A 243,793-nucleotide genomic window follows, 5' to 3' on the forward strand; every position below is an offset into this window, starting at 1 on the left:
ACACCTTATTCCGTAAACAGGCAATTTATGGAATGTGATTTACAAACAAAAACGAGGTTGTTAGGGGCTGTGTCTGCGGGAAACAACATACTTTATTAAGATTATTTTTATCACCAAACTTTAAGTTTGAAGACAACATCTATATAGCAGAATGTGGAGTGGAAGGATATACTGGAGAGTTTTTGTCTTTATTCTTGTGAATGCCATGTGTAATGTCTAACTCATACAATTAATGAAACAAGTCTGTGAGAAATTGAGCACAGTCGGTTCCCTTACAAATATCGAAGGTTGTTTAAACAAAATGTCCGCCAAACAACAAATCTTGATATCCAAATTGGTCATATCATTTTATGAAATAAGATGTTTGACGGTTTCCGTCAATCTTTATTCAAATTCAAAATGAAGCATACTTATATAAAAAAAGAAGGAAAATCTACTAAAGGGGGAACCAGAAACCAAAGTCGAAGAAAATAGACAGCACCATGACCACAAAAAAGATAAACGAACAAAATTCACCAGAAAAATAAGATTAAGCAACACGAACCCCAGAAAAACCAAGAACTCCGGAAGGGGTTCAAGTAGTGATACCTGGGGTATTTGTTTTTGTATTAGCAACTAAATTTACTGATATTAATCGAAAACTTTAGTTAAATGTCAGTATTTACTTTATATTCCTTCACACATTTTTTAACTAGTAACAAACACCGCGGGTGATTTGCTACAACTAAACAACAACATTATATTCTTGAACCGCAGCTCTTCAAAATAATTGATATACATGTTATTAAAATCCACATAGAAATCGGCAGTTAGAGTAGATTGAGTACTGAACTTTATTGCATAAGAAAGTACTTCTCTGCAAACATACATATCTTGGCTGCATAAAATTACATTATTTTGGCCACGGTCACGTTCGACTAAAAACGTCCAAATTTTTAATTTTCATCTAAAAACTAGCAGATCCTTTTATTGTCTGAACATTTCAATGAAACAACAACAACGAAAATAAGCTATAAAAGCCTCTTTATTAGCTGATTTTTTTTAATTTTACAATGTCAGAATATGTTCTCGATCAGGAGTTAGCTCTTGATTCAAAAAAAATTCAAGCCTTTCGAAATTATGTTAATTTGATAGATAAATTTTAAATAATAAGTGACTTTATCATTCTTTCTTCTTTGTAAATGTTAGCATAATTTGGTTTTGTGTTAGAAGGATCAACTTCTTGTACATATATAATAGACCGATTTACATTTCAGTGAAATACTGATTTGTAAGTATGTGAATGTATTGAAATATGCGAGTGACCAATTAATTAAACTCAGTTTCTATTAATAGTGAAACACCAAACAATAAAACACATCATAACCCGCCTCTGTTTTGTAATTGATACAGAATTTTTTGTTGTTGTTACACTTACATAAATTATTCTTTGTCGCGATGATCACCTTTAAGCTTCAATTTAAAATGGGGTTATTTATATGTTGCTAAGCAATGTGTAATACATTGACGTACAAAATTACTGGGATCACGCATCTGAAGACAACATCTTCAGTTTAAGCATATATATCTGACATACTGCAATCTGGGTGTAGACAAACTTAAACCTGAATGCCATCGTATAATTGTAAGTTAAACGTTTCTTTTTGTAACTATTTTTCTATTATGCTTTTCCACTTTTTACTTATAAGTTAATAAAGTTTTAACAGAATTTTATCATGTTTAAAAAGTAGTTCTGTTTTGTAAGTTAACAAACAATGTATATTTTAACATTTACAACTAGTAAAAACAGAAGACAATTGAGTATTTTTCAAAAATATGAACTAAGATAGCGCATATTTGATATTAAATGCGTAAATTGTAATTGTTATATTGAATAGCGGTGTGATTTAAAAGTAGAGACGGGTTTTGAAGCCCTTATGCAATGCTTTACAGTCTTTAGACATTTGTGTGCACTTGGAAATACCCTTATTTCAAGCAACAATTTAAATGTTTTAAATCTGTATTTCAAATGGCAATTTTACAAACGAGATCCATATAAGTGTCGCATATTAAACGTGTACGCATTTGTGTACCCTTAAATTGTTTTAGCATTTCTACTACTTCCGGAAACAGGGATCGAGATTCCTGCAGAAATATGTACAAAACAGAGCACAACCTGTATATCTATAGTTTAGCCACTTCTACCACGGCTATGCAAAGTTCTAACAAGGTTTAAGATTTTAAAATACCAAAAAGTTTCTTTACTTAGAGAAGGTTTATTCGAAGATTTATTTTTGCCTGTTTCTTGAAATGCGAACAATATTTTTACAAAAAAATCACAATTTTATCATTTCGTGCATATTGTGAATTTGATTTTCCCCCAAACTTTAAAATTAAAAAGAAGGTTTCCCATTTTCTTTTTATTCCTACTTCAACTTGCAAATATCTAAAAAAAAAAAAAAAAACAGATAAAAAATCCCAGGCTTAAAATTTGGTACGCCAGACGTGCGTTTCGTCCACATAAGACTTATCAGTGGCGCTCGAATCAAAACAGACGGAAGGCAAATAAAGTACGAAGTCTAAGATAAAATCCATCAGTGCAATAAATTAAGACATTTTAGTCTTTTTAGCATTTAGTTTTCTATAAAAACTGAATTACCTCAATCTTACTTTTTTCTAATCATCTACATAATATCGTCTTATACAAATGTACTGTGAATAATGAATTATAAATAAGCGTAGCCCGATTTAGTAAAATTTATCAAGTAATACTATCAATTTTCAATTAAGCAATAAAACAAATTGTGAAACTGTTTTAAAATACACTCATCATGAGTTTAAGAAATTTTACTTTTGAATTTTAGGTGACCATGATAGAGGGCATTGGATATTTTGCAGTTATCATTATCCTCTTGATACCGACTACAGGATGCAACGGGACTCTACTGTACCTACTTCTCTGCAGGAATAATCTCAACACTATTCCAAACAAGTACATCGCATCTGTATTGAAAAGTCATCTTATGTCGGGTTTGTTTGTTGGCGTAATAACAGCGGTTATCATATTGTCAGAGTATGTATCGCGAAATGCATTGTTTTGTTTTATGACTAACTTTACAGACCGAAGCCTCATAGCTGCCTCTACTTTCTCCATGGTTGGACTGTCGATTGATAGATGTAGATTTTATTGTGGTGAACAAAGCACCACAAACCAAGTCATTGTCAAGACTAAAAGAGCATTAGCCATTATCTGGATCGCAGCATTTGGATATGGACTTCTGTGTTTGATCCTCGGATTTAGTATCATAGCTTTTGATAGGATACATGGTATCTGTCAAGTAGAGCATGACAACAGAATAATAGGCACTGGTATATTTCTGTTGGATTTCCTTGCTCTCGTTATTCTCCCAGCAGTTTTAATGACAATCCATTATTACAGGACAGTGAAGAAGCTCTGGTTTATGCCATATGCCTGTCTGGCACAACAACGCATCAAACGAAAATCTACAATAATGAATATGACCATCTCATTAATTAACATGTTGCTTTCTGCTCCATTTTGTGGGTTCAAGATAGTCTTTATTGTTTTCCAGTCTGAAATAGATATTGAAACTGAAAACAAATATATACAGTTTGCATCACTTCTATTGACATGCGTGAGATGCTTAACAGTACCACTGATATATTTATGCTTGTCAGAACAAACAAAGAATGAACTTAGAGTGAATAGATCGAACATAGTGGCACAGGAGCCTAAGGAACGAAGAATAACATTAGATATTGATAAAGAGCATTACGATTACGCAAAAAGAGGTTCAATCTTTCAAATCGAGGAGAAGAGTTCAACTGGTTGTCCAGAATAGCATATACTATGAATATTTCACCTTACTACATTGTACCATATCCAAGTCTTCTGTGTAAATAATGAATGTTATTTATGTTTCATAACTTATTGAATTTTACTGCACCAGATGCGCATTTCGACAATGTATGTCTCTTCAGTGATGCTCGACGCCAAATTGTTGACACTCCAGAACCTAATGCATGTACAATCTTTGAAGAGCTGATGAAACTGAAATAGACAAAAAGTTAAGCCAAACCAGAACAAGGAATCAGATATATGCAAGGGAGATAAATCCTCAATTTAAACAGATTTTTAAATTGATAACAGCAAATTCCAATAAAACTATTTCAGTATTTTCCTGTCAATTCCGAAGTACTTGCTTCTGGGCTGTGAGTGATAAATACTCAAAATGTTTTAATTATCACATTTCACATTTTAAATTCAGCAATAATAAAAAGTAAAATAACAAAAACACCGAACTCCAAGGAAAATTCAAAACGGTAAGTCCCTTATCAAATGGCAAAATCTAAATCTCGAACACATCAAACGAATGGAAAACAACTGTCACATTCCTGAATTGGTACAAGTATTTTCTTATGTAGAAAATGGTGGATTAAACCTGGTTTTATAGCTAGCTAAACCTCTCACTTTTATGACAGTCGCATAAAATTCCATTATATTGACCACAATAAAACGATAGAGCGAAGATACCAAAGGGGGAATAAAAAAAATAAAGTTCATTTGCTCGTGCAAGTTAAAACCGAAAATATGTTGCATTTGGTAATGTCGAATTCCTGAACTTCTACTCGATAAAGAGTGAATAGCAGTTGAAATTCTGGCCGGCGTGAAACCGAAAGACATTCGACCTTGAAACTTTCAGATACTGGGCGCACAATGTTTGATAATAAAACAAAATAATATCTTTGTTAAGTACTTGTTGTCATTAAATCTTACTTTGTGAAGAACCACACTGATTCTAAAAATATACACACCAAAGAAAATATCCTCAAAATGCTGGATATTTTTTACCGACAACATATTTGTCGACTTTAGTGGATTGATATTTCAGCAGACAGTCTGAATTCCAGTTGGTACTAGTTGTGCAATTCTACTGGCCGACTTTTTTGCATACTCAATGATGCAAAATCCATACAGAAACTTCTCTAAGTCAAAAAGAAAAACCATCTTGCAAAGTTCTTTAAGTTCCCTTTCAGATATATTGATGATGTTCTGTCACTCAATAACACACATTTCAATGAGTGCTTACATCTCATATATCCTTGTGAACTTGATATTAAGGATACTATCGAAAGTAGAATGCCTGCTTCATATCTTGATCTTTTTCTCGATATTGACACAGATAGACGACTTCACACTAGAATATATGACCGTAAAAATGTGATGATTTCAACTTAAAAGTTTCCATTTTTCAGCAGTAACATACTCGCTGCTCCATTTTACATATCTCAGTTAATACGTTATATTCGTGCATGATCACTCTATACGTACTTCATTTACAGGGGTGTGCTCTTAATCACATAAACTGCTCCATCTGAGTTATGAAGAAGAACGACTGCAATCGACACTGCATGAATATTACGGTCACAATCACGAATTGGTTAACTGATACGATGTGTCGGTGCCTTAACTCAATAGCGCAAGTTTTCGATGTCTTAGATCTTTAGATACCACTAAAGTCGTATGATCTCCACTACAACAAAAACAACAATAACAAAACTTTATTTTAAAACACTGAGACAGATATGCATATGTAACAAGAGGCAAAATACATAATCATATTGATGGTTGCTACAGAACAACGTTAAAATAGTCATATAATTGAGAGTTTAATTACAATATTTTAAATATTGTGTCAATGAAAAGTGATAAGTCCTTCCTAACTTTAATATTGTTTTCTATTCCTATTCCCGATTGTTACATTTTGACTAAGTGTGAATTTACATGGCGGTTTATGCATACATAGCTGGAAACGCTTACTGTGTCGACGCACTCAGTCTCGCTCCTTTTGGAGTTCATGCGTTTTCTTCGGTTTTTGTTTGTCACCTTGATTTGTCTTTTTCTAACCGATTTACGAGATTTTTTCATCGGTAAACAACTGTTGCCTCAATTCATGTACTTGCAAGAACTGATATTACGACATGAATGAGGTAAAACCAATTATTTCTACTGTGCCACCGACAACATCGACCAGGGACTGAAAAAAAAAGGAATGGACCAATAACAAGTTGCACTCTGTATATTAAATTGTTTTAACATAACGGAATTCCAGCAACCTGTATGCTTTAACAGCGATGAACGACCGATGTTAAGACTATCAGCTTCTTCTGATAATAAGGTAAAAGTTTATCTTTGGCGAAATAGAAAACAAAACGAGGATGGTATCGACCTGCCTGATGAACATAACGATTCCAAAAAGGAAAAAATATACCTGTAAAATCTACTACCCCATTTAGAAACAGTACATTACAATACTACTGCGTTCCTTGGTTTCCAGAAAATATGACTTGAAGCCAGGAGGTCCTCCTTTCATTCCTACCGAATAAACAATAGTATATCACATTTACTGCAAAATTTAAGTTTGACATTGAAATAATGTCAAAAGAAAATATTATACGAAGAGAGAAGTTTTTGTCAAAAACAATACTCGTTAAAAGAAGACGAGGATAAATATTCAGATGTTTCAAACTTTTTTTAGTTAAAGAAGAAATGGTTTGTTCTAGTTAAGATACATATATATATTAAACAGAATCCGTGATTAAAGTGTGGAGATCAGAAACCTTTCCTTGATAAGGTAAAATTCTTGAATCACTTGCAATCGCTATGCTTATTAATTTCATTTCATCTACTCATGTACCAACATCATATGTAACTAAAATACAACGTAATGTTAAGAAAGTTTAATCTAAAAGTATTTAAAAGTCTCCTCGCAATAGTGGCATGAGAGCACAAAATTTGGAATTAAAGCTGTTATCCCTTCGAATTATGTGGGTGAAACGATTTCTGTAAGAGCGTCACTCCTAATGGATTGACAGGATTTATTCATGAGCAGATGTAAATTTGAGTTTTTAAATTAAGAAGCACCTCTTTTTTTTACAAAGAAGTGTTATTTGTTTCAAACGTTTCAAGGAGATCAAAAAGCTATTAACTTAGAACATAACTTACATGTTACTTTTGCTATTTTGTTTATCAATAGAATAGAGAATGGAAATGGGGAATGTATCAAAGAGACAACAAACCGACCGAAGAGCAGAAAACAGCCAAAAATCACTAATGGGTCTTCAACGCAGCGAGAAAATCCCGCACCTGGAGGCGGGCTTCAGCTGGCCTGTAAACAAAAATGTATACTATTTTACGAAATGGACGCCGAAGTAAACTCCGAAAAAAACATATTAATCAAAATTTAAAAAACACACAAGACTAACAAGGCTAGAGGTTCCTGACTTAGGATAAGCGCAAACATGCGGCGGGCTTACACATATTTTGAGAGATCTCAACCTTCTTTCTATACCTTTAGCCAATGTGGAATAAACAAACACACAGCAATACATACAGTATAAAAGAAGTCCGAGTCTGATGTTAGAATAGATAACAGAAGAAACTAAGCAAAATAACAATATGCAAGCTTGCTATACCACGGTGCTGGAGAGAGTTGTTACCTAACTTATTACAACAACACACGTCAACTAACAGCAACTCAATTGGCTTTGGGTCTGAATATAAGAATAAAAAGAAACGAATCGTAAATTGTTTGCATAAGATGTTAATCACTTTTATCGATCAAGGACAAATTTCTTCTATTTCACAACTTAGGGATGAAAAAAGAAGAGAAAAAAACATTTATTCACTAACTTTCCTATATAAAATCTTACATTGAATAGTCTCTCATAACTATCTTCTTGAAAAATATGAATTTACTGACACTAATGAATGTGCCAGTTGTAAAGAGGTTAAGAACTATACAACAATTGTTTTTGATGCACTGCAATAAAACAATTTTAGAGAAAATTTTCTAATTGGTGGTACTTTGTTTTTGGAGTAGGAAAATATTTGAATAAAGACAGTGTAATTTTGGGGGATTTTGAATTCTGATAACTTAGGTTTAATTTATTGGTTTCAACTGGCGAAGTAGCACATAAATTTTATAAAGATCGCACAATTACAAAGAATGTTTATATCTATGCATTCTTTTTCTTAAATGTTTAAACACTTTTGCAAATTTTAGAATGTTTATTTCTTTCTCAAGACAAGCATGAATCATTTGTCGACACATTGGAGGTGGGGGAACGGGGGGGGTTATCGAATTTAAAAAAAATATGATTGCATATCTAATCTACTCCAAAGAAATCTTAAGAAAGTATCATGTACTGCATTTTCATTTCGAAGACTTCTAAATCCCTATTATATCTTAGTCACATAATACAATGTTGCATATTTTTTTACTAATTAAAAGGAAGCCCAAACCACAGTTCACCAAAGTCAACACCATGACAATGGGAAAGATGGGAAGGTTCGAAAACGAGGACTTCGGTTTATGGCCTATGTCAAGAAATCAATACGTTCTTTGATTTTCCAGGACGCTTCTGGCACGGACATGCTTTTCACAAAAAAGGAGACAATATCAACAATACAGGGAGAGGACTGTTATCGAGAACCACATGTATAAATAAAGGCAACAGTAGTATACCGCTATTCGAAATTCATAATCCGATTGAGAAAAAAACAAATCCGGGTTACAAACTAAAACTGAGGGAAACACATCAAATATAAGAGGAGAACAACGACACAACAGAAACACATCACTAAAATGCAACACACACAGAAACGAACTATATTATAACAATGGCCATTTTCCTGACTTGGTACAGGACATTTTAAGAAAAAATGGTGGGTTGAACCTGGTTTTGCGGCTAGCCAAACCTCCCGCTTTTATGGCAATGTTAAATATAACATTAAAATGACAAGATTACTTGACAGGACTACAATACAAAAAAATGGGAGTACATACAGGACAGAGACACACACAAATAATAGCTATCAAAAGGTAAAAACAGTAAATTCGACAAAAAAAGGTACCATTAAAATGAAAATATATGAATATGAATGGGAGAAATTAAAGGCTCGTTATTGTTATTTCGAAATTAAATCATCTACCCGGTAGGAAATTCCACAAATTTTGGGAATTGAAGTAATTGGGGGTTGAGGACAAGCAACTTGGATCGACAAAGGCAAAAGACTTCTAAATAAATTTCGGATATACAGGAAAATTGATATTTCTTACGACTTGGGATAAGCTACAGAATGCAGAAGGTCGAGGTTCGATTTACGACCGTGTCATACCGTGTCATATCTCTAATAACGTGGCATTTAGGAGTCAAATCGAAGACTGGTTGACATGGATTCAAAAAATTGTGTTGTGTCCCAATAGGGTTACACGCCTTCCTGTTAACTATTACCTGTGAACTAGCACGTTTAAATTCCGAATTAGCTTATCGATCTAGTATAAAGCAGGGTTCATATTCATATCACATTAACATGTTCCCGTCCTGAATATACATTTAATTTGCCACTGGATGTTAAACAAACAAGAGTACACACGTTGCAATGTCTCGCCTGTTCTACTTACCATTGAATTTATGTTGAAAGTCTGTAATATGAAGGTTTTACTACAAGTATCACATAAACTTAACATTGACCAACGAACCATGAAAATGATGTCAACAAAGAAGGTAATAAAACAGTTCAGTCTTTATTAGCACCAAAGTAAGATCAACAAATAGCTAATCAAGGAAATACACCACCTAAGCGCGACAAAAGGACTTTCTCAGATGTGTCAGAGGAGAGCCTAGGGGTATTGATTTAATGAGTATTCATTCAGATTTAAAAGATATCAAAAAAAGCCTTCAAGATACTGTTAAAAAATCTGACCTGGACAATCTTGTCAAACAAAAGGACTTAAAAGAACTGGTGACAACCATTGTAAGTAAGCTTTTGTATACACAAAAGGAGTCAATCACTGAGGAATTTAACACCAAACTAAAGGAAAGAACTGGAAAGTTGAAAGATGAGATAGATTCTCTTAATATAGAAATTGAGAACTTCAAAGAGAGACTTAGAACTAAAGATAGGCAAATAGAAGAGCTTCAGGAAAAAGTGGCAGATTGCAACCTTAGGTCCATAGATGCACTTAAATCTGCAAATTATAATTAACAGTACTCCAGGAAACATAATATAAGAATGGTGAATTTTCCAGAAAAGAGAAATGAGAACTTATGAGATGTTTTCGAACAAATTGTGAAGAAAGACTTAAATGTTGAGATATTACCATGAGATGTCATAGCAATACATCGAATCCCAGGAAAAGAAGGTAACATCAAACCTGTGATAGCAAAAGTCCGTAACACAGAAATAAAAAATCAAGGTAATGAGAAATAAGAAGGGGTTGAAGAATGACATTAAATTTCACGACGATATAACCCAAAGAAATCTTGGACTATTAGCTAGACTTAACACGAACGAGATGCTAAACAATACCTGGTTCTACAACTGTAGTGTATATGGTAAATTGAAGGACAGTGAGTACAGAATCAAATTTGATCTTTATGACAATATAGATGAAAAAATTTAAAAAAAACTTCCAAGTATGTAAACTTTCAAGTATGTAAATATTTTCTACCTTATTAATTGTGGTAATTTTTTCGTTTGTTTGTTTGTTCATAAATGGGAGGTAACTCTATATTACTAGAATGTTTTATAATATAGAGTTGAAAGAAATGTTCACTCATAACTTTCTTAAAGAAAAAATGGTCAAAGATTTGCTTAGATTTGAATAAAACAATTTAACTTTATTATTTGACAAATTCTCCATTTACAAAAACTTTTTGTTTTTGTTTTTACCATAAAATCATTTTCAACACTTGAAATTTATATTAATATTGAAAAAAGAAAATATTATACTAGGTTCTCATTTCTGTTAATTTAAAAAAAAAATCATTAAACACCAAATTATCAGAATAAAAAATATGTTATTTATCATATGAAGCCAATCTGTGAAAAGTAGCTGATGTGTATTGAATATTGTTTCAATCGCCATCTTTTGTGTATATTTGTGATGTATAAATATGCTGTTAGTTTGGATATGCATTTTTATTTTCAGCATTGTAATACTGGTTTGCTTTTTTATTGTCTGATTGAACATATTACTTAATGAGTATTGATAATAATATTACAGTCTTATCTATGAATGTAAGGGGCATATTTTCGAGCAAGAAAAAAAGATTAGATATTTTTGATTGGGTAAGAGGTAAACATGCATCTATTGTTTGTTTTCAAGAGACTCACAAATGAGGATATCGAGAAACTTTGGCAAGATGAATGGGGTAATATATGCATTTTCAGTCACTGTAACAACAAAAGTGCTGGTGTTAGTGTGATGTTTAACAAGGGTCTTGATTTTAAGATTCATGATTCTAAGATAGACCAGAAAGGTCGTTTTATTGTTTTAGACTTATCATTATATGAACAAAGGTTAACCTTTGTCACTGTTTATGGATTTAATACTGATGAACCATCATTGTTTAGTGATATTTTACGCAACATCTCTTGCTATACTTATACTAGTATCTTAATGTGTGGTGACTGGAATGTTGTACAAGATTTTCAAATGGATACTTATAATATTCTGCACAATAGAAATTTGAACTCTCTTAATAAGATTGAAGACATTTCACAAACTTTTCACTTTTGGATCCATGGAGAACCTGTCATCCAGATGACAAAAAAATTACATGGCGTCAAACCTCTCCTATCAAGCAGAGTCGACTAGATTATTTTTTAGTGAGCGAAGACTTATTTTCACTTATGAAAAATACAAAAATTACACCTGGATACAAAACCGATCACTCAGCCATTGTTTTCACATTTTCTGCCAGTCTTGATAAAAGGGGTAAGGGATATTGGAAGTTTAATTCACAGTTGTTGAGAGATACTGAATATGTTGAAAAGGTAAAGATGTGTATTAAGGATACTGTTTCTGAGTTCTATCTTTCAGACAGTATAGATGACCTATTCCATGTACAATCTACTGGTAACGATCAATTTTTTCTTGAAGTACTGAAGATGAAAATCCGATCCTTGTCCATTACACATATCTAAATCAAAAGAAGAAAAAAAAATGCTACTCTGAAACTTGAAGAAGACATACACAATTTAGATATTATTATGAATACAGCCCCTACTGAAGCTGTACAGACCACTTTAAATGATAGAAAAGCGGAGTTAGAATCCATGAGAGAGCAGAAGATAGAGGGTTTACCATTACGGTCCCGGGCAAGCTGGCATGAAAATGGTGAAAAATTTTCCCAATATTTTTTAAAATTTGAAAAGAGAAATTTTATAAAGAAGACAATGGTTGAAATGATTGGTGATCAGGGTAATCATATATCTGACCAATCCACGATTCTCTCAGAACAACATAATTTTTATGAAAATTTGTATTCAAAGAGAAAAATTTATTGTTCAAGTGAAAGCTTTTTTTCTCACGATGTTGCCCTTACACAGGAACAACATGACTTGTGTGAGGGTAACTTGACAGATGAGGAATGTGCTATAGCATTGAGTAAGATGAAAAATGGAAAATCCCCAGGAAGCGATGGATTTACTTTTGATTTTTTCAAATTCTTTTGGAGAGATCTTGGACCATTTGTTTATCGATCATTAATCTATGGATATGAGTCTGGTCTTTTTCAGATTTTCAATATCAAAGTGTCATAACTTGTATACCAAAAGAAGGAAAAGATAGGCGATATATTAGTAATTAGTAATTGGCGACCCTATCAGCCTATTAAATACAGACATTAAAATAGCTTCTGCAGCTATAGCAAACAGAGTCAAGTCTGTATTACCATTTATTATTAGTGACACTCAAATGGGATTTATCAAGGGGAGGTTCATTGGGGAGAATACTAGATTATTGTATGATTTGATGCATTATCTTGAATATCACAACATGACGCTTTACTTTTATTGGTTGATTTTGAAAAGGCATTTGACTCTGTTGACTAGGTCTTTTTACAAAAAGCATTAAAGTTTTAATTTTGGTCCTTCGATGTGCAGATGGTTCGAGACTCTCTACAAAAGTGCTAAAAGTTGTGTAATCAACAATGGCAATTTATCAATTTTTTTCAATCTTGAGAGAGGCTGTAGACAAGGGGACCCGCTCTCCCCTTATTTGTTTGTTATTGGTGTAGAGTTATTATCTTTGAAACTTAAGTCGAACCCCAAAATTCATGGTATCCTCATTAATAAAAAAACAAACACTATTAAGTCAGTATGCATATGATACTTTTCTAACTTTAGATGGTAGTGAGACATCACTACAAGAAAGCCTCAATTGTTTTGATTCTTTTTATATGTTATCTGGATTAAAAACGAACAAATCAAAGACAAGAGCTGTCTGGATTGGTAACAAAAAATATTCTGATCAAATATTGTGTCCTTATTACAATCTTATGTGGTCACACACAAACTTTAAACTTTTAGGAATAGATTTTTCGCTTGATTTAAAATGTATTCTCGATATTAATTTTAGAAAAAAGATCAAAGAGGTTTCAGCTATACTAAAAAGCTGGCAACATAGAAAATTAACATTACTAGGTAAAATTACTGTAATTAAGACTCTGGCATTACCGAGACTGATTCATTTGTTGACTGCCCTGCCGAATTTACCTCACTCACAATTAAATGAGCTGAGTGCTATGTTTTTTAATTTCATTTGGAATGGTAAGACTGATAGAGTCAAGCGTAGTACTCTTATTGCAGATTTTTCACAGGGAGGATTAAATATGGTGCATTTGCAGTCTTTCTGTACATATCTTAAATTATCTTGGGTAAAGAGATTTTTATCAAATCCAGATGGTACTTGGCAGAATTTATTACTAGCAGAACTAAAACAGTTAGGTGGTGACAGAGTCTTTACATTACAAAAGGATAAGATTAAAGAAATTTCTAATTGCTTAAAAAATCCATTTTGGAAAGACATATTTGATTGTCTACACATCGCAAAGCCTTATACAAAGTTATGTGTTCCAGAAATTTTGTCATTGGATATTCTAAACTTTATACCAATATCTGAATATCCTGTATATATGAAATGGAAGTTATATGGTATACAGTTATAGGGGACATTGTAGATAGTCAAAGTAAATCACTATTAACATTTCAACAAGTAAGACAAAAACTTAATTTGGAAAATTTTTTGAAATTCTATAGTTTATTATCTAACATTCCAAAATATATCAAAAAATACATCAAAGATTATTGTGATTTGAACTTAGAACATTTTGTTCCTTTTGATGCATTTTCTAAAAGGATCTTGGAAAATAAGAAGTTAAAATTTGTATACAAAGAACTTGTAGATAAAATATACATACTCTCATATGAGAAATTTTTGAAATGGGAGAATGTAACAAATTCTGAAATCTCAGAATGGTCTAAGTATTTTTCTATTTTGAAAAGATGTTGTAGTAATACATATTTAAAGAATTTTCAATATAAAATATTATACCTACTAATACATTTTTATATAGAATTAAGCAAAAGGAAACAAGTCTATGTACCTTCTGTAATGAGGAAGAGGAAACAATAGAACATTTATTTTATGATTGTAATGTTACATACAATTTTTGGTTGTCATTTTTACAGAAAATCAAATTATTTGATGAGCAATTCAGCATCAGTAAGATGGAAATTTTACTGGGATTTATTACTAAGAGTTTGTTTATAAATTTATTAATTATTATAGCTAAAAACTACATCTTTAGATGTAAGTTAAGAAATATAGCTCCTAGTTTTATAGGACTTAAATCCAGAATAAAACAATACCAATCTAATAAATTTTATATTGCAAACAAAAATAATAGAGCAGCATCTTATGAAAGATTCTGGTCCCCACTACATACAATTTTTTCATGATTTATTATCGTTTATACTTTAAATTATACTATAGTGAGCAGTTGATATTTGATTTTTACTTTATATATAGACATACATGCATACTCACGGTAAGATTGCAGTGAAGACTGTGTGTAAGTAGTGAGAGAAAGTGTGAGTGTGAGCAGCTATATTTATTTATCTATTATTTTTTTTTTTTTTAATTTTTCTTTAATAACTATATTCTTGAATTATGAAAATGAATATAAATTTTTAAAAAAATGGATAGTCTTGTATATAACTTTCAATGTTTACCCCAAAAACCATAGTCAGGTGGTGATTGTAGGGGTATTGTAAAATCCTGACTATTGAAAACAAATAAAAGATAAAAAAAAAAAATGAAAATGATGTCAAGGTCATAAGAACCCTGCCAATCAGACATGTACACCTCACAATTATTCCATACACTAAATATAATTAATCTATTGCTTATAATATCTGCGAAATAGACCAAATCACAAAAACTAAACATTGTCTAAAGATCCATGAAAATGAGGTCAAGATCAGATGAAACCTGGCAGATCAGTGGGATTTCCAGTGACACTAGAACAATAGAAAAGTGACTCTTCTTATGAAAGAGATAGAAAAGGTCAAAAAAAAAGGAAAGACAATTAAAACATAAAACTCGATATTCATAGAGATGAATATCTCTGTTTACACAAAACCATTATATAAATTTTATACAACCACTATAAGTAAAGTATATTTTGAAGCTGAATTTGTTGATAAATGATTTTTCAGTTGCCAAATATTCTGCTAATTGAACAATTTATTGCTCAACATAGGGTGTATAAAAAACTGGCAATCTTGACTGCATATTTTTCTCTTTTTTTTTTTTTAAATATATATCAAACCTTAATAATGTAGCGTAATGAGGATCCAATTTTTAATGTGTTCCAAAATGTAGTTTCGCCACAAGAATTTTTCAAACTTGGGTCATTTTGTCTATATGAATGTCGGTAAATTCGTTTGATCGAGCACACCGATAAGTGTATCTTTAGGTCAACTCGATATAATGTAACCAATATACGTGACAAATTACCTAATGTGAAGTGTATTGAAATCATCATAATATAAATGATCAACATATCATGTTTGAAAAACATGAGTCCTATAATATAAGACTTTGAAGGTTCGTATCATTTACATTCAACGTTTTTTATCGGATTTTTTTTTTACTATCAATGTAACCTCGAGGTTCAACATTGATAGTAAAACAAAATCCCATAAAAAACGTTGAATGTAAATGATATGAACCTTCGAATTCTTATAATATAGGACTAGAAAACATGTGATCCGAATTAACCACGTGTGTTAAAGAACAGACTTTGCACTTTTATGATGTACAGGTATGCGCATCTTCCATATTCAAATCTGTTAAAAAAAAATTAAAAATTGAAATACTTACACACTACGCAATAGTTTTGTCTTTGTTCAAAATCATGAGTATATTTATTTGGTATTTCTTTGATATGAATATACTAATTTCTCTAACTTTGATTTATGTTTATTGTCAGTTCATGTAATATGTTGGAGTGTGTGCAAAATAAAAATATCCACCCGAGTCAAATTAAAATTGCATTAATTTTTCTTTGTGTAAAATTGAACAACTCTTGTAGGGGTTGATTTAGAAGTCCGCATGTGAAATCTTTAACGTGCATATTTAGGTATAAACAGTGGCAGTTCCAGAAATTTTCCTTAAGGGAACTACCATTTAACTTTTTAAAAAAAAGGGGGATATGGTTTTTTTTTTCTTTAAAAATATTATGATCCCCAATTTGATGAATTTTGATGGTAATACATTTATACAAACACTACATATATGAAAGTATATGTTAAATCTGAATTTATTAATATATGAAAAATGTTTTACTCGGACAAACAAAAAATCCCCCCCCCCTCGTTTCGAATTTAAATGGTTGAAACCTAAGGGGGTGCCAACTGACTGCCTTAAAGGGAGCCCGATCCAGTCCTGTTTCAGTTATTTCGTATGTAATTAACAAAATTTGTCTCACACTGAAAAAAAAAATGTCAAGTGTGCCAAATGTGGAATTAAGACGGCAAACAGATCGTATCATAATATGAACAAGCCAGTGGATTTTAAGGAAGTAACAAGACAATCATAGGTTATGATTCTTGGACCGTCTCTGTCCCAGTTGTAACATTTCTTTAGAATGCAAATGTATCAAACCCCAGGGTCCTCTTCAAAAAAGAGAAAGTCGGACACTTGTCAAATATGTCCCAATATAGCTGAAAAAATTCATGAAACTTTAAGCTAAAATTTAAACTGCGGCCTTATTTTAACTGTCGTTGATGCCAAAATATATATGTTAATGTTCAAAATTGAATACACAGATGAACTTTCGTGGGACTTTCCTTTCCCTCAGTGACTAGCATTTTCTTAAAATCACATAGCCAGTTCATTTGAAAACGTACTTCGATGCTGGATTAAAATAAATTGTCAAATTAAGACACAAAGAAGATGACCTCTTAACCGTCAAACAGCAATGCATTAACTTTAGGAAAACTCATTTATTTCATCTTGACATCTTTCTATACAAAGCTCAGTTGCTCAGTTTCTTTATCAATAGAAATTTAAAACATGAGCATTCAGAATTTACTTATAAACAAACCACAAATGAAACAAAATATTAAAAGACGTGGTTTAACTGACAATGGAGGCAACAATATTGATTAAAGAAATCTTCAAGATTTTCAAAATATTACCGACAAAAGCCTTCAGTTGGGCAATCTTACTGTAATCTAATTATCTCTACTGATAAATAATGCAACACTAATGACACTTTAAAGTTTTGGAATGATTTTATTCACAGAGACTGTTTTTCATTGATGTACAATTCTTTGCTCTTGTCTTTTCGGAGTTCAAATTTGGAATTACAAATTGCTGCATGAAAGAGACTAGTTCCACTTTTCTCTGCATATGATCGTCATATGTACTTGAAAATCATTCCATAAAACATCCGTTTGATATCCGTTCAATGCCAGAAGCTGTCTATTACCCAGCTGAGAGCAGTTTTCAGCTAGTAGTTTTTCTGCCACAATTACAAGGGAAAACTGGCTACAACTTGCACTGGATCAGGCACTTGAATCTTGCATCGATCTTGATGTTAAACAGTTAGTTTAAAGGCACCTCCGGATCTGTTGGATTTTATGACAGTCTTCCTTCTATACAGAACATCGCTGCAAAATAATTTGACCATTCAATTAGGTGATTATAATATTATTTGGCAATCCAAAGAGAACCTGAAAATATTAGACCAATGTTTGAACAGAGAAATGCTCCCCAAAAAACAGCCATTTTGCTAGACAATGAAATTTGAACTTGATCTGAGTTTTGTGGTAATAAGCATCGTGTGCAAGTCTCATAACATTTGGTTGAGGCTAACTTAAGTAGAGAACAGAAACTAAAAATTCAGCAATTCTTCTATTTGTAAATACGCATAACTCTAGAACGGTTGTGTATAAGTTTCATAACATTTGGTTGAGACAAACTAAAGTTAGAGAACGGAAACGAAAAATTCAGCAATTTTTATGTTTATAAAGGGACATAACTCAAGAATGGTAAAAGGGTCGCCACCAAATTTCGTACTTAATCTGTATTATGTAGTAATAAGCATTGTGTATAAGTTTCATAACATTTGGTTGAGGCAAACTAAAGTTAGAAAACGGAAACAAAACATTTGTACTTGATCTTAGTTTTATGGTCATGAATATTGTGTATAGGTTTCATAATGTTTGGTTGGGGCAAACTTAAGTTACAGAATGGAAACTAAAAATTTTGCAATCTTTCGATTTATAAAGGGGCATAACTCAATAATGGTTAAAGTGACACTACCCAAATTCAACTTGATCTGTGTTTTATCATGGGAAGTCAAAATTAAGCATTGCATTGTATAAAGCATTGATTGTAGTTGATTCAACTATAATCATGGACAAAGGAAGATAACTCCAATTTAAAAAAATTACTTGGTATTTAGAAGAAAATAAAAATTTTGCAATTTTTCCATTTATAAAGGGGCATAACTCTAGAACGGTTAAAGTGATGCCACAAAAATTCAAACTTGATCTGTGTTTTGTGGTTATAGGCATTATGTATAAGTTTCATAACATTTGGTTGAGGTAAACTTAAGTTAGAGAACGGAAACTAAAAATTTAGCAATTTTTCCATTTATAAAGGAGCATAACTCTAGAACGGTTATATTGACGCCACCAAAATTCAAACATGATCTGTGTTTTGTGGTAATAAGCATTATGTATAAGTTTATAATATTTGGTTGAGGCAAACTTATGTTAGAGAACGGAAACTAAATATTTTGCAATTTTTCCATTTATAAAGGAGCATAACTCTAGAACGGTTAAAGTTACGCCACCAAAATTCAAACTTGATCTGTGTTTTGTGGTAATAAGCATTGTGTATAAGTTTCATAACATTTGGTTGAGGCAATCCATACACCAAATATAGTTGACCTATTGATTATAGTATCTGAGAAATAGATCAAACCATAAAAAATAAATATTGTTCAATAAACCAATAAATTAAGGTCAAAGTCAGATGAAACCTGTCAGTCAGACATGTACCCCTTACAATCATCCCATACACCAAATATAGCTGACCTATTGCTTACAGTACCTGAGATACGGATTTGACCACGTAACTTTACCCTTGGTCACTGATACATAGAATAAGGTTGAGGTCAGGTGAATCCTACATGACGGATATGTAGACGTTGAAAGGAACTCATATACCAAATATAGTTATCTTATTACTCATAATAAGTGACTATATTGCTTAGCAAAAAAACTGTTATTTTGTTTTCAAGCAGTCACTGAACCATGAAAATGAAGTCAAAGACAATGGACATGTGACAGACGGAAACTTCGTAATATAAGGTATCTGCATACAAGGTAAGAAGTTGAGAAAAATTATAAAATAAAGGAGCGAAAGCTCATATAACACCGTTGAAGAAAAAACTACGCAGCCATTTTCACCGCTAAATTAAACAACCGTAGCAAACACCAACATCAACAACGCCTTCACCGCTACAACCATCCTCCTCTTTAAAAAAAATCCCGAAACTCCAATGACGATGAACTCATAAAAACAGTAGTAAGTCCATAGTATAAAGACACTGACATGATATATTTAGTTGAGTTAATACTTTCAGGGGATGTAACTGTTCACGCGACAACGACCGTCCAAGTGGAAGTTTTCAAGACTAGCTTCAAACATAAAAAATACACTCCTAATCCAACACAGAGTTCTCTGATATTGAAATAATCAATATGCTTGGTTTTCTTATTGACAACATATTACATTTTGTGGAATTTTTTTTTCAACAGAAAATCGGCATTTCAACGGGATTTAACATTGCTCCTATTCACGCTGATTCGTTCTTGTATTCATATAATGCAGACTTCATACAAGGGCTTCTAAAGGAGTATGAAAGAAGATAGCAGTATTCCTTTTACAGATTTTGGTCCTCTCATTCAATAACTAACAGTTTGATTTGTCATTTATGTAACTTAATTAAGGATTTCACCGATACAGGTCGGGCTGCTTCATATATTGACTTAAACTTGGCAATTATCAGTAAGGATCGATTGAAAACTTTACATAAGAACAAAAGTTATTACTTCGATTTCCCTATATAGACTATTCACTGCAGCGACTGCATTCCAGAATTTTTATCTTCCAGTTAATACGACATGCCAAGGCATGAGATTCCATTTATGTTTTACCTGATAGAATTTCCTGCTTACAAGAAAGTATCAAAACCAAATGTTATTCATGGTAAAATTGATGTCTTTTAAGGAAACCACCATGCTTTGGTCATATCAGTCAAAAATTACAACAGAAATGTTCAATATGTCGTAGCCCCATCCTCCTTTTATTAGTTTATGACAATCATCTAATGCGACTAGTCACCATATTTCTACATGACATGAGCAACATGAAGGATGTAACCAGTGGAACATGAGCAGCTTACCCTTCAAAAAACCGGAGTTCAACCCCGGCTGTTGATGAAGTTCATGTTTCTAAATCTTAAGTTATCTGTGTAGTTTTGTTGTGGACTGGTACATCTCCCTTTTTTTTCTTTTGGTCACGACTTATTAGCTATGTTTATACCTAGACTAAGTAACGATATTTATGAACATAAGTATATTAGCTACGTTTATACCTAGACTAAGTTTTGATATTAGAGAACATCAATACATTAACTACGTCTATACCTGGACTTAAGTATGATACTAGTGAACATCGGTATATAATCAACGTTAATACCTCCAATAAGTTATGATATTAGATGATCATCGATATATTAGCTATGATACTTTAAATACCTGAACTAAGTTATGATATGAGTGACATCGGTATATAAGCAGAGTTAATACCTAGACTTAAATATGATATTAAGGAACATCGGTACATTAGTTACGTTTATCCAAGACTAAGTTATGATATTAGTGAACATCGTTGTATTAGCTGCGTTTATACCTGAACTAATTTATGAGGATAGTGAACATCGGTATATAAGTTGCGTTTATCCCTGGACTAAGTTATGATATTAGGGAGCATCGGTATATTTGCTACGTTTATATCTTTTCTTAGCTATGCTACAAGAAACATCGGTATATAAGCTACGTTTACTTCTGGACTCAATTATGATTTAGATAAACATCTATATATAAGCTATGATAAATGTAATACCTGAATAAAATTATGATATCAGTGAACATCGTTATATTAGTTGCGTTTATACCTGAACTAAGTTATGCTATTGGCGATTATCGCTATATTAGCTGCTTTCATACCTGCACTTAGTCATGTAATTAGTGAACGTTGATATATTAGCTTCATTTATACCTGGACTAAGTTATGATATCAGGTAACATCGGTATATTAGCTACGTTTATACCTGAACTAAGTTATGCTATTGGCGATTATCGCTATATTAGCTGCTTTCATACCTGCACTTAGTCATGTAATTAGTGAACGTTGATATATTAGCTACATTTATACCTGGACTAAGTTATGATATTATGGAACATCGGTATATTAGCTACGTTTATTGCTGGACTATGTTTTGATAAACTGAACATCGGTGTATAAGCTGTGACTATACCTTGACTATCTTATGATATTATTGAACATTGGTTTAGTAACTTAAGTTTATACTTGGACTAATTAATGTAATTAGTGTACATCGGTATATTAGCTGCGATTATATCAGGACTATGTGATGATATTTATGAACATTGGTATATTACTAGTAACTGCTTTTATACCTGGACTAAATTATGATATTGGTGAACATCGGTACATTAGCTGCATTTATACCTGGACTAAGTTATGATATTTGTGAACATCGGTACATTAGCTGCATTTATACCTGTACTACTAGTAAGTTAAGATATTAGATGAACATCGATATATTAGCTTTGATAATTTAATACCTGGACTAAGTTATGATATTAGACGAACATCGATATATTAGCTTTGATAATTTCAATACCTGAACTAAGTTATGATTTTAATGAACATCGGTATATTAGCTGCGTCTATACCTGGACTAAGTTATGATATTAGGGAACATCAGATATTAGTATTAGCTGCGTTTATACTTTTTTTCGGTGAAAAGCTCATCGGCATATTAGATGCGTTTATACCTGGACTAATTTATGATATATATGAACATCGGTATACTAGCTATGTTTATACTCGAACTAGGTTATGATATTAGTGAACATCGGTATATATTAGCTACGCTTATACATTGGCCAAGTTATGATATGAAATGAACATTGATATATTTTACCTGGACTAATTTATGACATTAGTTGAACATCGATATATTTGCTTCCTTTGAAACTAAGTTACTTACCAAACTATTCAAAATTTCCCTGACAGATGAACAAATGAATAAAAAACCTGGATACCAGATAATAGGTAATGGTCACATAAACCCGTTTGACAGATGCCAAAGAATTGCGGTTATAGAGTATCAAGTCTTACTACAGGTATAACAAAATATGACATTAATCAATGATCCATAATAATGAAGTCAAAGGAAAGTGAAGCCTGCAACACAGCCATATTCTCCCTACAGTTATTCCACAGACCATATATAGTTGACCTTTTAAATTACCTATTCATGAAAACTTGATATTGATCAAAGAACCCTGGAGATTAATATATAATACACCTAATACTAGTAGTCGTTCTTTACACCATTTATATTTAAACAATTACTACAGTAATTGTGAAACTGACCTATTCCCAAAAACTTCACGTTCATTATTGAATGATGAAAATCAGGTCAACCTCAGCACATGTTCATGTGTAAAGGGAATGTTTCTCCCTATAAAAGGGTATACCCAGACGTGTCACTGGTATGGGTCACTATTGTAATGTCAAATATATGAAGGGCGGATTCATGCGGGGCCTTGAGGGGCGTGCCCCTCCTCCCAAACCCATAAATTTGCAAAGCATGGGTTGTCCTCAGCTTATTACAGAATATTTCGATGATTTTACCTCAAAAAATTTAACCTAAAATCCTGGATCCGCCTTCGAAATATATCAATGCTGTGAAATTCCACGTACGTAATAAAACAATGAGTAGATCTGTATATGTCAATGGGGCATACTATTCATCTTATTCTGTAAAGTTGTCAGTAAAATATGTGAACGGATCTTTATATCATCTAATAATATGGATGACCCCACGTGGTAAACATCTAAATAAGATGTCACAAAATGTCTGACAGCTGCGAAATATATAAACGGGTTATGATTTTCCTATCACATAAACGTATGGGTATGGATTTTGGTAAAAATCAATAATGGATGGTAGTGTTTTTTTAGTCCTCAGGCGAACGTCTTTACCAATATTTGTATGCTGAGGACCCCCGTGTTCATTTGTCCGTCTAAATCAGAAACGTCACAAGAGGTTGCCCTTTGTCATATGAACCCTACCAGAAGGATATTTACACTTAACAATCAATCTAGAGACCACATGTTATTGACCCATTACTTTAAATAATTGAGAAGCTCAATTAATCAAGAAAACTTACTTATCAATGAAACATGAAAATGAGGTAAAGGTCAGATGAGCCCTGTCAGATAGATATGTATCACTACCAACCGTATATAAATCAAATATAGCTAAGCAATTTAATGATTTTTACCATGGTTAAGGTGTGGATAAATTGTAATTTTATTTTATGAGTTGTGTAATCAAGGATAGAATTAAATGGGTTTAAGATGTGCAACCCAAAACTGCAGTCTTTAAAGTTTGGTTTGATCAATTTGATGAAACCACCAAATCAATATATACTTTTGTAAATAAAAAGCTCAAGCTTCAAATTCATCCTTTCCTTCAAACTAAGGAAGGAGAGTGTGGCATTTAATAAGATAACTTTTAAGATGATTTTCTTCATAATAATATAATGCATGCACAATGTATATGTAAACTCGAGTCCTAATGAATTTCAAGACTTCAATTGTAATGCCAATAACACATTTCTTTGGTTTTTTACCTTTACTTGATCCACTCACACTTGTATATTTCCTGAGCTTTGCTGGGAATCACATTTTTTTTTCAGATAAAAGTTCATTTTCATTATTAATGTCTTCCTGTGAAGACTTTCTTTTACTGTCAGATCACTTGTTAATCATTTACTCCATCATATTAGTTTTTAGTCTGTTTAAGGAAATGTACAAAACAGGAACAAATTACATCTGCCTTCATTCTTTCACTCATGAAAATTAAACTTTAATAACAATAGAATAAATCAACACCAACACGATGATTTTACTAGCTGAAGTGGGACAAATAAAAAAAATACATTCAAACTGTCCAAGAGTTATCAACACACGCTTTGATCCAAAAGAATTGCCATTTTTGTGCATACTCAGCACGATATCATTTGATCCCAATTGTGTGACAACGAAATAAATTGACCTATAATTTATAGTAGCTGAGAAACTGATCTTATCACTAACACCTAATAAAATTTACTAAAGACTCATGAATGTGAGGACAGGTAATTGAGTCCTGTCAGATGAACATTAATCCCTAGAAATTATTCTATACACCAACTATAGTTGACCTATTGCCAGACAGAAACATCCAACCATAAGGCATCTGTTTTCAAATATAGATTATGCAGCTGATCAACATTCACAATTATAAAGCTTATATGAAAAGCTTATGCCATGGTCATGCTGACAGATAAGCATCCCTATGTCTTGCATTCTGTAACATTCCACACACAAGTATGACAAAATTAAATTAATTAGCTTTTTTAATAAAACTGGCTTTATCAAATAAATCAGTAAAAATAAGACAGTGTATATCACAAGTTAGTAGTCATGTATATAAGTAAAACTATTTTAAAATACAACCTACATTTTATATTTTGAGTAAAGTAAAACCTATACATCTAGAATCTAATTATTACAGTAAACGACACACTATACTTAAGTTTTGTTTACAATGATATATAGATTTTTTACAGCATTTATAAATGAGAAGCATGTGCTGCTTGATAAAAAGGTAAATTTAAAACATTGAACAACAAGTGTCTCAGATAAGAGAGAAAAGTTTTATTTTCTATTTATTCATTTATATTTTTTTTTTGGAAAAGGCTTAACAGGAACATACATGGCATTATTGCCACTGAATCACATACAATAAGTAAATGGGGAATGTGTCCATGGGATACAGATGATGCCCCTGCTTGCATACAACATTATCAAGGGACATAACTCAAGAAGGTAAAAGTAACGGTACCAAAATTCGAATTTGATCCCAGTTTTGTGGTAATAAGCATTGTGTGTAAGTTTCATAACATTTGGTTGATGCAAACAGAAACGAAAACATAACTCTAGAATGGTAAAAGTGACGCCACCAAAAACTTAAACTTGATCTGTGTTTTGTGGTAATAAGCATTGTGTATAAGTTTCATAACATTTGGTAGAGGCAAACTAAAGTTAGAGAACGGAAACCAATTTTGGGATGTACAGACGGAAGGACTTACAGACGGACAAGGGTAAAACTTAATGCCCCCTCCACTACGCCGGGGGCATAAAAATGTGTCTTTTTAAAATCATCATTTTCCCAAGCTTGAAAAGATTTGGATTTAAGTTTTAGTGAAATTCATAAATATCTAACCAATCAATAGGGAATCTCCTATTTCCTTATTTAATAACCAATCAAAAACAAAATGTAGAACTTATAAAACTAACCTCTATTGATTATTTGCTTTCTTGTTTAATATCTGACTCATCCAGTTACTTCTCACAAGAAGATGAACATGTGATTTCAAATAGGGGTCAATGAGAACCTAAATGGTGTCATTGCTGACCTTCATGACATCCAATCAGAACTCAATGAGGATCTTTATGAATGGTTTAAAATTCAGAATCATGAATTGCCTGTAATGGCAATTATTTTGCCTGTTTGATTCTATGTTTTCTTTCAAAAAAACACTTAACATTAACTTGAGATGGTTTAATGAACATATTAATTTCTGTCTTAAAAAGTATATATTGAAAAATGTTATCCTTTAAAGTTGTTCACTGGTGACATTTACTGAACTACTTTTCATTTAAAAATTGGTTTTGTATAAAATATAAATGTACCAAAAAATATTTAATATTTAAAAAATTATCATTGATAAATAACAAAATAATAATACCTTCTTTGGTGGGTATACATATCAATTATATGGCACTTTTAAAATTAATTTTGCAAAATACAAATTGACTAGTACTTGCTATTAAAATGTCCATTTATATCTACTGTTATAAGCTTATCTCTAACAGTTTTCAAGGAAGATAATAACAGTTGGATTTCTAATTAAAAATATAAGGATTTACAAAAAGTTTCAGATGCTTACTGAACTCTTGAATAAATATTTGTACAAAATTAATGCATACATTTACAGTGCACAGCCATATCTATTTTTCACTTGTAATTTTTCACTATATAATTCACCAACAAAATTTAAAATGCAGTAGTTTAATTGTGTGCAGTCTGTTAGGGCATCTATAAAATCATATGTGTTCAGTTGTCAAGTCTTTCAATTGATCCAGCTTGTCCATCCAAACGAACATGATCTCCTAAAAAAAAGACAATTATCAGTATACTTTCTAAACCACCATAGGGATACTGTGTCACACTTAAAATTTTCATTTTAGTTTAGGTAGTTAACTGTTTTCACATAAATATGTCTCGCCTTTTTGTAATTTTGATAGTATAAAGCAAATATTGAATCCAAATGACAATATTTAAACATGTATACTATGTAAAACATTCAAAGTCAATGAACCATGATTTATGGTGCAGGACCAAATAACCCAATGGAAATGAGAAATTCAAATGCTTATAAAACTGCATACCAAATACTATTGACTTATCATAAGTGGTTCCCTTTACAATAAACTAAACACAAACTTATCATGTAAACTATGCAAAACATTTAAAGTCAATAGACCATGACTGAGGAGGTGGAGCCAAATATTTTCCAATGAAAGAGATATGCTAATGCTAATGCTTCTACATACTAAATATTATTGACTTACCACTAGTGGTTCCCTTTAAATCAAACTAACCACAAACTAATACATGCAAAGTAAGCAAAAGTTTCAAAGTCAATAGACCAGGACTGAGGGGGCAGGGTTGAATAATCTCCATGGAAATGAGATGTGCCACTACTAATGCATTAACATACCAATTATCATTGACCTACCACTGGTGGTTCATCTTAAACTGGCCTAATCACAAACTAATACATGTAAAGTAAGCAAAAGTTTCAAAGTCAATAGACCATGACTGAAGGGGCAGGGCCAAATAGTTTCCATGGTTTAATTTTGTAAAAATAAGCACAAAATTATTGCTGATATATTATTGTCATGCAAGATAAAAGTATGACCTCATTTTGGTCCATATGCATGCAATATTTGATCAGTAGGAAATGGGTTGTGCATGGGCTCAGTATATTAAGTTACATATATTTACATGTAAAACAATGATTTACATATTGTTTTCAATATATGACATGAAATCAAACAGACAAAAAAAAATCCACATTATAGACTGTGGTACACACTTGTATTAATATGTATTTCAATATCAATCACACAACCATCAGCAATTTTCAGTATTTATCTCAATAATTAATTAAAAAAAATAGAAGGCCTCGGTGGCTGAGTGGTCTAAGTACACTAGCCAGTCAACACTGAGGTTGTGAGTTCGAACCCCGCTCGTGCAGGTGCACTCGATTCCAATCTTAATTGACTTGGATTGTCAGTTTTCCTATCGAAGGTCCATGGTTTTCTCTGGGCACTCCGGCTTCCTCCACCAATTAAAACTGGCCGCCACGAAGTAACCCAATAGTGGTGCTTAAAAGTGGCGTTAGATCAAAAAAAAAAAAAAAAAAAAAAAAAAAAAATCAATAATTAATTGGCATCTAGTCCTAATATAGACACTAAATGCTGATATTGTATTATGATTTCATGCATTGTTTATTATTTCTTTGGAACGTTTGTAATTCTTGACAATATTTCAGTATGTTAATTGTTATAAATCAAATTAAAGAGTTGGGGGCAATACATTTGGAAGCTAATACCCCTTTAGTTCAGCTTGAAGAAATTTAAGTCAGCTGACCTATTAATTGTACAGGCACAATAACACTGGATATAACAAAAAAATATAACTGTATACTTACCTGACTGAAACATATTAGTTGCATTAGGTACATTAACTATGCACGGTAAACCAAATTCTCTGGCTACAACTGCTCCTGCGAGTAATCAAATTGAAATGTACAGTTATTGGTTTGAATTACCTATTTTACTACCAATACCTATCGTGACTTCTCAATTTAATTTTGAAGATATATCAACAACTGATCATAAGGGAAGGTTATGGTGGAACTGCTTTACTAGTCTAAAACATCTGTATCTGTTGCATCTATAGGAGTCATTCCAGTAAAGGAAAGGTACAACACAAACATTGTAGTACTGGAACCGTACTGTCATGGGAATAATAGATTGGGTTGGGATCTTAACTGTTCTGTCATTATTCTTCACATTATTTTATATCAAGGGATGGGCCATTCTCCCTATAGAGAAATTGAAAGATTTAATCATTGTAATTTCGTAATATATATGATTTAGGGTTAGGGATCTGAAACAGTTCTTGATATTCTTGAATTCAATATACAAGGAGGCATGCTTAAGCCTTAGGTGCACAGTAAATGTTTCTTGCCATGGCAAACCATAGCTGTCAACTGACCCGTATTCTGCGGGTTACACCCGAGAATTTCCCCCTTCACACAGGATTTTTTAAATACCCGCAGGGTAGTCAAATAATCCAAGATTTTAGAAAATGACCTGTTTTCACCCATATTTCTGACCGGTATTGTTTCCGGTATTTAGAAGTCAAATATACTTTCGGTTTTCTCGGTGATTTTCCTTTGAAAAGGTAAACAATTCAAATTAGAATTTGCTTATTTATCGTGCCAATGACAGCTATCAAAACATTACATTTGATTGAAAAGTAACAATTCGAGGATCACTTAAATGTAAAAGCTTTCAATCAAATCCATATGCTCTAGATATTACACTGAAAGAAAACACACTAACTTCTTTCTATTTATCTTCATCCTGTGTATAGGAGCACATTAGTTATAATTGATTTCTAATTACATGTATAGCTGGGGTTTATGACATTCATTAATAAAAAGAAGTAAACTAGTGTGAATAAAACAACTAGAGGCTCTCAAGAGCCTGTGTCGCTCACCTGATTCTACTTTGGTTTTGGAAATCATGTAAAAATAGATTAAAATCATAACAGATACCCTAATAATGAGTGAGGCCAAATTTGGTTTAATATTGGTCCTGTAATTTAATAAAAAATCCTGGTGGCCATCTTGAACAGAAAATCGGCAACAAAGTAGCAACACTTCATCAGCACCTCATAAGAAACATTTATGCCATGTTTTGGTTTCATTCCATTCAGTGCACCTCTAGAAGAAGCATTTGTATGTATTTCCTATAGGGTCTCAGGTTAAAGGAAGTCCCCCCATTGGCGGCCATCATGGATGAAGGATCAGCTTCAAAGTAACAAAACTTAGTCAGCACCTCATAAGGAACATTCATGCCATGTTTGGTTTCAATCCATTCAGTATGTGGTTCTCTAAAAGAAGACATTTGTATGTATTGTCCATAGGGTCCTTTGTTAAACATTGTCCCCATCTGGCGGCCATCGTGGATGAAGGATCAGCTTCAAATTAACAACAGTTGGTCAGCACCTCAAAAGGAACATGCATGTCATGTTTGATTTCATTCCATTCAATGGTTCTCTAAAAGAAAACATTTGTATGTATTTCTCATAGGGTCCTATGTTAAACTAAGTCCTCCGCTGGCGGCCATCTTAGATTATGGATCGGCTTCATAGTAACAACACTTGGTCAGCACCTCATAAAGAACATTCATGCCATGTTTGGTTTCATTGCATTCAGTGGTTCTCTAAAAGAAGACATTTGTATGTATTTCCCATAGGGTCCTATGTTAAACTAAGTCCCCCGCTGGCGGCCATCTTGAATGATGGATCAGCTTCAAAGTAACAACACTTGGTCAGCACCTCATAAGGAACATTCATGTCATGTTTGGTTTAATTCCATTCAGTGGTTCTCTAAAAGAAGACATTTGTATGTATTTCCCATAGGGTCCTATGTTAAACTAAGTCCCCCGCTGGCGGCCATCTTGGATTATGGATCGGCTTCATAGTAACAACACTTGGTCAGCACCTCATAAGAACATTCATGCCATGTTTGGTTTCATTCCATTCAGTGGTTCTCTAAAAGAAGACGTTTGTATGTATTTCCCATAGGGTCCCATGTTAAACTAAGTCCCCCGCTGGCGGCCATCTTGGATTATGGATCGGCTTCAAAGTAACAACACTCTGTCAGCATCTCATAAGGAACATTCATGCCATGTTTGGTTTCATTCCATTCAGTGGTTCTCTAAAAGAAGACATTTGTATGTATTTCTCATAGGGTCCTATGTTAAACTAAGTCCCCTGCTGGCGGCCATCTTGGATGATGGATCGGCTTCAAAGTAACAACACTTGGGAAGCACCTCATAAGGAACATTCATGCCATGTTTGGTTTCAATCCATTCAGTATGTGGTTCTCTAAAAGAAGACCTTTGTATGTATTTCCCATAGGGTCCTATGTTAAACTAAGTCCCCCTTGCTGGCGGCCATCTTGGATGATGGATCGGCTTCAAAGTAACAACACTTGGGAAGCACCTCATAAGGATCATTCATGCCATGTTTGGTTTCATTCCATTCAGTGGTTCTCTAGAAGAAGTTCAAATGTAAAAAGTTAACGTCGACGACGGACGCCAAGTGATGAGAAAAGCTCACTTGGCCCTTCGGGCCAGGTGAGCTAATAAAAGGGTACTGCTTTAGAAAGATATTTAATTAATGATAAATATTTAAATACTTAACAAATACAAAAGTGATTATTTCTAGGAAACTCAGTGGTACATGTATATGTTATAGTCTATAAAAAAAACCCTCTCAATACTAAAATTGGACCGAAAAAGTTCGTACACGTTATGACCTGACATTTTCTTCTTCAATGCAGGTCATGACCTGCATTTTCAGTTTCAGAGGTTGACAGGTATGTGGCAAACACAAATGTATATGCTTTTGGGTTCAACATGAAAATCTTCCTCAACTAGACAAAGATGATGCCCCATGGTGAGCATGAATTCAGTTCCACAAACATTAGATTTAGTAAACAGAGATGTTGGAGTAGCAGAGTGTGATTTGGACACATGAGGTTTGTATGTTTTTTTCATTTTGTATACCATTGTATGTATGTTTTACTTAATTTGTATTTTATCAGGAAAGTGTAGATATCATTATGTTTTACTATACTGTATGTAGTATAAATTACAAAAATCTTTTTTTGTTGGCCTCTTATTAGTTTTTTTATTTGAATCTTTTGAGTCAGTTGTGATGTAACCAGTATGTTAACCAATTATTATAAATAAGAAGATGTGGTATGTGTGCCAATGAGACAACTCTCCATCCAAGTCACAATGTATAAAAAGATCACAATTATAGGTCGAAGTACCGCCTTCAACATAGAGCCTTGGCTCACACCGAACAGCAAGGTATAAAGGGCCCCAAAATGTCTTAGGTTGCTCACACAATGTTGTCAATATAACAGAACTATAAACAACTGTTATAGAAGTGGGAGGTTTAGCTAGCTATAAAACCAGGTTTAACCCACTATTTTCTTTGGAAAATGCCTGTACCAAGTCAGGGATGTGACAGTTGTGGTCCATTCATACCTTTGGTTGATATAGTCAAGTGTTTGATTTTGTCAGGGATGTGACAGTTGTGGTCCATTCATACCTTTGGTTGATATAGTCAAGTGTTTGATTTTGTCAGAGATGTGACAGTTGTGGTCCATTCATACCTTTGGTTGATATAGTCAAGTGTTTGATTGTCAGGTTTTATAAAAGTCCCCATTTTTCAAAAATATCTGGGAGTTCTGTATTTTTATTAATATTTTTTTTAATGGTTGTGTCAATATCCAATTCCTATTTTAAAATTAAAACTTTTATTAAATTACGAAGAAAGAAATAATTTTCCACCAGTCAAAATTGTGCTTTTTTACTATGTAATATGCATGTGCGCAAATGTTCTCACTAGATTAGACACCTTAATCTTAAAATTCAAATAATATCATGCCAAATAAAAGGGATAAACTATTATCAGTTATATTCAAACACTTTTACAGGTAATAAAATTTTAAAAAATATGATGATTTCCTGTCATTTGATAAACAGAATGTACCTCATATATGAATTATGATTAGCTTGAAACTTAAGGTTTTTATTTTGTTTCTCAAAATGGATAGAAGAGTGGTCAATTCCTGAGAAATTTACTGTTTTGTCATTGCTTAAAATCATTTCAATATTAAATTGAGTATTTCATCTATCGTTCTTTAAAGTTTTTATAAAAATAATAAGAAATTTCATGAAGTTAATGAAATGGTCAATACAAGTTTGTTGATGCAGTGAATCAAGTGTGAATTTTACAGATTGAAAAAAGGACCCAAACTTTCAAGTCATCTCAAAATGACTGAGATTTTGAGAAAAACTCTGGATCCTTGGTCAAGAGGTTACACTTGTTTTGTCCTTTTGACGATTTTTTCACTCTACATATCGAGACTAATTGATTACTACTGTAAAAAAACAAAACAGCTGATGTAAACATTTTGTTTTTTCTATAGAATACTAACCATGTGACACAAGTCCACCAATTTCTGTGACCAGTCCTGAGATCAATGGAAAATATGGGGACCAACCAATATCTGTATACAACACTATCAGTATATCACCAGCCTAGAAAGCAATACAGTGTACATTTAAATCAATTATAACAATTTAACACATTTACTCCAAAGCTTATATGTGGAGATCACCCCAGTTTTTAGTGGGGTTCGTGTTGCTCAGTCTTTAGTTTTCTATCGTGTTTTGTGTACTGTTGTTTGTCTGCTAGTCTTTCTCTTTTTTAGCCATGGCATTGTCAGTTTATTTTCAGCTTATGAGTTTGAATGTCCCTTTGGTATCATTCACCTCTGTTTTAAGTTTCTTTTATTTTCATAAAAGATATTTTGTTATTATTTACAAAGCAAAAGTATTTAAAACCCTATTTAAAAAGCTTACAAACTGCATAAGTTTCAAGGATTCTTTACGTTGCACAGTTTCAGGGATTTATTTTAGATGTAGCATATTTAGCTATTTTAGTCTGACATGTTGAAATCAGGGTTTTTTTGTTTCTGTTGTTAACTTTTTAAGATTTTAACATTGTATAGCTGTAGTTTATCCACATCACAATTAAGGAAACTCATTTCATAATCTTTTTCTTAACTTTTTAAGATTTTAACATTGTATAGCTGTAGTTTATCCACATCACAATTAAGGAAACTCATTTCATAATCTTTTTCTTAACTCCTTTAGTATCAATGTGGTTGAAAACTGCTTGGTTGATTTAAACATTAGGTGACTAGCTTATAGGGAGGTAAAAATGCAGTCTGAACTTAGGTGGAAAATATCTGAACCAAAATGTAAGTTAAAGAAATAAATTACCCTAATTTAATAGATAAATGAAGGAAATGGGGTATCCATCCATGACACAAAATCAGTACACAGTGAGGCCTTCAACACAGAGCAAAAAAAATGTGGATAGTGTCCACATGTGGACACAGATGATGTCCCTGCTTGCATATCATATAGTTATAAAGGGACATAAGTGAAGAACGGTAAAAGTGACGCTACCCAAATTTGAACTTGATCTGAGTTTTGTGGTAATAAGCATTGTGTATAAGTTTAATAACATTTGGTTAAACCAAACTAAAGTTAGAGAATGGAAACGAAAAATTCAGCAATTTTTATGTTTATAAAGGGACATAACTCTAGAATGGTAACAGTGTCGCCACCAAATTTCGTACTTAATCTGTATTATGTAGTAATAAGCATTGTGTATAAGTTTCGTAACATTTGGTTGAGGCAAACTAAAGTTAGAAAACAGAAACAAAAAATGTGTACTTGATCTATACATGAATATTGTGTATAGGTTTCATAATGTTTGGTTGGGGCAAACTTAAGTTACAGAATGGAAAAAATTTTGCAATCTTTCTATTTATAAAGGGGCATAACTCAATAATGGTTAAAGTGACACTACCCAAATTCAACTTGATCTGTGTTTTATCAGTGGAAGTCAAAATTAAACATTGCATTGTATAAAGCTTTGACTGTAGTTGATTCAACTATAATCATGGACAAAGGAAGATAACTCCAATTTTAAAAATTACTTGATAATTAGAAGAAAATAAACATTTTGCAATTTTTCCATTCATAAAGGGGCATAACTCTAGAACGGTTAAAGTGACACCACAAAAATTCAAACTTGATCTGTGTTTTGTGGTAATAAGCATAGTGTATAAGTTTCATAACATTTGGTTAAGGCAAAGTTAAGTTAGAGAATGGAAACTAAATATTTTGCAATTTTTCCATTTATAAAGGGGCATAACTCTAGAACGGTTAAAGTGACGCCACCAAAATTCAAACTTGATCTGTGTTTAGTGATAATAAGCATTGTGTATAAGTTTCATAACATTTGGTTGAGGCAAACTCAAGTTAGAGAATGGAAACCAATTTTGGGACATACGTACGTACGTTCATACGTACGAACGGACAAGGGTAAAACTTAATGCCCCCACCGCTACGGCGGGGGCATAAAAACTCTCACCTCACTGCAAGTTTAAGACGGCCCCTAACACCGGCCTGATCGGAATTCTTTGCAAAAATAATTTGGATAGACTTTATAAGATGTTACACCACCTAATCAGTCAGGCCCGGTCAAAAAAGAACATAATATTTAAAACAACATAGTTCCTACGCATAAGGGTAAATCTTAAACTATGTAGCCCATTTTTCCATGTGCTAAATGTTTTATGCTTTCAAGTTAGTGTTCATGTCTGACTCAGAGGCAAAATGGTCAGTCTTTTAAGCTTCAAAGTAAATCGAATGTGCTTTATATTATTAGAGAAATTCAAATGACTTATGGCGTATTAGACACTAAAGGTTGTTTCTAGTGGTATCCAAAGCTGTCAAAATACGGCAAAGTATAAGATTTAATGGTGAATTATACCCAACCTGACAAAATTATTCCTGAATAAAGTAAGAAAATGTGGTATGATTGCCAATTGTAACTATCCGCATAAAAATCAGTGTTTATCATTATAATATTGGAATTAGAATATTCAGTAGTAGCCTGACTATACCTGGATGTCATCAGCTTCTGGAAGACTTTTCACAACTCTACACACACCAGTAATAACACCATGACATACAGGCATGCCTACAAATAAATATTTGAAACATATTTTGACATTTAAAAGTGTGAAAATGTTCATATTCAATATGAAAATAGTTCACTTCTACACAAGAAAAAGTAAAAAATAAATGAATAAAAGAATGTTTTATCCCTCTCTTACACAATAAGCCACTTAAAAACCATTAAAAAATATGTCATATTGAAAAAAATATCAACATGGTTTAATTTTTAAAACATTTCACAATATCTGCAGGTAGAAGCTCAAATTGTATTTTAGTAGACCAGGTTCTTTTACAACTTTGCCCATTTTATTTCCTGAAAGGTTATTTGTAGATAAGTGTTACGTCATTGCAGTCAATTTTATAGGTAGTGATAACTATAGTGCCAGTCCTAAACTGAACTTCAAAAAATTGTCTCATTGGCAATCATATCAAATCTTCAAATTTGTATAAGCAAACCCTTTAAAACATCAATTAATGGAAAAAGTGATTGACGAAATTTGTTTTATTTCAAATAATAGAAGGAAGTTATTCCTTACAGAAATTTTTTACAATCACAATATGTCACCTTTCAGGGAAAATGTTGCTGTTCTTTGAGCAGATAGATCTTCATTTTGCATCTGAAATTACCAAAGACATTCAATTAATACAAGAACACTGAACTCTCAAAAAGTTTCATACAGGAGTACAGGGCAGTAATTAAGGGTCCAATTTGGCTCCTAATATTAGGTTCATATGTGTTTTAATTGATGCATCAATGTGTGAGAAAGTGAAACAGAATGGTTCTCATTGATTTCTACTTATAAAACATTGACATTTACACCTAAAATGAGCCAAAAAAGAAAAGATTTTGGTTATACTGACAAAAATTAGTGGATTTCAACTAAATTAGGCATGTTTAGGCCTAGGAAACATAGAGCACAAATTCAACACAGCAAATAGTCAAGTCAGAGAGGTTATTTGTTATAACAAACATGATATTAAAATATATTTCTACCTCATATATTTCATGTATTAATATGTATTTTTAATGGTTAACAAGAGACACAAAACTCCTACATCCACTTGAAAACTGTCAAAAGACTAAGACATCCTTTATTGCTAATCGTTCTTGCCGTTTTCAGTCTAGTATTGCTAATTGTTTTTGCTGTTTACAGTCTTGTATTGCGAATCATTCTTGCTGTTTACAGTCTAGTAAACTAATTGTTTTTGCTGTTTAGGCATCAGTCACATAGGCATTTTGGTAAAACTTGTACTTCTGATCATTTTTCACTGTTTATAGTTTCTACCTATCTATTATAACTTTCCAGTTAATAGACAAAAACCTTGAAAACAAGTAAATCGTCATTCAGGGGCAATCACATTCTCTAAGGAGTCATTATGCATTTATTTGTTCACATAAGCATTTTTGTAGATCTTAAATTGATCATTTTTGTAGTAACCAGCCAGCTTCTTTTCCAAGGAATGAACAACTATTTATTCAGATTAGGCAGAATAACAAGGTTTCCATATTAAAGGAAAAAATGTCCATCCTTTCATTTACAAATTCAGATTATAAGAGCATACATATAAATCTGTATATATGCAGTTACCTGAACCATCAAACCTCGCATTAGTACTTCGACAACCGCATAGGGGTGAGGGAAAAAACATAATGAAAGAAAATGTAAACAAAAGTGGAAATAAGATAGTGGTAATTGATTCTTAAAGAAAAATTTTAATACACCAAATCATTTAACAACTATCGAATGGAAACTCATGGAAAATAAAAAAAAAAATCAAACATCTCTCTATTGCATGTCTATTATCTCACTAAGTTTTTTGCATGCTTCATGATTCTGTGTTGATTGTTTATTAAAGTCACGATCAATAAACTTATCAGTAAACTTCGGCAATAAAACCCAAAATTTAGTTAGCACACAAAGTTTTCACTGATTGAAATATTTTTTGTTGATTATACATTATGGATTAAAAGTAAATGTAAAAAAAAATTGTGCATAAAGGACTAAGTTTATTATATATACATGCATTGATTCAAAATCTTCCTTAACATTATAATTTCAGGAAACTCATTTCATATGACTTTTATTTATCACTCAAGACAGAAAAGTTCCTATATACATTGATAATGTGTGATAAATGTGATTTCATATGATATGAAAACATAGTATTTACAAGGTAATTTGTGCAAGGTATACAAGGTTTTATAGAAAATTATAGATAAAAATATTCCCTGAAAATGTCATTGAAGGTTTTGATATTTTATAAAAAAAACTTTCATCTTCTCATATAAGATACTCCACCGTCAAGAAAATTATATACTTCATAGTAAGAAATTTTTCTGAATGAAAATTCTACTTGGTCTTTTGGTTGCCAGGAATATCTAGAAATAATGTATTCAGTGAAAAAAGAGGTATGCTAAAAGTCTGTTACTTCAGTTAAAATACCACAACTATATTTCACAAATATAACTATATTAAAAATAATCATTAATCTATTCTAACATTAAGACTTCCCATTTATTGAAAAAAATACTTCAAGTTCTTGGTGGTGGAATTAAAGTTTAGGAACTGCACAGAAATATGAAATAAGAAACTGTGTGAATAGAATTCATGTTGAAGGTAGCAAAAAATGGAATTAACCAAAACTAAACTAAACTTCTTTTAAACTGAGTTTTACTGTGCGTATTGTTATGTGCTTCTTTATTCTACATTGGCTAGAGGTATAGGGGGAGGATTGAGATCTCACAAAACATGTTTAACCCCGCCGCATTTTTGCGCCTGTCCCAATTCAGGAGCCTCTGGCCTTTGTTAGTCTTTGTATGTTTTTTAATTTTAGTTCATTTATAAGTTTTGGAGTTTAGTGTGACATCCATTTTCACTGAACTAGTACACAATTTTATTTAGGGGCCAGCTGAGGACCACCTCAGGGTGCAGGATTTTCTTGTTGCGTTGAAGACCCATTGGTGGCTTTCCGCTGTTGTCTGCTCTTTGGTCGGGTTGTTGTCTCTTTGACATATTCCCCATTTCCATTCTCAATTTTGAATATAGTTCTTAGCTTTTATATCTTTGTTTCTTCCATTTTCTAAAACTTAACAACTGTGAGATGGAATGGGAAGATAAATCAACAAATTAAGTTTACTTGAGTTAGAATCTACAAACAGTTCATAGATAAGAAAAAATGTCTTGCTAAAATGTTAAGTACTGGTATAAAAGAATTTTACCTGTGGCATATGCATTGAATCTTTAAGTCTACCAGGAATTAAACTGTATTGCACTTTAGTCTAACACAGGTAAAACATTAAACATCCATTTTATAATGTTATGGAATATCTTGGCCTCACATGTATTTCATGGCAAGAGAAACTGTTTTACTATATTGCTTAAGGGAGGGAAGATTCCAACCACGGATGGTTTGAAGGCTCATGCATCTTACAATTGTTTAAACAAAAGATGTGTATTGGTTATTAAAATTTTGACTAAAATTTCGTAGGAACAGAAATATGTATGAATCTATTATTCCATAAAATATTTCAATGAATTTTATATTATTTAATTTTGTTCAGTACTTACAGGAACAGGTTTGCCTACATTCATTTTGTGAAATTTGAGCTCCATCTGTGTGGGAAACAATTTTTTTCTTCTTACAGATCTGTAATTACACAAGTATCAAAATATAATTTCAATTTATCAGTTTTCTACAAGGTCACTTTAACAATTTTTGGTTTATTAATATCTATGGGAAAGGAAATTTCTTACTTTTAAGATACCATTCAAATAATAAATCAAGGAAGATATGAACACACACAGGAATAAATTTACTTCAGTACTTCATGAAGACATCACAATTGACTTTGTTTATTGATTACTAATGTTCCTTGGAAGACGTATGAAATTATTATCACTGAATATTAAGTTCAACTAGTGTTTTTCATCTGTTATGAGCATCTAGCAAAACCTTTCTGTAACTATCAAGATGGAGCAATACTAGTTTCTGGATACTATCATCTCATAAACATATCCCACCTTTAACAGCTAAAGCATTACTAGTATTAGGGTAATGACATTTCTTAAAACTGTACTCCATATCCCTTTTCAAGGTCAAGGCATGTAAGCAATAAAAAATTCGTGATCAAAGAATAATATTTCATGTCAGCTTAGTTGTATTTGGTTGCCATTTACCTATGCATATCACTTAAACCAGTCACAATTAAGGTTAGGATTCACACTTGATCTAGTCATTACAGTAAAGGGAAGGATGTTGGTTTTAGTAATAGTGCGAGTAGCTGACTTTATACACTTACTTAGAAATGAGTTTAGGAGATCTGGTTTCTATTAGTTTTCCTATTTCTGTATGAGTCATAAAGAACAATAATTCCCTCTCTGGAAGTCTGCCCTATAATGAAAACACAAAATAAAACATTTTATGTGATGGCTGTTTTATATTATAACTTATAATATGCATTGTTTTTTATTATTTTTAGCATAAATAAAGCCATTGGTTTTCACTTTAGAATTGTTTAACATTTTGTTATGCTGGTGCCTTTTATTGCTTACTATACAAATGGGTTTTGCTCATTGATGAAGGCATTGTTGTGACCTATGGTTATGTACATCATGGTACTTTGGTCTCTGAAAGATTTTTGTCTCATTGGCAATCATACCATACTATCTGTATACTGACAGTCTATGAATTAGTAAAACTTCTTCCTGAAACTTATGTCACAAAATGATTCAGATAGTTAAACTAGAAATGTATTTCTGTCGCTTCTAGAACTTTAAAATTGTTGGTCCTCAGGACCACAGATGTTTGAATTGCTGCCAGGTCAAACATGATTCAAATTAGATAACATGATAAAGTAAAACATAGTTTATATGAATTAAAAAATAGGCAACACCAACCCAATAAGTTACATATGAAGAGCAATGATGGAGGTTATCTTATGAATGCCAACTTTAAAACTGAAAAAATATAGCATACACCTCCAACACAGGGATATGCTACTTTAGCTTATCTCAACTATCCCTATCCCTACCCTAAAATTCTCCTCATAATAAAGGTTAACTTACTTCTTTGACCATCATCTCAGCTAATGTCCAATAAGCTTCTTTAAACTTATCTGCAACTTTAATACTTAAAGACTAAAAGCAAAGAAAAGGGTAATTTAAGATACAAGTCTTTGAAAGTTTATTGACTGAAGACCATGAACCAAGCCTAAAACAGTCTAAAAACTTATTTAAGATTGAAAATATTAAAATCACAAGCAACTCATGAAAGGAATAGTACAAGTTATGGCGTTTTACTTTATTTTGCCACACAGATGTTGTGATGTGTCCAATCCAAAAAATGAATCTCATGATTTATCTTATAATTGAAATAAGATTTTTTACAAGTGTTTCTATTATTTGTGTTCTTTTTCCTATGAAACTGCCTCATGCTGCACAATAGTGCTTCAGGTTTGTACACCCTAAATGTTTACCAGAAGAAACATATTTAATCAAAATGATCACTTCTATACCTCTCTGAAATCATTAAAAACAACTATTTCACTGCTTATTAAAGTTACCTTTTCAATATTGTGACAAATTTCAACAGATTCCAATTAAAAGTCAAACTGTGAATTTCTAGATAGAACGAATAGTTCAGCTTCTATGAAAAGAACTTAAAGGGAAAGTCCGCGATTTTTTACTTATCATCTAAATATGTTCATCTTAACATAAAAAACACATTCACAAAGTTTTAAATTTATATTCTTTCTAATAACGGAGAAAATCAAGTATTTGTAACTTTTTTGGTTGACCTACGTCACTGGGTTGTGACGTTTTAACCCGATTTGTTGAATCATGGGAAAAAATAAAATCTGTTAAAGGGTTAATTGCTTATCAGAATTTTACGTAATTAAAAGCGCACAGATGACCGTTGGTCGTAGTTAATAACCACAATATAAGAATGAAAGAAAATGAATATGTGTGTACCGTTTTGTATTGATTGAATAAAACTTCCTATATGAAGTTATCTAAATATAAATATTTCGAATAAATTTCATAAATTATTGAGATTTTTTCATAAAATATCTATAGAACATTTTTACTGATATTGAACTGAAAATATTTTAAGTTTTATTTACCGTTATAACTTTGATTACCATTTCAATGCAAAATATTTGTGAACAGAGTGTGTATATTATTTTGTAAAGTCATTGTTTATTTCTCGATTTGAGGAGAATTCGTTTGAACTTTACCTTGCAGCAATTTAGCCTCAGGCGTACACAGGTGTGAATTCAAGCGTACACAGGTGTGTATAGTGTCATTTTGAATGGATTAACAGAAAGAGTATAGCGTTTAATATACCCAGATGAAATACCCGATGACAATAGAGAAACAATAAATAAATTGTATAAATTAATTGAAAATTAACATTCAACTTTTTAATTCCGGAAGTGTTACAATATTAAAATGGAACAATTTTCGGTTACGTTCTATTAATCCAAATTAGTAATACAGTTGTTGCATATCTTAGTAATGTATTACTGATATTGACGATTTTAGAACAGTTCGTCCCAACCTCGTTGTTCTTGAAACAATCTTTACTAGTATACTTGTAAGTTTCCTGACGTATATGCGCCATTGAGGATGAGCTCCAGAGATAGCAGACTAGTAGCGTATCTGTTTGTTTGGGCAGGATAGGCCATGCAACCACTTGTACAGATAAACAAGCTTATGTTGTCAACACTATCAGAAAGAGTTCCCATCGTCGGATGGGGTATATGAAGGTTCCAAGAATGAACTATTGACATGTCTGACTCTGAACAGTTAGTAAACGGACTTAACAATGATCTATAGACATCGATCGCTTGTTCTTGATATTTGAAACTGCATGCATATATACGTTTATGAGAGTGATTATTTATCTTGTGTCTGACGAAAACTAAATGCCTGCATGGTTATATCTTGCCATACGTTTGTATTGGTTTGGTGGGTGTTCACTCAAAATTGTAATTCAAAAATTGTGTTTGTGAGATGCAGATTCACTTCAATACCGAATTTCGTCTATATATTTCACAAGTGTATACCACGGAAAAGATCTGAAGGTATATTACTCCCATTTTGTTTGGCTGTGAACCATCGATGTTTACAGCAATATTTAATGAATAAGATGATGATGGTAGAAAGAACTATGAGCGTCATGTGGCAAATATTACATGCATGTCGGACCATGAGTTGTCAATCTGTATGAAAAGATTTCCAATACAACCATATTGAGTAGGAATTTTTACATGCTATTCTCTCGTACTAGTATTACAGGGTTCTTGTGTCGTTTAACTCGGACACACATCTTTTACTTTAAGATGTATGAAAGGTTCTAAATATATATATATATCTTAAATGTAACAATAATCAAACGCCTATAGGCAATCACTAAAATGGTATGAAGTTTTTATACAGATTTATTCTTATTTACACAATCATTAACAAACTAAATAAATTTAACAAAGTAACACCGTGATAATACGATATAACAAATGGGATACTAATTATTTTTAACCATGCTATGCAGAAACTTTACACATCAAGCAGGAACATATATATTAATATACTGTTCCCAGCATCAAGTTAGTGCACATGAATACCAATTAGGTACACGATGTGTGATTTTGTATAGCTAAAAATATCAAAGCGAGCAATAACTTTGTCAAGCAAACATTTGTTTTCACTATGCCTCTCTTTATCTCCGCTCCTTTACAATAACTATTTCGCTTTTCGTCGATCATTCTCAATATTGTTCTCTATTCGGTTATTTTTTTTATACGAATGTAGGACAGAAAGTCACAGGACAAAAAGTCACAGACAAAAAGTCACGGACAAAAAGTCACAGGACAAAAAGTCACAATTCAGTTTTGAGATTATTTTTCTTTAAACAAGAAAACACTAATTTAGAAAATAAAATTTTTGTTTTTTCTTGAACTGTTATATATGAAGCAACTTTGTTATTAAAATTTATTCATTAAATATCAATAATAATCAAATAATTGTTATGAAAACAAAATGTCAAAGTGTCTTGGTACTTAAATGGCTTCATTGTGCCAAGAAATATATCTTTTGCATGATTCAAATTTGATAAATTTTCATTTATCAAGGCTTATGAACAATTTCCTAAACTTAAAAATAAATATATGTAATAAAAAGAAAATATTTCAAGATCTTTCTCTTATATATTCAAACAATTGTCAACAAATTATTTGTGACTTTTTGTCCTGTGACTTTTTGTCCTATCAAATTTGTGACTTTATGTCCTGTGACTTTTTGTCCTGTGACTTTCTGTCCGTTTACCGTATCCCTTTTTATACTATGCCACTCTATCTCCGCTCCTTTTTCCCCTGTCGTCCTAATCCTTATAAAGATAGAGACATTAGACATAGAAGGGGCTCTCTTATCTTCAATGAATTAATATTGATAGTGACTATAAGTGCTGCATTACTTTATATATCTGCATGTTTGCCAATCCACAAAAGCTTGTATTTGCGTGAAGAATTTTTTTTCTTCAAAAATATGGTCCAGAATCATGACAAAACAATATTCATTTCACAAAAATGTTCAAAGGTCATGTTTATAATTTTTTTTAAACTTATTATCAGTTCTCGACATATATAGTGGATAATATTATTATCAGAACATCATTCATTAAAAGGTGGAATTATAATTTCAAACACACACAAGATAAACAACGTTAGACACAAATATATGGTTCAATAAATGTTACCTGTGCACACCGGGTACCTCAATAAAGAGGCCATGCATGAACCTGTATTATATAATTGTGAAATACAAATTTTTAGTTCACAGGATGTCACTGGATTACCCAGGGACGTGTATCAAATTTACGTCCTTGGAATACCTAACTGAATGTGTCGCTCTGACACGACATCTATCAATAATTCTGACATACCTATTAATAATTCGGGAGGAAGCCAAAAAATATATATAATAAGATATAATTTAAAAAGAAAAAAAACCTATAAATTTTTCAACGATCATACCAGATAGAGTCACACATTTAACTGTAAAGCTAAGTGTCTTTATAAGTGACCGTTCCGAATTGATCCCGTATCAATTTGATATAATTTAAAGGTAAGTTAAAAAAAAACACTTTTAATAAAAAAATTGAGATGTCCGATATTTCGATATTTACATATCTATAACCTGGGAATATTATACTATATCAACATATTATGTCCCAGCTAAAACCTCTTCCTAACATTGCTCCTTGTCAATAGTCATTAAATATCATAATTAAAACTAGAGGCTCTCAAGAGCCTGTGTCGCTCACCTGTATTTACTGATGCTTTGGAAATCATGTAAAATAAGGTTAAAATCATAATTAATAGTATTAGATATTAGATATTATAATGATATCTAAGATAATAACAAAAAACTGCAAAATTTTTGTAAAATTACTAACTCAGGGGCAGCAACCCAACAACGGGTTGTCTGATTTGTCTGAAAATTTCAGGGCAGAAAAATCTAAATCTGATGAATATTTTTGCCACCTGTCAGATTTGCTCTAAATGCTTTAGTTTCAGAGATATAAACCAAAAACTGCATTTTACCCCTATGTTCTATTTTTAACCAAGTCGGCAATGATGGTTGGAAGGCGGGGTCATCGGACAAATTTTTTAAACTAGATACCCTAATAATGATTATGACCAAGTATGGTTAAATTTGTCTCAGTAGTTTCAGAGAAGAAGATTTTTGTAAAAGATTACAAAAATTTACCAAAAATTGTTAAAAATTGACTATTAAGGGCAATAATTCCTAAAGGGGTCGACTGACAATTTTGGTCATGTCAACTTATTTGTAGATCTTACTTTGCTGAACATTATTACTGTTTACAGTTTATCTCTATCTATAATAATATTCAAGATAATAACCAAAAACTGCAAAATTTCCTTAAAATTACCAATTCAGGGGCAGCAACCCAACAACAGGTTGTCAGATTTGTCTGAAAATCTCAGGGCAGATAGATCTTGACCTGATAATCAGTTTTACCCTTTATCAGATTTACTCTAAATGCTTTGGTTTCAGAGATATAAGCCAAAATCTACATTTTACCCCTATGTTCTATTTTTAGCCAAGGCGGCCATCTTGGTTGGTTGGCGGGGTCATCGGACACATTTTTTAAACTAGATACCCTAATGATGATTGTGGCCAAGTTTGGTTAAATTTGGCCCAGTGGTTTCAGAGGAGAAGATTTTTGTAAAAAGCTAACGACGACGACGACGACGACGACGGACGCCAAGTGATGAGAAAAGCTCACTTGGCCCTTCGGGCCAGGTGAGCTAAAAATGTTATTTTATATCGTATAACTTTATTAATTGAAAAATTATCTTGTCTAAATAAGGAACTATTCTTTATACAAATCAAAGCACTTTATATAAAAGAGGCATACTAATGAATCTTCTGTAAATCAGTGATTGTTACAAGAACACTGCATTTGTCTTTCTTATAATTGAAACTGTTCTTCCTCATCAATTCTATATTTTTTTTATTCAACGAGATCTTATCATATAAGGATTTGATAACTATAGCTATCAGAACTGCTAGGTTATTTTGTTATTAAAAAAGGATAATTACCATCGAATCTCCCTCAAAACAATATTGTTCAAAATGGTCTTCACACACCAACTTGTGCTTCTTATAGATGCAACTATTTGCTGTTAGTTTAAGGTTGTACAACAATGTCTGATACAATTCTTTCTTTTTTTGTGGGATTGGGAAAACTATGTAGACTTTTGTCATATCCTTGTCTGACAGAACAACCGTACACTTGACAAGACATTTGACACTGAATAACCGTCTACGGTAATCCCCAATTGATGATGGGAATTTTTAACGCACGGTCGGTAAATCCCCGATTCTTTTTGTTCTTTGTGGTTTATAGATATCACGTGACTTTTTAGATCGAACATGCCGACAAGATGGCGATATGTCGAGAACTGATAGTGAATTTCAAAAATCGATTTTGATCTCTTTACATAGAGAATAAAAGTTTTTTATTTATGAACATGTGGTTTTTTATGCTTAAAGAACAAAATATCAATTTTTCATTTTTTTGCGGAGTTTCCCTTTAATATGATCCATATATAATTACACTGTTTTCAGCAAAAACAAAAACCCAAGATTTTACCTTGCCCCATTCTCTTTGACCAACAGCTTTTCTTGCTTTTGGTAAAAATGATCTGAGTATTTTTCTACAAAAGAAAATAAGATTTATCACATTCAGTTTTACTTAGAAAACAAACAAATATTGGACAGACAGATTTTAATCAATAGTGATTGAGGAGCCAAAGACTTTTAAGGAAAGGCAAACAATGTTTTCATCCATAGCTTGAAAAAGAGTTATTTTAAAATTGATGTTTACATTCTCTTGTCAGAATTGGACAGACAGGAGAATTTATGTTTAATTTTGAGTAATTTGTTGGAATGTGAAGAATTGGAAAAGGAAGAAAATTTTCATTGAAAAAGCTTATCATAATGATCGTCATGTGACTTGATATCAATTTCTAAACATTTGCACTTTGGTGAGTAGAATAATGTAAGTTGGGTGCATCCAAAATAAATGTAAAACTACACATATTTCTTTGTTTTGATTAATTTCTTCATACAAATCCTTAATTAGCTTACTTAGCCATCCAAGGTAATGGGGTTTTGATTTGTGCTATAGCTTCATCACAGCTTAATGACTTTCTTGGTTTCTGGCTGTACAGTTTGTTCTTCAATACAACCTAAAAAGAAAATATTCTATTTGAAAAAATGTAGAAACAACAATAGGAATATTTGATACCACAGCTATGACCACCAAAAACAATCTCTAATGATTAATAAAACAGATACCAACAAAAACATCTCTTATTATACATAAAACAGATACCAACAAAAACCATCTCTTACTATAAATAAAACAGGTACCAACAAAAACCATCTCTTACTATAAATGAAACAGGTACCAACAAAAACCATCTCTTATTATAAATAAAACAGATAGCAACAAAAGCCATCTCTAATTAAAATAAAATAAAATGCTCCGCTGGGGCGCAGCTTGATACGACCGCAGAGGTCGAACCCTGAACAGTTGGGGCAAGTATGGACACAACATTCAAGCTTGATACAGCACTGAATTTGGATTGTAATTAAATATTTGACACAGCATAGGTTTCTGACACAGAATGAAAGTGGTCTAAGAACTTAAAAAATTTTAATTTACCCATTCAAACCATATCATTATTATTTGCTTTTATATATAAATCAGAAATAACCAATTTAAAATGGAAAATTTTAAAGAAAAAAAGGAAACCCCCCCCCCACCCAAATTTTTTCAACCCCCTTATGATTCATCACCCCTAAACTCAATCCCAGCCTTCCCTTTGTGGTATGGTACCTTGCAGTACAATTTCAGAGAGATCCATACACTTGAACACAAGTTATTGTCTGGAAACTAGAAAAATGCTTGTTTTTTGGCCCCTTTTTGGCCCCAAATTCCTAAACGCTTACGGGGAATTACCCCCAAACTCAAACCCAGCTTTCCCTTTGTGATATGGAACCTTGCAGTACAATTTCATAAAGATCCATACACTTACACACAAGTTATTGTCCTGAAACTAGAAAAATGCTTGTTTTTTTGCCCTTTTATGGTCCCTAATTCCTAAAATTTTGAGGGAATTACCCCCAAAATCAATCCCAGCCTTCCCTTTGTGGTATGGTACCTTGCAGTACAATTTCAGAGAGATCCATACACTTGGTCACAAGTTATTGTCTGGAAACTAGAAAAATGCTTATTTTTGGCCCCTTCTTCCTAAGCTTTTTGGTCAATTACCCCAAACTCAATTCCAGCTTTCCTTTTGTGATATGGAACCTTGTAGTACAATTTCATAAAGATCCATACACTTACACACAAGTTATTGTCATGAAACTAGAAAATGCTTGTTTTTTTGCCCCTTTTCCTTAACTGTTGGTACCATAACCCCTAAAATCAATCCTTACCTTCCTTTTGTGATATTGAACCTTATGGTAAAATTTCATTGAGATCCATTCACTTAAACTAAAGTTAGAGTGCGAAAACTAATGTGTCTTCGGATGACGACGGCCAATTTTTTTGCGGTCGTATAAAAACAGGTACCAAAAAACATCTCTTATTATAAATAAAACAGATAGCAAACATAAAATAAATAATAACATATGTCAAAATAATTTGGTTCAGGTGTAAAATGTGGAGGGGTTAAAGTAGTTTATCAGGTACCAAGATCTACCTTGATAATGAATGGGAAAAAATAAATATCAAAACTTCCTCAGTACTGGTACCATTCATAGCACTGCACTTACTTGCTTAACATCTAGTGGCAAATATTTCTTCATAACAAAAATACTGACTTGACTACATAAATCATTTAATTATCTAATATTCTTCATAACCATTCAGTAATCAGCAAAAATTATTAATAACCAACTAATACTTCTATATTTTTGGTCAATTTACAATGGCTGATTAACCTGAAAATCTTCCATCTACATAAGTTTCATGTTGAAACAACATGGGAAACCAAAGATATTACCCAGAAACCAATTTTTTCAAAAGTTTCTATTCTTAAGAACCAAGACCTTGAATTTGATCTATTAACCCCAAATTGATTAAGCTTACTTCAGTCTTTCCATTTCTCTTATTTTCCATCTGTATAAGTCTTGTTTCATTAAGCAAAGGAAACTTTAGTATGAATATTGTTCGAAGTCAGAAAAATGGAAAAAAAAACTGTTGCTGTTATTTTTTCTGGCAAAAAATTTAATCTCCTGCTGGGAAACTTCATTTGAAACAGATATTTTGGTAGTTTAAATGAAGCTTAAGGACAACATAATGTAATCAAGGGGTTGTCTTTGATTGCTACTGTCGTAATTGGTTTGTTTTGTTTTTCGTTTTTTCTTGTAATATAAGTCAGTGTTCCTTTTCTCGTTTGAATTGTTTTACATTTAGTCATCTAAGGGGCATTTATAGCTTACTATACGATATGGATTTGCTCATTGTTGAAGGCTGTTGAATGGCTGTGTTGTACACTTCTTTGCCCTTTTGTTTTGATAGATAGTTGTCTCATTGCCAATCATACCACATCTCCTTATTTTCATATTGAATAGAATGTGCAATGACAAGCAATGGAAAATTGTAACCACATATTTTTTTATATTGATTCTGGTCACTTTCTGTGACATTTATTCTCCCACATATATAGTACATGTTACCTTTAGCGACTTTACAAGCTTTTCTGGTTGTGATCGCCATGACCTTTCATAAAACTCTGCCTGTAATAAATCAAACAGAGTATGTTCCACTCCAAAACAAAAATGTGCTAATTCATTAATCAAAGCATTTAAACTTTTAAAAGCATCTATCCTTTATTTGTTTGTATCTAGGAGTTTCAACATATCGTTATATTCTTTTAAAACAAAGGTAAATGGCACAAGATTGTAAGCTTAGTGATAACATATTTCATAGATTATGCAACTTGAAAAATTTCACAGTGGTCATTTAAATACACATATCATGAATTTCAGCATCTAAAAGATTCCATTTACATGGTTAAAGACTCTGCTCATCTGGTAAAATATTAATAGTTGAACAGATGAATGAAACAGCATGGTATAAATTAGAATGTTTTTTGTAATACATATGGATCTACATAATTTGTGTACTTGCCTCTTTAACATATCTGTGGCCATGATGTTCCATAAAGGTATCAAATGATGATTTTACACTTGGGTAATCACCACTTTTTATCAAGTCAACACATTCCTTAGATATCATAGGAAAAAAATATAATCATTGTTAGAGCTGCATTTAAAAGTGGTCAAGGTTTTTAATTCACAATGTCTCAACTAATTCGGAATTTTTACCAATGAAGGACTGATTGATATTTCAGTCTAGGAAAAAAAGGTTCATTTATTTAGGTTGGAATTTATTTTGAACCAGCTTTTAGTAACGGTAGGTACTCTTAGTTTGGTACTTTGTGTTTTCGTCTTTTTGTTAGTTTTTTGTGCTTGGTGCCAATTTGACAAGTAAACAGACACAGGATCTGTATTATATCCGATTGAAACAAGAATGTGTCCATAGTACACGGATGCCCCACTCGCACTATCACATTTTCTATGTTCAGTGGAACGTGAAATTGGGGTCAAAACTCTAATTTGGCATTAAAAAGTAGAAAGATCATATCATAGGGAACATGTGAACTAAGTTTCAAGTTGATTGGACTTCAACTTCATCAAAAACTACCTTGACCAAAAACTTTAACCTGAAGCGGGACAGACGGAAAGATGAACAGACGACGAACAAACACAAAGAACGAAAAACATAATGCCCCTAGGTGGGGCATAAAAAATATTTACTTTGATTAAAGTTTAGATATCAATAAGAAACAGAACATTATTTTCATGTAAATCTGTAATGTCATAAGACAATGATGTGACATCTCTGAATTTATAGTAAACAATAGAAAACTTTGCATTTATTTGTCCCAATTGATTTAAGATGATGATGATGGATTGCTGTTTAACGTCCAGCGGCAAATTAATATGCATATTCAGGACGAGAACATGTTAATGTAATATGAATATTAACTCTGCTTTGTACTTGTGCAGGAAGACTTGTCACCTTACCCAGACACATTATTCTGACGCCGAGCCGACCAGTCTTTGCTCTTACTCCTTAAAGCCATGATCTTAGAGGAGAAGCAGCAAGTCTTTGATTTGAACTGGCCGAGTTCGAACCCAGGACCTCCTGCTCTCGAGGTGAACACGCTACCACGAGACCACCAAGCAGGAACCGATTTAAGAAAACTGATATTTTGTATAGAATGATAAATATGGTCAAAATGCCAATATGCCATACACATGCAACATATACATTTTTGATAAATTGCAGGTGAGGGTTATTGGTCCTTGAATAGTACTGTCAAAGCTGCATGTATCACACATATCTGACACTTTAAAATTATGTAAAAAAAAATTGAATTAATTGTGAAAACAGAAAGTAGAAATAATTTAAGTTTGAATAAATACAAAAATGTCTTACCTCCGAGTTACTTGACAGGAACTTTTCATTACATCCTGCATTATCTATTTCTTTTGCTAAATTCTATAAAAAGAACACACAAGTTCAACTTTTGTGTTTTGTCTCTTCACTTTGATGCTTTACATTATCTATCATGGGTTATTACAAGATAATTTATCTTGACCAAGCATGCATAGCATTTTAATTCATTATGTTCTATGCTGTCTAAGGAAAACTTTTTACAAATGGCAATCAAATAAGTTAAAGAAGTGACTTCTGACTCCTTATAAAATAATTGTTTTTACTAATTCATTGAATAGCCATTATCAGATGCGAAATAGAATGCAATGTTTAGTAAGAATGACAATATGAAACTGCTCCAAAATTTACTACATTTCCTGCATCAGCAGTTACATCACATTTTAAGTAAATCAAAGCCTGAAAGGCTGTTAAAGTAATTACTGCCTAGTTAATGTTTTTGTGACCTTTGTCTTTCATCCACATGTAAAAGAATTAAACCTGACAGGAGTCTATGTAGTGAGAAGTAAGGATGTTATAACTTTATAACAATAAAAGACTTATCCAGCAGAAAGTCCTATTTACAATGTTTTAAATCTCCCAGGGGGGGACGACACGTTTACCCTGCTTTCATTGGAAAAATATATTTGCGGAAACGTATAACTCCTGAAAATATCATAATAGATTAGCCCCTTGCAGGGTGTTTATAATACATGTACTGGGCAATATTTTACCTGACAATCCACCTGGCATCATTATCTTTACTGCTTTTATTTTAATTTTAATTATCCATGTTATCATAATTGGTTTAAATTTCACCATTCAGTTGACGATTTCAACTTTCATGAGGTGAGTGTTCTCCCAAACTATAGGTTTTTTAGAAAAAGAATCATTCATTCATGTGTACGGATTAAAGATTTGAAGATGGAACTAGCTTCTGAAATTTTCATGAAATGCACTTTGACTGTCGATTAACCAGTGAACTGGCTTACGCTTTACCCTTTTCATTACTATTGACATAGTCACATAAATTATATAACACAACATATTTTTAAATAAAGAAATTTACAGTTAAAAGTTTCATCAGAGACATATATCTGTATATATGTCTCTGATACGCTTTACAATTTTTTGCATGGTCAAGACTAGTAAGATCTATTTTAAACCATCCAATGAAAACACGCTGATCATGCATTACACAAAAACAGTGACATGACACAACATTATGAAAGTAAACGAAAAGATTAGTTGAGTTTAATTATGTCAATCAGAAACACCTTTTCAGTTCAATGTTATGTGTGTGTGTTTTTTAAAACTTCAGAATTTAAAACTCAAAACTTTTTAATTACCGAGAATTACAGGTAATCATGCCTAGAGGGTCATTATGACATTTGACAATGTCTTGAGCAGAAACCTTGATCAGTTGATTATTATATAATTTGTTTACAGAGTGGAGTCTAACAGTATCGATCAGCAAATAAGGAAGCCCTTTAATAAATAACTAGGTCCGTAATTTCTTGGAAGTATTAATAACATGGTAAGTGTAATCAGAAAGCGTAAATTGTGCTACTTTTCAAACAAATAATGTGAGATTAGATTACATTACTATAACATGCGTAGTAATTTTACGATAATTTTATGAATGAACAAGAGCAAATTGTCCTCTTTCAAAAAGAAAGATGAATTTAAATAACATAAAACCGTATAAGGGATAATTCAGTAAAATTTTCAATATTAAATCAACAACTGACATGATTGAATATTTTGTTGAAACATCTCAAAAATGAAATTGCAGGTATAAAAATGCACTTTTTCACTCGGACTTCTACGTTCTTTTATAGTTAAATGGTTGTCACCTTAAATACAAGAATACATCAACAAGAACATATGTTGAAACTTCACAAAACCCACTGTTGTTTTTCAACTGTTTTCATTTATGTATGTCATAAGAAAACATACATAGGACTTTAAGAATGAGGAATCTGCTCAAAAACTTTGGCTTGATCTGGGTCATAAAAAATGGCCATATGCCATAGCATTAAAGCAATTGCTTTAAAAGAACCAAATATTTTCATTTAAACTTTAAAAGTTGGTGGTTCTCCCCAGGTACTCTGGCATGATAAGGCCAAGATTTCTGAAAGGGGTGTTAAACACAAACAAACTAACAAACAAACAAACTTTACTGAATGCAACTGATTTCAAGCCAATACAAGAAACCATGTGTGAATTATCAGGTTTAAATTTTAAGAAAAAAAATCTCTGAACATTCAAAACTTGTGATCAATACTATTGAACTTGGGAGTACAAATATATGCCCATATACTTTCAAATTTAATAGTTCTAACAAAAAATGCCTAAAAAAGACTGTCATACAAAAACTTCCCCAAAGTATTGTGATGAGGTGAAGTCTCCTCTAAACATTTCAAGATATGAATGGTTATGTATTCAGGACAATACAGTACTTAAAATCCCAATAGAAATATAAAACTAACCTGTATAGCAATAGGAACTTCTGCACTGTATACTTCATCACACTTAGACAATAATAATGCCACATCAGCACACACCTCTGTTGTGTATTCTATAATAAATGTGTGAAACTGTTAACATACATTTGTTCCACCTAACAAGAGTTCGCCTGGAAACTTTGTTATAAATAATGCCATAATATATGTTCCTGTTGAAACAAATATTGTATTCCCTTTATTTCGTAAAGAATAAATTCTGTAATATTTGTTCCAGTGGAAATAATATTACAGAATATTTCTTTCTTCAATTTGGAACTTATATTATGAAGGAACTTCTATTTCATGACAAATATATATATGAACACATAATCATGTTAACAGGAAAGTCGGAAATGTTCTAACAATAATTTCTTCATGTTTACAGGACATTCATCTTCTTATAGTTAAATATTGGTCATTTTGGTTTGAAAACAGGGAGACTTTTTAAAGGGTGACTTGCTTTTAGACAAATCAGAACAAAAGATAGAATCCTTATGAAAGACAATTCTTGCCAAATTTGATACAAATCTATCATTTAGTTTCATAGATGACTATTACGCATTATTCCATTAAGGTGGCACCATTGCTGTCAAGTTTGCTACTTTATCAAAACAAAGTTACAATATGAGGAATGTATATATACCATTATTTGGAAGTTTGAAATACTGAAACTGACCAATCAAAATCAAGAATTTCTAATGGTGGTCAGGTATTTTGCTTGTAAGTAACATATGTCAGATAACCTAAATAGTGAAATTTGAAATAACTATGGCAATTTTTTATACAAAATATTTATAATTTGCAATATTAATGAATAAATATCTTGCAACTATATATCATAATGGTTATAGGACTTGGTTAATATCATTTAAACTGCTGACACAGAAATATGTCTTGTTTGTGTGTAATACCAATAGTAAAATGTGAATGTTGAAATTTAAATGGCAACACTTTGTAAGGAATAACAACACTAATTCATAGCCCCCTTGCTTTCTATGATAACTTCTGCACCTTCAAGCATTCATAGCTATTTTGTCTTAAGTTTAAATAAAGTGGTAGTCATTTCATGTCAAAACTATACCTTATCCTGACTTGTGCTAAAAAAAATCAACATACCTTTAATTGCATATTAGAGCACACTGGTTTCCGAAAGTTGTGTAGTACAAAAACAGGTACAGGTACTTCTGATCTGAGCAACAGGGCAAATATGCCCTCCTATCTTAATTTCATATTTTTTTTATTATTCAAAAGCAACTTTAACAAGGGTTCTAAAGTGATCCCAAGTCCTTTAGCTTTCATTTGATACCAAAATTCCCCAAATATTTTACTTATTGACAACGTTACAGCTATGCGTAGGAACTATTTTGTTTAAAATATGTACTACTTTCTTGTATGTTCTTTCTGACTGGGCCGAATTAGTGGTTCTATACCTGTAAACTATGGAAAAGTTTCTGTCAATGAACCACCACTGAAGTGGCAGGGCCAAATAATCTCCATGAAATGAGATGTGTAAATTATAATACAAATGCCTACCAAAAAGCAGTGACTTTAATACCACTAGTGATTCCTCTTCATGTGACATAATCACAAACTTTTAACAATTATTTCAACTGAAACACCATGCCTAAGTCTCACCAATGCAACTTCATCAAGCTGAGACAAAAACAGATATTAATTCTTACCTGTTTTGCCTTGTAGTAATATTCCTACTACAACAGCAGCCCAGGTTCCTGACTGACCACTTTTAATCATAGATGTCTCCCATATCTACAAAATTGTTCATTATTTATAACCTTTGGAAAAAATATACTTAAGATTTTGTATGCCTTATGGTTAAATAAACTTTTTTACTCATGTCATTGAAAGCCCTAGAACAAATTTATCATCACGCCAGAACAATATGGTAATTGAAAGGGTTCTGACTTGAAAGAAGTTTGATTTTTCTATAGAATGTAAATACATCCCACTTTGAAAATTTGGGACTCTTATTAGGTTATTAAAACAAAGGGAAATTTTATATTTTGTCATTATACATAACATTTGCTGTAGTTTACAGTCATTGTAAATAACATTTGCTTTAGTTTACAGTCATTGTAAATAACATTTGCTGTAGTTGACAGTCATTGTAAATAACATTTGCTTTAGTTGACAGTCATTGTAAATAACATTTGCTGTAGTTGACAGTCATTGTAAATAACATTTGCTTTAGTTGACAGTCATTGTAAATAACATTTGCTTTAGTTGACAGTCATTGTAAAATAACATTGGCTTTAGTTTACAGTCATTGTAAATAACATTTGCTTGAGTTTACACTCCTAGTATTATGTGACAAAAGACAATCACCTGATCAGGATTCATTCAAATACAATACATTTATTCCTTAAAATCAAGAAACTGCAAAACAACATCTGTGTTTTACGGTAAAACTTTTACCTATTTAATAAACTTTTATAGACTCTATGTAGATCTAACAGTTCTACTAACATGTTTACCTCATAATAATCTTTGATCCTACTGTTCAAGTCTGTATAGAATCCAGCACATGAAGTCTGACCTTCACCTATCTTATATGTCTTAACCTTTTCATACCAGGATTCACATACATCTGTCCTCTCCTTATATTTCTGATAAAATAAATAATAACATGATTGCTACATAGAAGCCAATGTCTATACCCATAAACTGCATTTTTTTAAGCCAATGTCTATACCCATAAACTGCATTTTTTTACATATCACTTGTATTTCTAAGGGGCATAATTCCAATTAAAATAATCAATCTGCAATAGTTTTCAAATTCAAATTTTATTTAAATTTCGATGGAAAATGAGAGGGCTTACAATGTTGATATTCAATATCAACTACATTTTAAAGGGGCAAAACCCTCCAAAAATATTCAATCAACTATGATTTATTTTATTCATCCCATCTAAAATATTGATGATGTAAACAATGAGAAATGCAGCTGTGCGAGTTCTTACAATATAAAAATAAGGACATGTGGTATGATTGCCAATGAGACAACTATCCACCAAAATTCACATGAAGTGGATGTAAGCTTTTAAAGGCAACTGTACTGCCTTCAACATTGAGAAAGTGTTGATTTTCCATATCATTTATTTTTCAAAGTGCATAACTCCCCCAAAAATATATTCATTCAAACTGATGTAAACCTTTGACATAAATTTCATTAAATTCTGATGAGAACTGGTGTTAGTTAGAGCAATTATATGTTGATTTTCCATATCATTTATTTTTCAAAGGGCATAACTCCCTCAAAAATATATTCATTCAAACTGATGTAAACCTTTGACATAAATTTCATTAAATTCTGATGAGAACTGGTGTTAGTTAGAGCAGTTATATGTTGATTTTCCATATCATTTCCATTTCTAACAGGAATGTCAAGAAAGAACAAAAAAAAGATCAGCTTTGACACAAATTTTACTAAACTTCAATGAGAACTGTAGGTTTGATATAGTGCTTACAAACTCAGATGGACAGAAATCAGTATTTCCATATTCCTTGCTTTGTTTTGTGACAAGGGACAAATAAATAGCTAAATATAAGCATCACATAACACATGAAAGCATTCATAATCTTCCCACATTTTGCCAATGTTAAAGACCCATAACTTCATAAGTGGGGTTATTTTCTGATTTATAGGGCATATAGACATTAGGATTGGTTCTATAAAATAAATGTTTAGGAATTCATGATAAATGTATAGACATGATAAATATCTATATAGCCAAATATCTACATGTGTGTTTAAAAGAAAAGTTGCCAAGCTGCATGAAATATAGATGAAATTCTCAAAATTCACATGTATCAACAGACAAATAGAAATTCACATTTGCATTCTTCAGAGAAAAAGATATGGAAATCTAGTCATTAATGCAAATTTGCAGATCTGACATTGTTGGGCTGAATTTAAGACTGAAAATTGTGTTTATTGATACAATTACTCATTGGCAGCTAACAGAATGCTGAGATATTAAAAATTTGCTTCCTATTATTGAATTTATTAAAACTTACAAAAAATAATGTCTTAAAATTTCTATTGAATACATTTGCTTGGTTTAAATATTTGAAGATTTTACTTTTCATTTTTCTACACTGGATAATAAATCTGTTTTACAATCATGTTATTTTTTAAATTAAGTCTCAGCCTCAAGTATTTCTATCTATACAATGCCATCCTATTTTTTGTTACAATGTCCTTTATGCTTTTCTGTAGCCTTCCTTAACATGGTCTTGCTAAACACATTTTGCTTAAGTTAAGTGTGAACAAGTTTAAGAGTACAATATCTTTTGCTACATAGCTGTTTCTTTAATTTCACTTATACTCACTGAGAATGAAGATAAAAATGTCCTCAGTCTCCTCCAAAATGAGGGAACACCACCACTATAGTCTACCACATCCTGATATGAAAGGTCATCCACTGACTGACCAATAAGATTTAACTCGGCTGCATCCTTCTTACCAATAATGTTGTTAGTGGCCATTGTATCCACCATCTGTTAACGGGACAAACATTACATCATGTAACATTCAAAATACCTGACAAATTATTCTTAATATAACAATAGTAATAATAATAATAATAATAATAAATTCTTTATTTAAAGAGGGTAAACACAGTTAGTTACAACAAACTAATCTTCCCTGAAGCCCTCACATACAAATTACAATACAATCAAAAACAGATATTTACACGTAGTTAATTTACAGTCAAGTAGTTCAATTATTATAACTGTAAATTCAGAAATTATTGCGAGGTTTTTATTATTGCGAAAAATGCGACAGAGTTATAAATGCAATAATTTAAACTCGCATTTTGAAATATTTTATATGAATTAAACAGGATTTTTCTCAAAATAGTAAAAACTAAAATCGCATTTAAGTCTAAAATGACAAAATCGCAATAATAAGTGCATGCAATAATTTCTGAATTTACAGTAACATGATAAGATATAAAACTGTTCAAGAGGTACATGTAGTAAAAACTCAAAAAATAAAATCAAAATAAAATAAAATAAACAAGAATGTGTCCATAGTACACGGATGCCCTACTTGCACAATCATTTTCTATGTTCAGTGGACCGTGAAATTGGGAGTCAAAACTCTTATTTGGCATTAAAATTAGAAAGATCATATCATAGGGAACATGTGTACAAAGTTTCAAGTTGATTGGACTTCAACTTCATCAAAAACTACCTTGACCAAAAACTTTAACCTGAAGTTGGACAGACGGACGAACGCACGGATGGATGAATGAACGAACGGACGCACAGACCAAAAAACATAATGCCCCTCTACTATTGTAGGTGGGGCATAAAAATATTAAAATCAAATTAATACATTGTAGAAAACAGAATCTTATCAGGACTGTGTCAAGTACTTCTTGTAGGTAAAAGTGTTTTGGGATTTACGAATTTTGTGTGGTAGTCCATTCCATAACACTGATCCAGAATAAACAAAAGATTTCTTAAACAGCTCAGCTTTTGGCTTAGGAACTATCAGATTACCTTTTGAGTAACACCTCTCAAGGAGTAAGGACTATTATCTGATTTCAGTTTAAACTTTTGAACTAGGTACATTGGTGCTTCTATACGCACACATTTATATAGAAGTAAATATTTGTGGTATTTAATTCTATTTTAAATGTATCTATATCAATGTAATCATTTATGACCTGATACATTTCGGTTTGTTCTTTAAACAATTGCCATGAACACCAAATTCTCCAAAAAATTTTAAAAATTTGATATATACGATGACAACCAGTATTGATATTTTTGATTTGGGACAGACATATGAACATGTGCAAATTTAAACTATTTTTTTAATCTCAATCCTTACCCTTTTTTTTTATCTCAATCCTTACCCTTTTTTATCTCATTCCTTACCCTTTTCTATCTCTTACCCCTTTTAATCTCAATCCTTACCCTTTTTTTTTTATCTCAACCCTTACCCTTTTTTTTATCTCAATCCTTACCCTTTTTTTTTATCTCAATCCTTACCCTTTTTTATCTCAATCCTTACCTTTTTTTATCTCAATCCTTACCCTTTTTTTAATCTCAATCCTTACCCTTTTTTATTTCAATCCTTACCCTTTTTTTTTTATTTCAATCCTTACCCTTTTTTTTTTTATCTCAATCCTTACCCTTTTCCTATCTCAATCCTTACCCTTTTTATCTCAATCCTTACCCTTTTTTTTATCTCAATCCTTACCCTTTTATTTCAATCCTTACCTTTTTTTTTTTATCTCAATCCTTACCCTTTTTCTATCTCAATCCTTACCCTTTTTTATCTTAATCCTTACCTTTTTTTTTATCTCAATCCTTACCCTTTTTCTATCTCAATCCTTACCCTTTTTATCTCAATCCTTACCCTTTTTTTATCTCAATCCTTACCCTTTTTATCTCAGTCCTTACCCTTTTTTTATCTCAATCCTTACCCTTTTTTTATCTAAATCCTTACCTTTTTTTTTTATCTCATTCATTACCCTTTTTAATCTCAATCCTTACCTTTTTTTATCTCAATCCTTACCCTTCTTTTATCTCAATCCTTACCCTTTTTTATCTCAATCCTTACCTTTTTTTATCTCAATCCTTACCCTTTTTTTAATCTCAATCCTTACCCTTTTTTATTTCAATCCTTACCCTTTTTTTTTTATTTCAATCCTTACCCTTTTTTTTTTTATCTCAATCCTTACCCTTTTCCTATCTCAATCCTTACCCTTTTTATCTCAATCCTTACCCTTTTTTTTATCTCAATCCTTACCCTTTTATTTCAATCCTTACCTTTTTTTTTTTATCTCAATCCTTACCCTTTTTCTATCTCAATCCTTACCCTTTTTTATCTTAATCCTTACCTTTTTTTTTATCTCAATCCTTACCCTTTTTCTATCTCAATCCTTACCCTTTTTATCTCAATCCTTACCCTTTTTTTATCTCAATCCTTACCCTTTTTTTATCTTAATCCTTACCCTTTTTTTTTTTTATCTCATTCCTTACCCTTTTTAATCTCAATCCTTACCCTTTTTTATCTCAATCCTTACCCTTTTATTTCAATCCTTACCCTTTTTTATCTCAATCTTTACCCTTTTTCTATCTCAATCCTTACCCTTTTTTATCTCAATCCTTACCTTTTTTTTTATCTCAATCCTTACCCTTTTTTTTTTATCTCAATCCTTACCCTTTTTCTATCTCAATCCTTACCCTTTTTATCTCAATCCTTACCCTTTTTTTTATCTAAATCCTTATCCTTTTTTTTTAATCTCATTCCTTACCCTTTTTAATCTCAATCCTTGCCCTTTTTTTTTATCTCAATCCTTACCCTTCTTTTATCTCAATCCTTACCCTTTTTTATCTCAATCCTTACCTTTTTTTTTATCTCAATCCTTACCCTTTTTTTTTATCTCAATCCTTACCCTTTTTTTTTTATCTCAATCCTTACCCTTTTTTATTTCAATCCTTACCCTCTTTTTTTTTATCTCAATCCTTACCCTTTTTATCTCAATCCTTACCCTTTTTTTTTTATCTCAATCCTTACCCTTTTATATCTCAATCCTTACCCTTTTTTTTATCTCAATCCTTACCCTTTTTTTTATCTCAATCCTTACCCTTTTTTTTTATCTCAATCCTTACCCTTTTTTTTTTATCTCAATCCTTACCCTTTTTTATTTCAATCCTTACCCTCTTTTTTTTTATCTCAATCCTTACCCTTTTTATCTCAATCCTTACCTTTTTTTTTTATCTCAATCCTTACCCTTTTATATCTCAATCCTTACCCTTTTTTTTATCTCAATCCTTACCCTTTTTTTTTTACCTCAATCCTTACCCTTTTTTATTTCAATCCTTACCCTCTTTTTTTTTATCTCAATCCTTACCCTTTTTATCTCAATCCTTACCCTTTTTTTTTATCTCAATCCTTACCCTTTTATATCTCAATCCTTACCCTTTTTTTATCTCAATCCTTACCCTTTTTTATCTCAATCCTTACCCTTTTTTAATCTCAATCCTTACCTTTTTTTAATCTCATTTATTAGACTAATAAAAGGTACATAGAAGAATGACACTTAATATTAGTTATCTCTAAAATAACAGTATAACACATAAACAAACAAAAATAAGCACAAACAAAACAATAACAAATAATAGTGTCAAAAAAGTCTAGTAGTAACTGAAAGCAAGCTGAACGTTCTTACATGCTGATATGAAATCATGTTGTCCTACATTCTAATACCAGTGGCTGTACTTTACAGCAAATTCCTACAGCAATGTCATAAACAGTACAGTTCCTTTTCTGGCTTCTCCATTTCATAAGAGTCTGCCTAATATAAAACAAAACTGTCTTATTTTACCCTATTGTACCTGTTCAAGGAAGGACAAAGTCCCTTTTTAAATTGAACTAAAATGTCAGGCAAGAAATTTCTACCTCCTTTTATATCATCACCAAGATAATCAACTTCTCTCAAACAAGAGTGTAATTGAAATCCATCAGACTTGTGCTTAGAAGGGGGCACTCTCTAATAAGACAATGCAACATCCTTATATGGTAGTTAATTATTCTTGGTTAAATCTCATTTCAATCCATCAAACCAAAAAGAGATGCATTTGCGGAAATGAACCTCATTTTTTCAGTGAGGTATACTTTATGTAAATGATATATACTTCTAAACTTACAGTCATATTGATAAACATGGTTCCACAACATGACAGTACAATGTTGTCAGGATGATTTAGGTGTGGACCCTCAGCCATTATCTCAGCATACCTCTAAACAAATAACGACCAAAGAAAGATTAAACAGTCACAAAAAATAAATAAGAGTAAATCATAGTTTTTATATGGATTTAATGACAGATATTTGGAAAATAACATTTATTTGATGTACCTTATTTAAAATTAAAGATCAGCGTCTTAATTTGAAAAAAAAGACAATCTTTAGAAAGTTTAGACTATTGAAGTCAAAACTGTTCAAATTAATTTTATTAATCCAATCTTATAATGGCAGTACTCCATGAACCTAGACCTTCATTAAAACCAACATTTAGTCCAGGGCATTACATGATATTATTGTAAATAAGCCACCTGGAGACAGTTCAGGCCAAATCTGGTTTTCCAAATTACCCATATGGTTTAAAGGACAACTTTAATAAACATTGCTAAAACGTAAAATAAAATTTTATTCTTGATAATGGCAGCTTATCTAAATTTCTTGGCTCCTTGAAAATACCAGACTTAAATCGACAGACCAATATTCAATCTAATTTTGTTTACTGCTCTTTAAAACATAAGTAGCATCATATATCATGGTTGGTAATTAAGGCTGTGCAATTGTAGAAAAAAAAATGTAAAAACTAGATGTATCAGAACTACACAAACAAGAGGCTCTCAAGAGCCTGAATCGCTCACCTGTATTTCAGAGAAGAAGACTTTTAGATGTTAGCAAACTTGATGAACAAATTGTGTAAAATTGTCTTTAAAGGGCAATAACTCCTTAAGGGGTCAATTGACAATTATGGTCATATTAACTTTTTTGTAGATCTTACTTTGCTGAACATTATTGCTGCTTACAGTTTATATATATCTATAATAATATTCAAAATAATAACAAAAAAAACTGAAAAATTTTGTTAAAACTACCAATTCGGTGGCAGCAACCCAACAATGGGTTGTTCGATTCGTCTGAAAATTTCAGGCCCGATAGATCTTGACCAATTAAACAATTTTACCCCTGTCACATTTGCTCTAAAAGATTTAGTTTTTGAGATATAAGCCAAAAACTGCATCTGACCCTTATGTTCTATTTTTAGCCATGGCGGCCATGTTTGTCGATGGTGTAAACTTCGGATACAATTTATAAACAATATACCCTAAGGAACATTAAGTTAAAGTTTGAAGGTAATTGGTCCAGTAGTTTCAGAGGAGAAGATTTTTAAATGTTAGCAAACTTGATGAACAAATTGTGTAAAATTGTCTTTAAAGGGCAATAACTCCTTAAGGGGTCAATTGACAATTATGGTCATATGAACTTTTTTGTAGATCTTACTTCGCTGAACATTATTGCTGCTTACAGTTTATATATATCTATAATAATATTCAAAATAATAACAAAAAACTGCAAAATTTTGTTAAAACTACCAATTCGGTGGCAGCAACCCAACAATGGGTTGTTCGATTCGTCTGAAAATTTCAGAGCTGATAGATCTTGACCAATTGAACAAATTTACCCCTGTCAGATTTGCTCTAAAAGCTTTAGTTTTTGAGATATAAGCCAAAAACTGCATTTGACCCCTATGTTCTATTTTGAGCCATGGCGGCCATGTTTGTCAATGGATCAAAACTTCGGATACAATTTATAAACTAGATACCCTAAGGAACATTTAGTTAAAGTTTGAAGGTATTTGGCTCAGTAGTTTCAGAGGAGAAGATTTTTGAAATAGTTTAAGACGACAGACGACGACGGCGGACGATGACGACAGATGACAACGACAGACGCCAAGTGATGGCATAAGCTCACATGGGACCCTTCGGGCCCCGATGAGCTAAAAAGTTTCAAGTCATTTTTAGAAGTGGAAATTTGAAAATGAAAGTCTGTTTAACTGTTTAAATCTCGCAATTTTGGCACAAATCAGTGGAGCGACACCAAACGTAAACTCATTCTCTAACTCATCATAGTAGACTTACATTCTAAAAATGAGCTCAATATGTGAAGGCATTTAGAAAAAAAGTTCATATAACTGTTATTTTCAAGAAATTTTCAAAGTCCAAAGCCCATAATTTTCAAAAATCAGCAAAGCGGAACCAAACATGCACTCGATCTGTAACTCATCAGAGTAGACTCATGTACTAAAAATCAGCTCAATATGTGAAGGCATTTAAAAAAAAGTCTGTATAACTGTTATTTGTCACAAAATTTTCAAAGTTTAAAGCCCGCAACTTTGGCCAAAAAAATCAGCTGAGCGGAACCAAACTTTAAACTCCATCTGTGACTCATCATAGTTGACTCACATACTAAAAATCAGCTCAATATGTGAAGGAGTTTAAAACTATATGGCCCGACCACTTTGTAGTGAGGCCATAAAAATATCAATTCTATTAATTTACAACCATTCTTATCAATTGTTAAGAAAGGCAAAAATGTCTGCTGATCATGAAAAAACCCCAAACATAGATGACTAAAGTCAATTTCAGTTATGACCTCTTCTTAAAAAAATGAACCTGGGAAGTGAACTAATAATGATAACAACAGGAGAAGATATGTAATACAATTTTATCAAAATAACATCTGCACTTTGTCCAACAAATGAGATAATATAAAAATATTGCAGCATCAATTCATTTTACTATAGCAAAGGACAAACACATGTCCAGTCCTGCATACTGAAACACACAGGGATTTAGTTCATTCAGTTCTATTTCACATTTAAGGCACCAAACTTACCAATAATGCAATGTTAATAGCTGGTTTAAATAATGAGTTAGTGAGTGGAGTAACTGCCCCTGGCATCATCTCTCTGCAATATTCAATTATTTTTAACTTAGCTAACATAGTTTTCAAAATAAAAGCAAAAAACTCAAAACTCAAAACAAAATTATATTTCAGGGGCATAAACTCCAAAACAGGTTGACATATTTTTTCTGAAATGTTCAGAGTTTATAGATCTTGTAGTGCTGATAATTTAGTAACTACACTTTTAACCTAGCTCCTACATTTTCACAATAACAGCCAAAAATTGATATTTCAGGGGCCATTACTCCAAAACAAGTCAACAAATGTTTCTCCAATTTTCAAAGTTATTAAATTTTGTCAAGCTGATTCTTTTTTCAATTTAAACATTTAAATTAGTTCTTATGGTTTTTGAAACAATGGCAACAAAATGAACAAAAAAAATTAAAAATCAACTTTTCAGGGGCAATAACTCCATAACAGCCCAACAGATTCCAAAATGTTCAGGGTAGATAGAACTTGTTGTGTCAATTTTCATTGTGTCAGTTTTTCTAAAGTTGCTTTATAGTTTTAAAAATATTAGCCAAGACTGTAGTTTGACCTTTATGTTCTATTTTTAGACACATCAGCCATTTGGTTGACTATATGATGTAATTTTTTCTAATTGATGAAGGCTGTACAATGATTTCTAATTGCTTATATATCCACATCTTTTGAACTCTGGTTGATAGTTGTCTCATTGGAAATCATACCATATCTTCTCATTTTTATATAAAGACATGCATACTTGAATAAACTGCTCAAGAAATATCATAAATATAAACAAAATAATTACAGTTCATTTGTGCATATTTGCATAGTCATAGGAAGTATTTGGAACCTAATATTGTATAGAGTTTTTTAATGACTAACCCATCTACACCTGATGCCTTAGGAAAAAATTTAAACAATAGTTCCAATCTTCCCAAAAAAAGCTACCAAAAAATCACTGGTAATATTTCACATAAAATAAATTACAATTTCTGTAGGATGTCTTTTTAATTAAAATCTAAAGCTTATTTTTCATTTGTAGCAGGTTTCATTCTTTATTCATTAAACATATATTGTGATATCTACATATTCTCATTACAGTAGCCATATGCAAGCAATGTATTTCCATAAAAAACAATACCCGATATTTCCAGTTGTCAAAAATTCCCTACAAGTAACCAAGGGATCATCAAACTCATGCAACATATCTTCGTGTGTCTCGTGATCCATGGCAGTAATGGGTCTTGCCTGAAACAAGAATATATGTCTATAGGACACAGTGCCCTGCTCACATTACGACTGTCACATATTTTTAATTTGAATTTTCAGAGTTAATGATTTATTGGCAAACTTCAATTTTAATGTGAAAATAAAACTATACATGTAGTAACTTGTGACATTAAATACTTTGTTCATGTTTAAATCATGTGAAAATTAAGATTTAAAAAAAAGAAAAAAATTTTCTTATAAGAAACAAATATTTATGTTGTTGTTTTCTTATTTACAAATTTGTACAAAGTAAGAAAAATACTGAAATGGGAAGACATTTGACAACATAATGCAAAAACAAAGTTTATTATAAGCAACAATTCTAAAATAGACTTAACCAGGAAACCATAGGTGTTAAAGACACCTTCCCTATATAAAAGGTGATAACTATTTTGTCTCCAATGACATTTGATGCTGGCAAGATTTGACAAGTAACAACAACAATAATATTTTTGATTTTTTTTTTATAGATTTAATATTGTGATAATTAATCATTTTCAAAACTCATACTGAATTAAATATTCCATTTCACAACCAGAAAAAACAAGTAAAAAGCTGGCAATGCTAACAGAAGTTTCCCAAACCCAACATTTATTCAAAGAAAAGGAAAACAAGAGGCTCTCAACAGCCTAATCGCTCACCTGTATTTCAGAGGAGAAGATTTTTAAATGTTAGCAAACTTGATGAACAAATTGTGTAAAATTGTCATTAAAGGGCAATAACTCCTTAAGGGCTCAATTGACAATTTTGGTCATATTAACTTTTTTGTAGATCTTACTTTGCTGAACATTATTGCTGCTTACAGTTTATATATATCTATAATAATATTCAAAATAATAACAAAAAACTGCAAAATTTTGTTAAAACTACCAATTCAGTGGCAGCAACCCAACAATGGGTTGTTCGATTCGTCTGAAAATTTCAGGCCCGATAGATCTTGACCAATTAAACAATTTTACCCCTGTCACATTTGTTCTAAAAGATTTAGTTTTTTGAGATATAAGCCAAAAACTGCATTTGCCCCTTATGTTCTATTTTTAGCCATGGCAGCCATGTTTGTCGATGGATAAAAAACTTCGGATACAATTTATAAACAAGATACCCTAAGGAACATTTAGTTAAAGTTTGAAGGTAATTGGCCCAGAAGTTTCAGAGGAGAAGATTTTTAAATGTTAGCAAACTTGATGAACAAATTGTTTAAAATTGTCTTTAAAGGGCAATAACTCCTTAAGGGGTCAATTGACAATTATGGTCATATTAACTTTTTTGTAGATCTTATTTTGCTGAACATTATTGCTGCTTACAGTTTATATATATCTATAATAATATTCAAAATAAAAACAAACTAGAGGCTCTAAAGAGCCTGTGTCCCTCACCTTGGTCTATGTGCATATTAAGCAAAGGACACAGATGGATTCATGACAAAATTGTGTTTTGGTGATGGTGATGTGTTTGTTGATCTTACTTTACTGAATATTCTTGCTCCTTACTATTATCTCTATCTATAATGAACTTGGCCCAGTAGTTACAGTGGAAAATATTTTGTAAAAATTTACAAAAATTTACAAAATTTATGAAAATTGTAAAAAATTGACTATAAAGGGCAATAACTCCTTAAGGGGTCAATTGACAATTTTGGTCATGTTGACTTATTTGTAGATCTAACTTTGCTGTACATTATTGCTGTTTACAGTTTATCTCTATCTATAATAATATTCAAGATAATAACCAAAAGCTGCAAAATTTTCTTAAAATTACCCATTCAGGGGCAGCAACCCAACAATGTGTTGCCTGATTGGTCTGAAAATTTCAGGGCAGATAGATCTTGACCTAATGAACAATTTTATCTTCATCAGATTTGCTCTAAATGCTTTGGTTTCAGAGATATGAGCCAAAAACTGCATTTTACCCTATGTACAATTTTTAGCCATGTCGGCCATCTTGGTTCGCGGGCGGGGTCATCGGACACATTTTTTAAACTAGATACCCTAATGATGATTGTGGACAAGTTTGGTTAAATTTGTCTTAGTAGTTTCAGAGGAGAAGATTTTTGTAAAAGATTACAAAAATTTACGAAAAATGGTTAAAAATTGATTATAAAGGGCAATAACTCCTTAAGGGGTCAACTGACCATTTTGGTCAAGTTGACTTATTTGTAGATCTTGCTTTGCTGAACATTATTGCTGTTTACACTTTATCTCTATCTATAATAATATTCAAGATAATAACCAAAAATGGCAAAATTTCCTTAAAATTACCAATTCAGGGGCAGCAACCCAACAACGGGTAGTCTGATTCATCTGAAAATTTCAGAGCAGATAGATCTTGACCTGATAAACAATTTTACCCCCATGTCAGATTTGCTCTAAATGCTTTGGTTTCAGAGATATAAGCCAAAATCTACATTTTACCCCTATGTTCTATTTTTAGCCATGGCGGCCATCTTGGTTGGTTGGCGGGGTCACCGGACACATGTTTTAAATTAGATACCCTAATGATGATTGTGGCCAAGTTTGGTCAAATTTGGCCCAGTAGTTTCAGAGGAGAAGATTTTTGTAAAAGTTAACGACGACGGACGAAGACGACGGACAACGGACGCCAAGTGATGAGAAAAGCTCACTTGGCCCTTTGGGCCAGGTGAGCTAAAAACTGCAAAATTTTGTTAAAACTACCAATTTGGTGGCAGCAACCCAACAATGGGTTGTTCGATTCGTCTGAAAATTTCATCTATGATAGATCTTGACCAATTGAACAATTTTTCCCCATGTCAGATTTGCTCTAAAAGCTTTAGTTTTTGAGATATAAGCCAAAAACTGCATTTGACCCCTATGTTCTATTTTTAGCCATGGCGGCCATGTTTGTCGATGGATCAAAACTTCGGATACAATTTATAAACTAGATACCCTAAGGAACATTTAGTTAAAGTTTGAAGGTATTTGGCCCAGTAGTTTCAGAGGAGAAGATTTTTGAAATAGTTTACGACGACGACAGACGACAACAGACGACGACGACGGACGCCAAGTGATGGCATAAGCTCACATGGGGCCCTTCGGGCCCTAGTGAGCTAAAAATAGGTCAAAGTCACAGATGCCTGGGTTGCAATATTTTTGACTAAATGTTGCTGAAAAAACTAAGTTCCAAAATCTGGAAAAATGAGAAAAAAGTACTCAAACAATTCCATAATAGCAGGTGCTCAACTTCAACATATGTGCAATCTTCCTGTGCAGTTTCAAAGGATCTGGGTTGAAAATTGTAGGAGGGATTGATTACAAAAATAAGGTATCTACTTTTCCCTGCCTGCCCGCATGCCAGCCCATCCGTCCTCCCAAAATTACCATATTATAAGCTGGTTTTGGACTTTGTTATACCAGGCCAAAAAATGACATGTACTTAAAGGCTGCAATTGAGATAGTATGCTTGGCCAGACAAAGAAAATATTCACTTTTTTGAGGTTTTATTGTGACAAATAATGACAGGTTAGCAAAGAAAGCATTAAAATATTACAGGATGTTATTTTAAAAAAATTCGTAAGGGTTCCGCGGAACCCAGTGTCTCGCCTACTTTTTCTGTTAATTGCAGGCTCAACAAAAATGAGGAAGTAAATCAATAAAAATATTCCTCTTGATACTATCTTTTGATTGTAAGAAGCTTCTGTCCAAGTTTGGTAAAAATCCAGGATAGTTTATGAATCTAATAAATGTTTAAAAACTTTAACTGCAGACTGAATGTAATGTTAACTGGAAGAAAACAAAATTTCCTTCTAGATACTAGCATTTGATCATAAACAAGCTTCTGTCCAAGTTTGGTACAAATCCAAAATAGTATAAGAAAGTTATTAAAATTCTAAAAACTTTTAACCACAGAGTGAATGTGTTGTTTCCTGGCAGAAAATCTAAGTCCATTTAAAAGTAAAATACGGAAAAATTGGATTTATTTTTTTACAAAATTTCCTTCTAGATACTAGCTTTTGATAATAAACAAGTTTCTGTCCAAGTTTGGTACAAATCCAAAATAGTATAAGAAAGTTATTAAAATTTTAAAAACTTTAACCACAGAGTGAATGTAATATTTCCCGGCAGAAAAACTAAGTCCATTTATAAGTAAAATACGGAAAAAATGGAATTTTATTTTTACAAAATTTACTTCTGGATACTATCTTATGATCATAAACAAGCTTCTGTCCAAGTTTGGTAAAAATCCAGGATAGTTTAAGAAAGTTATTAAAATTTCAAAAACTTTAACCACAGAGTGAATATTTGTGGACGCCGCCGCCGCCGACGACGGAATGTAGGATCGCTATGTCTCGCTTTTTCGACTAAAGTCGAAGGCTCGACAAAAACATATCTTATATTTATCAAAACATGGACTTGTAGCAATTATATTTCACCCCAAATGACATCTTTTATAACACTGTCACATGTGACCTTGATCTTGGACCTACTGAACCCAAAATCAAATAGGCCTTTTATCCATCACTATACCTTTCATCTGTGTAAGTTTCCTTCTAATCAAGCAAGGGAACTCAGGTTACCATCCGGAAACCATTGTTGATTTTTTTTTTAATTTTTAGTAAGGATTACCTTGACCTTTGACCCAAACTTGAATAGGCTTCATCCCCTCACCTATATCTTTTATCTGTGTAAGTATCATTTTTATCAAGCAAGGGCAACTCTGTTTACCATCCATAAACCATTGTTCAATTTTTTTCATTCTTATGTAATGGTGACCTTAACCTTTGACCTTTTGACCTCATAAACAATAGGCTTCTTTCCCTCCCCTCTATCTTTTATTTGTATCAGTTTCATTCTAAACCACCACTCAAATTATCATCAACATCTCAAGTTATCATCCAGAATCCTTCATACACATGGACAGATAGATACTCTTATACAATCAACCAAACAGCATTGACAATTCAAACAGCATTGACAATTCTCAAGTAGTTAGTTTTTGTTTTTAAATAAGTAAATAAGCAGAATCCTGAGAATTTTCTAAGAGTTAAATAAAATAAACACAACAACATATTCAGAGTAAATATTTGTGGCACATTAAATTAAAATAGAATTAGGTGATCAAGGGAGTGCAGATACCTCTGCCTTCAGCATGACTCTTAACTGTCAAAATTGAAATGTATATTATGATCCATGACTATGTTCAATTTCAAAAACCAAAAAGGTTCTATCAAAAAGAACATGAAGCTATGGTGAATTTATTCTTGAGATAACTTCCCTTATGTGTGCGACATCATTCTCTCAATTTTAGCCCCATCTTAGGCCAGTTTGTGTACTCAAATTTTAATAAGATGCACACCACCTATTCTTGGCCCCATTCCTTTCCACGTTAAATGTTTCACTTTCAAACGTTTATGGGGACAGGATAAATATAACGTTATTTACACATTAGACCATACTGGTTACCGGAACTTTGGATACACCTAACCAGGTACTTCATATCTGAGAAACAGGCAATATATGCCCTCAATTTTAGGATTCATTCATATACTTTTGTATTATTCAAAATTATCAGTCAATATGTGTTCCATAATGATCACCAGTCATCACCTTTCATTTGATACCTAAATTACCAAAATATATTCTACAGTTTGAAATTTACACTTATGTGTAGGAACTATTTTGTTCTAAATATGTACTACTTTCCAGTGTGTTCTTTTTGACAGGTCCAGATTTGGTGGTGTTACATCTTACAAAGTCTATCTGAATTATTTTGCAAAGAATTCCGCTCAAACTGGTGCTATTGGCTGTCTTAAACTTGCAGTGAGATGAGAGTTTTTTTGCTCCGTGTTAAAGGCCTCACTGTGACTTTGAGATGAATAACAGCAATAAAAGCGCTGTTTCTTTGTTTTTGTGTGTTTTTTGCTGTGCATGTACTGATTTTGTGTCGTGGAAGGATACCCCATATCCTTTGTGTTTCTATTAATTACTATCAACCAGAAGCAAAAACAACCAAGATTTTTTTAAAAATTAAGGGGTATTACTTTCAATCAGTAATAGTCAAAATCTGTTGAAATCACCAGTAGTAGATGGTCCATATAATAATATAATAGATTTGTAGTGAATACCTGCAGCAAATAGAAATCTCCACCAAACATCGCCCATTCTATATCTCTAGGACTACCAAAATAATTCTCAATCTGTAAAGCATTAAAAAAATTCAATTATTACATTTATAAAAATTCTTCAGAGATCATATTGCTTACATTCATAACCCTTAGTAGTTCTTTCATGAATAGTTCATACATATCCAAGAATCTCAATTTTTGCTCAGAAACATAGTATGACTTGTAAATACAAAAACCTAAAACTGTCAAAAAATAGTTAAAACCATTATTTCCCTGATCCCTGATATTTTTTATCCAAATACTATATGTTTTACTAATAACTTGTTTTTAAAATTGAGTTTTGTTCGAGGATGGTGCACTTTCTCCCAAAAATCTTTCAAAATAAACACTTTCAAATAAAGAAATGTAAATAGTCTCCCTCTTCTGGTTTACTAAATATATTCATTATCTTTAGAAATTTTCCATTTTAATATTAAGTGCTTTGCAAAACTGGCTGCCATTCTTTCAGGATGGAGGATTTTAATGTCTTAAACTCTCCAAGCCCGTTTGACTTATTTATCATCTTAAATTAAAGAACCTTTGTGAGCAGGCTCATATACCCCACGCCCCCACATTGTCACTGGGCAAACAAAACCTCACCAGATTCCAAAGTTCAAAGACTAATAACTCCTACAAAAGCCAACTGATAAAAATGTTTTGTGGATATGCACATACTATGTCCTTATTATCTACAAAGTTTCATGAAATTCCGTTGTGCGGTTTCAGAGGAGTTGTGATGACAAACTTTTGCAGTAGTATATTTAGGCCAAAATTCTAAGTTCAAAGAGGCTTAACTCCTAGAATAAAAGTTGAATCATAATTTCCAGTCGATATGCATATCTACATAGTGTGTCCTTATTATCTACAAAGTTTCATGAAATTCTGTTCTGTGGTGGCAGAGGAGTTGTGATGACAAGAACAGGACTGATGGCCGGACGGGCGAAAAAATGGACTGTTCAAAAACATTATGATCCGTGGGGGTATAATTTAACCTTATCATAAATTACCCTCATGAGTTATGATCCAACATGTAGTTTATATTATATCAATCCACTTGTTATCTGTTTTGAAAGAACAAGCTTTCGTTGTAATATTCAAATAACAGAAAACAGATTGCTTGGGGAAATAAATATATATATATATTATAAATATAAAAATTCTTAGTTCAGTGACTACATATTAATTGTTATTGTAAAATTAATCTTCAAATTTTCATTTCAGACATATGCAAATCATGTCTAATGTAAATATCTACACTCTTTTACAATAGTTTTCTTATCATTTCCAAACTAAACTGAGACACGTTTTTCTCTGACAAATATTAGTAACCGGTATGAGTGTGAGTTTAATGTATGACAATCAAAAGGAGGACAGTTTGTATCTCACAAGATTATCGGTGATTAATTGAACCACTTATGCATCACTCTGATCTTCAAATTAATCATAAATAAACTATAGGATCCAAAGAGCCTGTTGGCTTAAATTGAGTTCCAGTAGTGTAAAATAAATATCCACACATATGATCTTTAACTTCTAAGTATACAATAACATATACCAAATACAGGCTAATCTCAAGGATGGAAAAAGAACAGGAAACAGAAAAGGAAATGTCATTTTCAAAAAAAATTCAGTTGAAGTGTCCTTATTAGGTCAAAAATAGGTCAAACATAATTATCATAAGTGATTCACTTAACATTAACTAAATACAATCCTCAACTTTTATGTTATGTAAAATATTCAGTCAATAATCCATGATGAGGGGGTGGGACCATATAATCTCCATGGCAATGAAACTTGCAAATGCTTATACAACTGCATACCAAATATCATTGACTTAACATTAGTGGTTCCTCTAACACTGATCTTATCACAAACTAATACATTGTTGACACTGCCACAGCCGGCACCACCGCCACCGCCACAGCCGGCGCCGACACCTGCAACAGCATACCTAAGTCTCCATTTTTACTTCCTCAAGGCGAGACAAAAATGGTTAGAGTCAATTTGGTGAGGTATGAAAAGTTGTTTTTGCTACAGCATATACTTGACTGACATAATGTACTGGTACAGCATAATGCAATAAATACCTGTATAGCTTTATGACACAGTTGATATATTTGTTCATCTGTCATACAATATGTATTCTTTTTATCAATCTTATCTTCTGTCACTCCTCCACCATCTGAAATAATACAAAAAACTCTCTAATAACACCATTTCTCTCACATATAGCCATATAACAATACATGTACTGCAAATTTGAATGAACCAGTCATCTTGGACTTATGGAACCTTGTCGTCTTCTTGTCCTTTTGTTCAATTTTTTACTGCATATGAATGCTTTTTTTGTGGTAAACTTCTTGAATTACATAATTAAAAAACATATCTTAAAAAAGGGAGCTTGAAAAGAAAATAAAGTCTAATCATACAGATGTACGGTCACCTTTTCCTGAGGGATTAGATTGAGTAAAGTTCCTGTCAAATAAATTTCAACAAATCAAAGTATGACATTAAAGATTGTCTGATTGATAGGGCACATGAAAGTCATTCTCTGCAAGTAAAACGCTGCAGTGTACTTGTCCAAAGGGCATGTAAAAAATCAAAGTTGAAAAATTCTGAATCTTGCACAACTTATTTCTCTTTTTATCAATAAATCATCATTTCAATCAGCCCTGACACTATTGATAAATTCACTGATTTTAAGCAGAACTCTTTTTTTTTTGCCTTTATTACTACAGCAAGTTCAATAATATTGGCCGATCAGAGCTAGATTCAGTTGTTGATGCAATCTTGATGGACCAATCATATAAGACCTAGCTATTTTAGGATGCAAGACACAATTAACAGAGATTACCTTATTATGATCGACTCTTTAATCTCAAACAAACATGACAAATGTGAAATTAAAGAACTTAAAATAATACAAACAATTTAATGAGCATCTCTCATGTTTAGGCATTAATTTTTTTCTACAAAGGTAGGTTTTTTTGTGAGTAAAATTGTGTTCATATTCTGTATTCTTTGACAATATTATGCATATCCAAGACTTAAGATGGACATGGTAGCTTACATTTGGGAAACTTTTAAGTGGTATTTCAGATAAATGATAACCTGAACACAATGAAACCATTTTAAGTCCATAAGGGCAATTTAGAAATTCTTAAGTACAAAATTTGGATGACTGGATTTTTCTTTTGATCAAATAAAACATCATTGTAACATGCCAAAGTACAAGTTGTTAAAAAAAGATGTCAAACCCTATATGTTTTTTTTTGTACATAATTGCAGTGCACAAGCCATTTCAGGGGTAATACCGTCTATAAATAAAAAGTCTAGAAGAAGTGGTTAAATAATGAAGTTTTAATCAAATGAATATAAATAACAATAAACTGTGCTTATATATAAAAATAAGAAGATGTGGTATAATTGCCAATGAGACAACTCTCTACCAGAGACCAAATGACATAGAAGTTATAGGTCACTGTACGGCCTTCAACAATGAGAAAAACCCATACTGCATAGTCAGCTTAACATATTTTTACATTGAACATTGCTGAAGTTTAGGAAACAAATACATTTTTTCAAATATTTTATTGACTAGAAAGGTGAAAACCATATGAGGCCAAAATGAAGTTATGAAGAGTAATAAAATTGAGAATGGAAATGGGGAATGTGTCAAAGAGACAACAACCCGACCATAGAACAGACAACAGCAGAAGGTCACCAACAGGTCTTCAATGCAGCGAAAAATTCCCGCACCCGGAGGCGTCCTTCAGCTGGCCCCTAAACAAATATATATACTAGTTCAGTGATAATGAACGCCATACTAAACTCCAAATTGTACACAAGAAACTAAAATTAAAAATAATACAAGACTTACAAAGGCTAGAGGCTCCTGACTTGGGACAGGCGCAAAAATGCGGCGGGGTTAAACATGTTTATGAGATCTCAACCCTCCCCCTATACCTCTAGCCAATGTAGAAAAGTAAACGCATAACAATACGCACATTAAAATTCAGTTCAAGAGAAGTCCGAGTCTGATGTCAGAAGATGTAACCAAAGAAAAAAAACAAAATGACAATAATACATAAATAACAACAGACTACTAGCAGTTAACTGACATGCCAGCTCCAGACTTCAATTAAACTGATTGAAAGATTATGTCTTCATCATATGAATATCAGGCACAATCCTTCCCGTTAGGGGTTTAGTATCATACCATCATAACATATATGAGAAGAACATAACCCGTGTCATGCCAACAACTGGTTTTTAAATAATTGTGTTTAGTTTAGTTTAATGTTTTTCAAGTGCCTTGTACCCTCCAAATAAACATTGACATGTAACTTAAAGTACAGATTTAAACTGATGCTAGCGTAACAAAATTTTCTATTAGAATTCCCACCTAAGTAAAATGTTAACTGAAAGAGATTTAAAATACACTTATCATTCTAATGTTAATACCTTTGATAGACATAGCTACTTGCTTTTCTCCCAATGATTTCTCGGCTATGCTCAACTGATTGTCCCAGGATCTATTTACAAAAATACTGTCAGGAGTTGTCTTTCCTGATACAACAGTCTAGTTCAAAATAGATATAAGCAAACTTATTATATACTTGGTAGTAAATACAGATAAATTGTATGTGTAATACAATCATTGGCAAGCGTGATGTATCAGCCACCCGCGATGATATCGATATCAGCACGGTTGCAAAGGCTTTATCACACCTTTAATCTGTATGACGTCACGTCATCGATTGCAAAGGCTTTATCAAACCCCTAATCTGTATGACGTCATGTCAAACCTATAATCTGTATGACGTCATTTCAAACCTCCTTACCTGTATGACGTCATGTCACATAAAAAACATCTACATGAGGTATATGTATATAATAAAGTGTATATGATATGGCTTTTTCAATATCACACACCGTATCAACCCTCAACCAATATAATCCCTCGAGCAGAGCTCTTGGGATTATATTGGTGTCTCAGGTTGATATGGATGTGATATTGATAAAGCCATATGATATTCTCTATATAAATACTGATTAGGACATTCAGATTAAAATAAAGATCTTGTGCCAAGGCTTTGATTACAAGAATCTGACAACACTCTGTTCTACTTTCTGTTCTAGTAATAATAACATCAACCAATGAAATTCCTGCCTGCAATTCTTTGAAGGTGAATCTTTACAACAAAACCAGAGAATCCTGAAAGTCTTTGAAATGGAAAGTAGAACAGAGCATTGCCAGAATCTGTATTCTAATCAGATTGTGATAAAGAAATTTGAAGAAAATTTAAAGAACCTTTGTGAGCATGCTCACAAACCCCACACTCCACATGGTCACTGAGCACACCTAGAATAAAAATTGAATCATAATTTTCTGTCGATATGCACATCTACATAGTACATTGTATATCCTTATTATCTACAAAGTTTCATGCAATTCTGTTGTGTGGTTTCCGAGGAGTTGAGATGACAAATGGTTGCAGTAGTATATTTAGGCAAAAATTCTCAATTTAAGGGGCATAACTCCTAGAAAAAAATTAAATCATAATTTCCTGTTGATATGCACATCTGGTACTTTCTATACATGTGTTGTGTATTTGATACAGCCTGCACATCTATCAACAGACCTTGCAAGGGATTGTTGTTGCCCACAGTTGGGAGAAACTTGGTTAAATATCCCAGAGTTTACTACAGGGTTATTATTATTTAGGTTTATACTTCAACTAAATGAGGTGTCTGTAAGACACAGATATCTTACTTTAAAAGAAGTTTTCAACTTAATACAAAAGAAACATAACAATATATTATAATAAGAATAAAGTGCATAAATGTCATTCCTACATCAATATAAACGAATGACAATTTCTTGATTATTACACATATCTTATATGAATAAAAAAAGACATGGAGCACAATAATGAGACAACTCAACCCTTTAGAGGAGAATATGTTTTTCTTGTGAGATTTCTGCTTATTTGAACAATTTTATAATTTGTCATGTTCACAGTGGTGTGAGATTGGTAGGTGTGGTATGGATTGATTAATTGATGTTTAGCATCACTTTCAGCACTATTGCGCTATTTCGTGATGGTCAGTTTTTATTGGTAGAGAAAGCCACAGTGACCAGATAGAATTACCGACTTTCGGTAGGAAAACTAACAATCCTAGTCAATTAAGATTGGAGTCGAACACACTTGCCATGTGCATGTTTCGAACTCACAACCTCAGGGTTGACAGACTATTAATACAGTAGTTTGACTACTTAGACAACTCTGCCACCAAGGCACCCTGTGTGGTATGGAAGAATAAGTATCTAGCATTAAATCTAAACACTTTTCATACCACCAATCAAGAAAGAATCGTTAAACAAACAAATGTACTTTCTTTTAATGCATATTTTATATTATAATTTCACCTCTCCTAATCCATATGATGCATTCAAAGTAATCTGATTGGCTGAGCCTGTTACAGGATTGTTTGTGAACAAAACACCAGACACTTCTGATTGGACCATTTCTTGTATAACAACACCTACACACACTTTGATGTGTTGTCCATTCATTCTGTAAAATGAATAGTTTAGTAAATGTACAAGAAAACAAGCCTCATATGGTATACATAAATTTATATCTTCATATTTTGAAATGACTTTAATGCACCAAAAGCATTCATTTAATTTCGCAGAATTGAATTTTATCTTGATTTTGTACATTTTTCACGCTCTAATGCATTTCTTCTTTTTGTTATGCATTAGAATAGAATAAAGGTTCTATAGTGTTTTTTCCATTTCAATTTTAACATAGTGAAATTGATATTGTGTTTGTACACATTTTACCATACATGTTGATTTATATGGGAGGTAAATAGTAACAGCCATTATAATGTACATCTCTGAGTCTGCGCTAAGTATAGATATATAGAGAATTTTATCACACTGTTGTTTACAAAGCGAAAGAAGAATGTCATATTAGAATTGAATATATAAACAATTTTGTTCTCTACAACAAAGGAAAAAATCCACTTTAGATGCCTACAATGTTTATAAATATTCCTTTATTTCTTTTTAAAGTCCTGATCTCCACTTTTCACATTGAAACTTTCATTTGAGATATTAACTTAGATTATCAAATTCTAAGGTTATCCACTCAATGTGCAGTAGGTCTTGATCACTATGATCATAAATTTATTATGTTTAATTCAGTGACATTTCAATGATAGAAACAGGAAGAGTTTACATAAACAGGTATCCATGCTCCTCTAACACGATTCTGTGCAAACCCAAAAAATCATCTTATATACTGAGGAAATGATAGAAAGGGTGAATGTAAAACTGAATCTTCCCTATCACTATTTACTCCTATATTTAATGTAGTTCTGATATATTCTTTGTTAAAATTAAATGAATGACCATGGCTTATGTCTTAATTATGAAATAGTTTGTTAAAGTGCTATGTTTATGATATCTTTCTATGCATAAATCTCACTTCATTAGACTCCAACACAGGGGTAATGTGGATTCATTATTATTTGTTGAATACTAATTTATTTTTGTGGGTATAGGTGAAATACAAATTCAAATGTTCAACTAATTAGAAATTTTCTATTGGTTTGTATGTACACATTGACAAAACAAATACATCAAATATCCATGAAAATGCAAGCTTTCCTCAATCCACTAAAATTGGTACCCACGAAAATAAATGAATCCACAATAACATTTCCTTGACATACATACCTTCTATACTGAACTGCTTGATAAGTAAACCCTGAAGCCCAGCACTTTCTCACTGCATCAATTACCTGTAAGAAAGTAACTGAATATTACTTTCTACTCAACTTGTATTATGCCTGACTTTCAATAGTGTATATTGACTGTATAGCTATTTGTGAATCTGAGACACTTGACTTAAGATTTTGTGACACTTGAACATTAGACTTTGCAACACTTGACTTATTGATGTATAAACCAGTCACTTTTGCACAGAGACTTCAGACATTTTCTCTTATAATGTCAAAATTTACAGGAACATTTTGTGATATCCAGTGAGGGTAAAACCCCCCTTACACAATGATCAGATTCTACTTGTTCTGCAGATGATACCCAATATCTTTTTCTTCTGACACCAGGATAAGTTTCCAAATATTAATCCTTTCTTTCTATTCCTTACATACATACATTTTCATTTGCAGATGAAGTGTATTTTCCTATTTCTCTCCTTTGCCACTATGATGTTTTAAACTGTACTCACCTCTTTCTCTCCTCTGACACCTAGATAAGTTTCCATTTGACCTGCAGATGAAGCCTCTGTTCCATCCTCACCTACAATCAAATTCATATGACAAGCTTTACACTTTCATTCCATGTAATACTGGCATATTTTTTTTAATTTAAATTTTTAATCTCCTGAACTTCTATCAGTACATAAAGTATAAATCTATTCAAATACTGTATTTTGGTTGAGTTACTGAAGAGGCCAATGGTGCTAGCACTATAAAACTCCCTTTTATAAGTATGTCGTTATATAACATGTATTTCAATTGGAGTATATTGAAACAAATGAGTTTTTCATATCTTTATAAACTATTACCTGAAGCAGAGGATCTGATGGCAACATAGGTTTTATCAGCATCCACAAAAACTGTTTTCAACATTTGTGTAATTGCAGTGGCAACATCAGAACATATTGCTTTTGTTGCTATCATTTCGACTGTATCTGAACATGCACTCTTTAAGTTGTCATGGCAACCATCCCTAAGTATAAAGTAATTTCCATGCAATCATATATATTTGATTTTGTAGTTTTTCCAAAGTAAGCATTCAAGCCTTCGAATTAGTACTTCATTTAAGAATTGAATGCTTCTTTCTGTAAATTTATTGGGGTGTAAAAGCATGGACTGAAGTACATTTTATATGAAGCGTGGAAGCTTTTACAATCCTATAAATTACTGAAAGAAGCATTCAATACTTATAATTACATTTTTTGCTAGGATCATGAAAACACAATTTCTATCAAGTTTTCTTTTATTTACCTGTGCAGTTTATTGTGGAAGCTCGTGTCATCATGAATGTTACATTTCATTTTGAAATGAAGGTTAATTTCAGAATGACGCGAGATTGCTGTTAGCCAATCAAAATAACGTATTATAATGAAACATACATGTAATGTAATTATTGAATATTTAAATTTGTGGTTAACCTATATCTAAGAAAAATCCATAAAAGTTGGTACCACATGAACAATAATGATTCTACAGCAATAGATATGTAGTTGTAAAAATGAATTGAAGGAGATGTGGGTTATACAAAAACTGAGACAATAACCCAATGGCCTGGAAAAATTAAAAAACCATCTAGATGACAATATAGATTTAAACAATAGACAAGTGTTTGTATAATGTCAAGCTCTAACATCAGGTATAGAAATGATGTATATAAGTTTAATGGAGACTATAAAAGATCTGGCATCAACACTAAATTCACTAAAGGAAGAAAAACATTAAGATACGATAAGTGGTATCACAAAAGGTACAGGGAAAATGTACATTGAAAATCCAGTCAGAAAAAATACCTATCTCGATACTGTTAAAAATATGGCTGACAAATAAAACCAAAAGTCCTCATTCGAAGTCATGAATTTCATCAGTTGTTGTAGTTGTCTTATGTTTTTTAAAGAATTCATTTCATTCACAATTTTATAATTTGATCCAGAATTTGCCATATGCATATGGATAGAGCAGATAGTCGGATAGTCGTTGTGGAATATCAAACTTCTAAAAAAAAAAATTTTTTATAATCAAACTTGGCCACATGTTTCTGAGTGATTGATTTTTGTGTCCCTGATTTCTTTTATTAATATGTTCAGCTGATATTATAATTGATATCATCATTGTGGTTTTATGTTGGGGTTTGATAAAGCCTGTGCAACCGTGACTGATATTGTTATCATTTGACGGCATTGATTGTATTACACATACAAATTACTTGTATTTTGCTACTTAATTTAGTATATAATAAGTTCAAATACAAGCTGGTAAACTGAACTATTTCTGGGATAAATGACGATGGATAAACAATTACTACGGTACTGGACTACTGGTTAACATAATCTTTGACTAACCTTAATATAGCAATGATTTTGTCTACTGATTGGCTTATATCTTGGTTAATCTGTAAATACAAGCATAATATTTACTATATTTGTACCAAATAAATTGGATATCAAGCAGTGAACATAAAAGAATTAACTTTTATTCAACATTGTCCTTCATATTAACGTCACAGTACCCAAATTGCACCGAGTACCCAAATTGCACCTATCTAGCAAAAAAAAAAGCAGCGGAAATCTTACAAGTTTTTTTAGAGACTAAACAATTTGTATTTTTATGATTTTACATTATGCACGTCTTTCAACATAGCTAATTATATGTAGATATGCACAAAACTTTCACAGTATATATCAACAGATGAAGTATTAACTGGAAAAAGTAAAATCTATGGAAACATCACCATGCGACGTCCACAAAAAGTCATCTTTTAAAATTGAGCAAATAAAATATGTTACATGCATTCATTTCTTAAAAACGAATAGTAAGCATGGACTAATGTAAAATTGTTCTAAATATTTGAAGAAATAAAACAATACATCTGTTATATGATTTTTAAGGATGTGAATTTAAGCATGGATGCAAATTGGGTACTCCTCATTGCAGAATCATGGATCCTTTGGAGGTCGGTTCAAACTCATTTTTCTATGATTCGATATGGATTCAAATTTAAATTGGTGAAACTATATAGCACATAAGGATACATCTACAAAATAAACCCAGAATGGAAACTTTTGTCTGGATCATAAATAAACGTAAGTGAAAAAAACTCAAAATAGGTGCAATTTGGGTACCCTCACTTTAGCTCAAGTTTGATGAAATTAAATTGTTATGAATAGAGGCCATCTATTGAGGATCCTCTTTTATATGTCCCTTTTAGAAAAGTGTTCTTTATAACTGACACGTGTTTTTGAAAAAAAAAATAATTGTACCAAACAAGAAATGTCAGAAATATATGAATAAGGATATCTGAGCTGGCTGTTTTGTAAAAATCATAAAGAATGCAAATTTTGTGCTCTTGAATGGGGAATATTTGAAACCATATTTCATTCTCGTGATTGTTTTTATCAGAACTTTTTAGTGTGTACATTTTCAACCAAGTTGTTTTTATTTCATGTTTAACTTTGTAATATGCAGTTTAAAAGTCAAATTGTTTGCAGAATTTATTTCTGCTACAAATTTTTACCTGAAGGGGTTGTTTGACAGAAAGTATTTGTTGCCAAAATCTGCATTATTTCTATACTGGTATACTGAAGATTAAATTTGATTATATTTGCTAGTTTTAATAGAGAAATATTTCTAATGCTGGTCATACTATTTAATAATTTATTCATGAGGTCATTAATAATGTAAACAAAGGAATCATTCACCAAGTTTCAGGTTAAGTTTTTTTCTCCTATTTAAGTATGGTATTTATGTGAAACTAATTAACTTATGCCTGAAAAAATTGAAGACAGACATGTTTAGTCTTTTGTGTAAGTTGGACTATTTTTAAAACATGCAAACGTTCCCTAAATTCCGATTTTGTTTCTTATATCATAAAACCCTATAAAAAAAAATGTCGAAATTTATTTAATTTGGTAAACAATCAATCTTTGGTAATTTTAACTGTTGAATCAATTTGTACAGTTCAACTTCAAAGTTCACTTAATTCAGAGAAATCCCCAGGACCCAAAGTGTGAAATGCGCATAAATGCATCGTGGAAGTAGTTACCAAATAAAAAACCAAAATCAATACTGGTATTATTTTCAAATATTATTTTCAAAATCACATTTTCAACAGTAAAATAATTTTGTATATAAATAATCTTGAAAGCAGTGCATCTATCTATGTCTTGTATATTGAAATAAATACATTAGGATTTTTTGCTATTTCAGTCTTCTCTCACCTGAAGCTGTCTATTAAATGCTGCCAGTGAAACACAAAATCCTTTTGGTACTATTACATTCACCTGAAAGCATTCATTGATGAATCAGTTTAATGCAGAACTCCCTAAAGAATGGTTTTTAAAGCTAAAATAAAATTCATTACAATTGCCTTACTGTCCATTTTAGCTCACAAAAAGTATCAAATGCAAAGTCTGTCTGAAAAATTAGTATGGTAATATTAATAGCATTGTATGCACAGAATACTCCATTGTTTTGTCAATATACATTGTACAAAGGTCAGATGCAAAATTTTATATACATAAACAGCAAAAAATACCAAAAATAAATGTTTTTTTTTTTATTCTTTAATGTTTACATGAAAATTATTTTTTTAAATTATACAAAATAGTATGCTTTATTAACAGAAAGCTAATGTCCGGTTTGAATAATGCCAACAGTAAGATATATATTAGTAAATGATAATAAGACAGCAAAGTAACAATTCAAGAATATAAATAATATTGATTGTCATTCATACATTTATTTTGTAGCATGGAAACAATTATGATGTTTTATCTTTATGCTGCTTTAAATTTCTATTTTAGTTTGATTTTACCTGGTTCTGTATAGAAGTAAGAAGACCAAGCTGTGCTCCTTTTCCACCAACTAGTTGACTACTACAACAGCCTTTCTCTTGAAAGGTCAAGGTCAAGTCCATAATCTCATTTCTGACCATATCTTCAGCAGGCTCATCTAACATTGGCACAGATTCTATTGGTAAGTATGGAGTTCCATCTGGATTTCTGCAAAGAAAATTGTGACTAAAATCCAGAATTGTATATGGCAATAAATTTTCTATATTGCTTTCTTTTACTGCATTTTATTTATATTTTCCAAACAACCTAGGTATGATTTTATAAATTTGATTAATCGGATTCAAAGTGTGAAATATCCTAATGTTGAGATGCTTCATGAAATCCTGGCCAGATCACATTCAAAACCACTGGTAAGGTATTGCTTTTAAATCAATACTAAAGGGGTATCTATAAAGGGGTATTTATAAAGGGGTATTTATTGCAAGTGAAGAGAGGAGGCATCGTTAATATCACAAAAAGTACAGCCCTGAAAGATTGTGCACTTTGTGTAAATAATGTATAAGGCAGTAGTTCAAAATTTGATAACCTATAGGGCTACCATCTATTATTGATGAGACATTTCAAAACATTTGCAAATCATAAAATATCATCAATGAACTTTGACATCTCAAAAGTGAAGGTCAATTCAAACATAAACAAAACTGGAAGAATAAAGAAAACTTACCTATAATGAAATTCAACTAAACCATATCCATTTATTCCATTAATCTTATATCTACAAAACTTCTCATAAACTTTACTTCCTCTGTCTTCATGGTGATACCATATAGGTGTCCATTCTCCAAATACTTCTGTAGTGTATTTCTTTCCATCTGTAAAATAAAATATGCAATCAGATAATTACACTATAGGCAAATGTCCTCCTACTGTCCACCTCTGAAATATGATATAAGCATAGTAATCATGAAAAATATCATTGCTAATAGATTTTCTAAATTCTATTCTCCAATTTTTTCATTTAGTATTTCTTGAAGAATTGTTATTATAAAAAAATGGAGACCATGGACACAGATGATGCCCCATTAGCATATAACGTTATAAAAGGGCATTACTCGAGAATGGTAAAAGTGACGCCACCAAAATTCAAACTTTAACAATATATGCAGCAACAGCAATGTGGGTAGAATGGGAGGTTAAATGCAATGCAGTGCCACAGTATTGGTACATTAAAGAATCCTTGCAACCAGGGTCTGTAGGTGGTATGTTTCAAAATTTCTGCCACCATCCAAATATCCTAAATTTCCAGTTACATTTGAAATTCCAGTCCTGTTGTATTATTGTTAATTTGTTTTCACCCTACATAAGCATGAGACATTTGCCACTGGACATTAAACGTTCAATTAATCAGCATTACTACATAGGATAAACATAAACATCTTACAGTTGTAAATGTGTTTCATAGTCACATTACAAAGTAATTTGCTTTATATTCTTCAATCTTCATATGCAATGTAATTAATCAATAACTTTTTTTAATTCAATACAGAAATTACTTACTTGCATAAAAGTTGAAAGTAAAATTATTTTTTGGTCCCTCTGGAGGAGCTACCTCCCATAGCTTAAGGTCAATGTCAGACACTGAATGAAAAGCACCATTCGAATGGACTAAATAGCCTATCTTTACACTGAAAATACAAGAGTGCACACGCTGAAATGTCTCGCCTTCTTTACTATCCATTGATATTATGCTGATAGTCCTAAATATAAAGCTTTACTACAACTATCACATAAACTTAACATGATCCAAGAAAATGAGGTCAAGGTCATATAAACCAAACGAGAAATACATGTACACCTTACAATCATTCAATACACTAAATATAGTTGACCTATTGCTTATAGTTTCTAAGAAACAGACTTAACCAAGAAAACTCAACATTGACCAATGAACCATGAAAATGAGGTCAAGGTCAGATGAACCATGCCAGACAGACATGTACAGCTTACAATCCTTCCATACAACAAATATAGTTGACCTATTGCTTATAGTTTAAGAAAAACAGACCAAAACATAAAAACTTAACACTGAGCAATGAACCGTGAAAATGAGGTCAAGGTCAAATAAAACCTGCGAGACGACATGTACATCATAAAATATTTCCATACACCAAATATAGTTGACCTATTGCATATAGTATTAGAAAAAAAGACCAAAACTCCAAAACCTAACTTTGACCACTGAACCATGAAAATGAGGTCAAGGTCAGATGACACCTGCCAGTTGTACATGTACACCTTACAATCATTCCATACACCAAATATAGTAGACCTATTGCATACAGTATAAGAAAAACAGTCCAAAACACAAAAAACTTAACTATAACCACTGAATCATGAAAATGAGGTCAAGGTCAGATGACACCTGCCAGTTGGACATGTACACCTTACAATCCTTCCATACACCAAATATACTAGACCTACTGCTTATAGTATCTGAGATATGGACTTGACCACCAAAACTTAACCTTGTTCACTGATCCATAAAATGAAGTTGAGGTCAAGTGAAAACTGTCTGATGGGCATGAGTACCTTGCAAGGTATGCACATACCAAATATAGATATCCTATTACTCATAATAAGAGAGAAATTAACACTACAAAAAATCTTAACTTTTCTTCAAGTAGTCACTGAACCATGAAAATGAGGTCAAGGACAATGGAAATGTGACAGACGGATACTTCGTAACATAAGGCATCTATATACAAAGTATGAAGCATCCAGGTCTTCCACTTTCTAAAATATAAAGTTTTTAAGCAGTTAGTTAACGCCGCAGCTGCCGCCGGATCACTATCCCCATGTCAAGCTTTCTGCAAAAAAGTCGCTGGCTTGACAATAATTGAAAGTCTGATATTCATATATCAACAATTCTGACCTACCTCTTTCTTAAATCAGCTCTTTTTTTTTGAACTGCAACATAATATCCCAAAATTTACCATTTAAATTATCAAAAATTAATTTCACTTTTATATAGAAATTAATTAAAAAGCCAAAAACTGAAAAGTCTTCAAACTGTTGTCAATAGTTAATGGACAAGTTGATCTTACAAAACATCAGTAAGGGAAGATAAGGTCACTTTAACAAAATGCACAGAAGGAAAACATTGATTGATCAACTGCTGCATCACCATTCAGAGGCTATGCTGCAGAAAGTTCTAATTTATTAAAAGAATATATGACTTAAAGCAGGCAAAACACACATATCATATACATGACATGGTCTTTGAAATTGACATCTAGAATTTAGCTTGGCAAATGAGACTTATTTTTAAAAAGTTTGAAGCTTGATTTAAAAAAACATGAAAATTTTGTACATGTGATACTTGTTTTGAGACAAAATCTGTTTAAAAAACTTTTTTTTAAGTATAAAGACCAATTTAGTCGGTGTTGGAAAATTTGAGGGGTAAAATTAATGGAGTAACTACTTTTAAAGAGCCTGTCTGCCAGAGAGCCATGCAAAATCCAAATTATTGTCCAAATGGCAAGTCAGAACTTTTGAAATATTTTCATACTTTTGAAATCTTGTATATGAAGGAAAAGTAAAAATATATCTTAGACTTTGTTGCATTGTAACTATTTTTAGAAACAGCCTCATTTGCATAAATGCCTAAAAATCACTAAAATGCTAGAAAAAAACGTGTATAGTTTCAACTCAATAAATTCTGATTTTTAACAGTGTTACTGGCCATTTAAACTTATATTTGATAAAAATGACCTGGATAGACAAAAAGAAACTATGTTAGGAAAGATTTTTCTCAAATGATTATTCTGTGGGAGGTATTAAAGAAGGCATTGTAGGCCACAGTGAATTTTGAAGGAAGTTTTAAAAGTTCTATTGTTTTTAAATTATTATTTTCTGTACCGAATAAACGTCTTCAAAGTTTTTTAAATTGTGTTTCTAACATACATACTGCGACAAAGCTGCTGGTTGACTGACAACTCCAACCTGTATCATTGTGCCGTTCTGCCAAAAAAATTTAAAAAACTTTATCATTATTTCAAAATGGTCTTGACAATCTAACTACATCTCCTTATCTTTACATTAAAGACCAAATGTCAAAGGTGATTTTGAAATATTTTTCTAAACTGTATTTGTATAAAAAAGTACTATAAAAACTGTGGCATCCTTTTATTAAATTTATACTTTAGTCAGTGAGAAAGCATACCAGGTAATTAATTTCTAAGTTGTAATTGGCTTTGAACTAGCTTTCTCTAAGATAGATACTTTGTGTCTTTTGTATTCATGTTAATTGTTGTTTGTACTTCACATAAATCTGATAAGTCAAGCCATTTCCAACTGATTTTTACAGTTTATTCTTACACTGTGATGTTACAAAACTCTCCCAGGTTAATGAGAGGGTTGAGCGCTCACAAACACGTTTAACTCTCTCAAATTAGTAATGTGCCTGTCTCTAGTCAAGAGCCTGTAATTCAGTGATTATCGTTAGTTGCTGTCTGTCTCTAGTCAAGAGCCTGTAATTCAGTGATTATCGTTAGTTGCTGTCTGTCTCTAGTCAAGAGCCTGTAATTCAGTGATTATAGTTAGTTGCTGTCTGTCTCTAGTCAAGAGCCTGTAATTCAGTGATTAACGTTAGTTGCTGTCTGTCTCTAGTCAAGAGCCTGTAATTCAGTGATTATCGTTAGTTGCTGTCTGTCTCTAGTCAAGAGCCTGTAATTCAGTGATTATAGTTAGTTGCTGTCTGTCTCTAGTCAAGAGCCTGTAATTCAGTGATTATCGTTAGTTGCTGTCTGTCATATTTGTTATTCCCCTATTGTTTTGTCATAAAATTTGGTTTTCTTGTTTGAATTGTGTTTACATTTTGTTATGTTGGGACCTTTTATAGCTGACCCTAGAGTATTGGTTTTGCTCATTGTTGAAGGTTGAACAGTGAACTATATTATATATGCTTACATCTACATCATTTGTACTCTGGTGGATAGTTGTCTCATTAGCAATCATTTCACATCTCCTTATTCTTATACTAAACATAAAAAATAATCCCTCTAGATGAATGTATGACCAAGGTGAACTGTATATGTCACATCCATATTTGTGGTAGGGCATAGTAACCCTAAAACTTACCTCAAGATATATGAAATGGATGGCATATCTGTAAAATGTTCTCCAATCTCTTACACCTGGAAACAGTATACAATTGTTTAGAAACTAGCATATATTTATATCAATGTTAAGAATTTTTAAATAAAGCCAGAAAAATTGGTACATTCAAACATTTGTATACAATAAATATGAATATTTTAGCAAAATCTATTTATATGATAGTTAGTGGAAAGATATCATTCAAAAAGTAATTTGATAGAATCGAGAAGAGATCAGCTAAAGCTAACATTTAACGTGAGGGTACCAAAAGTGCACCTATTTTGTCGGTTTATCCACCTTCGTTTAATTAAGAAACAGACAAAATTTTCCATTCTGTGTTTCTTTTGTAGATGTGTCGTTATTTACTGTATAGTTCCACATATTTAATTTTGAATCCATGCTGAATCATAGAAAAATGGGTTTGAACCGACCCCCAAAATGATCCAAGATTCTGCAATGCGGAGTACCTAAATTGCACCCATGCTTAACAACACATCTGTAAAAATCGAATAACTGATGTTTTGTTTTAATTCTTCACATTTTTTGAACAATTGGTCAACAGTCCATGCCTTTGTTATGTATTTCGTATGAAATAAATGACTGTCACATATTTAAATTTATTTTTTTTTAAATTAGACTTTTTATAGATGTCGCATGCAACGTTTACGTAAATTTCACCTTTTCACTGGAGACTTTATATGTTGAAATATAATGTGACTGTTTTGTTAATATCTAAGTATATCTAGCTATGTTAAGCTATGCATAATGGCGAATTGTTTAGTCTCTAAGAAAACCTACAAGATTTCCTCTAGTTTTGTTTTTGCAAAATGGATTCAATTTGGGTACTGGGTGCAATTTGAGTACTGTGACATTACATGTCGAAACTTAAATGAACGCTCTCTTGTCAAAATACATATCATCTTTGTCTCATATTGCTGTGAGAAATTATGAAAAATGGCTGCAGATGTGACACAAATGCTGGGGGTACTCAGTATTCTAACACACTCTTGTTGAGAACTAAAAACCATACCATGACTTTTGGGATAGAAGGCATCTTTTGACTCCCCCTTTTCAATTGAAGTACTACCCCTTGCAAAGCATTCCATTTGCTTAATTATCATTTTACTTACCAAATGAATGATCCCTGATTGTTGTTAATGTGACAAATTTCTCATCAAATCCATCAACCTTCACTTTACCACGCAACTCTCCCCACAGTTCATAATGTGTCTGATGTTTACTGAAGTAAATAAGATACCGGTACATGATTATTTGCTTAATGTCAAGTTTCATGCATATAAAGGAAGAAAATAAGATACTAGAACATATTTAGCAACAAACAATATCCTACCATTTTGGGCAATTCAATTTTTGATATACCTAAACCCTTAAACAAGGTTTTTATGTTCCCATTCCTCTTCCTTTAACAGGGCCTTGGTGGCCAAGTGGTCCAAGTAGTTGAACTACTGTATCACTAGCCTGTCAACACTGAAGTTGTGAGTTTGAATCCCACACATGGCATGTGCATTCAACTCCAATCTTCATTGACTAGGATTGTCAGTTTACCTACCAAAAGTCAGTGATTCTTTCCAGGCATTTCGGCTTCCTCTACCAATAATTACTGACTGCCACAAAATAACCAATAATGCTGGTGTTAATACCAATCAATCAATCATCCTTTAACAATAGGGGCCTGGGTGGCCGAGTGGTCTAAGTAGTTACTACTGTAATCACTAGCCAGTCAAAACTGAGGTTATGAGTTCGAACCCCGCTCGTGTGGGTGCACTCGACTCCAATCTTACTTGACTAGGATTGTCAGTTTTCCTATCGAAGGTCGTGGTTTTCTCCGGGCACTCCGGCTTCCTCAACCAATAAAAACTGGCCGCCACGAAATAGCCCAAAAGCGGTGCTTAATAGTGGCGTTAAAACACCAAAAATCAAATCAAATCCTTTAACAATAAATCTTTATTATTCAAGTTCTCTATAACTGAACTTGAGATGATACAACACTTATGCAGTTCCTATTTTAAATAAACTGCTTCGCTGAGCGCAGCTGGATACGCCTGCAGAGGTCCAACCCTGAACAGTTGGGGCAAAAATGGCCACAATATTCAAGCTTGATACAGGTCTGAATTTGGATTGTAATTAAATATTTGACATATTATAGGTTTCTGAATAAATGTAGTCAAAGAACTTGAAATTGGTTATATGAATTGAATTTATATTCAATTAAAGATTTCTTGCTATTGTGCAATACACTATGATGTTGTGCAATACTTAGTAAATCTGTTGTCAGACTATAAACAAATAAAATTTATAAATTCTAAAGGGAGCTTACATCAATAGATATAATCAATTCACCAAAGTTTCATAAGAATTGCTGAAAGCATTTTTGAGTTATTGTCTGAAAACTGGAAAATCCCCCCTTTTTTAATGAATAAAACCCCATAACTCTGAAATGTAAAATCTAAAATTTATAAAATTCTAAAGGGAGCTTACATCAATAGATATCAACAATTCATCAAAGTTCATGAGAACTGCTAAAAGCATTTTTGAGCTATTGTCCGAAAACTGGAAAATCCCCCTTTTTTTTATGAATAAAACCCCGTAACGTGGAAATGTAAAATCTCAAATTTATAAAAATCAAAAGGGAGCTCATGTCAATAGATATAAACAATTAACCAAAATTTCTTGCAAGTTGGTGACAGCATTCTTGAGTTATTATCCAAAAACTGGAAAATCCCCCCTTTTTTAATGAATATAACCCCACAACTCGGAAAAGTAAAATCTAAATTTATAAAAAAACGAAAGGGAGCTCACGTCAATAATTATAAACAATTCACCAAAGTTTTATGCAAATTGGTTAAAGCGTTTTTGAGTTAATTTCCGACATGTTGACGACGGACAGACAACGGTATACGATAATATGTCCCGTAAACTGGCGTATAAAAAGAAATCATAAATTTGACACCTTCTTATAAGTATGGCATATACCTTCTTAATGCATCCCAAAACTGTTTGGTCCATAGTTCCCTGGAAACAGCATCAGCTAAGGCTGATTGGTTCATATCTGTATCAAAACTGAATGGATCAGACACTGTTTGCCATCTAAAAATAAAATGAGAGTTATTTGGTGCATAACATAATATCTTATATTTATTACTTAAATTACATACTGGAATTTTTTTTATGCATATACATTTTCATAATGCTTGAAATATAAATATTTATAACTGTAACTGTAATTCTCTATAAATGCTATTTTTAATAACTTTCTTAAATAATGTGTTTTTTTGTTAAATTGTAGGACAGAAATAGAGACAAAGTCATCTTAAAGGGAAACTCCGCAAAAAAATGAAAAATTGATATTTTGTTCTTTAAGCATAAAAAACCACATGTTGATAAATAAAAAACTTTTATTCTCTATGTAAAGAGATCAAAATCGATTTTTGAAATTCACTATCAGTTCTCGACATATCGCCATCTTGTCGGCATGTTCGATCTAAAAAGTCACGTGATATCTATAAACCACAAAGAACAAAAAGAATCGGGGATTTACCGACCGTGCGTTAAAAACTCCCATCATCAATTGGGGATTACCGTAGACGGTTATTCAGTGTCAAAATGTCTTGTCAAGCGTACGGTTGTTCTGTCAGACAAGGTTATGACAAAAGTCTACATAGTTTTCCCAATCCCCCAAAAAAAAGAAAGAATTGTATCAGACATGGTTGTACAACCTTAAACTAACTGCAAATAGTTGCATCTATAGCAAGCACAAGTTGGTGTGTGAAGACCATTTTGAACAATATTGTTTCGAGGGAGATTCGATGGTAATTATCCTTTTTTAATAACAAAATAACCTAGCAGTTCTGATAGCTATAGTTATCAAATCCTTATATGATAAGAACTCGTTGAATAAAAAAAATATAGATTTGATGAGGAAGAAAAGTTTCAATTACAAATGTATAAGAAAGACAAATGCAGTGTTCTTGTAACAATCACTAATTTACAGAAGATTCATTAGTATGCCTCTTTTATATAAAGTGCATTGATTTGTATAAAGAATAGTTCCGTATTTAGACAAGATAATTTTTCAATTAATAAAGTTAAACGATATAAAATAACATTTTTTTAATTATGATATTTAACGGCTATTGACAAGGAGCAATGTTAGGAAGAGGTTTTAGCTGGGACATAATATGTTGATATAGTAAAATATTCCCAGGTTATAGATATGTAAATATCGAAATATCGGACATCTCAATTTTTTTTTTATTAAAAGTGGGTTTTTTTAACTAATCTTATAAATTATATCAAATTGATACGGGATCAATTCGGAACGGTCACTTATAAAGACACTTAGCTTTACAGTTAAATGTGTGACTCTATCTGGTATGTTCGGTGACAAATTTATAGGTTTTTTTTCTTTTTAAATTTTATTTACGTTATCTTATTATATATATATATTTTGGCTTCCTCCCGAATTGATAATAGGTATGTCAGAATTATTGATAGATGTCGTGTCAGAGCGACACATTCAGTTAGGTATTCCACGGACGTATATTAGATACACGTCCCTGGGTATTCCAGTGACATCCTGTCAACTAAAAATTCGTATTACACAATTATATAATACAGGTTCATGCATGGCCTCTTATTGAGGTACCCGGTGTGCACAGGTAACATTTATTGAACCATATATTTGTGTCTAACGTTGTTTATCTCAGTGTGTGTGTTTGAAATTATAATTCCACCTTTTAATGAATGATGTTCTGATAATAATATTATCCAATAATTATTCTGATGATAAGTTTAAAAAAATTATAAACATGACCTTTGAACATTTTTGTGAAATGAACATTGTTTTGTCATGATTCTGGACCATATTTAAAAAAAAAAATTCTTCACGCAAATACAAGCTTTTGTCGATTAACAAACATGTAGATATATAAAGTAATGCAGCACTTATAGTCACTATCAATATTAATTCATTGAAGATAAGAGAGCCCCTTCTATGTCTAATGTCCCTATCTTTATAAGGATTAGGACGACAGGGGGAAAAAGGAGCGGAGATAGAGTGGCATAATGCAAAAAAAAATAACCGAATAGAGAACAATATAGAGAATGATCGACGAAAAGCGAAATAGTTATTGTAAAGGAGCGGAGATAAAGAGAGGCATAGTGAAAAAAATGTTTGCTTGACAAAGTTATTGCTCGCTTTGATATTTTTAGTTATACAAAATCACACATCGTGTTCCTAATTGGTTTTCACGTGCACTAACTTGATGCTGGGAACAGTATATTAATATATATGTTCCTGCTTGATGTGTTAAGTTTCTGCATAGCATGGTTAAAAATAATTAGTATCCCATTTGTTATATCGTAGTGTCACGGTGTTACTTTGTTAAATTTATTTAGTTTGTTAATGATTGTGTAAATAAGAATAAATCTGTATAAAAACTTCATACCATTTTAATGATTGCCTATAGGCGTTTGATTATTGTTACATTTAAGATATATATATATATATATATTTAGAACCTTTCATACATCTTAAAGTAAAAGATGTGTGTCTGAGTTAAACGACACAAGAACCCTGTAATACTAGTACGAGAGTATAGCATGTAAAAATTCCTACTCAATATGGTTGTATTGGAAATCTTTCATACAGATTGACAACTCATGGTCCGACATGCATGTAATATTTTCCACATGACGCTCATAGTTCTTTCTACCATCATCATCTTATTCATTAAATATTGCTGTAAACATCGATGGTTCACACCCAAACAAAATGGGAGTAATATACCTTCAGATCTTCTCCGTGGTATACACTTGTGAAATATATAGACGAAATTCGGTATTGAAGTGAATCTACATCTCACAAACACAATTTTTGAATTACGATTTTGAATGAACACCCACCAAACCAATACAAACGTATGGCAAGATATAACCATGCAGGCATTTAGTTTTCGTCAGACACAAGATAAATAATCACTCTCATAAACGTATATATGCATGCAGTTTCAAATATCAAGAACAAGCGGTCGATGTCTATAGATCATTGTTAAGTCCGTTTACTAACTGTTCAGAGTCAGACATGTCAATAGTTCATTCTTGAGACCTTCATATACCCCATCCGACGATGGGAACTCTTTCTGATAGTGTTGACAACATAAGCTTGTTTATCTGTACAAGTGGTTGCATGGCCTCTCCTGCCCCCAACAAACAAATACGCTACTAGTCTGCTATCTCTGGAGCTCATCCTCAATGGCGTTTTTACGTCAGGAAACTTACAAGTATACTAGTAAAGATTGTTTCAAGAACAACGAGGTTGGGACGAACTGTTCTAAAATCGTCAATATCAGAAATACATTACTAAGATATGCCTTTAATTACAACAACTGTATTACTAATTTGGATGAATGACGGCTATCCTAAAAAAAATCCTCAAACAAATTAATGTATTAGCTTAGATTTATAATGTATGTATATTCATTAATTAAATAAACGATAATTGGTATTCTTTTCACAAATAATTTGTCTAAGTGATTGTCAAATGAATTTAATTATGTAAGAATGAAATGTTAATAAGAAAATTAAAAAAAATCATGCATGTTGTACTGTTGTATTTTTTCAATTAAAAACTTTAAAATTGCGATAGTTTTACGATTGTTAGCATTTAAACATCGCCAGATTTAAATACAAGTTAAAGAATTCCGGTAAAGTAAATTAAACAGATGTGCAATGATTATTAATTCGGAAATGTAACATTTAATTTTTAAGAATAAAAGTACTATTCTTTTAACTTCATATCTTAACTTTATGCTAATTGCATAGAACGTAACCGAAAATTGTTCCATTTTAATATTGTAACACTTCCGGAATTAAAAAGTTGAATGTTAATTTTCAATTAATTTATACAATTCAATTATTGTTTCTCTATTGTCATCGGGTATTTCATCTGGGTATATTAAACACGCTATACTCTTTCTGTTAATCCATTCAAAATGACAATATTCACACCTGTGTACGCTTGAATTCACACCTGTGTACGCCTGAGGCTAAATTGCTGCAAGGTAAAATTCAAACGAATTCTCCTCAAATCGAGAAATAAACAATAACTTTACAAAATAATATACACACTCTGTTCACAAATATTTTGCATTGAAATGGTTATCAAAGTTATAACGGTAAATAAAACTTAAAATATTTTCAGTTCAATAGCAGTAAAAATGTTCTACAGATATTTTATGAAAAAATCTCAATAATTTATAAAATTAATTCGAAAATATTTATATTTAGATAACTTCATATAGGAAGTTTTATTCAATCAATACAAAACGGTACACACATATTCATTTTCTTTCATTCTTATATTGTGGTTATTAACTACGACCAACGGTCATCTGTGCGCTTTTAATTACGTAAAATTCTGATAAGCAATTAAGACTTTAACAGATTTTATTTTTTCCCATGATTCAACAAATCGGGTTAAAACGTCACAACCCAGTGACGTAGGTCAACCAAAAAAGTTACAAATACTTGATTTTCTCCGTTAATAGAAAGAATATAAATTTAAAACTTTGTGAATGTGTTTTTTATGTTAAGATGAACATATTTAGATGATAAGTAAAAAATCGCGGACTTTCCCTTTAAGCAGTTCTGTTATTCCACTTTCAGGCATTACCATTCTAAATTAAATACATTAAATGGAAATATCAACTAATTTATTCTTATTGACTGCACAACAATAAAGATAAAAGAACAGAGTTCCAATGTCCCCGCGTTGCACATATTTTATATTTCCAAGGGGCATAGCTCTTTTAAAAAAAGTTGATCGGCCAACATTAAAGAACTTGTCAGAGATATTGCTGATATTAACCTATAGTATAAGTTTTATAAAAATCTGGCAAGAATTGTACCCGAGAGAGTGCTAACGAGGCCATTTTCCATAAATTTAATATTTCCAAGGGGCATAACTCTTTTTAAAAAAGTCGATCGGCCACCATTATAGAACTTGCAGAGATATTGCTGATATTAATCTATAGTATAAGTTTTATAAAAATCTGGCAAGAATTGTACATGTGAGAGGGCTAACGAGGCCATTTTCCATAAATTTAATATTTCCAAGGGGCATAACTCTTTTTAAAAAAGTCGATCGGCCACCATTATAGAACTTGTCTGAGATATTGCTGATAGTAACCTATAGTATAAATTTTATAAAAATCTGGCAAGAATTGTACCTGTGAGAGCGCTAACAAGACTGGACGAACGGACGGACAAACGGACACCCGGTATTTCCAGTATTAGAATCAAGCTTACAATATGGATAAAAGATTTGGCACCCTGCTAGTAATGTTTAGAGAAATTATGTGGATTTGTAGATATCTTGATATCTGCTTGTGTAGTTGTCAGTATACATGTTGTCATTAAAGTAATAAAATATGTTGGCACTCAAGAAATAACTTACATTAATGACATCTGTACATGAACTAATCTTTCTGTACCTTCAAACCTAAAATAAATGAAATAAATATTAATTTGTCAGATGAATAACTTTTTTAAAAGTCTCAATTTCAAATAAAAACAATTACCATTTAATCAAACAAACAAACAAATATTTTATTTGCCAATCACGGCGCCCAAAATGAGCAGAATATTTCCAATATAATTTCAAACAGAATATAAAAGTAAATTAAAAATAGGTTAAACAAAGTACATAACATGATTAATTTTGATTTAATTGATTAATATATAATATCAAAGTAGCTGAAATAAGTAATTTGTTATAATAAAAATATATAATATGAACCATTGTTTGTTATTCTGGACCCTTTATTGGACAGTACACCTCACAGCATACCAATTATTAATTAAATGTAAATAGTAACTATTGTAAATGCATATATGATCATATATATCTATAACTCTGTATAAAGTATTCTTATTTAGTATTGTATTCCTGTTTTTATTTAAAACCTCTAATAATTGACAAATTATTATCAAAATATGTTTATCTTCATTTCCCATTAACCAAATAAACAGAGATTTGTTATCAAGTTTTGAAATATTTTTATTTTTACTAAATATTTTGCTTAGATAGGAATTTCTAGCATTAACAAAAGCTTTACATGTTAAAAGAAAATGCATCTCATCTTCTACATCCTCATTACAGAGTTTCCATATTCTATTTTCTAATTTTATATTAAAGTAACTCCCTTTTTCTATTTCAAGTTTTGAGCTCCAATTCTAAATCTTGTTAAAACACATCTGTGAAGATATGGTAATTTCAATAAGTATGGCTCAAAATTAAAGTTTGGTTTGAATAATCGATAAGTTCAAAGTTTATTTCCAGAGGTCTTATTTTGTCTTTTATCATTGAATAATTCTTTCTTCCATAACCTTTTTTATATAACATATTTTTGGCTTCTGAAAAGCTGCCAGATGCACTAAAAGTTATGCCAAGATAAGTATAATGTTGGGTATTTTGGATGTATGTGTCTTTATATGAAAGCTGTGCATCTTTAATACGGCCAGATGTATTAAAAACTATAGATTTTGTTTTTTTTAAATTAACTTCTAAACCCCAATTTTCACAATAGATTTCCAGCTTATTTAATGCAGTCTGTAAGCCTTTTTTAGATTCAGAAAGCAGTACAAGATCATCAGCATAAAGAAGACAATTTAATGAAATATTTGATAGCAATACTGGGTCACAGGTTTCATCTAATAAAGAAGATTTAAAATCATTAATAAATATTTTAAAGAGACTCCAATAGTTATGATTAATCAAGGGAAATGTAAACAAATATATTTTTTTTTATCTATGACTCTCGAGATATTTGTGGAAACCAACAAAGTTACAATATAAAATTAATTGCTGTTTTTTGTTGTTTTTTTTAATATAAGAAACACATGCAAAGTTCCTTTACATTTTGCATGAAGACTGGAAGCAATTCCTGCTATAAATTTGATGGCCACTTGCTTTCATTTTGTAAATTTTATAAAATTCAGCATTCAATTCTTGAGCCTTATGATGCTTATCACCTATGTTAAAATTGGAACGAAAAACATAAATTTTTTTTTTATAAATTTCAAAATTGTCAATTAATCAGATAAAATTTATGACAAAGTCTAGATCATGCAGTAATATTCCAGACAGGCATTCAAAGATAAAATTGGACACTTTGAAAAAAGGCAGTTTAAGTAACATCATCTAGAAGAGCAAAAAGTAACTATAAAAAAAATCATTTCCTTGTTCAATTCAGCTCAATCAAGTTTGAATAAATCTGTATACTAAAGGTAGCCATAAAAAAAACTAAAATTGAGAATGGAAATGGGGAATTTGTCAAAGAGACAACAACCCGACCATAGAGCAAACAACAGCCCAAGGCCACCAATGGGTTTTCATTGCAGTTCCAGTTACTGACATGCCAGCTCCAGACCTCAATTAAACTGATTAAAAGATTATGTCTTCATCATATGAATATCAGGCACAATCCCTCCTGTTAGGGGTTAAGTATTATACCGTCATAAAATATATGAGAAGAACATAACCTGTGTCATACCGGTACCTAATTTTAAGCTGATTTCTGTATGAACTTTATGAAACCAAAGCTGACCATATCCCTAAGCTGTCCATAATTATTTCATATCCATAAGCTCTCTATTATATATTCCATATCCGTAAGCTCTCTATTATATATTCCATATCCCTAAGCTTACCATTATATATTCCATATCCCTAAGCTTACCATTATATATTCCATATCCCTAAGCTTACCATTATATATTCTACATCCCTAAGCTTACCATTATATAGTCCATATCCCTAAGCTGACCATCATATTTTCCATATCACTAAGTCTAAGCTTACCATTATATATTCCATATCCCTAAGCTGACCATTATATTTTCCATATCCCTAAGCTGACCATTATATTTTCCATATCCATATGCTGACCATTATATATTCCATATACCTAAGCTTACCATTATATATTCCATATCCCTAGACTGGACCATTATATATTCCATTTCCATAAGCTTACCATTATATATATTCCATATCCCTGCTTATAAGCTGATCATTATATAAAATCTGTATACTTAGCTGGCCATTACATAATCTGTATACTAAGCTGACCTTTACATAATCTGTATACCTAAGCTGACCTGTACATAATCTGTATACCTAAGCTGGCCATTATAAGATATTTTCCATTTCTTCATTGGTTCAACCATTTCTATCTTGACTCCACCAGCGGTATATTCATTGTTACTGACATTACTGACCAGGGTGTCAGGATGTAATGGATGCTGTAGCCGACCTATCCCAGGAATCTCCAGAACTAACCAAACTTCTGATTGACGATTGTGCCTCCTACCTATACGTAATGCTAATCTTGTTCCTTCTTTGCTGAAACCACCGTAGTAAACAGCATCTATTGCCTATAAAACAGTTATCTTTTTATGTGTTCTGCAACTTTAAGTTTAAAAATTAGGTATCATTGCATAATATGACTTTTACCACTTCTTGGAAGGCAATATCAAGTCAATGGTGGACTTGTCTGTAAATACTGTGGATTTATCATTATTTGTTTGGCACAAATTTTCTTCGATTTCGTAGATGTAGCTTGACCATGAATTTTCAAGTGTTATACAAAGTTCAAATCTCCTATAGGCTTGTATCAAGTGTTCTCAAAAATACACTTTATGCTCAATCGAAGAGAATTCATACCCACAAAAATAAAGGTATCCACAGTAAAGCAAAATGGTAACCACAAAATCTAGATATATCTATTGGTGTTTAATTACAATTCAACAGATTGAAAAACCAGTCAACTGTTTTCTCCATTATCTCTTTTCAAATACTCAGCCATTTCTAGAAGTATATTTCAATTATTGCATATGTCAAAGAAATGTTCTGTCAACAAATGATTTTCAATTGTTTCATTAATTAGAACTTTTTTAGTACCCACCACTGTTTCGGTGAGTCATAATAGACCTTAATATCTAGAAAAAGTGATCTGCTGAAGTACTATAGCAAATGTTTCAAAACCTCATATATTTTATCAAGATTGTAACAGAAACTCTACATTTCAAAAATTTCAAATCAATACCTCTTCACAATACAGAAAAATGGGAATTTTAAAATTTTGTTATAAATTAGGCCGCTAGTTTTCTCAATTGAATTGTTTCATATTTTTCATGTCGGGCCTTTTATAGCGTACTATACGATATGGGTATTTCTCATTTTTGAAGGCCGTACGCTTGCCTATAATTGCTTATATCCACTTTATTTTAACTTTGGTGGATAGTTGTCTCATTGGCAATCAAACCTCATCTCCTTATTTTTATATTGAGTATAATAAAAAAATCTCACTTTGTACCTGATTCATGTATATGTATTTTCTCTGAAGAAGGCATTTTCAAATTTTTGGACAACTTAACAAATTGTGTGAAAATTTGTGTTTGTTCATTTTAGCTTTTTCCAGTGAAGGCTTATTCTAAAATAACAAATAACTTCTTTTATTACAATAATCAATGTGTGTGTGTGTGGGGGGGGGGGGGGGGTGTAGGGGTTAGCATTATGACACTGTAGTATTTTCAATACAATAATTTTACATCAATGGGTTCCAACTAAACTGAAAAAATTCAGCATGTGATGTAACTCTATCAAACATATCTGTATATTAATTCAAAACTTTTTGAAAATGTCTTACATATGGATCTTTTTCTAATTCCTGGACTTTTTCTAACACATGGATATCATTTATTCCCATTCCGTAACCACGACTACTGTAACTATTACCATCAACTGCTTTCTTTTTCTTGTTCTTCCATCGATTTCGTTTCAAAAGGAGCATAAATATAAACTTCTTCACATGATACCATTTCCCTGAAATAACTCATACCTATGTAAATCTAATCTATGAAAGGTATAGGTTCTCAATGGCTGGTGATATGACATCAGGAAAGAAAACATGCATATTAGTGGTCTGATTTTCCCTATGACAGATCCAGACAAGAGCTGTCAGAGTGACATCAAACCAGATTTCCTGCAGAGGTTGAACCCTGAACAGTTGAGCAAGTATGGACACTACATTTAAGCTTAAAACAGCTCTGAATTTGGATTGTGATTGAATATTTGACACAGCATAGGTTTGTGACACAAAATGAATGTGGTCAAACAACTGAAAAATTTGAAATTGGACATTTACCTATTATGGTCAAATATCCAAAATCTAAGTACACTGTTAGAATAGGCATATCAAAGAACCCCAAGAATTCAATTTTTGATGAAATCAAACAAAAGTTTAAATTTAGGACCCTTTGGACCTCAATGTGGACCAATTTGATAAAGGAGCCCAAAGTCAAAAAACTCTACATACATGGTTAGATTAAAAAAAAACCAAAAAATCAATTTGTTGAAATCAAACAAAGTTTAATTTTGGACCCTGATTTGGACCAACTTGAAAACTGGGCCCAAAAATCCAATATTTAAATACAGGTTTAGATTCAGCATTTGAAAGAACCCTATATATGTTTAATTTCTGTTGAAATGAAAGACAGTTTAATGTTATCCATATACTTATTAATTTTCTGTTCAAAGGGAAATAACTCAAACTGAATAAATGATAAACAAATAGTTCTCTAAAATTAGATATGATTTAACCACTAAAAAATAGTTCTCTAAAATTAGATATGATGTTATATATTTTCAAATTATAATCAATAAAATTAGATATGATTTAACCACTAAAACATTGTTAGAATCAGCATATCAAAGAACCCCAAGAAAACAATTTTTGATGAAATCTAAATATATGTTTATTAATAGACAATATAAGCTTAGTTTTTAAAGGAGTTCACTTCATCAAAAAAAAAAAAATATATATATAGCATTCAGACAATTAGTTTATACAGAATAACAAACAAACCTACCACAAAATTCTTCAAATAATTTACCAAAGAAAAGAAAAAAAAAATCCAAAATGTCATTTATCATTAATACAATGTCTTTTAAAAAGCTATAAAACTTATCTGTAAGTGTGATCAAACTTTATATATATATTTTAACCATTTCTGTTCGAAGGGAAATAAATTAATCACATAATAAGTACCACTTTTGATTATTGGAAAGGGATATAACTCAACAACGAGAAAAGCTAAAATGCTGAAAATTGAACTTGACCTTTATATAGTCACAGGAAACAACATATCTAAATTTGAAAAAATTTCGTCAAAGCATTTTCATGTTAATAAACGGACACTGTTTGGCAGCCGCCTGCCCGCCCGCTTGCCGGCCGTACATCCCCAAATCAATAACTGATTTTTCCTTCGAAAATCTGGTAAAAAATTAACAAAAAGAAAACATGGAACAAAATATTTCAGCTATGATTTTTCTTGTTAAAAAAAGTAATGGAAGTGGTAGCAGTTACCATGTAGCAGTATCCATAATTTCATTACTCATGTTAGAGGCAAGAGTTCAGCAAGATGAAATTGAAATGAAAATAAGTCAAATATGTTGATTTCATTTTACAGACAGTGTAGACTAAGAGACAAGAAATTAGAGGAGGAAATGGTATATAACATAAGGAAAAGAAAATTTGTCCAATCTATCAAAATAAAGGTACTAGAATTATTATCTCACTTTTGATAATCTCAATGCACTACTAATGCTAAGCTTATTACGTTGTACATGTGTATATGAATAAAAGCAGATGTGAGGTGTACACCACCAAGAAGCTTATTACGTTGTACGTGTGTATATGAATAAAAGCAGATGTGAGGTGTACACCACCAAGGCAAACAATAACAACAACAAAAACAAACCAAAACAATCTTCTCAAGATCAGCACATAAGGTTTGTTTGTTTTTTGTTTTTTTTTTTCATTTGGATTTCATTCTTCGGATGGTATGGTTATTAATTCTAAATTTCATTCCTTAGATCATATGTTTATTAGTTCTTGTTTGCATTCCTAAGATCATATGGTTATTAGTTCTAGTTTACATTCCTGGGGTCATATGGTTATTTAAGTTCTAGGTTTCATTCCTTAGATCATATGGTTATTAGTTCATTCCTGGGGTCATATGGTTATTAGTCCTTGTTGATAATTGTTTAACTTTAGCATTGTACTTTCTTTTTCTAAGGTTATTATTACCTGGTTGTCTGTAAACACCATCTATTGGTTTTGGTTGTGGCTTGATAAACTGCCACAGAAAAATGATGCTACTGCCACCAGCAATTACAGTCCAAAACATAATTCTAACCAACCTAAAAAACAAAGCAAAACATTCAACTGCTGTAAACATCCACATAGGGTGTCACAATTATTTTTTATTCTTAATAAATTAACAATAAATATCATTTTCACATATTAAGTTTGTTTGAAACAAATATGTGTATTTAGGGTTAAATTCCTAAAACCTACAGGGTTTGCAGGTCTGATATTTTGTTATAAGCTGGAAAATACACCAATTGCAGTTCTGGTTACATATATATTGCTTTACCAGAAATGACTTTCTGTTTGTATGGACATCTTAGATAGCATGTTTATATTCAGTTAAATTTCAAAAACAAACATCCACTTTATTGATATATTCAATATAATATTCATGGAGGTCATAGGTATTATCATATATGTTCAATGTAGTATATGGTTGTAAAATGACTGAAACTGAGACACAAACAGGAATTCCCAAAATATTGAAAGTAATTTCTAAAGAACCTAATCTCAGGGGCGGATCCAGCCATTTTTAAAAAGGGGGTTCCAACCATATGTCCCCATTCAAAAGCATTGGTCTTCAAAAAAAGGGGGGTTCCAACCCCCCGACCCCCCCCCCTGGATCCGCCACTGAATCTGAAAAAGATGTATTTGTGAACAAGGGAAATGTGTATAGATTATTATAATATGTCTAAAGTGTAAAATGATATTTTTTATTGAAATACATAAAATTTGTTTAGAAACATACATCTATTCAATATAAGTAATTGTCACTAATCCTATCCCTTGTGTGGACCTCAAAGTCTCATGATACCATCTTTAGATGTTAAGCTGTACTTTTGTTGCCGAATACTATATTATATTAACCATGTTAACATCTTGGGTATGCTGTTATATTGTCTTCCAAAAATTTAACGTGAACTTTTTTTGTATTTTTTGAAGCAATGAAACATTAAAGTGAAAGCTGTTGAACTATTAACAATCAAGTGATACAATCTTCCATACGTGAAAGCCTCTTAGACATTAAACTTTACACTTCCCTCACCTGGACAAACCAAATTGATTGATCTGCTCCCAAATTTCATTTAGATTTCATCTACTATAAAAGTTTTTAAAAAATTCTATATTTAGATTGTAGAAAAATTATTTTATAATGGTTATTGTAGCTTACCCCTAACTTATTTAAGTTGTTTAGTGTTATGAGTGTAGAGTATAGTAGTATAGTAAGTTTAAATTTAAGGTTAAAACAGAATCTTGAAATTACAAAAGAGAGTTGCTGCTAGAAACCTAGAATCATAGTAGATACAGACACTTTTGCATCTTCTTTAATCTAGGCCCTTATTCAAATAATTAAACTGGATGACAGTTGAACAGAGAATAAAATATCACAAAGTTATGTGTATTAAAAAGAATGCCCAATCATATCTTAACTAGAAAGTCTCATTATGTTTCAGACCAAAATCCAAACCTCTTGAGAAATGCTATTCAAGGAAACCTCATACTTCCTAAACCAAAATTGCATTGTTCAAGTAATCTTTGATGTATTTTTGACCATCCGTGATTTCTTGTGGACCAATTTGCCTTCATCTTTTGGAAATACATGTATTACAAATGTTTATCTTTCACATACAAAATCAAACAACAATGTTCCCAGAACTTGTCCAAGTTATTGCATATATAAACCTTTGATTGAAATTTGATACAAATCTGGCAAAAAATGTACATGTGAGCATCCTAACAATGCAATTTTCCAAATAATTAATAGTTCCATGGGACACAACTCTTTTAAAAAGAGTTAGTTGGCACTGATTTTCAAATTGTTTGAGACATAGCTTAGATATGCATTTTATCAAAATCTAGCAACAATTGTATACATGTACTTGAGAGCGTTTAGACGTGCACTTAGAAGACTGGTTGGTGGGAGACACGGACAGACAGATGCCTGGTATTTCTATGACCATGGGTGTAGGCACTTAAGGCACGAGCCTACACATAACTTTTTCACAAAACATTTTAAATTTTGTATTCATTAAAAAAATACTGGCAATGTTACATCTGTAGATGCATGTGGAGTCGTAAAAAATCTTTAATCATCAAATACATGTCAATTGTACACTTAAGTCTATCATCATTAACGAAAGGAGTATTGGATAGAATTTTATGTACATTATGTTCCACCTGATATAGAATACACCACCATAGTGCATTATTTTCTGTATGTAAATGTCATGCTTCCCAACAAGGGCCATTCATTGGAACAGTAAATAGTCTTATTCTTATTCTAATACCCTGACATTTTATTCTAAGATACATTATTTTTTTTTTATTGTTACCCTTTGATAATGGCTTTTGACTAGCTAGCTTTCCAATTTGGTCTTCATCTGACCAACAGTAAAACCTTTCCCAAAGTGGGGCTTCAGAATGATTGTGTGGGATGTATAAATACCTTGTCATGTCTGATCAGAATGGGGACCTTAAATCTGATGCCTCATGTAGAGAATTTGATTTAAAAAAAAGCTTATATTTACAAAGTAGAATAACCGTAATTATACAAATTCCTAAGCAGGTAAGAATTTTTCTGTTTAGGATATCAAAAAATATGAATTTTTTTAATTTTGTTAGATAGTATGAACTGAACGGAACCTCTGCATTAGACATTGACTCTGTGTGAGTGTTTGTGTGGCTGGGGGAGGGGAGGTGTGCAGACTTTTTTTAATCGAAAGATGAATGGTCAGTGCCTAGCCCAAATGATAGTCTAATATTTTCCTGATCTTTCATGCCGGATTTTTTTAAGAAGAAGAATCAATATATACTATTTATTGACGCTTATATATCAATTGTCCTCAACCAGAAAGAAATAGATATGAAAATGCTAAACAGGATTTACTGCTTAACTAAAGCTTTACGCTGGGCATTGCAGATTGTAAAAAATTTATTTCTGATTGTATTGTGTTAATTCAACAGTGAAAAGTTATGTATAATTCTCAGATCTTTTTTTTGTGTATACCATCATGATAAAATTACCAGGAAATTTTATGTTTTGTGTGTACACCCTATTTACAAATTTTGTATCTAAAACACTGGCAATAATAGATCACTTGTTGAAATCAACAAGTTGACAAATAGGTCAATATTTAACATTTGTATAATATTATTATTTTATTTTTACATAACATGCAGTTGTACATGTATCATGTGTATTGGACATAATACTGTTGACCTTTATACTAATGCACACATATGCTAGTACATGTTTGCATTTCTTCTTCTACAATGTTTATGCTTTTCCATGAGGAGTGCCTCAGAAGATGATACAGTTATATATATAACTACTATACATTGTCAACCCATGTTTGTTCCACCTTACAGAATTAAGTTCCCCTAGAAACTTTGTTAAAACAATGTCATAATATCTGTTCCTGTTGGAACAAGTATTCTATATCCTTTATTCTGTAAGGCCAAAAAAAAAATATGTGTTTTCCTGTTTCATGACTGAAAAAAATAGGGTAGGTAGGTAGGGTCTTTTTTCTTTTCTTTTTTTTTTCTTTTGAATAAAAGAATAACCAATGTATGTTTGTATGTGTGCCTATGATAATAAAAGTGAAATAAAGGTAAACCATGAATAGAACACCAATCATCAATCAAGTCTCACATATCAAGGTACTAAGACTACATCCAGGGACTTAGCCAACAAAAATGGAGCATGGACCAGGAGCACCGATAGGGTAAATGTCCTCTGCTTTTCTAGAAATGTCATAATATAATTGATGCATGAAGACAGATGCCAAGTGAATGCAAAAGTACAATTTGCACTTCTGACAAGATGTCAGGGCAAATATAATTTCAAAACACATGTCAAAATAACTCTATCAACACCTTATTTTAATATATTGAACATATAAACACATTTCCAACAGACGAGTTCAATTGAGTTTGCAAGATCTTAGCACTTTTTGCCATAGGGTCTTTGTACAATTGGATATTTCCCATTGATACAACATTCCCCACATATTGGGATAACAGTTTTATATTGTTTTTTCAGTTCCTGATCCACCTCAGCATTTTCTTCACTACAGTAGGAACATAGATCTAAAACTCCTTAACCACTTGAGTAGTACTGTAATTCTATGGGCGTTTGACATGTTAAATCATTTCTACACATGACATCTCTAAACATGGATGCAGTTGGTTGCAGAATGACTGATCCACAAGTTTATTCATGTTCACTTATGCTTGTTATTTTACCGTGTTTATCTTCAAAAACATCTAGCAGCATTCTGCGGTTTTCTACAACCATGATTTCGTTTCTCTTAATATCCATGTGGTCACATTTTAAGAATCTTAAAGCCAATAGACTAGTAACTTGTAGATTGGATGCGGATAGCATGTGCGCCACCATGTTGGGTGATATAATAATGAGAAATGAGAAACGGTTGCCGGAACGAGATCCGAGTAATTCCGGAATTTCCAATTTTTGCCTTTTCACTCATAAATTTTACCATCCCCTTTTCATTGCCTTCTTGCAATATTAAGCCTACTGTTTGTGTCATATATGTGCATATGTATGTAATTAGAATCTTCCATAGATTTCATATCCAGTATATAAAATGGTAAAATATTATTTCTTTTTGGTGTATCCATGGCAACAATCTGCATTTTTTTCTTATAAAATATAGCAATAAAATGCTTCACTGAGCGCAGCCTGATACGACCGCAGAGGTCAAACCCTGAACAGTTGGGGCAAATTTGGACACAATATTCACGCTTGATACTGTCTGAATTTGGATTGTGATCAAATTTTTGACATAATATAGGTTTCTGACACAAAAAAAGATCTTATAAATCCATTGCGCAATACTGTGCAATTAAAGATTTCTTCTTGAAACTTTTCAAAAATTTGAAATTCTAAAAATTTTGAAAAAAAAATATGAATCCCTTGAAAAATTGGGAAAAAAATTCCCCCACCCCCAACTTTTTGAACCCCCCCCCCCTTGGAGCAATAACCCCAAAACTCAATCCCAGCCTTTCCTTTGTAGTATGGAACCTTGTAGTACAATTTCAGAGAGATCCATACACTTACACACAAGTTATTGTCTGGAAACTAGAAAAATGCTTGTGTTTGGCCCTTTTTTGGCCCCTAATTCCTACATGTTTGGGGCAATTAACCCCAAACTCAATCCCAGCCTTCCCTTTGTTATATGGAACCTTGTGGTACAATGTCAGAGAGATCCATACACTTACACACAAGTTATTGTCTGGAAACTAGAAAAATGCTTGTTTTTGGCCCCTTTTTGGCCCCTAATTCCTAAACTGTTGGCCCCATAACCCCTAAAATGAATCCCAACCTTCTCCTTGTGGTATTAAACATTGTGGTACAATTTCAGAGCAATCGAAATACTTATACACAAGTTATTATCCTGAAACTAGAAAAATGCTTGTTTTGGGCCCCTTTTTGGACCCCCAATTCAAAATTGTTGGGACCATCATCCCCAAAATCAATCCCAACCTTCTTTTTGTGGTACTGAACCTTCTTAAAAAATTTCATAGAGATCCATTCACTAAAACTAAAGTTATTGTCCGGAAACCAATGTGTCTTCGGACAACGACGCAGACGACGACGACATCATACCATTATACGATCCCAAAAAATTTTTTGCGGTCGTATAAAAAGGGGGGAAAAGATGTCACATATTTCCCCAAAATTTGGCCAAAAGTAGAATATCAATCACTTCAAGTAGTACCTTTTCTGAAACTGTTTACATATATCTTTCAATAAATCCAATGAAAATCATATGTCTTTCGTCTCATTTTTTTGTAAAATTGCGTCAAAAACTTCGTGTAGAAAAAAAGTGTTTGTAAACTTTAAATTAATTTCTGGACCGATGACCGGTCTAGCTATGAAAATACACAGAGTCAAACAGAAAATAGCCCATAAAACATGTAAAAAATAATCTTGATGTTCTTATAAACCACCTTTAAAGGCTAAATTAGTACTCAGCTGTCTAAAAATGAATTTCATTACACAATAACTTTCATATTTGAAAAATCCACCAGGGCCAAAATGCGAAACCAAACTCCTAACTGTGTATTGCTACCTAGGGTCGGCAAATCAGCTTTAAAAAAATAGGGTCGGCCGGGATACCGGAAACACACATATTTATTTTTTTTGGCCTAAGGAAAAGAAACTGTAATATTTGCTCCAGTGGAAATAATATTACAGAATATTTCTTCCACTTGGAACTTACATTATGGATGAACTTCTATTTCATTACACATGTGTAACTCTCTTAAATAAAAATTGTTGTTTTTCACAGCCTCTTAATTACAGTAATTAAGAGGCTGTGAAAAACAACAATTTTTATTTAAGAGAGTTACTAGATACATATATTATATTGTACAGCCTACGTAATTTACTTAGGCTGTACACTATAATATATGTATCTAATATTATTATGTATCATCCTAATGTCTTTTATGGCAACAAATACAGCATAGGATTTTTTTTAATTTATACTCTTTTATTATAATAGCTAGAGTCACCACTTTTGGTGATCAAATTACAACATACATGTAACATGTCAGCTGTATTTTAGGTCACTAAAATAAAGAACTATGCAGATTAAATATAAGTAAGAGCATCAATCGTTTGATCTCAGTTCTTCATTGGTTAAAATCTGATTATGACGTCGAATTTTCTTGCTTTCCTCTGAATTTCCTATTGTGACGGCATGAAAAAAGGCGACCATGCCTGATGACGTCACATAGATAGAACACATCTTTTTGCAGATCATTCGAAAAGAAGGAATAAGTTTGCCTGCGTATTGTTTGAAAATCATTAGAGAAACAGATTCCACCACCAAATCTCGTGTAATACGATATTTATCCACTCTCGACAGTTAAATTTTAAATATTTAAAACGCTCGGCGAGCCTTGCGTTTTAAATTTGAAAATTTAACTGTCTCGAGTGGATAAATATCGTATCAAACTCGATGCAGTGGTAGAATCTATATATATATATATATATAAACCTGGTCACACGGTGCAAGACTATGAGGAGCAGCTTGTTGTTCCAAAATAATTAGAAGAAAAGTATGAAGATAAAATGTTAATATCAACTGCGAAATAAAATCCTTAAACAGGTTTCTACATGGTGTTTTTACCTGTATAGAGTGATAATCCTTCTATAGAGGGATCAAATTATCCCTCTATAGAGGGGTATTTTTGTTTATACTGGATTTAAAGAAAAAAGGGCAGATTGTCATTTTCTAGTTATATTGGCTATAATCTATAGCATTGTATGCATCAATTGATGTACTTAATTTAATTTGTACATGCCCAGTTTACTGCTAAACTGACTGAATATACAATCTATTGTTCATCATAATTGAAAGCTGTGACGATCAGGTAAATTCTACTCAGTTATGCCTCACTGAACAGAATTTCTATAGTTAGATTTAACATAAAATTTAAAGGTCAACTGTCCCTTTTTCTTGTTGATCAGATGTTCAGATAGCTATACAATAGATTTCAAGTTCTGTCACTTTAGCAAAAAACTGGGTATCCCAATTTTTAATAAAGTGCATTTATTGAAGCCAGAGACATATAATACAAGAGATTCGCAACTCTAGTAGAGTCTATATAACAGCCAATGAAATGACGTGGCCACCGGAAAGCCGATTAATCCGATGGATTTATGGGTAATAACCCGTATTGTTGTGTAAAAGGTTCTACGCCTCACGATTTTTCTAATGGATAATGCCGATACCTTTCACAGCTAAAGCATGCAAGTATATTTAAAAGTTACAAAAAACTAATTCTAATAATTTGTTATTGATAAAATGTGTTCTAATGATGAGATTAATCAAATACAAACAAAGTTAAAACTCGGCCCATTTTACTTCACCTATTGCCGTAGAAACCATGTGATCTCCCAATTTTTTTCTTAAAACTTGAAAATATGCTAATAAATATATAATTTTATGGGCCAATAGTACTCCCAAATGTTGTTTCGTGAAAACAAGACTATTTTCGTAAAATTTGATCCAACAATGGGGCGATTTTTTCTGATTGATACCCGAAATTTTTTATTAAACTGGCTAAATATTGAAATTGTTCATGGACAAATTTCCTTAAATCAGTCCTTCTTTTTTGTGCACTATGAAATTTATAGCCTGCATTTTGTTATTCATTTTTCATTCTGTTTATAGCAAAGTTGTTTATTTTCTCCTATTCTGAAGTCATTGTTTTTTTCTTCTTTTTAGGGTGCCAAAGATGAACGAATGCAGTAAATTTACAAAAGGAGTAAAATTTTCCTAGTAAAGGAAACCTTCTGCTGGTCGTTATATTATGAATGAGCTTCATATGCATCTGTTGTCGTTTCAGACTACGCTTCTCGTTCAAAACAGGAACCTAATTCATTTTTAAATTAAAATCGTATTGAGGACATTTCAATGGTGACTGCAAAAGATATATATACATATATATATATATATATTTGATAATAAAAGATTTTATTTACACCAAGGATTTGTATATGTATACACATAAACAATCTTACTTTTAAATTGCCATCTCTTTACCCCAGAATAAAAAGACAAAAACCGCTACAAATGATTAAAAGACAAAAACCACTACAAATGATTGTCTCGTGGAAACAAGGTTATAAAATACTTTTTAAATAGTGTCTTCCGTGTTGCTTTGATGTATGACCTGTGTTTTTTTTATAGATTTTTTGTTGCTTCGAGGACACACATATCCATCTATGTATGCAGTATTGTCAATTGTTTTTGTTGGTGGGTCTCTCGCTTATGTTTTCGTCCTTTTCACTATCAACAAAGAGTTCGTTATCAGTTTATTCAACTAGGAGTATATCTAAGTCGTAACTATTAAGATTGTCATCCCACGAAATTAAGATTGTCATCCCACGAAATTAAGATCGTCATCCCACGAAATAAAATCGGAATTTTCCATATTGCGTGCACATGAATGAAGCTTTATTCAAATGAGAAATTAATTGTAATTTTCTTAAATATTAATTCTCAATACACACTTCGAACATGAAGAAACCATAAATTTACCGACAATCATTTAAAAAAACAACTCAATGCAAGCCTATATGATAAAACTGTCAAACAACACTTAGAAATCAAACATTTACCGACAATCCTACAGAAAAAAAACTCAATGAAAGCCTAATAAATGAGGAATATAAAAATAAATAAAATTTTAATAATTTATAAATATGAAGAATAAAAAACAAAGCCTATCATCATGATCATGATTAACAATTAATTAACAAATAAATTAAGTTTTTTTCCATATTAATTAATTATACATTTTGTGACTTGTATTTTTGGAAAGAGTGTGGACACCTGTGGTGTGACAACTTCTTGTTTACAAGGTGTCAATTAAAACTCATTATTTATAACATGTTCGTGATTTACCTGGTCATCGAATAATTCAAACCTAATATACATGTCACACTGTGAAATTATGTCTCCGAGACAGGTGTATATTCAATAGAAACCCATTATGTAACTATCAAATAAAATGAACTCTGACACAATTTATCAAGTGTTAATTATTTAATATCAGTTTTTTTTTTATACAATATCAAATTATGTCTCTTTTTCAATAATACAAATCTAAAATCAAAATTACATTAAAATAAATAATTATATATGTACTCAAATTATATTTAATTAATTATGATAAATTTAACACTGAAACAGTTTATGTTATGCTTAAACATTCGTCCTTACTTCGAGTACTTTTAATACTTTTATTAATGACTTTATTACCTAAGGAGAACTCGCGAGGTTTAACTAGTGGCCGCGTGTTATTACGGGATTTCGCCGAGTTGCGAATCTCTTGTATTATATGTCTCTGTTGAAGCATACAATGCTATAGATTATAGCTAATATAACTAGAAAATGCCAATCTGCCCTATTTTGCTTTAAATCCAGTCTAAACAAAAATACCCCTCGATAGATGGATAATTTTATCCCTCTATAGAAGGATTATCCCTCTATACAGGTAAAAACACCATGTAGAGGGTTTGTTCCCAACCTGTTAAACAGCTGAACATTGATATGGTTTGAACCATGTATTCAATCATGCAAACATGCAAATCTGTCAAAAGTTCATACTAGACCTAGATATTTATTATTCTTTATTCTTTGTTGGTCTGTTCCATGAAATCTGCACCCTGACTAACTTCTTCTGCAAAATTATGTCATGGGCCTAACTTCACTCAGGCTCAGCTGTTCGTTGTTATTATAACCTTTCCGATCTTTCACCTGTCAGGTCATCTTGCTTTTTCTGGTTCTTCATGAAAAGTCAACGATAAATAGAAGGTAAGTTTAAGTACCAGTTTTCCCCACAAAATTTATAAAGGGAGGCGATTTTGCGGTAAATAAAAAAAAAAATCCCGTGACAAACTGATGAATGCAATAATAACATATATATCGATCATAAGAAGTCCGTAATCATATTGTAAGATAGAGCAAAGCCGAACTTAAAATTATCAAATCTACTTTTTTTTATGACAATAGACAATATTTATTAGCACAAACACATTTAAATCTTATGGCGTACTCAAATTATAGTCAAAAAAATATTGTGTTTGAAGTTTGGAAAAAGTGGATCATAATCTATCAAAGTTTCCTATAATCGCTTTCTAAATTTTTCCCTCCCTCAGCTCGTTACTGATGACCTTTGTTTGCGGCCTGTTGACCCAAACAGGAAGTTGTCTAAATGACTGTTTTTTCCGGATTGGACTAAATAGCGATAAGGTGTATAAACTGACAATAAATTGACTATAATTATATTAGAGTGACAGTGGTATTCACAGGGGGGATAAAAGACTATAAATATGTGTGTATCGACAGTTAACATATAATTAATGTTCATGTACAAAAAACAAAAACAAAAATTAGGATACATATTAAAAGAAATATAAGTTATACAGATGTTCTCAGTAAAAAAAAACAATCATTAATATACTTTACGGTGATTTTTATAATGACTGGCAGACTGCTATTTAAAAGTGCGGTCATATGCCTCAGTGTTATAGCCGACTGCAATTTAATAAAATTGAAATTAAGATTTTTATTAATATTTTGTATATAGGTATCCCTCAGTGATATATAGCATGGACAGACTGAGAAGACATGGTATTCATCCTCAATTTCTTGTCTATTACAGGATTAGCAAATGCGTTTACTTCTTTCGATGTTGGTGTAACGCCCCTTTTCAATTGCTAGGGAATGGGCACTGAGTTTAAATTTACTAAAAACTGATCTGTCAGTTTTGAATTTACATATATCAATATACGGGGGCCGTTTTCCAATTTTTTTGGTCTTACAAAAGAAATTTAATTTTTCATATTTATGGATAGAACAATTCATAATTTGATATGCCTGGTCAAAGATTCTTTGTTGGATAGTATTTATGTAATATTTTAAATTAATAGTATCAAAAGTAAGATGGCTAAAACCTAATTTATTTAACCAGTCTTTTACAATGTTGACCCATTTACTTGTGTTAAAAAATAATGATATTAGCATGGATCAAGGAATTGAATATTTAAACCGATGATATATATCTTAATTTAAGCCGTCAAAATAGCATATTTCTATAGCAATGACTACATGTATTTTGCCGGCTCTAGGTAAGCGGAAGACAATTTTGCCAGTAAAAAGATTGTGTTTACAGATATCACGGATAGTAACGTCGATCGTCACATCGAGTAGCGTTTAGTACAGTGATTTCTGGGAGTGATTTTGTCATAGTTTGGTTAAGTTGGTCATGGTTTATTTATGTTACTTCCCAGAGCGATTGCCTCAGATCTTTTCAAATGAGCAAATAAGATGTTTGAATCTATAATGTAAGTCAAACGATCTACATGAAATTGTTGTTTTTAAGAAATTAACGCAGGATAACCAAAATATCGAAATTGATATGGTTTGGATTTAAGCGATTGACATGGTTCAGTGTCTACAAATTCGTCATGGTTTTGATCATATTTGTCATGGTTTGGATCCAAATTAAAACATATTTGTTTCACCTTTTAATATTGATAGTTTGTTTGAAGGAGCTTGTGAAAAAACGAAGTTACACAATTTACCAATTGACTAGTAAGTAAAAGGCCTTTTTGACCAAATTTGATAGGCGTAATCGGCAAACCGTTCAGTATACATTTTTACTTTTCGGGTGTTTCCTAAGATAGAATTGATATAGCCACTGCTCTTTTAAATGGCATTCGATCAAATAAATTACAAAAACAGAAAGCGTTGCTTCTGTTTAACCTAGACTCTTTTTCTCCGTATGTCCATGATGGACTCTGCCGGTGATATCATCGGCGTGAGCGGTGTCCTGACTAGTCAAATGGTTAGAGACGTCTACCTAATGTTGCAAAAACGTAGCAGCTAGTCAAAAAATAATTTTTGTTTTACATTTTTTTTCTAGCTACTATACATCTGTTGTTTTTATTTTGTACTAGATTATGTCTATGATAAATAAAAGGAGATGTGGGGGTCATACGCCCATGATACAGTAACCCAACTACAAAACTAACCAAACGATATCGAGAGGGCACCATGCAGTCTTCAACACTCTACGAGACAAAATGTTAACATGGACAACAGCTAAAACTCATTTTTTGATAAACTATAAATGAAATTACTATGAAAACTACTTACAAAGTTCCAAGTTTAAATATATGAAAGACCACAGTTTCGAATTAGAGTTAGGTCGATATAATATCAATTTTTATCAATTATTTTTACGAATAAATAAAACTGATTTTGTTTTTGTCATATTGTATAAATGTATTGTGAAGTATCACTTAACCCGTTAAGCTTCTTTTCTTTTATGCAATAACGTTTCGATAAGATCAGAAAAAAACTCTGTCGATCTAGTATTTAGAATGAGAAAATGTACATATTTAATGTGATTGAAAAAAAATAATATAAAGATACAAGTGTTATTTTGTTTGGTACAAGTACATTTATTAAACTGTGTACGACCTTATTTTTGACCCGATAGGCAAGAAATCATCGTTCTTAATAGCCGAGAATAAGATGGATGAAGATGAATATTGGCAGCAGAATTCCATTCTGAAATTAAAAAAAAGTAACTTTTTTGTCATGAATTCATGATTTTTTTCTTAGTTGTTATTGGCTTGGAACAAGCTTCCAGTAAATGCGAGTACTCACAGATCGGTTCTTTGTGTCTTTGGTGTTTATGTTACTTGATTATTTTGCTTTGTATCGATCTGATGAGTCAATTTCTTTTTTGGTTATAGTTTGTTCTTTTTTGTTGTGCTGTTACACCACTGCCCAGCTTAATGCGAGAAGAGGGTTTGGAGCCCGCAAACATGTTTAACCCCGCCATATTATGTATGTGTCTGTCCCAAAGTCTAGAGTCTGTAATGCAGTGGCTGTCGTTTGTGACTGTATATCATATTTGTTTTTCGCTTATTGTTTCGAATTTCTTTACATTTAATTTGTCGGCGTCTTTTATAGCTTTCTAAGAGGTATGTAGTTTGTTTATTGCTGAAGGCCGTACGACGACCTATAGTTGCTACCATCTACGTCATTTGGTCTCGGGTGGATAGTTGTCTCATTGGCAATCGTACCGGGTCTACTTATTATATATTACTATGTGCTTTCTTAGGTCCTTTTGTATTCAAAATAAACTTTTACGCAAAATTGCCTTTGAAATGCATTAATGTATTATCCTCGTGATTTCTTTATACATACGTGTTCTATAATTATAACTATAATGATAATATCTTAAATTTACTGTAGACGACTTATTTTCTCGAGCAATGTATTTTCGCGAGTAGAAGATCAACGTTAATATGTGAAGCTTAAATCTATTCGTATGTTAACAAAACAACAACATAAGAAAATGGCGACAATATATTGCCTCGAAATATGATAGAATGGTTTAAACGCGAGAGAAAAAAGATATCGGCGAAAATATTTTTTTAACAGAATTTCAATAGTTGTATAAATTATGTCTGTTTATTTTGAACGTTACTCTTCCATCATACACGACAGGTATCACAGAACTGAACCATGTCGAACATGAACTAAAGCATGACACTACTGAACCAAACCATGACACTGTATTTTCAGTAATCTTAATTTGTGTGTAAATGTAGCTATTTTTCATAATAATTGACGGCAATTTAGTATTATAACGAAATATATGATGTAACAGACAGCAAACAAATAATTTTTTATGCATAAGAAACGAATAAGCAACTTTTAAGTTTAACATACGCACGTATTATTCTGTATCAAATTATTAACTATTTGATACAAATTTTAATGTACTAACATATTAGCTATAGACAAAGATACTTACCAGCTTTAATTTATGTTTAGAAGTTCCTTTAGCAAAAAATTCGATTGTTTATATTGTGTCATTGTTTGTCATTAAAAACACTTAACACAATCATGTCCAACTTAACCAAACTATGACAAAATCACTGTACGCTCATCGATATGACGACGTTATTACCCGTAGATATGCAAAGAACTGAGATTATTTCAAAAGCAAATGTGATTAAACATTTTTGTTTTTGAAGATTTGTGATAGGTTTTGTTAGATTGTGTAATGTTTTATAAAATTTACATGCATTTTTTTATTTTTTTACACCATACAGTTAAAAAATCTGAGATTTTAATCTAATGCAATATTAGACTGTGAGTGGTTAAATCTGAAGTAATTCCAACTACATGTTTTATTATGATTTCATTGCTACAAATGAATGCTCCATATTTTTACCTTTAATGTCTTTACAAATTCCTATTTTCACTTGAACTCATAAATGTTTATAAACGAATATGTGTATCTCAAATATTGTTAGTGTTATTTTTTTTCTATATGAGTAATAATTTGATTCTTTGAAGTTTGCGATGCACATCTTCGTAGTACTTTTCAAAAGTAAATATTAGAATTCACTTTTTACAAAGAACCGGCAAAATAACAAATCCACTATATTGTTGGCGCCGGCAAAATAGCTATTGCTATACAAATATACTATCAGAGCCGGCAAAATAGCACATTTTCTATTTTGCCGGCACCGGCAAAATAGCCACAGCCATAGTCCCAGATAAAGTTGAGGATGAGAGTCACTTCTTAATCGAATGTTCATTTTATAATGATTTTAGAGATGAACTCTTTCAGTATATTTCTAGCACTTGTCAGAACTTTGATAATTTAGATGAATCTTCCAAAGCAAGTTTGGTTGTTGACACCAGAAAACTTTACGATTATGGCAAAAATTGACAGTTTTATTGGTAGTTCTTTTGACTTAAAAAGTACAGGTCTTGATACTGGCATTTTACATCAATGTGTTTTTTGTTTGTTTTGGCTCTGATTCTGAGTTTATGGTGATATATCATATTGTAATAGTTTATTGTTGACTCAATTACTTCAATCATTGTATCTGATTTATATGCTCTTTATGGGCCATGTAATTTGGAAAAAAATATTCTTTTCCTGTAGAGCTATAAAACGGCGAAGAATACTGCAGCTCGAGATTTCAATTTACCTGGATGAGACTGGAAAAATAAACTGGCCACTTAACGTGACCTAAAACCCAGAATCAACATCAATCACCAATACCGATATACTGGTAGACCATGCATGGGGTAACTCAACTATTCTATGAACCTATGAGAGGACTTCCCAGGTAGCGGTAAATACATGGCTTGTCTGACCACAACATTGTTTATACCGACGTGAACAGAATAACAGAAGCCAAGAAAAATCTTACTTTAAAAAAGGCTAAATTGGAAAATGTGAAATACGACATACACAATATCCAACCCACAGCCAAAACACTTTTATGATAATAACATTAACGATACTAACGTATCTGCTCCAGATGCACATTTCGACAATTTATAACTCTTCAGTGATGCTCCAGTCCAAATTATTTTAAAATCGAAAAACTTATTAAAAGAATGAAGAGCTCATAAACCAAAAAGGACAAAAAGTATAGCCAAATAAGAAATTAGGAAGGAATACGAGCTTAGCATGAAGGAGATATAATTCAATTTAATATAATTTCCAAAATTTTGAAACAGCAAACTTTGATAACACAATATCCATATTTTCATCAAAGTATCAAAGTACTGGCTATTGGGCTTGGTAATACCCTCAGGGACTAACAGTCCACCAGCATAGGTATCGACCAAAATTCCTCTATAAATGACATATGAAGCCTAAGAAGATGGTGCCAGAGAAAGATGCACACAAATTAGATATGGTACAAATAAGATCAGACAGATATGTAACAAACGGGTACACAGATAGATCATCTGTAAGCGGTGTTTTAGAACAACTAAATAGGACATCGTTAGAGGAATGAAGAAAAATGCACGTCTAAACATGCTGTATAAGATCAGCAACCAGGAAGCAAATATCCCAGTAAGTCATAAACTTACACCTTCAGATAGAATCTCCAGAAAAATGTGAAAACCTCTTTCAAGATCCAAGTATGTAACACCTCATAGAGGAAAGAATCGTTTTACCAAAAAACCATTAGGGATTGGAACGCCTTAAACTACTCAGGATATCTGTCAGTAGTCTCGGATCCTTCAAGAGGCTCCTGACTGAAAAAGTAATCAATCGTAACTTATTTTTAAATCTACGCTGTTAAATATATATATAGTACCTTTATTCTGTTTTTCTTTTTTCAAAATGTCCACAGCCAAAAGGTGACAGAATAGTCAACCAGAAGACGGTAGTCATTCAACGGTAGACGTAGAAGCAGACGCATATAATACATACAAGTATTATATGTCTCTGCTTTTTATCATATTTAGATAGTAACAAAATCTACGAGTTATTTCTTTTTAGACTTGTGCGTTTAATAAGGAAGAAAGCCGGACGGAAATTAATGGCAAATCACAACTATAATTGTTAATCGACAAACAAACAAAAAAATATGATTTCTTTAAAAATATTACCTCACGGTGTTTAAAAAGACAAATAGGCGAGGTGTTTATTTTGGTAACGTATTCTCTAATCCACGTCTAATATAAGAATGACGAGATGTGAACAATTTGAGAACCTATGATTGTGAATGAGACAATTACCTACCAAAAGACTAAGATGGCAAGGTTGTTAACAATTGCATGTAATCATGCGTTTGATCTTCAATGATGAATACAACCCACAATGTATAGTACTGCATGATGCATGATTTTTTATTATTAATTGTTTTGGTTTTTACTCGCTGTCAGTAACTGCGAGTACTCTCAAATCGTACTTTCTTTTTAATTTGACCTGTTGATACTATTTGTAATGCTTTTTTTGTTATTTAATGTTAACATGGATCTTGTCTATAAGCCAGCTTTGATTATCTGGTATTACTACAAATTTTCACTTCTTCGTACTATGAACATCAACATGTTTCCTTAGATGCTGTTCTTGGACCTGTACAGGAAGTTTTATCTAGCACTAATTGTATAGTTTTATTGTTGATATTCACCCCATATGTACCAAGTGTTAGATTAGTTTTATTGATATTAAAGAAATTTCTTGGTATTCCTAAACGGAAGATTTTATACACACAGAAGAAAAAGTATACTTAACAACAAAATTATTTTCATTTACCTGTGTATAATATGACGCAGGTTTCTTCAAAAGTGATGATTTTCTAAAAATTAATTGACATTTCACAGTGATATCATACTTTAACTTTGTTTAAACCTGTTTATTTACTTTTGACTTTAATTATTTATCCCTTGTAATTTTTTATTAACTGTGTAATTGCATTCAGGTGTCACAGGTCAAATTTATTCGTTCATTGTGTGTTAATTTACGTTTTTTGATTGAGTTAAGCCTTCCAATTGATATTTTATAGTGTGTTTTTCTATGTTGTGATGTTATACTATTGTTTCAGAAAAGGGAGAAGGTTTGGTACCATTAAAACGTTTAATCCCGCTGCAAATGTTTGCATCTGTCCTAAGTCAGGAATCTGATTACAGTAGTTGTCGTCTGTTTATGTAGTTCATACGTGTTTCTCGTTTCTCGTTTTTATATAGATTAGGCCGTTGGTTTTTCGTTTGAATGGTTTTACACTAGTAATCTTTTTGGGGCCCTTTATAGCTTGCTGTTTGGTGTGATCCAATGCTCCGTGTTGTAGGCCGTACCTTGACCTATAATGGTTTACTTTTATATATTGTAACTTGGATGGAGAGTTGTCTCATTGGCACTCATACCACATCTTCCTATATCTATAAGCTATAAAAGGCATAGCCATACCAAAATTTTAATAAACGAGCGGCCTGATTTAAGTGTGAAGGAAAAATTCTGTCCCCTTGCAGAATCAGTTGGTCTTTATCTCGCTATTTAAATTTTGGTTAAAGTGAACTGGCCTGTTGAATGCAATATTGTTCTCTGTGGAGTTCATTCAATGGGAACTTAAATCTCTCCTTGAAAAAAAATCATTCATTGGTTAATTTGGCTGTACAAAAAAATAAACTTCTAGTGATAATAATAGCAACAATAACATTAACAAAAGTTTATTATGACAGACGACAACCAACGACAACCACTGGGCTTCAGACTACTGACCTGGGACAGGCACCGCCCATGATTAAAAATGTGGTGTGATTAACATGTCAGCACTTAACCCTTTCCATAACCATGGCCAGTGGTGTTATAGAACAACATTTCAACAAAATAAAAAAATCAATTGAACTCATCAAATCGGTACGTACTAAGCACAAACCAACTAACAAAATGACAAAAGACTCAGAGTACCAAATTAATATTAATTGAAGTTACTAAAAGCTGGTTCACAAGTCTAATTTAATTAACAAAAGACCACGTTTTTTCAGACTGAAAAAACAACCAGTACACCTAAGGATTTAGCGAAAAATATCATAAGCAGTCGGAGAAAAGCATGACATTGTCATCCCAAATAAGTATCGACAGGGTACAGGATCATAAATGTTAATAACTTGATAGCAATGTATGTTTACATTAAACTCAGTAGGCAGTACTTCAACATTATAACAAACCTTTCTAAAATTGTCCGTTTATAAATTTTTAAATTATAAAGAAACTAAGGTTTCAACTCCTTTAAGTTGATCTTAGATGGATTTGGCTATTTTTTTAGGTCCTTTTTGTTCATATAGCTCTTAAACTATTTCGGTTTTTATACATCCTTGGCTTTCAAATATTTGGATTTGAGCGTTCCTGATGAAGGTAAATCCAGAAAAGCGCTTCAAACGCATGAAATTTATAACGTATTGTTTTCATTTTTTGAAAAACAAAATCAATGGTTGTACTGATAAAGACAGTACTGGAAGATCTTACGACGAATGATAACTTTCAAGAAAAGGTTTAGTCAAAGGACTATTCACCTTTTACGGATCGTATCTTGATATACGAACACTATAAACAACTACACTCTAGAATTAGAATGCGATATCCTTTTGTAATAATATTCATAAAGGTACTATCAAAATTTCGATTCAAATCTTTATATCTACTAAATACATTTAGTAAACGTTTTAACTAGTTTTTGGCAATCATAATTTATTGGTTATACATAGATTATGTTCATTGCAAACACAATAGACACGGGTATAGCGAACGAGTTTGGAAATATACACACCATGAGAAGGAGTCAAAGAAACTTCTCCGTAAAAAAATGAACAATAGGGAACTAGAAATAGTCTCCTTTGTTGTACATTTTAGTATAGAGTTTCCTTTGTGAAACAGAAATATCCAAATCAAGAAAAGGACAATTATTGCTGTTCAATTTTGATCTAATTGTGGTAAATATTTGCAGTATAATTAAAAAGTTCTTGATCATTCAAAGCAAAACTATAGTAACGGATAAAGATGTATAGAAATTCGATATGATCAGCTGCTCCACACTGTGTAAAGCTATTAGAGCTCGTTTTATGCACCCCTCGCAAAAAGGCTACATAGTGTGACTAAACGCTGATATACAATTAAACTAAATTTGTACTTAAAATTGGAGTGTTACAATAAAAAAAAAGAGAAAATAATGTTTGTAAACCAACAACGAGTAATGCTTTGCTATCAGAACTTAGTAGATACGTGATGGTATGATACTAAACCCCTAACGGGAGGGATTGTACTTGATTTTCATATGATGAAGACATAATCTTTCAATCAGTTTAATTGAGGTTTGGAGCTGGCATGTCAGTAACTGCTAGTAGTCCTTTGTTCATTTATGTATCATTGTCATTTTGCTTAGTTTCTTTTGTTACCTATTCTGACATCGGACTCGGACTTCTTTTAAACTGAGTTTTACGGTGCGTATTGCTATGTGTTTCTTTTTTATACATTGACTAGAGGTATAGGGGGAGGGTTGAGATCTCACAAAACATGTTTAACCAAGCTGCATTTTGCGCCTGTCCCAAGTCAGGAGCCTCTGGCCTTTGTAAGTCTTGTATGTTTTTTAATTTTAGTTCATTTATATGTTTTGGAGTTTAGTGTGACGTTCATTTTCACTGAACTAGCACATAATTTTATTTAGGAACCAGCTGAGGACCACCTCCGGGTGCGGGATTTTCTCGCTGCATTGAAGACCCATTGGTGGCCTTCGGCTGTTGTCTGCTCTTTGGTCGGGTTGTTGTCTCTTTGACATATTCCCCATTTCCATTCTCAATTTTATTTATGTTAACTGGAACCTACTGAAGATTAGTTGTCATTAATGAAGTTATCATTTTTATATACAGATTTATATATGATAATGTCCAAATATAATTTATATATAGATTTATATATGATAATGTCCAAAGATAATTTGATTTCTTACTGTACTGCATAAAAAAGTTTCAAAGGATAAATATAATTTAATACCAGTATGATACACCTTGTTATATTCCCTTTTTTTATTTGTTATAATTTCCCACGTTTATCGTTCGACTACTATATTTTATATCCAGTTCTGTATTATTGGAGAGAAAATCATAAACGGTCACCTCACTGTATACATTAACTAATAATTTGTTGGAGAACTTTTTAAACTGTATTTTCATGCTTGAACTATATATTTAACAAACATTAAAATCTGTGACCTTCTTTAAAATTAGTCTATGTGCAAACAAAAGGTTTGAAGAAAAAGAAATGGAATACACATTTAAATACTAATGCGAAACCTTCAAATCCATTTAATAATTTAAATCGCTCGTCACTTAACGGCAAAAATCAAAACATTATTCTATAACCGAAAACTTAATCCATGGTCTTAATTTTCTCTGACGTTTTCATCTATTTGGAGAAAGGTCTTAGTTACCAGAAGGTGAGTGGATGTTTTACTATTTTTTTTATTTCATGTGTAAACAGTGATAATAATAATATGAAATCTTGATATTATTACCAAATATCAAAATAACAACATAGGTTTGTTCAAATATATTCCATTCTTTTACAAGTACGTATTAAACTGGATATGATAAAGGTACCATTTGAAATTGATTGACGTCACCAAGAACTAATTGTGTTTGAAAAAATAAAATTAATGCAAGTACAAAGGAAGTCCACGAAGAACACTATCAACATCTATAGGAAACAGAAAGCATGTACAATTAATATAGATTAAACAACTTAAACCTAGATAATAAATTATCCCTTATTAAGTTTCACAAGTCGATCTATATTGAAAATTCATCGCATTCCGGTCGGACGTTACTGTGTATCTATACATCCAACACAGCTAAAAGGGTGCTCCATCGTATAAAGCTTAGAGAGATATGACTCGCCTGTCGTTATACAATTAAAAAAAAGGCAATATGATGGACAGCAACATTGCGAATTAATTCAAAGTCGCTGGACCATGAACTAGTGGACAGGGCCTCAAAATGTCAACAAACAGAAATGTACAGACAGTTATGTAACTTTGTAGAAAATATCGTTGTCTATTGTAAGAAGTTCCTATCAAACTATCTTAAAAGCAGAAAACTTAACATTGAAAATTGATAACTAATTCGGAGTCGAAATAGTCGTCAAACTGATATGTAGAGACTTTATAGAAAATATCATTGATCTATCACAAGTAGTTCCTATCAAACTGACTTAAGCAGAAACCATAATATTGAAAATTACTAATTAATTCAAAGTCGCTGGATTATGACCTAGGGAGCAGGGCCTCAAAATAGTCGTCAAACTGATATATACTGATAATAATGCAACTTTATACAAACTATCATTGATCTATCACAAGTAGTTCCTATCAAATTAACTTTTAAAAGTACTTAACATTAACATTCGTCGCAGGCAAGACAAAAAAAAAAGAGTCGGAAAATAATTATATCATGATATTAATGATACCCTTTATAATGTTATTTGAACCATTTATTCGCTTTTAATGTTATATAAATCCATTATAATATAAAGCACCCATTTTTTATTCATCGAGAAAGCCTTAAACATGATCAAGTTAAAACACAATACACACAACTGTAGTAATGAGTTGATGACGATTTGCCATTAACATTTCTACACGCGTCTACCAACGTTAGACAATTGTGTTTGATGCATTACACAAAATCAAGGATTTGTATAGTGTCGTACTATACAAGTCTTGACAGAAGCATTTATTTCTATATTGTAATCGACCAGAAACAGGATAGAAATGGTCGACGTGTTTAGCTTACTTTTCGCGTACCAATTAATTCTATAATCCGCATCCATGTGGGCCTACCAGTAGTTGTTTTGCGTCAATTTCCAATAGCTTTCTTTGAATTTCTCGTGTAATTGGAGTCATGCTCTATTTCATTATCTCATTCTCTTTGGGTTTTTTTTTCTTATTTATTTTGGGACAAATTTCAATGTTTTAATTTTGTTTGATTTCTGAAATGGATGTTATTCATCATACAAGTCACAGGCACTTTTCTCTGAAAAAAAAAATCATATATTTTACTTTAATATAATGTATAATATTTTTTTCGGAGACAAGTGCCCGTGATACCAGTAAATGAAGTGGGTTTAATTCCTCATCAATAGAAGATGAAGAGTATAAATTAAAGTTGTTAGTCGTCGAACTTGTATTGTCATTAAATAACATCGAAATACATACAATTATATCTCTTGGAACTGAACAAAAAATTGTAATGCACTGATTTCATTTTTTATATAATGGGACTCTTAGACTATGGAATAATATGTTTTTTCGACGTTACTGATTTTTATCGATATCAGGGTATTTTTAACGGTGACACAGACTCCGCGTAACAGAATTTACGAGGATTGCTCTTCTATTTGAGCCCATGTGTAAGCAATGTACAAATCACAAAAAAATCAATGGTGACTTTAAAACGACACATAATACTCCAAGTGACAACCGAGTCATTAAAAACTAAAAATTTAAACAAACGTACATTCCTTTTATTATTTGAACTATTGGACTGTTTATAAACAAGTGTAATATAAAATGTTAGTTCGGTGACGTAATGTTTCAATTTCCTTCTGCTAAGTAAATTGCATGATTTGAATTGAATTTAAGATCAGTAAATTGTATTTATGAAACGCCCTTGTGGGTATTAAGTTCACAATATATGTAATACATTATACTGTTTTGAATGATTAAACATTATTTAACATTTTAATTGAATTTTACGCTCACCAGGTTGCTTTGTATAATAAGATTTTTTTTAACTCTCCTTTTATTTCAACGCTAACACACATGGACTTCGTACTTGACTAATATATATCTAAAAAATCCATTTGTGAGCGAGATGATCATAAGGTAAAGTATATTACCAGAAAAGGTGTTTTTTCCTGTTAATACTTCTTTGGATTGATCTGATAAAAAACTATTAATATTGGTCACAATGTTTATGCCACAATTTGTTATTATTATGGAACAGTCGATATGCACAATGAAAACAATAATAAACTGTTAAATCTTGATATCAAATAATGTTCGCATTTAATGAAAACAAGATCAAGGTATTGAACCTGCTGATATCAAATCATATCATACTTTACTCTAATATCGGTGCATGTAATTCATAGAAGATTTCATACAGTAACATCATAAAGAGTACAGATAGACACGACATTGTGCAATGCACAGAACGGATTGTGCAGAATTTAAATGCATGAAACAATTATTTCATTTTGAATAGCCTCAAACTGTTAATGTATCCTAAAAATATTCCAAGACGAAGTAATTGAACAAAAACAATATTCTTAAACTAGTAACAGTACATCGAATGATAATAGGAAAAGAATGTATCATTTAAGATTTAAATTTAGCTTATTATTTAAAATCCTCCGAATGTAACCCATTTAAATTATAAAGTAGTTAACGAGGAAATGTAGTTTTATACCTTTTCATCGATTTTAACCTTAAACAAAAACCATGACTTCACTATTCAGAGGAACCGATTTAAATACTTATAATTTAATTTTGGATGTAACGCGTCTTCTGATTGGCTGACGTTGTTTTGTTTATCAGCTCATAGACATAATATTGTCATGTGACCGTGACGTCATCAACGTTTTTTCATTGTTTACTCCGGTTTAAAATGGAATTTAGAATTAAATTATAAGAAATGACTGTAATATTTTTTCTGTCTATTCGAAATAACATAAAAAATGTGGTGCACACTTTAAAATAACCCGCTACGCGGGTTATTCAGTGTGCACCACATTTTTGATGTTATTTCTTCATAGACAGAAAAAATATTACAGTCATTCCTTAAATACACGAAATCAAAAAGAATAAAAATCTAGTATATTTTACATGTTTTTTTATATAACGACGTCCTAGTAAGTATCGTGGGAGGAGGATAACTAATATATTATGTCCCTGAAGTATTTAATCACATTAACGGTACACATTATAATGCGCATTTCGTCAATTTGTGTATCTTCAGTGATGCTCGAGGTCAAAATATTTGAATTCCGTGTATCTTCAGTGATGCTCGAGGTCAAAATATTTGAATTCCGTGTATCTTCAGTGATGCTCGAGGTCAAAATATTTGAATTCCGTGTATCTTCAGTGATGCTCGAGGTCAAAATATTTGAATAGACCACTTGCACATTGTTTGGTGATTAGTCGTACCGGAAGTACGTAACTTCGGAATTTCGAAATCTATATTGACTGAAACAAAAGGCGGGCAGAATTTCCAAATCCTCCATTGTAACTAGGGTAAATAAACGTATTTTAGATTGACGATGGTGAACAAGAATTGCATGTACGGGGTTTGTAAGAGTGACAGTAGGTACCCAGAGAGACTCGCGGAGAAGGATGTGTACTTTATTCCGTTCCCAAAACCATTACGGAATAGAGTGAAGTGTGAAAGATGGATACGAGCTTGCGGACGACATGACTTGAACGTGGAAAAAGTGACAAAATACAGCTATATATGTTCACTTCACTTTGTAAGGGGAAACGGTCCGACTGAGGAATATCCGGATCCTATTCCTGCAGGAGCCTGTGAAGCTGAAAAGGAGAATTTCATGCTGCAGAACCGGAAAAGAAGGGCACCAATAGACCGTCCCAGCCTTGTGTGTAGGAAGGTGAAAAAAACAGGTACGAAATGTATATATAATTTAATATAATGCTTGTATTTTCTTTATAAAGGTTCATAATGTTTACATATTACCTTGTTTCAAATTTGACATGCTTGACATATCTACCAATGACACTTTTAACTTGAACATTCAGGTGCTGCATTTATACATGTTTATGTACTCATGGTACTAGGAAATGCTGTGTGAAATAATGCAGGCGCTGTCAAAAAACAGTTTCATATTTTATACATTTTACTGTTCAACTTACAATCTTATAGAAACGTCAATTTGTATGAACAAGGCTATAAGGCCAATGAATATTGACTGCCCAAATAGCATACATGTAGTTGCAGAATAAAATCCATGACGACTTGCCACAATGCCCAATCACAAAAAATTTGCTTTACTGATGAAAAAGGCAATTCAACCCGCCCAAAGACATACACAAATAAAACAGAAATTGTATATCTCACTCTATGTACATTTATATAGACCTACCAGTTTGTCCAAATATAGTATTCACGAACAGAAAATATATGCATGATACAATGTATGTACATGTATGTTAGAAATATCTTAAGCATGTTGTGCAGTCTGCATCAAAATGTTATCTGATTACTACTTCAAAGACCAATATTCCCACATTTTCCCTATGTGTCTAAACAAACTTTAACAACAACTTAATTACTAGTCTGGGGCATCAGACTAGTCGTTAACAGTACAGACTGTTGTGAAAATCACATATTTAAATCCACAACATTTCCCTATATTCATGTCAAATATTACATGTAGATGTGGCGTGCAGTTAAAAGAAAAATGTCTATCAACATGATAAACTGTCTATTTTTTGCATGTGTAATGTTTGATACAATAAAGCATTTCATAATTTCAGGAAAATCAGCTGATCAGAGAACAGTAGACCTAGATCACTCTTATTGTATAGTTCATGTTCCAGGTAAAATCTTTTAAAACATGTATATTTAGAAAAACGTCATCCTCAGTTAATATATCTTAAAATGTAAATTATACACCTCATACAAAGGCTACAATTGATATATTATCAATTTCCGAACATATTTGTATCAAAATTGTCAGCACATTACAGTCTCTTTTTAAAATCATATAATTTTGTTGGAATAACTTCATTTTTATAGATTTCATATTTTATCTTGAACAACAACATATTGGTTGTTATTTCAATTATTTTGAATGTTTTTTTTTTGTTATTGCTTACATGTATGTATTTGAAATTTTCCAGATTATATTTTTTTTAAATAATTGATCATGAAAAAGTACAATATCGAAAATCTTTTAACCATATCATGAAGTTCATAAGTTGATAATTCTTATATGATTTGCATATTACGGAATACATTGATATAATTGGTCGAGAGGACTTCCGGTAGTTGATCTTGACGTTGTTTATTTTTCGATAGACGACGTTGACCAAACTTCTTTTCGTAACCAATGTAAACAAGATGGCGGCTATAATAACACCGATATTAACAAAATTATTTTCACTGCACGTTAATCGTTAAATTAAATAATAAACACAAAATCATTCGTTGGAATGATAATAAGAGTTTTTGTAGTTTATTTTTAATCAGATAGCAAATTTTGTGGAGTACATATTTTTGCGTTAACCAACAAATATATTCATACGCCAGGCCTATTCAAGGACACAAATATACAATTTACGTGTGATAAAGGTTACGAGTGTGGAAAAATATATTCCTTATCTCCAATTTTAAAGAATTATAAGGATAACGCCTTTTTAAAGGAATTTATTGGTGTATAAACTGGACCAAGTCACAAACATATCATAACAGTCCTTCAGACTTTTAATTGTTTGTGAGTGAATTGGTCAAGTTTATACACCAATAAATTCCTTTAAAAAGGCGTTTAATCCTATAACATCACACAAAGTAAAAATAACGGTTAGTACTATCATTTTTTACCCGCCATTTAGGATCCACCTTGTAAAATTTAGTTTTGAATGTGACTATTCCTGGACAAATCAAATTGGTAAAAATCTGTAAATTTATTTAGTATATAGGTAGGTGAACTCCAGATAAACAAATATAATTAAAAGTGTCTTTTTTCTTTTTGTTGACAAGTTTTCTTTAGATTATTTATCTGGCTGAAATTATAATTTAATGTAGATTTTTTTTCTGAGCATCTGTGTTGGGCAAGTTGCAAAAATATATTTTTTTTTGCTAAATACATGTAGAAAATAGTTTACCAAGTACATGAAATATCTTGCAATATACAACAAAATCATCTAAAACTTTAAATTTATAGATGAAAGTATAAAAAAAGCATTAAGTGTGTATTTCAAAAAATAAAATCATTTTAAATATGAAGGGAAGATAATTTTATTAATTTATGATAGATAATGGATTTCATTAAATAATTTTAGATTTTGAAGCAGAGATTGAACTAGGGCCTGGAGACGAAGGGAAGGTACAAGATGACATTGACACCACTATCCTTACTGCTACTCCTCTACCTGTGGAAACAACAGGTAAATTAATATATTTATGACTGGACATAGGAGCTGTATGTTTATAAATGGACTGGAGGATATGTGGGAAGGTGTGAAGTTACAAATTTTATACATCAACCTTGGCAATCAAATGAAATAAATCAAGTAGTGCAGCACTGTTCTATTTCTGGATTTAAACATATCATAATCTAATAAGTGTCTTATATTAGAATGTTCCTTATTAGTCCCCTTCCGACGAAGTCGAAGGGGATTTTAGGTTTGCACTCCGTCCGTCAGTCCGGCAAATCAGTTTTCCACACTTTTTTTCTTCATGCTTGAAGGTATTGATTTGATATTTGGTGTATTGTTTTATCATGACAAGTTACAGATCAAGTTCGAATTTTGTTCCGGTCTGATGATTTTGTGCAGAGTTATCGTCCTTTGACTTAGAAAATTCACTAAAATAATCAGTTTTCTGCACTTTTTTCCGTCATGCTTTAAGATATTGATTTGAAAATTGGTATATAGTTTTATCATGACAAGTTACAGATCAAGTTGGAATTTTGTTCCGGTCGAATGATTTTGTGCAGAGTTATGGTCCTTGGACTTAATAAATTCACTTAAATAATCAGTTTTCAACACTTTTTTCGTCATGCTTGAAGATATTGACTTGATATTTGTTATATAGGTTACACCATGACAAGTTATAGATCAGGTTAGAATTTTGTTCCAATACAATGAATTTTTAACCGGTAGGGGACTATGTATTGCCATGCAATACTCACAGAATGCTTGTTGCAGTGAATTTGTATAGCCACAATGTACAAAAATGTACTTTGAAACAAATGTTTTATTTTGAGATTTTTTAGTTTTTTACTTAACTAGTAAAATAACAATCACTTTATATTGTTATTTTGAGATTTTTTACTTTGATCTATTTGCAGAATGTAATTTTCCATTAGTAAAGGGGCATAACTCTAGAATAGTTTAAGTGACACCACCAAAATTCAAACTTGATCTTTGTTTTGTGGTAAAAAGCATTTTGTATAAGTTTCATAATGTTTGGTTGAGGCAAACTAAAGTTAGAGCTCTAACGGAAAACAACTTGGGGACAAACTGACGGACAAGGGTAAAACTTAATGCCCCCATATGCTACAGCGGGGGCATAAAATTTGGAAAAATTATTTTTAATCCAATAATCAATGTTTCAATTGGCAGCGTTCATCTGACCATGACCTCATTTTCTTGGTTCATTGGTTTTGGACAAGAACATGAAAAAAACAAATAAATTCCTTTCAAAATTTAAATATAGGGTTGGATAGAGGAAAGAAGTGTTATTTATACGTGTATTTATATTTGAACTGAAATTGCAGATTCAGGATCTCAGACTTACCATCCAACTTATTCTGACAGCAGTACAAATGTCAACTTGAAGACCATGAGAAGACAGTTATTTGTTTTAGATGTGGAAAAGAAGCCTAAAGCCTATACAGGTATTTAAAAGGTCTCCGTATTATAAATATAAGATTGGAATGAAAGCATGGTGTATTATTCTTAATTTAAAAAGATTGGTCTATTTAATATATGTAGACTTTTCGAATATTTTTTAGAGATTTAAAAAAAAAAGGATTAACTATAATCAAATTTAGATGTAAAATTAAGATCAATTGAAATTGTTGCATTAACACATTATCATTTTTTACAGCCTCATTGTTGTAAATTTACAGGAATGACACTGGATGTCTTGAAACTTGTTTTTAGTCATGTAGAGTTGAAGGCTTCTAGGATGAAGTATTGGTATGGGTCATCTAGGGTTGATGACAGCTTCGACGATACAGAGAATGATGTCAGTGGACAAGTGAGTTATCTGTCTCATAATTCACTTTAGTTTAAACCTTACCTATATTTTATTCAAATCCTCGACATCAATAGAAAGATTTCCTCGGACAGATCTGTTCTTTTTGATGGATTTTGAGCACTTATTCAAGCAATGGCCAGTGTTAATACTTTATATGAAAAATCAACACATGGTCATTTCTCAAAAACGTGTCTCTTCATTGATTCACATCCCCCTACAAGGTTTTCATTATTACCTGTAAAAACATGAAAAATGTAACAATAAATATTTTTTGTTTTGCATCAAAGTTTTATATATCAAGCATTGTTTACAACGTCCACTGGTTTTATTAGTGGATACACTGATGGAACAGCGCCCCCTAGCGACTTGGCATAATGATTTTGTAAAAACTGATTTTTGTTCTTACTGATGGTACCATGAAATTGTGATCAAATCAACTGAATATTTTTTACAATGGTATTCATTATATAACTTTTTAAAATAAATTACCAATGATGAAAAGTAACAGTTTTCAGGGTTTACTGAACATTACAATTTATTTGAAAAAATATCACGTGTATCTTTATGCCAAGTCATGAGCAGAACTCGTGTAAACATACCCTACTATTATTACATATAAGACTAAGGACCATGTCAACTGGTTGTTTTAAATTAGAAAGGCAGATAAAAGCAAAGATTAAAATTATGAAAAATAGCCATATTATATGCATTTACAGAAATTTTCTGTGGAAACAAACAAAAATTCATCTCATATGTTATGATTAAATTAACATTCCGTGTGAAATAGTTCCAGAAAATAGTACATGTAATCTTAAACATGTCAGTTGGGCTTTTAATAATATTATTTAGAATGCCATATTCCATATGTTTATTAGATATTTTGCCCCTGGCTTTAACATGTTAAATCTCATAAGCCAGAAAAATGATGAAAATCAACAAAAATAAGTAATAAACAATACAAAATTAACAAATCTCATTATTGGACAATTGATGTATAAAGTCTTTTCTTGGATTTTTTTTAACAGAAAAGGGGAGCATTAAGGGAGTTAAAACTTTGGGAAGAGTACCTGATGAGCCTTGTACGACTGAGGAAGGGATTGGACACAGATGTTTTAGCAGATATGTTGTGTATAAGTTCTTCAACTGTTTCCAGGATCTTTACCACATGGATTGTGTTTTTGCGGAAGGAACTGGATTTTCTTATCAAGTGGCCCACTAAAGAACAAATAAAGGAAAATATGCCAAAATCTTTTAAGTATTTCCCTAAAACCAGAGTAGTTATAGATTGTACTGAATTTTTTGTTCAAAAACCCTCATTACCTTCTGCCCAGAGAATCACTTGGTCAAGTTATAAGCATAATAATACATTAAAACTTCTGGTAGGTATAACACCAAGTGGTTCATTCTGTTTCTTGTCAAAGTTGTGGTCAGGGGCAGTTTCAGACCGCAGGATTACACAAGCATCTGGGTTCTTGGAAATGTTGGAGTTTGGCGATGAGGTTATGGCTGACCGTGGATTCACCATAAGTGATCTCTTGGCTTTAAAGGGTGCAACTCTTGCAATTCCACCTTTTGCAAATGGCAGACAGCTGAGCAGTAGAGCAGTTACAAGGACAAGGCGTATTGCAAATGCACGAATCCATGTAGAACGAGCTATAGGAGATATCAAATCTTTTCAGCTACTACAGGGCACATTGCCTCTTACTCTTAAACCCATCCTTGATGATATTATTTTTGTTTGTGGTGCTTTGTGTAACTTGCGGTCTAAACTTGTGAAGTAAGAACTCTTCATTTTTACCATCTTTAAATATAATTTAGGTATTTCATGGCCAAAAACAGCTCTCACTTAAATAAAACAGTTAAGATTATCACTATTTCTGCAAGTTGAAGACACAATGGACAAATAAATTTGCATGTTCAGAGGGGACAGACAACACTTTGTTTAAAACAAAATTAAACAAATAAAGAACAAGAACATTTTTTTTAAATACTTACCTATCCTGAAAAACAATAGCATTATTAAGAATACACCCTCAACACTATCAGAAAGGTGCTCTTAGATGGTAAACATTTCTGCTTTAATCTCCAGCTAACCTTTTTCTGATAAGATTACTAGTGGAAAGTGATATCAGTACAAATAAACACTTTAAGGTAGTTCAGGGGTATAGAAAAAAAATGACAGAATTTTCTTATACTTTGCCAAAATGAAGATTTTACTATGCTCTTTTCAAAAAAATTATAAAAAGTATGGGTCACCTTGTTTTCTTGCTACAAGTAAATAAACAGTTTTAATCTGATTTTCACCAAAAAGTATACAGATCGTTTGACCATCATAAGAAACAACTTTGTTAAGTTTCATGAAATTTGGATAAGTCGTTCTCAAGTTACGGTGCGACATGTTTACCCCAGACAGCCTCACATTTGTATACCATAATACGCCCAGTCAAAATTTTGACGGGTAAAAAAATGAAATTTCTCTATATGTCCAGTATAAATTATGTACTAAAAGAGTTATCTCCCCTTAAATGGCTTATTTGAATAATTAGTTCTAAAAGCACAAACATTTGGTATTTGTTAAAATATTTTCGCTAATGAAATGCATAACTAAGTTTTCTTAATATAAAAAAAACAGTGTAACCAATAAATTGCAAATTTGGGCAACAAAAAAAAAGACCGATTATTTACTGTGATTGTACTATTCAAGATGGTGGTATACCCCTGAACTACCTTAAATCACCTAAGTCATACCAAAACTTAAGGTTTACTGTCTCAAAACTTACAAAAACCAGTATTTTAGAATAAGTACAAAGTATTGCATATGAAGTTAATGAGCTGTGTTATATTTGTCAATGAGTCAGTTGTTAATACAAATTCAAATGAAGTAAATATAACCAACTATACATGTATGGCACTGTATAGTTGTTGATTTACCAAAAACAAGATTTAGGAAAAAAATTATCAGATCCGGACATTACACAATTATGAGCGAAAGCAACCAATGAAAACAATAAAGTTAACATCCAGTTTTATAGAACAATGCATAGGTATCATTAAAAATTCGTAAGGGTTCCATGGAACCCAGTGTCTCGCCTACTTTTTCTGTTAATCGCAGGCTCAACAAAAATGAGGAAGTAAATCAATAAAAATATTCCTCTTGATACTGTCTTTTGATTGTAAGAAGCTTCTGTCCAAGTTTGGTAAAAATCCAGGATAGTTTATTATGAACCTATTAAATGTTTAAAAACTTTAACTGCAGACTGAATGTAGTGTTAACTGGAAGAAAACAAAATTTCCTTCTGGATACTACCATTTGATCATAAACAAGCTTCTGTCCAAGTTTGGTACAAATCCAAAATAGTATAAGAAAGTTATTAAAATTTTAAAAACTTTAACCATAGAGTGAATGTGTTGTTTCCTGGCAGAAAATCTAAGTCCATTTAAAAGTAAAATACGGAAAAAATGGATTTATTTTTTTACAAAATGTCCTTCTAGATACTAGCTTTTGATCATAAACAAGCTTCTGTCCAAGTTTGGTACAAGTCCAGGATAGTTTAAGAAAGTTATTAAAATTTTAAAAACTTAAACCACAGAGTGAATGTAATATTTCCCCGCAGAAAAACTAAGTCCATTTATAAGTAAAATACGGAAAAAATGGAATTTAATTTTTACAAAATTTACTTCTGGATACTATCTTATGATCATAAACAAGCTTCTGTCCAAGTTTGGTAGAAATCCAGGATAGTTTAAGAAAGTTATTAAAATTTCAAAAACTTTAACCACAGAGTGAATATTTGTGGACGACGCCGACGGAATGTAGGATCGCTATGTCTCGCTTTTTCGACTAAAGTCGAAGGCTCGACAAAAATGTGCTGAATTTTCAATATATGTCGGTATGTGTACTAATTTTGTTAAATTTCATATTTACTATTAAACCTTCATTCGTCGGCAAAAGGGTTAAACAATATTAATTTAAGTGGGTCAAGTGTGTATATCTGAATCGTTATGATTTATCTACTTGGATTTAAAAATTTTAGGATTAATTCAAAAAGTAAATTTGGTACATTCTTAGCTAATTAAAAAAGGCACCAACCGAACAAGCTTGACAGTAAATTAAAGGATGTAACAGGGTAAACATAAATGAAGCATCAACCCAACAAACATAATTAGATAAACATGAATGAAAAGGGACACATGTTCAACCTCAATGAGGCATCAAACCGACAACAAAATTAATACAACTTAGTTTTAAGGGCATATGATACAGTTTTGATTCCATGATGAATGTTTTATGAAAATTTGGATACAAGCTATTTTTCACCTAAGCAATTTAAATATGTCAGAAAAAAATATACCTTCATGTGCTACTTTAAGAGACAAAAGGGGTAAAAATTTAGACATTTTCTCAAAAACCAGATAAACAATAGCAGCTTTTTGTAAAACATTACGAAAATCTTTAAATAAATATGCTCTTAATAAGTACAACAGTTCCTTGGAAATAATTAATTCAGATTTTAGGGAAAAAATGGAATTTTTTGCAGTATATTTATCAAATCTAAAAAAAATGAATGTTGACTTTTCATTTAAATTGGTACAAATAATCTTCATACGTAATCAAACCGAATGAATATGCCATTGTAAAAAAGAGGGGCCTTTCTACTCATTTCCAAGTTAAGGTAGATAGGGGGTCTAAATTAAAATCCATAGAATTTTTTGATAATTTGTCAAAAGGCAGTTCATATCATGCTTTTTCCAAAAATATAATAAAAAGTATGGGTCACCGGGCTTTTTTTCACGCTACAGGTAGTGCAAAATTTTCAGATTTTGTATAGATTATGCATGGAAAACCCAATTTTGTGTGATAAAAAGAAAACTACACCATAGAATTTTAAGATAAAATATGAGAAGATAGCTCTAATAATATGCTTTCAGATAAGAAAAAGAAAAAATGAGGTCACCGGACTCGTTTTCTTGCTACATAATAAAATAGGTAAATTCACAACACATTCTATTATAAAAGTTACTTTATCTGAGTTATCTCCCCTTATATGGCAAAGTTGAAAAAAAAATGAATCAAACAAAAATATTCTGTTTTTTGTAAAATACAGCCGTAAATATGATAAAACACATAATATTTTATATTAACGTGAAAAGTCTTACACATGAATTACATATTACTCTCGAAATTTGCACATTTCTTTAAAGATCTAGACCGATTGTTATCTGCTATTTCAAAATACAAGATGGAGGAAGAAACCCTAGCTACCTTAAGTCAGTTTAAATCATAAAAAAAACAGTTGAATCTGCATCTTTTCCTGATAGGTCACAGTTTAACGTCGCAAAAATAACATTTTACGTTGGCAAAGTCATTACCTCCCCTGTAACTGTATCATATGCCCTTCATGTCAGTATGCAGTATCATCAGTAGACATGGGTGTATTAAAAATTACAATCTTTTACAAGGTTTTAAAAATATCATTGTAGAATATCAGTTGTAATAGGTTATAATAAAAAGCCTTTGGTGAGTGAAAATTTCTCCAGTTCTATTTGTTTGTTTTATATAGTTTGAAATTTTTGATGTTGATGACAAAGCCAGGACAAGCACATGGTTCTTCCTGAATATGCATGAAACAATTACCATTGAAAATTTAACATACTAGACTGTTATAAAAGCAGGAATTACTCTTAATTAGGCAAGGTAGAAATCACACATAGTCTGAAAACTGGTCAGTGCTTTCAAAAATTTGGAAGAAATCTATTGAAAATTGTTAAAAATATACTAAAATACATAAATTCATACATCTAGCTAAGTGAACCCACCACCCAGAAGAAAATTAATCTTTTGCTTGAAATTAATTGTTTAAGTACCAATAACCATTATTTTGAGTTGTATAGTATTTTGGAATGAAAAAAATTTAATAGATATCAAACTAATATTTAGTAATGACTTATAGATTCAAATATATAAGAAAATATTTAAAGTACCCATTGACCAATTTTTAGAAGACTTATTTTTATTAGTTGTCTTTACTCACTATTTCTAGAAGAAATGGTGCAATATAATCTGTAAAGAAGTTTTGCAGTTTCACCAGCATTCTGTTAAAAAAATCTTCATCAAAGCTGACTTCTACATGTTCTATTCCATGTTTGGTGTAGAATACCAAATCACACTTTCTCATCTCCATAATTCCCATTTGTCCTTGCACTTGACAATAATACTGTGAAGAAAAATCAATTTGACCATCAGAATTAGTTTTCATGTGTAATACAGATTTAGCAGATTTGTTTCTTAGTGAAAACGGACACTTAATTTCAATAATCTTACTCTCATGGCATTTACAAGTGATCACTCCATCTGGACTGCAACCTATACATGGATACTTCGGATTTACCACCAAACCAGTTTCAGTTATACATTTATTCCTTTTCAATCCATGAGCTGTTTGGTATAGGTTCCTGGCTTTTGATTCCTTGCGTCTACCCCAGTCTAAGGCCATTTCTTGGAATTTATTCTTTACAGAAAGTGATTCACTACCTATAATTCGGCTGCAAATAAGATCTGGGTCCTCATTATTCATTATAGCCTGAAAGTTAGAAGCAGTAATTAAACCTTTCCTCATAGTGAACCATAAATTGTTGCTACTCTGGCCCTGAGTTGCCTTTGATATAAGCATCACATCTTCTGAACTGAATGATAAGGTAGCCATAAATTTTTCAACTATGTCCTCTTCATTATCAATTAAACATACATACTTATCTTTAAAATACTTAGCCTTGGTAGGAATTGTCAAGTCCTGTATTGCCTCTGAATAGTCCATCTGTACCACATCTACTGGTTCATGGGGTAGAAATTCTAGTGCTCTGGCCTCAGGATTTATCTATTTAAAAAATCACTTGAATTAACCAAAGCATTAATTATATATATATTTTACAGGAAAAAAATAACATCGTTGATTTAAGAATTTGAAGAAAAATATTAACTGAGAATCTGCTGGACAATGGTACAAGATATAATGTATAATTTTTATGTGAATTTGGCATTTTAATGATTTCTATATATGATGAATTTTCTTAAAAGTAAGTTGTGAAAAATTTGAAAAAGATAATTAAATATGAAAAATTTACACAATGTTTAAGGGTGTGTTCTTACTAATGCTATTTTTTTCAGAGTTGGTAAGTAATAAAAAATGGATTTGTTGATATTTTTTGTTTTTTGTTTATAATTTTAACTTTTACCTTTACTGGCTTTGTGGTGTTTTGTTAAAGCCAGGAGCAGAACTTCATTTTTTTATAAACTGTCTTAAAAACCTTTTAAATTAGTTTTAAAATTGGTGAATTGATTGCAAAATCCTATCAATGATAAACTTGAAAAAAAAATTCAAAGCATAAATTTCACAAACTAAATTGTTACCTTTTCTATACTAATTTTTTTAGAAATAAGAATTAATGTTGTTTAAAGTCGTAAATTAAAAAGGTTACACATGGTGCATATATATATATATATATGTGTTCTGCAGTGCAAAAATTAAAAAAAATACTGATATTGCATTGAATATTTAAGAACACTAATGCAGTATTAAATAAAGCTTTCACTGTTAATAAAAATTAATTATAATATGAGTAGTATTTAAGTATTAAAGTGTGTTATATTGTTTCAAAAATGTCTTGCACAGAAATAATTATTTTGATTAATTTTTTGCTGTTAATATTTTTGAATTTGTAAATGTTACTGTCCAATTTTGTCAGTCCTTTAACTTTTCAAGAATAGTTGGTGTATGTTATAACTATGCACCATGTGTAAGCACCATGATACCTATTTGTAATGGACACGAGTTCTGCTCAAGACTTCATGTTGAGGTTTAAAAATTAAATATAATAAAGATATCTGTACAATATGATTTCAAACCTCAAGAGGAGTCGCTAGAGGGCGCTGTACTTGAATGTATAGTGTATCTACCAATAAAACCGGTGGGCGTGTTGTTAAATTATTTGTTGTTATACCTGAGCTAATTTACTTGCAAACTGTTTTATCTTCTCGTCTTCTGCAGCTCTGTCAACCATCTGTCTAGGATCAAAACTGGATACTATATGGTCTGCTGATGATACACATGCTTCCATCCTCCTATTTTGGGATATTACAATATTTAAATGTATTTATTGGTAAAGCATTAAATGTTGGCATTGTATGTATTTAGGATTTCAAGGTTTTCAGTAGTGACAAGAAACTTCAAGAAGCGACAAGAAGAATATTTTAGCGACAAGAAGACTATTTAGCGACAAGAAAAATGAAAACAAAGTTCTTATTAAAATAACTTATTCCTAATAAATATATAAAAAAAATATGCATTGAAATGTTGTTTTTTTAGATTCGAGGCCAGATGTCGATCTGTGTGTAACATATATATATATGATATACATGTATTTATCATATATTTAGTACAAAATACAGCAATTTTGTATATCTAATAAAGGTTCTTTTTTCCAGTCTGTATCGCATAGCTAAACCTGTATCGCATAGCTAAATCCGTATCACATACCTGGCGTGACATCATGAATCAAATGACGTCAACGTTTGACCTATGACGTCCAGTTGCTGTATTTCCTGGCATAGGAAAAAAGTGAGTTCCCACTCAAGAAATGTCATATCATTTCAACTAAAATCTATATTTTTCAAAAAAAATATTACCCAGTAGAACTTTATAAGCGATTTTTATAAAATAGATACAATAAGTTTTTTTAGTGGGAACTCACTTTTGTCCAATGACTGTGTATATTGGAATCCCCTGTTTGCCTGTTAATAATCTTTGAGTAGATGATACGTGGCAACATTGTTGTCCATATTTATGTATACAAATGAGTTCAGATTGTAGTATAATGATTAAATTCACAACAAATATTGGGAAGGAGGGTTGTATTCTACAGGAGGGAACAGTTGACACTGTTGTTAGTGAATGCTTTTAAATACATGGTCTTAAAGTATATTATTGCCAGTTTCATAGCTCTATATTGAGCATGTAGTAAGGTTGTAGGGGACATTACGATGTGGATATTAAGCAAATAAGGAAGTCAAAAACTTAGTCACCTGGAAAAATACAGGAAAATCCTTATGTTCTTTTGTTTGTTATATTTTCGGATGATTTAAAAAAAAAAACGTATATGACATTAATCTGATTCTATTTAAATATATGATAAACAGAATAATACATGACAAAATCCGTATCGCATGCTGTATCACCACTTGACCAATATCAGCCCTCGGCACCTTCGGCCATCAGGACTGATATTGGTTTCTGGTGGTGATACAGCATGCGATACGGATTTTGCCATGTATTATTCTATATATACTAAATACTGTAATATATGAGGGAAATCTAGAATATTTTTATTAATTTTTGCATTTTACCAGTGCTAAAGATAAAAATGATTAAGTTAAAACCTTGGCTTGATAATCTTCATTCGTTCCACCTCTACTGGCTCATCGTGTTCCCTCTTTCGTTTCTTCCACTGGCAAGGACCGTCAGTAACAGACTTCTTCTCAAATGCCTCCAACTCGTATAAGCATGCTGCAACATGACGACAAGCTCCATCAGCACTGTAATAAAATTGTATTTAGAGAAAGTTAGTACATGCATACATGTTCATTTGTGAAATGATCTGTATAATACTAATATCTTTATAGATTTTTACGGTTTACTAAACATGAGTGTTTTAGATTGCAAGTCATCAAATTACATCAGCAGAATTGTTAACTTCTACCTGCCAAATACTGGACACAGAAGCTAGAAAACCAACCTTGAGTTTTGACTTTAATAGCAATGAATTATTACCTCATCACCCTGCACTTGAGGCTGTCATACAAATGTACTTACAAACTAGTTTAACCCCACCACATTGTGTATGTGCATGTCCCAAGTCAGGAATCTGTAATAAAAGGGTCATTGTTTGTTGAAATATTTCATATTTGTTTTTCTTTCATTATTTTGTACATAAATCAGACCATTAGCTTTTTTTTTTGGATTGTTTTACATTTGTCATTTCAAAATTTTTATAGCTGACTATTCCCTATGGGTTTTTCTCATTGTTGAAGATTGTACGGTTATCTACAGATGTTAATTTCCCTGTCATTTTGTCACTTGTGGAGAGTTGTTTCATTGGAAATCATACCACATCTTCTTATTTTCATATTACAATAGAAACTATAGTGGGTCTAGAATTTGTCAAATATAATATTTTTATATTTACCCTCCTGGACATTCACAGTAAGCTGCTTTAACATCACCTAGAGTCTTCTCAACAACAAACCAGCACTGGTAGGTCATCTTCCCAGTCAACGTCTTTGCCCTCTGTGTTGGCCTCACCTTTCCAATAAAAACACAAACTGAGCTGTCATCTTTTAAGTAGTTGACTTTCATTTCCTGGACATGTCCATCGTAAAACAAGCGGTAGTCCTCTGCACTCTTATAAGCTTTCAACTTCTTTTTATCATAATCTGAACGGTGCAACAACAAATAATTGAAAATGTCATACAAGGAAAAGTCAGGTACACCAGAAAAATCTTCAACATATCTGAAAAAATAAAAGGTTTTCAAATTAACACTACAGAATACATTGCTGGTATGAAATTAACAGATTATTCTAGTAAGACATGTATACTAGTAAGGTGAAAAATACTGATTGGGAATATGAGCCCTTGCCAGTACATGCAGTTCAGACAGTTGAAAGTTATATATACTTATACATATGAAAATGCATAAAGTATTTTCTAAGATATATTATAGTACATGTACAACAAAATGTTAAGTAGATCTTAATCTATATACTTACATAAATTTGTTGGACTTGAAATAAAAAGAAAATCAATGTGGAAAAATTATGATAATTGTGATAATATCCGCTTAATTCTTGCAATTCAAAAGTTTACTCATACAATGACTTTATTTCATGAAACCCTAAAACTCTTAAGTTTTTGGCAGTTAATATTTATATTAAAGCATACTTGGTATATTATTGATCAAGTAAAATTGTATAAAAAAAAGTTAATAGCTACATGTTTTGAATGACTAAATTTTAGGGGCCATGGGCTATCCCTTTAATTATAATGTAAAATTGCTATAAATGGATATTCTTTTGAACTGAGTCTATTTACTTCTAATGGAAAAAGTTTATAGAAAATTGAACAGTTATTGTCATATTATTATTTTTTAAAAAGTTTAAAGTCTTAAAAGTTTTCAATATTTAGAAGTTGGCATACATGTAGGGATGTATCTTCTTAGGGAGCTACCATTTGATAGTTAAGGGGGTGGGGTGAAAAATTTTGTCCTGCATTTTTTTAAAATTGTAATCTCTGTCCTGCTTTTTTATTTTTCACTCTATACGGTACTGCCCTTATTTTTTTACATGAATTGTCATATCTGCCTTTTTTTTTTTGCAAAGTGCCTCAACCCGCCTTTTTTTTACTCAAAACTTCTGTCATGCCTATTTTTTTTCAAATTTCATCCTAGCCTAGCCCCCCACCCAAAGTGAAATGTAGCTCCCTTAATAAAATTGTTTTGGACTGACATGAATAATCATATTTTTGAAAAAATGCTGAAATAATATGAGTTTTAAAAATGATTTCATTATACTGCTAGAAAAATATATTTTAGTAATTGGCTTCAGACACACAGGTAAGGAAGAATGACCCTTCTTTTACTTTAGGGATCCCAGTACTTAAGGGTTATATATGGTTTATTTATGGTTAGGGTTACAACTAGGTTTTAAGGTTAAGACAGAGGTTGGTTTTATGGATGGGACTAGTGATATGGCATGTATGGTAGAGTTGGACTTGTGGCACAAGTTGTGCTATGGTTGGGTTAGGTAAGGGTTAAGTTTAAGGGATGTGACCAACATGTGCTATGTATGGTTTGGTAAGGGAGCTACCATTTGATTTTTATGGGGGGGCTAGGATGAAAAATGTTGTCCTGCTTTTTTATTTTTCCCTCTATTCGGTCCTGCTTTTTGATTTTTCACTCTATTCAGCCCTGCCTTTTTTTTTGTTGTTTATCCTGACTTTTTTTTACATAAATTGTCATCCTGCCTTTTTTTTTGCAAATAATCTCATCCTGCCTTTTTTTTTTTACTCAAAACTCCTGTCCTGCCTATTTTTTTCAAATTTCATCCTAGCCCCCCCCCCCCCCCCCCCCCACCAAAAAAAAAATCAAATGGTAGCTCCCTAATATAAGGGTTTAAAGACTGGACTGGTGCTCTGTTAGTCCAAATAATTATGACGTCTTGAAAGTCTATTTTAATTTTTTTTCTGTCTTAGGAAGGTGTCACAGAAAAAAATTAAAATAGCCTTCCAAGACGTCATAATTATTTGGACTAGTGCTATGCTATATATGGTTGGGGTACATGGCCCTGTGTGTAAGGATTAGGTTTAACCTATTTTCAGTGGTTATTGGTACTTTTAACTTTTGGGTTAGGGTTGAAAATAGGTTCTAAGGGTTAGCTCCTAGGGAAGACAGTGTTATGTTCAGGTTATGGGTTAGGTAAATCATGAAAAAAAAACTTACGGTTTAGGGTTCATTTATGGTCAATATTGTTAGCATATATGTGATGTTCTAGGTTAAAGTAAGGTTTTATATTTAGGGCTACTGTCAGGGTAAGGTATGGGTTTGGGTAAAGTTTAGTTGAGCATATTTTTATATAGGTTGGGAGCCCGTAAATTAAAAGAAGGCCGAAAATATGACTTTCTGACTTATTTTGACTGTATAACTCATTCAAACGACAAGGGATCTAATAAAAAATTTAAGTTAGGTAAAGGTACGAATTTTGGTTAATTTTATGGCAAGTTTAGTATGGGCATACATATTCTACGTGGATAGCCACGCGTTGGGACCCCCTTAGTAAAAAACGGTCAAAAACCGGTTTAAATAAGTATGCAGAGGAGGGTAAAAGCCATAGAAATGAATGGAAAATTATCTTAATTACCCTTCTAAGGTAAGCGGGTCTGAAAAACTACAACCGGCTCTTCTCAGGCGATCTTGTAGGGTAGGGTCGACGTCGTCTGCTAGAAAATTGGGATCATACGGAATCTTCAATTTTTCCACCGCCTCAGCTAAACTGGCCAAATCTCTCTGTTTATAACCATTTGCCACTATTCCTCTATCTCGTAAATACAGCTGAATCTTTGAAATTGTCAATGATTTAAAAGATAACATCGTGATTGTAATAGAATAGCAGAATGAAACAATTTGTTTTGTGGAATCGCTATGGTGAACAAGCAAAAACTGTGACGTATTTTGCCCCACCTATTTACGGTCGATATATTTTGCAGATTTGAAAGCGAAACGCCAATTAATGTGCAAGTGGTCTATTCCAAAACCTAATACTAACATTGAACAGCTGATAAAACCAAAAAGGACCTAAATTATAGCCAAATATAGACAAGGAATCAGATCTTTGCATGAAGGAGATGTATTCCTGAACTTGAAATAATTGCCGAAATTCTTTAACAGCAAATTTTAATCAAATAATATCCGTATTTTATGCCAGAATCGAAGTTCATGTTACTGTGCTGGTGATACCCTCGGGGTCTAAGAGTCCACCAGCAGTAGTAATAACAACAACGAGACCAATTCTAATGAACCGGATGTACATTTAGACAAAGAATGTCTCTTCATTGATTAGATTGTTCATTCGGACGGTTTTCCTTTTTGTACATCTTGAACAGCAATGAAGTTGTGTTACAACTGTTCAGTCTGTTGTTTCGAAATTTTTCCGAAGCGGGTAATATAATAGAGAATTAATAACTAGACAATGGTATCACCACCAACGTTTAAACAAAGCATGAAAACAACCAAAACAACAAATAAAAAGGAAACTGGCGACACACTGCAGGTTGACATCCAACTTCACTCGGTCACATCATTCTCACTTCGAGCCCTTACTTCACTCGGTCATATCATTCTCACTTCGAGCCCTAACTTCACTCGGTCACATCATTCTCACTTCGAGCCGAACAGTTAATAGACGTATTAAAGGATTACATTACCATTCATATCCTATAAACCTAAACCTTGTTCGTTGACATAAAACTATATTAATTTAATTTCTCCCTCAGAAATAATATTACAGAAATTAAAAAAAAAGATTTACGGTACTCACACAATATACTGAGATCTGTTTATTATAATATATTTTGCCAAAACTTACAGATTAAATCATTTTAAAGTTTAATCACCAAATATTAATATAGGTGTCAAATAGAAATTTGAAATGATAAGGGTAATAATATTATTATTGACTTTTAATAATTCAACGATCAGAGTGAAGTTTATTACACCCAATACACATTTAATCTCGCTGTAACGTTCGATATGTAGTCAAAACACTAAAATTGATTTTGCATGAGTTTTAATAGAGTGTCTTGCATACTGGATACCACCTCGATACAGTCAGGCTCCAGTGGTTTTGAAACTGAATTTGTGTATTGAAATGTATTTATGAATGCCTGTAATGAACTAAATGTGAATTTAATGCACAATAGTGTTATTGATTTTAATTAACGTAGCTTAGGTGATCATTGTTTAATTATTCTGTATTGGAAATTAATGATTTGCACCCGAAAATGGGAAAAACGAAAAGTACAAAATATTACAGGTAATGCATACTTTATTTTACATTTTTATTTGTCATAAAAAATATTATCATGATTCTCTTTTTTTTTTTAATAAAACATTATTTTTAAACTTTAACCATTTTTCAAAATCAGAAGCAACTGCATATGAAAGTCCTTAAGGCCTGTGAAAGTAAAAGTGCCGATCTAGGAATGAAAGCGAATCCACTGCTAATTATAACTAATACATTAATAATGTTCTCGTAGACCGTTAAGTTTCAAATAATAAAATATGGAGATAGTGAGGCCACTATACATTAAAGTTCATAAGACGAATTCACATCTAACGGATTTGGTGTAAAGACAGGTCACTCAGTATTGTTACACGTATCTTAGCTTCCTTGTACCATATCTTTGTTCACACCTGAAATAGTCGTTTCCATATTCATGTTAATCCACGTGCTGACGGTATTATAATTTATTACCATTATTAACTAGAAATCTATTTTGATCAACATAATGCACCAATATCGAACACGTACCCAAAAGTTGACGGGTTATAGAAATATGGTAATCCCTTGACTTCTCTACTCTTACAGTAAACCTAGCTAAAGTGGGCATCTGATAGGCTGTGCTGGATGTATAAATACCATATCCGGTCTGAATGGGGACGTTAAATCCGTTGCACCTGATAGCAACACTCGATGCACGTTAAAGAATTATTGCAAAAAATGTCTGAGGAGTACGAAGGTGGCCTTTTGCCGTCCAACACACCATCATTTCTCCAAATTTTCCGCCCTTTATCCGGGTCGACCTACCTATTATCATTAATTCAAATGTATAAGGACAACAATATCCTAGTTACTGAATAGTAAATGCACTTAACGTTGGAAAGTGTTGGCTCGCTTGTTCTATTCATTTATTTGGAATAAGCATGAAGTATTTGTCACTGGTCGTTTTGCAAGAAATAAGCAATTAATCAACCATATTGAAAACGAACTTAACTACCATATTATAAAATGTTTAAAAGGTGATGTCTTTTTGTGCTTACAATTCCTTTTACTGTTATTATACGAGAGCAACGGAGTTCTGTTGGTCTAATTAGGTTTATGGAAAATACACTTAGAAGTCTTTGTCTTCAAACTTACAGCTTGACAAAAGAAATAGTCTCTAGTTTTTGTTTAATATCGTATGTTAACCGCTAGATGTATATTTTTTGTGCTGCTGGATTGCTGTTTTATTGACGTTTAACCCACAATCCCTTTTATTCAAATAACAATATCGCAACTTCTAAGATTTCTTCGTGTATACTCAACTGTTAACGGCATGTTATCATACATGACGGACGTGCCATGAAGACTACAGTTAACTTACTGCAATACCGTATATCTTCAGGTTGACGGCAATTAACTGTTATAACAAGTATTGTCTCCATGTAGGCTGTCCCTTATATAAACATACCAGAAAATTATCAACTTCATTATTTAAAACTGAAATATGATAATAACTGTCCCCCCCCCCCAAAAAAAAAATCACTTGTTATATCAAATGCCTTTTGTTTCAAGTTTTTACACACTGAAATATTGATTCACTTTTAAGTTAATTTACATGTGTACGCTTACAAAAAACAAGTATATCAGGCTTATGAAGTGTTGTCTCATTGGCACTCATACCACATCTTCTTATTTCTATTATATTTGTATGCCCCTCCTACTACAGTAGACGGGCATTATGTTTCTGATCTGTTCGTGCGTTCGTCCATTATTCTGTCCGTCCACCCATTATCAATCATGTCGGTATCGAATCATTCATTGAAAAGCTGGTGATACCCTAGAGGACTATGAGTCTATATGTGACCACCATTCTTCGTTATTTCCACTCCTTATCAATCATGTCAGCACCGAATCATTCATTGCAGAGCTGATGATACCCTCGGGGACTATGAGTCTATATGTGACCACCATTCTTCGTTATTTCCACCCTTATCAATCATGTCAGTACCGAATCATTCATTATAGAGCTGATGATACCCTCGCGGACAAATGCGTCTAAATGTGACCATCATTTTTTGGTTATTTAGAGAATTCGAGGATCCGATCTGACATGGAATTTTATATAAATTGATTCACTAAAGTCGATTTTGTCTTGATTTGCATTCACAGTTTTGTCAATATCATATAAGAGAGAGAAAATGTAACAAAAGAGAGCCAGACTATCCTTTACTAAAACCAGTAGAATAGATCATGGCGAAAAGAATAGGCTTTGTACGGCCAAGGAAAAGTCTGACTATATTAGATATTAAATGGAGAGAAAGGTTTTATGGTTAAGAAATGCACAAAAAATAAGTGAATAAGGTATATTGCACTTGCAATGAATTGATGATGTGGAAATACTCACTGAATTATGTTGTAGTTTTTAGCAGATGATGTTTGGCAAGAGCCGTTAAGTACATGTAATCATGTAACATTTGGATTGTTGTTTCTTCGGTATTTAATCTTATGAAAATGTTTTAACTGTCGCATTCTTTAATAAAACATGAATGAGTGTAATTATTGATTTTAATGTATGCTCCTAATTTACCATGCCGACAGACAATACTTTAAGTGAAGATCAATGTAATTGTTATTTATATATAATCAATGCAATTAAAATTTAAGGATATAAAATTTGCACATTTCACTTTCATTGCATTCGATAGATTTATTTTTAACAAGGACTTCTGTTTGATTAATTGATTGATTGTTGCATGCTTAAGTTCAGCAGCAAATATTTCAGCAATGTATCTATAACGTACAACGAGCCCTTCCCTTACACGAGGCATCGGATTTAACGTCCCGTTTTCCATCTGACGTGGCTGCATATTTATACATAACGAATTCGAAGTGCCAACCAAACCCCCACTATAACAAGGGTTTTACTGACGTACTTGAGAAATCAGGCCGGATGACCATATTTCTATGCCTCACTAAACCCCAAAGGGTTAGTTATGTTTGACTAATTCGTGCACCAGGTGATCATATTTTTGAGATACGATTGCAAAAATTCAGATACTGATTATATAAGTTATCTTTGATGAGTTTTATTACAACCACTGGGTCGATGCCACTGCAGGTGGAGGTTTAATCCCCTAAGGTATCACCAGCCCAGTAATCAACGCTTCTGTGTTGATATGAATTATCATTGATATTGTCATATCTATAAACTAACTGTCACAAAACTTTGAATTGTTCGAAATACTAAGGATTTTCTACCCCAGGAATAGATAAGCTTAGCTGTATTTGGCAAAACCTTTCGGAATTTTTTACCCTCAATGCTCTTCAACTTCGTACTTTATTTGGCCTTTCACTTTTTTTATTCGAGCGTAACTGATGAGTTTCTTGTAGACGAAACTCGGCGTCTGTTGTACAGAATTATAAGCCTGGTGGTATCTTTGATGAGTTTTTTTTTAATTCAAAGTGGACATTGAAATTTTCCTCCTCTCATTTTTTTTCGAAACTATTACCCTTAAGAGACCAAAATACGGATGACAATGTTAATTTTTAGACATTCCAAAATTATATTTTATTTCTCAATAAAATGCAACATAGGAAAACAAACGAAAATCTTGATTCAATTCGTAATATTATAGTCTAGTCCAAACATGTATTATAAGAATATGTAGCTTTTTTGTAATGTTATAGGACTATATAAGCGTTTATCATGCGTACACGTCTGCATTTCATACAAAATGTGCTTCAGCAACTTTTTTACATCCCAATCAAATAACAGCAACAAAATTTGATTCTTTGGACAAGTCTACAACAAATTTCTACTGGATAGCCGTGACAACGGTAACTTTAAACGCCTTGAAATAAGCCACATATATAATATAAGAGTTGTACTTTTGCACTCTATATAGTTCCTTTAGTGGGATTCGAACTGAAGCTACGTGCGCATTAAATTTGCTTGGATGTTTTTGTCAAATGCTTGGAGGGATTTTGTGCTATGAATCAATACACCAGATCCCTACTTTTCCATATAATGGTGTCTGGATTTAATAGCTTATTAGTTAAATCTTTTTAAACCGGTGGACTGGTAGTGTCACCATTTAAGAATGCTCATAAACGTTTGGGAGCATTTCAATCCTAAAACTTAAACGAAACCCGGAAAAATCTGTAGATAGTCTGCGTTTATCTGTATTCCATGAATTTTACATAATAAAGATACAATGATCCTTATCACGAAATTATAATTATAAACGAAATTGAACTTAAAAGTCCTATTATATATCAGTATTTTCTCCAATGATATATATTAAGTAACATATTTATTATTTGTAATTCTACAGCATGTAATCTTAACAACACGCTAACTGTAATACCTATCATCGACATGCTTGCATGTTTACATCCTTACGTATATTCATATTTCCAAAGAATGAAGACATGGTTTCCTTAAGGGGGTCTATTTCTATATCACATAATGTGAAATAATTCCTATTTGAGACATTATTATCTGCAGTTTTGTAACCTACTTCATAGGACTCAATAACATTACCTTTTATATCTCTATATCACAACCGACATTTGGTTTGTCGTAAGATTGGTCATGACAAGCTGAGTACAATACAATACAATACAATACAATACAATACAATATTATTTTTTTTTATTTTTCCAAATTAAAGGGCCCATTAAGAGCATAACATTAATAACAACATGACATAAACATTACAGAGTGATTAAAGAAACATAAAATAATAGTTCAAATGCATGAGGAAAGGGTCAGTGGTCAAGGGGAGATAATTTTGCTATCTATTAGAGTATTTAACTAATTTTCTTATTTTCTAAGTTGCAGGCATTTATGCACATAAAATAGATAAAAAAAAACTGCTATCTTCATTACTCATGATCCATGTAAAAAGATCATTTCTGTTTAAATTAACTAAACTGGGGTATTTTTTTTATATAATCAGTCATATCTCTTCTGAGGTTATTGTAAAGAGGGCCTTCCAGAAGAAAGTGCATTTCATTTTCAATAGAATTTGAATTACAATATAAACATATCCTCTCATGTCGAGGTAATATTTCATATTTACCGCATACATTGATAAAACGTTCAATTGATAAAACGTTCATGTCTGCCAGTTTCTATTCTTAAACAGTGATTTCTGAGTCTGTATTTTGTTAACAAATGTTTTTGGGGGGGGTGCTTTAAATCTAAATAATTTTCATAGTCAAATGACCTCTTGAATGAAAAATAAGTGTCCAATTTGCCTTGATTGTGTAAATAAAAACCTCGCATTTTCTCCCAATCATTTTGAAAATTTAATTTGAGCTGTTTTTTCAGTAAATTTTTTAATTTATTTTGCCTAGATTTTTACATATATTTAGGTCAATACCCAATTTTTCGCTGTAGAAAATGGTATTAGAGAGCTATGAATTATGGGAGATAGTTTGAGCTTTACTCTCAATCATTTTTAACTCAGCATAAGCACTTTTCAATAAATCAGATGGGGAATTCTCTAGTCTATGCCAATACATAAACATATGTGTTAGCAAATTTATATAAAGAGGATATCTACCCAGTTCAGACAGGACTGCTACGTTTGTGCACATCTTTGTAACACCAATAATATACTTGCAAAGTTTTAAATTTAGCTTCTCAAACTCCCAATCTTTAAATATGTCATAAAGGGATAACTTTTTCCTTTTAGGAGTAATGTTTATAACACCCCAATTTTCACAACCATACGTTACAATTGGCTGTATACAATGATCAAATAAATGCAAAAGAGTTTTAATAGGAGGATTTGATGATTTCAAATCTTTATACAGTTTAAAACTGGCCTTTTGACCTTTTTGGAATAATTGTTTCCTGGCTTCATTAAAATTTCCAGTATTTTGGATGACTATGCCAAGATATTTGTATTGTTTAACACATTCGATGGAATTATTTCCTATCTTGAAATCTTCAGTAAGGAGTCTAACACTCCTATTGAATATAATAATCTTTGTTTTCTTCACATTTATTTCCATACACCAATCTTTGGTACTGCGTTACGCTTAAGGAACCCATCCGAGACTCAAAAATGGATGACTACTGATGAAATTGGAATGACCTTTATTGATAATAGTTCTACTGTAATTTTGTTACGTTCTTTTGATATTTGCATCGATTTTTAAACGAAAAGCTACACGAAACGAAAGAATAATCTGTCCAAGCCTTACCAAAATAAAAGGTACTGTTGAAGCATTTGATGCTAATAAGAAAAGCTCATAGCTATATGTAAAATGTTTACAACTAAGAGGGATCAAAGTGTGATAAAGGAAGACCATGTGCACCATTTGGCCACAGAACAAACAAGATGTTACGAATTAGAACAGACTATCTTATTCCACTGCCAAATTTTCCAATAGACAGAGACAGGAAAAGAAAACTACTGATAAGATCCACTTATTAAGACAGAGATATAAATATGTGACTGGCTAAACTAGAATGCAATAAAGGGAAAAAAAGGGAAAGAGAATTACCAAGTCTACGTAGTTGCTATTAAAAGGGGAAAAACGGTTAAAATTATGATTAGTTAAGAAAATCTATGCATACTGAGGCTCCGTGTTGAAGGCCGTACTTTTTTTTACTTTTACAAAAAATTGAAAACAACACGTTTAATAATTTCATGCGTCCGAAGCGCTTTTCTGGATTTACCCACATCAGGAACGCTCAAAGCCAAACATTTGAAATCCAATATGTATAAGTACCGAAACAGTTGAAGAGCTATATGACAAAAATACCTAAAAAAAATAGCCAAATTCATCTAAGGTCAACTTTGCCTGAGGGAGTTGAAACCTTAGTTTCTTTATAATTTCGAAATTTCTAAACGGAAAATTTTAGAAAGGTTTGTTATAAATCATGTCAGTACCGAAGTACTGACTACTGAGCTGATGATACCCTCGGGGACTGATAGTCCACCAGCAGAGGTATCGACCCAGTGCTGTAAAAAATTGAAAACAACATGGTGTTTAATAATTTCATGCGTCCGAAGCGCTTTTCTGGATTTACCTTCATCAGGAACGCTCAAAGCCAAACATTTGAAATCCGAGGATGAATAAGTACCAAAACAGTTGAAGAGCTATATGACAAAAATACCTAAAAAAATAGCCAAATTCATCTAAGGTCAACTTTACAAATTGTGATTGGATGGAGAGTTGTCTCATTGGCACTCATACCACATCTTCTTATATCTATATACATGTATTCCTTGTTGTGCCGATTAGATAGTAGTAAGCAATGTTGTCCTTTTTTAATTATGATATCTCTGTATTGCGGGATTTTTACGTCAATCTCAGCTCATCACAAGCAATTTTCTCGATAAACAGCATGGACACTGTATCTGTCATTAAATTCTTTTGCCTAAATCGTTATTTAGTAATCTCAAAATCGATATATGTTGAGAAAAGGTTTTCTTTCCGTATCAACACCTCTCATCCAATCTTTACGATACACAGAGTTTAATCTAAGCAATTCTATAGAGCAATTTTATTAACAACAAATAAGATGGATGTGTATGTGAATATTTTTATATAAAGTTATGACATTGATTTTCTTGTAAGACTTTAATAGTTTCCAACTGTTTATACATAAGATAACTTCTTTTTCTAACTAAAGCTTGTGAGTTCTTGATGCATGGTAATTCTTTATCATAACAAAACAATGATATATTGGAATAATGCTTAAACTGATGACCTTGTTTTATACTTGTCACTTTACATACCATGTTTTGTTTTTAATGTGAATTTCCTAGATTTTTTTGATTTTTTTGTCGCTGCTGCTATACATCTTTCCAAAAATGAATTTTTATCATTAAATGTTTACTTTTCTTGCGAAGCAGTACAAAGCGGAATTTTAAAGTTGGGCTAATTTGTTATTTTCAGCCTTCATACATATGTAAAATAGTCCACAAAACACTACACACGAAACTTAAGTAGGGTTAGCACGAACTCCTCCCCAAAAAAAAAACGGGGACGAACTCGCGTGCTACGATACCCCTTAACCAATGATTTATGTTTATTGAAAAAATTGCTCCAGTTCTTATTCTCTTTGATTTTGTGTTGGCGAAATTACATCCCCCCCCCCCCCCTATAAAATCCACTTTCGGAATCCTTCCCCTTTCACATAATTCGTATTCGGATTATTTTCAGCTAACACACGCTATACAATCTGTCACTTGTAATATTAATTGTTGATGTTTATCATGTGACAAGTCTTCGCGGCATAGTCCAAACTCTTCATAATGGGAAATTGAATATTGGATGATAAAGTATGAACACATTTTTTGCAAAATCTTAGAATTGCTACTTGTAATAGTTGAACTTCACAGTAACCTAGTGAAGAGCTGCAGAAACCTTCACGTAACAAAATTGGGACATACACAAAGATAACTCAAATAGAATAAGACAGTCGAAAGCATAGGAGCCGAAAGTAGCTTCAGTATAAAATATTTGGTAACTTTCCCTTTGATTAACTTACATTTTGTCGTTATGAACTTTTTAAAACCAGTCTATACATCAATGTTCTCTCTGTCAGATTTGTTTGTTGGAAACCTCATCTTTTGTTAAAAACTTGATGTCTATGGCTCTAGCTGTCATGTAAAACTGTCTGTACACCCCGTGGAGAATCAAAAGATAAGTTAAAAAAATGAAAAACATAAGCCAACAATTTCTTATAGTTTAAACGAATAAATGTTGAATGTCGTGTTACAGAAAACATAATAAATGATTTAAATTGTATGCGTTATATCAAAAGTCCATTATCATCAATAAATATATAGTATGATTGATACCGAAGAATGTTAAAAGAAGTTAATATTATGTTTGCCTAAGTACTCCATGGTACAGTTGTATATATCTATTGGTTTGAAATATTGTTTATTCAAACAAAACAAATACTGTAACTCTTAACTTGTTTATTTACACTCAATATCTATGCGATCTTTTTGTCTATCTTTCTTATGCCTAATAAGATTTAGTAGCGTTGACTTGAATTTCTCTTCACATCTACAGTTCCTATTGTATCAAAGTTATGGCATTTCAATAACAGTTGTTACACGGATCACTCAGTTCAAATTATCTTAAAAGATTTCACCTATTCGTGGAAGAGAAGAACATGATCCTTATATTTTTAATAAATACCAAGATCACCGCGGTTGAACTTAAGTTAAGGCAGCATAAACATACATAAATAGTCGACTGTTGGTGGGTGGTGTTGTTTGTTGAGATGTCCAATATTTTTGATAGTTCCTGTTATCTTTTTTATGTATTACTTTACTTAAGACATAATTCTTTCATGCCATGCTCTATGCTCATTTTAACATGGATAGGCATTATATTTGTCAATATCTTTATATCGAGCGTTAGCGAATTAGAACATGGCTTTGTAATAGCGAAATACGAACGTCATATTAGAATATATTGTTTAGGGATACAACTTTTTCTGAAAAAAAAAGTTATTTCCTAAATTCGGAGGCAATATAATACCAGTCAAAAATGTAGACAACCATTTGATGATAGAAATATAATAAAAAGTATATTAATATTCTACAAAAAGTCGATTTTATTTAGTTTTTTTGTTACAGCAGTATAAATCATTGTTTTCTGAAAAGTTATGTCTAAATGTTAGCATGCATTGACCAATAGTTTCTTACATCATATCGTCTTTTTGTCTCTTTGGTGGAAAGTATATATACATGTATATCACATCTTCTCATTTTCATATAATAGCTCATCTTCGAAATATAACCAAACTTGCATAAACTAAGACCAATGTAAATTGTGTTTTAGTATGATATTGCAATGAGGTTATTGCAGAAACAGAAAACATTATCAAGGTTTGAAAGTACAAAAAAGTCGTGATATAATGTGTACCATTGATGTTCATATACATAATCTTATACAATGTACATTGAATATATTCATTATATTCAATAATATTTCAACTCCTTATGTCTGACCCTACAGCCTATGTTTGTGTTTTTTCTTGTGCTAGTTGCTGAACAATGTACATTTTGTTGTTGTCCAATATTTTCGGTAACTCATCTCGTTTTTTTTTAATATTCGGTATTGTTATCTTCAATACGAAACAGTTATCTTGCTTTCATTATTTTATACTTATTTATAAGAATATGGCAATATATTTACTATTTATTCATTGTTAGAGAAAATGAAATATTAAATAGAATGTGTAAGTTATTCTTATTTTTATACCTCTAGATAAGGCATCATGGTATAATCGTTTGAACAAACAGTATGTGTATAGGGGTCTTAATTTATTGTAAATAATAACTGTCATTTCGCATACTATTAATTTGCAGAGCTCACCAAATATTTGCCTTGGTTTAAATTCTATTTACCTTTGTAATACTGATTTTAAAAAATCGTTTTATATCATGTTGTGTTAAAAACTTCGTCTCTTAGATTTTATCTCTTTAAATAAAAATATATATTATGCAATTGTATTATGTAAAAACATTATTCCACATATATCGAGGCATGTAATTCACATTTTGGAATATATCTAACTTTCAAGGTTTGCTATCCTCATTTCAGAAAACAGACAAGGACAAGAGAGGCAAAAAGGTAAGTCTGATATAATGTCATTCGAGAATTCAATTCTCAACAATATAAAAAACAGACATACTTCATTGACAAGTTAGGACAGCAACATACTGATGGAAAATTAGAGTTGAATTAAAACTTAGCGTTTAAGTTTCATACTTTCCTTTTCAAGAGAAAAAGACAATGTAGACGTTATAGTGATTTGTTTGGTTTGAATGTATCTATTGTATACTACATATTTGTATAACTATGTCGCTAGGTTTTTCCCCCGTTGTTATAATAAAAAAAAGAGGGGATCATTTTTCTCTATGATGTGTGTTTTGATTGTTACAGACAAATGGATGAGAATGATGTTCTGGTCAACATGTCAGAGGACATAAAGAAATGTTGGATGAATGTTAGCGATATATCAAACATACAGTACGTACATCTCTCTTTTTCATTTCGCCTTTCTTTTTCTCTCTTATTTGGTGCCAATAGACTATTGACATAACGTAAGATAATAATAAGATATAAAATTTTCAAATTAAATACTCAATAAACTTGTCTCATAGCTCCGAATTTAAATGAATGTTGATAATAACTGACTTACCAAACACAACTTATATTGTGACCCTCAATCAAAATTGTTTTCGCTTAGAAATGTACAACTTAAAGGGAAAATTCGCGATTTTTTACTTTTCATCTTATTATGTTCATAATACCATAAAAAACATATTTACCAAGTTTTATCTGGATATGAACACTAATAAAGAAGAAAATTGGGAATTAATAATTTAATTTATTCCAACTTCCTGACTTATGTGACGTAGTTTAAGTCTTTTTGCATGCCGGGAGTGAATAAATCTCGTTGTAAGTCTTGTTCGTTAATCATCTAATAATGGGATTTAAAGCGCATCGACGACTTTTGGCGTAGCTATTAACCAACTAATAATTAAGAAAGTAAAGTGATCCGCCGTGCAACTTTCAAAATTAAAATGTACAATTTATATTTAAAGGATTTCTGATATGATTATAGTAATAAAAGTAAATCATACAATAGAATATATTTTCATGAATTTTTTTTCCGACGGATATTTTGAACAAACATATATAACTGATATTGTTTTACAAATGCATGTTTGTATTCTCACCTGAAGGCTTTTACTTCAGTCTAGTACTGTGTAAATACAATGTGTATTGTACTGTGACACTAAGTGACCACCTGTTGAATGCGTGGTTAAATTCAAGGTAATTAAAAGATTAGCATTCTGTAATTCTATTCTTTTGATCTTCACTCAGTGAATTTTAGCCATCACGGTTCACCGTTACAAGTGTGAACAACATTTCGTATGAATGATAAAAACATTAATTATTTGGGGAGGAATATGGTGGCAAAATACCTGAATCGCCGTTATATACATGTATATCTTTTATATTTTGCGTAAGCTTAATCTTAAAATAGATAGGTGAGTATTTTGTTGTAACATCGAAATTCTGAATTACTTTCAATTAAATAATTTTACAAATAAAAATGGCCCACGAAAACGAGCGTATAAACCAAACACTGTACTTACTTTTTCAAATTATCATGGGTATTAACCGTGAATATTTCAATGTTGAGAGAAAATTATCGCGGTTACATGATTAATATAGCTTGGTCCGTCCACAGCGATCTACATTTACCTAATTAATGCCCTTATTAAAATATTTAAAATCTCACAACGTATACATACTTTAGCTATTTGACCAACGATGTTTAAAAAAAATAACAGAATCAATCTAACGTCAACTTTACTTTTTTGAATGGAGACAGACCGGAGGAATCAATTTTCAATGTGCTTTATATCTTGTACCTTTGCAAGACTTATCATTCATTCATAAACCCACTTTATACCAGAGACATATATGTCAGTCTTAACTGACAAGAATACACCTAAAGCGGACAAGCAGTATTTTCTTTAAGTTTCTGTGATTTAATACCAAGAAAGAAAAAAATCCCGAAATTAATTTGATACTTTGATACTCAATATTTTTCCTGGAAAATATTCATATCCTCGTTTGGTCTGAAAATAAGATAAGAATTTGGTATACAGAACATGCAGAAGTGTGAATGTCATAAAACCTTGTTATATCAGAAACCATTATAAATGTGAACCTGTATACGTAAGACCTCATGGGACGTCACCTAACCACATACAGGTAATATACAAGTAGCTCTGTTATACCCGGAAATGTCAAGGTAAATCACTACCGGTACAGAATGTACCAATGCAATGAAAATTCTGATGATTGTGAAGCATGACCATTCATGATTTTAGAGGAGTCTTATGTGGAAATTGCCGGTACGATTTAAATTCTGACTATATTTTTTTCTCTCAATTTAAATCACTGAACTTAAAAAAAAAAGAAACATACGCCCAAGATCAGAATTCTTCATGTAAATTCATAAATACAACGTTCTTATTTTGTAACTTTCGATATACTTCACCCCCAACCACCGCCCCCTCCCAACCTGGGAACAGTATATCTAACATTACAATGTTTGTGTACCTGCCCAAATAAAAAAAAAAAGATGAAAAAAGAAAGAGATTAACGGTAAGTCACATCAGATTCAAATATTTATATGGTTGATTGTCGTTAACTAGAGATGTAAAGTTACATGTCTCTGCGTTAACTTATAAGAATGACAGGAAAGTATATACTTGAAATAGATTTATGATGAATAATATGCAACTGCAGCACCCCTTTTTATCAAAGTGTACATGCATGTATTTTAATGACTGTCCGTTATTTCGATTAAGAATGACAATTGTACGTGAGATTCTATAGTTGCCAGTGAGACTTTTTTTTACCATATGCGACTTTTCGTATTTATATTTTCTCTTATATTACTCTCATTTAATATTTTATGCATAAGTGCAATATTAGGAATGGTTTATCCCCCTCCCTTTTAAGCTAACTAAATAAATTAATCAACCTTCTAGCTGACCAGACGTTAACCAGTTAACACATCTACTATCGGTCAATTCGGAGTGAAGTTTCTTTATTTCTTCAAATAAGCTTTTTGGGGATCATTAGTGTACGTCCAGTGGCATATATATTACATGCATGTCGGAACAGGAAAATTGACATGAGGTATAATAGAACCATGTTCACATTATTACATTATTATATATAATACACAACCATTGAGATGATGACGACTTTCTTAAACTGTTCAAAATAATCTTATGGAAATAAAAATCTGTGATTTTACTATGTGCATAACTTTGATGAACCAAAGCAAGTTAGATATAAATAAATAAAATAAATAAAATAAATAAAATAAATAAAATAAATAAAATAAATAAAATAAATAAAATAAATAAAATAAATAAAATAAATAAATATTTAGTTATAGTGTCACATATTTGATCAAACAATATATATATACAACAATTCATAATAAAAACAGAGATCAAATATCCAGCCTTAGAATAGACTTATGAGACACTTAGATATCGACCTGTATTTAAATCAGATTGGTTTTGGATGTTTCTCTCGTATATTCAATACACATGTATATATTCTAAATTGCGACTATCTATAGTTCCGTAACCTTCTATCTAGGCGTATAATCCAATGATCGACAAGTGCGTACATTTTGTTAAATCAATATTTGTACGTTTCAAAATGTCCATAATTATTGACAACGAGTAATTACTTACATTTTCCCCAATTTACGTTTGGAAAATATGTAAATATATTTTTATTTTATCAAATCTTTTTTTGGAATTATTTAGATTTTCATAAATGTTCTTTACACCTTAAATGTTATTTATAAACAAGCGTATGAGTTAAGTCATATATATAATGGCTATTATATCTATGGTTTAGTAAAGACTAGCATATCACTATCGGACACGCAAGACAAAGATGTATATTCACCTGATAGTTTCAAAATGGAAAGTTACAAGTTATCGGCCGTGTACACTGATCAATACCCTCAGAGGTGAAGTGATGCACGAACTTGCTTTATGTAATTGTGTAATAAGAGTTTTAAAGCCCGACAGGAAATCGCTTGAATACCTGGACGTGTCAACTCACAATACCTCTGGGAACAATTCCTTTAGCAATGCTGGTGATCAGATAAGGGAAGGTCCGAATTTATTTAAATAAGATTATTACATAAATGAATTATGAACACACTAGATTTTCGAAAACATTTTTACACGGAACACTTAATTTATCACTTTGAACTTTTTAACTAATTTCCATTAACATTTCTTGTTTCAAAAACTTAGTAAAAAAAAAACAGTTTCAAAACGACAGACCATAGTACTAGTTATTCAAAAAAAATTATATATAATTACATTTTCCGTATCAAGTTAGTTAGGAAAGGTTGCATGCACAACCATGTCTATTATAATCTTTTTTTGTGACCCGGGATTAGGCTTTCCTTGTCGGGTAAAACAACCGTACGCTTGACAAGATATCGACACTCAATTACGGCTACGTTAGGTTACTGCTTGTTTTGGTCCTTTGTGGTTTTTAGATATATCGTGGTTTCTATTCAGGGATGATGTCAAAATGGCCGCACGCGGAGAAGTGATACTCTAAATTTAAAATCGATGGTGATCTCTTATCTAGCAGAATTAAACTTTAATATTTATGAATTTGTGGTTTTTTATACATAATCAACATAATATCAATTTTTCATTTTTTTGCGAAGTTTCCCTTTAATACATCTGAGAAAATAAGAGATTTCTTTTTCAGAGACAAATGGAGGCGAGTCGAAGAATCAACAATAACAACTGCCATCAGAATATGTATGAAGTTAAAAGGGAAACAGTGTTATCTTACAAAGTATGTTTGAATATGTTGTTGTGAAAGTAAATCTAGGTTGGGAACAATAATTTCTTACCAAATAGGTTAGAGATTGATATTATAGATCTAGGTAAGAGATAGTGCTTTTATTTGTTTGTATGAGTAAGTTCGAGTAAGTTGTTGTTATAATAGTTTAGGGTGGACAGCATTGTTATAATACAATTAAAATTGAATTGATTATTGTCATAGTGTAACAGTATTTGGGTGGCAAAAGTATTATCCGTAAAAGATGATGTTTATTATTGCGATAGTTAGGGGTAGGTTGAGAACAATGGTATTTTCAAAGTATAGAAGAGTTACCGTCATAGAAGATTTAGTTAGGGAAAGCTGTTATCTTACAAATGTAGTTGGAGATTAAATGTTGTCATAGTGGTCCACATGATTTCACCAGTTATCAAATTTTAAACCATGGGTAAATTTGACGCTATAGTTTAAAATATGTCATAGCTAAAATCCATCTTGACACTAAATTAAGAGGTACATTTCTAGTTAACGTAGTATATTAATGGTATTATAGCATGGCAAGGCTACCGTCGTTTTTCTTTCATTTCTTTTATTTGATTGTTTTTAAAATATCCACTTCAGACTTGAACAAGAAGATGCCTTCAAGTTTGGACTTGTCTATGACGAGTTTTCTAGATTGTTGTATACGATCCGACTGGCCTATGGTGAAATAGAATCAGAAATATTTAGCGACGAAGAATTATCGCAAAGGTATGCTATATAGAACACACCCACTGTGTGTAAAAGGGTAACTTTATTGTATTTTCTTTCTAAACGCAAAAGTTGTAAAAATATTTATGTTAGACTTTGGCATCGGTTTGTCGTCTATTATATTAACAAATGGTATCAAATTACAATGCGTGAGACATGTGGTTCCTGAATAATCTTCACCAGGTTTGCTCGAAACCGACACAACTGGAATGCCCAATGCATAAAACATTTGAGAGCATTAAAGCAAAAAGACACACACAGAACAATCAAGACAGTCTCTGGACAACTTTAATTACGAAAAGTTTGAATTTAAGTTATGCCAGTACCGAAGAGCTACGTTCGTGGCGGATGGAACTAACTCTTTAGGCATCTCACACTTTATTGTAGCATTCTCATTTTCAAATAATGGAAAGCTGATATAAAACAAATTTGTACTCTCCAATTTTAGCATTTTTCCTATTAATATTTCATTAGGAAGAAATGTTCTAAAATAAAATAACTTAATGAATGAATTTACAGTGTCTGTTATTGATTAAATAAAGAAGAATATGACGAATTGTTGAATATTTGAATTTAAACTAATGCTACATTACCGTTTGACTCTACATATATTATCATTATTTTGAAAACCATTAACGTCATTATTTCGATCTTCTTCAAGATTTTATGAAAAAGATATAGCAGCCCTATTGGAGCTTTGGGGTAGTTGTTCCCTAATTTCTGCAGATTTGATGGTGGCCTTATTGATAGAGTAAGTTTATTATTTTGGCAATCATGAGCATTAACGAATATTACATCTATAGATTGTGCATCATAAATAATGAACGATTGAAATCTTCACAGAACCTTTTTATGTGGACCGTTGCCAGGACACAAAATATTAGTTGATTGACAAATCTTTCAAAATGTTTATTTAATGAGGAATGTGTAATGGGTTTATGCATAATTGATTGGCAGTATTGTAGTAGCAATTGTCCCAATGAAGAAAATGAGCATAAATATGATATACTTCAATAACAACGGAAGTTGGGATAAAATCCATAAAGAAATGAATATTTACTTTTTATCATTATTCATGTTAGGATTTGTCTGTTGTAATTGATACTTGTGCTGAAATATTGATAAACCTTTTTTTCTGTAACAAAACGGTCAGCTAGATTGCTAGGCGGAATGTTAACTAATGATCTGTGATCTGCCCACGTATACACTTAATTTGATGTTTTCATTTATCAAAACTTAAAGGCGGGAAAAGCCTTTTATCAAGCACTACTCAAAAATAAAACAATTTCAGTGAAATAAAGTAAACTGTTTCTTCTCTTGTACATTTAAAGTAACTGGAACTCTACAGATGACCATGATGATCTGGCTAAATCACTGACAGTGTGTTCTACATCCTGTGTTAAACAAGTTGTCCTCAGTTGTGATCTGGTTCAACATCCTATTCCAGACAAGTACGTTTTAAAGCAAAGTCGGTCTTTCTTAGATTGAGTTTTGATCTCTGAATGTTAATGGATTCACACTGTTTTAAGCATTTATTTTCCTGGAAACTATAAACGTGTCATGTATGTAGTGAATATCCCTTTGCAGCAAATAATCTACCGTAAAACAGCATATTAATCAGAGCCGAAGTGTAATGGAGGCAAATGAGGCATTTGTTTTGCTTTGGAAATGACAATCAAACTTGAGAAACATTTTTTTCTGCAAAATTTGGTGTTTTAAATTACTGATAAGTAACACGAGATTCAAGAAATAATTTATTTAACGTTCACAATTTTTGCTTACTTGTTGATATACAAATATTCGATCAACTTTTATATTAACTTATCAAAATGTACTTATAGCATTATATACTTAATGGCATTACAATTTTAAAAATATCTCATTCCTATAATCCGTAGTTGCACTGGCATTTGGATGTAAATGTAAAGATTTTTACATAATATAATTTGAATGGATACAGTTGGAATTTCAGCATTGTGCCATAGTGAGTGACTTGTAATTCATCTTTATTGAAAGAAGCGATCCAAATTTATTCGATAATGAAAATTTTCAAACTAGATTAGTCACTGAAGAATCTGATTTAGCAAAAGTTGATAGCGCACGAAAATATTGAGTACGAGAACACCAAGGCTCTCTAATTTACTTTACTGGAATGAACTAATCTATATTTATATTTGTTGCATGTGTTTAGTAAAATAGTTTTTTTTTTTATTTTATCAGCATTAAAGACAGTACAAAGAGTACAGTATTTACAGTGATCGAACATCTAACAAGTTCCTGCGATTCATTGATAAAAATTGTGAAGTGTGCTTCCTGTATGGAGTAAGTGGAATAAAGGCATTCAGACCTTGAACTCCTTGTCACACGAACTAAAAAATAGAATAGCACACACAAGATAAACATAACATATTAAAACAAGAAAAAAACACTGAAAATAAGCCTGGAGCATTTCACCATGTATCAAACAAAGTGGAGTATAAAAGATGCAAACATTCTCTGCACAGGCAACTAGATAAAATGTACCCAAGAAGATTGACATTCAGGGGCGTGTCCAGGTAAGGGCGTAATGGGCGTACGCCCCCCCTTTTTCAAAAAAAAAAAAAAAAAAAACTCGTTATCTGCTTATATTGTATTGAATATGGCAATTTATCATATTCATTAATTAAACACATACTCTGATTTCTTTTTATACTGATTCCCCCATCCGATGGGTGACTTGGACACCTTTTTTTAAAAAAAACCAAAGCGGTAAGTAAATCTATACATGAAATGGTTGTTTTGTGTGACACTTCCCCAACGGTCATTCTACATCTACCCGGGGGATAGTCGCTATATATATGATACCGGGTATGTTCCGACAAACGGGGTTGCACTTTCAGCTAAATTGTCTGAAATGGGGTTATGTTTTTTTCGCCTTGCATTGGAAGGGGTCAGATTTGACTATCTAGAACGGGGTATTATAAATACAATGTTACACTATTGTTTCAGATAAGGGTGAATGTTTGGTACCATTAAAACGTTTAAACCCGCTGCAACTGTTTGCGCCTGTCCTAAGTCAGGAATCTGATGTTCAGTAGTTGTCGTTTGTTGATGTGGTTCATAAGTGTTTCTCGTTTCTTATATAGATTAGACCGTTGGTTTTCCAGTTTGAATGGTTTTACACTAGTAATTTTTGGGGCTCTTTTATAGCTTGCTGTTCGGTGTTAGCCAAGGCTCCGTGTTGAAGACCGTACTTTGACCTATAATGGTTTACTTTTATAAATTGTGACTTGGATGGAGAGTTGTCTCATTGGCACTCATACCACATCTTTTTATATCTACTAAATTGAAAACAACGTTCAAACCTATGATTGCGTTGGATAAAAACCGCAATTTTTATACGTGTGCATGCAAAACAAATTTCTTGGTAAAGGGGTCTAAATACAGTACAAACAACATTTTCCAAAAGACCAAAACAGAGAAAAGGTATATTTTAACAAAACGGGTATGGCTATATATATATATATATCAAAAGTTCAGAAAAAGCTATCGTTAAAGATTTATTTTTCATTTTTCATGCCCATTTCATATAACCTTTTAACTGAATTTACAACTTATTCCAAAGATTTGATATCCACATGTTAATCAATACATAATTTGAATGATCCGAAGGCAGACTTTTTTCACCATTTTGTCTATCATGGAGTCTGTTATAATACTTCATAATATGATGCTGAATTATTGTTGAAATCCAGGAGCTTCTGACCTTCCCCATGGACCCTATACCAGGGCAACCGGAATTACGCCTCCCGTTCATAAAATCCTGGCCTAGGACCATTGAAATGTAAAGTAACGCCCTATACCCTAGAATTTGGAATTTCTCGTTATTGGTCTACTGCTGTTAAGATCCATCCAATCATTTTAATATACCATAGACAATCAATGGAGAGAATTCGGCATAAAAAATATCAAACCCTGACACTTTAACTATAAAATATACATGCTCCAAGTCAGGAACCGATACATTAGTGCATTTCACAATTACTATTCGCTCGGCGAAGGATTGTATTCTACGCCCCCTCTTTCAAATGTCCTGGAAACGCCCCTGACATTCCACCATGCAGCTCAAATACCGAAACAATGGTAGTGATATATATTGAAAGGGGGCACCAACAAGGCAATTTAAGGTGTGGTACTTGTAAAAAATGGCATTAACGATATATGCAGTCCCCTTACCCTAAATCCGACTCGGATATTAATGTATGATAACGATTTCACTGCGCACGACACGTGTTACTGGAGCTACAATGTCTGTAAAATTAAATGCAAATAACAACTTTTATATCTGATTTTGCTGTCGATATTTTATATGCTTTTTGAATTTTTTGCTCTTCAAATTTTGCTACTTTACGATTTCCAGACTAAGCGGCTTTTATCACAATATCTTGCATGTGAAAATACTAAGTCGTGAACATTTCAGCATATCTTTTATCTAAATCATAATCTTTTTTGTTTAAAAGATCGTTTGTCTCGAGCATTGACGAGATAACGTTTTCGAAATGAAACTCACTAAAGATGCCAGGTTTATTATTTGAAATGCCAGGCGAGCGTTTTGTCTACATAAGAGTCATCAGTGGCCCTCGAATCAAAACAGTTGGAAGGCCTAATCAAATACGAAGTTGAAGAGCATAACACGATGAATAACATATTATCGGATTCTCGTTATTTGAATTTTGATAATGTATTTATTCCCATTTTTTTATTTCATATATTTTCAGAGAAGATCATCCCGCAGAGGATGCCATTTTAAACATGGTCACATGGTCTTTGTATGGACTCAATTACATCTCAGTTAATGTACTGAAGCCAGTTCTTGTTGGAAAGTAAGCATACATCCTATGTCTAACTACAGATTTTGAACATTATTCTTACTCGAATTTAGTTAACAGCATATTGTTTTAAAGTTTTATGGTGATACTGTTTATCATTAGTTAACATTGATATATTATTAAACTGTTTCTACTGTCACAAACTACCACTATCGGTAGTAATCCATTTTGGGTGTTTTTGTTTTATTTATTACTTTCGTATGTACTTTCAGTTCTGAGGACGTGGAAGATGATCTGAAGAAATATTCAAAATCATTGGAATCCCTGTTTCCTTTACTACGACAACTACTGAAACAGCATAAACTGGAGTAATTTGAAATAATATACATTTCATATAAGTATAATATACAATAATCACATTGTATTCTGCACTTAAAAATATATATTTGATTTAAAACAATTTAAATCTATAGCAATTCATTATAATTACAGGGACATATATATTCCTACTCTTATTTAAAGGTGTAAGTACACTATTATTAAGTATTGTCAGATTTCTTTAATTACTAAACTACAGTATAATAGATTATAATAGTTTTCTGTTGAACAAGTTTTGAAGATTTCTAACCTCTTCAAAAATTGGTTGCAACCAGAAGGTATTACTAAAGCTGCATTTTTACATAAGGTTGTGTCATAATTTTTTCTAAAGTTCACCGATTTAGATATAGAAAAAAATATTGGATATATCAAAATTAAATTTGAAGGATATAAACATATAAATCAGTGGGTTCTCGAACATATATGAAAAGAGGTAACCCCAACTCCCTTGAAATAATTTTCACCAGGATCGTTTTCAACAATAATAAAAATAAGAAGATGTGGTATAATTGCCAATGAGACAACTCTCCAGCAAAAACCAATTGACATAGAAGTTAACAAATATAGTTCACCGTATGGCCTTCAACAATGAGCAAAGCCCATACCGCATAGTCCGCTATAAAAGGTCCAAAAATGACAAATGGAAAACACCAATAAAAAAATCTCCTGACTTGGGACAGGTACGAACATAATCTATCAATCTTTTCCAAAATTCACAGCTTCATCTGTGTGCTTCATTTCAGGCTCTAACAACATTGTTTTGTATTTCTTGTTTCCAAATTATAAATGCAATACAGATTTCCCAAAATTTAATTTTGATCAATTTGGGTAAATATTTAGTATTTATCTAAAGAAATAAATATGACCAATATTTCAAACCAAACTAAAATGTTTATCGGAAGTTAAGATATGCTGTACATGTCAGATAGTTATTAATTACATTTGGTTCTGTTAGTCGTAAGATACGATACAGATGTTTACAACAAACATGTAAAATTTGCTACGGATGTCAAGTTGGTTCAATATTCAACATTCAACATTCAACATTAATTTTTTTTTGTTAAACATCTTTTTTTCTTCAAACTTTTCAAACAAAAATATTACATTTCGATTCAATGAATATATGTAAAATTGAGGAGAAAAAATATTTGTGTAGACTTACTCTCCGATATTGAAATTCACTAATTGTAAGTAAAAAATATGTGCTATGATCGCCAATGAGACAACTATCAACCAGTTACCAAATCTGTAGATGTGAGCAACTACTGGTCGCCGCACAGTCTTCTACAATGAGCAAAACCCATACCTCACACCAAGCTATGTAGTCTCATCAACTTTCCCTTAATCCGTGAGTGAAACAAATACAGATTATATGCTTAACATAAAGTACAATGTGTACAGATTATATGCTTAACGTAAAGTACAATGTGTACAGATTATATGCTTAACATAAAGTACAATGTGTACAGATTATATGCTTAACATAAAGTACAATGTGTAGAGATCGCTGGTTTAACACAAAGTATAATGTGTGCAGATCATATGTTTACATAAAGTACAATGTGTAAGCATAATATGTTCAACATTCAGTACAAGATTTAAGTACAATTTGTAAAGATCGTATGTTTAACATTAAGTACAATGCGTACAGATCAAATGATTAACATAATACAATGTGTACTGAATGCTTATTTTCTGTAACGGATCTTTTATCTGTGTTCATTTAGACCTAATGATGACAATGAAAAAAAACAAGAAGATGTAAGTGAGACTCAGAATAAAGAGGATAACGATAATAAAAGCAAACAAACAAGCAAAAACAAAGACAAGAACAAAGCTAAAGAGGATCCGATTGATGACAAGACCGACGGAGAAAAAGTTGAATCAAGGTTAGCATGCATGCAGCAGGCAATCTCTAATTAAGCGGTTTGAAAGAAATATGAATTATCTACTTGCCTAGTGTTACAATTTTTTTCCGATTTACAAGTATTATTTATACATGTACCGTTTGTATCTTAAAAATATCATAAATAAGCATCAATAAACTTTCAATAGCCTGTAAATTCGACTGTTCTGCTTGATTTATGAATTTTGACTTTCTGTGATAAAATAGTGTAACGCATAGTTCATATAGTATTGTTTGTTTATTTCTTTATCTTTCATATTTATTGTTATTTTCAATGAGTGATAACATATCATTCTTCTCCGTATAACTGAGGAAAAAAAAGATTTTTTTAAAACTTTTTGAAACATTTAAAAAGGTCACCACCGCATTTTATTCACAATAACAGACTTTCTTCTAAGATGTTTGTGGCAACGTAAACATATGTTTAGTATGCATCAAAATTACACGGCATTGCTATTTTTAAATAATCTTTTATTCTAAATGTATTTTATTTAGCCAACCATCTATAGAGGATCTTCTAAAAACACTAGAAAAAGAGTATGAGATTTTTACCAAAGAATTTCTTGGAAGTGGAAAGTAAGTATTATTTCCTGGTATGCAAATCAATACATGTATCTGGAAACAATTGTTAAAATATCAAAAAAGCAAGTTTTACATTGGTTTGATACATTACAATTTACTCCATGATACGATATTTTTCAAATAAATTTTAAAGCTAGCATATTGTTTGATTTGTGAATGATACAATATAAGACACTATTAGTTACATAGTGTGCTAGTGACATAAAACGATATATATGGGGTCAGTAAATTCCATATGGGGTGAGAGCGAAGCTCGAATCCCCATATGGAATTTACTGACCCCATATATATCGTATTATGTCACGTACACTATGTAACGAATTTATCTTTCCGACTATCTTTACATGTGGTATTTAGACCAGTTGCCTATCAACGTGATCAAGTCTTCAATACCGGAAGTATTAAGAATCTACTTCCATTGGTCTATACAAAAACAAATACCAACAATAACAACTTGTTACTTTAAATGTGTTTTATGAATTTATTTTAATCGTTCATCATCAATTTCTTCGTCTGTTGAAACCTTTAAGATTTCTCCTTAACACCGTGTTGTTTTTATAAAGGGACGTAACTATTAACTATTAACCGTGTATTGAAATAAGCCCCGCCTACTAACCCAAAATGAAATATACACGGTCTCCACGCGGTTGCTTTTAACCAATCATATTCCTAGAAATGTATAGGAGGTAAGATAAATTTATATATGCAGTCTTTGACGATTGTTTCTGTTTATTTTTCATATCTAACTTAGTAATGTTTTTTTCTAAGATACATGTTAACACTATTTTGGCTGTTGGATCTCAATTTTTGTCACGTTAACCAATTATATCTCTGTTTGGGTTGCTAACACTATTTTTTTTTAAAAGAAAAAACTATAGTCAACTGTTGAACAAGTGGGAAGTTTATGAAGCTGTAAAGCCAGGTCCAACCGTCCATTTTGTTTCCAGCCAGGAATTTGACAGTTGTTTTCCGGTCGTTTCTTTGGTGGATATAGTCTAGCTTTTAGTTTTGTCAGTTTTTCTGGACTTCTCCATTTTGAATTTACCTTGCGATATATTTGATATCACATTTTTTCTATTAATAATACAATATAGACACAAAAATATTTTTAAAAGTGTAAGATTTTAACGTGAGGATACCCAAATTGCACCTATTTTGACAGTTTTGTCACCTACGTTGATCTAAGAAACAGACACAAGTTTCCAATCTGTTTTTATTTTGTAGATGTATCCTTAATTACTATATATTTCCACAAGTTTAATTTTGAATCCATACTGAATCATATAAATATTGGTTTGAACCTACCTCCAAACGACCCAAAATTCTGTAATGAAGAGCATCTAAATTGCACCCATGCTTAATTTCACTTTTTAAAACAATTTGACAATAGTCCATGCTTTCTATTCATTTTGTAAAAACTTGATGCTTGTAACATGTTTTAATTCCTCATTTTCAAAAGTTGTTTTTTGTGAACGTCTCCTTAGATTTTACTTTTTCACTCCATACATAATCTGTTGATACATAATGCGGCCGTTTTGTGTATATTTGAATATTCTTAGCCATGTTGAAAGACTTGTACAATGACATTTCCACAAAACCAGGTTCAACCCACCATTTTTTCTTAAAATGTCCTATACCAAGTCAGAAAAATGGCCATTGTTATATTATAGTTCGTTTCTGTATGTGTTGCATTTTAGTGTTGTGTTTCTGTTGTGTCGTTGTTCTCCTCTTATATTTGATGTGTTTTCCTCAGTTTTAGTTTGTAACCCGGATTTGTTTTTTTCTCAATCGATTTATAAATTTCGAATAGCGGTATACTACTGTTGCCTTTATTCATAACAATACGAATGGTTTAGTCTGTAATCCTGGTATCTATGATGAGTTTATTTGGGTACTGTGACGTTAAGTGTCTAAACATACACACGCAAAGCAACCTCTGACAAAGACTTCATATATACATTCACATTTAATTGAAAATAAAGACAACAGTAGTTTACCGATGTTCAAATCTCATAAATCGTTTTAGAAGATACAAATCAAGGGAACAAACAAAAACTGAGTCGCACGAAATCCAAAAGCAGCGAAACTGAATGCGTTGACACGGTATGCATCACCCGAAACGCAAATCCTCACCAAGTCAAAATGTGAAAAACGGGAATAGGACACAATCGAAAAAATGAATTACCAGACGACTTTTCTGTAATCTAAGATCTTAGACCGCTCGAAATGTGTTGATAATAATAGACATATGTAGAAAATGAAGTAAATTTGAAATTATTCTTCCTTTCCTTCAGAGTGAGCATTTGTCAGGAAGACCCAAATGGAAGTGATGTCTCACTTTTCTACAGACCAGAACAATATAGGGAAATCGCGGACTGTACTGTAGGATCATGTGATATGAAGGATCGAAATGATTGGATAAAAGATCTCCCACTAACGGAAGATCAGACTCTTGTTTCTGATATTTATATTGTTCGTAACGGACCACTTAAAACAAGCAGCGATGTCGAAATAGATTTTATTGTTCTTCCTGTTGCTAATTCTGCAGAGAGACAAATTAAGGTTAAGGTCAACAATGGTGGTAGTTGGAACGACATGGAAAATGTCCAACAGGTACACATTTTGTCTTGATTGAGAATTTTCAATGATAAAAAATTATGAATTCTATAGATTATCATTTAGAAAAGCAGCTAAATACGAGATTCCACATTTGGGTAAAAACATGAATTTGTGGCGGGGGTTCTTTTTTATATAGATTTCAACGCTAGCCTTTTAATCTGGATCAATGGTCAACTAAAACAGGCACTTACCAGCACATACAGGAACAAAAACAGTATTAAAGAAAAAAAATTCAAATACTTAACTGTGTTTTAGAGAAATAGCAATAATAATCAATTTATTTTTGGTTTCTTTTTAGGAAGTTTCAGAAGCTAAGACTCATTTATCATTCAAAGCATCTAGTATGGACGCATTTATAGCTTACATCGACAATCCATCAGAGTTACATGAAATTCTTCCTCAGGGATCCACATATACTAATGCAGATAATGAGGAAATCCAGGTCAAATTTCTTCCAGACATAGTAGATTCGCCCGTTAAAGCGCATATTAAAGTAAGTTAAATGTTATGAAAATTTTTACAATATTATTATAGACGATTATTGTACTTGAGTCGTATTTACAAAAAAAAAAAATACAATGTAAAACTTGTAAAATATGCCAAAAGATAAAAACATAAATGATATCGGTTGTCTCCTAACAAATGTATTTTTATAACCTGTATATGAGCCTCTGTAAAAGAGCATTTGGATTTAAAGTGATAATTCTTATTATATTTAAACTAGGTAGTTCAACATGATTCAAAGGAAGTAGCATCTTACAGAGAGAAATGTTTTGATTCTATAATGGGTATAATCTGTTTATCTGACGCCGTTGAAATCAGAACCGAAGAAGAAGTAGAAGTGAAAAAGAATATGGTAGTCACTGTTCGTATGGAAGATAACCCTCACACCGAGAAAGACAGCCAGCTAGTTGTTATTCGATACAACGACACACAAGTACAAGTCCTGGATAAATCACAATGTCGTATTACAAAAGATGGAACGAACTTTAAAGTAGAATGTAAAGGACTTTGGAGGTGAGAATGAAGTAGTAATTGGTAAAATAATTAGAACTCATAAGAAAGAATGGATAATATTCAACCTATTGAAATACATGTACAAAGTTGTGTATAATTTTGCAATGTCTTATTTGTCTCATTGAAATTAAATCATATCGTTTATTTTTTATATTACTGTTTTTCTAATGTTATGAAACTAAACTTATCTAACGGATGGCAATGTTTATCCAGTCATAAGCCTCGGTTGAAATATAACTCTTATATATAGTTTGGGACTGGAAGCGTTGATTTCTAATCTGATCCATTAAACCAAAAATTGTTTTGTGATATGATGATTAAATACGCTTCAAGTTATTACAATAAAATTGTCATTTTCGTCTTTTATTTCTAATTTTGAATTGAAGATAGTGCATAGACAAGAAGACCCGTTATTTGTTTTTTCTCAATCGATTTATGAATTTCGAACAGCGGTATACTACTGTTGCCTTTATTTAATCTCTTTTTTCAAATGTATGCTGATAAACGACTGAAAACTACTACTCAAGTCAAAAGCCATAATGTCAATTTTCCCATTGTCAGCATTCCATTTTTGAGTATAAAAGGTAAATACGATCTGCCCTAGTCTAAGACGTTTGATCAATTCAATTCCATTGATAAAATATGCTAATATTTGTTCTCATTATGATGATTTCACTGACTTATAATGGTATATTCCCGAACCAAGAAACTACCGATAAACACAGTTATTCACGGAATCTTCTGTCACTGTCATAAACTAGTTGATAGCAATGTCACATTTTTTCTGATCGCGTGATATATTAACACTATCCATTCATTTCTATGAATACGCGGCTACGAATAGTCCTCATTTTTAAACCAAAAACTTAAATATCCTCACATTTATCTTTGTTTCAGGGAGCGACCAACTTGTTGGTAATTACAATCTGATTGAGATACAGATCATATGTTCATTCTTTGTTTACAAGGATATGACATCACTCTGTTTAACTTTGTGAGCGAAGTGTGAACGTAGGATCAGTATTTTGATCAGATTTGGATAATTATTCAAGTCTTGGTTTTTTTGTAATTTAGGTAGACAAGGTTAGATATATGTTTGGAAGTTTGGTATTATGAAACAATCTTACTGCACATTGAATACGCACACCAGCACTACTGTGTTGTCTGCTTCGTTTGGTTTTTTTTTGTGTTCATTTTATTTAACTTGGTAGAGGTAATATTTTAAAAGGTTTAGGTGAGAATTATTATTGGTTGCGATAATCAGATTATTGGCCTTCCTGCTTTCTATGCTAAAAATTAACATGACCGAAAGTCAAGTTTCAAAAGTATCGGCCCAATTTAATTTCCAATAAATGTACAAAAACGAAAACACTTAAACATAAACATTCTAAACTATGAATCATATTTTCGTTGTTTACTCGGTTCTGAACCGTTAAGAAACATGGCGTTAACCCAAACCATGAACTATAATGGTCCCGGAAATTTCGAAGATCGATGAACTTGTATCTATCTCCTTATTTTGTACTTGCAAAGTATTTAATTTTGCTTTTTTACTATCATTTCTGTCAAAGAAAAACATTACGAAATATTTTATTTTCAGTTTTGTTTTCTAGTAATATTTTCTAGTAAATTAATCATACCTTTTATATGCTCTATAGCATCTAAACATCGGAATCATTAGTCTAGAATGTTAAATCCATGATCGCCACATTCAATGCATTTCAATTTGTTTCAGTATTGCAGTAGCCAGGGTAAAGAAAATATTTCTAAACATGAGAGACTCTGTAAAAAAAGAATTCTTAGTTATGTCTGGAAAAGTGCAAATGTGTAATCTAATGACATACATCGACGATTCGTCACGTGATATGCCAAAGGGCGGTGCAATGTTTTGGTTGGACTTCGTAGAAAAGAATATGCTGAAAGAAGATATTGAAATGAAATCACAACTGGGATTTATAGAAGTAAAGAACAGCAGATCCAAAGATTTGGCTGTAAAACAAAATCAGACATTTGACCTTGCAATTGAAGGTCAAATAAAATTGACACTTTCTAATGGAAACGGTCAAAATTTTAAAATGACATATTTAAAAGGTGCTGATAACCATGTGACCATTCCAATTGAAGTCAAGCGTGACCAAGAAAAGGAGCCCTTTGCTACTTTCAAACTGAGCGAAGACGGATCGGATACACCAATACATGTTGTTGCAATACCAGTAAGAGATCTATCTGAATTGGCTTCTGGTACGTACATTTAGAAATTTTAACATACAACTATTCTACGAAATTACCAAATAAAGTATTTGTAAAAACACACTTTTTAACAGCAAAAGATAACGACATTGTATATTGTTTCTTTTCATGAACATTGACATTATACATCGTATTCACTATCTGCAGATTGGTATGGGCCTTTGCTATAACAAACTCATCGCTGTCATTGTCTGTCCATAACTGATTAAGATTAAGTCTTGGAATTATTTAATTTATGTTGTTGCGATATCAGTAATCATTAATCCATCGTTAAAGTATACTTCGCATAAAAAAAACAGTACTACACCTAACAGTCTGATACGGACAACGAAGAACTGTGTAAAATGTCCAGTACTTACAAAGAATAAGGAGTCAGGCATACAAAGGATTTAGTTGCCCATATGGTCCTTAACAATGACGAATCTCTTAATAGCTTGATTTTGCACATGTTTAACCCAGTGGAAACAATTTAACTATGAAAAAACATCAAAAGGTTAAAAAGAATATTCAGAAGTAAGTGATCATTCTTTATTTCTTGGCAAAAACAGACCAATATTAAGTGAAAATTCGTTGTCTCTCAACATTTATTTTTTTATGTCCTTACTTATTTCCGTATTATACCTGAGTTTAAATATTGCCATTTATTTACATCTTTGCATTTTTTTTTCAGATGATATTGCATCAAGACCACAAATAAAACTAAATGAAAACAACAATGCAAGGGATGAATTGAAACTAAAGGAAGAGGGTAAAAATGTCTTATGAGAAATTTTAATATATTTAGGTTCAGCATGTCAAATGTTTATTCTTGAAGGTTATCATTCTAATGGTGCAGTAAGATCTTGGAATATTGTATTTTCTGGTTATTGCCTCTAATGGTTCTACATCTTGTCGATACTTAAATTTTGGCATTGTTCAAGGCCACGCTTTTCTCAGATTCTTATGACGTCTATACACCAAATCTGTTGGAGTTGTACTATTTAAGTTTGGGTGAAATAGTCTATATGTTAGTTGAAATTGGGTTTAAAACAAACTAAAAGTAACTGAAGGTACATTTAAATCGTTATGTTTTGTCGTTTATCATTTTGTTAGTTGTTTTTATGCTTAGTACCGATATGACAAGTATAGCCTTTTTCAACAGACTTTTAATGTTTGTTCACATGTTGCACTGTTAAACCACTGTCACAGGGAGGTTGAGCACGCACAGAGTCTGACATTTTTAACACCGCCACATTCTTTATGCGTTTGTCTCAAGCCAGGAGCCTGTCGTCAAGTGTTTGTTGTTGGTTGCTGTTTGTCAAGATTGTTTTGTTTAGTGTTATAAGCTTTAATTAGGTTTTCTCTTTTGAATTGATTTTGTCATCACATGGCCTTTTATAGCTTACTATACGCTTTGGATATACAATAATCTTTAGTTGTTACCAATTATACCACATTTCCTTTTTGTATATTTCGAATAATATGTATGTGGAATAGTGTACACCAATCTTTCATTTAACGAATCCGTAGATAAACTCGATAGTAATTTGGTAATTAAGAAATATATATATATAAGTATATATATGTATAAGTAGATTCTCAATTTACTTTGTTTCAGCGGCCAAATGTGTTCTTGCACACAACAGTCTGATGGAGCTTTCGAGAGAGCTTTCCGAACGTGACGTCAGAAAATTATCTCATCAGCTAGGTGTCAGTGAGGATTTGATAGACAAGTTCAAAGATCAAATGGACGGAGATATCGTAAGAACAAACTTTCAGACACTTTGTGAATGGCGCGGGAAAACAGGACGTGCAACTATGGTAGATTTCCTGATATCGTCACTGCGCACGTGTGGCAGAAGTGATTGTGCAAACATAATAGGTCAAGTGAGAAGCAGGCAAAGAGGCCTGACAAGAGAAGACTTCAACCGTTAATACCATTGGTACACATTTTGCATTTGATATAGGCATTTTGCTTAAAGTTATGTATTTTGGTGTTTTTTTTTGCACAAATATAGTTAATGAAGCAATTGTTATATCGTAAGTTCGTGGAATACATCGCCATATTTTCAATAAATGACTTTGTTAAACAAGATTATTATTGTGTCAATTTCTATCAATAGTCAAGATGTATTTAAAGCATTTTTGTTCACCGGTGTCTTACAGTTAAAAATAAAAACTACCAATAATTGTTCCACCGATACCCCTATAGAGACAAGAACATTGTATAAATCAATAGTGTCACAAGAACTCTGCACATCGGGAAGTATAAGGCCATAACAACAAAAACAATCGACATAAGTACGGTCGTTTACCGATGTTCAAATCTCATTAATCGATTACGAGATATGCTTATGTGTAAATAATTATATAGTGCAAAGAAAGTTATCACAAAAACTCCAAGCGAGACCGGAAGCATCAACCAGCAATACCGTAAGATACGCTATAAAAGTACATGTGGAATAATTGAAAAGAGAAAAACCCAACGGCCTGATCTATACTACAAAAATAAACAAAAATCAAATATAGCAGAAAACAACCAACGACGACCACCGGACTATATATACAGGCTCCTGGCTAGGGATAGGCACACAAAGAATGTGGCGGTGTTAAACGTGTTTATGAGGGCTCATCCGTATCATTGGACAGTGGTGTTACAAGATAACAGAAGAACAAACTGTAAATAATCTTTGGACAAAAGTCACAACGTATTGTTCTTAGAGTACTCACATTACTTTAAACTAGTTCAAAGCCCAATTACAACTACTAGTAATAAATATTTTTTTTCCGGACTAAATTGTCAATCTGTTCACCTCCAACGCATTTATTGTAAAGACGTCTTAAGAAGCAATGTTTGGCCTGATAAATGCAATATTAAGTTATCAATTTTACTAACGTTACGATTGTCGATGTAATGCCACAAAATACAATGCTTTCCCCTGCATAAGCATGTTATGAATGATGATATGCAGCCATCAATCAGTCATATTCGACACTGATTTATTGTTGGTGTTTAAAATCGAGGTGATGAGCAAAAACTTAAAGATTTTAAAAATCCGATATGAAATGAAAAGGGGATCAGAATTTGGCACAGCTTGAGGACTCTATTGTCTGACACTGGAAATATATGGCTAGGTGGGTTGGGTAAATAAATGTAGATTTTGACAAGGCTTATGGGAAGGTGACCAACTAGAAAACTTTAGGTTGATCATTTGAAAGCAAAAATCGGTTATCAGATGTGAAATCTTAAAAATTCTGAAAAGTCTTCATAATATTGAAATAATATCAAAACCTTTGATTTTTCAACGCTTTTAACTACTATTTCCCATGCTCAATTAAAAGGTCGACTACATCATCTCATTAAACAGAGCTTTTTCTACAAACATGGAAACGTAGATACAGATTCTTTGTTTAATGGCACGAAAAATCTTGTGAAGAACCACACTGATTCCAACAACAAATACACCAAAGATGAAGGACTTTTTGAAACTAACATATTTGTTGAGTTTGGTGAATTGATATCTCATCAAACTGTCGGTATTCAAATGGATACTAAATTTGCACCACTATACTGGCCGACTTGTTTTTGTACTCATATGAAGCAGAATTCAATCAGAAACTTCTCAAAGAAAAAAAAGTAAAGTCTCTTGCAAAGATATATTGATGATATTCTGTCACTTAATAATCCACATTCTAATGAGTGCTGACATCTCATATATACTAGTCAACTTAAGATTAAGGATACTACCGAATGCAGACGGTCTGCTTCATATCTTGATCTTTTTCTTAATATTGACACGGACGATTTCAAACTAAAATATATGACAAACGTGATGATTTCAACTTTCAAATAAATTCATCATAGATACAAGGCTTTAGATTTTGAGCGCCAGACGCGCGTTTCATCTACAAAAAACTAAAAGTTTAAATAAAATACGAGGATAAGAGCATCGATGACCCAAAAAGGTCTAAAAGAATGGCCAAATACATCAATGGTAACCTATTATCACCTTCCTATTTCTCAGCAGAAACATACACTCTGATCAATCGCATGGCGTTTACATATCTCAGTTAATACGTTACGCTCGTGCATGTTCACACGTTACGTCCTTTATTAGCGGACCTTTATTAGCAGGAATGTGTACCATACACAAAAACTACTCAGAGTTATGAGGAAGAACGACTGACATTGATACTTCACATGTTTGTGGTCACCATAACGAATTTGTTGACCTATAAAATATGTCGGTGCCTCCACTAGCGGCATGTTTTCGCGGTCTAGATCTTTAGATACCATTAGTCGTCTGATCTTCAATTTTACTGATTTTGTCCAATTCCCGAGTTTAAATTCGCATAGCAGGTGGTGCATGCATAAGCAGGAGAAACTAACCCTGTCGACTTACCTGGTCTCGCTCCCTTTGGAGTTCATGCGATCCACTTAGTGTTTGATTGTTACCTTGATTTGTCTCTTCCTAATTGATTTACGAGATTTGAAAATCGATAAACTACTATCGACTTAATTTATACTACTCCTTTCCGATTACATGTACACATTACAACCATTTTATAGACCAAATATATAATTTTAATAACTGAAAACCTCACATGAACGCAATAACAAAAACGGAACTGATTGAACGATCAGAAAACATTCTTCAAGTAGTAATATAGTTGACTTACTACTTATGGCGACTCAGAAACTAATTAAAGCAAAAATAATAAGCCGAACTCGACTGATCACTTGGTTTGTACTTAAATCAGCAACACGACGGGTGCCACATGTGGAGCAGGAACTGTTTATCCTTCCGGAGCACCTGAGATCAATCCCTGTTTTGGTAAGGTTCGTGTTGCACAGTCTTTAGTTTTCTATGTTGGGTTTTGTATACTTTTGTCTGGCTTTTGGTCGTTTTTCGTGCTTTTTTTTCTAATGTCATTGTCAGTTTATTTCGACTTATGGGTTTGAATATCCCTTTGGTATCTGTCGCCTCTCTCTGAACGTTTACTGGTGCAGTGAAAATGGTAACGTAAATGTTATAACGCGTCTTTCAGTCAAATGCTACCCGTTATTCACAAACACAGTCTCTGTTGACCATATTCTATTTACATATATATATATAGTTTCATCAATACCATACTGTCATACAAATAATTTATTACATTGTCTATACTTAAATTGGGCAAGGTACCACAGATTCAGTTCCCACCATCATCCCTGTCACTTGATTTTTTCTTTGCATTGGCTTGCTTTTGATGTAAAGTGTACATGTCTGAGTAAGATCATTTTGTGTGTCAATAGAAGCCTTGCCACGCCTACAGGACGCAGAACATATATACATGTAGTATAAGCCGTCAGCTATGGCATTAGTTATAGAAACAATTTGTAAACAGTCAACAAAATAATGTAATCTTGTCGTGTGCGAACGGAATAACTTTACAGAATGCAATACACTGGTTAAAATCAAATTTAAAGACTTAGATCAATAACGTCATTTAATTGTGAGGAAATAGTGGATAAAATTGTTACAGGTTACAAAATGAGATCATAAACATAATCAGTAAATATCCAAACTGCAATGTAACCTTTCTGGAGACCCCATTTTTATTTCATAGTTGTCTGGAATACAAATAATAGGAACACAGATCCGCCAGTTCTTAATGAGCAACCGCATCTACTAGAAGGGCAAGATGTCTTTTGTAAAACAAGGGTATCAAAACCAGAAACAAAATCACTTATTTCACATTCGCCTTTTTTCATACAACTTGCAATTGTACCATACATAAAACTGTAAAACATCAAAATTTTATGACTTGGTCAAACACAGAAGATACGGTACTTAAAAGTTGCACTATACCGTGATGGTGTACATCCAGATCCGCACTTGCAAAAGCCTCGCTGCGAAAAGATTTGATGTAAACATTTAGAGGCTGTTTATTTCCTTTACTATACGTAATCCATAGTACTTGAACAAAAAAACTGTGTTTCTCAAATATCAAATGTTAGTATTTTGATAAACTCTGTACTGTTTTGCTTACTATTTAATTTTATATATTTATCTTTTAAATTTTGAGTCAGTCATTTATTTTCGAATACAGTTTTTTAACAGATAAGCGAAAAGTAAAATAACAAAAATACCGAACTCCAAGGAAAGTTCAAAACGGAAAGTCCCTTAACAAATGATAAAATCAAAAGCTCAAACCATAGATGTATAAACCCAATGCTCGAACACATCAAACGAATGGAAAACGACTGTCACTATTCCTGACTTGGTACAGACATTTCCTTATGAAGAAAATGGTGGATTAAACCTGGTTTTATAGCTAGCTTAACTTCTCACTTGTATGATAGTCGCATAGAATTCCATTATATGGACAACAATGTGTAAGCAAAACAAACAGACATGATAGTTACAATGTCAAAAATTTGGACAGCAAAAATGAATACAAACTAGAGGCTCCAAGGAGCCTGTGTCGCTCACCTCATATTTTTGTTTATAATTGATGCATGGAATAATGCTACCATTATGCTTTTGCTTTTGTTTCAGAGATATAAGCCAAAAACTGCATTTTACCCCTATGTTCTATTTTTAGCCATTTTTAGGGCATTAACTTCTTAAGTGGTCAATTGACCATTTTGGTCATGTTGACTTATTAGTATCTCTTACTTTGCTGAACATTATTGCTGCTTACAGTTTATCTCTATCTATAATAATATTCAAGATAATAACCAAAAACTGAAAAATCAAGGTCAAAGCGATTGATTTTGCTATCTGATACTGTACACACCTTCGATCTATCTCAACCTTTTTAGTTATGCTTGCTTATTCTTTTAATTTTCACATTCTTTCTTATAATTACTCAATTTTGACAATTCCTTACACGCACTTTTATTGAACATTTGTTTACCTTGTTTCTAATGTTGTTTTTTTTCTTTTTGTCATATGTAAAGAAGCAAATTAAGCACAATAAAACATTATCGTCATTATTATTCAGAGCAGGATAAATATTGGCAATGGCGGTGAGGTCGATGGTTAAAAATTAGCTGTGTGGAGTTCGGGAACATTAAGTTACAATGTAAAGCACTTTCCAGCTGTTTTTATATCTTGCTGGTAATTTTTGCTATTTAAAGTGCTTATCTTTTAAAGTTTTCAAGATAGTAGGCAAAAACGTAAAATATTGGAAAAATCGTCATTAAAGATCAAGTACTCCTACAAAGAGTCGACTGATGATTTCGGCTATTTGACTTATTTGTAGATCAAGTCTTGCTGATCATTTTTGCTTATTTATATTTCCATCTATCTATTTTAGTTTTTCAGACATTAGGCCAAAACGCAAAAAAAGGTAAAAATCCTTATCAAAGGGCACCAACTCCAATAAGAGATCGTCAGACGATTTAAAGAGAAGATTTTTGTAAAACTTAATGACGAAGGACAACGGAGGAAAGACCCCATGTGATGAAAAAAGCAAAGGCCAGGTGAGCTAAAAACGGATTAGAACACAAAATCTTTAACATTGACCAATGAACTATGAAAATGAGATCAATGTCAGATTATACCTTCCAGACAGACATATACACCTTACAATCATTCCATACACCAAATATAGTTGATACCTGCAAGACAGATCTAGACATGTACACCTTACAATCATTCCATGCAACACATTTAATTGACCTATTGCTTGCAGTATTTGAAAAACAGACCAATGAACCATGAAAATAAGGTCAAGGTCAGATGAAACTGGCCAGACTGACATCTACCCCTTACAATCATTCTATACACCACATATAGTTGACCTACTACTTATTGTATCTGAGAAACGGACCCAATTACGTAATTTTAACCTTGATCACTGATCCATGAAATGAGGTCAGGTGAACCCTGTCTGACGGACATGAAGACGTTTCAAGGAACTTCTATACCAAATATAGTGAACCTATACTCATAATAAGTGAGAAATTCTCATGACAAAAAAAAAAAAATTTAAGCAGTCGCTAAACCATGAAAATGAGGTCAAGGACAGTGGACATATGACAGACGGAAACTTCATAACATAAGGTATCTGCATACAAGGTGTGAAGCATCCATGTCAACGAACTTTCTGAAATATGAAAGAACCTTAGTGAGCGCGCTCACATAACCCACGTCCCCACATTTTCATTGGAGAAATAAAATAAGTGTAAGAAAAAAAAATTGTATCAGAAAAAAAAAATTGAATCATAATTTCCTGTCAATATGCACATCTACATAGTATGTCCTTATTATCTACACAGTTTCATGAAATTCTGTTGTGTGGTTTGAGAGGAGTTGTGATGACAAAAGGTTGCAGTAGTATATTGGGCAAATAAGTTCAAAGGGGCGTAACTCCTGGAAAAAAAATTGAATCGTCATTTCCTGTCAATATGCACATCTACATAGTATGTCCTTATTATCTACACAGTTTCGTGAAATTCTGTTGTGTGGTTTGAGAGGAGTTGTGATGACAAAAGGTTGCAGTAGTATATTGGGCAAATAAGTTCAAAGGGGCGTAACTCCTGGAAAAAAAATTGAATCGTAATTTCCTGTCGATATGCACATCTACGTAGTTTTTCTTATTATCTGAAAAGGTTTCATGAAATTCTGGGGAAAAATTGTCTTTTAGTGCAATGACTCCCTTAAAAAAAGTTTACGACAGACTGACAGACGGCAAATGCCATTTCATATCAAAAGCTCACATGGCCTATTAGTCCAAGTGAGCTAATAAGGGAATAAGTTTTCCAGGAATGAAAACAAGAAGGTAAACATTAGCTAGACTACTTCAAAGAGTTTTCAAGTTCCATTTGAATCCCCCCCCCCCCAAAAAAAAACAACATTTGTTTACTTAGGGGTAAGGCCAGTAATATGTCCAGACATCCAAGTATAAGGTTGCCTAAAACATTTTTCTACTAAATCAGGAAAAGATAACCACAGATCAATGAGTTATACTAATTCTATTTTTGGACAGGATTAAACTAAGAGGCTCTCAAAAGAGTCTGTGTCACTCACCTGTATCTACTGTGGTTTTGGAAATCATGTAAAATAAGGTTAAAATCATAATAAATCGTATTAGATACCCTAATAATGATTGAGTCCAAGTTTGGTTTAATTTGGCCCAGTAGTTAAATTAAAAGCAGGTCATCCCATTGTAGTCTTAAAATAGTTACTGAAGAGCCCTTATCATCATTTAAATTAGCTTTCAAGTTGTGACCATTTGAAATTATTTTTTTTACAATTTTCCCATAGACTTCTATCTTCTTCTTCTATTGCATGGATATCCTTCCATTCATGGAACACCACATACAGCTCTGTATGTGTATTGAAATGTGTCACACAATTTTAAAATTTATTTATACTAATAAATTTAAAATCTGAAAGGACACTTTTAAACAGTATAAATAGGGGAAATTAATTTTAAAATTTATATATACGACTAAATTTAAAATCTAAGAGGATACTTTTGTACAGTAAAAGTTAAGCGGGAATAAACTTAAAATCTACAAGGATACTTTATACAGTATAAGTTAAGCGGGAAGAATACCCTGTCTCTCCCTGTTTATCTGTCTATACCCATACATACAAAAATTTGGCAAAGCACTGTTCAGTAGCCACATTATATACAATGTCAGTTTATGATCATCTCCTTGTATCCTATATATCCGAGTTATTACTTTAAAAGTCTGATTCTATAGTAAACCACTATGTTCTATTTTTAGCCATGGCGGCCATGTCGGGTGGATGACAGGGTCATCGGATATATTTTTCATTCAAGATACCCTATTGAAAATTGTGGCTAAGTTTAATTCTATTTGGCCAAGTAGATTAAGTGGAGAAGATTTTTGTAAAAGATAACAAAAATTTGGGAAAAATTGTTAAAAATTTACTATAAAGGGCAATAACTCCTTAAGGGGTCAATTGACAATTTTGGTAATGTTGACTAATTTGTAGAACGTACTTTGCTGAACATTATTGATTTTTACAGTTTGTCTCTATCTATAATAATATTTAAGATAACCAAAAACTGCTAAATTTCCTTAAAATTACCAATTCAGGGGCAGCAACCCAACAACGGGTTGTTTGATTTGTCTGAAAATTTCAGGGCAGATAGATCGAAACCTGATGAACATTCTAACCTCATCAGATTTCTCTAAATGGTTTAGTTTTAGAAATATAAGCCAAATACGGCATTTTACCCCTATGTTCTATTTCTAGCCATGTCGGCCATGTTGGTTGGCAGGTAGGGTCATCGGACACATTTTTTAAACTAGATACCCACCCTGATGATAGTGGCCAAGTTTGGTTAATTTTGTCTCAGTAGTTTCAGAGAAGATTTTTGTAAAAGATAACGGACGACAACAGAAGCCAAGTGATGAGAAAAGCTCACTTGGCCCATTGGGCCAGGTGAGCTAAAAAGACAATAATATCTCAAAAGAATACATTTTTTTTTGTCAAGAAATAAATATTCTTCAGTATCCCAAATGTCAAACAGGTTTACAGTACCTTATTTCTTGTCCCAAGGAAAATGGGAAGGTAAGAAGGTTGGTGACAAATTTGAATCCTTTAAATAGTTATTTGAAAAAAAAAATCTTAAACACAATGACCTAGACAAACCGAAAGATTATGCAATAACTCTCGATATCTCCAATACATATCTTCATGTACCAATCTTTCCAAACCAGACAGAACACAAAGCTAACAAGCAAAGAAAGAAATGATGAATATTGATAGTTCAAATCAGACTTGTTTAATATATGAATTAGAAGAAAGCCTTCATCATTTTATATCAAGATGTTAACATTTCAGATTTAAAACCCTTATTTCAAGTGTACAACAAAACAAACAAAAGAGTAATGGCCAAATAGGGGGTAAGCATGGTAACAAAAAGGTCTTATAAGTTTCCATAAAATTAAACTATGGAACAAGTACGGATTTATAGAGTGCTACAAGTAAATTGACATTAGTATGGTTATGTAAAATTGTTTGTGCAGTCAGTTATTAAAAGGTTAACTTCAAAAGAAATAATGTTATCTACTGTAAAAAGAATCATGTCATTCTTCACAACCATACCAATCTGTTTATTCTTACTTATGTTTGTTCCTGTCTGATTATTTAACACACGTTTTGTAATACAAATAATAAGCCCTCTTTTTCACTTGAAAACTCAAATTTGAAATGATTCCACTCTTGCAATAACTTTATACCTGTCTTATTAAATGCCTGTCTTTGTTTATAGAATCAGGCAATTTGAATAAAAATCAAATCATGGTTTTCATCACTGCCTGATTCTTAGGCAGACTGGCACTTAAACATCAAAATAAGAAACTGTATTTGAAAATTCAACTGCTGTATCATGGTTTATAATAATTATTGAGAAATAGATCTAATAAAAAAAAAAACAATGATAAATTGATGAGGCCTAACATTATGAATTCCACTGTAATTCCTGTGCATTTTAGCCTGGTATCTTTGGTGAGTTTTAACTAACAATGTTTCATAACTTTAATATCAAGTTTGACCATTTGTAACAAATAACTGTTTGCAATAATATTTTTATGCAATATATTTTTTCTATCTATGAAAGGAGTAAGCTTGATATTGGCCCTGTATGGCTTCTGTTTTTATCTTAATTTTTGAATTAAGGTTTAATTGCCATTATCACAATGAATCATATTTAAGATAATGACTAGATGTAATAAAGGCAAGAAACAGGTCTTTTTGTTCGAAAATTTATGCATTAGCATTCTTTTTACCACTTCAAAACTATAAGGATAAATTTCACAATTCAACCTTTCAACGCATGAGTTACACAACAATATACTGATGATCTACAGTTCCTATCACTACAATCTACTATCACAATACAATAGTAGCAAAGGTTTTCTTGCTTTACACTGCTGATACCATTGATTACTGGTTGATCCTGCAGTATGTGTGGTTTACACAACACTATACCAAGTATACTTATTGTCTGTTTAACTTGATGTCATATGATCAGTTGTTTTCCATCAAAATTAATAGTTGGTGATAGTTTTGCAACACTATACAGATCTATTTTGTATGTTAGTATATAAATTCAACCATTGAGCCTGCATTTTCCTATTGTTCTTAGTTTGTAATAATAGTTAATGGCGAATGATTTGTAACAATTTTAACTTAAGAATACATATATTTTTATTTATGGTGGTGTATTACTCACCATTTGAGGTACTCCTTTACATGAGGAAGATTAGGACATGTATTCTAGTTACAGTTACAATCAAAACAGGCCAATTTTCATAGGTTTTTTTGAAACAGATATAGTAAATGCTTCAACAAATAGATCCTTAAACATAATGATTGTTATAACAAATAACCTGATGTCAATATTTTTTTTAATTCTGTGCATTTTGTCAAAAGATTGGTGGTTCTCTCCAGTTTCCTTGATAAAAAAAATTACCACCATGACAAAGCCAAAACTGAGAGTGGTGTTAACAACAACAATCAATCGATCAATGGTACCATGTGATTATTCTTTTCAATGCCTGTGCTGTTGAAATACGTCAGCTTTTGTCAATCTTAAATGTTCACATACTATAAGAAAAGCTAGTCAAAAATTGTTTAAATTCATTTTCTCCCAAGTTCATTAAATATTTGGGGACAAATAGGGCCATTACCACACCTACTCCTTTGCACTCAATTCTTTCAAGGAATTTTTAAGAATTTAACAATAAAATAAGTTAAAATAATATCAAATTTCAGGAACCGTCACATGTAAATCTTCATCTGTCTCTATTCCAACGTCTTCCTAGAAAATTTAATAATATCAACCATAACATAATATCTCCGAAGATTAAAATTCTACCATATGCTATTATATACATGAAAATTATATATAAACAAAAATTTCCATCAGGCATCTGTAAGGATTGTCACATTTCTTTTATATTTTTTTACTGTAGCATGCAAGATCTAGAAGTAGATGGGGAATAAGGTAGTCAGTGACCTCTTAAATACCAATTATTGTGATAAAATTATCTCACAAATAGTTATACTTTTTTCATCCTTTATATAATTTTACAGGTTTAAACATTATACATATAACTTATAAGTACATTTGTACTCTGAAATTCAGTCTTGAAAACTATAATCCAGTTGAAATAACCTAATAAACAGCTGCGCCATGAGCGCATCATACGCCCATTGCATTTTCAAAGAAAAAAGTTCCATAACTCCTCAATGTCATATCAGAAATTTATAAAAAAACTAACAGGAGGTTATTTTTATAAATATAAAGTTTCATGAAAACTGCTCAAAGCACTTTTGAGTTAATGTCCGAAAACTGGAAAATCCCCCCTTTTTTATAAATAAAATCCAATAACTAAGAAACGTAAAATCTAAAATTTATAAAAATCGAAAGGGAGCTTATGTCCATAGATATAAACATTTCACCAAAGTTTCACGAAATCTGTTCAAATCATTTTTAGTTATTGTCCGAAAACTGGAAAATTCCCATTTTTAAAGAATAAAACCCCATAACTCGGTAGCATATAATCTAAAATTTATAAAAATTGAAAGGCAGCTCACATCAATAGATATAAACAATTCACCAAAGTTTCATGCAAATTGGTTAAAGCGTTTTTGAGTAATTGTCCGATATGTTGACAACGGACAGATGGGCAACGGTATATCATAATAAGTCTCGTAAAGGGGCGTATAAAATATGACAAGAAAATCCATGCATATAAACTTATATATACTTTTATTATGATGTATGACATTGTTTTATATTGGTATGTGACACTATAATAAAATATTCTGTCTGTCTGTCTATAAGTTCAACTCAGCTAAACAAACTTAAATTGTTGGATAACTGTTTTTTGATAGACACATTGGTTTTCTCACTCTAACTTTATATAAGTGAATGGATATCTATGAAATTTTACCATAAGGTTAAATACCACAAAAGGAAGGTTGGGATTGATTTTGGGGGTTATGGTACCAACAGTTCAGGAATTAGGGGTCAAAAATAAGCATTTTTGTAACTTCCAGACATAACTTGTGTATTAGTATATGGATCTCTCTGACATTGTACTACAAGGTTCCATATCACAAAGGGAAAGCTGGGTTTGAGTTTGTGGGTAATTGCCCTAAACGTTTAGGAATATGGGGGCAAAAAAAACAAGCATTTTTCTAGTTTCCAGACAATAACTTGTGTTCAAGTGTATGGATCTCTCTGAAATTGTACTGCAAGGTACCATACCACAAAGGGAAGGCTGGGATTGAGTTTGGGGTTGATGAATCATAAGGTTCAAAAAATTTGGGGGGGGGGGGATTTTTTTTTCCTTTTTTATTCTTTAAAATTTTCCATTTTAAATTGGTTATTTCTGATTTATATATAAAAGCAAATAATGATGATATGGTTTGAATAGGTAAATTAATTTTTTTAAAGTTCTTAGACCACATTCATTCTGTGTCAGAAACCTATGCTGTGTCAAATATTTAATCACAATCCAAATTCAGTGCTGTATCAAGCTTGAATGTTGTGTCCATACTTGCCCCAACTGTTCAGGGTTCGACCTTTGCAGTAGTATCAAGCTGTGCCCAGTGGAGCATTTTATTTCCAATTTTACTTTTCCTCTAAAGCTTTAGATACATATATATATTGTAGCTTGATGCAAGGTGTAGTTAGATTAAATAAATAAGGATGAAAACTACACACCCTCAATATATCATAACAATCTGACTATCTTTTGGATTATGGCATATGAATTGTGAATTTTTTAAAAAGTGATTTTTGAAATTTTTTGCCTCCAGTTTGAGCTATTTAGGCTGTGGGCCTCTAGTTTTTAATCTTTTAAATACTCGCACCCATGTAGACAACTGATTGTTTATGTTGCCATTAACTTATAATTCTAACCAAGTTCATGTTATTTTGCTGGTCTTCATTATATGAAGCATTGTATTGTGAAATAGCAAAAAAGGGTTCCGATGATCCCCTTTTTTTCTGAAATTTTAGCAGTAAGGCAATTTGTTGAAGGTCATTATATTAAGGTCAAGGTCATCAAAAGTTGAAAACAATGAACAGAATTGATAACTGAAGTATTTGATTGACAAATGTTTTGATTCAGTTTACTTAAGTAAATATTTTTTTTAATTGTCAATTTCAAGGGTCAAAATGGTTATCTGTTGTGCCGTGAAATTTGAAGTTATTTTGATAAACTTTTTTCCGGCAAAAAATAAAAAAACACGATTTTTTTTTTTCATCAAAATATTCAAAAACAGCATTGGTTTTAATATCAATAAATGAAATGTTCCTGTGAATGTGTTTTTTTTTTAAGCCATTGTTCAAAAATGTCAAAAAACAGCCTTTTTGGACAATTTCGCTTTCTCTGATTATATGTTCAACAGAAAACATTAGTGTTAACATAGAAAGTAAGATAGGAGATGTTCATGTATAGAAATGCATTCTTAAATGTAACTTTTTAACATATACTTTAGTTGTTTTTGCCATTTCTTAACTGGATGTGATTATTTTGCATTAAAAATATAGTCAAATTAGTGAATTTTGATGTTTTCAATGACCTTTCAAGCAGTATTACCTTATCTTGCGTTACCATGGAAACGGTGAAAAATTAAAAAGATTTGAACAATGAAAAATAATAATATGGGTAAGGTGTTATAAAAAGAAAACTTAAGATGCAATTTTGTGATATCAATGTACCATGCTCTGCCTGACTCTTAGCTGGAACAGTACTTAAATATATTGATTGATTGATGGATGCTTATTATCCAGCAGTATATATCAAAAGCATATTGTGGAAGATAGCCAACCAGTTATCACAAACTACAACACTTTTACTAGTAATTAATAACACTTGGCATTAAAAACTTCAATCAGCTCATGAAAAAATATTTTAATGGTATTTTTACATTTTAGCGAAATAGATATTTAGATACTCTCTGTTAAAACTCTCATTTTTAGATTATGGAAGATTTAGAGCTTGACAAATAGAAGACACATGCTGATCTCCAAATGTCTATGATTATTTGTGTCATTGGGTTGCTGATGCTTATCCCTCATCTTCTTAATATGCTATGTGAACTAATGATTCCTAGAATCAGACAAACACTAAATGTTTTGGTACGGCAAAAATTTCCCAGACTGGAGCCTTGCTAAAAGTCAGTCAAATGGAAGGAAACACAAAATTGATAATTAATTCACTTATGTATCAAAAACCAAACCAAAGATATGCAGGCATTTTTACCCCAAAAAGTCTGGACAGGTACAATGTTCATGAAATTTTCAAAGTCCGTGGAATGTAATTCTGCCAAAAGTCTGTTATACATAAAAAGGATAACAGGAATCACCAAAAAAGTTGGATAGGACAATAGATCACCCCAATCAACACCCAACTACCAACAATATTAGACAGGACAACAGATCACACCAATCAACACCCAACTACCAACAAGATTAGACAGGACAATAGATCACACCAATCAACACCCAACTACCAACAATATTGGACAGGACAATAGATCACACCAATCAACACCCCTCTACCAACAATATTGGACAGGACAATAGATCACACCAACCAACACCCAACTACCAACAATATTGGACAGGACAATAGATCACACCAACCAACTACCAACAATATTGGACAGGACAATAGTTCATACAAACCAACACACAACTCTGACTGTACATATGAACTCGTATACACTCAACCTTCTGGATCACCTAATATCTGTCCCAGTTTTTGGTGGTGTCTGTGTTGCTCAGTCATTTGTTTTATATGTAGTTGTGGAATTTTGTCATTTTGTCTTCTTTTATTTTTTTCATGGCCTTGTCAGTTTCTGTTTGACTTGTATGTTTTTACTGTTTCCTTGGTATGTTCAGCCTATTTTTTATAATTTAAAGTACCAAAAAATCAAATCAATAACTGCAGGCATAAAGAAAAGGTTTAGACAACTCTAGAAATATGAGTTTTCAATAAATATTTTTTGCAATAAGTGGTGTATGTCCTAGTTGATACAATATTTTAGGGATTTCATTTCCTATCACGATTTCTCGATAGAAGGATGCTCCATTCTGGGAAGCTATTGAATCAAAGAGCTCTTGATGATGAATTTGTTAGTAATATCTTCAAAAGGTTTAGAGACTCCACCATGATTTGGTTGACTGTTATTGAACATGAACACATATATGTTCCACTTGTAATAGCCACAATACTGTCCTTCTCCTTAATGACATAACCAAATGTGAGTACCACAATGGGTGCCACTAGTGGAGAAGAAACTTTGTACAGCTCCTTAGCACCTGAGTTCCCCCATGGTTTTTGGTAGGGGTTTGCTCAATCTGTCTTTTTCTGTGTAGTATTTTGTGGATTGTTGTTCAGGGGCGGATCCAGCCATTTATAAAAGGGGGGTTCCTAACCCAGGATAAAGGGGGGGTTCCAACTATATGTTCCCATCTAAATGCATTGATATAAAAAAAAAGGGGGTTCCAACCCCCGGAACCCCCCCCCCCCCTGGATCCACCACTGTTGTTTGTATCTTCAGCCACCTTTTTTTCAGAGATTTAATACTTACATATAACTGTTTCTTTGTTTTGGGATATCCTTCCAGTATCGCACCTAATACATCATTTGTCTGTCAAAGAAAATTATATTGAAAACAATGTTGTCAATGTTCCAAGTTACAAAGTGAAAAGTGTTTCATGTACACCAAATTTATGAAGTGTTATTTTCATATTATAAATCTTGGGGTCATCACCAATTTGAAGAACCACATAATCTAATTTGTTAATGTTTATAGATTGCTAGGAAATATTTTCCTTCTCATAATGATGAGGCATTGAATAGTTAAGGCAAAGGTTACCAAAACTATATAGAACAGTTTCAAATATTCAAACAAGTTCTGTAATTGCAAAGGATTATTCTTTTCAGTGGATTAGTGCTCATGTTAAAGCAGTATTTGCATGCATTTGTTGAGAAAAATTGTTAATGAAAGACAAGTTAGGTGATATGAAGTCCATAAGAGATTTACAAAAGGAAAAAAAACTATTACAATATTTAACTGCAATTTCTTTGGGCACAAATTAAGTTATTTTACCATTCTTTTTCTCTTCCTCCATTCTTTAACAAACTTCTCTCTCATTTTATATATCTACAATGTAAAATGAAATTTCTTTCAATACAAATGATAAATTAAAAGTTGTAGAGTGCTGTTTTATCGGCATTGCCTGTTGTACTTTTGTAGGACATGTAATTGAAGGCTTAAAATAGGGGAAATGCTCATTTCCAAAATCTATTTCAACAAAAAACTGAGAAATGGAGTTATCCAGAAAAAAATATTGAACATTGAACCACGAAAATAATGTCAAGTTCATATGAACTCTACCAGACTATGATGTACAGCTTACAATCATACACCAAATATAATTGACCTATTGCTAATAGCATCTTAGAAACAGACCTGACCACAAAAACTTAACAGATCAATTATCAAGGAAATGACAGACATCTATACCTTGCAATGATTCTATATGCAAATATAGTTGTCCTATTAAACATATTAACTCTCAAAAAAGAGTGAACATGCTGAAATGTTTCACGTGTTTTATGGATTATGATGGAATTTATGTTGAATGTTTTTGATATTAAGGTTTTACCACTAGTGTCACATAAACTTAACATTTTTCAATGATCCATTTAAATGAGTTAATGGTAACGTGACAATATTAGGTGCCTTTGTCAATTTTAGCAATCAAGCCTACTGTATTCTGTGTGTTTGAATCTCTATGACAAGTTGATTGTAATTCTTGGTGCAAGTTTGTTCTGATGTTTAATAATCATGATGATTTGCATAATCTTAATTCATTATCTATTACCCTGTCTTTTTCTGCAGGAGATATCTGTACAGCTCCTCCTTTTAGGCTAGCTAACTTTTCTTTACAGTTTTTACACTGCAATGGAAACAACAACACAATTTCTATAACATACATTCCTGTTGAATGTGACCAGATTGAAACAGTATCAATTTACATTTTACCATGCTTTTCTTTTAATACTTAAAAGTTTGTATTTCATCCAGTATTTAAATTCAGTAGTTGAACCTATTTTTATAACAGATTCATACACCATGTATCAACCTATGTAATTTTTAAAAATAAAATATTTTCTTAATTGAGTGACATTGACTTGATAGGATCTAAAAAAAATGATCACTTCACTGCACTCTTTTGTTTAAACTATCAAAGGTAGTAACCAAAAACTGTGAAATTTGCAAAAAATTGACATTTCAGGGGCAATTACTTTAAAATGGGTTGACTGATTTTTCAGAAAGTTTCGCAGGAGATAGACCTTGACCTGATAATTAATTCAACCCCATGTTAGATTTGCTTTAACTGCCTAAGTTTTTGAGATAAAAGCCAAAAATTTGAGTTTACTAGAAATTGACATTTCAGGGGCAATAACTCCAAAACAGGTGGTCCGATTTTCCTGAAAATTCTGTATGTGATAGAATTTGATCTGATGATCATTTTTTCCATGTCAGATTTGCTCTATCTGCTTTAATTTTTTTAGATATAAGCCAAATATGCTTTTTATCCCTATCTTCTATTTTTAGCAACAGTTGTCGTGTTTATGATGGATCAACTCCCTGGATACAATTTTCAAAGTAAAAACCCTGAAGTAACATCCAGGTAAAACTGGGAAACATTTGGCCTAGTAGTTTCAGAGAAGATTTTTTTAACAGTTTATGATGAAGGACAGATGGATGATGGAGACTGTTGCCAACTGATGACAAAAGCTCACATAGATGAGCTAAAAAATGCAAAAACATTATTCATATTTTGACGTTAAATTTAGTTTTTTTCCCTGTAGAACAGAGTTTAAGATAGACTTGCAGACTTACAGCTTTTTTTCTAATAAATGCCTCATCCCATAAGAAACGAAATCTGCTGTCCCTTGCCCATATTACATTTCAAGGTAAAATAACTTTAAAACCAAGAAGTTTGTTGGCAAGCTGTCAATAAGCCTCATACTATAACATGAATTCATTTTTATAATAAAAATATATAGATATGGGTCTCTCAAAATGAATTTTTATCCAAAAGTCTCAGAATCTGTGATCATAAAAACTGAGTACTGAGGACATCTGCAATTGATTTAGAGAAATTGATAATTGGCCAGTACCTGCTTTGAAATATATGATTCTGTACTAACAAATCTCAAAAAAAAAAAGAATTCTAAACTTCTGTCTACGTCAATTCTTTTATATTTGTTTCAAAGCCCCCACCCCTTGTCGAACAAAGCAAACACACTGCTTGAGGCATTCTACATGGTTCCCCTTAAACTTTTGTCTCCATGCCGTTTTCAAACTTCCAATTTTTACATCGCGATGACCTTGAGGTCATCCCGATGTATTGCTATCGCCTAGATTTCCATTATGTAAATTAGTTTTGGGTTTGTAACCGATCTATGAACATGATAAATACGCGCACATAAACGAGTGCAAAATAACATTCCTTATCGTTTGATATAAATACATCTCTTCAATGAATACTGATAAAAATATTTTTGTTTACAACATAAATTAATAATATGAAAATGTTTTGTAGTTAGATATATATATATAAGTAAAAAATCATTGATAATATCAATGCACACGTACCGAAAAATTGTGTTAAAGCATGCGGAAGAATATCTCAAAGAACGTTTTGTGAAAATACCGTCAAGGACCGGTAACTCTGTAATTGATTTTGCGGGAAAATATGAATGCCTACTCGTATCCAATCTTAGAAAAATCGAATTTTTACAGAAAAGTGTCCACCATGCACTTGCATTGCACTATTTTTAGAATAGTAGAATAGAATGATATACAAATGGATTCAAATCATATATATATGTAACTGTTATTTTAATATAATATAAACAACAACTCAGTGTATACTGATTTGTATCACTACAATATAATAGTTATTACGGTGAAGTTGAATTTCCTGTCATTTATTCATCATCCACGCACGAACTTGTCTCAGAAAAAAATATATCTCATTACATAAACCTCAGTTTTAGGTAAAGAGATATGTTGTTTTTTTCTGAGACAAGTGCTTTTGACCATCCTCAAGAACTTGTGGTCATCCGATGTTCAGTACTTCAGTACTTTGATTTATATCTCCAATTTGCTTTCTTTGCTAGACTGATTCAGATCCTTTAAAGTAAAAATATTACTTCTTCATTGAGTGAATGAAGTTCTTTCTGTGCGTCTTCTGTAGAAATAGAACTATTCAAACTTCTCAGCTCTGTCAAAAGAAGAATTTTTTTTTATTATACTCAAATTTTATTGATTGTACAATGTATTGCCTACTCTGGCAGCTTATCCAGGTTATCACTGTTAAATGGTAACAAAATGAAAGAACATTTAGAGAGCAAGATAACATATTCCACACCCTCACATAATTCAAATTGGATATCTTTAAAAGTTCCTTATTAAAAAAAAATCTTGCATTTTTGAAATAATAAAATATTAGATTCATGTATGAAAAGTTAGTTTACTATTGTTTTCTGTTACATGTGAACAGTAAAATTGTTTTAAACAACATTTTTATCTATGATATTGGTCTTTCATCCTACTTTCAATTATGCAATTTTATTAAATTTATTCTTGCCCCAACATAGCTTTAAATCTTTATCAATCATTCTGTCATTCTTACCTGTCTCAAGTTTTTTGTTTTCTTCTTGTTTACTCTGTACAAGTTCAGATAATTTGATGATTTTAACATCCATTTCTTTTATCTCACTGTCATCCACTTCTGGAAACTGTGACTATGTCACAAAATCAAAATGTCTAAATGTAAACTATAGAATTAAACTTCTCTCAAGTTAAAGGTAAATAAATTGCTAAATGTCTTAACCTTTTTTGCACAGAGAAATTTAAAGCATATAAATATGTACGAGGTTAAAATATTAAATCTAATATGAATGATCGTCGTACAATTTAATATAATCAACTCAACTTTTGTAACCCATACAAAAAATGTTGAACTCATGGTTTTGGCATTGCACAAGGTCGTGCTTTTTCAAATTGTCAATGACATCTTAATATTCAATTTGTTGGAAGTTTACTGATTGATATTTCAGTCAGGGAAAACATAATTCATTTGTTAGTTGTATTTGACATGGTTTTCTCCTTTGAATTGTTTCACATTTTGTTATGTTGGGACCATTTCATAGCAGGACTATATGGTATGAGTTTCGCTCATTGTCAAAGGCTTTACACTTATATTAAGTTACTTACATCCACATCACTTGGACTGTGGTGGACAGCTGTCTCATTAGCAATCATACCACATCTCCTTATTTCTATTTGAATAAGCTTTCGGAAACTGAGTATTCTTTGATCTGTACTTATATCTTTTGTCTTTTTGTAAGTTGTTTTTGTGCATTGTGCTGAAAGTGAATCAAACCCTTGCCACAGTTTTTTTACAGTGAATTCAGTGGTTGTTGAATAATGCTGTCTGCCGTATGATTTTTTCATTTATTATTTTTGCATAAAAAATAACATTCGGGGTGGGGGTGGGTGGGAGGTAATATATTTTCTGGTGGGTTTGAACCAAACCCCTACTGAAAAATCGTCATTTTCAGTTTATTTTTCAATTATAATACGACCTTGAGAGGTGAACATTGACCAAACTGTGTTTCTTTGTCATTTAATTATAACCTTATAGTTACAGCAGTCCATCCATACTGACTGGAAGTAAATGTGACTTGAGTGCCTTGCTGGGGAATTATTATTGGCAAGGCAGGTCTGTCTAAATGTCCGTTTTTACAGATTTCTGACAAAACGGTGGCAGACGGCATGGGTGGAGGGAGATGGTTTATTTTCTGGTGGGTGGAACCCACCCCTTCTGAAAAATCGTCATTTTCATGTCTATTTTTCGATTTCAATACGACCTTGAGAGGTGAACATTGACCAAACTGTGTTTCTTTGTCATTCAATTATAACCTTATAGTTACAGCAGTCCATCCATACTGACTGGATGTAAATGTGACTTGAGTGCCTTGCTGGGGAATTATTGGCAAGGCAGGTCTGCCTAAATATTCGTTTTTACAGATTTCTGACAAAACAGTGACCTAGATTTTACAGATCAGATTTCTTTTGGCCAATTATACCTCCTTGTGTTTGTGTACTTCCTATGCATGCATTTATGATAATAGTTAACACCTACAGCCCATACTAGTAACGTGTTGACCATCAAAAGACTCCCACCCCCACCTGATTTTGGCTACTTTTCACCTTTTTCTGGTTTTGAACTCTAAAAAGGCCGTTACAGTTGTCATATTTTCATAAACACACATCTGGGAAGAGTTTATGGACCATGAACTACATGACAGAACTCCCGGCTGTCAAAACAGTTCAGCTGGGGCTGTTTTAAAAAAGTATGGAGGGTCATACGGGCCATCAAAGAATGGTGGTTGCAATCACGACTACAGGCGGGATTGGGGGCGGAGGGGTTAAGAAAAGTGTTAGCATATGCAGGATACCATAAATGAAATCAACTACATGATTGTTTATTACTATGGCTATTTACAGCTTCAATTTAAATATACATACCACAAATAAAGCATCACATCTTACCATACATAGTAGTTTTAAAATATCTTGTTTTTGCTACAAATCTATAGAAATCTAGTATATTTTAAGCATATCCTTGAAATTAATGCAGAGTTTACAGAGAAATTTTCATTTAAGTGGCAACAATTGAGATTTCAATCAGTCATATTCATGGAGAGGGCAAGCAATAGAAAAAAACAAACAAAAAAAAACAGGCAGCCTGAGAAAACTAGCGGCTCTTAAGAGCCTGTGTCGCTCACATTGGTCTATGTGCATATTCAACAAAGGACACTTTCCAACATTGTAGAGGAGAATAAAATTCATGACAAAAATCTGTTTTGTTGATCTTGGATTGCTGATCATTTAGTCTGTTTAGTTTCTCTCTATTTCCTTTAGTTTTTGCTTAAAAGACGAAAGAGGGTAAAAAAATCCTCATTTAAGGGCAATCACTCCTATAAAGAGTGACAGTCTACTAACTATATCGGCAAAATTTGACTTGCTAGTAGATCTTGCCTTGCTGATGATTTAAAGTGTCTATTCATCTGTTATAATTTCTATCACACAAGGCAAAACACAAAAAAATGGTTACAATAGTCTTTAAAGGGCAATAACTCCAATAAGGAGTTGTCGGACGATTTCCTCCACTAGTCTAAATTGTTCATCTTGTCTTGCTGATCATTTTTACTTATTTAAGTTTTATCTATCTATTATAATTTTTAAGATATACATCATGTAAGGCAAAAACGCAAAAAATTGGTAAAAATTATCATCAAAGGGCAATAACTCTAATATGGAGTCGACTGACCATTTCGACCATATTAACTTATTTGTAGAACTTGTTTTGCTGATCATTTTTGCAATTTGAAGTTTCTCCCTATCTATTATAGTTTTCAAGATAGTAGGCAAAAATAAAAAAAATGGTAAAATTTGTAATTTAAGGGCAATAACTCCTATAAGAAGTCTTCTGACAGTTTTGACATATATAAACAATTGGTAGAGCTCAACATTCAGAACATTTTTGCCCTGTCAGATTTTCACTATTTATAACAGTTTTCAAAATAATAGACAAGACTTGCATTTTACCCCTATGTTCTATTTTTATGCATGTGGGCCATCTTGTTTGGCAGGCGGGGTCATCGGACACATTTTTAAAACTAGATACCCCAATGATGATTGTGCCCAAGTTTGGATAAATTTGTCCCAGTAGTTTCAGAGGAGAAGATTTTTGTAAAATTTAACACCGCCAGTTGCCAAGTGATGAGAAAAGCTCACTTGGCCCTTCGGGCCAGGTGAGCTTAAAATATGAGAGCCCTGGATAACAGCTTGTCAAGAGCAGAGGAGATGTTACAGAAAGCAAAAAAAAAAAAGCCCAAGAAACAAGAGGCTCTCAAGAGCCTGAATCGCTCACCTGTAATTTTTTGTTTAAACCTTTCATTATTTTTGCTTTTTAATATATATTAATGAATGGCTTAAAATACCATTTAAATGTTCTTTGTATCTAACATATTTTCTTCAAAAGCAAAAAAATGCATTTTACCCCTATGTTCCATTTTAGCCATAGTGGCTGTTTCTTGACGTACAAGGAAATACAATACAAAATTTATACTAGATACTCTGAAACTCATTCAGCCCAAGGGCAATAACTCTTAAAGGGTCAATTGACAATTTTGGTCACATAAAACTTGTTTGTAGATCTTACTTTGCTGAACATTTTTGCTGTTTACAGTTTATCTTTATCTATAATAATATTCAAGATAATAACTGAAAACTGCAAAATTTCCTTAAAATCATCAATTCAGGGGCAAAAACATAAAATCAGATACCCGATTTGGCTGATAATTTCAGGGCAGGTAGACCTTGACCTTATGAATACTTTAAGTTCTTGTCTGATTAAATGCTTTAATTTTTGAGATACAAGTCAAAAACTGCATCTCACCCTATGTTCTATTTTTAGCCATGGTGGCCATTTTTTCAGAGAAAACAGAAAATAAAACAAATATTTTATTCTAGATAACCTAAGAATCATTCAGCTTAATTTTTGTTTAATTTGGTTCAGTAGTTTCAGAGGAGAGGATTTTTTAAAGTTAGAAAACATGATAAACAAATTCTGTAAAATTATCCTTAAAGGGCAATAACTCCTTAAGGGGTCAATTAACAATTTTTGGTCATATAAAAACTTATTTGTAGATCTTTCTTTGCTAAACATTTTTGCTGATTACAGTTTATCTTTATCTATAATAATATTCAAGATAATAACCAAAAACTGCAAAATTTCCTTAAAATTACCAATTTAGTGGCAGCAACCCAACAATGGGTTGTTATATTCATCTGAATATTTCAGGGCTGATAGAACTTGACCTAGTAACCTTTTTACTCCTGATCTATGATTTACCCCTATGTTCTATTTTTAGCCTTGGCGGCCATGTTTTTTGACAAAACAGAAAATAAAACACACACTTTATTCTAGATACCCTAAGGATTATTCGGCTTACGTTTGGTAGGAATTGGTTAAGTAGTTTCAGAGGAGAAGATGTTTTAAATATTTTACACAAGACGGAAGGTGACGACGGACGCCAAGTGATGGCAAAAGCTCACATTTCCTTTGGAAAAGTGAGCTAAAAATAAGAGAGCAGTGGGTAAATGGCTTAAAAAGACAAGTGTTGTTATAGAGTATAATTTGGTCATATATTTTTTTTATCAGCTGATAAGTGAAATTTTCAAAACCGGAGCTTTATGTAGACATGTTAACTGATATTTCAGACAGTTTTGGCAAAGTCAACACACCATCAAAGTGTTGATCAGCTCACCTGGTCAGCAAAGTAACATTTCTGTTTACCATTGATTTTTTCCTTTATTTTACCTTCTTCTGTTAAAACTTCACATGCTTTAACTATGGCCTGAAAAAGAAGTGTAAATGCTTGTCTATTTCGAAAAATGATTCAATAATAGCCTAAAACAAGAATGCACACATTGTTGTGTTGAGCAGACCACAACTAAAAATTGAAAGCTTTGGAAAACAGGAAAAAAGTGTCCGACAGATATAAAAAGTGCTTTCATGTTACAACTCATCTCAGTTGACTGAGGACCAAATATGGGGTCATTCTGTTCAATAGTTAGTACATGTACTAGAGAAATATGTAACGAAAAAGCAAAAGTTCATTCAACATATAGAAAAGTTTAAAGTATCAGCAAACAGGAAGCAGCTGTATGACATATCTGAAAAGTGTTCACACATTACAACTCATCAAAGTCAAGCTGCTTACCAAATATAAAGTCTTTCTGGTAGCTGAGAGAAAAGTGTGACAGACAGACAGACAAGTTGAATACAATATAGCCCCAACTCTTAAGCGACTATATATAGTATAATATAAGTAAAAACATCAGTCTATAGTTCACATTCTAAGTTAAAATATCATTTTTTAGTCCATATTCTCTTAGGGCTATTCCAGAAAAATATATATGGCGTGTTGGAAGGCACTTAAATTATTTTTGTATGGGTGTGGGGCAGGTCACGAAGTTCAAATTGTGTGGTTAAGTATGCAAACTTAAATGCAATTTTATGGGTAATTATTGCTTAAAGTATCTGAGAAAAATGCACTTCATAATGAAAACTTAACATAGACCAATGAAACAAGAAAACTTAATTCAAATTCATGTGAACCCAGTCAGGTGGACATGTACACCTTACAATTATTCTATATACCCCTTAATATAGTTGACCTACTCCTAATAGTGTATGAGATAGTGACTAAGTGACTTAATGTTGACCAATAAACCATGAAACTGAGGTCATGGTCAGTTGAACCTTGCCAGGAAGAAATGAATACCTTTCAATCATTCCATACAGCAAATATAGCTGACCTATTTGTTATAGTATCTGTGACACAGATATGACCATGAAAACTTAACCTTGATCACTGATCCATGAAATAAGGTAGAGATCAGGTGAACCCTTCCAGACAAACATTGTACACCATACAATTATTCCCTACACCAAATATAGTATTTTACCTTCTGAAATATAAAACTGTATGCAAAGAGCTATTGCCATCACCACTGAGGGATTGGCATCCTTCCACGTTCCAAGACAGGCAAGACAAAATATATCATCTATTGTACAGCAGTACTATACTGAATTGTATGGTGTTAATTGCTTCCAACTATGATTTTGAAATAAAATTGCGACTGGAAGTACAGTTACCCACAAATTGTATCAAACTTACAGTTTTACCATGTTCCTTATGTAAATTGTTACAAATATCAATGGCACTGTAGGGTCTGTTCTGTTTATTCAAGTAGTCCAACACTGCCCTGGAAGCTGTAAATACAAAACATAATATAGATATTTTAAAAACTACAGACATGATAGGTTGTATTTAAATTTGTTCAGATAGTCTGAATGGATTCTCCTCATTGTATCTTTTTTGTACAAAATGTTATATACACCCTATATCCGTCAGAAGACGGTACTGGGTAATGTTAATGAAATAAGAGAAATCAAGTACAGAACGAAGTATGTGTTGGTCAATACAATTGATGCTGTTGGTTAAGAACTATGGTTAAATATCAAACAGAGTGCAACCAAAGAATTCAAGAAAAAAAAAATTATATGAAAGGCATAATAACATGAGCAATACAGCCTTTACAAACAATCTGGAGTCTCTGTTTCTTTTAGGGACACCATGTCACTGGAATTATAACACTTAAATACAAAATTGCCAAAACACCAATAGGAATAGGATCCCAGTTACAGGATATGTCCAGTACCCACAAATGAAGTCCCTTAATAAAATCTACCATCTTTTAAATGGTATATTGTACCGAGATGAAAATTGTGTAAAGCTGCTTAAATTGTAGTATATCCAAAGGGTATTCATTAAACTTTCAAATTCTGTTAAATTTTAAGTGATTCTGAAATGTATAGGGTGGATGATTGTCTGCATGAGTAAATGATCCAGATTTTATTTTCGATTTTGACCAGGAAGTTAATAAAATTACCCTATTTATACTCAAAATAGTATTGCTTTCTTAAATGACGGTCATGACCTTTCAAGAATTCTCCAAGAAACCATGGACATGATGGAGGGGGCTACTAGTATGACAAAGTAGTTAAAATTTTGCAGTCTAATGCATGGAATAAAAAATCTGCACCTCAATTATGATAAAATTGCATTGAAGTAATGGGGGAAATAATTGGGTCCCCGTTCCAATAACATTCAACACATCACTCTCCAGTCATGACAGTAATTTTCTCCTTAGCTACTATTCTTTTGACCATGTTAACTGATCTCTTTTTACAAGTAACATTACCACTGCTATCATCACAGTGCTAACTCTATCTCAGAATCACAGAGAAAATAAACTTCCCACTAATGTTAAATGGTAGAACTGTTACTTATGATACATGTGAGAGCAGTGATAATACTTAAATCAGGTTTGCTCGTGTATCTGTTTACATAGTTGCTTTATATGTATACATTATGCATGCACATGTTTGATATGGTTTTATTTAACCCATACATGTATCAAAATTGAATCGCATTTCATTGTGTATTAATCCATCTCATTAGTAAATGTTCCTTTACTTGGTCATTTTGAACCAACTAAATACAATAAGCAATAAGGTTGAAGAATAGATAATTTGACCCTTTGAACTAGTTTGTAAATATTTTTTGGGGCATAAAAAGGTACTGAAGTATAAATTATTCACAATGTTTTGAAAATCAAACATTTGAACTTTTAGCACCTTTTTTCTTCTTTTTATTTCCATACTATAAAATTGTGCTAGCATATGTACAAGTACATGTATAATGACTCATAAATTACACCATGTACACTAGTGACATCAGTAGAACAAAAATCATGTCAGTTTAAATGGTAAATACTCTTTCAATTACAATTAGTCATGTTAGTAAAAATCTAATTAGATATCTAATTTCATTTGCCAGTCCTTTATATAAATATAGTTATTTGTAATTAACCAAGTTAAATATGACATGTACAAACATGTCAGACATGGTATTAAATCTTATTTACTCTAGAAAACAAATTTTAACACTGAATATATGTTTTCCTAATCTTCACCAACAGTTTCACACTGACGTGACAGATCATGCATTAGCATACTTCCCAGAAAATAATATACATTTGTATTACATAATGTTTTAACATTTTTAGTTTTAAATCCTTTCAATTCATTGGAAAGAAATAGTATCTTCTCTTTTGAATTCATTTATTTTTACTCCAGAAATATAAAACTATGTAGTTTAAAAGAAAAAAATGTTTGATTTTTGGGGAACATTATATAAATCAAAACTAGATTTATATAATGTTCCCCAAAAATCAAAAAATATTTTTCTTTTGCAGAGGAATTTATATCTCATTTGGGATTATCATAGGAATCAGGACAACTCAGAATAATTCTAAATCAACTCCAATCAGTCAACATGCGAGACTAACAAATCTGAAAGTTTTCAGACCACATCTAAGGGCACATCTTATCAGATTCAAAGACCATTGGAAGAACTTTTCCATCACATACTGACATAGGACATCTACACAAATGCAGGACCATTTTTAAAGAATGCAGGAGAAAATTATTTGATCAGAAGTGGGATTGAGTTTCTGCTTCTGGGTTTCAATTCTTTACTACTAATAAACATAATCATGATAATTAGATGAATTAGGCTGATCACTAATTAACTGGAAGATAATAGGTTAATTTATATTGACTGGTTAATGTGTTTGGAATTTTGATGGTTGTTTCATGTATTATGTTATTTCGCTATCATGGCTATAGCATAATGTTTACTTCTACGATAAAATATTCATTCTTTCATCAATGTGTTTGAAGTAATGTTTAATTACCCTTTTTTCACATTTATAAAAAAAAAAAACTCAGATCCATCAAAAAAGATGTAATAAAAAAACACCAAACTCAAAGGTAAGTACAGAAGGCATAAACATTGATAAACAGATGAACATCTATTTACCCAACAAATATACTTTTACATTTAAAACATACAGCAGATATATGTTTGTCTTTTCATTTTACCTCAAAGTTGTAATTAAGTGGTCGAAGGAGTCTTTCAAATGGGTCCATTATTTCTTTGTAAGTGGTCTTGTTTGTCTAAAACTCTTTAGTTTTGCCATGGCATGAGATCACCCACAATTTGTAAGTGGTCTGATTAGTCTTTCAAATGTCCATTTTGTCTTTAAAAGTGGTCTGAGTTGCCTTAGACCAAATTCTTCTGTCTCTATATAGCCTGAGACTACTATAACACATAGTGTTATAGTAGTCTCAGATCTGGGAACAGTATATCTAACGGGAAATGAATCTGATACGCTTTTCAGTATAAAATTGATAAAATCTTGGACTCCCCGAGACTTCCCGAGATTTACGGATTTTGGTAGCGTCTGACTGAAAAACTATCAGAACTGCTCAACAAATAAACCACATAACTCTAATTGTAAATAAATACTAGTTTTATCATTTAGTAGATATATTTTGTCATATAAAATTACCAAAATAAGTTTGATTTATTTGATGTGAAGTGTTTTATAATAGTTTGGGAATTTGTAAATCATCGCGGCAATGACCGCCATTTTTTTATTACCTGGTTTGCATTCTGCACAATTCTGTGATAAAATGCTTGCGATTTTAACAAATTTGATGTGACAGAATACAAGTTTGATACACTAGCATCACTATAAAACAAGTTTGAATGACATTTTATTGATAATATCAGAAATTATTAGGATAATAGCGAGTCCGTTTTTAACACATATCCGTTTCTGTATCGTAACTTTATTAACTATGGCACGACGATAAAATCGACTACAATCATGTAGTGTCAAGTCCCGTCAATATATATGTTCCTGCTCAGATATAGCATATATTTCCTGATGTTCATTTGCTTTTTACTATTTTTGTGTTTTTTTCTAATTTCTTTTGCTGCTATTACTACAAAAAATTGTAAAAAGCAAATAAAGATCAGAAAATATATGCTATAGAGACAGAAGAATTCGATCTAGAATTGTCTTTGACAGTAATTTGGGTCTTTATCAGTGGCCCAAAGGCAAAGAATATTCAATTATAGATCCTGTTTTAGCGATATTATTTATTTTCAGCTCTTAACAGGCCATCATTATCATATTTATTTTCAGCCCACCCCCCAAATTATTAAATAGTCATCTCCTAAGCCAGAGGCATATATACATAAGTATATATGTCTATGTCTAAGCTTAATGTGTTAGAAAGTAAGAGGAGTGTAGTTTAAAATTATGAATGTCACCAGGAACATATATATTGACATATTAGATATACTGTTCCCAGATGTCACCAAGTGAACATGTGACGGGTTTTGACAGGGAAAGTTGGTACCTATATAATAAATAAGTGAACATAATGTTATATATTTTGTTACTTATAACCTTGTGCGTCTTTTGATTTACTCATGTTACCAAGGCAAAGGCTAATCTGGTTTATGTTTACGTTTGAAGTTTTAGCGGGAAATAAATTTCAGGGGACATAATATTTTAATTGGAGTTATCGGCCTTTGGTGACGTACTTCCTGGAAACGGCCTCAAGTTTATTTATCTGGATCAGTTTTCTTATTGTGTGTACAGTGTATAGAACAAAATCAGAGATATTAAGATGTATACAAGAGACGACGAACCAACAATTTATGGGTTGATTCCTGAAGCAGAGATTAAAAGAGAGAAAGCACCAAGGTAATGATCAAATAATTGAGAACTATTGGCGAATTGATTAATTTGAAATCTGATTGTTCAAGATAATACTGAATATATAAATAAGCTTTAATAAATATATCTATAAAAATCTGATATTTTGCTTGGTATTTTTGCATTTTAATTTATGTTTTAGGTTAAGGACTATAGGGTTAGATATGGGTTAGGTTTTATTCCTTTATGAACTGGATCCCCTTAAGACTAAAGTAAAGAAAATAAAGACACAAACTTTTTTCTTTTCCTTATCCTTAACACTTTGACTGTGATGTTTTTTCTAATTTATAGTGAAGGTCGACGGAGTCAACAAGGTATTTTTCACCTATGTTGGTTTTAAAGAATTTGAAGAAACATTGTCATGATGACAAAAAATTGACATACACGATCATAGTACACCAATCTCAAGTTGTTTTTTATGAATGAGTAACACTGGTTGACCTGATGTCGATCGGCGAAAATGATGTCATCACTCAAACGGTTCTTACTGTGACGTAAAAACAAAAACATTGTGACACAGGAAAATAACGGGAAATTGCACGATTTTGAAAGTTGTCTATTATTAATTCTTTTAAAATTAAGGATCCTGAAATATATGTTATTAGTAGTATTCAAGTAAAACAATTTGTAATTATTTTTTAATTAGGTTGTTTGGAATACTTTTCTTTGTCTAATTCTAACGAGAGACACATATGTCCATAGCACTTTCTGCAAACAAGGGATATGTATGTCCCTTTAGATTTAAGCACTGCCAAATGGTTTATGATGATGTTCTTTTGGCTACTTTTTTTGAGTGTTTTTTCCAAACTTGGTTTTAATACTGATACAAATGTATTAGATACAAATAGTTTTATTAAAATATCAAGGAACCCATTGAAAGGAAATTGTGATATTAAATCATTAATTAAAGGGTTTTTCCAGAACCATCTGTCAATCACATGGGCTGTGTCATTTAATAATTGATAAAAGTTTTATTGTATCTTTGTCTCTTCCTTTTGTTTCACACTGACCGAGATGAAAAAATGAATTATGCTCAAATTGATGCTTGGACTGTCCTCAACTTGCAGTAAAATGTGAGCTTTTGCTCTAGATGTTGAAGGCCATTATAACTATTTAGTTAAACAGAATGCATTTGACCTATATATTAGTATCTGGTTTAATGCTTTTTAGAAATCAAATAAAAAAATTTATTGGCCCATATCTAAACATTAATAAAATGCATGGCTTTGCCTTTGGTCTTTTCATTCATTAGATTTTATTCACCCTAATATTAAGATATCTGTCCTGTAAATAAAAAGTATGTGCATTTTGACACAGACCGGAAATGGTTTAAACCACACAACTGAAAGAAAAGAAAAACTATAGAGATATGAATGCAACAATGACAAAAAGTAAAATGTTTCAATTTTTATGAAAATATTATTTCTGATTTATTGATATATACTTTTTTTTATAGACATGTTTCAAAGTTTAGAGATACTGCAAAGGATGATTATGTTAAACTTAAAGATGATCACAAGACAATGGGCCAAGCCAAAGTTCCTGTGAGACAACCAGAAAGTTTTATGAAGAAACATGAAAAAGAACCTGTCCTCCCAGACAGTAAGTTGTGATTTTTTTTTATTCAAGTAACCTTTGGTTTTGAACATTCTACATCATGAAGGAATTTAGAGGATTGCTTTTATTTCAAATTAAGAAAAATTGGGTCATGGGTCATGAAACATAATTAAGTTATATGATAGCATAAAAAAATGTAAATTACTTTAAAACAAAAATTGTAGAAGTTTAAAAATGTTGCAAGAAGTAAAAAAAAATCTGTTAATCATTTGAAATTTTGAAAGTGCATTTCTGTTCATAATCAAAGTTTCTACAAGGTCCTCAAATCAAGATAGCTAAAGACCTTGACAAAAACACTGTCAATTGCAAGGGAGGCCAGCTCTACAAAATACATGTACCACTTCTAAAGATACAATCAATTAGACAATTGTGAATTTTAGGTAAAATGTGTAGAACTTATACCAAATGGAATTTTTTCTAATTAAATTTCTGAAAATTCCTAAGAATTTTATTAATAAATAAAATGTTATTTGCTGTAAACCTTTCCATTTTAATACATGTGGTCATCAGGCTTGTTTTTAATGCTCAATTAATTTTAGTTTAAGGGAATGAAAAAAAACATGAAAACTTTGATTTTGCAGCATGATGATGTCATGATGTTTTGCTTATTTTGTCATTTTGACACTTTTTCCAGTCTACATATCGAGATTAACTGTTTTGTTTTGTCTTAAGACAAGTTTTCAAGAAATCACAATTTTGAGTGAAATCAACCAACTTTTTTCAGTGCTTTTTTAGTTGATTCAATACATTTATAGATCTGTATAAAATTTATATTATCAGATTCTTGTGTTTTATTTGTATACAAAAATTTTCTAAAAAATAAAAAATACAGCCCAATTTCATTTCTTTGCCTGATAGGTATATTAATGTTTTCCCATTTTGATTACAGGGAGAGCTTTTAGGTATCCAGATGAGGAAAGAAAAAGACCACCAGTACCTACAACTAAAGATCAACCATTAATGGGTCTCAAAACATCAAAGAACTTCATCACTAATAATGCTGTCCAAAATATCACATCTGTACCTAGAATGCCACAAAAAGTATATGTTGACACAAAGAAAGGAGACAAAAACTTGCTGGAGCCATCAGGACTGGAACCAGTTTATGTACATAGAAAGGTAAATTTTCACCTGAACCTCAATTTTAAATATATAATATATTTAGAGTTCATTCAGCTTTACTGCTTAAAGAAACATTTATAAGTGGAAGTACAGATTTACATTATCCTTTCTGATGTATAATTGTAATTATGACCCTCAAAAGGATAAAAGATAAGTTTTTTTCGTCCATAACACTTAATATGGTGCTTTTATAAGATGATTTACTTTCAACTATTTTTATTGCAGTATTAGTCCTTAATTCTACGATTTAGGTTTTCTTCTGCAAAAAAGGAGAGAATTTTACACTATTGTTTGTTCTTAAATTAATAGATTTGTTTTTTCTTCCAGTTATGAAAGTTATTTTGAAAATTGTTACTTAGACTTAAAAAAAGACATTAAATATTGAAGAAAACAATTTCAAATAGGTTCTGTGACAAATTTTTTAAATCACTTAGGAAAACTTCCCCATTGGAGGTCATGTTGATGACACATATACTATTATAATGTACAACATTGAAGAAATTTAGATGTACTTGTTCTGTTTGAATATTCATACAATATGGTTTATCTGATTGTAGGATTATGGTGAAACACCAAAATATTTAGAAAAGAGAAAGGATGAGATGAAAAGAGCTCAGGAAGAATATGATGCCTATATAGCAGAACATTTCAGACGAGGGGCAATGAGATCTTTATCAGGAGAAGAACGACAGGCAATTCTACAAGGCCTTAAAACAAACTGGGAGGAAATTCATGACCAGTACCAGGGCCTGTCTGTTGTCACAGATACCGCTCCAAAGAAAAACAGGAAAGAAAGAATGGAAGCTGAAATGAAACAACTAGAAAGAGACATTGAAACAATTGAAAGACACAATGTTATATACATTGGTAACTAAAAATGCTGAATAAACTAACATGATGTAAAGATAATAAGAAAATTTCCTAATTGTTGATGTAAATCAGTGCTTTTAAAGTTTTATACTACAATATTTAAAACAAAGTCAATCGGAAGAAAAAGACTATATGTACAACAAAAAAGCATTACAAAAGGAAAAATGTATAGATGGATATAGAAGAAAACAATCACATTTGTTAGGATTTGCAAGTTTCCATTTTATAAAATTATTTTATCACTTTTTTAATGTCATTCCATCCTTTTCTTTTAAGTCTATGAAGGAATTTGTTCTATACTATACACTGTACAGATTATGTACTTAAAAAATTATTTTATTTGTTTATATAGATAAATTTGGATGGGTTTATTTATGTAAACAAATGCTATATTATATTATTGAAATAAATTATGAAATATATATATGATTAGTCTTTAATTAATGTTAAAAAAACTAAAGATCTGAGTGATGTCATGGTGATTGATTGGTCAATTGTGTAATGGTTTCAACTTCTACACAATACAAGGGATACATGGCACAAACAGTAAATAATCTTCAAAATATTTGAAGGATTGCTGAAACTTGAAGGAAAAGATGAAACATAGGAGTAAACATATTTTTTCTAAAGGTTATTGATGTGTAAACTGGGGCAATCAACTCACAACTCAATAAAGGTCCAAAGAACTGTGTGAGAGCTTATTAGCCAGTCAAGGTCGTTAAAACCAGCCTAGTAGTATGTAAAGTTTGTGAGTCAGCAGCCCGGTTCACACATCAATAGCCTCAAGGAGAAATGTGTTTAATCCTTATAATTCTAAACACAAACAGTTGAAATTTTTATAATGAATTGTTTTCATTAGCCGTATTATCAACTGTTGACATATCGCAACTAAGTAGCCAGTCGCCATATTGTCTTGCTGAAATCCATAGATGTAGGAATTTAAAATAAAATAACACCTACCACAAAAACTCCATTTTTATGGGATATTATCCAAAATTGAAGTGGTCAAGTGACAGAATAACCTTCAGCTTTAGAGTATTTGTTCATATGACGCCATACTTTGCCATGATGTTAATGTGCTAAGATCATTCTTGAAATTTCACAGAATTTTATTTTATTGTAATTTTGTACATTTTCCAAGCTCTAATGCATTATTCCTGTTTGTTAGGAATAACAGGTCTGTAGTTGGTTTTTTACAATTTTCTTATAACCCCAGGATCCCCTGCATGTGTATCATATCGTGCATGAATAGATCACAGTGAAATAATCATAGGTTACCAAAGAAGTTCCACCATAATTGTCCATGGAAGTGTAAACCAAAAGAAAAAAACACACTAATCCTATTCCAGTATTTGTAAATATCAAAATCATATAATAATTATTCATTTCTAGGAATTGCTATAAAAGCCTAAAATTTCACAACTTTGGTTGTCAGTGAATTTAAAATAGACACAGCCTTGTCCTTTAGTCCTTGGTGGAAAGTCTTTTCATTGGCAATCATACCACATCTTATTCTTGTCGTCCTGAAAAATTGTAATACCAGGACTTAAAGTGTGCTGTTTCTGCCTTATTGCGCTATAATCATCAGAGGGCAATAACTCTTATAAAGTTTCGACTGACACTTATGGCCATTTTGATCTTTTTGTAGATCTTATCTTGCTGATCATTTTTGCTTGTGAAGCTTTCTATCTATTTTGATTTTCAAGATAATGTGCAAAAATGCAAAAAAAAATGATAAAAACCATCACTTTAGGGCAATAACTCATGTAAGGAATTGACTTACGATTTTGGACATGTTGACTTATTTGTACACCTTATCTTTTTGATCATTTTTGCTTGTACCTTTCGTTCTATCTATTATAGATATCAAGATAAAAGGCAAAACACAAAAATTGGTAAAAAATCATCATTTTAGGGCAATAACACTTAGTTTAAACATATTTTATTGTTCAAAATGATAAATGGATCAGAGTCAGACACAAGTATTAAAACTTAGCAACGTCTTCTCCAATAACACTTACAAGGAGTCTAACTAAAGAATTTTAACTGCATTTAGTAAAAGTTAATGGCCGACAAAAACTAAGTGATGAAAATTGCTCACTTGACCTTTTCGGCCAGGTGAGCTTAAATGGGAATGTTGGGAGTGGGGCATAAATTTGTTATTGACACAAGGTCACCTATGGACCCTTCAAAGAAATGTTGCAAGGGTTTTTGTCAAGCCTGCGACTTTTGTCACAGAAAGCTTGACATAAGGATAGTGATCTGGCGGCAGCGTTAACTTACTTCTTAAAAGCTTAATATTTCAGAAGGTAGAAGACCTAGATGCTTCACACTTTGTATATAAATGCCTTATGATATGAAGTTTCCGTCTGTCATATTTCCATTGTCCTTGACCTCCTTTTCATGGTTCAGCGACTACTTGAAAAAAAAAAAGATTTTTTGTAATGTTAATTTCTCTCTTATAAAGAGAAATAGGATTACTATATTTGATATGTGCGTACCTTGCAAGGTCCTCATGCCTGTCAGACAGTTTTCACTTGACCTCGACCTCATTTCATGGATCAGTGAACAAAGGTTAAGTTTTCATGGTCAAGTCCATATCTCAGATACTATAAGCAATAGGTCTACTATATTTGGTGGTTGTAATGATTGTAAGGTGTACATGCCCAACTGGTAGGTGTCATCTGACCTTGACCTCATTTTCATGGTTCAGTGGTCAAAGTTAAGTTTTTGTGTTTTGGTCTGTTTTTCTAATACTGTATGCAATAGGTCAACTATATTTGGTGTATGGAAATATTTTACGATGTACATGTCAGTCTGGCAGGTTTTATTTGACTTGACCTCATTTTCATGGTTCGTTGCTCAATTTTATGTTTTTGTGTTTTGGTCTGTTTTTCTTAAACTTTAAGCAATAGGTCAACTCTATTTGATGTATGGAATGATTTTAAGGTGTACATGTCTATCTGGCAGGTTTTATCTGACCTTGACCTCATTTTCATGATTTATTGGTCAATATAAAATTTTCCATGGTTTGGTCTGTTTCTTTTATATTATAAGCAATAGGTCATCTATATTTGGTGTATGGAATGATTGTATTAAAGGTGTACATGTATTTCCGGCTTGGTTTATCTGACTTTGACCTCATTTTCTTGGATCATAAATGCTAATGTGATACTTGTAGTAAAACTTGATATTTAGGACTATCAACATAAAATCAATGGTCAGTATAGTAGACAAGACATTTCAGCATGTGCACTCTTGTTTAACATGCAGGGAGCATGGCAATCTCTTCACATGGGGTATCAGATTCAGTGTCCCCTTTCCAACCGGACAAGGCTGTGTATTTGCATATGCTGCATAGCCTAACAGACACTCTGTCAGCATATGTCTTTACAATCAGAGAGATAGAAGACCTGTTGGGTGAAATATTTTTGAAATTTTATTCATAAAAACATTCAAAGTCAATGAACCATGACTGAAACTGCAGAGTCAAATAATCTTCATGCTAAAGAAATTTTCTAATGCTAATACAGCTGCATAGCAATTATCACTGACATATCATTAATGGTTTCCCTTAAGCTGACCAACTCAAAAACTTTGAACATGTAAACTTTGCAACAGTTTCAAAGTCAATAGACCATGACTGAGGGAGTAGAGACAAATGATCTCCATGGACATGAGATATGCCAATTCTAATACAGCTGCATTCCAAATGTCATTGACATTCCATTAGAGGTTCCCATTAAATTGACCTAATTACAAACTTTTAGCTTTGTTGACACCATCTCTGGAAATAGCATATCTAAGGCTGGCCTCTGGACTTTGCAGAGGAGAGACAAAAACCTATGTTGAGTAATTTTATCAATACTAATAAGATGTACCAAGCTCAACTCAAGAATCTGTTTATTTGCTGACATTCTTCATGTTCTTTATAGTATAGACACTTGTCTAGTGTTGAGGAACATATATGTTGAACTTAAATTTTATGCATTTTCTAGTTTTTTTTATAATTGCTGCCTCATTGACTTTAACAAAATCTCTTAATTCATATCAATGAAAAAGAGAAAAATATTTTCATAAATTATTTATTACACTAACATTCCTGATATATTCCACACTATCCAACACATAAATAACAAACTATTAAACACAACGAATTTTCCTACAGCTGTTTCTAGTGTTAGAATTAGGAAACTAAGGCTTTTTACACAATACAATTATTTGAAATAAATACAGATAATTTACGAGTATTATTGATGTAAAAAATAACAATCTTTGGGATATTATTTTGAATTTTTAGACCAAATGACACTGATGTATTTGTTGCATGAATAAAAGAGATTTAAGGATAATTATTAAACTACAAATCTGAACAAAATATATCCAACAACAGAATAAATCACTCTTTGACTTTTAAAATTGCTTCTGATTGAAATGCAATATATCCCCAATCCAAAACGTAAAAAGATGGATCATATCACCACAATAACCTTGAAAATTTGGGATGTATGTCAATCAAAAATGTTAACCAAAACAAATCAATAACTTGATTTGTAATTCATCATTTTACAAATAGGAACAATAAACTGTTAACACAGAGATATGTTTCGCCTTTTTGTACTTTTGATAATGCAAATGTTGAAATTAAAATAGCAATGCTTTAACATGTAAGTTATGCAAATATTCAAAGTCAATGAACCATGACTGAAGGTACATGGCAAAACAATCTCCATGGAAATGAGATGTGCCAATGCTAATACAACTGCATACTAAATACCATAGACTTATCATAAGTCATTCCCTTTCAACAAACCCAAACACAAACATTGACTTGTAAACTATGTACAAGTTTCAAAGTCAATGAACCATGATGAGGGGGTGGGGCTATATAACTCCATGCAAATGAGACTTGCAAATGCCAATAAATTTGCATACCAAATATCATTGACTTAACATTAGCGGTTCATCTTAAACTGATCTAATCACAAACTAATACATGTAAACTACTGTGGATTCATTTATTTTCGTGGATTAAGGAAAACTTACATGTTCGTTGATATTTAATTTCGTGGTTTTGACGAAGTCTGCATACAAGCCTATGGAAAATTTGTTATTCGTTGAACATTTATTTTCGTGGTTCACCTGTACCCACGAAATCCACGAAAATTGATATCAAACGAATAATAATGAATCCACAGTAAGCAAAAGTTTCAAAGTCAATAGACCATGACTGAGGGTTAAGGACCAAATATTCTCCATGGAAATGAGATGTGCTAATGCTTATACAATTGCATACCAATTAACATTGGCCTACCACTAATGGTTCCCCTTGAACTGAAATAATCACAAACTAATACATGTAAACTAAGCAAGAGTTTCAAAGTCAATAGACCATGACTGAGGGGGTGGGACCAAATATTCTCCATGGAAATGAGATATGCCAATGCTTATACAACTGCATACCAAATATCATTGACTTACCACTAGTGGTTCCCCTCGAACTGACCCAATCACAAACTAATACATGTAAACTAAGCAAAAGTTTTAAAGTCAATAAACCATGACTGATGGGGCGGAGCCAAATAACCTCCATGGAAATGAGATATGCCAATACTTATACAACTGCATGCCAAATATCATTGACTTACCACTAGTGGTTTCCCATAAACTGACCTAATCACAAACTAATACATGTAAACTAAGCAAAAGTTTCAAAGTCAATAAACCATGACTGAGGGGAAGGGCCAAATAATCTCCATGGAAATGAGATGTGCCAGTGCTAATACAACTGCATACCAAATATCATTGACCAACCACTAGTGGTTCACCTTAAAGTTAAACTAGACCTAATCACAAACTAATACATTGTTGACACCACCGCCGCCGTCGATGCCAGAAACAGTATAACTTTGTCTCACTTTTTGACTCCGTCAAGGCGAGACAAAAATCAGCTTATTATCTAAGGGCAACACAAAAAAGTTTACACAAGAACAATTTTCATTAAATTTTCAAAGTCAAAGTGCTGCATTTCTTTCCAAAGGTATGTCAACTTGAAGCAAACAATAACTCCTTCAAAAACATATCATTAAGAAATTGGTAAAAAAATAAAAACCAGCAAAAATGACAGAAAAGTCAGTTATATTTCAGAACTAAGCAAAGGAAGAATGGACATTATTCAAAACTAAAGGAAAATGTATCAATTTTGCTGATAGCAGACAAACTATCAGCAGAATTTGTAGTCCAATACCCTTCATTTATACTAAGCTGTGGATGGATGCACTTGGTGCCAGCCAAATATGAGCACATTAAACTAAAAACCCTTAATATAAGGTGAAATATTTGCTTTTTGATGTACATTTTCCAAGTTTCATTTGGTTTATCTATAATCAATTAAAACTATTGATAGTTAATCAAGTATCCATCATCAAAGCATCTACAGCACTCTGAGCTTCTTTTCCCATCATACTTTGTACTTCTTGTGTTACGTTCCCTTGACTATTAGATGCCTTTTCATGGTATTCTTTGACTTCTTTATCATATCGTTCTTTCTCGTGCTCATACATGTCATAATACACCTGAAAATATTTTGACATTAATAGACTGTATCACTAATTACTAAACTGTCTGAATTTCCTTGTAAAATACTATACAATGTTCACCGATACAATTTCTTACTTGTAAACATTATAGTGAAATGATGATCATGAGGTTAAGAAAGTAATTAATCTCAAAATAATTACATACTTAAAACTTTAAAACAAAAATTTTCTGTGATTAGTCTGATCTGTGAAGTGTAAGACATCACACAAATGTTATTAGTACATTTTTTGTAGTATGTTATGTAAATTATTTCTCTCACTTAATTAGGAGTTTTTCGATCTATACTTTTATATTTAAATACCTTTTTCTGCTCTGGAGTTAAGCCATTCCATTTCTGTGCTAATCGTTTTGTCATTTCATGATTAGAGATTTCTTCATGTTTATCCTGTGATACAAATAAAAATTTTGTTTGTTTAAAGGAAACACATATTATCAGTCCCTATATCACAACATATAGGAGTCAACACCTTTTTCAATTCTAATACTAAATCATCCTTCCTTCAACACAAGCTTTCATTTAGTGTAATCTGGGATGCTTAATGAAGCTTCATAATTTTTGTTGTATCTTCTGATATAATTAGAAAAATGCCTTTTTGGGCCTCTTTTTGGCCCCTTATTCCTAAACTGTTAGGACCATAACCCCCAAAATCAATCCCAACCTTCCTTTTGTGGTATTGAACCTTATGGTAAAATTTCATAGAGATCCATTCACTTAAACTAAAGTTATTGTGCGAAAACCAATGTGTCTTCGGACGACGACGCCAACGTTATCCAATATACGACCGCAAAAGTGTTCGTATAAAAACCCACTTCATCCATTTACACATTGAAGATGTCTATTTTGGCATTTATTTTGTTGTAACTTCTATTAATCTGCCAACTGTACAGTAAAGAAATATTCCAAAAACACTTAATCTTGTACATTTGGTTAAAGATTACCATCAGAAGATCACTCCAAGATCAGTTTCAACAAACATGGCTTTTTATGCAAATTTAGAACCATCAACCATAAATTACCTTTTAAGATAGGGAGATGGACAAATATTCAGAGAGATAGACGAACTTGTAAATTGTGTAATTCAAAAGATCTTGGAGATGAGTTTCATTATATTATGAAGTGTGAAGATATGTCAGTTAAAAGAAACTCATGAATTGATAAAAAGCATGTATGTATCTCACCCAAATAAATTGACGTTTAAGGAACTTATGAATTTAACCAAGAAATCTAAATTCAGAAAGCTGTGTACCTTTATTATAAGATATATAAATTCCCATGTGTGCTCTCCTGGCTAAATACAATCAGTATAATTGTAAATAGTGTACATATTTTGCTCTGTGTATTCATGTATTTATGTCTGTATTTATTGATGTCATGTAGTGTCTGTATACCATAAAATATTGTAATGGCAAAGGTTTGACAGAATAAAGATATATATATATGGCAGTCAGCAGGGTTTAAGAACATCAGTTGTTCAACCTGCTAGTCAAATGCGTTTTGTTAAAATATACTTTTTCACTTTTTTGGTATTTTGGAAAATATTGTTTGTGCTGTATTTAGACCCCTCTACCAAGAAATTTGTTTCACATGCACACGTATAAAAATTGCGGTTTTTATCCAACGCAATCATAGGTTTGAACGTTGTTTTCAATTTAGACTTGTTTATATTTTTTCGTTTGGGCTTGTATTATATTTGCCTTCAGGTTTATATGATCCGTTCATCCTATTTCGACCCTTTCAAAATTCAAGAGTCTATCCTAAATTGAGGTACATTATATGGCCTTCCAAGTACCGTTTCAATTCCTAACATCACTGAAGAGACATTAATTGTCGAAATCCAGATATGGTGTACAAATTTTTGCACCTCATGTTTGCGGTATACCATCTTTTCCGCAAGTTTATTGTTTTCTGTTTGCTAATAAATTATTATAAGATCCATTTTGTTACATCTGGTGATCTGTTTATTTGGCAATCGCCAATGGCAGTCAGCAGGGTTTAAGAACATCAGTTGTTCGACCTGTTAGTCAAATGCGTTTTGTTAAAATATACTTTTTCACTTTTTTGGTCTTTTGGAAACTGTTGTTTGTGCTGTATTTAGACCTTCAATCCATTTAAATACTGCAGTTTTTGATAGTTCAATCAAATTAAAACTTTTACTATATCTTAAACCAACTAAAGGATGCAATAGCAATGAGAAAACCAAAATTGTTCACTACATTTACAGGTTATCAAGCAGTAAGTCTAGAATGTACAGTTTCATTTAAATATAAGTCAAAAGATAATGTAACATTGAAATTATAATGCTTAGATAGACAGTATTTATCATAAAATAAATAGAATTTTAAAAACTTCAGTTTTGTTTCAATAATTGTTTCTCTAGATCTGCATTGAAAAAATGTGGAAAAAAATCCAGAAGTGACAAATGGCTTGCCTAGAATGCCTAGTGTTCTGTTAATCTAACATTTTTTCTCAATAATCCATAAATAAAGAACACCTTGTAATATTCTTCTTGTACTGATGACCTCTGTTGGGTACAGAACAACAAAAATGCATTGGCAGGCTTCTTAGGAGCATTAGTGTCTGCTTTCGATTTCTTTGTCTTTGAACCTGGAGTTATGTGATCTATCCCATGAGCCTTTAGTAGAGGATTGATATTAGACAAGATCTCAGATACTGTCCTATCAGTGCTGCTAACAGGGGATGAAATTTCCTTTTCTACATCTTCAAAAGAGGAACATGGTTCTGTTGCACCTAATAACTTGTCCTCCTGTCAAAGAAAATATTTTCAGGTTATTCACAATTAATAATTTTTTTGTAAAATACAGACACTGATTTTAACATGTTAAAACAGATTAATTGTATGTTGAAGCAATAACTATGGAATCCAAACTTTCCTTAAGCAGCAAATTCATGTAAATTTACTGTCACACAGTTACCATTTTGTCTACAGCTGGACAAGGATAAGGATAATAATGGGGCAAAAAATTAACACAATATTAGTGCTTGATACAGGTCTGAATTTGGATTGAAATTAAATGTTTGACACATAATAGGTTTCTGAAACAGAATAACGGTAGAATTGGTTATATGATTTGAATTTATATTCAATTTTTTGCTTTTGTGCAATACACTATGCTGTTGCAAATTAACCCCCCCCCCCCAAAAAAAAAAACAACAAAATTTCACCCAATCCCTTTTTTTTTAATTTCTGAAATCTGAAAGGAGAAAAAAAAATTGTTCCCCCCCCCCCCCCCCCCCCCCAACTCCACCCCTTTTTCCAAAAAAAAATCTTTCCCTCAAGATATGGTCATTATCTCAATTCAAATTTCCAATGGAGTTTGCAACCATAATTACCCATTTAAATACATCGTAAAAGTCTTAAAATAGAAAATGACATATATATAATCATGTCTAAAAATAATATATCTTTAATCAGCATTTTTATTAGTAACTTCTAAAAATAAATTGACAGCTAATCACCTCAAGACAATACAAAATTTCTGTATACATAAATTTAAAGCAGTGTAAGGGAGGTAATCCAAATTTAACATTGTACTTAAAAGTGATTGTCCATTAACAAGGAAACCCTTGTTTTTCCCCCTAATTCCTAAACGGTTTGAGCCATTACCCCCCAAGCCAATTCTAACCATCCCTTTGTGGTATGGAAACTTGTTGTACAATTTCAGAGAGATCCATACATCGTTCCACAAGTTATTGTCTGAAAACTAGAAAAATGCTTATTTGGGCCCCTTTTTTTTGCCCCTAATTCCTAAACTGTTAGGACCATAACCCCCAAAATCACTACCAACCTTCCTTTTGTGGTTATAAACCTTGTGTTTAAATAACATAGATTTCTATTAACTAATATTAAAGTTATTGTCCGTAAACCAAGTGTCTTCGGACGAAAATGTTTTGCGGTCGTATAAAAATATGGGAGATTTCAGTTTAGTCCTTCAAGATCAATTATTCAAACTGATTCCAAACATGTTTCTTTAGTTCTGTTACCTCCCACATAACTGGTACTTGAACATCTCTATAATTATCTCCATAATCATCTAATCTGTTGGCTAAATACCTACAAAATATATTACTTTACATGTACATGTATTATAATACTAAATATAAATATTCAAACTTTAACATTATACAACTTACTACACCAATTCACATTTTACAAAATGTTTCCCTAGATTATATAGATTCCAATATGCATGATATGGGGTACAATGTAAATAAAACCTTTTTATTGTTCACCAGTGAAATGTGTTATTACCATAAATGTAATATGGATATCCTAGAGCTGTCATGGCTTAAGTTTTTAAATGAAGGAACCTTTCTGAGCCAGCTCACATACCTCACAACCAACATTGTCACTGAACAAACAAAATTCCACCAGATTCCTAAGTTCGAAGACTCATTACTACTACAAAAGTCATCTGATTAAAATTTCTTGTGGATATGCACATCTGCATAGTATGTCCTTATTAACTACAAAGTTTCATGAAATTCTGTTGTGTGGTTTCAAAGGAGTTGCGATGACAATATTTTGCAGTAGGCCAAAATTCTAAGTTAAAAGGGGCATAACTCCTAGAAAAAAATTAATTCATAATAATACCCGGTCAATACACACATCTGCATATTATGTACATATTATCTAAAAAAAAAAAAAATTCTGTTGTGTGGTTTCAGATTCAGAGGAGTTGACAAACTGTTGCAGTCGTATATATATTTTAGGCCAAAATTCTAAGTTCAAAGTGGCATAACTCCTAGAAAAAACTGAATCATAATATCTTGACAATATGCACATCTACATAGTATGTCCTTGTAATTGACAAAGTTCATGAAATTCTGTTGTGTTGTTTCAGAGGAGTTGTGATGACATTAACAGGGCTTATGGACGGACGGGTCGAATACATTATACCGTACGCAACAAATTTCTTTGTGAGGACCATAAATGAGAACATTTCTGACCTACATATGGCAAAAGAACACTGAATTAGTAGTACTTCTCAGCACTACAATGAGTATAGTTCTCAATGATCCTACATGATGTATGTACATTTGTAAACAATGAGAATTTTTAGCAAAAAATCTCTTTAAGACAATGTGCAAATAAACAGCTGCGCCATGAGTTCATGAAACGCCCGTCACTTTTTCAAGGAATAAAGTAACTAGTTCAATAACTCCTCAATGTCATATATCAGAAATTTATAAAAACTAAAGGGAGGTTGTTTTAATAGATATAAACCAGTCACAAAAGTTTCATGAAAACTGTTCAAAGAGTTTTTGAGTTATTGTCTGAAAACTGGAAAATCCCCCTTTTTAAATGAATAAAAAAACCACAACTTGGAAACATAAAATCTAAATTCATAAAAATCGAAAGCGATCTCACATAAATATATACAAACAATTCATCAAAGTTTCTTGGGAATTAGTAAAAGTGTTTTTGAGTTATTGTCAGAAAACTGAAAAATCCCCCTTTTTTTAAATGAATAAAACCCCATAACTCGGAAACGCAAAATCTTAAATTTATAAAAATCAATAGGGAACTCACGTCAGTAGATATAAACAATTCACCAAAGTTTCATGCAAATTGGATTAAGAGTTTTTGAGTACTTGTCCGACATGTTGACAATAGACGGACAGACAGGCAGACGGACGGACGGACGGACATACAGTATACCATAATACGTGCCGTAAACGGGCTTATAAAAACTTTAAATTTTCATATACACTTATATAAATGATATTTTTATTATTTCAAAAGATTTTGGATACATAATTTAATTTCACATCTGTGAGCATCCGTGTGTTTGTACATCTGTAATTACTTAACAACCTGGTTTCCTTTCAAAAACCTTTTTAATTCTATCATCTTACCATTTTAAACACATTTTTGATAAACTACTTCATTTTTGCTAATTTATTTAAACGATGTCCAATACTACCGGTTTACCTATCAGATGCACAGGTAAATCTCAGCTGCCTCCCAACTAATAAACTTTCATTACAATGAGGGAGGCTATTAAAGGGACATTAGCTACTATTTAGACAAAAATTCAAATATGATTATTTTTGTTTCAAACATTTATCATGTTTATAAACAAATGATAAAAGCAGTACTCTGAAATAATATTTTACTATTACCAGTCAGTTTGGTTGAATTTTGTCAAAATAAGCTTTAAGACATCTCTAATGTATTATTGGCTTGCAAATCAGTAAATCAACCTCCTTTACATCCGTAATCATGCAACCTTAAGTTAACCTTTAGCTAGAAATTGTTTTTTTAGTTGCTAAGGGTGTTCGATTATTAAAAAGAACAGAATGTCAACATTGCAAACCTGCTAACTTTTCAAAATCTCTATGGGGGATTTTAAGAGCAAGAGGACCTAATGCTACTCTTATATTGTCATAAGTGTTTTTAATCTTTTACTACATTGTTTGAATGAGTATTTATGTGCTTAAGCACCCTTTTAACTCATCTGAAAGCCTGTTTTGAGGTGTTTAGATTATATAATAAAGAATTGCAAAATTCAGGTCAACACTTATGAGGCCCACAAAAAATCCTTCTTTTACAGGGAAAATGACGATTTACAAATTTTAATGTAATCAAACAGAAAAAAAAGAAACCGTGATTATACGATTGCACTTGCTTGTCTATTTATATATTATGTTTATATCGGATTGTATAAAAATCGGCAGTCTTGTGAGGTCATCTCGATGGTCAGATATAGTATCTAGTCTGAAATGCTGATATATATTATAACTACAGTCGAACCTCGTTGTGTTGAACTCGGTTGTGTCGAAAACTCGGATGAGTCGAAGTAATTTCTCGGTCCCTGTAAAATTCCCGTTTGATCAATGCATAATAACCTCTGATGAGTTGAACTCAGTTGATTCGAATACTCAGTTAAGTCGAGTAAATTTTATAGTCCAGTCGATGTAAAATTCATGTAAATTGACCCCGATGACTCGAATTTCGAAAGTAAGAATTTTCAAAAGATGCAGACCTAATGATGATTTCTTATGCAACCTAATCATTTTCAAAAGAGATTAAAGTTGAGTAAACATACTTGTTTGTATAACAATTAAAATGGCATGTTTATGGTGACCGGTAATTAACACCTTTGTTGATTGTTCAAGCGGAATGTTAGTGTGTTGAACATTTTTCACATCAGATAAAAACAAAACGAATTTAAATGACCCAAGCCGAGATTAAATGAATTGTTAGATTTAAAACTCATTAATTACAATAAATAACAGGATTAGGACAATTATGATAAATTCATGATAATTTAATGTAAAGCAGACGACCTCTGGCTCATCCGAGACCGTTCATAACTTAATTCGTTCCACGAATGATTTCATAATTTACAGTGACTGACCTTTTTAAATATTTGTGTAGACTATTTTTATTTTTTTTATTTGTGCATGATTTGTATCTGTACTTGTGTGTTTAATTATTATGAAGGACCAAAAATGGAGATTGAATACACAATCATAAAGTGTCATATCAAAAAAAGGCACACTGTTCATTGTATCTAGTTTACACAAATCTCATACTGTATTTCATGCATTCCAAATTTATGACGACACACTCGACCTCGGATGAGTCGAACCTCGGATGTGTCGAATACTTTGGTCCGGTCCCTTCCACTTCTACACAACGAGGTTCGACTGTAGTTCTTGCATTGTTAAATTGTTAATGGTTTTTCAACTTTTTGTAATTCGGATATAAATGTATATATATATACATTTTCAGTATGTTATAAAATAAACTAGATGTGTCAGAACGACACGAATGGCCCCGTCTCAAAAAGTTGAAAAATCTGCACTTTCAACAACACATGTGGACACAAACATGCATGGATAGTATCCAGCTCTCAAGACCAATTCTAGTTTGATGAAAAATATCCTTGATCAATGAGTAGTTAAAATTCATACTAAATTTCAAACTATCTATCAAAGTCCAAAGCCTGTAATTTAGGCAAAAATTAGCAGAGCAAAATGAAACTTAAACTTTATCTGTAACTCTTTATGGTTAACTCACATACCAAAAATCAACCCAATATCTGAAGGCGTTTAGAAAAAAAGTCTGTATAACTGTGATTTTCAACAATTTATCAAAGTCCAAAGCCCGTAATTTCAGCAAAAATTAGCAGAGGGGAACGAAACTTAAACTTGATCTGTAACTCATCATGGTCAACTCACATACCAAAAATCAGCCCAATATCTGAAGGCGTTAAGAAAAAAATTGCGTATAATGGTTTGTTGTGGAATGACGGAATGACAGAATGACGGACAAGGGTAAAACTATATGGCCCTGACAACATTGTTGCGGGGCCATAAATATGAGAGTTAAGTCATAGCAGCGATCATGAATTTGGCAGCTAATGTCTCTTTAAGAAGGGCTTGTTAATCCTCGTCATACTTTTATGACCAGAAAAGTGTGCTATTGCCAAATCTCATTAGTTGTCCATTTTAGCTGTACACTGGATATATTTTATCAACTATGTCAAGAAAAATAAGACAATTTTACAGATCGAATTACAGAGGAGCAAGGATAAATCTATTAGCAAACTTAACATTTGTCACTGTGCATATAAAATCAATCATTTCTTTTTGTCCAACCTACCTTCTTTCACGTTTGTATCTCTTTATCATTTTCTTTACATGCTGGATTCTATTGACAACTTTTTCATTTGCCTAGAAAGGAAGAAGCATTTTTTTTTATATAAAAATTAAATTGATAGTTGAATTCAGGATGAGTATTTATAATTTAATTTTTGATTTAACGCGTCTTCTGATTGGCTGGTGTTGTTTTGTTTATCAGCTCATAGACATAATTTTGTCATGTGACCGTGACGTCGTCAACGTTTTTTCATGGTTTACTCCGGTTTAAAATGGAATTTAGAATTAAATTATAAGAAATTACTGTTATATTTTTTCTGTCTTTTCGAAATAACATAAAAAATGTGGTGCACACTTCAAAATAACCCACTACGCGGGTTATTCAGTGTGCACCACATTTTTGATGTTATTTCTTCATAGACAGAAAAAATATTACAGTCATTCCTTAAATATCATACAGATACACAGATTGAATTGAACTATCAATGTATGCATTATTTTTCTAAATATTTGTCAGTAATAGTGACATGCTTTAACAGACTAACATTAAAATACAAGTCAAAGCATGATAGATCTAGAAAAAGCTTTTGCTGTATACTAAGAAATATCATGAATATACATGTGTGAAAGTGTCCCTTCTTCTAAAACAAGTACAAGCTAGATAAGTTACTTTATCACAAGTCATGAATTAATTCCAAACCAAATATCACCAGTAAAACAATTACCAGTTATGTTAAAACACTTTAACCCATAGAAAATATGAAATACAATAATCTACTGATAATCAAAAGAAACATGGAATTGTAAATCTGATTTCATTCATCATTCATAACCATATTGAAATTTCCAGTATTTATTGTCTCAGACTGGAGTAGCTGGCCATTTCCTGAGGATTAAAATCATTTCAATTTGAAATTACCATAAATAAGTGTTGAAATTCCTATTCATAATTATATAATCAGCACACCTTTTTCCGCAAAAATTCAGGGAAAACATGTTATTAACGTAATTTGGGGAAAATCTGACGAATTTCAAGTTGTCTGCTGGTGTCTAAAAAGATATGTAATTTGTCATAATAACATTGACTCCAACAGTCCCTTTGGAGCCAAATTCAGCTACCTCGGAAGCTTGGCGCCCTATCAGTGGTGCCCAGATCTAACAAACATTGTTACGATAAATGAAGGAGGAGCATAGAGCCTGACTCTTATGCCCAAAAATATTTCCATGGGGAAATTCTCTTCCCTTCATCAAAGAACAAAATAAATGGGGAATGTATCCATGGGACACAGATGATGCCCCCACTTGCATATATAAGTTTCATAACATTTGGTTGAGGCTAACTTAAGTTAGAGGAAATGGAAACGTAAAATTCAGCAATTTTTCCTTTTGTAAAAGGGCATAACTCTAGAATTGTTATAGTGACACCAACAAAATTCAAACTTGATCTGTATTTTGTGGTAATAAGCATTGTGTATAAGTTTCATAACATTTGGTTGAGGCTAACTTAAGTAAGAGAATGGAAACGAAAATTCAGCAATTTTTCTATTTGTAAAGGGGCATAACTCTAGAACGGTAAAAGTGACACCACCAAAATTCAACTTGATCTGTATTTTGTGGTAATAAGCATTGTGTATATAAGTTTCATAAAAATTGGTTGAAGCAAACTAAAGTTATAGAACAGAAACGAAAATTCAGCAATTTCTCCATTTGTAAAGGGGCATAACTCTAGAACAGTTACAGTGACGCCACCAAAATTCAAAATTGATCTGTGTTTTGTGGTAATAAGCATTGTGTATAAATTTCATAACATTTGGTTGAGGCAAACTTAAGTTAGAGAATGGAAACCAACTTTGGGACGTACGGACGGACAAGGGTAAAACTTAATGCCCCCTCCGCTACGACGGGGGCATAAAAATGATTTCGAACACTTCCTGAGTGTAAAAGGTGAGCCAAAACCACAACAAGTACAAATGCTGCAAGTTTGTCACCAACTGGAAATTGAAAAAGTTTATGTGAATCGCAAACAAATTTCATGGTAAGTGTGTGCAGGGTTTAAGCTAGGATTTTGAGGGCTTTAGTCACTTTTGCGCGGGATGAAAATCAACCTTATTTTGGTTAGCAGCAAGGGACCTAGGATGTATATTACTATGTATACATCTTTGTCAGACTTTGAAGGACTTAGGCATACTAGGCAGTTACTGCATGATTTGACTGATGTGGCACTTTAATACGAAGATTAGGATATAAGATCTAGCAATCTAGTTCACAATTTCACTTCAGTTAGTTTCAGGGTACATTCCTTATCAGCAAAAGTTGGGATCCATTTATTTTAAAAACCAGGAATCACAGCATAAATGAACTTGTAAGGACTATTTCACTGCATTATTCATACTCATTATCCTTTAAAACGTTATAAAGCGATATTTAGAATTAATTCTATAAAGTTGGAACCAAGGATTTGTACAAATCCTTATTGGAACAATTCTAATGACTTTAAATTGTAAATTTATCATGAATAGATCACGTTTACTTTCGATTTCCAAATGAAATGAAAACGGGAAGTGACAAGTGGATAATAAATTCAGAATGAATCCGGATTCATCTACGGATTGGTTCGTGTTTAAAAAAGGCAGGAAATTATCATTTTTTAAATTAAATTTGCTAAATAAGAACTATATTTGTCTCTCTCGTTTAGTTTGATACTTAATTTCATATTTTACGTTTTAGTGTCTTGACATTCATAAGAATACTTTCGTGCATGCGCAGTTCATCGTGACTTGTGAAAACATTTCTGAATGTTATGTAAAGTTCTATCTTTTTAATCGAAATTGTCGAAAGTTTTTGATTAAAAATTATATCAAATATGACGAAAATACATTCATTTGACGAAACTACGACAAGTGAACTGCAAATTGTGATCGTTTGATAAATATTGAAATTGAAATGACGACTGACTGATTTTACTGGGGAAAATAATTATGATGATCAATTATGAGGTTGCTAAATAATTAACGGATTAGTGACCCATCCAATGGCGATAAGCGGATTATCTGTAATCACAACTTGTAACACCTGTTGGAAATGTTAATTAGCTGAGGGTCATAAACTTGTCAGAAACAATAAGACAGGTAGAATTATAGTATTTTCATACGAAAATATTTTTACTCTTTCCAAATTTAAGTGACGAAATTGATTTGGAATACTTTCGTCATTTTGAAAACCGTTTCGTAAATGACGAAAATGACGAGCGCTAGCAAAATCACTGAGTGTGTGGAAATCACTTACATCAATAAATGTATTGTATATAATACAAAGAAACTTTAAAATATAAAATATTATTAAACTTGCATATTTGATATCCGACTTCGAAGACATGATTCCATGTGCAACTCTGCCTGAATCTATACATGCTATATAAACAGTTTACTATCAACATGATCAAACTTTTTTAATTGTTATTTGTCTTAATCTTGACAGCGTAAAGAACTCCTCTATGACTTTATGGATACCTGTACCTACACAATCTCCATGTGCTGTATCATTAAACGGTACGATGAATGCTTGACGGGAAGGTAAGAAAAACCGAACTTGAAAAGAGTAATCGACCTAGACTTTAAATCAATTGCGAAAACGACCCGATGTTCCGGTTCCCGTCGATAGAAGTATTAAAAATAATTTCTTCAAACTAAAAGCAATAAAATTTTCACAGTTGGGCGGATTTTCGTGGGTCGGACGGTAAACTGCAAACAAACAATATTTTAATTTAAGCCCAATATGTAGGACGAAACATTAGCCTCGACAATCATGCACCAATAACCTTCGGGGGCTCATGTGGAAGCACCTTCCTTATAGAAACATAAGCATTATATGTAACATCGGAAATGAACGGGGAAAATTATCACAAACGACAGAAATGTGAAAGACGTCTGCAGAGAAATCTTATTTCTGGAAATACCCACCTGTTGTATTTGTTCGCATTTCTTTCGTAAAGCGAAATACTTCTTCAAAAAAGCATTTTCATTTACTAGAATTTCTAACTGTGCTTCTAAGGCCTCTGACATTATGATGATAAATTAAAGAGCTTTGGAAAAAAAACTTTTCATATACTGGTCCTTGTTTGGCGCCTATGACAGGCACGGCAAACGATCAGTGGTGAACCGTGAACCAAACTAAATATCTTGTTCCGGTGAAAATTGAACAACGCGTGACTTTTTACCCCAATATACCCCAACATACCCCAATATACCCCAACATACCCCAATATACCCCAACATACCCCAATATACCCCAAAAACAGTTTCAACATAATTTGATTGAATAATAATGTTATTTTAGACACCTTAATGATATTTTACCAAAAATAATTCTTAGTTTTATGAATATATGTAATTTTAAATCACTTTTTTCCTCGTCACTTGTTTCGTTCATGTCAGCATCTGGTCAGCCGCTTACGATCACAATATGACTTTTTACCCCAAAATACCCAAATATACTCCAATAAAAAGTTTCAATACAATTTTCATGTTAAGGAATGATATTGCAAACCATATATATTATAATTTAATACAACTGTACACATTTGCGTGCATTTTGAAGCATTTTAAACTGTACTTTATTCGTATCTCGAGGAAGGTTAAACTAAAGACTAAATGGAACTTAAGGGCATACGATACAGTAGAGATCCCTCGTTGATTTTTTCTTGAAATTTTGGTAGAAGGTCAATTTTAATGTGTACTTTTGAAATGTGCAAAGAAAAATATACCTTCATGACTTACTTTTTGAGATAATTTGGTTCGGAATTTGCATATTTGAAGGAAAAACACTGAAATTGCATAAATAAGGACTTTTAAGGAAAGTAACAATACTTTTGAACGAACAGTCATAATTTAACCGGGTTTTTTGTAAAATGTTCCTTTGAACCACGGCATCAAAATGCTGTAACAAGTTTAAGGTTTAACTTAATTTTTGTTTTTTTAAATTATATTACTATTAGTGAAATAAAGAAATTGACAATATTTTTGCGTCTATTCAGAAGTGCAGGAAAAATTTGATCGTTGATTTTTTCTTAAAATTTTAGCGGAGCGTCCCTGAAACATTCCTTGATTGATTGCAAAAGAAAAAAATGGGGGTCCATGTGCTTGTTTTCTCAATAAAAGCAATAAACCATGATTTTTAATGGCAAACGGGACGTTTGCCAATAAGGCGCTAGATTACGTTGAAATAAGTTTTAATCGCAACAACGTCGTGAAATCTTTCCCGTCGTTCACGACTACGCTGTCAAGTTCAGTGGTATAGCCAAGGTTTTTTTTTTCGAAATCAATGATATTTATCATCAATATGATACAGAAAGTTACTCGTAAAGTAGCATAAACTATTTGCCAAACCTTTATAAATTGTTACGAAACTTGGATAGAAAAAGTATTTTAGTAAATTACTTTTAGAAAAGAAATGACCTGAAACAAACAAAAAAATAAATCTAATAAAAAAAAAAAATTTGCATCTCTGTCCGAAATTAGTCCTACATTTCATGTAGACAACACAACTTAAGCATACATATAATTATTCAAAAGGCCCCGACATGACAAACAGTTATAAATTACAAAAAAAAGTAAATGGGATAATATAAAAATAAGGACATTTGGTATGAGACAACTTTATCAATCATAGTTCAAATGACGAAGATAAACACAATTAAAGGTCACCGTACGGCCTTCGACACACAAAAAAGCCACATTTATTTCGTATTTGTCTCATCTCAATATATATAGTCCATTGCGGTGTAGTATAATATTTCATAGGAAGTACAGCAGTCGATATTAGAGCATACCATTGCATGATTCTGTATCAATATATAGGTTACCTTAGCTTGTATTCAGGCAGGGTATTTTTTATTACGGTACATATTTGTCTGTATTATACCTCCAATCTAGCATTGGGTGCAACACCATTGTTTGTCCTTCCATCCGGTGGTCCAACAAATTTTTGTTTCTTATCTGATAAACTACCTTACGGAAAGACTTCGTATTTGGTCAGTAGCTTAACGACAGTGAGTTGCAACTTGTAAACACTTTTCTTGTCTGTCAGATACCTAATTACTTGTGCCGATACTTCGATTGTTTTCTCTCAATATGTACATAGGGGATAAGTTTAGCGCATGAACGGGTGCGTTTTTGTTATGGTCTGTAATACGTATGGGGCTCATAACTGTGTTTACTTAACTGAGAGTTATTCTTTATACACATATAAATATTCCACTTGGTTAGATCTCAAAATGCCGTTAAACTTTTTAATGTACCTATTCAAAGTCAGGAACAGTATGAGGCGTTGTCTTTATTTCTTATGTTATTTTAACATTTTGTTGATAGTCTGTTTCATTTATCCGTACAATTGTCATACGATTTAGAGCTTGCCAAATGGTGTATATATAGATACTATATTATGGTCAAGACAGTACGTTGAATTATTTATTGGGCTTTTTGTGTAGTTGGGTTTCTGTCTCCTCGACGTATTATTCTATTTACATATCTTTTATTCATTTCCTATATGAAATAAAACACATACAAAACTATGATTGTGGATTTGATTTTTTTCCACATTTCAAGTAAATACTGTTGACCTCATTACTAATGAATAGATATTACAATTTTCGTGATATGGTCAATTTTTTTAGCAGGTGCCTTTTTCAAATTCGCGCAATCGGATTATGACGTCAGTGGATTTTTCCGCAAATGTGACTACATCTAAAGCGACGTCGCAAAATGTAATCATTCTTTTAAGAACCATCGCGAAATTACAACGTTCTGATTATCAACATCGCGAAAACAACACGAAAAGTTTTGAAAACGTTATTATCTGCCCTTGCTACTGTATCGTATGCCCTTAAAATATGTACATGTCAATTTTTGCAATTTCTTTTTTTACTTTTCAATGGATTACCTTCAAATTTGGAGATTGTTAATGCAATTTGTGATTTTTTCTAAAACTGAATTTGAATTTATTTTCTCAAATTTTGAAATATTTTTCTCAAATAATTTTGTTTTCTTAAAAAAATAAGATTTTTCCTATTTTCTTTGAAAAATAATATTTAATCTCATATGCTCAAAATTTAAAGTTATTTTTTTATACATATAAAATGATTGCATCTTTCACTCAGTCAGGACATTCAGGTCAGCGTAAAGTCGATGTTGGTCAGGTTGGTGTGTTCACGTTTCTTATGCCAATATTTAAAATTGAGAATAGAAATGGGGAATGTGTCAATTTAAAGAGACAACAGCCCGACCATAGAGCAGACAACAGCCGAAGGCCACCAATGGGTCTTCAATGCAGCGAAAAACTCCCGCACCCGGAGACGTCCTTCAGCTGACCCCTTAACAAATATGTATACTAGTTCAGTGATAATGGACGTCATACTAAACTCCAAATTATACACAAGAAACTAAAATTAAAAATGATACAAGACTAACAAAGGCCAGAGGCTCCTGACTTGGGACAGGCGCTAAAATGCGGCGGGGTTAAACATGTTTTTTGAGATCTCAACCCTCCCCCTATACCTCTAGCCAATGTAGAAAAAACAAACGCACAACAGTACGCACAGTAAATTTTTTTGTATACAGGAAAATACTTTCGTTTTGGAGAAACGTGATTTTTTTTCAGGGGCGGGTCCAGGTGAGGGCGTAATGGGCGTACGCCCCCCTTCCCCCTTTTAAAAAAAAAACTATCGTAATCTTCTAATATTGTATTGAATATGGCAATTTTATGTTTTTTAGCAAAAAAAAGGTCCAACATTTTTTTATTCTACGCCCCCCTCTTTCAAGTATCCTAGAAACACCCCTGTTTTTGGTATTAGGGATTAATGAAATTTACCATTAAATGGAGTTACAGTGAATCCAGCTCAAATTAACTTTTGAATAATCTGACAATTGATGGTTGAAAAATAAAAATTTGAAAACATATATAAATTTCATCAAAGAGCATGATATTATCAATGATATTTGCACTTATGAAGAAATAAATACACTATAAAATCTTGAAATTATGCACAGGATCTTTTTTTTAAATTGCGAGCATATTAAATGTATTATGCAAAAAAAATCTGCACTATAAAATCTTAAATTAAGCACAAAAAGTTTAATTAGTACAAAAGAGTGCACTGAAATGTCTTCCCTCCTTTACTTATCATGACTGAATTTATGTTGAAAGTCTGTAATAGAAGGTTTTACTACAAATGTCATATAAACTCAACACCATCAGTGATCCATGTAAATGAGATCAAGGTCAGATCATCAGAGTGTCCCTGAATGACATCGTACACTTTGCAATCATACCATACACCAAATATAGTAAGCCTATTGCTTTAATATAGTATTTGGGAAACATTTATTGAGTGTAGTGGAAAAGCAGCATCTCAAGGTAATGTTGGCGAATGTTCGTTCGGAGGAATTACGGGTATCTGTCTCGGAGTCAGTGAAGAATATCTGTGGTGCTAATTGGAGTCGATATGGTTGTCGAGCATTCTTCAGCAAGTGAAAGAAGCGGTTTTATGTCTGATAACTTTTATCGAGTAACAAAAGACGAGTTGGTATATAAATAAGTCTTCATCGGCCATTGTGTGTATTGTGTAAACTTGAAAAACTGGGAATGCTACCCTTCAAAGGCGTTGTATTAGTCCATTTTCTTACTATTATTGTCAATGATTTATCGATTTGTTAACAAGATTGTGAAATTTAACAATTTACAGAAATAAAATACAATAAGACCTAGATAATATATGTTAAATATATAGAAATGTACAGTATTTAAGATTTTACATTTTTTTGTCTCCAGTTTTGTCACAAAAGGAAAAGATCGTTCTTTGTGTGGTCGATTACGACCAGTAACACAAAAGCACTCGATATAAGAGTAAACATTAACTTAAACTTAGTAAATCTTCAGGGTTGCATCTTAACACTGCCCAGGACCTCCTGTGTGCACTAAAAACATAAAAAGTGCAAATTTTGTTATATTTTCTTTCTTGTCAAATGCACTAATCGACATTTTATATTAATTTAAAAGTTATAATGTTTTTGCAAAACTTGAGATTTTTTATTGTGTAAAATTTTAAAATTTCAACCCGAATAATGTAGTCTTCATATTTCGGTGCTCTATGATGGCTACATCGCAAGTAGGGAAGATCGATTAGGGGAGGGACTGAATTATTCGGATATTAAAAGAATTTGGCATTTTTTACAAAAAAAATTTTCATGATGATTTGGTATTTAAAAAATTTTAAAAAAAACGCTATACATTCTCATTTTTGTTAATACGAAGGTATATAGATATCATATTAATATATAACAAAATTTGATGATACAATTGTCAGAGGAAAATGCTTTTGATGTTCCGTTAAAAAAGAGGAGAACGTTTAAGATATCAAGGGGACTCCACTTAAAAGATTTCCATTTATCAATCATATAAATTTACATACTAAGTTTCTTTAGATCTTTTACAAACATCTAGTTTCTAATTGAAACAGGTAGCTGATTGGATTTCCCAGCAGAAAACAGAATTTGTCATCTATAGAAGATTTAGAATACTATAGGGGGTCAGTTTCACTATCTATTCATATGCAAAAATTTAACAATAGTCGAAATTTGAAATAATTACTTTGTTATCTGTTTTGTTTGTTGTTGTTGTTTTTTGTATAGTATGTTTCTCTTTGTCAGAATTGCAATATGGTATTTCATGTTTATATTTTAAAACACTAGCACAAGTGTCTTGTTTTAAATTCTGACAGTTAGGTCAAGTTATCATTAGACTTCAAAATGTCGAATTTCCTAACGTATAGTATAGTGTTTATTGTTTGTAACTCAAACTCTGTGATGTGCAATTTGATAAGTTATTCAACAGATGACACTCGTGTCACAGGATGTATATACACCCAGGTGGTCAGTCAGGTCCAATAAACAATGACAGGATGCTATTAATTATTAATTGAAATAACAGACAATTTTTTCGGTATTAAGTTTCTAAACGGCATTATTTTCTAGGACTTACACATTAGCTTTAAATATAGTACTAGTTATTCCTCATACCTCAACAAGTCATGCAGACACAAAGTTGCAGTTCATGTTTTAATACTAAGGAAACAAATGATTTAATAGAATATAATTACATAATTGTCTGGTTATGAACTTTTGTATACTCATATATATATCATGTATATTCTATAGAAAAACATCAAGTCCTTACACTAATATGCTATCTCATTCTTATCTACCATCAAGGAATTGTATATTTAAATATACAATTCCTTGCTACCATTCAGCAAATACATTCAAATTGATAAAAAGCTTACACAGAATACAAAGAAAACTCAAAGTGAAAAGTGTTTGTAACGTCTTAATTTCCGACAGAGGACGAAAATTTATACAATCGAAAATGTAGTTCGCACAGGGCTGGGTTCCCGACGCGCTAGACCACTCTGCCACCTAGGCTCGACTAAAATCAAGCTTTCGGTGGCCGGTTTATTCCCGATTGTCCCACTTTTTAAAATTTAAGAGTTCTGCATCATTGTCCCACAAGAAAAGTTCTGATTGTCCCACCGTTTTTATGATGTGAAATGTTCTTAAATAAACAAGAGACTTGATGTTTGTTTTGTTAAAATAACAGGAATTAATTTCCCTGTTCAAACTAATATTTGATATCAATTTTATTTATGTATAAAATATGATTTTTTTTAAATCATCAATTTAATGCACTTTTCATTGATAAAAATATAACATTTCTGAGTTATAAAATCATCAGATTACTGCACTTTTCATTAAATAATACAACATTTTTTATTTATAAAATATATCTATACTGTTACTTTTATTTCTCTAATTCTTCGTCAATTTATCCCTTTCTGCACCCTTTTTGTATAAAAAAAATTTAATCAACGTGTGGTTCGTTTGATCTCAGTTCTTCATTGGTTAAAATCCGATTATGACGTCGAATTTACTTCATTTCCTCTGAATTTCCTATTGTGACGGCATGAAAAAAGGCGACCATGCCTGATGACGTCACATAGAAAGAACACATCTTTTTACAGATCATTCGAAAAGACGGAATAAGTTTGCCTGCATATTGTTTGAAAATCATTAGAGAAACAGATTCCACCACCAAATCTCGTGTAATACGATATTTATCCACTCTCGACAGTTAAATTTTAAATATTTAAAACGCTCGGCGAGCCTCGCGTTTTAAATTTGAAAATCTAACTGTCTCGAGTGGATAAATATCGTATCACACTCGATGCAGTGGTAGAATCTATATTTATAAAACAAATACGAATACCATCATTTGTGATAACATTTTTTTTTAATTTTGAATAAATTTTAGAATAATGCATACAATTAACTAGAGGCTCTCAAGAGCCTGTGTCGCTCACCTGACTCTACTTTGGTTTTAGAAATCATGTAAAGATAGATAAAAATCATAACAGATACCCAAATAATGATTGAGGCCAAATTTTGATTAATATTGGTCCCGTTATTTAATAAAATATCCTGGTGGCCATCTTGAACAGTAAATCGGCTACAAAGTAGCAACACTTGGTCAGCACTTCATAAGGAACATTCATGCCATGTGTGGTTTCATTCCATTCAGTGGTACTCTAAAAGAAGACATTTGTATGTATTTCCCATAGGGTCCTATGTTAAACTAAGCCCCCCCTAGCGGCCATCTTGGATGATGGATCGACTGCAAAGTAACAACACTTGGTCAGCAACTCATAAGGAACATTCATGCCATGTTTGGTTTAATTCCATTCAGTGGTTCTCTAAAAGAAGACAATTGTATGTATTTCCCATAGGGTCCTATGTTAAACTAAGTCCCCCGCTATCGGCCATCTTGAATGATAGATCGGCTACAAAGTAACAACACTTGGTCAGCATCTCATAAGGAAGATTCATACCATGTTTGGTTTCATTCCATTCAGTGGTTCTCTAAAAGACGACATTTGTATTTATTTCCCATAGGTCCTTTGTTAAACTAAGTCCCCTGCTGTCGGCCATCTTGGATGATGGACCGACTGCAAAGTAACAACACTTGGTCAGTACATCATAAGGAACATTCATGCCATGTTTGGTTTCATTCCATTCAGTGGTTCGCTAAAAGAAGACATTTGTATGTATTTCCCATAGGTCCTTTGTTAAACTAAG

The 243,793-nt window shown here is 32.0% G+C and overlaps 6 protein-coding genes across 8 annotated transcripts; 3 read left to right on the forward strand and 3 right to left on the reverse strand.

The window, feature by feature from the left end:
* Nucleotides 1-25,138: 25,138 nt before the first annotated feature.
* LOC127730392 (uncharacterized) lies at nucleotides 25,139-116,569 on the reverse strand. The gene is made up of 41 exons (XM_052238772.1): nucleotides 116,408-116,569; nucleotides 106,192-106,304; nucleotides 103,750-103,925; nucleotides 102,219-102,475; nucleotides 99,495-99,539; nucleotides 94,013-94,126; nucleotides 92,149-92,258; nucleotides 91,001-91,056; nucleotides 89,829-89,881; nucleotides 87,419-87,546; nucleotides 86,586-86,733; nucleotides 85,882-86,068; nucleotides 85,286-85,348; nucleotides 83,411-83,460; nucleotides 81,881-82,044; nucleotides 81,542-81,612; nucleotides 81,028-81,092; nucleotides 79,708-79,855; nucleotides 77,739-77,856; nucleotides 75,362-75,456; nucleotides 73,236-73,307; nucleotides 67,029-67,135; nucleotides 65,852-65,924; nucleotides 63,088-63,180; nucleotides 58,747-58,914; nucleotides 56,887-57,018; nucleotides 56,077-56,161; nucleotides 54,380-54,468; nucleotides 51,891-51,953; nucleotides 50,513-50,612; nucleotides 50,063-50,118; nucleotides 47,462-47,562; nucleotides 46,965-47,028; nucleotides 40,850-40,921; nucleotides 40,084-40,175; nucleotides 39,353-39,431; nucleotides 36,349-36,400; nucleotides 35,729-35,805; nucleotides 33,182-33,284; nucleotides 28,583-28,657; nucleotides 25,139-26,975 (listed from the first exon to the last, which is right to left on the reverse strand). Exons 2-41 carry the CDS (start codon nucleotides 106,289-106,291, stop codon nucleotides 26,920-26,922), a joined length of 3,957 nt encoding a protein of 1,318 aa, XP_052094732.1. The 5' UTR covers nucleotides 106,292-106,304; nucleotides 116,408-116,569; the 3' UTR covers nucleotides 25,139-26,919.
* Nucleotides 116,570-127,431: 10,862 nt separating this feature from the next.
* LOC127730393 (uncharacterized) lies at nucleotides 127,432-182,511 on the forward strand. Of its 2 annotated transcripts, none has more exons than XM_052238774.1 (18): nucleotides 127,432-127,567; nucleotides 161,307-161,336; nucleotides 161,649-161,735; nucleotides 166,053-166,142; nucleotides 166,749-166,877; nucleotides 167,539-167,628; nucleotides 168,209-168,328; nucleotides 169,098-169,199; nucleotides 171,635-171,739; nucleotides 171,958-172,053; nucleotides 173,791-173,952; nucleotides 174,465-174,545; nucleotides 176,846-177,164; nucleotides 177,469-177,663; nucleotides 177,895-178,187; nucleotides 179,923-180,428; nucleotides 181,108-181,185; nucleotides 182,035-182,511. In XM_052238774.1, the coding sequence occupies exons 3-18, from the start codon at nucleotides 161,653-161,655 to the stop codon at nucleotides 182,349-182,351; spliced, it is 2,766 nt and encodes a 921-aa protein (XP_052094734.1). In that variant the 5' UTR covers nucleotides 127,432-127,567; nucleotides 161,307-161,336; nucleotides 161,649-161,652; the 3' UTR covers nucleotides 182,352-182,511. The 2 variants fall into 2 exon arrangements, with proteins under 2 accessions (XP_052094734.1, XP_052094733.1); XM_052238773.1 differs by lacking the exon at nucleotides 127,432-127,567 and adding an exon at nucleotides 150,571-150,767.
* On the forward strand, nucleotides 131,418-138,939 carry LOC127730394 (uncharacterized). The gene is made up of 6 exons (XM_052238775.1): nucleotides 131,418-131,806; nucleotides 132,680-132,742; nucleotides 134,207-134,311; nucleotides 135,646-135,765; nucleotides 136,000-136,130; nucleotides 137,156-138,939. The coding sequence occupies exons 1-6, from the start codon at nucleotides 131,449-131,451 to the stop codon at nucleotides 137,909-137,911; spliced, it is 1,533 nt and encodes a 510-aa protein (XP_052094735.1). The 5' UTR covers nucleotides 131,418-131,448; the 3' UTR covers nucleotides 137,912-138,939.
* An 8,734-nt stretch (nucleotides 182,512-191,245) lies between the features above and the next one.
* On the reverse strand, nucleotides 191,246-212,592 carry LOC127730398 (homologous-pairing protein 2 homolog). Its single transcript, XM_052238779.1, has 9 exons — nucleotides 212,465-212,592; nucleotides 208,255-208,349; nucleotides 206,839-206,928; nucleotides 202,131-202,242; nucleotides 201,649-201,719; nucleotides 199,305-199,379; nucleotides 198,527-198,580; nucleotides 198,005-198,064; nucleotides 191,246-193,211 (listed from the first exon to the last, which is right to left on the reverse strand). The coding sequence occupies exons 1-9, from the start codon at nucleotides 212,487-212,489 to the stop codon at nucleotides 193,155-193,157; spliced, it is 639 nt and encodes a 212-aa protein (XP_052094739.1). The 5' UTR covers nucleotides 212,490-212,592; the 3' UTR covers nucleotides 191,246-193,154.
* Nucleotides 212,583-216,807, forward strand: LOC127730395 (enkurin-like). Its single transcript, XM_052238776.1, has 4 exons — nucleotides 212,583-212,764; nucleotides 214,233-214,378; nucleotides 215,283-215,512; nucleotides 216,073-216,807. Exons 1-4 carry the CDS (start codon nucleotides 212,688-212,690, stop codon nucleotides 216,388-216,390), a joined length of 771 nt encoding a protein of 256 aa, XP_052094736.1. The 5' UTR covers nucleotides 212,583-212,687; the 3' UTR covers nucleotides 216,391-216,807.
* Nucleotides 216,808-220,454: 3,647 nt separating this feature from the next.
* LOC127730397 (uncharacterized) lies at nucleotides 220,455-236,039 on the reverse strand. 2 transcript variants are annotated; one of them, XM_052238777.1, is made up of 7 exons: nucleotides 235,574-235,777; nucleotides 231,619-231,689; nucleotides 226,989-227,058; nucleotides 225,478-225,750; nucleotides 223,287-223,370; nucleotides 222,059-222,960; nucleotides 220,455-221,363 (listed from the first exon to the last, which is right to left on the reverse strand). In XM_052238777.1, the coding sequence occupies exons 1-6, from the start codon at nucleotides 235,673-235,675 to the stop codon at nucleotides 222,796-222,798; spliced, it is 765 nt and encodes a 254-aa protein (XP_052094737.1). In that variant the 5' UTR covers nucleotides 235,676-235,777; the 3' UTR covers nucleotides 220,455-221,363; nucleotides 222,059-222,795. The 2 variants fall into 2 exon arrangements, with proteins under 2 accessions (XP_052094737.1, XP_052094738.1); XM_052238778.1 differs by lacking the exons at nucleotides 220,455-221,363; nucleotides 235,574-235,777 and adding an exon at nucleotides 236,015-236,039 and having other exon boundaries at nucleotides 222,507-222,960.
* Nucleotides 236,040-243,793: the final 7,754 nt, after the last annotated feature.

Source organism: Mytilus californianus, unplaced genomic scaffold (genome assembly GCF_021869535.1).
Source record: "Mytilus californianus isolate M0D057914Y unplaced genomic scaffold, xbMytCali1.0.p SCAF_2, whole genome shotgun sequence".
Classification (NCBI taxonomy): Eukaryota; Metazoa; Mollusca; class Bivalvia; order Mytilida; family Mytilidae; genus Mytilus; species Mytilus californianus.

Bases quoted from the DNA above. Each gene is read 5' to 3' on its own strand.
- LOC127730392 (XM_052238772.1), bottom strand. From the start codon at position 106,291: ATGTTTTGGACTGTAATTGCTGGTGGCAGTAGCATCATTTTTCTGTGG. The intron at 89,882-91,000 runs GTAAGTTTTAGG...TTTTTTTGGCAG, and splicing joins TCCATTTCATATATCTTGAG to AACGGCACAATGATACAGGT. The intron at 79,856-81,027 runs GTATGTATGTCA...TTCATTTTACAG, and splicing joins CAAGCAGTTCAGTATAGAAG to AATGAATGGACAACACATCA.
- LOC127730397 (XM_052238777.1), bottom strand. From the start codon at position 235,675: ATGTCAGAGGCCTTAGAAGCACAGTTAGAAATTCTAGTAAATGAAAAT. The intron at 227,059-231,618 runs GTAGGTTGGACA...TATATTTTGTAG, and splicing joins AGATACAAACGTGAAAGAAG to GTATTTAGCCAACAGATTAG. The intron at 223,371-225,477 runs GTGTTCTTTATT...TTTGTATCACAG, and splicing joins TACAAGAAGAATATTACAAG to GATAAACATGAAGAAATCTC.
- LOC127730398 (XM_052238779.1), bottom strand. From the start codon at position 212,489: ATGAGTAAATCAAAAGACGCACAAG. The intron at 208,350-212,464 runs GTTATAAGTAAC...TTGTATTTACAG, and splicing joins TAAATCAAAAGACGCACAAG to CTTCCAGGGCAGTGTTGGAC. The intron at 193,212-198,004 runs GTAAGTATTAAA...TAAATTTTCTAG, and splicing joins AAACAAAGAAACAGTTATAT to GAAGACGTTGGAATAGAGAC.
- LOC127730393 (XM_052238773.1), top strand. From the start codon at position 150,736: ATGGGAAAAACGAAAAGTACAAAATATTACAG. The intron at 150,768-161,306 runs GTAATGCATACT...TCCTCATTTCAG, and splicing joins AAAAGTACAAAATATTACAG to AAAACAGACAAGGACAAGAG. The intron at 174,546-176,845 runs GTAAGTATTATT...CCTTTCCTTCAG, and splicing joins GAATTTCTTGGAAGTGGAAA to AGTGAGCATTTGTCAGGAAG.
- LOC127730394 (XM_052238775.1), top strand. From the start codon at position 131,449: ATGGTGAACAAGAATTGCATGTACGGGGTTTGTAAGAGTGACAGTAGG. The intron at 131,807-132,679 runs GTACGAAATGTA...TCATAATTTCAG, and splicing joins TAGGAAGGTGAAAAAAACAG to GAAAATCAGCTGATCAGAGA. The intron at 132,743-134,206 runs GTAAAATCTTTT...AAATAATTTTAG, and splicing joins TTGTATAGTTCATGTTCCAG to ATTTTGAAGCAGAGATTGAA.
- LOC127730395 (XM_052238776.1), top strand. From the start codon at position 212,688: ATGTATACAAGAGACGACGAACCAACAATTTATGGGTTGATTCCTGAA. The intron at 214,379-215,282 runs GTAAGTTGTGAT...TTTTGATTACAG, and splicing joins AGAACCTGTCCTCCCAGACA to GGAGAGCTTTTAGGTATCCA. The intron at 215,513-216,072 runs GTAAATTTTCAC...ATCTGATTGTAG, and splicing joins CAGTTTATGTACATAGAAAG to GATTATGGTGAAACACCAAA.